This window comes from Vidua chalybeata, chromosome 5 (assembly GCF_026979565.1).
Source record: "Vidua chalybeata isolate OUT-0048 chromosome 5, bVidCha1 merged haplotype, whole genome shotgun sequence".
NCBI lineage: Eukaryota > Metazoa > Chordata > Aves > Passeriformes > Viduidae > Vidua > Vidua chalybeata.
The window spans coordinates 19,539,780-19,777,506 of record NC_071534.1 but is presented as its reverse complement, the minus strand read 5'-3'; the positions used below and the strand labels follow the sequence as shown (position 1 = coordinate 19,777,506).

General features: G+C 50.4%; 10 protein-coding genes, 2 long non-coding RNA genes and 1 other non-coding gene across 23 annotated transcripts; 5 read left to right on the top strand and 8 right to left on the bottom strand.

Moving 5' to 3' along the window:
- Positions 1 to 6,144: 6,144 nt before the first annotated feature.
- On the bottom strand, positions 6,145 to 16,905 carry NPTXR (neuronal pentraxin receptor). The gene is made up of 5 exons (XM_053942385.1): positions 16,127 to 16,905; positions 9,117 to 9,339; positions 8,726 to 8,970; positions 8,218 to 8,397; positions 6,145 to 7,842 (listed from the first exon to the last, which is right to left on the bottom strand). The coding sequence occupies exons 1-5, from the start codon at positions 16,703 to 16,705 to the stop codon at positions 7,618 to 7,620; spliced, it is 1,452 nt and encodes a 483-aa protein (XP_053798360.1). The 5' UTR covers positions 16,706 to 16,905; the 3' UTR covers positions 6,145 to 7,617.
- Positions 16,906 to 20,616: 3,711 nt separating this feature from the next.
- Positions 20,617 to 38,235, bottom strand: CBX6 (chromobox 6). Of its 2 annotated transcripts, none has more exons than XM_053942382.1 (5): positions 38,119 to 38,235; positions 37,918 to 37,961; positions 37,700 to 37,765; positions 37,432 to 37,498; positions 20,617 to 29,439 (listed from the first exon to the last, which is right to left on the bottom strand). In XM_053942382.1, the coding sequence occupies exons 1-5, from the start codon at positions 38,185 to 38,187 to the stop codon at positions 28,468 to 28,470; spliced, it is 1,218 nt and encodes a 405-aa protein (XP_053798357.1). In that variant the 5' UTR covers positions 38,188 to 38,235; the 3' UTR covers positions 20,617 to 28,467. The 2 variants fall into 2 exon arrangements, with proteins under 2 accessions (XP_053798357.1, XP_053798358.1); XM_053942383.1 differs by having other exon boundaries at positions 20,617 to 29,385.
- A 547-nt stretch (positions 38,236 to 38,782) lies between these two features.
- Positions 38,783 to 59,045, bottom strand: CBX7 (chromobox 7). Of its 5 annotated transcripts, none has more exons than XM_053943030.1 (8): positions 58,813 to 59,042; positions 57,452 to 57,495; positions 53,374 to 53,439; positions 52,770 to 52,836; positions 51,828 to 52,167; positions 49,650 to 49,784; positions 49,063 to 49,182; positions 38,783 to 38,798 (listed from the first exon to the last, which is right to left on the bottom strand). In XM_053943030.1, exons 1-7 carry the CDS (start codon positions 58,879 to 58,881, stop codon positions 49,148 to 49,150), a joined length of 756 nt encoding a protein of 251 aa, XP_053799005.1. In that variant the 5' UTR covers positions 58,882 to 59,042; the 3' UTR covers positions 38,783 to 38,798; positions 49,063 to 49,147. The 5 variants fall into 5 exon arrangements, with proteins under 5 accessions (XP_053799005.1, XP_053799006.1, XP_053799004.1 ...); XM_053943031.1 differs by lacking the exon at positions 38,783 to 38,798 and adding an exon at positions 42,892 to 44,672 and having other exon boundaries at positions 49,650 to 49,781; positions 58,813 to 59,045; XM_053943029.1 differs by lacking the exon at positions 38,783 to 38,798 and adding an exon at positions 42,892 to 44,672.
- A 22,100-nt stretch (positions 59,046 to 81,145) lies between these two features.
- On the bottom strand, positions 81,146 to 102,470 carry PDGFB (platelet derived growth factor subunit B). Of its 2 annotated transcripts, XM_053944175.1 has the most exons (8): positions 102,430 to 102,470; positions 96,563 to 97,456; positions 89,754 to 89,850; positions 86,450 to 86,533; positions 85,781 to 85,986; positions 83,926 to 84,067; positions 83,352 to 83,521; positions 81,146 to 82,139 (listed from the first exon to the last, which is right to left on the bottom strand). In XM_053944175.1, exons 2-7 carry the CDS (start codon positions 96,716 to 96,718, stop codon positions 83,385 to 83,387), a joined length of 822 nt encoding a protein of 273 aa, XP_053800150.1. In that variant the 5' UTR covers positions 96,719 to 97,456; positions 102,430 to 102,470; the 3' UTR covers positions 81,146 to 82,139; positions 83,352 to 83,384. The 2 variants fall into 2 exon arrangements, with proteins under 2 accessions (XP_053800150.1, XP_053800149.1); XM_053944174.1 differs by lacking the exon at positions 102,430 to 102,470 and having other exon boundaries at positions 96,563 to 97,531.
- A 28,246-nt stretch (positions 102,471 to 130,716) lies between these two features.
- RPL3 (ribosomal protein L3) lies at positions 130,717 to 137,820 on the bottom strand. The gene is made up of 10 exons (XM_053943302.1): positions 137,737 to 137,820; positions 136,556 to 136,748; positions 135,896 to 136,064; positions 134,895 to 135,030; positions 133,551 to 133,737; positions 133,020 to 133,180; positions 132,632 to 132,733; positions 132,061 to 132,156; positions 131,483 to 131,602; positions 130,717 to 130,826 (listed from the first exon to the last, which is right to left on the bottom strand). The coding sequence occupies exons 1-10, from the start codon at positions 137,737 to 137,739 to the stop codon at positions 130,782 to 130,784; spliced, it is 1,212 nt and encodes a 403-aa protein (XP_053799277.1). The 5' UTR covers positions 137,740 to 137,820; the 3' UTR covers positions 130,717 to 130,781.
- LOC128788994 (small nucleolar RNA U83B) lies at positions 133,343 to 133,435 on the bottom strand. The gene has a single exon (XR_008431281.1). It is a non-coding gene; the product is annotated as a small nucleolar RNA U83B (small nucleolar RNA).
- Positions 137,821 to 140,161: 2,341 nt separating the features above from the next.
- SYNGR1 (synaptogyrin 1) lies at positions 140,162 to 158,348 on the top strand. Of its 2 annotated transcripts, none has more exons than XM_053942240.1 (4): positions 140,162 to 140,343; positions 150,946 to 151,183; positions 152,043 to 152,188; positions 154,752 to 158,348. In XM_053942240.1, exons 1-4 carry the CDS (start codon positions 140,245 to 140,247, stop codon positions 154,968 to 154,970), a joined length of 702 nt encoding a protein of 233 aa, XP_053798215.1. In that variant the 5' UTR covers positions 140,162 to 140,244; the 3' UTR covers positions 154,971 to 158,348. The 2 variants fall into 2 exon arrangements, with proteins under 2 accessions (XP_053798215.1, XP_053798216.1); XM_053942241.1 differs by having other exon boundaries at positions 153,521 to 154,843.
- Positions 158,349 to 160,462: 2,114 nt separating this feature from the next.
- Positions 160,463 to 163,517, bottom strand: LOC128787789 (uncharacterized). Of its 3 annotated transcripts, none has more exons than XR_008430848.1 (4): positions 163,062 to 163,517; positions 162,300 to 162,367; positions 161,333 to 161,417; positions 160,463 to 161,206 (listed from the first exon to the last, which is right to left on the bottom strand). It is a non-coding gene; the product is annotated as an uncharacterized LOC128787789 (long non-coding RNA). The 3 variants fall into 3 exon arrangements; XR_008430847.1 differs by having other exon boundaries at positions 160,463 to 161,417; positions 163,062 to 163,190; positions 163,278 to 163,517; XR_008430846.1 differs by having other exon boundaries at positions 160,463 to 161,417.
- An 840-nt stretch (positions 163,518 to 164,357) lies between these two features.
- On the top strand, positions 164,358 to 173,217 carry TAB1 (TGF-beta activated kinase 1 (MAP3K7) binding protein 1). Its single transcript, XM_053942239.1, has 11 exons — positions 164,358 to 164,459; positions 165,246 to 165,382; positions 165,574 to 165,727; positions 166,342 to 166,428; positions 166,980 to 167,118; positions 167,595 to 167,708; positions 170,116 to 170,227; positions 170,334 to 170,478; positions 170,860 to 171,082; positions 171,370 to 171,526; positions 172,543 to 173,217. Exons 1-11 carry the CDS (start codon positions 164,427 to 164,429, stop codon positions 172,748 to 172,750), a joined length of 1,509 nt encoding a protein of 502 aa, XP_053798214.1. The 5' UTR covers positions 164,358 to 164,426; the 3' UTR covers positions 172,751 to 173,217.
- Positions 173,218 to 183,833: 10,616 nt separating this feature from the next.
- LOC128788265 (uncharacterized) lies at positions 183,834 to 186,230 on the bottom strand. The gene is made up of 2 exons (XR_008431011.1): positions 186,089 to 186,230; positions 183,834 to 185,557 (listed from the first exon to the last, which is right to left on the bottom strand). It is a non-coding gene; the product is annotated as an uncharacterized LOC128788265 (long non-coding RNA).
- Positions 186,231 to 195,454: 9,224 nt separating this feature from the next.
- Positions 195,455 to 218,538, top strand: MGAT3 (beta-1,4-mannosyl-glycoprotein 4-beta-N-acetylglucosaminyltransferase). The gene is made up of 2 exons (XM_053943274.1): positions 195,455 to 195,533; positions 211,837 to 218,538. The coding sequence occupies exon 2, from the start codon at positions 211,838 to 211,840 to the stop codon at positions 213,344 to 213,346; it is 1,509 nt and encodes a 502-aa protein (XP_053799249.1). The 5' UTR covers positions 195,455 to 195,533; position 211,837; the 3' UTR covers positions 213,347 to 218,538.
- An 8,037-nt stretch (positions 218,539 to 226,575) lies between these two features.
- On the top strand, positions 226,576 to 227,011 carry LOC128788009 (MIEF1 upstream open reading frame protein-like). The gene has a single exon (XM_053942693.1). It carries the CDS (start codon positions 226,799 to 226,801, stop codon positions 227,009 to 227,011), a length of 213 nt encoding a protein of 70 aa, XP_053798668.1. The 5' UTR covers positions 226,576 to 226,798.
- Positions 227,012 to 227,104: 93 nt separating this feature from the next.
- Positions 227,105 to 236,563, top strand: MIEF1 (mitochondrial elongation factor 1). Of its 2 annotated transcripts, XM_053942691.1 has the most exons (6): positions 227,105 to 227,192; positions 228,525 to 228,673; positions 228,786 to 228,966; positions 230,945 to 231,207; positions 231,653 to 231,715; positions 232,306 to 236,563. In XM_053942691.1, exons 2-6 carry the CDS (start codon positions 228,530 to 228,532, stop codon positions 233,110 to 233,112), a joined length of 1,458 nt encoding a protein of 485 aa, XP_053798666.1. In that variant the 5' UTR covers positions 227,105 to 227,192; positions 228,525 to 228,529; the 3' UTR covers positions 233,113 to 236,563. The 2 variants fall into 2 exon arrangements, with proteins under 2 accessions (XP_053798666.1, XP_053798667.1); XM_053942692.1 differs by lacking the exon at positions 231,653 to 231,715.
- The last annotated feature ends 1,164 nt before the right edge of the window (positions 236,564 to 237,727 follow it).

The following is a 237,727-nucleotide window of genomic DNA, read 5'->3' as shown; positions in this document are numbered from 1 at the left end:
AAGGAGCGATTTGGGGCAATTGTGGGGTTTTTTTGTTTTTTTTTTTTTTTTTTTTAACCACAGAATCAGGTTAGGAAAGACCTCTGAGATCATGGTCCAGCCTGTGACCGAACGCCGCCATGTCAGCCAGACCACGGCACCGAGTGCCACGTCCAACCTCTCCTTAAACACCTCCAGGGACGGTGACTCCAGCACCTCCCTGGGCAGCCCATTCCCATGTCTAATCACTCTGTGAAAAAATTCCTGCTAATGTCCAGCCTGAACCTCTCTGGTGCAGCTTGTGACTATGTCCTCTTGTCCTGTCTGGTTGCCTGGGAGAAGAGGCTGACCCTCACTTGGCCACAGCCTCCTTTCAGGGAATTGGAGAGTGACCAGGTGCCTGAGCCTCCCCCTCTCCAGGCTGAACAATCCCAGCTCCTTCAGCTGCTCCTCACAGGATCTGTGCTCCAGAACCCTCACCAGCTCCGTTGCCCTTCTCTGGACATGCCCCAGCACCTCAATGTCCTTCCTGAGCTGGGGGTTCCAGAACTGGACAGTTCTCATTGTGTGGGAGAGGCAACAGTTCATTTTAGCATGTCAACAGGAGTGTAAAGAAGGAGAAAGTGATGCTGTGGGGATGAATCATGAGTTTGCAAACAGCTCGTATAGCACCAGCCTCCATCCCCATGGAGAAAATCACCTCCCTCCCACCCTCCAAAGCTTTATGCTTGTAACATCTGTTTGTTTTGAAGTTTTTCTTGGCTCTGGGCTTGCTACCAAACCTTTCTTGTCTCTGCACCCTGCTAGCCAAACATCGATTGCCTCTAAACCAGAGCTTAAATGGTTTTCAGAGAGGTCTAGGGTTGCATTCATGTGAAATTAACAAGGATGGAGAAGCAGCTAGCTCCAGGATAATACCAAGGGAAAGACTTCTCATGTGCAAAGCCCCAGCTGCTGGGTGTGATGCCTGGTTTTCCATCAGTGGCCATCCTTGTCTTGCAGAATGGCTCATGGCTCTGATTTTTCATGTGGTGCTTGTGACTGGTATGTGTTTGAAATGTTCTTGCTGCTCGCTGCCTGCTGAAAGAAGAATTTGCTTTCCAGCTGTTTGAGAAGGAAAAGAGTGGGGGAGGAACAATCTGGGCAATCTCCTGCCCCTGCCAGCTCAGGAGTCCTCTTCCCTCACTGTAGCACCAAGCTCTGCCCTGTGATCACGGGGAGAAGAACACCTTGTTAATCTCTTCCACAGGTTCAGCAGTGAATCCAACCTCCTGCCTGTCCTTTGCCTGACAGAGCAGTGCTGGGGGCAGGGAAGCTGTCTTTGGGCTTGCAAAGACAAAGCTGCAGTGATCATTCATATTTTCCTTTTCTGTCAGTGCTGGTGGTGTCAAAAATGAAGCACTGCCTCCTGTGCCACTTGTTCTCCTACCTCATTCCTGCCTTCTGGGCTAATTCCTTCTCCTTCCTCTTTTGGACCTCTTGCAACAAGGCAGGCACAGAGCTAAAATTGTCAAGAGACAGATAAAAGCTGGGAGATCATCATTTTTTTCTTTTCAGACAAGATAATTAGGAAGAGAATCTCTGCAAGGAAGAAGATCTTTCCATCATCATTACTTTATTTCCAGGCAGCTACTCTAAGCTCTCCAGGGACATGGCACTTTCAAGCACCGTATTCTTGCTGTGTTTTTTTTAATCCTTTAATCCCTGTGTACTTCACCCACTTTTACTACCAAGCAGCAAGGGAGCGTGAGCTGGTGTGTTTGTGTGCATGTGCCTCTGTGCGTGAGGCAGGGGGGAGCACGCTTATCTGTGTGATTCTGGGTTCAATTAAACATGCTTTGGTTCTGATCAGTGTGACCCCCAGGAGTGTTTTCCTCAGGGAATGTTGGGACTGCTTGTGAGGATTATTCATCAGTGGCTCCCAGGTGAGAAGCTAAAGGAAAACGGCCAAACAAAAACTTCAGCGGGCCAAAGATAAGAAAACCAATGTTTTTGTGATTGTGGTGGGTGATACAGTGGGGCTGCAAGATTGAGCTGCCTCCTGAGGAAGGAGAGCGTTCTGCTGGCCTGCTTCCATCTCCTGTGGCTTAACAAAATGTGAGCAGTTGGTTTCTGGACCCTCAAGTGCAGGGTTTCCACAGGCTGCCTCTGTACAACTCTGCAAACCTTGTTGAGCCAACAAAGGTTACGTGTACTGCTCTTTTTGCTGCTGGTTCTCATGGCACAGACAGCACATCACCTGATCTTTAGTTTCCAATACTAGTGGACTGGGTACCCTTCTGCAGGTGAAAGCAAGTGCAGAGCAAGGGTTCAATTCACCCCCGTGGGTCTGTAGGGAACTGTAATTGTTGCTTTGCTCTGGCTGGTCATGCCTTATTTGCCACTAATCAGAGGTGGAGACTCTTAGATCCCTTTGTTTTCAGCAATCACAGTGAAATGCGTTGAAACAAAGTACTATTTGCCTTCTGACATGAGGGTGTGTTGTACTCCTTAGCTGAGCACAGAAAAGTAACCATTGGCTGCAAAATATACATATATCTAGTAAATATACTGCCTCATGCTTTCTTTTAGTCATCTTCATTAACCAGACAGCAGGCTGACTCTTCATCAGGTGGAGGACATATTTTCTTTTCTTTTCTTTTCTTTCTTTTCTTTTCTTTTCTTTTCTTTTCTTTCTTTTCTTTTCTTTTTTTCTTTTCTTTTCTTTTCTTTTCTTTTCTTTTCTTTTCTTTTCTTTTCTTTTCTTTTCTTTTCTTTTTCTTTTCTTTTCTTTTCTTTTCTTTTCTTTTCTTTTCTTTTCTTTTCTTTTCTTTTCTTTTCTTTTCTTTCTTTTCTTTTCTTTTCTTTTCTTTTCTTTTCTTTTCTTACCTGCTTCTGGCCAGGTTTTGGGACTTCCCCCTTGTCCCTGTGGGCACAGGCTCTGCCGTGCCCCATCTCCTCTTTGTGGTAAAGCAGTGGGGCTGGAGCTTGCTATCCAGCCTGGCAGCCACAGCCCAGGGACTGGGCACTGCTCCACACCGCCTTGGCTAGTAACAGAGGGCCTGGGGACTTGGGTCACACTGAGGTGCGCCCTGCAACTGCCCCAGGATGGTGTGGAGGCAGCTTTCAGGAGGCTCCATGGGAATGCTGAAGCCACATTTCGCTGGGATCAAAACCCCCAGCATGTTGAGCTGAGGGAAGCCAGAGATGGGGACACTGGTGTGCAGGAATGGGTGGCAGCCAGGAGCAGTTCAGCCTCTGTGCCAGAGGACAGGGCTGCTCGCTTTGGGACAGCCTGATCCCCTGGTCTGCTGGGAAACATAGTGCCCCACGTGATCCCATAGCTACTACCTCTAGTAACGACAGCTACTGTTAGTAAGGTCTGTTGCTGCAGCACTAGCAGCCGTGCGGGGGCTGTTCCTGTGCCAGATGCTCCGGAATCGTGGTGCGTTCCCTGTGTGAGCACTGCACAAGTCTTAATGAGCCTTCCTGGCTCTGGGAGGGAGCAAGTGAGGCTCCCAGCAGGACAGGAAGGTGAAAGGAGGCAATTAGGCAGCGTCCCATTGTTAGGGCAGAGCAGTAGTGGGGACTTTGGAAGTCACCTCCTGGGGACAAGTATTGGCTGGCTTGACCTCGTTTGAGGGCACCAGGAGGCTGACACACTGCGGGGAGCCGTGACATGCAAACTCTGCTGAGGTTGCAGGTATTGGGGAGCGCAGGAGATCCCTAAAGCTCACTCTGAAGTCGGCCGTCCCAGGATTGCCCGTGTCCCTGGGAAGGCAGAGCCTGCATGGCCACTGGTGCCCTCTGGAAAGAGGGGCAGGGGCTGGAGGGGTTCATAAATGTCAGCATTTTCTTTTCAAACACAGAAGTTAATAGCCATCAGGCCTGAAGGTTTCCCATTGCCATGTTCAACTTGATCTTCTTCACTGCCAGACAAAACTCTTTGGGAGTGTGGGATGGGTGGTATTTGAGTCTGGCTAAGCCCTTGGCTAGCAGAAAGCCCTTCAGCAGAGAGTCCTGCAGATTAGGGAAGGAAATGGCAGTTCCTTTCCTCTCCTTGAAGCGTGCCTACAGCCCCTTGGCAGGGACATAGAGGACAGCACATGGGTGGCATCCATCACACCTGCCTGTCTCCCACAACGTCTCCTCTTGTGCCAGCTCCTGCTGAGCTGCCACAGCCCAGCGGTGCCCCTGCCCTGCACTGCCCAGCTCTTGGTTGCCCTCCTCCTTTTCCCCCCCGTCCTGGATATCTGGACACAACCCAGCCAACCAGCTGAAGTATCTGCCACAAGCACAAAACCTTCTCCACGCCACTGTTAAATATTTCCTTCCCCACCCTCCTCTTTCCCTCAAGGCTGGCTTTGTTGTTCCTCATCTCTTCTGTGCACAACATGTTGTTTTCCAACCAGCTGCCCTTAGAGAGACATGGGGCTTCTCCTGAGTGCTCCTGGTTAATTTAGAAGCAAGCAATATGTGTAAGTCATTGTAATTACTCCTTGCAGGCAGCAAAGCTATTGATTTGTCATCTCCTCTACCTTTTAAGCCCTGTTGCAGGTTTGCAGCTCTTGCAAGGCTTGGCTTACTGAAAAGAAATAGTCTCATCTTGCTTTCCTCCTCCTCAGACAGGTAAGAAGCAGACATTGCTTCCTGCAGAAAGCCAGGGCAGGATGGAAATCAAATATTTATTTCTGCTCTTCATTTGTGTCTCCCATCCAATTTCTAATCTCTCCATAATGCCTTTGTTTCCTGAAGAGCCTTATGTGGAAGCATTTGCTGGAAGCTTTTAAAAGGTTTGGGAAAATTCTACCAAGTTTTCCTGTGTGCCCCCAGGTCTGACTAATTGTCTGTGAGCCTCTGGGGGAGAGGAGCTCGCCCTGCAGAAGCTCTGCCACCAGGCTCCCCCCATTCTCCTGTTCCAGAAGTGACAGATCCACATCCTGGGGACATGGCTGGGATTAGGATCATGCCAGCATCATTTGGCAGAGGTGAGGAGGGCAGCACCAAAGGCCCTGATCAAGCATCTCCTGGTGTCCCCTTTGTTCCTGCTTTTCTGGAGAGGATTTACACAGAGTTTAAACATGGGCTGGGTTTCCAGGCTCCAGAGGAGATGGGTGTTTTGCCAATAGCCTACATCAGCAGCCAGGCTGTTTCCATTCTTGTTCATCCTCTCATGTTTCTCCTGCCTTGGCCAGCAGCCCCAAGAGCCCTCTCACAGTGCTTCTGCAGTTTTGATAGGAGGGTCTTCTGGACCAGTTTCCTTCCCCATTTAACCTCTTTCTGAGTTTATGATTCCATCAGTGTTTTTTGACATTTCCTCCTCTAGAAAATGTTGCGCTTCTTAATTATGCTGCTGTTATTTGGGCACACGAGCAAAGGGCACTTGTTGAACCCTCTCCTCTTAGTGATGGGGGTGTGAGCCTCCAGCTCGGCAAGGCCCTTGAACCAATGTTCCAGCTGAAGTACATACTTCTTCTTCAAAACCAGCCCTCAACTTTGTGAAGATGTGCTGAAGGTGAGAGTGCCAGCCTTTCTTTTATGGCATTAAATACCCTCCAGAAGGAGAACTGGTGGGGGACAGCTCTGACTCAGAGAGGAGATCCCATCAGCATGCCAACAATGGGGAAACTCAGTACTTGGGCTTTTTGCTGTTTCCCCCAAATATTGGGGAACCTGTGCCTCTCATAGCAGGAGCAGGACCCACTGAGAGGCAAAAGCACCATGCAGACCTGGTCATGAACTGTTCTACAATAGGAGCTCCAAGAGCCATACCTGAACCATCTTGTGCCTAGCTAGGTCAGAAACTCATTACTAGTACTTAATTAGATTTATGTTCAATGTGACTTCCTTGCTATCGTGCTCTGACCTAGAGGGCAGGATTTCTCACTTGTTTCTGCTTCCCTCCATGGAGAGGTGTTTCCCCCAGCCCTCATGCCCCACCTGCAGCAGCCTGTACCCCATACTGCTCTACAGTGGGGTAGATCAAAGGTGGCCGGACCGTGACACCATCCCCTACCCCTCTGGGGCAACAATACCAAACCCCTGTGATGATATTCCTGTAATGCCACCGGTGGGCCTGGCCAACTCCCTTCGGTGATGCAACCCTCAGCACCCTGGGGAAGGTCACCTCATCTCAGGCTGACCAGTCCTGTCCATCCCCCAGCAACCTCGCACTCGGCAGCAGGCTTGAACAGAAAACATCACGTTTATTGTTCACGATCAGCTTTACAAAAGAAATGTCCCAACACGGGCACGCGTCGGGGGCCCTTTTCACAAACGTGCATTAGAGAAAGCGCGCGAGCGAGCGAGGGAGAGGGGGCAGCTCCTCAGGGTGCACGAAGGTCACAGTGTTCCCACTTAGCAGAGGGGCTGCTCCCCATCCCCACCGTGTCATCCCCCATGGGCTGAGCCACCCCAGCACTGGCAGAGACCCTGGGCGGGGGGATGGGGGGTGGCAGGGCTATCCCTTCTGCCAGCTTTGCCTCCCCCAGGGGAGGGGGCAGCTGTCACCCAAAGTGGGACTTGGGGTAGGGGGAACACTGGAAGCTGAACACTGCATTGAGCAACCATGAGAGCCCCGAAATAACCCTCCCACCCCACCCTCAGACACACACACACGTGCACATACACACACTCACATATCGAGATGTTGGTGACCACGCAATGTGGAAACAGTGTATTCTCAGGCACTCCACAGGGAAAACACCAGCCTGCTCTTTCACCCTCCCAGTTTCAAGGCCAGTGGCAGCCCTGTCCCTGGCAAGGAGCAGCTAAAGAAGGGTACCTGGGTGGAACAAAGGGCAGTAGCCTAATCCAGTACCAAAAGATTGGAGGATGGATGGCAGGGTTCCTCTGACCGCCACCATCCTCCATCTCTTTTTTGCTTGCTTTTGCTCCCTTCGATGGCAGTGCTGCACTCTTTCCCCCTCGGCCAGCGCTGGGGGAGATGCTTTGCCCCTTTCCCCCCATTCCCTGGTGGCTCACCCATCCCCCCAGCTTGGAGGCGATGGGAAGTGCTCTCTTCCCTGTGCCCCAAAACCCCGGCTTGCTTTGGGCAGCCCTGCCCAAACAGGCAGCAGAGGCAGGGAAAGGGGTGCAGGGGGGTAAGTGCTGTGCTACTGAATCTCTCCATTCTCCCTCAGCTTCCCTGGGGCCACATTTGGAAAACCAGGGCAGCAGGAGAAGGATGGGGCTGGAGGTGAGATCCTGGAATGCAGGCTCATAAAACTGGACAGTGAGGTTGCTAGAAATAAATAAGGGAAGGGGATGTGTTCAGGTGATGCCTGCACCCTGGCATCCCACTGAGGCTGGACTGCACTCAAAGTAGATGGAGTTCTTCTTCCCACTCCCTGTTAGGTCTGACAAGGTGAGGACCCTCACCGTACCAAGGACACCTGCAGGTACAGCGAGTTCCACCCAAAACAGAAGTGGGGCAAGATGAGACTCAGGAGCCAGCCTGCCAGGAATGAGGACAAGCCACAGCACCAGCACAGGGACAACATGGAGGCTTCCAGGGGCCCCTCTCCCTCCTGGGACACCAGCACAGGGGGCTCAAGCATTGCCCCGGCAAGGCTTACTGGTCTGGGAGGGGAGAAAGGGGCTCCCTGTTTCAGGGCTGCCACCGGGCTCCTTGGCGCTGGGGAGAGGGCTAGGGGCCACTCATGCCTTCCTCCCTTCCTCACAGGCGGCAAAGCCTGCCTTGCTGGCACCTCCAAAGACCTCCACCGCCTGGTCATCCCACTGGATCACATTCCCTTGGAGGTGGGAGGTGCAGTTAGCCAAGCCCAGGATCTCTGCTGGCGCCAGCATGTGGTCCCACACGCCAAACTGCGCCAGCTCTCCCACGAAGGCCTGTGTGGCATCAAAGCGGCCCCCCAGGGTGTCCTGGGAAAGAGCAGGAGAGGTGATTGGAAAGGGATGAAGAGAAAACGAGGAACATGCATCCAGTGGGAAATGGCAAGGGGGAGAGGGAGAGGTTTGGGGAGAAGCAGAGCAAGGTGCTTGATGGCAAGGAGGGGAGGGGATGAATGCATGGAAGAGATTCAAGAAGACAAGGCAGGGAGGTCAAAGAGATAGGGAGAGGGAGGAGAAGACAATGAGGGCACATGGCCAGCCTGGAAGCTGGATGAACAGGCAGGAGAGCCAACTGCCCTACCCACGCTGTCCCCTCCCCTCACCCCATTTGGGGGCTTTTCCCCCCAGCCAATTCCCACTAGAGAGATGCTAACTGGCAGCTCTCGGTGTCAAACTGGTACCTACCTGCTCCTGACCCAGGATGATGACGCCCTGGGGCCTGATGGAATGCCAGGAAGCCAGGTTCTCACCGGCACCCCGCTGTTCACCATCCTGGTACGCTGACCACTTGCCGTCCCGGGTGGTCCATGCCACGCAGACGTGGTGCCAGGCCTTGTCCTTCAGACTCAGTGGCAGCTGGGCAACCTTTGAGAGAACCGCGAGATCCCGGTGCTTGGTAGGACTGCTGGGGGACCCCAGGATCTCCCCAGCCCCTTGCAGAGCAAGCAGTGCACCACCATGGTGGTGGTGGCATCCCAAAATCTACAGACATTCATATGTCCTGCTTCTCCCTCTCAGAACTCACCCCAATGAGCCATCCTCCTAATCCTCCTGCCTCCCACCATCAACCTAGGGCCCCTTCCTCCCAGCTCCCCCACACCAGTGTCCCCAGGAATGTAATTTCCTAGGGGGATTGAAGCAGGGAAAATGTGGGCAGGGTTTCCTCTCCTGCCCCTCCTGCAACTGTGCTGACCTTGTCATTGATGAGCAGCTCCAGGGGGTTAGAGCCCCACTCCAACAGCACAATCTCATTGGCTTGGCTCGGGACAGAGTAGGAGAATGGGGTGCCAATGCCTGCCAGGGCCTTGGACTTCAGCCACATGCAGATAGTGAAGGCGTACAGCTCCGGCAGACTCTTCTTCATGCGGGCATACATGTAATTGTTCTGCACTGGGATGGTCACCTTGAAGGCATCAGGAGGGCTGTAGCCCAGTGGTCCTACATATGAAAGATGGGGAGGAGAGAGGAAGGTGAGCACCTGTAATTGGGATGAGGGTGACCCATCCTGGGGCTCTCCTGGCGATGTACCTCAGGGTAGGAACTCTCCTTCCCACCTCCATCGCCACTGGGCAGGACTCACTCACCGTGCTCCAGCTCTGTCACCCGGTTCTGGAGGGAGTTCAGCTCCTTCTCGATGTTGTGCTGCTGCTGGCTGCGGTCAGTGCTGGCAGCCTGGCGCTCCTTCTGCAGGGTCAGGATCTTGGAAAGGAGCTGCTCCTCCAACTGCTCCATCTTGGTGTGGAGGGCATCACGGGCAAGTGCCGGGGCAGTGGGTGCTGAGCCATTGGTGCGGGCTGGCAGCTCCTGCTGCATTTGGCGGCAGCCACAATGGCGGGAATAGGAGGGACAAAAGAGAAAATTCAGCACGGGGTCACTTTAAGAGTTAAAATAAGGACGTGCCCAGCCTGCAGCACTACAGGTAGTGCTGGGATGACAGCCCCATATCCGCACTGGGGTCTTCTCCAAGAGCCTCCAGCTGACTTTGTACCTCTCCTCTCAGAGCCCCCACTGAGCTCATTACTGCAAAACGAAGCTTGGCTGCTGTTATGACTTTCTGCTGCTTCAGAGACAGAGCAAGGATGGGGTGTTTGGGTCATCCCTTGGCTCTGCTCCTGCAGGCAGCCTCCCACAATGAGGAAATGATGCAGGCAGGACCTTGGAGCTCCCCGCCACTCCTGCTGCTCGTGAGGCTGCTTACCTATAGCTAGCACGTTAACATTAACATCACTTAATGGGGCTGTAATCCTCTTAGCTGTGCTCAGCTGGTGTGCGGGGGTGTGTGCACGTGTGCCAGGTAGCTCTCCATAAGCCAGCCTCTCCCGGTCCACCAGGATGGCAGGGACAAGTGGGACTGGTGCCAGGCTGTCCTGTCTCTGGCCCTCAAGGCATGCGACATCACCTGGGGACATTGAGCCTGTCTTGTCCCATCAGGGTTAACACACAGACCAAAACTCTTCCCATGGCAAATACAACATGGCAGCTGGTGAAGATACTCCCAGCTGCTACTGCACTCTGCAAAGACCCCAGATCCCACCTGACTGGGAAACCCCATCCCAGCTGGAAGAAAACCAGTCTGGAGGGGAGAAAGTGACCCTCTGCCATGCTCCCGGAGTTTCTCTGTAAATAGGAGCCCTCTTCCTTCCCTATGTGCTTAGTGCATTAGTGTCTCTGCCATGGGCTCTGAAAGATGACAACCACCTTCTCTGTGTTGCCAGACCTTCCCAGAGGTGCTGGAGCAGCCATGGAGACCCTTGCCTTGGCTCCTCCGGCACCAAGGGATCTGCATGCCTGCTTCAGCCCTGGACATTCACATGGCTTGTGCTAGCAGCACATGGGGGACACCATCCCTGTCGATCTGAACAGCCTCCCTCCTACCTCTGAGCTGGCCTGGGGGAGGTCAGCACATTCACCTGTGGCTGTGGTTCCCTGTTTTTTCTTCTTTCTTATATACAGTTTCTCCAGGCTGGACAAGACCTGATAATCACGCACACAAAGCTGAAGGGGAGGGATGCCTGCCCACATCACCCCTAATCTTCACTATCCATCATGAACAACAGAGGGGAGGGGAAGGCTGGAAAAAAGTCAGGTTTGGCTGGGCAGGATGCAGCCTTGGCGGATTGGAACAGCAGGGAGAGGAAAAGTGAGAAGATGATATTGGTGTGAGCACAAATGTACCCACTCTGGGCAACAACATGCTCAGGCTACAAATAAAATGGAAGTTATGATGTTCCAAGGTTGGCAAGAGCTGCCAGCAGGGTCTGCCAGGGCAAACCCACAAGTTCTGTGAGGAAAACCAACCTGGAAAAGCAAAACCCAGCAAGAAAAGAGAGGTTGTGCAGGGGACATCTGCCAGCCGTGACCAAATGCCAGTTCTCACTGCCAGCTTGCTCTGGGCAGCACTAAGGATGCACAGTGAGAGCAAAACCTCTCTGGTAAGGGAAAAGTGCCCAGCAAAGAGCATCCTATCTTTGGTCATTGCAAAATTGATAGATGAGCTGATAGGAAAGGGGCTTTAACTATTTTGCTGGGGTTTGGTGGTTTTTTTTTGGGGGGGGGGGTGGTTTGGGGGTTTTTTTGGGGTTGTTTTTTTTTTTAAGTGGGCTTGGGCACTGCATGAAAGGCAGGGTAGAGATGGCAGGAGGGAAGGGAAGTGCAAAGTTTAATTCTCATCCTCCTGGCAGGGATAATTCCCACCTGGGGCTGTCTGCATTTGTACCCAAGCTGATCTGGCTGCACTGGCAGGAGCCTGCACAGGTGGGATGGGGTTGCCTTTGCCTCTATGGCCACATCCCGTGGGCTTCAAGAGCTTTTCTCGTCCTTTCAGGCTGCCTGGCTACAGCGGAGGCTGGCACGCTCCTGTCTGCCGCACGCTTTGATTGCTCGAGCTGCGGGTTTGGAGCCTACGTCCCTGCTTTCATGCATGGCTCCATCTGTTAATGATGAAAAAAGAAAAAGCTGGGAGATTTTGTCACTCGCACTAGCCCCCAATAGCCTGCCCTACATTATTCAGTAGTGACTGAGTACTTTTTTTTTTTACTTCCCTCTTCCTCCTGCTTTTCTCTCTGCTGCTATTTTCTTCCCTCTGTAACTTTTCTCCCTATGGCTTTTTCATTTCCCTGACTTTGAGCCATCTCCTCCTGATGCTTCTCTCTGTGCTCACACACTGTGTCTTTCCCCATTCACTTACTTCCCCCCTCCCAAGATTTCTCCCATCCAGCCCTCTCTCCAGCTCTTGCTGATCCTTCCAAGTTGGCAGCCAGGGTACCGACAGCTGGAGCCACGTGGCCGACTGAACCATTGCTGCCCCCATGTTCCTTCTGGAAAGGGATTACAGTCAGTACCCTCATCTGGCAGTGTTTCAGGGCCATCCCGGCAAACACCATCCATATCCCTGCAGCCAGACTGGACAGGAGACCGGACTTCCCATTCTACCCCGTGCCCCATCATCAGGGGATGATCCCCCTGATGCCAGGCTGGGCTGCATCCCTGAGCCATGATCCTCATCTCCGAGCTGCCGCTCAAGCATCTTTCTCACCAGGCAAATTATTTGCAGAATTATTAATGGTTGGTGTGCAGCTGTTATTTACTGGTGACCTTTGGGGAGGGGAAGGGGGGGAAGCGCTTTCTCTCTGGCTGTTCGGCAGGCACCCGGCTTCCCATCTGCCACCTCACAGCAGCAGGGGAGTGGGCAGTGGGTGTGGGGGAGGCTCGTTCCATGCTTTTTGGCCACCAGAACGGGCAAAAAAGACTGAAAGATGCCAGGTAATATTAATCACATTAAATGTCAGCGGCTGGCAGGGGGTGGGGAGGGGGAGGTGGGGGCAGGGGGCTGCAGCAGCCACACCAGCGTGTGCTCTCTGGGGGCTGCAGCCCTCAGTCAGCAAATGCACTTTGATTTACGTAAGGAGATCAGAGCCTCATTTACTAATGCACGGGCAAATCTGGGCGCCGCTGCTCCCTCTGAGCCCCCAGCACACCAGCGCCCACCTTGGCTGCTGGGACAGGGCAGGCAGGAGCACAGGACAATGCCTGCGGGATCAGGATGCTCGGCTGCGTGCGTGCACACAGCAGACCCATTCCACTCTTTGGACCCATGAATCCTTACAGCCTGCACAAAACTCCTCTGTGGATGCTACCCTGGCATACTCACTGCTGCAGGACAGCACACCTGCTGCACCAGAGTTTTTTGGACACAGCACCAGAGTTTTTTGGACACTGCCACCTCTGTGGACCCAGGCAGGACCTTGGGGATCATTAAACTCCAAAAGGGACTGCATGGAGTAGAAGAAAAATAGGGATGCATCAGCTTTTCCCTCTTCCTCACAGGAGAAGGGCTCACCGTTGATCATGTCCCCCTAAAATCTCGCTCGGAGGAGGGGGGCTGGGACTGTCACAATTTGGGTGTTTACATCCCCTCACTGCTGGAGATTAAGATGAGGGAAGCAGCTAGGTCACCACCATTCCCATTCCCTTACCCGAGGGTTTCCTGCCAACAGCCAGGTCACCAGCCGCAATGGCACAGCCACGAACCAGCTGAGGAGCAAACAGGCTGTTGCATTTCCACCAGGTCCCCCACGGAGCCCATCAGGCTGTCCCCTCTCCCACTCCGCTCTCCTGCAAGGGATGATGGGGAGAAGGGGGGCATCTGCATCTCCGCACAGCCCAGGCAGCCAAGGTGATTCTCTCCCCAATCCCTTTCCATTTGCAGCAATCAGTAAAAGCATGGAAAAGGAGCACCTGGGTCCCTCAGCTCTGTGTTCAAAGATGCACCAGAGTGTACAGACATGAGCACATGCTGAGAGAAAGGGGGGGGGACCCTTGAAACCAGGATGAAAAAGCCTAACTAGGCTGCTATGCATGAGGAAAGGACTATCAGTCCCGGGGTAGCGTTAGGAAGAGGTGAGGGAAGATGTGTGAATGCTGTGCTGATGCTAGCCCAGCCCCACAGAAATGGCAGGGGACAAAGAGAGAGACCATGAGGGCCCTCCCTGCATCCTCTCCTGGGAAATCCTTCTGCCATACCAACAAAATTAAGAAACAAATGCCTTAATAGGTTTTTCAGTGCATGAATAAATCTTGTTATGCCTTACAGACAGGGCTGAGAGTGCCCAGATTAGATCAGCAATCTTCCACCAGCCCCCTCCCTGTAGTCCCAGCTCTGAAGCATCCAGCAGTAATCCCTGCTGGCAAACCTGACTGGAGACTCCCTGGGATGCAGCCTTCCCAGAGCAGCTCATGGCATTTTGTGTCATCTCTCTTCTGAGACTAAGCCACCACAGACTTGGCAGCATTTCCTCTCCTTCCCAATGGATTTTGCAGTCTTCAGCACATGGGGGCCACCCCGGGACTGTCCCCATCCAGGTAGTCTTTTGGGATGATCATTGCCAACATCCAGGATAGCTGTGGAGGCTGAGAGTGCCTCCCATGTCATGGGGTACCCCAGGAAGGCTCCCAGGGCTGACAGCCAAAGCCATGCGGGACAGAAGAGTGCAGATACCCCACCATGAAGTTTAGGTGTGTGCTCCTGGGGTGGGGTGGGAGGCAATTTGGAGAGGGAGGACACAGGCAACTGTCCCTGGATGGCTGAGGTGTGACCATGAGTCTCAGCTGGCTGGGCTGCAGCCATCACAGGGGTGTGGTGCACACCAGTGACACTTTTTATCAGGCAGGAGCCAGGACAAAGACCAGCCTACCTGTAACACACGGCCCTATTTCCTCACCTGGCAGGGCTCACTGAGCCTCAGGGTGCTGTGTCCGCCCTGCAGAATATACTTGGGACCCTCAGGCCCCTGGCAACACAAAACCAAACAGTTTTGGTCATGTGCCACTTGGCTCCCTCATCAGTGTGTGCATAAGCCTCGTCCCAGCACCGCTTTAGGCTCCCTAGGTGCATGTGACAGCCCGTTCCAACCCTTGTGAGCTTCCCCCTCCTCCACCCCAAACCTCCCACCACCACCAGAAACCCCAGGAGAGGGGCCAGGGCAGCTCATGGGTGATGCTGCCCCACAGAGAAGAGGGAAAACATGGCTCTATGGCCTGGTGCTCCCCAAGATCCAAACTGATATGCTGGGCACCATCCCACCATGCATCCTCTGGGATATGTGTGCAGAGACCTATTTCCCCACTTTATTTTTGGGTGAGCATACTGCTGTGTTATTCCACTGATAGAAAATAATTTGTTTAGGGTTGCAGAGTTTGGTTTTTTTTTGTTTTGTTTTTTTTTTTTTTTTTTTTTTTTTGGGGGGGGGTCTGTCCTTCCCTTTGGCTGCATTTGGCTCTGGGCAATGTGTCAGACAGGCTGCACATCCCACTCTCCCTGCATGTGCCTGGCATGCTTCTGTGTTTCTTCTTGTGCCTGTGTGTGCATTACCCTGGCAGCTCACAGGTGCTCCCTCTCTGGTCTTCCAGCTCTTTTCCTTCTTGTGTTCATGCGTTTATTTGCCTTTCTCTGTCTTTTTATTCCTGTTCATAACTCCATCGCTTACAATAACCCTCTCTCCCAGTCTCATTTCTCAGCCTGTGACCTTAGTGGCTCTGAATTTCCCATTCCCATTTCCATTGCCTGCTGCTGCACCCACATGTCTGTAGTGAGGGGGACAGAGGGGCAAAGTTGAGGAGAGGGACCCCATAGGGTGCTGCATTACCCCCCCTCCTCGCCCCACACTCCAGGAAAGAGTGGAGAGGGCAACAGGAAACTGAGCAGGAAGATGAGAAGGTTGAGAACTCACAGGAGGCTCCTTGCAGGTGGCTCTGACGCCAGACAGACCTCAGGGAATAACTCCTACCTGGAGCAATTCCCACAGGGAAAACAGACAACTCTCCTCTTGCAGCTCTCACGTGCCACAGCCATATCCTGCAAAGTCTGCCAAGTTCCACGGGACTGCTGAGTCCAAATCAGCCCAAATAAATCACACTCACATGCACTCCATGATGTGCCCCATGACAGGCATCATGGTAGAGCTTTTGGTGCCACTGGATTGTGGCTGGGCCAAGGCTGAGCCTGCCAGGCACACACTGCACAACTGCTACAGAATGGGGAGCAGGGGTCTGCATCCCAAGTGCCAACAGCCCAGTGCCACAGGAATGGGCACAGTGAATGACTCCAGCTGTGCCCTTCTCTCTCCAGCTCCTAAGGACCATGTGGGAAAAGGGTGACAAGCTCCCGGTGGGTGGCAGTGCACTTTACTTTGTGAGAGGTCCCATTCATAACCATAATGGCATCAGATGGGATTTACCTTTTTGCTAAAGGACAGCTCTGGCTGCCAGAGCTGCCAACCTGCTCTGGAGGAGTCCTTAGAGGGTGCTATGGGGCAAGCAAGGGATCCTACCTGAGTGCAGACTCTGGGGAAATTGAGGCAGCCCTGGTGCTTTGGGACTACTCTGCAGGCAAAGGGGAGAGGAGGGCTCAAGGTGAGTCCCTTGTTCCTGGGCAGAGATCTCAAGAAATGGGAAGGCAAGGACAACCTTCCTGAAGTCTGATGAGGGGGACGAGCTAGTTCGGGGTGCATGTAGCTGCAGGCCTGGGCAACAGCACGTGTAGGAACATCCTTCCCTGGGAGCATCCCGCCCAGACCCCCAGGAGCATCCCTCGTACCTCTATCCGGTCGATTCGGTCCTGGAGGGTGCGGACAGCCTCTTCCAGCTCCCGCACGGCGGGCGGCTCGTCGGGAGGGTGGCCCATGGTGCCGGGGCGCGGAGCGGCGCGGAGCCCGGCGGCGGCGGGGGGCGCAGCGGCGGGGGGGCTCCGCAGGCCGCCCTCGCAGCGGCTGAGCTTGCCGGTGAGCTCCCGGATGGTCTCCTGGTCCATGCGGATCCGCTCCTTCTGCTCCAGCGCCGTGCGGCGCAGCTGGGCCGCCGCGCTCCGCAGCGCCAGCAGCTCCTCGGGGCCGGCGGCGCTGCCGGCGGCGCTGCCGGTGCCGGTGGCCGGGCACTCGGTGCTCAGCGGGGTGCAGACGAAGCGGCTGAAGAGCGGCGGCCCCCCCGACAGGCGCGGCCCGGCGCTGGCCAGAGCCTCGGCGGGGCCGTGCAGCGCTCCCAGCCCCTTGTCGGCAGCGGGCAGGAGAGCGGCGGCGGCCGAGTCATTGTCAGCGGCAGCGGCGGCGGCGGGCGCGGCGGTGCCGGCCGGGTGGACGCTGGCGATGATGCAGATGATGGCCCCAAGGAAAGCCAGCATGCCCGCCGCCAGCAGCACCGCCAGAAACTTCAGGGTGGCAGCGGCGTGGGGGGCCCGAGCCCGCGGACGGCGAGAAAACAAAGCGGGCGGGGATGGAGAGGGGGACGGACGGTCGGAGGGATGGACGGGCAGCCCGGAGGGAGCTGGCGGGAAAGGACGGTACCGGCAGCAGCACCGGCGCCGGGGCCCCACCGCGCCGCGCCGTGCTTATATGTGCCGGGCGGCGCCGTCCGCACCGCACCGCACCGCCCCCGCCGCCGCCCCCGCCCCAGCCCCGGCCGTGCCCCTCTTAGTGACCCCCCCTTCCCGCTGAGCACCTTCCCCGGGCTGCAAGGGCGACGGTCCGAGCGGTGGGATGCGAGCGGGTAAGGGAATGGGAAGGGCAGGGAGGGCGCCACAGGGGCACCCGGGGACGGGGCCAGCCCTACCTCGGGCTCGCTGAAGTCAGCCCGGCGGGAGCCTCTGGCGAGAGGGTGCTGCTCCGGCACAGCCCAAGGGATGATTTTTGCCCCGCGAGATGCCTAGGCTGGAAGTAAAGGGCCGCTTGATACCCCGAGGGAGAGAGCCCGTTCATCAGTCTTTCCCTGTGATGGTCTTTCGGGCCTTTTCCTCCTTGCCTTTCTCCTAAAAATTAAACTAGCAAACTTCCTAGCTGTCTTGTTCTCCCACCTCAGACAGGACTCTTGCAGAGAGCTGCCATGGGATGCTTCACCCTCTGCCCCACACACACACGTTATCCATTTGGGAAATAAAGACACACGTTTAATCTTCCCCCACCATCAGTCTAGTCTGAACTGCTCATAAACGAGCTGCTTCAGACAACCACTTTCTCCTTGCTCCAACAGAAGCTGTGCCGTGCCCTCTCCTGTTCCCCAGGCACACTGGGGCCTTGGCGACGCAGCCCTGCGAGAAAAGAGGAGCAGAAGAGGGAAAACAAACAAAATCAATTTCAAGGTCTACTCAGTAATGGCAGGAAATCCTTCCTTGCAGGCAGGGAAGCAGGAGCATGTGTGTTTAAAACAGCTCCAGAGCTGGGTATGAAACAATGGTGAAGATTACCTCTTCTTTCTCCCAGGTATATTTGAGTGGATAGCAAGGGAGCCAGAGCAACAAAAGACTCCTCAAATTTGGCTGTTGACAGCTACAGTCACCCTTTCTCCCCACAGAGTGCATTGTACCCCAGCCCCTCAAAACCATCACCCCGGAGCCAACAAGACACCTGCCTGACTCGTGGTGGTGTAAGGCTGTGGGGGGGAGGAGAGGAAGACAGATGGGGTGGTTCAAGGAAGAGGTAGAGGTGAAGGAATACCGAGGAGGAAAAGTGGAGCTGGACATGGAGTAGTCTGGACAGGTGGATGTGAAGAAAGCCCAAGCAACAGGCGTCTGGCCCTGGTGGCGAGGCCAGTGAGTGCTGTGGGAGGGCGAGTGCTCGGTGTGATGGAACAAGTGGGCACTGGTGCAGGATGCAAAGGAAACAGAAGCCTGCACCCCATGACATGAGGGGTGGCCCCCTGCCTCCAACGTGTCCCTTGCTAACAGTGGGACCCGCTGTGTCACCCCCTGCCTGCTGCATGCCCACCCTGGCAGTGGCCAGGTGGGAGTGGAATTGAAAGGAGCCCATGTGAGAGCTGTACCTGGCCACCCTACCCCACAGTGTGCAGATCAGGGTGCGAGGGGTATCCTTTTTCTGCTACCCTGCAGGAAAAAGTGCCGTATGCTTCTACAAAGCTTCTTGCCAGGAGAAGTGATGCTTTGCACTGTCCAGATTTTATTACCAAGGCTTGTAGGATGGTGGTGGCAAGGGTTATACCTCTGGCTGGTGCTGCTCTGGCAGTGAGGGGAAGGCTGAGCCCCTCCGCACCAGCCTGGCCCCATTCACCCATGCTGGGATGGGAAAGAGTCGGGTATTGCAGCAGGGCAGGGCTCATCTCTCCCACGGTCCCAACCTGTTCCTCAGCAGGGACCACAACTTCTTCCCGGAGATAAAGAGGTGACAAAAATAGATTTTCATAGGGAGTGATGACTCAGACTGGTGAGTGGCCAGAGCAGCCTCCCTGTCCCACGAATAACAATTCAGAGATGCTCGGTGGGCAGCTGGCCCTTGCAAGGATGCAACGCATGAGAGGGTGGGGGAAAGCAATGTGGGGCTTTTTAAATTCCTGTTTTGATTGAGCAGAATTGGTGACAGAAGCTGGATTTAACAAGAGCTCATGGATTCAGCCCAGAGGTACTGGGAGCAAGCAATTAAGGGATTTTCTTCCATTTAATTAACACCCAAACGGTGTCTGGGACCAGCAGCTGTCCCCAAGACAGGGTAAGGCAGGACAAGGGGTCACCCCACTGTGCCCCCTGGGTGAGAGGGACATTTGGGATGGACTGCTGGCTTGAGGGGAAGGACACCTGCTGCTCCAAGGCTGCCCTGCATCCAACCCTCCCCAGAGGAACCAGGCAGCTCCATCCTGGCCCATTCATGATGCTGAGGCCAGCAGGGTGGTGGGGTGAGGGAAGAGGAGAAACCTTTTCTCAGGGGAGTGTAACCTGATGCCTCTGAGGTGGGTGATTCCCTCCTCCCAGGTTATCACCCAGCTCAGGAACATCCCCAGGGCCACCCTAAGGAGATGAAAGGGCTCCTCTGCCACTCCAAGGACTCAGCTCCACGGTCTCCTTAGACCAGGAGCCTTCCGATCCTGGGGATCTGCAGGTTCTACTTAGCATGGAAATCCTGGCTTCTTTCATTTCCAGGTTTCTCAGCCCTGCAGATGTGACTTGCATCACCTTGCCCTGGTTACTGGATCTGCCTGCACCAGGTGCTGGTGCAGGACCTCACTGGATTTGTTCAGTCAGGCTGAGGTCCTCTCTCCAGCCTTCCTCCTGCCCCAGAAAGCATTGGGTGAGAGTTGGCTTCATTTGATGTTCTCAAATCCAGCCAAAAGCCCACTGGCTTCTGAGCTAAACAAGGGTGCAAGGGCAAGGGAGGAGGGAGTGCCGGCTTTGCGAGTGTTTTATGCAGAAGAGGCAAGGTGAGCCTGATGGCACACGAATGACACCTGGACTGTGCTTGGCTTTGGTGGGCAGCATTCCTTGGTGCCTGCCATGCCACCACTGGAGCAGGCCCTGCTGTGGCTTTCTACAACTCAGACGCTGCAGAAGTACCTCAAGGCAGCAACTCTCCAAGGAACGCCCAGCCCAGGTGAGACCTCATCACACCCTCCTGAAGGGCAGCCCTGAGGGTGTTTTGTTTGGAGCTGTGCCCAGACACTGCCCTTTCCCAGTACCCAGAAGTGTTGCCTTTCTGCTCTTCTCTCCTGCCTGCCCAAAGGGAATCTCTGTCCAAAACCAACTCACTTGCCCCACCACATCTCCCACCATCAGCACCTCCCACCTAAAAGTTTAGCTGAGCCTTTTTATGCAGCTGCTACAGGCTGGAGAGGGATGCAGTGAATCTGGGGCTTCAAGTACACACAGGGAGATTTTTTCACCGTACTTCTTAGATCAGCTTGTCAGAAAGTACACTTAAGCACGTGTTCTGGAGTTGGGAAAAGCCTAAAGCATTTTTCAGCCACCAAGTGCTAGGTTGTACCCTGATCTAATTTCATTATTAAAAGAAAAGCATGTGGGAGATTCTCCAAAGCACTTGGGAAGAGGGTGTTCAGGTTCCACTTGCTACATCTTGGCCTTCCCAAATGCTCCCTCTTCCCTTAAAATTCCAGAATACTCCTTTGTCTTTTTTCAGAGCTTCTCTGTGTCCAAAAAGGTCCAAAGACCAAACCAGGGTTGATCCATGGTGCCCAAGAAGGGTGCAGGTGCTTGTGTTTGACTGCAGAGATGATCTGTGCTGGCTCAGGGCAGGCATTTCCATAGCCCTCCTCCCAAGCTCCACAAGTCACAGCCCGCCCAAGGAAAACAAGAGGTTTTGGAATGTAACAATTTATTTGGGTTAATTTTTTGTTTTAATTTTTAACTCCCCATTTCTGGCATCGATACAATATTCAAGAGCAGCAGAAAGAACAAAATGTACAAGAATACAAGAGTAATTAGCACAACCCCCACCCCCAAACCTGGAGCAAACCAGTTTCTTGTAGGAAGCACCAAGGGAAGGAGTGATTCAATCACCCTTCCAGTGGCTCTTCTCCTACCCATCCACTCTAGACAGAGTTTAGCCAGCTGGGAACTGGATTAAAAAAAACAAAACAAAACTGAACAAACACTATATTTAAAATGAAAATTGCAAGACAAAAAAATAATATATAGATATACAATTCATCCGTGCACAATCCTTAAATGCATTTTTTTTCAAAATAAAAAAATTACAAGATACATATTTAGGTTTATTTTAAATAAAAAAAAAATTACCACCTTCACTCTGTATGCCAAGTGAGGGGAAATGAAGAGACAGATGGGTTGCACCAGAACTATCAGCTCTTGGAGTTAGGGGTGACCTTCTCCAAGAGGAAGGAAGGGCTCTGATGCTGCCAAAGCTCAAGCACAGGCAGAATCTGAAGCACCCAAGTACCACAGAACGCAGTGGAGTCACTCGCCTGCTCCAAGTTCAGTGTATGCAGGAATCTGCAGCATTTGAGCCTAAGCTTGGCACAGGGGAAGGTGAAAGGAAGGAACAGATGAAGCAGGCCCCTGTCCTCCACCACCAGCAGACAACTTTCTATGCAAAAAGAAAACAAACGGGGGGAAAAAAAAAATCCCAAAGCAGAGAGTCTCCTCTATTCTTAGGGAGTGTACAAGGCTTAATGGCACAGGGGAGAAGAGGAAGGAGGACAGCACACTGAGTTGATTTGCTTGGGGGAGGTGCAGGCATGACAACTCTTTTCTAAAAAAAGTCATCACAACGATTAATTTTTTTGTTCCGTTTGAGAACTTGACCTAAGATTCTGCCCCTGCTTTGCAGCTGGAGGCTGGAAGCAGCAGGCTCCCTCCAGGGCAGCTGAAGAGCAACCTATCTGTGCAAGAGCACCTACCTGCTGCTCTGCCCAGAGGAAAACCCTCATATCCCTAGAGAGCAGGGACCAGCTGGGGGGCTGTTTGGGTGCATGGGAAAGCCCCATTAGTCCTACGAGGCCCTGAAGCCCCACGAAGTGCTTTGACCCACCCAGCTGTGTTCCAGAGGTTTAATGTGAGCTCCAAGTGCTCAGCTGAACAAGGAATGAAGTAAAGAACGAGGGCCTTGCAATGGGAATTAACACTTTGCCTGCATGCCCCACCATGCCCCTTTCCTCCCAGCAGACACATTTTCTGAACCATTGCAGAAGCTGGCACCACTCTGATTGCATCTTGCTGCAGTTCTGTCACCTTACTTCTTCCCTGTGCCACGCACGCTGCTTGCTGCCCACCCAGCCCAGGGGCACAGAGGGCATCCCGCTCCTCCATCCCAGTGCCATCTGCCAGTGCCTGGAGGGTGTGGGCTCAAAGCACAGAGCTCAGCTGGGCTGGAACGACCCTCACCCCCAAGGACTGTGCCTGTGGATGGCCCTAGAGTCATTGTTTCCTACCACAGAGAAGCTGGAATGGACAGAAGAGCTGCCAGAGGCAGCCAACCACCACAGGACTCTATCTCCCTTCACTCCTGGAAGGAGAAATTTACAGAAGGGAATAAAGAAGAACTCAGGGCCCTGCTGCATGCTTACACATGAGGCAGGTGGGACACAGGGCACCTCAGAATCACCACACAGAACACAGGAGAAGCTCCTGGTGCCAAGACTGACCCTGCACAGAAAAGGGTGCAAATACCTCCGACCACATCAGTCTGACACGGGGCAATGGCAAAATGTGAGAGGAGCAGAGGACAGGAAGGCAAAGGTGAGGATGGAGACAGACTCCAACATCTCCTGCCATCTATACCCCCAAAAAGAAACCACACAGATTGCACTCTGGGGAAGGATCTCAAAAATAGAAGTTAAAAGAAAATAAAGACACTTATTTTCTCAACCTCAGAGCATTGGTGAAATGAAGATACTTCCTGGAATTGCCTGGGGAAGGAAGCACAGACAGGGAGCAGGGGATTTCTGAAGCAACACTGAGCACTCCATCTCTGTGCAAACGCCTCGAGAGTTGGGCTGCCAGCACCCTCAGCAGGATGGTCTCCTCCACCCCCATCCCCCTTGCATGAGGGAGACAGAGGCACAGGGCAGTGACACAGCTGGCAGAAAAACCATGGCAAGCCAAGAAGGAACAGAACTTAGGAGGCACCAAATCCCCGACCCCAAATTAACCCTCTACAGCAGACCGCCTTCAGAGCAGAGATCAGGGAGGCTGCGCATGGGGTGGTGGGTGAGATGGGGAGAAAGGGGGAGAAGGAGGCTTTTTATAGTCATATATTTATATATAAGAAGTAAATAAGATCCCAGCTCCTGCGTGATTATTGGGCAATCGAAAAATGCAGCAAAAGCAAGTGACATTGGAGTAAAAGGATGTGCCAGGCAAGGAGGAAAAAGTCTTGTCAGAAGGTGGGGAAGGAAGCAAAAGGGAAAATAAGCACTTAGCCAAACACGCACTCCAGGTTTGTTACACCTCCCTGGGAAGAAGGACCTGCTCCTGAGCAGCCCCACTAATGCCATGCTCTGGCGTGGGCAGAAGTACAGAGAACTTGGGACACCATCTTTCAAGCATGGCAACCTCTTTCTGCCAGGAAGTCCCCAGGAAGGTGATACTCTCCAAACACTGGGAGCTGCTGAAGCCTCCTCTACACAGAGGGGCTGGAGAAGGGAGTGATATCCCTAGGAAGACTCAGCTCAGAGACAGCTCCTACCTGGTAAAAAGCATGATTGTGGTTGCTATTTTTTTCTTTTTTTTTTTTTTTTTTTCCCCTTTTTTTAAAATTTGTTTATTTCACAAAATCTCCCTGGGAACTTCAGTAAGGGGAGACAGAGAGAAATGCTCCCATTCTCTTTTGAAAACAGAATTTAAGCAGTGGCTCACCACAGCTGGGCCTGCTCACCACACTATTTCTGTTTTTCATCCCCAAAGGAGCTTGTATCTCATTAGCTTCATGCTCCTCCTGTCCCATGCTGCTCATTGAGAAGAGAGCCTGAGAGAGGAGGTTTTTGTTCCAAGTTGAAAGCCATGGGAAGCACTGACAGTTTGATAGGCGGAGAGAGAAGTTCCCAAGTGCAGCCCAGGCTATGGGAAGCATCAAGACATCAGTCATCTGCCACTACAAAGCCACTGCAAAGGGCACCAGAGAAGTCCAGACAAGAAAAGCTGTTCAAGCGTCTCTGCCTACCATCTTCTGTTCAGATACCAACATCTGGTGGTTTCCCTCTTCCCTGCAGTCACTCCCACACACCAGAAGAACACCAGAGACATCGTGGACAGGGAAGCCAGCACACAAGAGCTGCTTCCTCGCTCTGAAGGAACATTCAGGCAACTCTTCCCCACCACCCCAAAGGAAACTGGAGAAGAAGGCTGCCTTACTTGAGCACAGTCCTGTCAGAGTGTTCCTCTCCCCTCTCCACCCTAAAAACTTCCAGCATTTGCTGGCCTCGAGAAGAGGGTCCATGTCCCTCAGCAACACAATCAGAGCACACAAGGCAGCGCTCTCATCTGCCTCTAAAGATCTGGCCACTGTTGGAGAAGAGGTGCTGGAATACACACCAATGGGATTCAGTTTTCTGTCCTGATGTGGTGAATTCCATACAGAAAAATGTCACCCCCCACTTGGTGTTGGAAGAAGTTTAAGACACCTTACAGAGGAGAGGCATATCTGCTTCCCAGGAAATAAGCTCACCATGATTAATTCTGCTTGGATATAGGGGATGGAAAAGAGACAGCAACTTGGCAGGAAAGGTACATGCCAACCCCAAACATTAGCAGCTTGCTGTGCATGCAAAGTAAGTCAACTGTTTCCACGTTGATGGCCTGATCCACATTCTGTCAGAACACGGCCGGCCATCTCTGAGGGCTGCTCAGCCAGAAAACCACTTGGAGACTCCATCTTAAGCTCACAGGAGAGGTATGGGAGGGAAGGGAACTCACTCCAACACTTGGGAGGCAAGGATGGGAAAGTTTCGTAGACAGGGTTCCTCCAACATGCAACTTGCCTTTTCAGCTCAGAAATCGCTGCTTAGTCCTAGAATGCCTTTCCCTCCAGTTCAAGCAAGCCAAACACCATCCCAGACACACATGCTTCGATACTACAAAATACTCTTTTCTCTAAGGACCATCTAATACCACTACAGTTTGTGCAATCACTGCATTTATTATTCATTTTTAAACTCTCTCTCGCTCTCTCCCTGTAGAAATTTTTTTTTAAACTTTTCTTTTTTTTATGCAAAACTAATCATTTCACTTTTTCCACTCCATCATAAAATCTCCTCTAAAAACATGACAACGAGAACAAACATGGCACAGACACAGAGAATATTTCCCTGTTTTTGTTGAATTTTTTTTTCTAAGGGTTATGGGGAAAGGAAAGGGATACTTTCAAATAAACTCCTCCCTCAATTCCATGCCCATTCTAAAAGGCATGGATGAATCTTCTTTCCTATCTCCATTAAGGAGCAAGGGCAAAAATTCAGAAGGAGGAGCACAGCCAACGTGAATACGAAGGCAGGTTAGTCAGCCTCAAGTGTCTTGTCCACCTGAGGGAACTTGAGGTGACTGCTGCATTCAAGTTAGCAAACCTCTAACTCAAACCAGCATGGGATCCTCATTTCGGATCCAGAGGTTCAGGGTTTGGTTCCCACCTGGTGACCCACCCAGGGAGGGATTTGTCACACAAGCAGGTGAGCTGTGTCTGCAAGCCGGATCATACTCCTTTCTTCCTCCACAAAGAGGATCTACCACACGAGTTTCTCTGCTGCAACAAGTCCCCTCATCTTCTCACCGCAGGAAGGAGGTCCTTGCGGAGCATCCCTACAATGACCCACTGTTTTTCTCTTCACAGACAGTTCCCTTGCTTGCCACTCTGGAGAAAGGCAAAACCCCTTCAATTAAACAATTCCTGCCCCTTGCCCCCAAAGAACACCATACAAGAGACACTGGGGAAAAGAATTCTGCCAAGCAAAACATCTTGGCCAAAACACATCAAGAATTTCCTATTAAAGTTCCCTTTTATCTCCCACTTAAACGCTTCAACACTTTTTTCAGAACCTTGATACCACAAAACAAAACACATCACCACATACACACCAAACAGTAACTTAACAACCTAAAGTGACTGGCCGGTTTGCATTCACCCCATAAAGCAGCTCTTCTTATCTCACAGCCACAGATTAGTTCTTATTCAGAAGGGGGAGGAAAAAAAGAAGACTCTCCTTGCTATTTTCCTAAGAAAGAGCTTTTCCCTATGCCTACAAACTGCTCATCTTTGAAGCTGCAGTCAAATGGATAGGCTATGCTAACATAAGGGATCCCTGGGTGTGCCAGGCACAGGAAAGATGCGCAAAAGAAAACCCAAATTAAAAAAAAAAAAAAAAAAACAACACCCATAAAAAGTACAAGCAGGTATTAACACAGACACGCACACAAGTCCAACAAGTTATAGAAAGCCTTAGCTTGGTGAATGGATCAGGGAAGTCTCTTTCTCCCTGCCCCTAGCTTCAGCTGTGAATGAAAGCACGTCCAGTAAGCTCTTTAACCAAGGAAAGAAAAAGAAAGAGGTGTATGAAGGGTGATGCTAACAGCACCTGTAATCCCCCTCAGACTGTCTGCACAGACACCTAACCACAACTGGTGTGAATTCACCGTTTCCCACAGCTTGGAATGCCACCCACTGCCAAGGCAAGGTTTGTGGGGAGGGCAGCAAAGATTTTATTACACCAACCCAGGCGCTGGAGGCAGGGAACAGACACACTCTGGGCACAAAAGCCCTAATTAAGGTCAGAAGCTGGTCTATCCCTCTACCACCCTGACAATGTTCCTTGGGCAGACAAATATTACTTCCCTCCCACAAATTGCCTTCCTTCTATGCTCAGATCACTACAACCACAAAATCAGTACTGCAGGAGAGCACTCCTCAGAGCCAGCAGCTCCTGAACATCCTTGTGTGAAAGCACCAGAGGGGCCAATTCCACTTGTGTTCACCTGCCCAGGGCAGGCTTATAAGTAAATGAGCCCTGGCATGAGGAATTTTTTCCACCCTTTTCACCTCTGCAGCATGTAATGTAGAAGTGACATCCCTCTGCCCCATCCAGGGACAGGACTGTGAGGGTGAGGCTCTCCCACCGGTTCATCAGCACCTCTTTTCCTTGCCTCTACAGGCTCAGTCCTGTGCAAGTAGAGGAAGAAAGGAGAGCAAAGGAACGGCTTTTCACCCTGAAGCTTAGCACCCACACAGAAACAGAGCAAGCCAGAAATGGCAGGCAAAAAATAGAGCTTATTTTGGATGTGAACAAAGCTGGTCAGGGAAAGAGGGAGCTGTGGAATAAACAGCAAGCTGTGGTCTTCCTCCCTCCTACTTGCTAGGGGTGAAGAGAAGGAATTTCTAGATCAGCTCACAGGAGCTTTAGGGGACGAGATCCAGCGCACATGCACACGATGTGAGAGAGACAGGTATTTCTTATGAGCACCTTTGGTTGACAGTTGTAAGAGCTGTTTCAGATGCTAAAAAGACAGAGGGGAAACCTCTTCCAGGCCACCCACCAGAAGGAGGGGAGAGCAGGAGGGGCAAAAGCGAGCAGGAAGAACAAACAACCTGCCTTAGCATCCACCCCTCCTTCCTTTGGAAGGAGAAAGAGGAAGCAAAGAGGGCCGGGGGAAGCTTACGCACAAGGTGGGAGAGCAGCCTCACGCGGCTGGGGCAGCGTCACGCTGTTGGCATTATCTTCCCACAGACTGAAAGATCTCCCACTCCTGCTTCTGCCACGGAAAGACCAGAGAAAGGCATTTCATGTCCCTCTCTCCCAAACAAGTGCAAGTGATGAACATCAGGAGGAAGATATGGGCTGGAAGCAGACTCCTCTTTTCTTCCCTTTCTCCTGAGGAGCTGAACAGGTCGGAAGATGCAGAATAGGAGGGATCAGGGCACCTGAAAGCACCCATACAACTGCCAAGGTAGCACCAATAGTCAAAGGAAAGGGGAAGCCAATATGAGGCATAGGCTGCATGGGGCACCCCCCACCACCCCAGCTTTGTCTCAAGCACCTTCCAGGCATGACATTTCACCTGTCCTTCTCCCCCTCACTCTGAGGGCATCTGGATCAGCAACTGCCACAAGGACAGTAGAGGAGAGGGCAGATCCAGGCCTCAGGCCAAGAGGGGAAGGATGGCAGGATGGTAGTCATGGCAAGGGGGAAACAAGAATGGAAGAGTCTGCATGCACATTGTGGGAGAAGGTCTGGAGGACCATGGGCAAGGGCTCCAACCCTCTTACATCCTCTCCTCACGGGTTTGGAGCTCCTCTTCAGTTTTTGTCAAAGATAGAAGGGAATGAGGAAGAGCAGCACCTTCCTCACCACCTGCACAGGCACACAGACACATGCTCACTCATCCCTCAGCCCCAAAGGCTCCACCGCCCGTTGGACAACACCACATTCAAGGACAAACAACCACTCCCCAGCCCCACCACAACCCTCCCTGCCTCCTCCTGGCAGTACGAACACCTAAGAACAGTGGGTGGTCCCACACTCCCACTGACACACTCCAGCCTCCAGGCAAGAGGAATTGGGCAGGAGGAAAGGAGGAGGAAGGGTGGCAGTGAGGGTAGAGGGACAGCCAAGGGGAGAAGGAGAGAACTAAGGACAGCCATTCGCACCACGACTTCTCTCAGGTAGCGCTCCCCCCACACCACTGGAGTGAGGGGACCTGGTTGCTCACTTGCTGGCTCCTCCACCACTGCCAGCCGCCACCTTCTCAAAATCCTCTGCATTGCAGAACTCCTTGATGGTTACAGTGAGGAGGTTGCTGGTGACATCTGTGACCACCACATTAGAGCAAGGGGACATCTCAGGACGCCAGTCGCCAGCCTCCTGCTCCGGGTCAGAAGAGGAGAGGGACAAGGAGGGTGTCTGCCCGCCACTGCACCCTCCCGAGGGAGAACGCTTACTGGTGGCAGCCGACTCAGGTGGGATTGAGAGGTCGAGGACCTCTGACTCACGCCAGTCGGGGATGGCTGGGCTGAGGGTCTCAGGGAGCAGCTTTGGAGGGGAATCATCTGGGTCGGAGGAGGAGTGGGGAGCAGGTGATGGACAGCCAGAAGAGCTGGAGCTGGGGGCATCATAGGGGGTGGAGCCCATAATGAGCCCACAGGAGGCTGCCTGGGAGCCTTCAGCCTCCCCCTTGCCCTCTGGAGAGGGGGTAGGTGCAGCAGACGGCTTATTGTAGAGCGAAAAGGTGCCAAACTTCATGTGGCGGATCTGAGTGCGGAGGACGCTCTCGCTGAACTTTTTGCTCTTGCCAATGACACGGTTTCGGGACGGGATCTTAGGCCGAGCCAGGCCCCCGGCCCCATTGGCTGGCTTCCCACCTTTGTCAATGACTTTGAGGTTGAGGATGATGCGGCTGCGTTTGGGCTCACGGGGTTTCACCTTACGGTTGATGATACGGACGGTCTCCGAGAAGGGTGAGACAGGAGGACGAATGCCAGCCCCGCCACCCACGCTCCCGCCATTCTGGGGATCTGGACGGGGCAGGGGGCGCCGGGACATACGGTGGCATCGCCGGATGTCTTTCTTGAGCCGGTGCACCGCAGCGCTAGAGTGGAGTTTGGGAGAGGAGGTACTGGAACCAGGCTTGACAGAAAAGTGTACATCCCCAATGTGGAGGGCCTCCGCTTGGGCCCGAGCCTGCGGTGGTGGGGAGAAAGAAAACAAACAGGGTCAGAGAGGCAGCCTAGGTGCAGCCAGATCTCAAATCGGGCACTGCTCACTTCAGGCCAAGCACTCACCAGCAGCACCATGACACATTTATACCCAACATCAATGACAAGCACAGGTACACACCTACGAACGATTGATAGCTCCAGCACAACCCCCAGACAGGCATAGGACACTGTCTATATAATTTTTGGGCAGCTAATGTCTCCCTAGGCTGTACCTCTGTTGACACATGCTTTCCCCAGGGACAAACTGTGACTTCCCAGGCATGTTTCAGGGTTAGAGTTAATGGTCTCCAAAGCCCCCCTTGGTCGTCACCAGTCAAAGTGCACAACCCTCCACTGTCAGCCAAAGAAGCCAGCATCATCCTAGGCACTTGGGGCTGTCAGTGCTGAGGCAGCACCAAACTTACAAAGGGATTGTACCAGGTTCTCTACAAATGGAACACAAGTTAAGAGGGAAGAGGCAGGGTAATGCGTCTGAAAAGCGTGGTAGAAGGGGGTCTTGAGGAACACAGATGGAAGCTGGTGAGAATGGTCTGATGGAGCTGTCTTCGTTAACACAAGAAATTTAGAGATCTGATTTTTTAATAGGGTCACATGCAAGTCATTCATTCTTACTCTGCTGTGGGAGCAAGTTCCAGTGTTTAAAGCCAGAGTTGAGGCCAGCTGGAATTCAAGTAAAATTTAACTGCACCTTCAAAGAAGAGATTGACCTGTCCTTTTTAGCACCACACTTGTTTGAAACGTAGCACTGGACCAGAGCAGGAATAGCACCTGTTCAACTGCTCTGTGCCAGCCCTCCTCAAGAGCCAGGCCAGGGGAACAATATTTTTAAGCTCTTTTGGTGCCAAAAACTGCCCTGGTTCATGCACCAGGGACAGGAACATTTTCTGTCAGCAGGAATAACAGTTTCATTGGTAAGCTGGTGCTGTATGACCTGTGGGCATGGAAACCCAGAGTCTATTCTTAAATCACATCTCATCAGAGCACTGTTGCTTGTATAGCTCATCCTTCCACCTGCACCCCAGTACTCGCCCAAGCCAACCCCCTTCCATATTCGCTCTGAGCAGTGGTGACAGGTAGAAGTCATGCAGGCCTGGAGGGGACAGGTGAGCCCCCACCCTGTGACTGCCCATCCCGCGAGCAGCTTCCCCCACCTCGTGGGCACAGAAAGAACTGCAGCGCTAGAAGACAACAGCTGCTTTTCCTCCCCAACTTTTCCATCCCGTTGCCCCTTGCACACGCCAAGATCAGGATGGCTTCTTGCCAGCTAAGAGCTTAGCACTCAACTCCATCTCCTTTGTCACCCTGCAGGCTGTGCCTCCTACCAGAGAAATGCCTGGGGAAAAAAAAGTGCCTGTAAAGGCAGGGATCTAACAGATCTAAGCGAGGGGCCCAGCCAGGCCCTGCACAAAAAGCTCAAAGTCCTAGCCCTACAGCTCCAGAGCTTTGCTGTTAGCCAGAGCCCTTCTTCTCCCACAGAGATACCCATGGGAACCACAGAAGATCCTGAATGAGCAGACAACGGAGACGTGAAGACATTTTGTTCCTCTCTTGACTAACACTGGATGATCACAGCTTTCTGTACTACTTGTATTTTGGCTGTAAAAGGACTGCAAAAATGAGGCCTCCTTCTCTGACTGTACAAGAAAACACAAACTGAAGGCTCATCCTGACTAGGGATCTAGACTCTGTGTTAGCCAACTGACAAAGAAACAGACATAAGTTAGCACAACCCTGAGGCAGGCACAAACACTCTGCACATTAACAAACAGGGCTGTTTCCACCTAGCTAAAGGGAAGTGTTCCCAGGACACACAAACCCCAACACTTTTTCTGCTGTAGCAGAAAGCAGCCCAATGTCCGTCTAGTTTCTCTTTGCTCAGCCTCATGCGTTACTCCATGCCCCAAACTGTTGAGAAAATAAGACACAGTTCCTGTCACACGCATAGTACAGGCCTGAGCACAGCACCAGCACCAGATAAACTTCCTGCAGCACACATCAACTCTCCCTCTCCCATCTCATCAATATACAACTTGGGGACACTGCAGACCTGGTCAGGAGGTGACAGGCAAATGCACATTTGTGCTGTGCTTACTCCATCTCTTCACAGGTCCCTTTGAAGCAGATGGCAGACACAAGGACAAGCTAAAGTTTGCTGACATACCAGCACAGCCTGAATTAACAATTTCGTTCCCTTTCATCCTGCTCCACATCACAACCAGCCCTTCCAGCATTGCTGCTCTTGTGCTTTGGGTTTCTTACCAATTTACCACTGGTGAGCCAAGAGCAAAATTCAACACAACATCCCATTCCAAAATACAGGACAGGGAAGGCAGGCAAAGGTTACAGACAGATGCATCACTGAAAATCCTTCTACAGCTTCAGTGGATGGACACAGGTATCCTTCAGGGCCTCTCCCGTTGCCAGCACTGCACATCTTTCAAATTAATTGCTTATCCTGTAATCGTGCCTTTGAGTGAGGAGTTCTGCCCCCTCTGTGCCACTCTGCTCCAAGTCAAATCTAATTGCCACCTTCCACCAGCACTGCCTCCACCACCCAGCAGCAGAAGACAAAGAAGGCAGCTTCCCAGAAGTGTGGGGGAAGCAGTCACAAACACCCTCAGTTTCCTTATACACCCCAAAAATTCCTGAGCAAAGCTTCCCATCAGCCGCATTAAACAAAGTGATAATGTTGGGATGGTTACTACCTGGCCACTTCCACAGCCCCGTTGCTTTTACTTTCTCTTCCTGTACACATTAATCAGCTCCTGTCCTGCTTTCACAGAGAGACCTGTCTTGGTTTTGAGCTTGCCCAGCAGCTACTGCAGAGCCCTGGTACATGGCCTGGACTTTTCCAGTGTGCCAGAACCAGTAGGTCTCATTTACGTGCCATGAGTCTGCGTTTCCAGTTACTTCTGGGGCACTTTCTCCAAGGCTGAAGCTGTCTCTAACTCATGTTTCAGCTATCTGCCTTTATCAAATTCCAGCTTCAGTAGTGTCTAGGTAGTCTACACACAGCATTGATACTTCAGTCAGATTATTAAGAGAGAGGGTAATTTATGGCCCAACAGTCCTCCCCTGCTGCTACACTGCTATCCCCAATGACTAGCTTCAATGCAAGTTCCAAAGACCATTATGCAAATATTCAGCTTACCTTGAGATTGTTTTTCCAGGTAAGGTTTCAAGAAAAATCGTATCAGATGCTTTATCTAAGACCAGCCCCCAGAGCTTTCTCACTTGGGAAGCTCAGTATTCCTACCACAGGATCAGGTTTATTCAGGCATCACCTACATGAACTCATCCCTTCACTGCAGAGGACAGCACAGAGGCACTCCTTCCCCTGTTTCCAACTTTAGATTAAGTAACTGGCTACCTTTGGTTTGGAGAAGACTCAACATTCAGTTTCATCTGTTGGAAATGCACTTCTTCCTGCTCTGGATCCATTCCTCGATCACATTCACAAGCCATATGAGGATAAGGTCTTTGAAAAACAAACCCACTGTATCCTCTCAACTGTGTCACCACAGTTTGCTCCTTGGCTCACAAGCGTTCCACATGGAAACTACCTCTCTAGGTTTTGCTGCTTTCACCAGCAGGATGTGCTCACTGCTGAAGAGGTACTCAACATGTATATGAAGTAATTCACTCTCTGCTTACAGCTCAGCCTACATCAGGATGCAGTTTCTGGAAGCTTGCTGCAGTGCTCTGTCATGAGAGCAAGCCAATTGCTGGGATTGCTTCCCTTCCCCCTCTTCCCGTCTGGGATATGTATCACCTTTATTTATCTTGTACAGCTTTCCCTCACTGCCCCTGGGAACTAGTGTATCTCCCCCATTCCCTACTATTTCTGAATAAGTGTCCCTCGAGGCCCAGCAAGCATATTTGTTCATTCATTCCCTTAACGCACTGAGGCACACAAGCACGTACACAGACACATGCTTAGAAAGGCCTCTCTTACCTGATTTGTATCAAAATCTCTATGATTTGGAAGAAAAAACCAAACCAAAGACCTTGTAAAGCAATGGATTTCTAGTGAATTATTTCAAAATCTCACCAATTCCAGTAGTATTGCTGCACCATAGTAGCGCTACTCTCTCATAAATTACTGGCTCTGCTTTGTCTTTTATTCTCCACCTGCATTCCCACAGTCTTTGCTCCCAACAGCATTTGCAAGAGCTCTTCTTTCCCCTTTTTGGCTGCCATTCTGCCTTTTTATCACCCTCTTTCTTCTGCAGTCTTCCAAGTGACAAGGCAAAAACAAGCCAGTTCATAGCACAGTTCTCCCAAGCAACACTGCTATAAACTAAAGTTTCCCTCTGGATTGGGAACAAAATGCTACAAAAGGGGAACAGTCTGTTTTCAAATTACTCAGGATAATTTACGAACAGGGAGGAGATCAAAAGAAACCCAATTCCAGCTTTGGAGTTCAAGAGAGGGCAAAAGGACAGAGCACCATGCTGCTCAGCCCCTTCTTCCCCCACTCCCCTACTAAGAATCCCTTTACCCTTGTTCTCCCTTACTTCTTCCTTCCCATTAACCTTCTTCACTCCTGTCACCTTAGTATTTATGGCCATCCCAACTAGGGGGCTTTGCCAGCCACCCACTGAGCTTGCAGACTGGGCTCTGTCTCTGAATAGCACTTGCTAGACTTTATTAGATGAGGTGGTGAGGTTTGCATTCCACACAGAGGAGTGCCTAGAGAAAAAAGTGAAATAAAAAGAGCAAATCAAGCAGGAGAAAAAGAGGAAGATCACTACAGCATGTGCTACATCTCTTTCTAACCTCACACCAGCATCCATGCTGAAGGGCCTGTCCTCAAGGATGACTTCTGCCAGACACCTGAAGAGCCTTATATACAGTGCTGCCCATTTCAAACTAAGAACTTTGTTTCCCATCCGCTCAGCAGAGGACTGCAGCACACCAGCAGCCTCCTACCAAGCCTGAGCCCAGCTGTGGGAAAGTTTGCCCTGGGCACGCAAAGGATAAAGACCCATTTCCTGCCCAAAACTTTGCAGTTGAAGTTTGCAGGGGTTGCTTTCAACACCGGCCATCTTGATAGTGACATTACAAAGCCTGGACTGTGATGTGCCTCTGCAGTCTGATCGAAAGGGCAAGTGTTAGACAGCTCTCAGAAACAGGAGCCTGGCTTACAAAGGCAGCAGGTGGTCAAAGATGCAACTTTTCAAAGCTTTTCCAAAGGCGTGGGCCACTAACCTGCTGGAATGCTTTCTGCAAATCCCCCTGGATGCCTACCTGCAACTTTTGAGAACTAATCCCAGGATAAACCTAGTCTCAACTGCAAGCTAAAACACCCACACAAGCCAAAGGACTGAGTGGCATATCAGGGCACTTATTTTGATGCCATTCTAGAGACTCAGAAGCCTAGGTTTAAGCACTGATACACATGAAAAATCCTAGCAAGCCACCAAGTCAAGGGCAGACTACTCTATCAAAGCAGTCCTAGGCCAGATTTCTGCTTAAACATCATTGCATGCAGGCCTAATCTGTTCAGTTAACAGATCAAAAAGAATATTGTTCTAACTGCCAACTCCATATACTCCCTCTGGGATACAAGAATCAGATTTCTTCCCCTGCTTCCGAAATTCTCACTGGCAAGAGATTCTGCAGCTGAAAGAACTGAAACTGTTAGTAATGCAGGAGGCAGAACCCAATCCCACTCCTCTCACAGCAGAACCGGTGCTGTGGGGCTGGAGAGGTCAAATGTGCATCTTCAGGGGGTCAGAAAAACTGAGTTCCAAACCATCTCGCTGTCTCTGCTGTAACTCTAGGGGCAGTTGGGTCGATTGTGGTTTGCCTGAACAGAGCTCAAACAAGTTCAGATGGGGCTGGCTCAGAGTGAGTTACTTCTTGCTGCCTGGTCTGGGGTGTTATTTTTAGGGTAGGATCCGAAGTCACAGAGGAACAGCAAGTCAGAGCACTAACAGTTCCACCAGCTGTTTCCCAGAGGTGGAAACCAAGCAGCAGTGGTAGCGCTCTGCCCTGCCAGCCTCTCCCACAATGTGGCACCAGCCTTCAGGAGGGCTGATCTTGCTCCCTATCACAAGTCATCTTCTACAAAGTACCAAGCCAGCTCTGCAAACCTACAGGTTTCCATTACCATTTGAGAAGCAGGCAGAAAGACGTGCCACAGAAACGTGTCACGGATGTGATTCAAAGGATGCTGCTGAATAATTCACGTTAAGTTTAGGGGAGTTTTAAAGGGTAAGGGGAAAAGAGAAGCAATGAGTGGGTTTTGAGTTCGGGGGTTGGTTTTGGTTTTTTAAATGAGTGAGAATGAGTAATTTTTTTTTTTTTTTAAGATATGGCAATAGATATGGCCATATCACATTCAGAAACAAAAATAAAATAATCTGATTACACATAGCATAGTCACCTCTCTACAGCTCTGAACAGTGTCAGGTGTTACAAATACCAGTATTTTTTAATGCAGGCAGAAGACTATTTCAAACTGGTGATTTTCCCTTCAAGTGTTCCTTTGAATTATTGGAAATTTAAAGACAAGAGTTACATTTAGTGCATGAGTGCCAGAAAGAGGAAAGCCAACTAGGCTATGTTCCCTGAATACAGCATAAGAGGTAGCACGTATCAGATATGTTTGTAATTCTCAGGCTACAGATACAGAACACTGTTAGCAGAAAAACAGGCGACCGGGGAGGACAGTTCCATCAGCAAGACTTCCCAAGGATTACCATGGTCCCCTGGGTTTCACGCAGAGCATCAGAATACGCCTGTTCCTGCATTTCTTCTGTGTGCTTCATTATGCCCTCTCAAAGCAGAGAAGAGGTGACACCCTACCCCTCACTGTACTTTCCGGTGCTCATGCAGTTAAAAGTGCTGTGCTGACTTGAGTAAAGCTCCTACTGCTGCCAGGCAAAGGGAAGCATTAACCTGTTTCACAGATGGGGAAACATGCACAAAGCCTAAGTGACTTGCCCAAAGCCACAGGATGACTTGATGATAGTGATGCCTTACTACAGGGTCCACACTGGCTGTTCCAGGGCTTCTTATCAGAATAAAACCAGGGGAACTCCAGACTTGCTCATCTCTCTAAACTGTACAAAGGTGTGTTCTTTCTATGCTCATTTGAAGCCTGAGATTTTGACAGTTGGAGAGGAAGGGGAGGGAAGAGGGGAGTAGAGCACGGCATTTCTTCTGTAAACTAACAAATTCCAGAATTCACATAACAGTCATGCAGCTACCGGAGTTCTTAATTAAAAAAAAAAAAGGCAAAAATACAGAGCAAGTAGGCCTGCACTAGGGACTACCTTCCTTGCTCTTCTCTGCAAGCAAACAGAGATGCTACGACATCTTGCAGAGATGCTGAGTTTATCAGAAAGCAACTGGAAACTTCAGCTGCCATCCTATGCAGAGGTGAAACACTCCTCCTCCTCCCAGCCACCCCCCACCCTCTGCAAAAGCAAAACAAGCCTGCAGCTTACAGATCAAAGCATGAACCCTTCATGGAACTCCCATGGAGCACCTACATCCTTAAATGCAATCAGAGGAGCACAAGTGGCAGTGGGATTCCCACCTCTGCTGCCTGACCGCTCAGCATGCTGCTAAGTTGCAGGGCACGGGTCGGATGGAACAGCCTGCTGAAGGAAGAGGGAATAAGACTGGCTAGCTCTCCACTGCGGCAACAGAAGGCCACAAGAAGGAGAGGATATTGGAAAAAGAGACTGCAGGCTCACCATGCACATCTGCGTGTGCTGACCGTCCTACTGAGGCACCCGTCGCACGCACACGCGCTCTCCCCTCACACGCTTCTGTGCCTCTGCCCACCCCCCCCTTTCCTGTCGGGTTTTCCCCGCGCTCCCAGAGCCAGGCATCAGGCACAAGTCACTTGAAAGTCCAGTCCTTCCAAGGGCACACGCCAGCAAGGTTTGAGAGATTTTTTTTTTTTTTGCTAGGCCTAAGTTATTTAAATAAGAGTTACCTTCAGCAGAAAAGTTTTAGGTTTAGGTCCTCTCTTCTTGGGCCCATACAGCTCACGTTCTCGTTCCCTTTAGGGAATCAAATTTTTCAAGAAGTTAAAACTTTTCCCAAAGGGAAAAACAGAAGCATACAAGTTAAAGGCAAAAAAGGAAAAAAAAAAAAAAGTGGAAAAAGAAAAGGAACGTCTGGACGCTGTTTCCCGCTCGCCCACCCAAAGTCAAACCTGCTGCTGCAGTCCCCCCAGCCCAGGGTGGGGGATGAACACTCACTTCTGCTCGAAGGCGGCGATGAGGCGGGAGTCCAGGATGTTCTCCTCGGGTTCCCAGGTGCTGTACCTGCCGGGGCGAGAGCAGCGGAGGGGACAAGCGAAGCGAAGCGGTTAGCGCCCGAATCCCCCCGCAGCCGCACACACAGATACCTCCCCCTCCATCCCACTCCGCCCGATCCCATGCCCCCCATCCCCGCAGCCCAGGCGGGATACACTCACTTGATGGCCCAGCCTTTCCATTTCACCAGGTACTCGATGCGCCCCTGCAACACACGGGGGAGAAGGCAAGAGGGGGGGGGGGTGTGTGTGAGGCGGGGGCCCGGCGGGCGGGCCAGCGGCGCGGCCGGGGCCCGGCAGCGAGGACCGAGGTAGGGGGGGCGGGGGGGGGGTTCCGCAGCCCCAGTAGGGGCGGCCCCTCACCTTTCGGATGCGGCGCTTGATGATGGACTCGGCGGCGAAGACGCGCTCCCCCACTGCAGACAGCTCCATCTTGCTGCTCCCCCTCGGCGGCGGCGGCGGCGCCCACAGCCCATAATAATCCCGCCCGCCCGCGCGCGCCGCCCCGCCCCCTGCCCGCGGCCCCGCCCTCCTCGTGCCGCCGCCGGCTCGCGCACGCCCGCGCGCCCCCTCCCGCCGCGGCCGCGCGTGACCCGCCCCCCCGGTGGTTAAAGGCCCTTAAAGGGGCCGCGCCGCGGGCGGGGCGGGGGCGTTCGGAGCCCCGGGCCCGCGGGACGGCCGCGCAGCGGGGAGAGGAGCGAAGCGAAGGGAAGCGAATCCCGCCCGGGCAGATCCCCGCCATGGCGGCGGTATTGCCCCTTCCCGCCCGAACGGGGCCTTTTTTTTTTTTAGTTAAAACAATGGCGGCAGCCTCTTCTTCTCCCGCTGCAGATGCACCGTCACCCTCTCTCGCCAGCGGGGAAGCAGGCAGCCTCGAAGCACGTACCAAGGCAAAAACTAGCAATAGAGGCGCTTAAATGTTTTGTTTCCTTTTTCTGTGTTTTATTCCGTTTAGCTGGTGTGAGTTTGTGCCAGTATAAGGTACAATTTTTGAGCCAGTGTAAGGTACTGCGAGGTAAATGGGCCAACCACGCTACATAAACCTGTAAGGAAACCATAAAAATGTTAAGTCACTTAGAGGAATTCCCTGCCCTGACTATTACTGCAAACCCAGAATTAATTTGCAGCATACTTTACACTCTCTTGCAGGTGCTAAAATGACAAAAATCTCAGTCAAAAATCGTTCTCTGTGATCCAAAGTGGAAGCTCACAACCCTGCAGCTGTTTTTGTGTGAAACGCAGCGTCCACCCTCACCTGGAGGACCTTATCTGGCCCGTTCTGCTTTCTCACCTGGTTTTTGGGTGAGGAGACTGTGCACTTCAGGTACCCCCTGGAAAAAGTGGGAGCTGTGATGAGGGCTATAGGGAATGGCTGTCCTGCATTTGCTGCTCTTTCTAAACCCACTGTGACTGGCAAGGTACCTGCAGAGCACTGTAATCCCTCTGCTACCCTCAGCTGGGATGGCAGGGACCCCTCACAGCCCCTGTGGCTCTCACTAACCATTTCTACATTTGCATTCACATTCCCTTTCCACATCTTGCTCAGGGGTTTCACCCAGAGCGAGGAAATTCTGGAAACACCTATATTATGGCTATAATATCAGTTCTAGTAGGGATGGATTTCCCAAAGTCAAGGCAGGCAGGTAACATTCAATAGTGAATGTTTTCTTCACTGCCTGTGATTATTCAGGCAAGATCTGTGAGAGTGTTTTTTTCTTTTTCACCTTAGCACTTGAAATATTGCAGCCAACACAAGCTCTCTGCCTAGAGGAAAAGTGACTCAGGAGAGGATGTGCTCCCACTGCCATGTCCCCATTTGAAGTGGGGTTAGTGGAGAGCTCGTTGCTGAATGCTGATGGAGACAATTGCACAGATCCTGGTTCAGGACATGTGAACAATTTGGACATGTTTCTGCAGTCAGGGACTGAAACACAGCATGCTTCATAATTCTGCATTTAGGTCATACCCCTCACTTCGAGCATAGGCTCTAAGAGGTCCTTTCTCAGGTGTTTGGCATCACAGGCCAGGCAAGAACAAAAGTCCAAGACTCTCACCTAGAGTGGGTCATGTCCTTCTGGACTGCCCCTTTTCTCTAGACACCCCCTTTTTTTAATCTCAGTTCTTCATATGCTTAAAGGTGACTCCAAAAGAATAAGTCCATCACATCCACTGCATTTTGCTTTTCACTTTTTTAACTTTGCACATTAAGTGTTCATTTACACCATCCACATTTAAATTAGCATTTGTTACCGTTCATTTTGTTTAGACAACTGCTTTTACATTTGTAGCTGTGTGTCAAGCAACTGAGCTTTCAACCAGCAACATCATCCACCCCCAAAAAGCAGACACCCTTAAATCAAAAGGGGGAAAAGTCTTTACATAGCTACAAAAACACATGTGCAGCAACCAAGACTGGTCGCCTTGTCCCAAAACAGATGTGTGGGTCACGAATAATACAGCCTGCCTCAGGACAGGAGCAAAAGGCGCCATGATCAATGGACCAGAAGGGGCAGCAGCTTTTCAGAGAGCTCTGTGTGCTCTGTCTAGTTATTTTCTCCTTCCACCTGTCAGCAGAACCTTCTTTCCAGCCACAACCACTGCTCAAATCACTGCAAGCTGCCATAGCACAGGTATGGCCTAACACTTTCATCTACCTTGTATTCTCACAAAGCAAAATAGTAGCAGAATATCCAGCTGTTCAGGGCATTGTTGGGCATTTCCTTTGTTTCATTCACATTTCTAGTAAAACACTTAAAAAAAACCCAACCCACCTGGGAAGACAGCCCTCCTTGAGCAGCTATTGTTCACTACAGACACTGAAATAAAACATTTTTCTTGCAACTCGCTGCCTGCAATACCCTGGTGCCATAGGATACACTGTAGCACTTCTTACTAGCACCAGGAAGTCAATGCCTGGAAGCAATGAGCTTTGGGAGAGCAACAAGATCTTTCACATCAAAACCCCATGTCAGCGGTGCAGGGGCACGAGGGACAGCAGCAGGTGTGAAAGAATTTTCATGTGTTTTTGAAATGACACTTAATCATAGGAAACCCACCTGCTCAAAGTCAGTAGCTGCCTCCAAGCTCATTTTTTGTGGACCTGGCAGGAGTAGCAGCACTTATGTCCAGGAGATAAGCTCCAAGGGTTCATCAACTGACTCTGCTGCTCTTCACTCCAGTGAGGTCACTGTTAGGAGCAGCAGATTTTGGAAAGCAAATGGTCAGTCCCTCACCTATACTAGGAACAGCTGCACAGAGCCCAGCCCCTCAAGCCAACGCTGTGTACATTTCCAAGCAAACCCTTGGCACTATGGGCATCCAGGTGAATGTGTGCTGGGATTTCCCTGCTGCAGCTCTGAAACACACACAAGCAAAGACAGGTCCCTTGGAGCTGACCCTGCACACCAGGTATGGGTGGCTCAGCATGGCCCAAGCAGTGGCCAGAACAACCAGCCCTCCAGCCCAGTAACTTTTTGATGCAGCAGAGAGAGAAGGCCCGTGGAGTTTGTGCTGTGCCTATACCGGTGGGATGCTATGACATCCCTGGGGCCTGCCTAGGAGTTCCCAAAGCAGGCCCAGCTGCCCAGGCTGCCGCTGGCTCAGGATGATTATACAAATCCCCCAGATTTCTTCATTCTTGTTTCAAAAGCAGTCGCTCAGCAAGCAAAATGCTGTGAAGAGCGGGGAAGCTGTGTAGCACTGAACAGACAGGAAGTGACTGCCATCACAGGGGTCACACAGGCTGCATTTCACTTTATGCTTCTCAGAGAATATTGAACTGCTCAACCCTTGTTGTTTCCCCTTTTGCCAAGTGCCCTTGATCTCAGGCATCCAATGGGGAGAGCTGCGCAAGGCAAGTCGGCTGCACTGCACAGAGCAGAGGGGCGGCATAGCAACAGATTATTAAAAAAAGGACTGCCCAGATTAACCTTTAATCCAGCCAACACATGCATGCAAAAGGACAAGCTGTTTCTAGTACCAGCCAGCCTCTGCAGCTTTGGCAGAGGTAGGTAGACACAATCTCCAGAGCAGGCTTTCCCGTAACTCTGCACTGCAGTTTCTTACAGCTTCACCTGACCCACTAGCTGCTGCCAGAAAGTAAGTGGCTGGCTGGAGTCCTGCTCTGATGCCATCACTCAACTCCAGCTTCCCTGGCTCAAGGCAAGTATGCTGATGGCACTTTGGTAACACAGGTAAGACCTAACCATACTGCCTTGAGCCGTGACTGACTCAGGAAACGCACCCCATCCCCCTCTGCTTTTGCTTCACATGCTTTTGTGATTGATGCCATAGCTTCATTCAGGTGCAGGGCTCACCCCCACATTACATCTACTAGAGGTATCTCAGACAGCTCCATTCTCTTGGCCAGATACCTTGATAAACACCTGGCCTCCCTCTCCACTGGGGATGGAGTGGGACATACCTTGAAGGAGCAAGCCAAGTGAACTAAATGACATTTGGGATTTCCTCCATGGAGTATCAGCAGTTCAAGGACTCAAGCTCCTTGGCTAAGTCCTAGGGTGAACCAGGGACCAAACTGTACCCATGAGCAGCTGTGCTCCTGAAGAGGTCCCTGGAAGCCTTGCTGGCCAAACCATTGGAGGCTTTGGCTTGGAGGAGAAGTGCTGTCCTGCTAGCAAGCACAGCAGAGCATGCCTAGCAGCCCAGGCCTCACCTCAGACTTTACCCGTTCCAGGATACAGGGCACACCAGCACTCTCCAGGTGCTGGCAGAGCTGTCCTGGCATTTCAGCCTCATGCAAGGATGTAGAGAATTCCTTAAACCCAGAGCAACAGCCACCCTGCCATCAGCATTCTCCTCTTCAAATTATAATCCATAAAAGACCAATCATCCCGGGTCACCCTGGACAGCTCTAACTTACCCAGTGGGTTAAAAATTAATAAAAACTTGACCTCCTCCAATCAAAGTAACGAGTAATGTCAGAAGTAGCCTTTTGCAGGCTCCATTCTTCATCAATCCTTCTTTACTGATCTTCATCATGCACACATGCATGTTCTCCATTCTTTTTCCAGCTGCACTGCATGTTTATACACCAATAGATGTGGCTGTTGGAAAATAATTCAGCTGTAGAATTAAAGCAAGGGGGGTAAATGACCACACAAACATACCATGAGGTAAATGTCAGTTCTCATATTTAATATTTTAATAATTTTGTTTGCAACATTTACCACATAAATCATCTAAATAAATAGATGCTGTACAGTCTCTTATCCATATCAGTACAAAAATAAAACCACACTTTGTGTCAAATTATACTTGAGCCTGCCCTCTCTTTGCTATTACAATCTCCTTTTACAGCACATACTCGCTCAGAAAAGGCATTATACTCTGATTGGTTTGTTTGGAATTGGTTTACTCCCTATTTCCCCCCATCCCCAAATACATTCAATTAGTCTGTACAAAAGCTAGAAGCTCATTCTGTGCAAAAGGAAGCTTTCTGTGTGCAAAGACTCCAATACTCTAGCGTGCTGACGGGAACAACAGCAACAACAGAAGGGACAGGAAAAAAAATAATCAGGGACCCTCCCCTCTAACTGACCCCACTGTTCCCCATCTTCCCCCTGCAACAGAAAGGAAGCACACCATATTAGGTGAATCAGTGTGCAAAAGCATTCTAGATGTGCGTACGCTGAGGGAAAAGGTTGCTGCTGAAAACTCAGCAAGAGAACTGGGGTGTTGACCCCCACACTGTAGAGCTGACTAGGTGAGGGAAAAGGATTCTCTGCCATTAGCCTGCTCAAAAGGTTCTTGAGATACACAGAACAAAAGCTTCATCTAAATTATTTTAGTTCTTTTGTTGCTGTTCTGTTGGAGATGAGGTGAGGAAACTACGACCTCTGGAAAAATCCAGCAGCTACTGAAGACAGCTCCCGGTTCACCCTCCCTTCCTCTTCCTCTCTCCCTGCAGAAGGGCAGACATCTCCTCATTCCTCAATTAAGCTAATAAGGTGCAATTTTTCAGACAGGAAACTCTATAAAGATGTCTCCAGAGCTGGAAGAAACAGTCATAGTTCCAGACTAGGACCACTCAAACTGAAACTCAACTTCATTTTTCCCTTTCCTCAATCAAAGGAGGTGGGGAGAGAGGAAGCCAACCTGTACCCCAAAGGCAAGCAGGTCTCCTCTTCTCCCTTAGGGAACCTCTGCTCCTGGCATGGTGGAGTACACTCTCCCCCATGGGAGGGAGGCAAAGGGCTGGGTGGCAGCTCTGGAAAAATGAGAAGGAGCAGCCAGCAGCCTGAAACAGATACATCTTTTGCTTTTCAAATGCCACTTTTAGACAGACGATAAGGAGTACTTAGCACTCCTAGTGCTTTGCATTTCCAAAGTGCTTCAAAACATACTTCAGATTTAAAAGCAAAAAAAAAAAGCTACTTAACATTTTGACAGATTTGCAAAAAGCTTCTTTGTGCTGACACCACATTTTCTGGTTAAAAACCAACAATAATAATAAAAAAAGGTTTTCCACCTCCTCCTCCTCCAAAATTCCCCTCCCAGCCAAAACTTTGATACCCCAGTAATGAGATAAGCTGTGATGGAGGTTCCAGTTCTTAGGAATTCTACCCCATCCCAGCTTTGTAGCAATCCACAGCAGCCCCAAATGCTCCCATGGAGCCCTACACCTCAACGATTCCCGGTTAATTAGGGATCATCTCCTGCATGCTCTCTGCACTTCAAGAAGTTAAGGGGGAAAGAGAAAGAGGTGGAAGAGATAAAGGGGTCATCTCTACAGCAAATGCTAGTTACAGGAAAGGATTTGAAGGGTCTGAATTCCATTTTAAAGTGATTGCTTCTCTCTCCTTCCAATTGTCTTGGGCTGTTTTATAAGCCTTCCTATCTTGACCACCTTTGTGTGTAGAATCCAGTGGTTTGACACCCAGAAGCTCACACTTTCTCTGTGAAGACAGTAAGTTCAGACATAGGACATTGTGGCCTGTTAATCATAAGTTATTATCCCAAAACAAGTTTATCATGCCCTTGGGGAAAACATTTACAACAGGCGTGGCAAGAGCAATGTGTTCCAATGCTATACATTTTTATGTAGAAATTACCCTATGCAAGTTGTCAACACACACATCTCCTTTGCATTCCCAAATGGCAGAAGACAGATACATAAATGCAGCACTCACCTCTCTGCAGGCCCATTCAGAACTCCACTCACAGATGCAAGGGATCAGTTTCACTACAAGTTCTTGCTTATAACACACCTTCTCTCTCAACTGCCAGCTGACCCAAAGGCCACTCCTCAACCACCTAGTGAGAGCAGTTCGGAGGCAGCTCTGTCCCTCCCTTCTCTGACCAGCATTTGTCCCTATTATTTTCCCAGAAAGGCCCACCGCCCTCTTCTTTCTAGGCCACAGGTAAGCCAGGGAGGAACAAGATGGGTAGATACCAATTCATTTAAGAAAAGGAGGTTTTTGTACTTTCCCTACTTCTAAAAACAAAAGCTCAAAGCTTGAGAGGAGAGGAAGAGGTGGAAAGGTGGTGGTAGACTTTGCTTTGCCTAATACATAGATGTGGCTGGCAGCCCACACTGTCTTCTGCACCCCAGCCTCTGTTGCGGCTACCACAGAGGGACTTGCCTGAGCTCCCCCTGCCTATTTTTTGACCTGTGTGAGGCCTCCCTTCTCTATTCCAGTGAAACCATCAAGCAGCACTAGCTGGCGTACAGCATGAAACAGTACTGGGACCGAGGGCCCCCTGTGAGGTGAACAAACAATTTTATACATCCAGTCACAAAACACCAGAGGAACAATTCTGGACAGTTTCACAACACTAATAACAAAAAAAGCCATTCATTTCTCAATAAGCTTCTCTATGTCTGAACTCCGACATAAACAAGAGTCAATTCACTAACAAATTTGGGCTTATTTTGGCAAATGGAACTGCTTTTGAGTGTTCTCACAATAATATCCTGGTCTTGCTTGAAAAAAAAATAAGATAAAGAGAAAAAAAAAAAATCACCTTAGTCTGACTTCACAAGCAGAAGGGCCCCCAAGCAAACGCAAGACAATAAGGAGCATGCAGGAGGCTACTTAATGCCACTATTTATGTGTTAAAACTTGCTGTTCCAAGGCATCACTTGTATATCAGAGCAATAACATCTAGTTTATAACCATCCAGGAACAGAGGCAGTCCTTTCCATATAGTTTTTTTTTTTTTTTTTTTTTTTTTTTAACACAGTGTTAACAAAAAAAGCTTTCCAGTCTCATGAAGTCCCTCAGGTCTATCACATATACAGTGAGTTCACTGCAAGACCTATAAAATAAACACTTCTGTCCCCCAACACTGCTGGTAAGTTTTCATATGGAAACAGTTCTAAGAATGACTATTAGAGCAGTTCTCGGAGAAAGTTGTTTCTTGTGTACAGTTCAGTAATTTCCACTGGCTGAAGTTTATTTTTCTTGTTTACAGCCATGGAGCCAAACAAGGTATGGGAGAGTTAGCCCACTTCTATTCTCGGCTTGTGCTTCAAATAGAATTATTAAACTCAGCTTCAGCTGGATGCTATTCTGGCTCTTCTAATCAAATGGAATGCTTAGCAAAGATCCAAACACAGCATCTGATTTTCATGATATGTTAGCACAGGAGGTCCCAATTCAACTGCCAGATTTTGGGTTGAACTGGCAGATGGACAGTACTGGGGAGAAGAGATAAACCCAGACAACCTATCTTTCTAGTAAAACTCTCTCTATACCTGCAGAGGTGGAATAAAGCTAATTTTAAAGTCCCTGAAGACCAGCTCTACCAAGGAAGTTTACAGTGATATGTCAGCAGACAATGTGGAACAGAGCCACATTTTAAAAAGATCAGGAGAAAAATCTTCTTGAAAAGTTCTTTGAGATAAACAAAAATTCATGAATGTCAAAAAAAAATTCCACACCAACGAAGTAACTGCTTAGTTTCCTACCACAAACTCCTCTTCACACCCTCCCCTCCAAACCCACGCACATGCAACTTGTTGTGTCTTAACCCCATTATGGTTAGCTCCTCATCGACACAAAGCAGCATGGCAGCCAGGTACTTTGTTCCATACTTTGTGTAGCAAGATGATTAGTCACCAGCAGAACACTAGATAGCCTGATCCAAAAAAATGATTAAGATATGAAGCTGTGGGTGGATTCTCTTTGAAAGACCACCATAGGTCTTTGAAAACTCCACTGCAAGAGAAAGAAAATACATTTAAAGAAAATACATTTAAAGAAAAATGCCAAAAGAAAGTGTTGAGAAGTGTCAGGTGGAGAGTGGAGAAAAAAGCAGAGGATGGAAATCTAGTTTATTAGGACAAGCTCTTTCCTGCTGCAGGATTGATATTGCTTCTAATGTCAGCCAAAGCCAGGAACTTAGCAAGCTTTTTTTGGTGCATTTGTACACCAAGATGAAGACATGACAAAGGTGTCAGTTGCTGCATTAGAATAAAGGAAACAAATCCTATAAATGCCATGAAGATTTAGCAGGATGAGCTGCAGTTCGAGACTTTTTTAAAAATAAGCTAAAACACTATGCTTCTGCAACCATCACTACCTGACCTGCTCCAACTCACTCAAGAGTGGACTGGGCCATGCGGTGTGTCCACTGGTCACAACAGAAGAGAGATGCAGGTATTCAGCATATTTGGCAGGTGTCAGGAAGAGGGGGTGTGTGGGTGATGGTAACAACACTGTCTGACCCCACATCCTGCAAAAAAGGGTGCAACTCCAGACACAGAAGCTTCGCTCTGGACACCCACGTTCAACAAACATCCTGAGCCTGCATGCTTACCTCATCAGCTTGCCCTTGCTAGCTATTGCAAGCTTCTTTCCCACTCACTCTTCCTCCCACCACATAATTCCCCCCCAGCTTCCACTTCTCACCCTCTCAGATTTCTCCATAATAAAACTCCCATCTTACTTCTTTGACAGATGAAAGGTCAGTCCAGAAATTCAAGATCTTCCCAGTGATCCTGAAACTGCTCTGATAGCATGAAAGACAGACCTGCTCCAACAGCTCTGAGATGGAAGGGGAAATCCTAAATCTACACTGAGCTGCCATATCCTAAATGAGGTAAAAATTGCTTCTAGTAAAAACCCACAGTGGCAGTCCAAGCATGTTATAATAAGCAGATGTTTGGAGGACCAGAAACCCTAGAGCTCCCAAATTCTGCAGGCCAGGAGCCAAGCCCCTCAAACAAACACATTGAGGATTTCCACAGGTGTCTTTATCTCAGAGCTAAGAAGGCTCATGGCTTCATTTTGAATAAATACAGCAGATAAGAGATGCTTCAGGTGGGGTGGAGTAAGGAAACATATTATTTGAGGACAGTGATCATGACAGTAGCCAATGTTACCCTGCAGCACTCTGACCTGCAGTTGCCAATTTAGACTACCTTACTTTTCTTGCTTTCTGTTGGAAAAGGTCTATATTTTTAAAAATCAAGTTATTTAAATAAAATTTGATTTTTAAAATGGAAGAGAACATGCATGTGCAAGAACAGATGCTATGCTAAACTATCAACTCATAATACAGCAATTCTTCAAAAACCTCGAAGTGTCACAGGCAGTCCAGGACAAGGCATTTTTAAGTGCAAGATCAGGCGGGTCTATTGAAATGCAGACCACTTTCCTTGGCAAAGATTTTTAAGCCTTCCAAGGGGAAGTTCCTATCAGTAAAGTAGTACAGGATCACAGATACTGTGAGGATACTGGAGTCATGGAAGAGTATCACTCAGGCAGCACAATCCAAGAATTCTCATTGCTAAGAATTAGGAATTTTTCCCCTCCTCAGATCTAATACATGCCTTCCCCACATGTTGTTTATTTTGGATCTCTCTATGGGATCCAAGAACAGAACTTGCTGCTAATCAAGGTCCATTTCTAGCTCAGTTCTGTCCAAGTCCTGTGTCCTGGGCCTGTGCCAGTATCTTGGGTATCTCTGCAGTGCCAGGCAATGCTTCAGTTGTCCTGTTAGTCCCTCCTCCCAGTGGAGAGGAGTCAGTTTTCAATGAACTTATTACCACAGATTCAGGGCAGGATTTGTTATTAATACTGAATTTGGCAAAGGGTAAGAAGACCCCACTTTCCATAATGCATTCCTCATGCAGCAGAGCCAAGCCTGCAAATCCTGTTTAGCATATAGAGAATGGTATGTCTCAACTATGCTGGCTTTCTGAGCTTTTAATGAGGGCAAATTGAATTTATGTTGCCAGTTTGGATTTCAGAGATGCATTTCAGTCTTTCCGCATGATCAACAATCAAAGGGAGAAAGCTCTGTTGTCTATATGGACCCATGCTGCAAAGACTGACTTACCACAGACAGGCAAATACTCTTCTGAAGTCCTGACAGCAGGCCACAGGGAAAACAGCACTGCAGAGAAAGTCTTAACAGGCTGGAGTTATCTACACAGGTAGGATCCATCGCCTCTCACTGCTGCAGGAAGAGAGGGAGGAGGAAGGTGGGAAGAGCAATGTACAGAGATGTATCTTTATCTAAGGGATATCAATTGCAGAACAAGGCAGCAGGCTAGAGATCCAGCTCTCTTTCCACCTCCACATGCCCTCTCCCCACAAATGCAGCTGCCGCCACTTAGCAGGATAAAAGGCGAATTGTTCAGCTTGCTGCTGTCACATCAAGGAGGGGAGTCTTTGCCAGGGAAAGGGCTGTCAGTTTTTCAGCTGGACAAAGCAATGACAAATACACACCCCCTACACTGCCTTTTTTTTGCGTATCTGAAAGGGGAAAAAGTAGGGGGAAAAAAAAGGGTCTCTGTAAACATTTTAAGAGGAGATATTTTGAATTTTTTTTTTCTCATAAGGGATAATGTAAGCCTTCCCTAGCCCCACCCTAAAAGCACTGGTTTTGGGGAGCACTGCAAACAGAGATTCAGAACTGCGCACTCCGGTCTCGAAAGAAGCCCTCAGCCACTTGTGCTTCTCTGAAAGTGACGGTGATGGAGTTTGCCGTGATGTCTGTCACTGTCACTTCACTGGGGGGCACAGTGGGGATCCAAGGGAGACTGGCATCCACATCTGCTGCAGGAAGAAAGGCACATAAGAGCATGTTAGTGAAACAGAGAAGGTGAGGGAGAAGAAAGGAGGAAGGGGGGAGGGAAAGGAAGGATGGAAAAAGGGTCTCCTTTCTGACAAACCATAGGTGAAATCAGCCTGTACTGAATCTGCATGTACAGAGCAAGAAAGAACATGTGCAAGCCCTACCCTCAGAGGCTAAGCGAAAATGGAGCATTAGGAGTCCAGATACATAGTAGTATCAGAGCAGCCTATGCAGAGGTCAAAAGACTCTGTAAAACCACCGAGTTCATTTAACCATCCACAATTCCCCCATATCCCTCATCCCATCTCAGCCCCTAATTTGGTTTTGTGTCAGCAAAGCACACTCACCCTGTTTTGAGCTCACTGTCTTCTAAACACCCTACCCGGCTGAAAAGGCAAAAATGAAAATCTCTTACACACACTCTTCAGATACTCCTAAGGGAGTCAAAGGGAGACAAAATGGAGTACAAATGCCTTGTACTGCACCTGCAACACAGCCTGGGTGTGATGCTCTCAAAAATCCCTCAGTAGTGGTCCATGGAGAAGCTGCTCTTCCTTTTTCATATGCCTCCTTTGCTGCCAGACAGCTCCATACAAGAAACCTAAGCACCCCTGAACTTTCTCACTGTAGGAATAATTATCAGCCCCTCTGCCACCCAAAGGCTCACTTAGCCACAGCCCCCAGAGACTGCCACATAAAGAGAGAGGAAGGAAAACACACCCTCTCCCTGTCCACTATGTACCTTGTTGTCCCAACCTAAGCAAAGAACGAGACACCCTTTAGAGTGTATTTCCTGGCTTCTGTCTCAAACACCAGTGGTATCTACTTTCCCCCCAGAAAGAGTCCAATTCCCCCAAACAGTAACTGGGATTCCACACAGACCATGTGTCAAGGGGAGAACAACAACAGTTTTACAATTCTGTAGTGCACTCTTCTGTAGAAGAGTGAAGATCACTCTTCTGATCCCCAAGTGCTGTAGTGCCACACACTTCTGGGGAGAACAGCCCCACACATTTCCTCACTGCCAGGATGTAACACTGGGTTCCTCTGTGCTACTCCCATTGCTGCCTCCCTGGATTCTGAGCACCATTCCAGTCTCTCTCAGAAAGGAGGGAATAACGCTGATTCCCAGAACACAGCCCTCTCCCTAAGATCCTGCCTAATCCAGCCTGGCTAACAGCTACTCCTAGCAAGGAGTAACAGGATTCCCTTAGCTACTACAAGCAGCACAAGCCCCAGTTTTCCACTCCTCAGGAAAGCTACGCCTTCAGAAGCTCTAATAATGCAGGGATAGTTTCCCTGGTAACTGAGAGCAACACACACATCCCACAACCCTCCTGCACAAGATACTGGTATCCTTCCCCAAAATGCCAAATGTGCTTGGACATCTCCCATGCCTACACTCATGCTGCCTACTCAGTGGGATCAGGCAGGAGTTATCATCCTCACTTCATCTCTCTCTCCCTTTCTCACATAGCTCTATAGCAAGAGGCTTTAGAGGGGTGTGGAGAAGAAAAGGAAGGAGGAGGCAGTGAGGATATTGTGAGTTCCTAGCAGCTTCTTAAAGCAGCACTCTGAGAGGAGTGCCACTGTCCAAGCTTGTCCACCGCCATCCAAAGTCCTTTGAGCCAAGCAGCAGACTGAGCATATGAGCATATGTGGATAATGTGGACAGAGGCAGAGTTCATCTGTCACACTTGTGTGTCACCTCTGCTGGGAGGAAATTTTAAGAGGAGGAAAACTTGCAGTATCTTCTGCACGTTTTCTAACATTGGGAGGGGTATCAGGGATATCAGGGATGTAAGACTACATAGTACCAACAGGACCAAAAAAAAAAAAAAAATTAATCTGTGCTCTTCAAACAAGAAAGAAACCTGCAAACAAGAGGGACATAATATGGACCAGCAAGGGCTGCTCTGAATACCTAACCTAAACCATAATCCCAGGAGGATGTAACCAAGGTGGAAGGATGCAGAACATCCTTCACATTCCCCAGAACTTCACCAATGGGTGACTAGCCTTACCTTCTTTGCTGGTGTGCTGCATGGCCTCCCAGTCCTCGGGGCTCTGCCTGGCCTCTAGGCCCACTGCATCATTCAGGAAGAACTCACGCCTGCAGTTTCGGTTCTCCAGACTCGCCATGCGCGGGAACTTCTTCCTTGACAGTCGTAGGTACTTCTGGTTTTTGCGTTGCTTCCGGAGAGAGAATGGCAGGACTGCACCCCCAGTCTTCTCGGGGAACTCTGTCTGCCCTGTCTTGGCCCCTGGCAGGCTACTGTCTCCTCCTCCAAACCTCCGTGCAAGAGAGAAGCAGAGCTTCTCCTTTCCCTTGTGAGCACTCCTCAAGTCCATGCCATACAGCCGCTGCCAAGACACCAACGCAGCAAGGGTCAGAGCAGACATCTGATCATGCAGTGAGGGCTCCCCACTGAGAACCAGGAAAATATTCTTTGTTCAGTCTCTGAACCTCTAGATGAGCTAGGATAAGGTGTGCTGCTTCTACAAGACCATTTCTCTCCCCTCTCCAACTGCCTTCTAAGCTCTTCCTAATATATCTGTTTCCTAGGATGGGCTGCTTTGCTTGGCAACAGTAAAAGCATGCTGAAACTCCGCTTCCAACTATGGGCTACCTTTGACTTGATGGAAAATCCAAGCTCAACATGAAATTAAATGATTACACAAACCCGGTGACCTGCAGCTATCCAGGCCGACACTTTATAAAGTCCTAGTTCAGACAGAAAGAGCAGTTGTTTTATTTTGTTTTGCTTTTTTAAAGACAAATTAGCTAGCTCTTCAGCTAACAGGTTAAAACCATCTGCCTAAACATTGATTTCATGTTATTATGTTAACTTTTTACCTCCAATTTTGTCCATGCAATAGCAAACAGACAGTTTCCACCTCACTGAGAGCAGGGGAGCAGCACAGCAGCTAAGGAGTTAGAAATACACAGAAGAGCAAGAGTCTACCTGCAGTAGGAGGCGCTTTGGTTTGGGGCCTCTTTTCCTGTACCCTGATGCACGGTCTCTTTCTTCCCTGTGAAAGAGGAATACAAATCAAACTGAGCACTAAATACCACAGCATAAAACCTAGTTGGGACTTCAATCTTTTGCAGTGTAGCTCCCTCAATTTCCTTCAATAAAACCCAGTGGTGACCAGTGTGAGCTTGGAAAACATCCCAGAATTGCTTCCTGTAGGAGTGAAAACCTTGCAATAGGGGAATTTCTCTGACACAGCTAATCAAGGATGGGTTAGAGAAACTTCCCACCTCACGTCACTCCAGTCCAGCTCTGGACCCGATTAAAACCTGAATCTGATTGTTCTTTGGCTCAGTGCTGCCTGTTCTTGGCCTTATTTCCTGAACAGTGCCAATCAAAGCTGCTTTAACCCTGTCTTCTCCATCTCAATCTCAAACCAGGGTACAAAAATCAAGCAGGATCCATTGCTATACATCTCATCTTTGACTGGAGTAGGGACACTTCATGCATGAACAGGGGCACTTTATGCATACAATGAAATAAAGACTCTATTTCTTTTCCTGTGTCCAGGGAGAGAAAGAACATGTGTCCTTACTTTTCTTCATAAGCCACTACCAGGCGAGGATCCAAGATATGATCCTCTGGCTCCCATGTGCTGTATCTGAAGAAAAACATAAGGAATAAAAGTAAACAATATTTTAATGAAACATTCTCTCTGCAGGCCCACTACCAGGGTGCTGCGGTCCTGGATACTGTCTTCACAAGGGTCGGTGGGGCCTGCCACAACATTGCGAGAGCTCTGAGGAATCCCAGCCATTCCCTCCCCAGCTTCCCACAGACACCACCTCCCCTTCCCAAAACAGGCAGGGCCAAGCATCAAGCGGCTCTTTGTACAAAAACGGGGAAGACTTTCCTCCCCAGGGCCCCTTCCACACTGTGTGCAAAGCCTGTGCAGACACTCACAAACTGTTTTTAAGTCCATGCCTAAACAGGTCTCATCTGCAGCACTCCCTCAAATCCCATAAACCCCATGGAAAAATGAAGCGCAGTCTGATACATCTTTCTGAAAAATAGGTCTCTCTTAATTTAGAGTGCTCAAAGAGTAAGTACGCTTTCTCACCTGCATTATTAATTACTTCTAATCACTGAAGCTGAAAGGATTAATTTAAGAATTTAATTCTTTCCACTGATGCCGTTCAACCAAACATGTTAGGAGCTGGGCCCTGGGGCAAGCTGATGGCCACTTGCCAACGCTTCCTCCTCCTGCTCGGCTCCCCCTGCAGGTTGTTCCTATGGAGCGGAACTCATCGATACAAAGTACCCCAACTGTACTGCGGACAGGGCCACCAACACTGCTGTGAACAGGCTTCATGCTCCCAAAGTAGCTTGGGAACAGCGTCACTCACTGCCCCAGCTCCCTCCTCGACAGCCGGACAGCTGCGACAGGAATCAGATGCTCAGGAAAGGACTGAACCCACCCAGCAGGCAACTCCAAAACTGGTTCCCAACGAGCACAGATGCACTTAACGCTAGGGAGAAGCAGCCAAAATGCTCCCACTGTGGAAGCTGAAAGAATCATAAAGGGGTCTTTGGGGCATGTTTACTTCTTTGGGGTCACGCTTGCCCAGAAAAGGTGGGTGTTGTGTCTCTACCATACAAACTCTAAGGCAAGAAAGCAAACATGAATCTTCAAACACTTCAGAGCCCCAGCTTTCCTGAAATGTGAGATCCAGGCCTGGAGGCAGAGCTTGTCCCAGACCCTGGGGAGGAGGACCAGAGAGGAGTCACGTGCAAGTGCATAAGGGTGCATTTGTATCAGTGCCTTTAAACAGCAAGAAAGCATTTTAGGATGTTTACATTTCTGATGAAGCACGGACTGCATGTGAGGACACAGGATACACGGGGTACACAGGAGAGGTGGTTTGGGAATGCTTTTCCCTTTTATCTCTCCATTAGAGATAAGAAAGGTACTGTAATACAGGAACAATACTGGAGGATGGGTCTAGAAATGAAAATATAATTATTTTACTAAAGGGAGAAACAGAAACAAGACATTCAGATATCTCCAGGTGCACTGTACATCAGAGAGTTAAGAACAGACATGTCTTCATAATGAGCAGATCCCTCCCTCTCTCCCTCCCTCCTTTGCTCATGCCTCCTGCAGCAACCTGACTGTGAGCTGTCAAAGCAAAGATACTGTTTGAAAAGAGGAAGGTTTCCTCCCAGCTGCAGGAATTCTGGCACTCATCCTACAAATTTAAGAAATATAACACCACAAGGGAAAAAAAAAAAAGTCATTGGATTGCTTTTCATGGGCAGGAGAAGAAAAGGGATTTGCTTAAAAAAAAACACCCTGGTGGGTGTTGCCTTCTTCTCTGCAGCTCAGATTCTGGCTTCGCTGCAGTGGCAAAACACTGCATATAAAAAAACATGGTTGAGTTTGCCACGCGCGCGCGCACACGGAGCTTTATATATGGGTACACACAGCCCGGGCTGCAGCAAACTGCAGAGAGCAGGCACTCTGGAAAACACAGATCATATGATCTTCCTTCCCCCTCCTTCTACTCCTCCTCTTCCCCCTCCTTTTAACTCCAACACAAGTTGTAAACAAGCTTGTAGCTAGAATCAGATTGTCACTCCTCCATTCCCTGACTCCAGCAGTGCAATCTATAAATCTGAGGTGTAGGGCATGAATAAGAATTTTTTATTAAGAAGAGGGGGAAAAAAAGTGAAATGTGAATTGCATGTGAAAGCAGTAAACTACTGACCTATCCTTATTCTCTTCCATGATACTTCCAATGGGAATGATAGTATAATAGGTACAGAGACTACAAAAAGCAATGCAACAAGGTTGGTAGTTAAGGAAGGGAAGGATGAGGAATGAGGAAACAGACACAAAGATACAAACAGCTTGTGGTGCTGCATGCCATCACGGGCATATATATGTTTAGAAACAAGAAACAGAGACTGCTAGTGGGATGAAAGCGACTCCAATGCTCTAAGCATCTTGAGTTTAAGTAATTCAAACTACTGAGACAATAGTTAAAGTGGAGGCAGGCAGGAGGAAGGAAAAAAATAATCAACAATCTTCAGATTTGGAGTTTGGGGGAAGAGGGAAAATGCTTAGACACGCCATACATCAAAATAAGAGAGCCCTGACATCACCTTGCACCCAGGGGAACTGTGCTATAAATTCCCCAAACTGTTTCTGTCTCCCCCAGTGTTCCAAGGTGCAGGACAAGGAAAGGCAGCAGTTAAGAATAAGGCCTGCTCTGTCCAAGAAACATTACAACATGCCTCAGCCCACCCTCTTGGCAAGGGGCTTTACAAGAGAAGGACTTCAATGTGTTTGTTGAAAGGAGAATGGGATAAACATCAGTATTCTGGCCAAGAGGGCATGGGGACTTACAGGCTCCAAATACATTTCCCACCCTCTATTAGTGATTAAGTAAGACTTTGCTATTTGAGGCTGAAGCAGTCCAACCCATGCGACATGGCAGCTGGTGCTCAACAAGTGCACAAGGTCACACCGTGACAGCAGAACTCTCAAGAATAAAGTCACCCTCTCCCTCCACCACCAGAGAAGGGAAGCTGTTTATCTTCACATGTGGCCTATAATCACAAGGATTAGGTATGACAACTAGGCACCCAAGAACACATTTCAGCTTCTTGGACACTAGGTACAGCCTGACAGAACCATCCTGGCGGGCCCCACTTTGCAGCTGCGAGGATGAACCCATACCAAGCAGCTCCCTTTGCTTAGCAACACGCAGAGCAATTGCGTGTGTAACACTGCTGTACCCACGCACATGGTGTATGTACACACAGAGGCACAAACAGGAAAGCAAAGACAGGGCCCCATATGGATTGGCCACGAGGCTGTTCTACTAGACTGCTAGCTGACATAGTAATATTCTCCAATTGCCTAATCCTTTTAATCTCAAAGCATTTCACAGACTGCTTAAGCACAGAGAAATCGCTCTTCTTCAGGAGCAGCTGCATTTTAATGAGAGAAGTGTCTGTAAACAGTGTGCAGAAATGATGAAAAAAACCCAAACTTTTCTTCCTTTTTGCAATGGAGCAACCAAAGCAAAAGCAGAAAAGGCACTTAAAGTAACAGGAGGTTTCAGACAAGGAAATGAAGGCATGGCGGTAATTTTCAAGGGACAAAGATCACCTGCATTTGGCTACAATCAATAAATCTGAAACATTGCCCCTTTCCGTTGGTGAATTGCAGAGGGGAAGCAGTAGGAGAGGAAGACAAGACCATCAACATGTTTTCTATTTTAAAAGACTGCAGACAGCTCTAAAAATAAAGTGGGGTCCTCTTGGTGCTGACTCAGAAAAGCAGGAGCTATTCCAAGTTCAGAAGAATCTGGGTTCTTTGTTGAACTCATAAGGAATTTAAAAACATTTGTATCTAGAAAGTATCTCAATGAAATATTTCAGTGGTGGCAAAACCCAGTCAGAATAGACTGGCATGCAGTTTGTATTCCTTAGCTGCCAATTCACAAACAGATTTGGGTTTGGTTTGTGGCTCTTTGTTTTTGTTTATTGTTGTTGAAATGAGGGACAAGCCATTACCCATTATGAATTAAATGCTAAATTGCAGAGACACAGTGCAAGCTATTACAGAATATTAAAGGAAAAACAGACAAGTAAACACAACTTACTTTGGGGGCCATCCTTTCCACTTCACCAAGTATTCTACTTTACCCTGAGGGTGGAAAAAGGGAGAAGAAAATAGGTGAACTATGGAACTAAATATGGGCTACAGTACAAGATGCAACCAATCAACAGATTGAACTCTGCAACCAAAAAGCTTGTGTCCCATCACTTTATTTTCAAAACATAGCCACTTCCCCATTCAACTACACTTGTTATACATTTTTCTCCAAAAATTGGGCACACAGGGGTGTTTAAGCATGCTTGTACTGCCATCAGCTTGGAACATAGCTTTGCAGAAGGCTTGCAGGCAGAACGCTAAAAGCCAACCAGAGAGCACGATCAAATAATTCACACGTTCACAGGCAAACCTATAAGAAGTCAGCACACATAAATGCAGGAAGGAGATGTATGCCAGAAGCAAATGTCAGATGAAATTTTTTTTAAGCAGAGAGAAGAAACAGTATATCAGAACCTATGAAGCGTCTCTGGCATGTTCTTTTCCATTTGCTACACGTTCTACTCAAACACTCTTCCATCCATCACAGGCACTCATCCTTTCGACCCAAGCAATCAGCAGCCCACAGCTGAAGTTCAGAGCTATCCTTTTTTTTTTTTTTTTCACTCTAAGTACAAGTTTAAAAAAAAAAAAATGTAGTGATTGGAAACTGCATTCAAGGGCTCTGCAAGCAATGTGAACAACTATCAAAATATTTAATGTTATACTAAGGGGTTTGTTAAGCACTTCCCAAAGCATGGCAAAGGCCTTTGTGCATGCAGGACGACCACTCTCCAAGAGCCGCTGCTGCAGCCACAGACACCTTTACAGGAGAGCAGAGTAAAGAAAGCACTCGGGTACTTGAGGCAGAGAACCAGTTTCATTTTCCTCTTGGGGGGCTCATCAGCTTCCCAAGGTTGGAAAACACTGCCCTATAAGGAACTTTCCACCAGAGGATCTCTACACACTGCATGCTTACAGGTTAATCCTTGCAACACTCTGCGGGGACGGGAGCGCTTCCACGGCTGGAGAAACTGAGTCACGGGACCTTTCCCAAACCCTCTCCGGTTCGGGCTCTCCCGTTTGGTGTCACCAGCACTCATCCTGCAGCGAGGCTGAACCCCAGCAGCGACAGCCCCCCCTCCGCCCCGCACCACCTCACGGGTAACACGTGTGTCCCCCGCCCGCCAGCCTCGGGCAGGTGCCGGTGCCTCCCCGCGGGTGTGAGGGGACGGGGACCGGGGGACAGCGACGGGGACCGGGCGGCCGCGCGCGCACCCACCACGCCTCCCCGCTCCCGGTGCGCAGCGGGAGGGGCCGGGGGTGTCCCGGTGCGCTCCCCCCGCCCCGCCCCGCTCCGCTGCTGCCCACCTTCCGCACGCGCTTCTTGCGGATGCTTTCCACGGCGAACACCTGCTCACCGATGGCCGACAGCTCCATGCGGCGGGCGGGCGGGCGGGCCGGCGGCGGCGGGCCGAGGCTGTGCCGGTGGCGGCCGTTCCCCGCCGCTCCCCCTCACACGCCCCCTCGCGCGCGGCCGCGCCCCCGCCGCCGCTTTAGAACCTGCGCAACGTTTTCCCGGGCGCGCGCGCGAGGGGGCGGGAGCGGGGGGTGAGGAGGGGAGGGAGGGAGGGAGCGAAGGAGGCGGGAGCGGCGCCTCAGGCGGTTCCCGCCCCGGCCGCGCCGCCTCCGTCCCGCCTCCCGCCGGGGGTAGCGCCGTGAGGGAGCGCTGCCCGCCGCCGCCGAGCCGTGGCATTTACGGGCGTTTTCCGCAGGAACGCGGCCCCGGGCGGTCGCGTGCCGGCGGCTGGGAAAGCGGCGAGCGGCAGGGCGGGGAGGAGGGAGCAGCGCTGCGGCAGGAAGCCGGCGCGCCCCCCCTGCCCGGGCAGCCGCCGCAGGTGCCTCAGCGCCAGGTGCCTGCCACGGCCCACCTTTAAGGGGAAGGAAGCAGCCGGGATTCGTCAGTGCTCGCGGTGGAAAGCGGCGATGAAAGTCTGAGGGCCCGCAAACGATCGGAAAGTTTTACTAGTAAATTACATAATTGGAGTGGTAATTGGTATGTTAGTCCCTGACGTACTGTATAAGCACACGACAGTGGGTTTTGGAAAAAGGGGTAAGATGAGAAGGAAGAGAGAAAAGATGTATTGAGGGGCGTGAGAGGATGCAGGGCAGGGGAGAGAGAAAGAAAGAGAGAACTATAAAAACAGGAGAAAAGAGAGAAAAAGGGATCACCGGTCCTGGTTCCAGTGTCAATCCAGCTGATGCAATGTCAGTCCTGGTTTCAGCGTTGATCCAGCTGCATCCACCTGGCCGATGAGATGTCCTGGGGGTGCCTCTGAGCCTCTACCAGAGCACAGGGGCTCTGTGAACACAGCATACGTGTAGCTATCAGTCATCGTGGAACAAGCAGGACCTCAGGTCACCTCTTCCAGGCAACTAAGGCTTTCTTGAGTGAGGCATGAGAAAACAGGGACATCATGAGCAGGCATTCAGGTATCCAGGCTCCCTCGCACAACCAGTCTGCAGAAATGTGCTTTTGCTTCCCAACCACTGCTTCAAACAAGAGACTGAGGGTTTTTTGCTCTGAAGTCTCCTAGGAAACTTTTTACATCAGAACAGGGACTTATTTCTACATATGCAACTACCTACTCTCCCACAAGTGTGCTCAGTTGCTCCTCTGCTGTGACTGAATGTCACTGGGTGCTGTTTGCATGCCAAGTCTGAAACAGGACAAACCTTACTGTAGAAATGGCAAACACACAGTGTGAATGTGTTGATCTCAGTCATTTAGTCTGTCGGTGTTCATTTGCACACTACATACTGTGTCCACAGGTATGGATTGGGTAACTGGCAGGGTGCTTACCCTTGCTGAAGCCATCTAAGAACTCAAAGTCCACTGTCAGGGAATGGTGACCCTTTGGATTATTATTAGGCAGAACTAGCAGATTGTAACAGGGTTTGGTATTTAATAGCATAGCTGTTGCATATTCAAGACGTTTATATTATATTACAAAATAATGGTGAATAATAACATTTAAACCTTTGATCTTCTTTTTAATTCTTCATTTATTCTGTGTCTATGTTTTAGATGGAATAGGGAAAATATTTAAGGTAAAATTTTATTTGTTTCTCAAAATTAAGACCTTCAGAAAAAGTAGACACAAAAGAACAGAACATTTCTCTGAATTGCAAGGATGTGCTTGTATTCCTTTCCCTCACATTTGAATCCACTTGCTGAGGTGTCAGACTGGAAAAAGGAAGAAAACATGCTCCAATGACCACGTTAGGATAAAATAAAAGAAAGAAGCCCCCTAGTCACAACAAACTTTCAGTTATTATTATTTCAATTATTGATAAACTTCTGTACTTCTTAGTCCAGGATGTTCAGAGCTCTTTATTTAATATATGTCTCCTTAAGGCAAATAATACATACAGATATATTAACTTTGCTAATAGATACCAAAGGGATTCTCAAAAACAAATTGACCTGCATTTTGATCACAAGCTCTAATAGTCTTATAAACAAGGACAGATAATAAGAACCCAGATGCTTGGTATTAACCGTGTAATTTCCATGTGATTATCCCCTTCTTTCTTTCTGCTTTTCTCACACCAGCAACTGACCCAAGTGAAGTTTAAGCAATATTTGCACCAGTTATGTCACAGCTTTCAGAAAAGCGCTCCTTTGCCCGAAAGTACTTGTCGCAAAATGCTAGAGTGCTTCATTGCAGTCTGGTCAGGGAGTTGCGTTTGCTCGGGCTTCATTTTGCAACATTTTGGACAAAACGTTACCTTTAAAAGCTGTTCCACCACAGTTACTTTACATTCTACTAATGGTTATAATGTAATTTCAGTCGTTTTTTTTTTTAATTCTTTTCTTTGCGTTGGCAACCAAAACCCGAGAGCTGAAGGCAGAGAAAAGGGACATTTCCCATCCTCCCACCCCATCCAAGTTCTGAATTACCGTTAAGTGAATTTTGCTAAGCCATTCGTTGGGGCTAGAAATAATTAAGACAAACAATTTAATCAATCAAGGTTTTCAGATCTTACAGCCTGTTTTAGCAGTACTTTAAAAACCATTCTGTGATAAAAAGACCTTTTCTGAAGTATATCAAGAACTAGATTACAGAAATCTTTATTGGAGTTGTTCTTGTTACCACTAATTGTACAGTCACGCTAATATATAGCAGTGAACTCCATGTGCAGAAAACCAAAGCAAATATTGAACCTTCCTTAGTACAAATTCTGAGACCCAGATCCAGGAGGCTTTAATCAAAATTCCAATTAACTTCAAAGAGTTTTACTTGAGTAAAAATTGCAAGCAGAATCTAGTACAGAAAAAAAATTACCATTTTAATTGCTGCTAGCCTGATTAAGTGATTCAGCTTTCAGTTGATACAAGCACTTACATTAACACTAAAAATTTATTAATGGTCATTTATATTCTACAAAGCCTAATCCTGCCAAAGTTTTTTTTTTTTTTTTCCCCCAGAAGACTGCAGCAAAGATCAGCATAGTTTCAAAACCACCCAGCACATCCCGAAGAACGCTGCTTGGTGAAGCTTCAAGAAACGACCTTGCAGCAGAAGCCAGCCCTGGCAGCCTCCGTAATGTCCCGGAGCTGGCAGCCCTGAGGAGCCGGACTGTCGGTGCCGGGTGCAAGGTATCGCTGAGCCGGGGGTGAACCGGCCTCTCGCACTGCGGTGCTGCGTGTCTCATTAGCAGCAGATGGCTCTCACCCTGCTGCCCTGCAAGTACAGGTCCGGTTCATTTGCACACTGCCGTTTCGGCAGGCAGCCTCCGAGCACATCTCAGGAGTAAAGAGCAGTAAACCGGCACAGTCGGTGTTGCCTGGCCCCGGGGAGCAGCCCTGTCTGCCCCATGGAAGTCGCACGCAGGATGCACTGGGTATCAGTGCAATCAAGCTCAAGGGCACCAGAAAAACTACCCTGTCGGTATGCTCACATCAATTAGTGTTTTTAATGTTAGATTCTTAAAACGCGTGGAAGGAATGCAGCCGCCCCCTACTGCCAGTTGGCAGCTCCTCGTCTTACCCGGAGCCCTTAGCACCAGCAGCCAGCAAACAGTGTGTTTAAACCTGTGCTGCTGTGTGTTCCTCACCTGGCTCTGATCTGCTCCCAGCACAAGGACTTCCCCCGGCTGGATGGCCAGTGATCCCCAGCCCAAAGCACTTCTCTGCCTCCGGGTGTGACACAACAGACACAAGGAAAACAAATGTAGAAGTGCCCCAGCCTTGCCAAAGGAGATGGTCCTAGAGGGTAGAGGAAAGATCATCTGGCCCAAGCAGAGGACTCCTTGAGAGCTCTGGCTGAGATCTGTCATGGTTTCCGTGTCATTTTTTTTCCATTCATAACCCCTTTTTGCCCAGCATGAGGTCTTTCTCCTCACACAGTGTACAGCACAGCTGTTGACTGCAGCCTTCCATCCTCTTTAGATGTGAGCACCCAGCACTCCTCTTGAAATGTGGCCATGCCTTGGATGCACATCTAAGGCCCTTAGAGGACCATTTTAGTGGGTTGGTAAGCCAGAATCCCAGACTGTGCTCCTCTCAATCCAACACAGCTGGCGCTTGTCCTTTAGTATTAGATCAGCCTGGTGGGCAGCTGTTTTCCTCTGCACCTTGTCTCACAGCCAGGTGTGGCTGGGAACCACAAGGTAGGTGTTTCTTCCCAGACTTCCTTGGAGAGCTCAGCTACTTCCCAGAGCAGGATCAGTGAAAAAAATAGCAGCCAGTATATTTGCAAATGCCACTGGAAGAGGGTTTGTTGTTTTCCTACCTTTTAAATGATAGCTCAGCAATTATTGCACAAACCCAGTAGTGTTGGTGATCGAGGTCCTGTCTCTTCTCTGTCTTCAGAGCCATAAAATCCCACCTTCTGGTAGACTACCCCCAAACACCAGATTATTCTCTTTTTCAAGAGCAAGGGCAATACATATTCACCACTGAATCACTTGCTCAGTGCAAGACAAACTCAGAGTTCACTGGACCATGGAGCAGCTGTGGCATGGTGCTGTTCCTGGACAAGATGAGATTTGTGTTCTGACCACAACTCCTGGCTGTGTGTACATGTCATTCAGTGCCTGACTCATGCAAAATTCCTAAACATGTCCTAGGGAAGGTGCTGAAACACTGATTTGTCCTTTCCAAGATAAACACTTAGCTAGAGATCAGTCTTCCTTCTTTCTGGGCCACTTTGACTGTCACAGCAAGAGTGAACCTTGCTGGTTTGGTACACAAAACACACACTTCAGATAAATTCCTCTAAAGGAAGCTGTAGTAGGATTTTCATTGCTCTGAAGCCTAGACTAGAAGTGTGGGTGGGCAAGAGAAAATAAGTGCTTTTGTGGTTTGTTTTCTTTAAAAATATTTTTGTGGTTTCAGTGAAATTGAGTTTTGTTGTTTCAATTAATTTGAGTTTTGTTTTAGTGAAAGCCTGCCCATCTGTGGACATATGATATGTCTTTGAAAAGCCTTGGCTCCCACATGCTCTGTGGAAACTTCTTCAGCTGTTCATTGCTTAAAACTTCCAAAGACTCCCACTCTCACGTATGATCTTCTCCTGGCACCGCCTGTTTGTAGAGCATCCAGCCCTAAAAATGTTTATTTTCACGGAGGACTATTTGCATGTGAGACAGTGTATGTCCCCTGTTCATTCCTTTGTGAAGGGCCAGAGTGGCAGTTCTCACTTCCTTCACCCCTGAAGCACTCTGAAAAATTTGAAAGAGTTCAAAACCAGCTATGGGGCTAGAGCCTGTTTCACGCTTAGCTGAGTGTTCAGCATCTGTGCAGTCATGACATGATTTGCCTTTGTGGCCAGATCTGCTGCTTTGGTGCCAGAATCAGGCTCCCAGCCTTCACACCAAGACGTGTCTGGGTTATACCCTTGGGATGCTGAACCTGGGAGGTGCTTTCCACCCACAGACCTACCAGATTAAACCATACCCTGCCATGCCATGCTATGTGGGGTAGAGCAGACTGGGCTGCTGGAGAGAGTGTGTTACAATCCCTGAAGGCTGAGGAGAATGCTCAGCTCAGACCCTCCATTTCTGGGGAAGGGGTCTGACCACATGGCTGCCATTCACACACATGCTGCACTCTGTGACAGCAACTTTACAGAGGCCTCTGCTCTGGTGGGTGCCTGACCTGAGATCATGACAGAAAAGGTAAAGGGAGAAGGAAGAATGCAGAGCCCTAACTCCGAAGCTCCAGGGGGAGACTGAACTCCCCACACTGTCTGCCTGCTGCCTAAAGGCAGCTCCCTGCCCTGGGTGATGGTTTGTCCCCTGGGATGCCTCCTTGTATCAGCAGAAGCCAGAAAAGAGAATGTAGTCCTGGGGGGTGCCTCAGTGTCTTGCTCTCTGGATCTGAGAAGGCAGATGCTGTGACCAGCATGAAGCTTACACTTTGTGTGGAATATTTGTTCTCCTTGACAATGTCCTCTGTAAAAGCCAACCACCAGCTGTTTTCTTCCTGAGAGAATGTCCTTTAGTATCTTGACAGCCATTCCTGATCCTCATGCCTGACCACTGTCCTCACAAACCAAACAGAACCAAGCTTCTGCCTCCCGAAAGATGGGAGTTCATGGCTCATCACCCAGGTGGGTCCTGTTGGTACACTACGAACAAGCCAGTGAGTCCCAGGAGAAGAATGCAAATTGCAACAATGCACCATGTCACTGCTTTGCCCTGTCCCTTGGAAGCACTATTTCCAAAAGTGACATGGAACAAGGAGTTAACTCTCATTTGTTACTCAGCTACTTTTGGCTTGTTTTGTGTATTTGTGCTCCGCAAAAAGCTGTTCCTCAACTTGTTCACAGAACAGGGTAACTATTATCTGCTGCCTGACAGCAGGGTTGCGAGGATCAAATAAGTCGTTTTTGAAGCAATGGGAGAGGGATGAAAGGCATTTCAGAGTAATGAAGTGCTCTACCAAGTGCCTTTGCCTGGTTTCCCTGCACACAGGAGCATCCATGTGGGCTCTGAGCTGCGCCTGTTCATTAGGTGGCACTACAGGCCCAAGATTCCACGTGTGGGAGCGGTCTCCAGAGGGCTCTGCTGGGTCTGGACAGGGGTTTGTAGGCTCGGACACTTCACTACTCTATTGGCATATATGCTTTCCTGGGGAAACATGCTATCCTGACAAACAGTGGAAGAACACAGGCTTGGTATTGCAAGTACAAAGCAGCAGCAATTGAGACGTCTGATACAGATGTCTGGGATTGAAGTCTCCAAGAACTGCAGGGGGAGCCTGTAATTGCTTGGGGTAAATCCCATACCAGGGACCTGCAGCCCACCCTGCTCACCCTGGTTGCACCAAGGTAGTGCAAAGGGGCTGCTGCTTTCCTCTGAACTGGGAGACAGCACAATCAGTCTTCTCAAAGACCTCATCCATTCTCCACTGGCCTGTGGAGAGGCCTCAAAGATGATCCAGAGACACATGATCTTCAAGGAGAGGGCACCATGCCACTGTACCTGCTCCTTTTGCCTCTGCTGCATGGCTGGCAGTGGTGCCCAGCACCTGCCCCAGGGCCTGGAGCCTCCAGTGATTTTGAGTAAAAGATACACAACACATTTCAGGTTGTGCCTTTTCCACTGAAACATCCTGAGCTGAACTCAAACTGGGAAACTGCCTGTGTCCTCTTACAACCCTTCCAGCCACCTTCTTCCTCACCTTGATTTCCTTGGCATTTCCCTGGTTAAATGTTTACACAAGTTTTCAAAGCCAGGGAGTGTGTGGGCAAGATCTGGGAGTGCTTCCCTTGAACAATTTGGTTTGAGGTGTTTTAACTCCCTCCTGCCATGTTGCCAGTTTTTCCTGGCCTGGCACACTCCTGGCTCTGTAAGGGCACACCTGGCTTGGCTGACAACTGACACAGCTGTTCCCATCCCAGTGCTCCACTAGAGCTGAACCTGGGCTCCTCCATTCCAGCTGGCAGCTTAGTCATTCTCTAGCCCTGGGTCAGTAACCTGCAGTCTACTCAGTGCCCCTCTGTCTGAAGCTGAAAGATAAATGCCCTTGAAATCTGAAGTAACCACGATAATTTTATTTTGAACAGGAAAATGGACTGTTTTTTCCCCTTATCTAATTGATTAGGAATGTCAAATATTCTTTTCTGTGCACTATGCATGCCTCTTACTTATGTAGGAAGCAGCTGGTCTAGGGAAGGAGCCAAATGCTTTTTTTAACTAGAAAAAATTGAGCTTTCTTTTGGGACTTGGGGGGCTGTCACTGTATTTCATCGTGAGTTGACAGATAGAATCCATCTCTCTGCTTTTCCTTCTGCGTCCTGACATGTCTCTGGGAAATGCCTGCCATGTTCCTGCTTCAAAGAAAACTGCAGGTGTCTGGGAGAATGGAGGCGAGGAGGGGTTGCTGGGGCAGTCAGGCCAACGGGATGCTCACAGCTCTGGAGCCACATCTGGGCACCTGATTGACATTAGAAAAAAATCTGGGCTTTTGTCTGGATGGATTTCTGTCTACTTCTATTTTTGCACATTGCTGAGCAGCACTAGATGCAGCAGTTACTATCTAGAGGATGATATTAGCTTTGCATCCGCGTGACTTTCTAATTCTTTCTGTAATGGGCTTAAAATGGAGTGTATGTTCCCGTTTCTCTCAGTAGGCAGTTATGCTTCCCATCTGAAATTATTCAGCCTTACACTGCACTTCAGAAAAACCTTTCTTAGGAAGAGCCTGAAACTTCAGCGTAGGTAGATTTGTTTCTGAGGAAAACTGTTGCTTCAGCAAGATTGACAGGTACAGTACAGACTACTTGCAAAACCCAATAGAAGGATGGTTCTTGGTACTGTTTGGCCAAATGGGTGATTGAACCCCCTTAAAAGATGTACGACTCTGTAGGATCACTAGACATCGTAACCCCTGGAAATTCAGGTCGAGAAAGTCACCAATGAATAGAATTATTTTGTAGGCTAACTTGTAAAAAGTAAAGAAAAAGTAGACAGTCAGTGTTACAGATGTCACTGTAAAGCTGTCACAATGCACGTGCCTCATCCCAAAGCAGACTGCCCGTGGTTTTCATAGAAACCTAGAATAGTTTGGGTTGGAAGGGACCTTTAAAGATCATCTAGTCCAACCCCCTTGCAATGAGCAGGGACATCTTCAACTAAATGAACCTGGTCAGGCACTTTTCCAAGCTAATTATGAATGTTTCCAAGGATATGTCATGTACCACCTTGCTAGACAACCTTTGCCAGTGTTTCACCACCTCACAAAGCCTTTTATCTAATCTGACTAGATCCTCTTTTAGTGTTGGGAGTTGGTAGTTTGTTATGAGGGGATGCACAAAAGACATAATAATGAAAACATTAAGAAGTAATTTTATCTCCAGTAACATCTCTGTTCACCAAAGGAGAGAGGAGCAAGGGGTCATACTCTGGTGGATCATTGAGCTACTGGGCTTGGCATCAGCTGCAGGAGGTTTGTACCTGAGTGAAGAGAGCAGGGAGATACCAAACAGATGGGGTAGTGTCCTACATCTCCTTTTATAAATGTTCACGTGAATTCTCAGCACTCAGCCATGGCTGATGTCACTACCATTGCTTCCCAGTTTCTGTGATACAGATGAACTTGGCATCCAGATGAGCATCACACATCCCAGATGTGTACCTGGTGCACGTGGGGGACAAAATAGAGCTAGGGATGGACTTTCCCAGTCAAAATAGCACATATTCCACGTGACAGGTTGCTATGGGAAGTGATCATTCTGATAGTCACCTTGAAAATACCTCAGTTTGGTGAGCTGGCATGGCACTGACACAGCCCTGAACAGGATCACACGTGAGTTGACCAGCAAAACCCACCACTTATCTACACAGGCCTCCAAGGCTGAGTCCTGAGGAACATTAAAAATGGTTTAAAGAGCACATACATAGCCTGATCTGAATATACTCCTTTTGTATTCTAGTGGTCTGGTGCTTCCAAGTGCCATTTGAAATGTGGATGCATGGTTGTTATCAGGGCTATGGCCAGAATGACACTCTTAAAGCTGAATGATCAGCAGTAACTGAGCTGCTGAATGCTGCTTGATGATCTTTTAAGGATCAGGGAGCTGAAAACCTTGATTTCACCTGGTCTGGCAGAAAACACTGGGATTTATTTAATCAGCTAGCCAAACAACTTTCAGCATCTGCTCCCTTAATAGATGAGGCCAAGCAACAAACATTTGCTGCATAAAAGTTTCCACCAAGGTCTCAGGTGGCAGGAGAGAGATCTGCCAGCAGTGCTGCTCTTTGTCACTGAGACCTTGTGTCCAGCGGCTACCCTGGACATAGGGGCAAAAATAGTTGTTCCCACCAGGCATGAGGACCCCTGTATGCACACAGTAATTTGACCTAAGTGTTTGGATTTGTCTTTTCCAGGTTTTTACATGTGTTATCAGGAGCTGGTGAATTGCCAAAGGTTTGGCAGCTGATAAAAACAAGTGCCATGACAGATCCAGGGTAAACTCCCTCTCAGATGTGAGTTGCTAGCCCCAGCAACTCTTTCCTGTGTTTTGAGGTCCCTGAGGGACATATTCTTTGACAGCACTGTTGAAGGACAAGGCATACTCTGCATGTTGAGCAAGATGGATTTTGCTGAGACAGTGGTTCCCATGATCAAGTTTAAGCAATAACTGTAGCTGTTAAATAAATCACAAGAGGAGCTGTGCTCCTGGACTTGCTGCTGCTTGTCATACACTGGTACATTGTACTCCTGAGGTGGGATTCACTGTTCTTGGCATTTGCCAACTAAAATTTAAGCACCTTAAATTGAATTGAGTGAAAATGAAGCAGTCAAACACTAACAGCCTTTGTCTCCTTCTCTAGACAAAAGAGAGCATTGAGCACTGCCACAGCATGATTCATCCCAAACTTTAAAAGTTTAAGCCAGGGCATCAAGTTCTTTTTCTGGACATGCCCACCTCACTCTGTAGATTATTGAGGGAGATGAGACAGCTGACTGAGACTTCAGAGCCAGTGGTTAGACATCTATTGTAAGGTGAATCCCACTGATATCCACCACATAGATCTGGGAATGCACAGAGGGCACAGCAAACACAGGGGCAGTACAAACACTCAGACTTCTGCAGGGCTGCATGCTATGTTCTAGCTCTGCCCCAATTTCCTTCCTAATTCCCACTAATCCGTTTCCAGCACCTCTTTGACACAGTTAACTTTGTTCAGAAACCATCTTTCACTGATCAACCTCTTGCTGATGTGACTGACTACATACACTCTTGTAGCAGGGGACAGGCTCATCTGATGGGAGAAGAACAGACCAAAACAGTGCCAAGATGATCTCACCTTCACAAAGCATTTGTTTTTGCCCAGAACACAAATCCTTACTCAGAGGCAGGAACTGACATTTGAGCCCTGACAATGCAGGTAGGTGGGACCTTGGATCTGGCTCTTCTGGGTTGCCTCAGGAACCTCAATGCGCAAAGTCAATCCTTGAAACAAATGAGCTTGCTCAACTTCAAGTGTCAGTGGGCAAGTACACCACATACCTACTGGACCTGCCACCTGCTGCTCCGCTGCTGCATCTGTCCCTCTTGCCTTGAGCCACGACAAGGCTGGCCAGTTGAGCGAGCTGTTGGCTGAGTGTTGAGGCACCAGGTTCGTTTTGCCCAGCAGCCTGTGACCTCAGTAAGAAAGTAGAAATCTGAGGAGATGCATATACAGCTGATGTCATTTTGTGTACAAAGGCCTCAGTTTGGTCTAAAGAAGAACAACTCCTTTCTTTCTTGCACCTGTTATTTAATCAGCAATCCCAACAATCTTCAAACAAAAGAGATATGGATCTGATCATCCTTTTGGAGACTGTTGATTGACACTTCCAACAAATGAGAGGTGTGGTATCTCAGACGTTAAATTTTTCAGGGAAAAAAGTTAGAATAAACAAACCCAGTTGTACTTGGATTCTTCCACAACACAGACATTTAAATACAGCCAGTTGGGTGCCAGTGACACTGTCATTGGGAAGAGAAATCCCGAAGAAAGGAAAACTGACCACAAGCCAAACAGGAACTGAAGAGCCAAGGTGCAAGTAACAGGGAGTCCCCTTATCCCAGTCTGGAAGCCTGAAATGTCATGAAGCTGTTCATCCTCCATGTAATGTACATTGTTTTCTTACTCTGTTACATTTAATCTGGCAATAAATCAGCATGTGTGAAATGGCCGCTGTGATTAGTTGGTATGGATGCCTGCGCAGCCTGAGAATGGTTACACGGCAGTGGTTTGGGATGGCTACCTAGCTTACCTGGGGGAGATGTTATCCTGCAAAGCAGTGGGAGAGGTCAGGAGAAGTGCTCAAGGGCCTGCTGCTCACACCAGAAAGCTGAGGGGGAGGTGAGCAGCCCAACCCCAGGGCAATCACTCCTCTGCAGTGCTGGGAATGGGCAATCCATGGCAGTGGGGATGAGCAGCAGCCCCCCAGTGCTGATGCTCTCCGGAGCCATTTGTGCTGACCCACCCCCACACAGCAGGGGAGAAAAACAAAAACCGGCCCAGGAGGGCCTTGTTGTGAGAAGGAAGTATTATTTAACGTGCATTGTGTTGGGAAAGGAAAACAAGGGTCCTGGCACTGAGCCAGGTCCATTGGCCTCTTTTTTTTTTTCTCTTTTCTATTCTTCTGGGCAATTGTTCTAGTGAGGACATTTTTTTATGGTTGTTTTTTTGCTTTGTTTTGTTTTCTTTGGTGTTTTTGGAGTTGACAATGCACGGGGTAATTTCTTGGTGCTTTTCCTGTGTTTTGGCACAGGGACTGCCTGAACACTTGGCCGTGTTTCCTGTGGCAGGGACACCACTGCCACGTCCACTGGCACCAGCACCAGCACCAGTCCATGGGTTGCATCATCAGTTAAACAGGGGCTTCTCGACCACCCCAGAGCTGAGGGGCAGGAGGGAAAGGCAGAACTGTGGGCAGAGAGGTGAGTCAGTGTGGAAAGGCAGCACACATTTCTGCAGGGTGACTCACCAGCCCTTAGGAAGAAAAAAAATAATAAAAAAAAATTCCAGCCAAATTCTTTCAGGGAGGTAAACAAGGTCACACAGCGCAGCGAGATCCTGTTTACCTGAGACAGGACGTCTTTGCAGAGCCTGTGCTGGAAGCAGGGACATGTTGACATGACTGAGGGTGGCCAACACAGGGAAATGGGGCTGGGGGCAGCTCTCAGCCTGAGGACCCCAACTTCATCACAGCAAGGAGGAGGTGAAACCTTGCACTGGGGTGGATGCTCTGCTCTGTACAGGCTCTCCCTGCCACCCTGTGGCCCTGCCAGGAGGGAGAGCAGGAGGAAAGGGACCACTGGGAGTGATGGCAGGGCTGTGCTGGCACTCGGTGCTCACCTCCAGCCTTTGCCATGCTGGTGGCCTTGGAAGATCTGACCCACTGCTGCCCACTTGGCCGTATCCCATTGGTGGCCTTGGAAGATCTGACCCACTGCTGCCCACTTGGCCGTATCCCATCATGAGCGAGTGCTTTCCCCACGGTCCCACAGGGAAGTGCCGGTGGCCACACAGTTAATGAGAGCCCATTCCAGACGCTGACTGAGTGTTTTTTCCTGATAACAAGACGTGTGTGAGTGTATGTCGCTCGTCGCTCGGGTGAATATCCTGTTCTTGCGACGGGCCAGGGAAGCGGGGGGCAGCCGGGGGGGACAGACGGGACGGGACACAGGGCAATGTGCCGGGATTTCGCATTCCTGGCATTCCTATCTTGGCCTGCAGCTGCAAAACAGCCCAGTGGGAAGAACAGGGCACCCACTGGATAAGAAAGCCCAGCTCTCTTTCCCAATGGAGTGTGTGCATAGGGAGGACAGGAGCAGAAGTTCCCCTGGTGTGAGCACTTGAATTCAGCTCGCAATGATCATATTTCTGTTGCTCCTTCCTCTTCTACAACCTGCAACTCATCAGCCAGACTGCACTTCTCACTATAGCCAGACAAGTGGAGGATGCTTGGCATTTCCCCTACTCCCAAGTGGCTGTTGGGAGCCATCATGATGATGGAGGACGCCACTCTCTTTCTCGCAGCATTGCTTCAGCTCTTGAGGGTGCAGGAAAGCCCCCACAGCCCTGCTTCACTCCCAAAGAAAGCTCAGAGCCCAAGAGTGCCCCTTCGTTGGCTGCCTCAACCTGCTCCCAGCTACTCCACCCTTGCAGAGGTGAGCCAGGATCAGCAATTCAGGTATTCCTAGACCTCTTTTTTTTTTTTTTTTTTTTTCCTTTTTCCCTTTTTTTTTCACTGACACACCAAACCAAACAAGGCCAGTGCTGACCTTTGGCCAAAGCTATGTCATGATGGTTTTGTCCCACAGTTAAATCACAATCCTCAGGTCTTGCACAACCAGGTACTTGGAAAAAAGAAAGAGTTCTTTCTTCTTTTAAAGCACACCCCTATTCCACCTACTCCAGCTTCCCACTTTCCCCTTTCACATCCTTCTGTGGTTTGGTACCTTTCTCAATGAAACAGGCACATGTCATAGCCCCACTGGCTGCTGAAAAAGAAGGAAAAGGAGACTCCCCGGCTCCCACCACCAGCTGCACACATGTGTTATTGGAAGGGGAAGGGACCCCAGGGAGGACAGAGGACAGTGCCTTTGGTCACATGCAGAACATTGTTTTTGAGGAATTGAAAGCATGTTATGTCTGCAAGATTGCAAAAGAAACCCCAAGGATGCTTCTACATTTTAGGAAGTGGCCAGCACAGCTATTCCTAGGCTTGGACAGGCTTTTGGGAAGCTCTCAAGGGAGTCTTGGTGACAGACCTCCCTGCAGCCATTGGGAGGAAAACCTGCCAGGTGCAGTTTCCATACCTATGGCTGGGCATGCAGCAGGGGTCTCAGCCTCACCCCAGGGCCTGGTGCCTCTGCCCTGGCACTGGTGGGGTGAGAAGCTGGTGAGGTTTGGGCTTTGCTTGTTGCTTGGTTGGGGGGTGGACACTTGCCACAAGCACTGTGATTTTGGTAGGTCTGTGTGTTTCTTTGCTGCATTGCTGGCAGGGGGAATCCCTGCAATACCAGGTCAGCGTGTCTGTGGGGACTGCAGTCAGCACCAGCTAAAATGCCTTTGCTCAGCAGGGAGGCAGATCCTTGCTGTGTCAGGGCCTCTTTCTGTAGGGAAAAGCTGCTGTGCATCAATCCCAGTTTCTTCCCAGCATGGAAGGCCTTTTTACCCCTCCCTGGGAGGGGACTAAGCCATGCTGCAGAGCAGCCCTGAGCACAGGACAAGGCAAAGGGGTCTTCTGCACTTAGAACTCAGCCTCCAGTGCTGCACAAAGCCTCCCTCCAGAGTTGTTTATTCCTAAATTCATTACATTCAACTTCTTGGGAAATGCCTTTCGCACCTGAAGCTGAGGAGAGCCCTGTTATTGGGGAAAGGCAGGAAGATTTTGGACACCATGTTGACAAGTGCCTTAAAAACATATTTGGGTCTGTAGGAGAAACGATGTCAAGGTCTGACACTTGCTGGCAAAGTCAGTCCCATCCTGAGATTGCTTGGGAAGGGGCGTGCACGTGTCCTGTACTGCCCAGAGGAAAGGTCCAAAGATCAGGAGCTTAATCAGAGGCACAAAAGCTCCAGTCACTCAAGGACTTCAGCCCAGCCCAGAGCTCCCAAGCAAGCCAGCTCCTTGGGAATGGGAAAACCCCAGCAGGGATTTGCTGGACTCTCAGAGGATTACAGTGTGAATGACTAAACCTGTTAGGTCACTCCAATGATCTGATTCCTTTTATGGTCAAAATCAAGTGTCAGAAACACAGATTTCCTCTTTCCTTAGAACTGGGTTTTCTCAGTACCACAAATCAGAGGATGCAATGCTAAAATTAAGTGTCTGAAAGCACATGCATAGTGTTGCAATCGTGCTGCCTTGCCCACTGGTCTGTGTAATGCATGAGTTGGGTAACAAACAATAGAGGTTGGAAATAGCCAGGACGGAGATTTCCTCTTTCAGCTGGAGAATTGTTTCCTTGACTGGTGCGTGCATAAGCCAGGTGGCAAAATGCTTGCCCCGACCAAGTTTCTTGGCAAGCAGGAGGGGTCTTTGGGTGAGGGGTGGAAAGGAGTGAAAGAAAAAGTTCCCAAAAAGCAAATCCTTCCTTTGGGCTTTGCCTTCATGCTCCCCCTCCTTTACAAGTTCACTGGGTCTCTCCATAACTGGTTCTGGCAGCTCCACACAAACTTCTCAGGTCCTTTCTAAACCTGTGGATGGGAACTCTGGACATCCCATACCAGCCATGGAGAGCTGAGATGCAGATGCCTATATCCAAGGACCTCTGCTAGCTGCCAAAACCTGGCACTGTGACCTCTCCCATGCAGTGACACGTACCCCAGGGAGCCAGGTCCTGCCAGCACTGGGAAGCAGCAGACCTTGCTGCTCTCCCCAGTTCAAGCAGTGCAGTGCCCACCTCTCTTAGCCTGCAGAAGTGGCAGATGGAACCTGCTCTGGCTGAGCACGGACATCCAGGTCTCACGAGACCCTTGCTTCCCTCTACTCCGGCTCCATGAGGACTGATCACATCTGAAGTTCAGGACCCACCCAACTTACTCCCAGCTCACACTGGTGACACTTTGGATTTGTGGCCACAAATGTTCCAAATGCCAGGGACACTGCCAGCAGCAATGACATCCTTCCCCATCTGCACCACAGCACAGACAATGCATCACAGTGGGCACAGCAGCACCATGCCAGCTCCCAGTGTTTGCTGCCTGAGGACCTCCGTTTCCTGGATGGGTGTGCACATGCACCCAGATTCCTTAGAGGATGCTTTAATCCAAGCTCGTAAATATTCACATTTTCCAGCTAGGGAAAAAAAAAAAAAAATCCCCAGTTGCTGGCTGTCCTTCTTCAGGGGTTTGTGGTGTCTGGCACCAGGAAGTCTCCAGGCACCCAAAGGTTCTCCTACACCCTTCCACCCAACCCTGGTCTTTCCCTGGAAAGAGGAGCAGCTCCTTAACCCAAACCACTCCAATCAGCTAACCCGTTGCTTGGGAAAAAAAACCACACAGAATGAACTTGCAATGAAATATTCCACTTCCTAGTTTAGAGCAAGGAGAGAAGGGAACAGGGTTCAGTCCTGGGTTTGGGGGTTGCACCTGGCTTCTCATCTGTGTTCAAAGTGGGAAACTGGAGCAGATTTTGTGTCCCACATGGCAACAGCATCTGGCTGCTCCTTCCTGGCCATGAGCTTTGAAATCATCTACAAGACCTGAGTAAATAAATAAGTACAACAATAGGTCACAGCATACCCAGTGGGACTATCCATGGAAAAGGGAAAATACGTATCATGGGGAAAAACCTGCAGATCCTGCTCAGCTGCTCCTTTCTGTTTCATTTAACACGCTTGAAGGTGGCCATGCTGGGAAAATGCCTTATTCAATTACTGGGCTGTTCACACCTGCCTCAGTGGAGCCAGGAGAGCCTCATCCCAGCCAAACCTGAATGCAAGGAACACCCATTTCAGTCCTTTTACAGCCATCTGACTGCATCTCACTGCAGCTGGAGAGATGCTCTGATGTGTAAAGCATCCCCCATCCCTCCCAGGGGACAAGCTGCACCACTGGCTGTCACCTCGCTGCCCTTTACGGTCCTGCCCTTCACGGACCAGGAGCCTCATCTGGATTTGTGCATCCTTCTGAGAGGGAGCTGCTCCTCATCCAGCCTGGGATGCTGGAAAGCAGGATCCCCTGTGAGTGAGAGGTGTGCTCCTGCTTCTCTCCACTGGCCAGAACTGCCTCAAACTTTCCAGGGCAAGGCTGTGCTGTGATTGTGGTGTTTTGTCCATGGCTACCAGGTTTATGGGACACCAGGGAGACCCCCCTTTCCTCCCATCCCCCTCCCAGTGCAGGCATTTTGTTTTTCTTCTTAATTAGTGGAAAAAATTCCTGAACCTGTTAGAGGGAAGGAAGGTCTTTCTCTCTCTCCTCCCCCCCGCCCCCCCCCTCATCTCTCTCTCTCTGTCTCTCCTCGGTCAATTACTGAAATACAAACAATATCCATGGTCATGGTGAAACATTTTTTTTCCACCTAAATGCCACCTCTGCAGATTTTAAAGGCACAGGCCACTTTGCACAGCCCCTCAGCATGAGAGGTGCCCAGAAGGCATTGCAGGCACCCTGCAGAAATGCAGGCACTTCCCAGAACTTTTCCTCACAGACATCAAGCCATTGTGTGCAGTGTCACAGCAAACCCCCCTGCCCTCCTTTCTGGGAGAAGCTAAAACCCTAGCATGTCCAAATTTCAGCTCTCCTGAGTACCTTCCCAACCTGCTGATATCCATGAAGCCTGCTGACATCCCCACCCAAGGCCTGGGGAGTCCTGAAATCCCCTCCTGGGGAGTATGCAGGTGTGAGGAAGGGTTTCTTTCTGGAGCACACCTTGGTTCAGTCATCAGCACTTTTCCTGTGCTGACCTAATTTACTTTTGTCTCTGATGTTGCTGCTCACAGCTGAAGAGACCAACAGTAGCTGACACCATCTCCTCTGCTCTTCCCTTGGTCTGTGCCGAGATTCTTGCTGAAAAGATCATTTATTTTCATGCAGAAAACAGCCAAGCAGGGCCTGGGTTTGGGGACCAGAGCCTGCCTTCACTGACTGCATTGGTCAGCTTTGGCCAGGGCCAAAGGTTGGGACATTTGGGAACTTGGGAGTTTCCAAAGCTGCTGGGACAAGACCTATGGCCAAAGCTGCTTGCCTGGTGTTTCTGCACCATCCATTGAATTTTTGCAGCATGTGCAAAAAAAAATTCACAGCAAACATTTTGAAAAGTGCATCGACTGTCAAACCACAAACCTCCCTGTTGCCTGGGTCCCTGCCGTGTTTGGGTTGCTGCTTAATCCCTTGCAAACAGCTTTATTGAGATAGTAATAACATAGCAATAAAAAAGGGGGTTGTTTCCCTTGAGGCTGCCTTTACGCCAGACTTTGCCATGAATCCAAGGCAGTCCATCATGCCAGAGTCCTATGTGGAATCTGCCTGACTGGAGGAGGAAAAATAGTGTGTGAGTCCTGCCATAATTTTATATTTTAGTATCTTTAATCTCCTGGCTCCTCTGCCAAGAGCTTCATGAATCCACTGCTGTGCCTATTAACTCCTTGTGTTAACCCAGTGTCTGCAGTCCTTGCAGGGAGGTCACAGCATTTGGGGTTACCTCCTGTTCCTCTTAGCACTCAGTTTTTCACTCTGCCCTGTGACAAAATCCACAAACAGCTGAGGCTGCCTGGCTTCCTTGCAGCGTCTTTTAAGATGGGAAATTCCCAAGCCTGCAACAAGTTCACTTGGTCACGGGCAGATCAGGGAGGGGCAGCACCCTTTGGTCACGGGCTGGCTGAAGGCGAGTGAGGAACAGCTGCATGCTCAGGCAACGAGTTTTTGTTGTGGGTTTTTTTTCCGAAATAGCTTTCAATTCTTCATATTTTCCTCCTCCTTTGTACCCTGCTTTTCCCTTGGCACAGCTGGCTTCTCCATCCCTGGGGCCCAACAGATATTGGTGTGTGGACAATGAGATGGGGCCACACTCCAACGCATCCCTATCCCACCCTGGGATAAAGAGGGAAAGCACTGGTCTCCACTGAGCTGTCTCCAGCCAGGTCTGGATCCTGGGCAGGTGAGGCAGGAGCTGAGCACAGGGAGAACGCCTGCATGGGCTTTGTGCCACATGGCTGGGCTGGAGAAGGCTCTTCCTTCAAGCCACAGCCAGGTGTGGGGAGAGTTTAAGCTCTTTGTATTCCTGAGTACCAATAAAATAATCAGTCAAGGGTTTTCCTGGGCCTGTTCTTGCAAACTGATTTTTCACTTCATTTACCCATGAGACAGATTGAGTGTTGCAAACTGCCAATGCTAAAAACCAGGAAGTCTGGCTCTAGACGACAGGGGTGTGCTCCTTGTGCCTGAATAGCCCCCAGCCTTGTTCTCCCATCTGTGTGCTGCTTTCAGGAGCCATGCTATCACAAGGGGATCCACTGCTGCAGCCTCTCTCGCTGCCTGGAAGGCTGGATGCATTTCCTCCACCAAAAGATGAACCTCCTGTTGAATGACATATCCCAAGACTGGGCCTTTAGATAAAGTAGCAGTTGAGCAATTAAGCCAGAGAAAGTTGCCAAAACTGCCCGGCACATCTGAGATCACCTGTAGCAGTGGGTTCACCAAGCTGCAGGAGACAGTTTCCAGCAGCATGCTGCCAGGATTTCTTTCCTGAGCTTGGCTTTGCAGGGTGGGTGTAAACTACCTGCTGCAGCCTTGAGAAGTGGCACAGGTCCCTCCTTCCTGTGCTCCATGCTGAGCTGTGCTGAATGTTGCTGTGGCGAGCAAGCAGCACCTCAGCAAGTCCCTGCACAAGCCCCTGGACAAGCCCCTGGACAAGTGGCTGCTGCACGGGGGTGCCAGGCACTGGCCAGGGGATGGCTCCAGGTGCCAGGGCTTGCAGCCTTTCAGCACTAGTTCATTCCTAGCTGTTAAAAGCACAGGCTGCACTTGCAAATGGGGCTGCCTGGGGACCTCCATGGACAGGCAGTGTACTGGACCCTGGGACACTGAGTCCTTCCTCCCACTCCCCAGTCCAGGATGATGCTCCCATGTTTCCTTTGCCTTGTACCCCTCTTTGCACCCTTTTTTCCTCAAAGTCCCTGCTGACAGGCCTTCAAGCCCAAAGCAGTCTTGTGCCAAAAATCTTTCTTTTCCCTGAATTATCCCCTGAAAATCAAAGTGGGGATTGTGATTTTGCCTGTGTTACATTCTTTGGGGCAGATAGAGCTCACTGTTACTCCCTCCCTTTGGAGGATCTGAGAAAACAGGTCATCACCCCAAAACGAACCATGTCCAGCAAGGTGCACACCTGTGAGCATCAAGCTTGTCATTTAAGGACATCCTGGATTACTCCTACACACTGATGTCCTCAGGTTCATCACTGCAGCACAAGTCTCCACTTGGGTCTGTGCTCCCCACAGCTGAGCCATGGACTGAGGGTGCTGTGCATGTGCTCGGGGGATGCCAAAATTGAGGCACAGGGCAGCACCTGCCTTTGCTCTCCACAGCATGGCACCCAGATCCAGATGTGTGACACCTCCCTTGCTGGGAGGAAAGGGAAATGCAGCGGCCTTCCTGACCAAGGGAAGGACTGCTGTTGTCTAGACGATGTGACTAAGGAGGAAAGGGGCCAACTGTTTGTACAGCTTTGGGAAGCGTAAACAGCACCGACTGTCCCAAGCCCTTCAAAGCAGAGGAATCTGGAGATGGGATGAAAGCACAGGGAAATTCTGGCCGGGTGTCCTAGCTGAGCAGCTAAGGAGAAGGAGACCTCTTCAAGAGAAAAATCCCAGCACCTGAGTCATTTCAAACCAGCCCAAGTGAGGACGGAGGAGCACAGCATGGCTGGCCTTGGGCAGGGCTGTGCATGGGCTCTCAGGACTTTCCCAGCTTTGGTTGCTTCTCTCCGCAATCTCAGAACAAGTGTCCTGAAAAGGAAACTGGAGGCCCTGAAAATCCTGCTGTGCCCTGCAGTGAGCTAGTTTGACCTCTGCTTTTCATTCAGCTCACAAAAGAAAGAGAAAATGCTGTTCAAGAGGTGATTCCTTTTTTTTTTTTTTACAACTTTAAATACAGTACTGAGTATAAATTAATCTTACATTTTAAAAAAAGCAAAAAAATTAAAATAAAACAAAACCTCACCATATTTACAAACCAAAAGAAACAGATTTTGGAACAGGGTAAGAAAGTGTCTTAAGACTTGAGGGCTTGGGGCTGGAGGGAGGGAGCAACGTGCTGCCTTGGCAGTGGTATGAGAAGTGCTCTGGGCTTGCAGGAGGTGAGGCCTGGCTCCCTCCACAACTTGTAACAGCTCCCAGGCTGTGGCTTTGGCTACTTTCCCCATCTCCCTAGAGAGCTTTACCCCAGAACAGGGGTGTGCGTACGAGGGGAGAAGCGCCATGTGATTGCTCTGGGCAGGCATTTTCTTCATGTATGCAGCACCCAGAACAGCACAATCCAAGACCCTGACTCCAAGGTGATGCTGGGAATTCCCATCATGTGTAACAGTTCTGCTAATGGTTACTGACTATTACCTGTGCAAAACCAGCCCTTGCCCACACAGTCCTCCTCCCTCCTCGAAGACGGCAGTGGCCCAGGAGGGACTCTGCAACTGACCCTCCAGTTGTTCTCTGAGTCCTCCTCACTTAGAAGAGCTCATTTTTGTCTCAGACAGCTGCTGCCAACTGTGAAGACCACCCTCATTTCTTTCTCTATACCTACACAGAGCTATCCACATAGTGGATCAACTTTCAAACTAAGTGGGTTAGGAACATTGGCAGGGAAAGATTAGTGGAGGCATAGTATGCAGGACATCCAGGAAGGGGTTAAAAACCTCATGGGAATGACATGATTCTGCTTTCAAGACCACAGAGCAGGCAAGGACAGCTCACTGAGATTAAGTCATGCTTCTAAGTTTGGCTGTCCTTGGTCTTGTTGTGGTGCCACTTCACCTCCTGCAAGGAAGTTGTGCTGAGGGGGGGGGGTTGGTATAGAGTGAGAGAAAAGGGCAACAAGAAAGAGAGAGATCAGATGATGCCTCTGCCTGCCCCGTCCCCGGCCTCGCAGGCACATTGCAGTATCAGTGTGCTTTTCTGCCAGCCCAGCGAAGCCGATGCATGCACGTGCCTCTGAGCTTCCTGCCACTGGGGAATGAAATCCATTTAAGAACATATATATATATTTTTTTATATATGTATGTATAAATACACATACACACGCACACACATGCACACGTATATATATATATATATATACACACACACACATATACACACGCACACATCCCGAGTGAATTTAAAAAATAATTTGAGTCCGAGCCTGGAAAGTTGAATTCTCCACCAGCATGTGCAAAGATGGCTCTCCTTGGCAGGGGCCGGGGGCGTGGAGACGATTCTGCCACCTTGTGCTCCTTCCCCACGATCCAAACACCTTCCAGTCAGCACCAGGAGCAGGGGAAAGAGGGAGTGGGGGAATGCATTTGGCTTCTTTGTTTTGTTTCTTTGCTTCTTTGTTCTGTTCCCCGAGATGTTGTATACCTTAGTGGTTTTGGTTTTTCTTTTTAAAAATAACATATACACACGCACATTAAAAATATATATCTGTCCAGGTAGGGCGGTAAAAGTCCTTAGTGCATTTTCCATCATTGGTCTCCGCTCGCAATCTGAGATTTGCCTGTTGCCAAAAGGTAGGTCCAATGCAAGAGCAGATCTCAGCTGGGCCCTTCCAGCCTTACCAGAAGCATGAGAGAAAGGGAGAATATTCCCCTTCTGGCCTCTGTCCATCTGTTTTTCTCCTTCTCTCAGAAGAAATTGGACCCGCTTTCCTTTTCACATTTTCCATCCTGTCCTTCGTAGCAGGGAAGGAATTGTCCTGTTCTCATTGCAAGTTGTGGCTGTTGGCATTCACGGTTTTATTTGTACTTTGTTCTTTTCTCATATATTATATATATGTAGGTCATCCTTGTCCTTTTTTGTGTGTGTGTGTAAAACTTCAAAATTATACTAATAAATGAAAGGGAGGCTTTGGTGGGAGAAGGTCCACTGATGGAAAGGGAAGCACCAATTGCCGTCTGAATCAGACGTCGAGGCAGATGGACAGAGAGGAAAAGTTATCATTCCAAGGACCCCATGGGGGCTATACAGCAAATATATTAAATAAACCTGGAAGTGAAACAAAATCAGACACAGCATTAGAACACGTAACCTTTTTCCCCCTGCAACTCCCCTCCTATCCCCTTTTTTCCTCTTGTGCCAAAGAGCCAGATTAGAAGCCTGGGAGAACTTTTGACCTCCTCAATTTTTTTTTTTTTTCCCCTGAACAGCTTGAGCCAGAGCTGAGATTTGCATGGGTTTGCATAATTTCTACCCTGGGAACTTTAGGCTGGCCAGGAGAATCCTGGGATAATCAGAGCCCTTGTAGTGCTAAGCGTGGGAATCCCAGTCTCAAGACACTGCTCAGTGCCCCTTGTCCCCAGCTCCTGAAATGCCACACATGGAAGCCTGCTGTCCCCTCTCCTGGGGTGAGGGGAAGTGAATGTGAAGTGGTGGCCTGGTCTTATTCAAGTGGCTGTAGCAGAGCTGGAACTGCTGAGCTGTGGGCCAGGGCTCTCCCTGTTAAGCAGTGTCACAATTCAGCTCCCACCAATCTGCACCCTGACACTCTTTCTCTCTTTTCTGCACTTCTTCTTCTCATGGGGAACCAAGGCTTAGCCTCCTTTAGCTTGTACCAGTGAAATTCTTCTGATGATGAGGGAATTACTCCTGTTTACACAAGTCATGGAGAGAAGAATCAGAGCCTGGCCTGACAAAGTCCAGATCTCTTGCCAGAGATTCCAGTTCTCCTTTCCCCTAGTATGACCTTTCTCATGCACATAGGTTTCCCTATAGGAGAGTGATGAACCAGAAGTGTTGCTGCTTTTCAGTCTTTCTGCCAACTCAAGTAAAGAAATAAAATGAAAAGGGATCCCTAGAGCAACATTAATTCTCTGTTTTCAATGGAGAACCAATAGAGAAACTAGAACAGTAGTTGCTCCACAGAAGAGATGAATTATCTGGACCCCGAGGGGATTTAGGTGTAGTGAGAAGTCAGGCTTGTTCTCTGCCTGAAAGGGAGGCAGAGAAAGGAGGGGGCAGGGCCTGAGAGCAAGGATGGCTGCAGCATGATCATTCCAACTTTGCGAAGTTGCAAAGAGCCTTAATTCCATAAATAGAATGCACATGCTGGCACCCAACCTAGTTCTTCCTCCTCCTTCAACCCAGGTTTTATCTTGCAGCAGCCTCACACTGAACGAGTGGCCAGTGGTGTGGGAAGGGGCCCAGATGCCATGTCCCAGGAGGACATCTCTCCCAAATGGAAAAGCAGCTCACTGTTACCTGCCTTGTGCTCTCTCTCCCCTGCCAGCACTTCTATGCTATGAGGATTTCTTTCAGCACTTTCTTATCGTTGACATGCTTGTACTTCTTATGTTTCCTCTTCTGTGTCGGCGGCCGGCGTACTCGCCGCCTCTGTGAGACAGCGGCTGTGGTGAATGCCGGGGACAAGCCTGCCAAAACAGAGGGGAGAGTGTCTGTACAGCCAGGGCCAGACGGCTCCTGTTGAAATATCCTTCTCCACACACTGTCAACAAAGAGCTCTGCAACAGCAGGGCCACAAGGCCTCTTTCTATTCTTCTGTTCCTTGTCCTCTGTTCTCCACAATTTCTGCCTTCTCCCTTTTCCCACCATGCCCTTCCCCTCACCTCTCACCTTCCCCTCCTTCTTTTCTCTCAGTTTCAGCACCTTCCTGGCAGGAATACATCCTGGGAAAGGTCCCTAAGCTGCTATAAACCAGCGAAGGCCCTTGGGATTGACTGGAGCTAAGCAGATTGAAACCATGGGAGGTCTCTTTTCTCTCTCCCCAGCCCTCTTTTCACACCTCCCTTCATTCTACTAATGCCAAGATCCTTACGCCTCTGTTCACGTGGCCCTGGACGGATGTTCCTGGGGGGTGGTCGGAACACGGCTTCACACCGACACTGCACATGGTCCTCCAAAGGCACAACGACTTTTGTGAATTTTGGCTTCCTCTGGACAAATTCAATCTTGTTCACCTATTTGCAAGAGGAAGGCAAGAAAAAGATTAGTACAGCCATGGCTCCCACTCTGTAAAATTAGTCAGTGTCAGTGTACTTTAACCTGCCTTTTTTCCTAAAGGCTCAGAAGGCAGCTTACAGAGCTTACAGAGCCAAGCTCAGACTCAGGGGTGGTGTGTATGGGAGACAATTCTGAACATGGGAGATAATTCTGAACAAAGCAGCAGAGCAGACCCAGACCAGGCAAGTTTCATGTCTCTGGTTGGTTCACCCGATCCTAACTATTGCCAGAGCTTAAGCAGTATGACTGGTTGATCAGAGACAGAAACATGGAACATGCAGGACATGCCAGCCTGTTTCTAACAGATGCTATGGCAGAGACCTGGGGCAACCAGGATAATTCCCACAGGAACCTACAGGAAGGGCAACAGGAGAAGAACTCAGGTCTGAAGCAAGCTATCGCAGCCTCACCAACTCTGCTGAGGCCTGTCTGAATTTGTCTCAAGCTCTTTAATAACTCATAGGGCTGAAGACCTTGGCTCTTCATAGGAAAGGCGGCACTCTGGAAATTCCCCCGGACTCTCCACCAGTGCTGACTCAGAGGGAAGACTCATTGCTCCACATCCCACTACAGGGCATAAGATTTCTAGGGGGTCCTCCCACTCCATCAGCAGCCAGGCCTGACCCCACTCAGCTTATCTAACAACTCTGTGGTCCCTGAAGTGCTCCACAAGCTATAAATACTCACTCTGCTGTGCTGGGATGGAATTCCTCTAAACCCACTGCCCCCAGCAGCATCCCTCACCCAGCGCCAAAGCAGCCAGGCTGTTTATCTTTCCTTGAAAGCCCACTCCACACGCTTCAGACCACACGCTGCCTGCTAGACAAACACTTCCAGCCAAACAATAGAGAGACCTCTGTCCTCAAAGAAACCATTTCCAGGTCACTTTTTCAGGCTGGCTTTTGACCTCTCACTTGTTTTTTTCCAGAAAAACAACTCCTGCTCCCCGCCATTTTTTCCTCATTCAGCCTGGCTTTTCTGAGAAAGGAATTTCCTGATGAAAAGGGCTGTGTGTGAATACAATCTCTCCCAGCCAACCTCTGCTGCCTGCCTGGGGGAGTCTCTTATGGCTCAGGCAGAGGATTAGTACGGGATGAATATTATTTTTAAACAAGCTGTCTAGGAGGAAGCTGTGAGGAGATCACTGGTAGCTGTGAGGGGAGGATCAGAGCAAGAGGTTAGCTGTCAGGTGTCTGCTGGCTGATGGAGCAGGTCAGAAGGTAACTGTGGGCTGAGAAAGAGAAGCTGTTCCAGAGCACATCTTGGAAAGAAGCTGCAGCAGCAGTGGGGGGATGGAGACTGACACTGCAAACCCTCCTCTTTTTGCATCAAAACCAGTTCTCGCAATGAAAGCACCTTGTTTCTTCTGCTTTAACACAGCAGACGAGGCCGTCTCGAGCCACAGGAAGGGCCATGGTGTGGAGCTGCAGATGGGGACAATGCCCTGTAGCTCTGCCTGGTGACAGTCCCCAGCTGCTGGACAGCACCAGCCCTTCCAGCAGCTGGCATGGAGGTCACCTACGCCAGCGGCTGCAGCACTGCATGGCCAGCGCAGCGGGGACAGATGGCTGCATGAGCCCAGCACCTGAGACTTGCCCGTGCTTGGCTTTGGGGCACGAGGACGGCAGTGGGCGGCAGGAGGAGGGAGCAGCGGTGGGCGCGTCCCTCACCTGGACGTGCCGGACACGGATCTGCGTGGGGCGGCACTGCACGTTGCGGTTGTTGCAACACCCGGAGCAGCGCTGTACCTCCACGCAGGGCGGCCACACCACGAAGTTGGCGTTTGTGCTGTCCACCATGTTGCGGGAGATTTCAAAGACCACTTCCCGTGTCTTGCACTCCGCCAGGACAGCTGTCTCTGCTGCTGCCAGAGCATCTACAGAGGGCCAAGAGAGAAACGGGATGAAATGGGCTTTGCAGCTGTCACCAACACGCCACAGCCACCTCTGCTGCAAGTGAAGGACCCCACAAGGCTCTCACATGCACAAGCACACACAAATATTCTTTCTCTTTCTCTCACTCCTCCGGCTCTCTCCCTATACAGAGCCATGTGGAGGAAGCCCCAGTACAGTGATGCTTCTCACTGCAGCCCAGTGAGAGGTGCAAACGAGCGCTGTTTGGCTTGTTAAGGCAGAGCAGTCCACAGAAGTCCAGACTCCCTCTCCTGCCCTCCCAGGGTGAAGCACCCAGCTCCCATTCCAGGCCCAGACCCTCGTTTTTATGCCTCCACACATTTAGGTGCACTATAACCTCTACCCCTACATCTGTATCTCAGACACATATCTGGACCACCCACAGCTGCTCCCCAACAATCACAAGGTGCAAGACCCCCAGCTCACCTAGGCTTCGTCGCTCTCGAGACAGGGCCACAAGGTTTTGATCAGGCTGAGATGCATTCAGGTTCAGGCTCGAGCTGTCCCGCTCTGCAAAGCGGAAGACATGACCTAATGACCTAATAGCACCAGGTAGAGGCAGGAGAAGACAGCAGACACTTGTGCTCAGATCACCAGGCAAAGTGCAGGGACATGGGATAAGCCACGGACCCAGGACCTCATACTAGGTGTAAATCCATAAGCAAGGTCACAGCTGTTCTGGGACACGGACACTCTTTGCTCAGACTAGGCAGCTCAGAGCAACAAGCCTATCATGAAAGAGGGGACCCAGTCAGGTCTTGGAGAGGAAAACTCCAGCTCAAGAAAGATAAGGCTCATGTCAGGTGTCAGAGAGGAGTTGTCTTTCTGGTGTCAGAGGGATTCAGATTGGCCAGCTGAGACCAGGTTAACACCAAGGAGGATCAAAGACCAGATGGAACAAGCAGAACACTTGGTATTTAACACTCAGGTGCCTTGCTGGGATGGCTTGGGACTGGGAGAGTTGGGAGGTGAGAGGGCTGGTGAAAGGGAGGATGGGTGGTAGGTAGGGTGCTTGCTTTCTCTCTCCTAGCTCACCTCAGCTGCTCTAGGTTAGAGAAGTTTTAAGACAGAAGAACAGAAAAATAAAGTTAAAATTACTTTTCCTCTAGACTGCTCCAAGGTAAGAGGCAGGATCTGGAGGTGGTTCAGTCAGCGATGGGAGAGGAAGACCGATAGCATTCAGGCCAGCCCTGAGCCGTTCCCTCCCACCCCACTGCTTTTTCCCATAGGAAGTGCTGAATAGAGAAGTGCCCATAATCCCCATGGAGCACTCGAACACGCAGCCCCTCCTGAGCTCGGGACAATGGCTGCGCTCGAAGATAGCTCCCACCCAGCCACAGCTCTTTCCTTCTCTAACCTGCTTTAGCAGCTGAAGGAAACTGAATGGACGTCAGCATCAAGGGAGCAATTTTCTTAAAGGGAATTAGGGGCCAGTGGAAGATCTCTGTTTATCAGATGTGTGGTGGAGCAGACTTCCCTTACCTATCATGTCCCATTCCTCTTCCTCAGCCCTGCCCTAGTGCATAAAGGGCCTTCTCATAAAGGGAAGCAGGGACTTTTCTCCCTGCTCAGGTCTCAAGCAGTTGCTGATGGATTTGGGGTGGGTGCACAGAGGCTGCATTCAGAAGGCAGGAATCATGTGCCTGTCAATGAGCAGTCAGCATCTACGTGTGAGGTGGACAGACAGACACCCTTTAAAGTGGCTGGAAAGGTGTGATCAATTCTAGGCACCATTTGTCTCACCCTCAGGCAAAGTCCTGAAATGAGAACTGGTGGATCACACTTTAGAAGGGCCTGTAGTTCTCTTTGGGCTAGAGAAGGTGTCTGGATGACTGGTTTACATGGGCAGCCACTGCTTTGTGGGCAACCACAGTTAAGGAGATGACTCCCACTCTACACACTTCTGTTGCTGGGTCTGCAGTAGTGCCCAAGGTCAGGAGAGGACTATCTCAGCCCATCTGCCTCCTGGAGCTGCCTCATTCTGGCTCCTTGTGCTGTCAGTGGAGGGAGTCAGCTGTGACACACACAGGGTACACAGACAGCACAGGGAATAGCTCCAGCCACTTTGGGATTATCTTGCTCACACACTAATTTGCTAATTCCTCACAGGGCAAGCGAATGCCAATGCTCCTCAGTCAGTACCTGGGAACAGATGAAAGCCACGGGGTGAAACAAAGAAACAGCTTCACAGCACCACTTTTCCCTTCCCTGACCAGCCTTCCCTATCTGGGACCTGAAGTGAAACCAGTGACCCAAAGCTCTGCAACCTTCTCTCATACCCCTGGGCTTCTGGAGCCAACCAGATAAGCCCATTTTATTTCCTAATCATGAGGTTGGTTAATAGCCACGATAAAGATGTATCTGTTCTTTAGACACTGGGCCACGACAGATTGGATGCATCTTCTCAGCTGCTCCTTGCCCACCCCTCCATCCTGTGGCATTTCATCAAATGAAGGTGGGGGCTGCCTTTGGTGCACAAGTTGAGTTGATGAGAGGAGAGAAATGGGGGCAAAAAAATACCAACAACTGTTGACTCAAAACAAATCTGTTGAGAATCATGTCCCTCCCTCCTCTATGTTGTCCTTCTACACCCTGGATCAGTACTGAAGACATCTGGGGTAGGGGGGGACCAGCCTGGGACAATCCAGCAAGGCTAATTTTGGAAGTTGCCCCATTGTGTGGCTCGTGGACAAGGAGGAGGGAACTGGTGAGGGCAGGGAGTGGCCCTGGCAGTGGTGGGGAGCCTCCTTGCCTCTTTCTAAGACAAACAATAGCTGAACGCAGCTGGTGCCCTCCCCCTCGCTTTCCCCCCCTGCCCCTCCAGGGCCGTTTTGAAAGGCAGCGGGAATGCTTTTGAGACTGCGCCAGTGGTTGGACTGGCATAGGAAACAAAAGCAGGAAATTCTGTTCCCCCGTAGATAGTGTCTCGGCAAGGATTACAAAGCTCAAAACAGACAAAACACGAGAGAGAAGTCGAGCTGGGGGGGCTGGGGGACGACGGGCGGGAGCAGGGTTAGAATAGAAAGGAATTTGCTCTGAAGAGACCGTTTATAAATAAATTCCTGGGCCAGCCCAGCCGCCGTGGCGCGTGCTCCAGTTCCCACACGTGCCGACCCCTCCACGCTTTGCCGCTCCTGCTGCTCACTGCAGCCAGCCCTGGCCAAGTGACCCCAAGGCCCTGCAGCCCCCGGAGCTCTTATCTACGGGCAGGAGGTGAAGCGACGCTACCCTGACTTAGCCCCTGCCCCGTAGCTCACCCACGGACACGTGCTCTGCTGCTCTCATCCTAAGGGCCTCTGAGAGCCCGCAGCCTTTTGTGGATGCCAAACCTGGAAACCCACACAGCCCTTTCCTCCTCTGTCACCGTATTTCCACCTCCCATTTTGCAGCCTCCTAAACTGATCTTGTCCAGTTCAAGCCCTGCTGACTGAGCATCTCCCAGGGTGAAGAATGGGGATCTCAGTTCCTTGCACTCACCTTGCCCATATCCTACCATTTTTGGAAGCCAGTGTCCAGACAGGAGATCTAAAAAAGCATCTAGCTGCCTCTAACTCCCATAAGTTTCAGGGGGACTAAGTCTGTAAACAGCCAGGTCTTGGCTCCTGAGTGGTTCCTATATTTATAATGAAGTCTGTTGATAGTGTGCCCGCTGAAGAACAGAATATCCCCTCCCAGCCCCCCCAAAGACTAAATTAAAAATAGAGGAGTGTTTGGCGGAGAGGAGATTTACCTACGGAGTCTATCCGCAGGGCACGCTGGAGGTCACTGATGGAGCGCACTGAGCTGCCACCCAAAATCTCATAAATGTCTTCGGGTATGGGGTCCCCCTGCCAGACAACAAAAAGAAAAGAAAGGGAGAAACAAGCATTAGAGAGATGATCTGCAAATACTGGCTATGTCACAGAGCAGGAGCAGGGAATCAAGCATGGGGGAGACATGACAGAACCAGCGAAACGCGAAGACGTGCATTGTCCTGTGTTGGCTTTGAAACCTTGAGGGCTTTATTCCTCATGAAGACCTGAACCTGAAACCTAAACAAAAGCAAGAGAGACCCTCTTGCAGCCTCTCACAAAGCTGTCAGGAGACTAAAAAAGCCAAAAAAATACCCAGGCTGTGCAGCAGAGCCCTGGACACTATGCAAGCAGCCAGCAAAGCTTCCTTCTCTGGTGGTGTATGACTTCTCCAGGTGGCTTCTCATTCCTGCTGCCTGCAGTAAAGGCGTTTTAACAGACTTCCCTTACACTATCAGATAAAACCTTCCTAATATTTCCCTCCGTTATGAAACTCCTTCACGGGCTTTGTCAGTTATCGTGTGTATGTGCGTGTGCGAGCGCGTGTGTTTTCAAACCACAGAGGCCCAATAATATACATCATTTGCATACTCTTTTTTAAGTAAAAAAAAAGGCGGGGGGTGGAGATGAAGATTGACCTTCACGGCTGAGGCTGCCCCAGCGTGAGCCCGTGGTGAAATGACAAAAGCTGCAGGGAGGTGATGGGCTCAGGAGCTGATTTGGAGGAAGATATATATGGGAGTTTGGATGTCATTGCACACCAGCATGAAAAAACCTTAAGTAAGAGAAGGTTTAGTAACATCAGACAATGGGCCAAATACAGAGTTTGTGCAGGCAGGTGCAGTGCCCTGAGTCTCTTGGGAATTTTACTCTGGCACTAGGCTAGAGCAGGCCCCAGTGACAGCACTTAATAAGAGTACAAAGGAGTGGTGTGGGAAAGCAAGTGCTGATTAAAACATACTTCCAAAAGGCTAGAAAAAGAGAAAGAGGAAAGTACTGGCCAAAGTGTTTGCTTAGCTCCCAGCTCTCTTCATTCAGGGCTACTCAAGCGGAAAAGCTGCTCTTTCAGCCGGGTGCTGGACGATGTCTGAGGCGCAGCCCTCCGCATGTCCCTGTAACTGAGAGGAGAGCTTGGCTTGTGTGCCTGTGAAACGCAGGGATTTTCGTGTGGGTTTTTATGGACAGTTGGTGGCATGTGTGTGGTCCTCCTACTGTACAGCTATTCCCTCCCTGCCTGCGTTCAGTGCAGAACATTTTCCTTCCATTCGCATCAGAGAAAAGCCACCAGGCAGGTGGCTAAGTGTTGGCTTTAAACCTTGAGAGCTTTGGCCCAAACCTGCAGCCACTTTTGGATGGCTGCTTGAGCCTGGCACTCTCTCACACATGCCTGTCCTTGGCCACCCACCGTTTGCTTCCATAGTAGGACAACAGGAGTGCTCCCTCCTCAGCCCTGCCAGACCACCCTCTAATACTATAACTTTAATTGGGATGCAGTGATGTGAAGGTTGTTGCAGCCCAAGGAGGCTCAGAAACCTCCTGAAGAGAGCTGCAGAGCAGACAACATCAGTGTCCTAAACCTCCACAGCCAGATCCACCAGACAGCTTCAGTCAGACCGAGCTTTCCTGCCCCGCTCCATCCCTGTCACTGCCACATCTCACCACAGATCTGACTGTCTGCCTGCAGCAAAAAGCAGATATTACATCCCCAGGCATTACTTCCTCAGTCTCTGAGGGAGGGGGAAGCAGCATCCGTGATGAATGCACAGCAAGAGAGAGACACTTGTATAATTCAGGGATCACTGAATAGCTGTGAAATGAAGATGCCTTCTGACATCTCCTGCTGTGTGAAGAAGAGAGGGACCAACAGCCCAGTGCTGGAGAGGCTCTGCAGCACTTCCCTGCCTTGTGCCATACACATTTACTGGAAGAGGGATCATTTGCAATTCCCAGTACTTGCAGTCAGAGCTCAGTGCTGGGTGGTGAAATTGCAGGCTTTCAATGTTTGCACCTGTCAGCCAAATGCGTTTGTGTATAAATGCTGCTCTGCATGGATGCCTCTGGACCTTCCTGACACTTAATACATGTAGGAAATGGAACTTTATTTTAAACTCTTGCACTTGCTGGGGGGAGAGCGTGGGCAGGTGTTACGAGCCTCAGACTCGGCGACTTTGGAAGCGAGCTGGGAGGTGTCACCTTGCTAACTGAGCAGGAGGAACAGATAGGAATCAGGGATTGAAAATGCAGGCCCTCAGGAGCTGTACTTCTGGTGACTGCCTGTAGCAATAAGCTCCACTCCCTGCTCACGGCAGCAGTTTTAGATGCCAGTTTTTTCTTGTTACAGATACTACCAGCATGGCTATGGTGTAACACCAGCCCACATGGCTCACAATCCTGTTCTCCTCCCCCATTTCTGTAAGGCAGCTCTGCCAGTGACAACTGCAAGCCTGTGAAGCTCCTTACTTTACCCTTGTAAACCAAGGCCAAGACTGACCTAAGAGCTGCAACAAACCTGAGCTGCATGCCTTGTCCTTGCTCCCTCTGGGGTCTCTCACTGGGATCAGCCATGCCTCTGGCCCCTGCCCCAGCCCTGTGCCTGGGAGGCTCTGAGATGGAGCGCTGCACACATCCAGACTCGGGGCACTTGTGGGATGAGACACAGGGAAGCAGAGGTCCATCAATCACCTCCACCTAATCCCATGAGGTCAGAAGGTAGAGGAGCATTGAGAGAGGTGGGATCCCCAAGAGACCAGCCCAAGCAGCTGGTGCTTTTCCTGCTCAGCAGCTCCTCTGGAATTATTTGTCTAACACAGGTTAACAATCTCCTTTTTTAACTGTGCGGCAGATCAAAGAAGACTTTTGTCTCAATGGACTCTTGGCTGGCTGTCAAGTGCCCCAAGGCCTGGCCTCGTATTCCTGCAAGGCCCTGAATTCTTAGAAGAAAGTTTGTTCTTCCCTCCCTCCTTCTGCTCCCCAGTTCCTGACTCTGACTCTCCCCTGAGTTGCAAGGGCACCCCCCAGTCTGCCAACTCCTTGGCAGGACATTCACTTCCCTTTCTTGTGCTGGTTGCTGGTGCTTGAAGAGCCATGGCACATCTGACAGAAAGCAGCAGAGCAGCTGCTGCCTGCACTGTGACTGTTGCACTGGAGCCTCTCAGCACATCAGCTTTGCTCCCCTCCTCCCAGATGTCCAGCAGCACTGTTTGGCCACTGTATATAAATGCAGGTGCAGCAGCTCCCCTGTTCCCACTCCCCACACATGCACTTTCCCAAAATCTGCCTCCTCCCTAGCAACACCTCCTCTTGCTCTGGAGCTTTTTCCCAACTTATGCTTTTGAGCACCAGGGATGATGAAAGGTCCCCTTGTCATCAGAAGCTGCCAAGCTGGTGCAGGGAATACAAAGTGCTGTGGTGTGCACCCTCTGGCAAGAGTTTCACAGTCTTGTCTGAAGGTGTGTCTCTTGGTAGGTACAGAGGAGGAGCAGGGAGCAAAGATTGTGCAACCAGCAGGGAAGGCAGACTCTCAGGGCTCAAAGAAATCAGACAAGGATACTCCTGAGGTGAGGACTCCTCCAGTTGCTTTTTCCAAGCCGGTGCTGCTGCACATAGAAGAACAGAATGGTGTCAGCAGCACCAGTTTGTGAAGGGCAGGGAAGCACCCACCTATTCACCCCTCTGCCCAGGAGAGGAGAACTTTCTGAGCACCTCCACACCGACCATGGCAAGGGATCTTGGCAGCAGGGTCTTGAGTGATCAGCCAGGCAAAACCCACAAACAAACAGCATTTTTTAATTCCCTCTGAAGCTGATGTGTGGACCCTGAGGGGAGACTCCACCGCATTCCCTGGCAGAGGGCAAGACCAACAGCACCTGCCACCAGCACTCCCCCGGCACAAGGCTTCCACCCTTCCAGCACCACTCCTGGCTACAGAGGGACCCTGACCAATGCCTGCCAGAGTACTATGCAGCAGGTACAACCCTCTTCACATGAACCCCTTCCACTTGGAATTATGGTTTATGTTTCCCCCTCCTTAAAATAATTAAACAATGTTTGATCTAGTCCGTGTTCCTAAAATACAGCCAGACCCACCCACCCTTTTTCCATTTCAAGGGGGACTCCACTGCTCCTCCACACTCACCCCACATCTCCCCTGCGAGGGCTGGAGGCATTTCCACCCCCGGGGCTGGTTGTGTACCAGCAGCACTGGAAACAGCACAGGAGCCCTGTCATTCCCCCCTGCTGCTGCACATCAGCTGACAGTGAGAGGGAGGCAGGGACGACTCGCCTGGCTCCTTCCACAAGCTCACCCCAGACGTGTCATCCATCCCAGCTTCCACTGCTTTGTCCTTGTCACTGCCTCGTGCTAGGAAGACTAGGGAAGAACGCTGGAGCCTTGCAGCAGGAAGATGCAGTGGGGAGCTGGATCGAGGCTATAAGCAAGCGCCCAGCCGCACCCCATTCCTTGGGAATTCCAGAAAGCGCTGCCAGTGGGGCTTCACCCCGGCACAACCACGGCTGGCTCAGCCCATCTCTGTAAATGTTGCAAGGCAACTATTACAGCCCGTGGGGCAAATGCAAATAGGTTTAGCATCCTCGCTTCCCAACTGGCAAATACCTTCCCGCTGAGGCTTGTACTCCCTCCGGCTGGAAGAGCTCCAGGGCCCTCCAGCTCCAGATGGGTGTGATCAAAGAGGGAGAGGGACTCAGGAGGCTCCATCTCTTTGCTCAGGGCCTCTGCTGATCTGGATAGCTACTGCTCCTCATGCACTTTCTCCGGCACAGCTGCGGAGGAGCTGCAAGCCCTATTCAGAGGATGACTCTGGTTCAGCAGACTGGTGGGAGCTGTGCTGTGTGTGCCTGCTGCAGAGGGTGCAACACACTGCCCTCAAAGTTACTGTGAGCACTGGCTGCAGGCTGAAGCATCTACCCAAGCAGAAACGTTCTTGGTTCTCCTGTCACACAGTGACAAATATCACAACTCCTCCCATGAAACCTCGGGCCAGAATTACCAAACTCTAACTCTACTAGGCTGTCACAGAGCTGTGCAGTATTTCAATCTGATTATGGCAACTGAGTAACAGCTCTTTGGGATCAGACACTTCCACCTTCACCCTTCCCCAGTGCCAACCCTAGCTGATGCTTCATGCTGCATGGGAGAAAGAGATCTGAGCCATCCACAAAGGAAATACCATCCTCTGACCAAAACAAGCATGACCACTGGGTAGCCCACAGCTCTAACTGCTTCCTTTTGTGGCTTGGGCAAGGGCAAATGGGCCCACAGCGAGGTGACGTGATGCTTTGCACCCAGCCTCTTCTTTGCCATCTCACAAGGGGTGCACCCACTTACCCAGCTCAAAACTGAGGAAGGAAAAGAGAAAAATTATGCAAAGAAGGGAGGGTTTTGGTGGAAGGATATTTCCTGCCCCTGACAATCAAGCTGCAGATCCAACCCACAGTTTTGCCATCTTAGGTGGAGCTGAAGTGGGAACCCAGCACTGTGTGGGAATGTCAGGGGCTTTCTGATCCCCTCAATCTGCATACAATCAGATGATGAAATGTGACAGCAGAGGTCAAAGGATTTGGGGGTTTGGGGCTCCTTTTCCTCAACCAGGGCTGGGGATGAGGCATCAATTTCCACATAGGGAAACCGAAGTGGGTTGGGGTGTTTGTTCAAATCCACCACCTGGCCCTTACCCTCTGCTCGGCTTCTTCCTGAGCAGCCCATTCAGGACTGCAGGGTACGATGCTTGCGTGACCGTGGAAGCCCAGCAGGCAGTCACCTCCTGTCTCTTCCCCCGGCTGGGCACACACTTTGCTGAATGACCACGCCACTCGGTGTCGGTGCCGTGTCTCTACTCACACGGTCCCTTTCCTCCCCCTTTCCAAAGCCCCACGCCCTTGTTCCACTGCCCCCCTGGGCAATGCCAGGGTGGATTTCACACTGTGCGTTATTCCAGAGGTGTCAAGAGTCCCGGTCCCTGCTGCACCCGCACCGCCGTGATGCCAAAATCACGGGGTGGGGTGAGAGGTTCGAAGGAGCCAGCACCCGCCCCGGGGTGACAGCCCTGGGCGAGGCAGGGCAGGAAGCTGCGGCTTCCCCGGGGCTCGCCAGCAGCATCCCTGCTCTCACATTAACCGGGGCCGCTTCAGCCTGGTCTCCCCTGGCCCTGGCAGCTGTGGGCAGAAACGGGGGTGGGTGTATTCCCAGGGGAGCCCCCCTCGGCGGGCCCGTCCCGACGGGAGCGCCCGTTCCAGAGGGGTGCCCGCTTCAGAGGGGTGTTCACTCCAGAGGGGTGCCCGCTTCAGAGGAGTGTTCACTCCAGAAGGGTGTTCACTGCAGAGGGGTGCCCGCTTCAGAGGAGTGTTCACTCCAGAAGGGTGCTCACTGCAGAGGGGTGCCCGTTCCAGAGGGGTGTTCACTCCAGAGGGGTGCCCGCTTCAGAGGGGCGTTCACTCCAGAGGGGTGCCCGTTCCAGAGGGGTGTTCACTCCAGAGGGGTGTCCGCTCCAGCGGGCGCTGCCCTCCGGGAGGGGGGCAGCTGTCGCTGCCCGCCATTAGCGCGGCCGGGCCCCGCCGCAGCTCTTCCCGCGGAGCGGGGCCGGGACCGCGCCCCCGCCGCTCCGCGCCGCTCCCCGGCCCCCCCCGGGCTGCGCCCGCCGCACCTGCGGGCCGGAGCCGCCGCCGCCGGCTCTCCCCCAGCGCGGGGCTGGCAGCTCGGCAGCACCGCCCGCTGCCCGCGGCGGAAACTCACCTCCATGCGGGCCAGGGGCAGCGAGAGGATGAACGCGAACACCACGCCGAAATTCATCCCGACTCCAGGCCCCGCCGGCTGCGGGCACATGGACGGCGAGCCCCGGGAGGGAAGCGCTTCCCGCAGACAGCCCCGCGGCCGCCCGACCTCAGGCATCGAGGGCGCTGCGCGTTCCCATGTCCCCTGCGAGCCGGGAGGAGGTGGGAGAGTCGCAGTAACCCTTGGAAGAGGACGTGGAGGTGGTGGTGGTGGTGGTGGTGGTGAGAGGAGACCGAAGTAATTCTCGGTGATTTGTCTGCCTCTGCGCTATCTCATAAGCCCGGTGGGAAAAAAATGCAGTCCCTCGGAATTATACACATCCGGAGTCCGGGTCCCCCTTGCCACAAGGGATGCTTCAGTGGTGCCTTTGGCTAGGTGGTCCACATGCTATTCTTCCTCTTGGTTTTCTTCCCTTTAAAAAAAAAAAATGTGTATCTGTAAAAGCTTTTACATGCAGGTAACAATGTCTCAATGTTCTTAGAAGAAGGTGCACAGAATAGTAACTAAAAGGAAAAAAAAAAAAAACTTTTCCAAAGTTTGGTGTGAAATCCAAATAATGAAATCTTCTTCCTTAAGTTGTCCTCTTCTTAAAATGCTCCTTTCCTTCCTTTTTGCCACTTGCTTTTTAGAGAAAAGTTGCCAGTGTACACTGAATTTTTTCCCTTTACATTAGATTCTGGCTCGGGTGCCTTCTTGTTCCAAGTGTTGGCACTTTGCTTGGACGGGAGGTTTGCTTTGGGCTTGGAGACAGGTGAGAGCAAATGTTTTTGCTCTGGGTTGTGAGTGTGTGTTTGTGTGCGTGCGCTGAGCCTTGACAAGCCTCAAAGTGGAGCCACTGATGCTGCCTCCCACAATCTGTTGCAACAAGAAAGGAAAAACAAAAAAAAATGCAGAAAAGGTAAAATTGCAGGAGAGGTGAGTGAGCTGACGGATCTTTATTTTCTGCGAGCTGTAAGAGAGACTAAGCTGGCACTCGGGGCTGCTCCTTTTATGAAGGAGAGGAGATGGGTGGAGCATAACTTGCCATCCTCCTCTTGGCTGGGTATCAAGGAACAAATCTAGTGAGGGAGTAGCAGTTCATTGCTGACAAAATAAAAAGTGTGTTAATTTAAATGATAAATTAATTAAAAATGACTAATGCTGCAGCAACCTGTATAATGTGGCTTTAATATCGCGTGAGGAATAGGGACAGAAATTCCTGCCTCCTCGGCAAGAGATAAGAAGAGAGGAGTTCCCAGCACGGTAGTTTGTTATTTTTTTTGGCCCCAGGTTCTTGCTGTTTCAGTCTGGAGCACATTTCTCTCAGATCCACTCGCTGCCTTCCCTGCCCTGCTACACCACTAGCTCCAGGGAGAGAGATGACTTTAATATCTTACATCTCTTTCTGTGCAGGGGAAAAAAAGAAGCCAGAGAAATTTACACGTTGCTATAAGACAATCTGGTGTTGCTCGTGGCACCCGGAGGTATTTTGCTGCATGATTATCTCCACAATGTAATAAACATCTGAAGGGAAATTAAGCCAGCAGATATTTGCTGTGGGGGGAGAGGGATGGGAAGGGGAAGGCTGCTAACAGGTGAGTTCAAGAGTCATATCCTATTGAAAAAACACCCTCTCACGTACATACGAGTGATCTCCCGGCGCCGACTCGCACACTCACAAAGCACACTCCAGGCACGACCAGGAGGGATCTCTGCACCATCTTTGTGCAGGCTCGTATCCACCGATACATTCCTGCACCGTCATGCACCGCAGGCGCTCGGCAGGCGTTCGCTCTGAATCCCAAGCATCTCCCCTGCTTTTCCTATGCTACGCACACGCTTCTGTTCGAGCCGCTCGCATGCACAGCTACGTGCAAATTTTGTCTCATTCACACATCCCTGGGCATCCATGTGTTCTCCTTCACTCTCCCCCTCTCTCTTCCCTTCTCACATACATACACCCACTGGCATACCAGTGGCCTCATCTCACAGCATCACACATGCTCCCTTACACTGTCTGGGTGCCTGTAAGTCTCCTGCAGCCAACCCTCTCTAGAACACATGGTCTCGCACCAGCACGCCCATTTGCACCATCCAAAGTGTCTGAGTGCAGGAGGAGCAGCCACTGGAACTGAGTGAGCAGCAGGCAGCCCCCCAAATGCTCCTCTGCAGCAAGCACCTGACAGCACATCCCAGCTTGGCTAGCTATGCCCCTGAACCTGACTTTGGTCTCATGGATGTGGGTGTTGGTCAGGAAGCACAAGGACATGAGGAATAATGGGGGTCCTCCATATAGCTAGCTTAAAATAGCCTGGGTCCTCTGGGGCAGCATGTCAAGGTGCTCTTGGGTCACAAGGGATCACCTTCATTCACCATAACCCAGAAAAAGAGTGGGCAGACTTCTCTATATTTGGGGAGCTGGTCAGAGCCATGTCAGCTCCAAAGCCCAGGCCATCAGAGGTGCATGAGTGCAGGGATAAGGAGGGTCCTGGGAGTCCCTCAAACCAAGTCTCAAGTGGCTCGGTTCCAATATTGGAGCTCAAGGGGGAGGAAGTAGAAATGCAAGGCATACCTTTGCTCATTTCTACCGCCAGAGACCTTAACAAGACTTTATCTTAGATGCTCCAGCCGTGATAGCCCTGTCCCACCCCAAATTCCTCAGGACGCTCTTAGAATTCCCCTCATTCTCCATCCTGGCCCGCCAGCAGCGTACCAGCCATTTAAAGTGATGATAATGGAGCTGCAACCCTGATGTCCACCTGGGTGCTGAAACACTTTTTGAAATCTGTAGAGGGCTTCAAAAAATGAGTTTTAAAAGGGCCTCAGTCCTTTTCACCTCTTTCCAGATGGCACCAGCCAAAGAAACGCTGTAGCCTTGGGCTCCTTAGCAGTCAGCAGGGGAAAAGGTGAGGATTTGAGAAGTCCTTCTATCTCTGTAAGAGCTCTGGGGACAGCTGGGTCCTGAATTTCCATAACTTTGTTACATATTTAAGGTTCCCAAGGGGTCGGTGGAGACCCAGGTGCCTTTTGAGGATCTCTGCCCTCAAATAAGCTGGCGTGGCTCCACCACCTTCACGCCACCTGTGTGGGGAGTCCCCCACGCTGTAGTGGCTTCCTGGTCAGGACAGAACAGCCTGCATGTGGGAGGGCTGATCAAATTCTTCAGCAGGGAGAGATAGTGCTGCCAGAGAGGAGAAGGTCTCAGCAGAAAGCTAGCAGGGACTGCTGCAAATTTCTTGCTTAGTAGCAACAAGAGCTGCTGCAGGGCCTGATTTTGGGGGGGATATGGGTGGTGTGTTTTTTTTTTTTTTTTTTTTTTAATATCCGGCTCTATTACATGCTAGATGGGATAGAAATAGAGTTATTTATTTTCATGTGGATGATGCTGGGCAGTTTTTAGAAGCTCGACATCAGAAACAAAAAGCTAATCCCTGTTGAACCTCCAGACAGCAAGGAAGAGGATGTTTGGAATTTGACTAATCATCTACCTATGACCCTGCCTGGAAATAGAGCAAAGTGATACTCAAGCTGCTCAGGCTTCAGTGGTTTTTCTGTTTTTAAGACAGGGATAGATTTTTCTCTAGTGATGTCTTTAGACTGGCTGGGTCAGTCTCACTGGCACTGAGTGTGATAGGAGTGCATGCACCTAAAACTGCTGTGCCTTGGGCCTGCTGGGGGCTCCTTTGACTCTCTTACTTCTGTGAAATTAGTTTGACATCTGTCCCACAAACCCCTAAAACTAATGGGGATAACTAGATCTCCCTCTCACCTGGCCTGTGGGGTAGGCATGCAGGTCTGCAGGGCTACTGGTGTCCCAGATGTCACAGGATAAGAGTTTGAAACCACCATGGCATATATTGGGAAGGTATTTTGAGGGAAGCATCTGGACCATAAAAATGTCCCTCCCATTAGAGCATCATGACTTGACAAGATCTGGTTGCAACTGTGCTAGCTGGCAATGGCCCCACAGAGAAACCACAACAAAACAAGATTTCCTAAGAGCTTGCACCAGGGTTTCTTATTAAAACACTTTCACCACCACTACAGTTCTCAAACCTGCAAACAGCTGAACTCATCTCCCTGGTTATTCTCTTATCACTAGGAAGGAGAGCAACACGTGTCTGAGGACAATAGGCAGTTCCTTGCTGCAAGGCTGCTGTCCCCTCATCTCGTGTTGATGGAAAAAATGATCGTACTAGCCACCATCCACAGCAGCATGAACTGAGGGGTGATCTATTTTTTTTAATTTATTGCATATTTTTTTTCAGAGGGGGTAGGTAGAGAATTATGAAACAACAGGAAGAAAAACAGGGCTTACAATGGAAAGCAAGACTCAGTCTGAACAGCTGAGGTGTCTCAGCCTCTCCATGATGAATCCTATTTTGAAAACAATCAATGGAAAGAAATTAGGAGGTGTTGACAGCCAACGTGTAGTCAGCCCGCCCACTCAAGGTATCTAACTTAGGTGCTGCTGCTGCTCCGGTCTCTAAGTTCAGGAGAAGGATGAGCAATCCCTGCGCCTACGCCGTGGGGCTGCCACAGCCGTCAATGGAGGGGAGACGCCGCGGCACCGAAACGAGGCACCTGGAGTAAGTTTTACACCTCGTTTACACCCGGAGATCCGTTCTGTGGGCGAGTTGGTTTTGCACCACAGCCCCCGATTGAATGGGGTTTATCCCGACTACCGCAGGTGATAAGGACAGGGTTACTGTGCGTAGCTCACGCTGTGTTTTACAGCATTTGCCCCAGAGGTGCTGACATGCGAGCTGCCTCGACTTCCTAAGGACTGAGTTCGGTTTAATGGAGGAAGAAGGGGGAAAGAAGAGAGACCAAAGGAAGGAGACAGAGACAGTCAAGGAGCTCGGTGTTTGTATTTGGGGCTGGAGAAAGGCAGAGCCTCAGGGTACCCAGGGCTTGCATAATTTGCCTTCCCGCCCCTGGCACTGGCAGGGAAAATGCTTTCCAAGGATGAGCAAAACCCTGACAGAGCCAGTGGCTCCAGGGGAAAGGGAAGGTGTCACCTGGGGAGCAGGCATTTGATGGGACCTGCCAGGCTTTCCCTGGGAACCACCCCCTCTGCCTATCTCTCTTCGTCAGAGGGATTCCCCCAGCCCCTCACCACCTCTTTCATCTCACCCATTCCTGGCAGGAACCTGGCAGAGAGGAGAGGATGGGGAAGGGGGACGAGCATGCAGACACATGCAGAGCCCAGCCCCTGACAACGGCAGAGAGGGAGAGGGCTCCTGTTGGCTGTGCCTTCCTGCCCCGTGCTTTGAGATGAAGGAGAAGGCAAAGGCATTTCACATCTCTGCGGATGTGCAGCTCAAGCAGGATTCAAAGAGAAAAGGCAAGGCTGGGGGGCACCGATTTCCCAGCACTTTCCCGTGTGCACACACGTTCCTGCATCAAGTGGGGAGGAGGGGATGCAGCCTTCTCTGATCATACTGCCATATATTTCTCCCCCACCCCAACCCCCAAGTTTAGGGTAGAAGGGAACAATTTCCTTACACTGGCAACCATCCATTATGTCTATGGATCTGCTCCCCACCCCATTCCCCCTCTCTTTCCTGTTTTGATGAAAGGAAAAAATGTTCTGCTTTCCTTCTTTATTTTTCCAGACTGGTGAATAGCACTCGAAAGGAATTTCTCTCCCTCCCCCCTTCCCCTCTCCCAGTATAATAAATATATATGTATGTGTGTGTGAACACACCACACATCGCAGGTCATCTGTTGTTTTTCAAAAGGCATATACTATTTTTGTTTCCAAATTGATTAGGTGGGCACGGTCCCCCTTTCCACTGACACCACCCCAAACACTGCTTCCCCTGCCCTCGCCCTCTGCCACTCACCATGTCCCCATCCTTTGCCCCCGGGTCTGCATCGAGCGGTGGTGGCGGTGGCAGCAGCGAGAAGGAAGCTTTGCTGAGCTGAAGTAAAAATAGCCCCAGCAGTTACTCAGCTCAGAACGTAACATGACTCATGTGAAACGAAGATGAGGGTCGAAAACCAAAAGCAAGCGGCTCTCCCCCCCCCGGCCCCCGCCACCTGCTGTTGCTGCTCACGTCACAGAGCAAAACCCACTCAAAGTGCTCCTCGCTGGGGGTCAGGGCATCAGCCAAGATGGAAAGCCCCGCTTGTGCTACCTGCAAGAACCGGTCCTCTTGCCTGCACCCCTCTGGTGGTACTGACACCAGCAGCAGGCGGATTTGGTGATGCTGCAGCCGACTTTCAGCTCATTTAACCTCTAAGCTGCAGGCCCTGAGCAGAACTGACATCCCACTGACACAGTGGGACCGAACACTCCGCAGCGGCACCCTTGTACCAGCAGCACAACAGCACAAATGCAGCCAGGCACCCCAGCTGGCTGTGCCTGCCGTGGCCTGAGCCTGGAGAGACCAGCAAGGTCATGTCCACCCATAGCCCACCCTGCACCCCACCCCTGTCACTGGGCAGGGTGCCCCCCATGCCGTGTGGGGGACAGCTTGTTCCCTGGGGCGGGTGGGAGAGCGGCACGCCTGACCTGGCAGGAGGCAGGCCGCTGCTATCTTCTGGCCTGTGTAATAAAGGAGGGAGTTTAAAAATAGACTTTGAGCTGCAATGCCGGAAAGGCAGTGAGACGTATAGAGCGGGTGTGTGTTTATCCTACACGCCCTGTGCCTGACGCCCTGCTGCCACGGGGACCTGCCCCAAAGCAGAGCCACAGCTCAGCGCTCACGGCTGCCCGCCTGGCCTGTGAGTGCGGGGCTGAGGGGAGCCCTGAGCTCTGCCTCACAGGTGCCAGAACTGCTCAGAGGTGCGCACCCACCACCCCATCCCAAAGCCATTTGGAACTGTGGGACACGCACCTCTCCCCCATGCCAGACCCACATGATGTGTGGCTCCTCCACCCCTATATATCCAGACAAAGTGGCATCTCTCAGGACAAAGCCTTTCAATAGATCCCCTGCCCTCTGCCCTCTCCTGAACAATGAGAAATCAAGGAATATTGTCCGAACTGAATAAAAAGATCTAAATTTAGAGTGTCTGATGTGTTCTTGGTTTCCTGCCATAACTCCCCTCCTCCCCGTCCTCCCTCTTCATTGCTTGCTTAGCCTTATGCACAGAAAGGTTTCTGATGGGGTGAGATCACCACCAAGACCCTGTCTCCCCAGTGATGAGACAGAGGGGAATTCCAAGTTTGACTCTAGTCTCTGTTTTTGTAAGACAGGGAGGAGGGGAGCACACTCGTTTTTTCCTCACCACCTTAGATGTGCAGAAAAGGGAGGGAAACCTAAGATCAGGAGAGAGGAATCTCTCTCCCACTTCAGCCTCTTCATGTTATGGCCCTGACCTGCCCCAAGCACTGTCCATATGTTTCCATCTGCTTATGGCATCCTCTCCTACTGCTCTGCTCATGGTAAGTCCTCAGAGCAGCGCTGCCCCTGTGCTGTTCCAGCCTAGAAGCTCAAGCCTGTAGGACCCCCACTGCCCTCCCATTTTCTCCAAGAGGGCCTGGCTAGAAGCAAGAAGCTCAGAAAGAACAAATAAAAGCATAAAAAAGCCTGACACAAGCCCCAAAAATGCCCAGAGGGGAGGGAGAGGAGGGGTGTTATCCAGCAATGTGCTCCTGATGTTTAAACAAGGGACTCCCTTGGGCTCCTGCCTGATAAGTCTGGGTGTCAGGGGAATCTATTCATTTGTTTCCTTTTTTAAACAAAAAGGCCTTCCCACAACCACAGTGAGGAGGGAGCCAACACCTCTTGACAAACAGTCATGTCTTAAGTGCACACATGGGAATCCTTTCAGCCTTGCTCCTGGAGAGGAAAAAAGCCTAGACTGCATACTGACCACATTGCTCAGTGTCAGTGGAAATGGAACCATGGGCCAGCAGCATTTTCTGCACGAAGATGGACACCAGCAGCTAACTCAAGCTTGCCAGCATGTCTGTGGGGTGTCTGGAGGTGCAGAGATCTTTTCCAATAGTGGAATCTAGGCAGGTGGGCTGGGAGACTGACTCAAAAGCAAGGAAAACTTTTCTCACCCTCCTTTGGCTTCAAACAGCATCTCCCAAGAGCTTCCTCTGACCCTCCCCAGCTTGGTCACTGAGTTGACAAGCAGGTGGAACGGGACTTTGAGGCCAGCCAGGCCCTCCTTGCTTTGCTCTCTTTCCCTGGCTGCATAATGTGTCTGGGAGGATTATGAGTCTTTTTTATTACTATTATTGCTAATTTCCCTTTTGCCAAGCATTCAGGGACAGGGTCTTCAGAATGACAGCACACCAAGTGTGCCAGAGCCATTGCTGGGACAGGAGAGGGGAAGGAGCAGCAGTAGGTGCTCACAGGGAAGGGGAGAGCAGCCACAGCCCAGCCAACATAGTGTGAGCCTGCAGAGAAGCCAAGCAGGGCTGGACCCACTGGGGCAGAGAGAAATGCTCCCCTTCCTTCCCTCTCAGAAAGAGTGAACAGCACAGGGGGCTCAGGAAGTGAGAGGGAGAGCCGGGACCCCTATGCTGCTGGAGACTGAGTTTAGTGCCCATTCCGAGCTCGGATTGGCAGCGCTGGAGGCTGGAGAATGGAAAAGTTCAGGTCTCCAGTTCCATGTGCAGCTGCTGCCAGAAAGCATCAGACTAATGGATGCAGCAGGGTGGGAAGGGAAAAACCAGCACCAAGGCCCATGGAGAGGAGGCTCCATGGTCTGGCTTGTCACTGTCAAGAAGAGGGTTGTTCCACAAGAGGGGACACTCCAGGTGTGACTCCAGCCCAGGTGTGACTCCCCTGTTCCAGGTACAGCTCCTTGGTACCTAAGCAGAGACAGAGATGAGGCTGGAGATGAAGTGACCCACAAAGCAGGTGTCAAGTCTGTCTAGGAAAACTGGTCAGGAAGCCAGGACAGCCAGGGACAGGAACAGGCATGGATGTGCCTCCAGCACAGCTGGGCTAAATGGAGCGTAACATCAAGGTGTGTTCTCACACTTCGTGGAGGTCTGGGCTCCTTGTGAAATGCTGGATAACACACAGCAAGGCCATGGAACTGGGCGAGGATGGTGGCACAGGACCAGTTTAAGGTCACAGTGCAGGGACAGGGAACTTGGAGCCAGGTTGGGATCATAACTTGGAAAAAGTGCAGGCACATGAATATGCTTCAGAGACACAGAGATGAAAAAAGGCTCCCAGAGGCAGGCAGACATGGGGAGGGGTGCCAAAGCCCCACTGTGGAAAGCCAGGGAGTGGGAGGGGACATGGGAAAGCCAGTGTTGAGAAGCCATAGGGACAGAAAAAGGGGTGCAGTAGTACCGTAAGGTCACACGAAGCATTGGGGTGCAAGGTCCATGGCCTTCCCCCCAAGAAGGAGGTGTGGGTCCAGGTCACACACAGCTCAGGAGCAGGATCCAGCACAGTTTGGGATGAGGAGAGCTCAGCTCAGGCCAAGCACACCCCCAACCTGGTCCCACAGGTGACAACAGGGACAAATTCCGGTCCCAGTCTTAGACAAGTGAAGATACTGTCAGGAGCAGCAGGAGACAGGGCTGCAGACAAGGCTGCAGCACAGGCCCAAGGTGCATCCTGGACAACAAGCTACCACCAGCTAAAGACTGGAGTCCACTTGGAACAACCAGTCAGGAAACCAGGACAGCTGAGGACAAGGCTGGGCACAGAGACACCTACAACAGAGCTCAGGCCAGGAGAGGGTACCTGGACCTGAGCCTAAATGGAGTTTATATGGGGTGAGGGTCCCAGGGGACACTCATGAGCCTGTGCTCATGGCACTGCCAAGCATTAGCCATCCCCAAGGCAGGATATTTTCAGCCTCTTTAGGGTGTGGGACCTGTAAATCTGTCCCTGGTGAGGCTCACCATCTGGGCAGGATGTTGATTACCTAAACCAGCCAGAGGGAAGAGGCTCAAAAGCCAAGACACACCTGAGCAACACGTAGTCATGCTGAACTATCCTTGCCTGGCCTAATCCTTCTTTCCCTCACTCTCTCTTACTCTCTGGAATGACAACGCAAGATACTGCCTCCATCTCTGAAACCTATGCCAAGAAACTTTTATTTTTAAATTCACAAACAATGACCTAGCAGCTGGTCCAAGGCTTTTTTTCCCCTTGCTAACGGAGTGGAAATTATATATATATTTAATTAGCTCATCGGAGCTAAATTTCCCTTCCCACCATTCTTCATTAAAGGCAGATGTAAAATGACCCCCGACTCCAACCTCTATTGAAGGGGGTGTGACCCCTCGCCATCTAACAGAAGTTTCCAGAAAGCCAGTTTCTCCCATCCTGCCTCTTTGCTTTGTCCAATTGTTGGTAGAGGGAGCCAAGAGTTTAAAATGCCATTTTGGCTGCCTCTCCATTATCTTGGGCAGACGGAGGGTTGAGATACCTCAGAGAATGGAAAAATCCTGATAAAGGGCTGTGGTACAGATATACCCTCACGTCTCACCAGCCCTTGGACCCAGCTGGGATCCAAAGATGCTTTCTTGCTGTTAAAAAAAAAAAAAAAAACAAACCCAAAACTATTTTTTTTTAAATACCACCCATGTCAAGTTCTGGATGGACTTGAAGTAAAGCCCAGCCTACAGGTCTTTAGCTTCTGCTCTCAAATATTAGCCCTTCCCTATGCACTGGCCATGTGCCATTCCAAGGCAACTCTCCTGACCTGACCTCAGGAGAGGGAGCTGCCTGCCACCTTCATGCACACCACACTGCCACCAGTGCCACCAGTGCCAGCAGAGGACCATGGTCACTGCATGAGGACTGTCTAACACAGGTGCATGCATTCAACCACCTGAGGCACAGCAAGGGGATTCAGTATTCTCTTCACACCTCTGAAAATTGTGTTGAAACCTGTAAAACCCTGTGTTTTCTTCATGTTCCCCCTGAAGATATTCCCTGAAGGCATTGCTTTTCTTCTCCTGGCCCCTTTTTTAGTTAAGGTACTGGGCTGACTGCCCTGTCCCCTAAAGTCCCGAAGTGGCGAAAAGAGCACACATCCCCTTTTTTCTGCCCTTTCCAGCCTGTCCAGATATTTGTGTGAGCAGCAGGAGACAGAATTCATGGCACAGGCATCCTGTACAACCACTGCTCCTCACCTTGAGAAGGGCCTTGTGCTCCAGGATTCAACAAGGCCTCCTCCTTTCTGCTGAAGTGACCAACCAGAGATACCTGAAACATGGATTCTGGTACCTTTGTTATACTTCAGTCTTTCTGCCATCCTTCTTCTCATTCCCTCCCCTCTCCCCACAATTATTTACGACCTGGATCTGGACCTGTCTTAACTAAGCAGAAAATAATAGCATGATGGATGCTTCTGGTATGTTTGGCTGCCACAGTGTCCTGGACTTGACTCTGAGCCATTGGTGGTGGTTGCCTCTTGCTTGGAGAGCATCCTCCAGGACTTTGAGATGAACAGTCCCTAGATGCATATGTTGTGAGTTAGACGCCCCCAGATGCCCCAGACTCCCCAGTCAATCTGCTTGGCATAGGTCTGGGACAGGACATTCCAGATGGGCTGTTTTGGACCTGGCAGCAAGTCTGGGCTTCTCTGCATCACTGTGGACCCATACTGGGAATGCCTCAAAGTTTGGGAATTGTTTGATCACTGCCTTAATCTCCTTCAATGTTTGAGCCACAATAGAAGGTCAAGACAGACGTAAAGGCCGGCTCCTGCTGCTGCTCTGGAGTGACTGTGAATAGGTCAGACTTATCTCAAGAAAACACAGCTCTAGGAATGGCACAGACCCTCTTGTCCACCTGTCTGGCCTCTCCTTCTCCTTCTCCTTCTCCTTCTCCTTCTCCTTCTCCTTCTCCTTCTCCTTCTCCTTCTCCTTCTCCTTCTCCTTCTCCTTCTCCTTCTCCTTCTTCCTCACTCCCTGCAGGACTCTCTGCAGGGCCGCAGGAATCTCAGCAATGCTGGTCACACAAAGCCCTCTCCAGTGACAATAGCTCCTTCCTTCCTTCCTTCCCCCATTCTTCCTTCCTTACCCCATTCCTTCTTGCACCTCTGCAGCTCTCACACATTCCCAAAGTTGCTCCCAGGGGTTTCCAGAAACTCCTGAGCAAAATCCCGTTCCTGGCCTCCTCCCCCAGCATGGCAGGCCACAGCCATGCAGGGCAGCCAAAGGGGTGCTTTTGGGGAGGAGGGGTGTCCCCACGATGCAGCTCTGCTTGGGAACAGACATATTTACATCTCTGTCTGTGACCGAGGGTGCGGTTTCAAAAACTGGCACGAGTCACTTGGAAAAAAGCTTCTGGAGAAAGCAGCTCTCCTGCCTTCTCCCCTCTCCTTCCAGCTGTGCATTCGCTCTTTTTTTTTTTTTTTCCTTAATTTTTTCCCCCTGGTTCATCCATTTTGCAGGGATTGTTTTCAGCCTGGTCAGCTCCAACTTGCCACCCTGCCACCTGCTCTCTCACGCTGACGTAGGAAGCTGGAGAGGGCATGGCTAGGCTGGAGGAACCAGCCCCTTTGCTGCGAGCAGAAGCCAAGACCAGCAGAAACCAATCCTAAAACCACTCACTCCCAATCCCTCTGTCTTCATACTGGGCAGTATCCCCACAGTTTTGTGGGATATATGTACCTGTGGCTGTGCCTCTGAGCAAAAGATGTTCCACACATCTCCAGAAGGCCACGTAATTGTGTGCAGGGAGATTTTTGCTGCATAATTTCTTACATGGGAATGGATGCCATGCAAGTGGCCTCTCTATGGCCTCACATGTGTCCCTGTATGGGACACAAGGCCAGTGGGATTATCTGTGTTTCTTGTGTGAGGCAGCCATACACAACTTTGCCTTTTCCTTACCCCAATAGAGTCTGGTGAGCCTGGAGCTGGGAATGAAACCCACACAAGCTGCTTTGTTCTTCTGGGACTCGGCTGAGGGAAGCGAGTCTGGAAGAAGCAGCAGGGTTGCTATAACCCACTCTCTTCTCCTCCTCCTCCTCAGCCTGTATAGGAGGCTGACACAGTTCCTATATAGGACAAGTTGCTGTTGCAATCAACTCTTAGGTTAATGAAACCCTGAATTAACCCCCATTTTCTCCCACCTCTTCGGGGAAACCGCCCAGCAGGCAAAACAAATCCTGGGTATCTGTTCCCTGCTCTGAGGGAGGTACATTCCCAAGGACACGTGTGGGAACTCAGGCTGGAGTGGCCTGAAGGTCAAGGACCAGTTGATAAGGACCTTTAAACCTTTAAACCCCACTGTGAGCACGTAAGAGCACCGGGACATTTACCACTCTCATGGAGGATGGTAGGAAGAGAGGGAGGGAAAGGCAGGCTTGTGTTTTTGGGATTCCTTCATCCAACAGACAGGGCAGCAGCAGATTAAGGGCAGTGAGATCTTTCAGCCATTGTCAGTGAGGTGTTTGCTGGCCTGGACACGCTGGTTCACTGGTGGTCTGAAGGGCAACCTGACTGACTGGTTTGGAATAAAACACTGGATTTGGAGAGAGGATAGTACCTTCCTTCTTGAGCTTTTATATCAGGTGCAGGAGGACTCCAGCTGCTGGCTTAGCCAGGGGTGGTGAGCACATTTAAAACCTGTCTATGCTGGACTGATCAGACCATTTTTCCAATATGGCATCTTTCCTCTTTTAAAGTTTGCACTGAGGTTCCTGCCTGACTCTACATGTTTCCAGAGCTATTTTTTTACCTTTAGCACTGATGGAAATCATCAATCTCGATATTTCAGTACATTAATACAATGTATGTGTTTTCCTGCCTCTTCTTCTGGATTGAGAGGTTGCAGTTTAGATTGTGGTGGGGCTAGCAAAGTGCCTCTACCTGTGATGTTCATGCTAGGACACTGAGGGAGCAGGCCTCCCTCTCATTTGCACCTTTACTGCATCCTAGATCTGGAGTGATGCCTGACCTCCTTCTCCTGAGGGACTGAGCATGTCAGGAGCAAGGTGTTCCCTGGTCCTGTTTCAGTTCCAGGCAGGGATATAGCAATGGGTTCTGAATCATAAAGACCTGTGATTTTTGCCGAGAGGTGGTGCTAGGTAGAAATGTCAAACTTGGACTGATGTTTCTGAAAAAATGCAGGGAAGCTGGAAGGGGCCTGGGGGAGGGACCATGAGTTATACAGAACAGATCCTTTGGTCCTGCCTGGCGTTAGCAGATTTAGCAACAATGGTAATATTCATCATCATCACAGCATTCAGATAGCAATTTCCATCTTGCAACTGCTGTGTGTGCCCTGACTCATTTATTTTCCCTGGTGAGACAGGGAGGAATTGTTAGTCCATGGCTAAGATGTGGGGAAACAGACATCCCAAGCCCTGCAGAGAGGGTCAGTTGTGGGGTTTAGTTGATAAAATGGTCCCTGCCTTCTAGCTCCACACCCAAAAGACTGTAAGAAAAATGCCCACTAAAACACAGCTACACTGTCACAGTACCCCAGCCACAAAGGATTTGATGATTCAAAGTGTGCATCTCTCCCAGACTATGTGAGATTTTTTTTTTCCTAGCAAAGCTGTTTTGGTGCGTGGGCACATGGGAAGGATTTTACCACTACTGTAAGTTCCTAAAGTCCTGTTGTGGGTTTTAATTTCTAGTGCTGAGGCTCTGGCACCTTGCAGTGGGACTAAAGGGGCTAAGAAGCGTATCTAAGCACGGAGCCACCCGTGTGACGCACAGGCCACCGAGCACCATGAAAGGCAGGCTCGTGGCTGAAGCCTTTTTCCCAGGCCAGCCTCCCCCGCTCCCAGCTGTGCCGGGCCGGACCCTCTTTGCCGCGATGGGACCGCACGTCTGTGGCTCTGTGTCATCGCTGGCCATGCCTGCACCGAGTCAATAGCAGCCATTGTCCCGGGAAAGGTCACCCGAGCCAGGCACGCAGACTGCAGCGAGCGTGGAGGCTGCTGCTGGAGCAACTGAGCATGGGGAAGGGAAGCGGGGGCAGAGGGCAGAGGGGGATGAGGGGATAGAAGGAGCAAGGACGTCGGAGAAGGTCTGGGGTGCCTCCTGCTTGGGGGAGGTTTTGTGTCTGTACGCAGCGAGAAACTGGCCGATTTCCACAGGGTTAAACTTGCATTTGTGTGGGCAGCACCTGGACCCTTGTTGGGAAATACCTAACGCCATGAAGCTCAAGGCTTTCCTTGGCAATCTGCTTTTCCCATAGCTGGCTGTGCTTTTCTCTTCTTCCCATCCTGAACGCAGTGCTTGCAGGGCTTTAATGGCTTTAGCACCGCACCTACAGCCGACATCACCTAATCTCCTCTTACACGTCTCAGTCCCCAGACAAGTGCTGTGATTTACTCTGTCTGACCTCCTGCTGTGCCACACAGTGAAGGAATGTCCTCTGCACAGGATCCCATCACCTTTATCACCTTTATCATCCCAATGAAGTGCTATGTTCATAGTGCCAAGGATTTTTATGCCTGTTGAGCAAGACCTTCCGCTCCCTGGCCTGTTAGCATTGGGTCATTTGTGCTTTTTTCTGAAGTTTCACAAAGAAAGTGGAGCTGGAGCCATTCTGGCAGTCATTTCCTTTCCCCTCATCCCAGCTCTCTGGAAAACACACTGGAATTTCAGTAACAAATATTCCTCCCATTTCACGTTCAGATGTCTGGGTCGTAAGTCCCACCCTGGTTTCTGAAACACAGGCTCCACTAGTCCAGAATGGGTGTCTGCCTCACCAATTCCTGCGAGGATATCCATGAAACCACTCACAAAGTCAAAGCAATTGCCAGCATTTTTTCCTAATCTATTCATAGTTCTGTAGGGTTTTAGTCAATGCTCTGGAAGCATATGCCATTGGGTGATCATCTTGCATTTGAACAGCTGCTAATCTCTGCAAATTTGCATTCACCGGGTTTTTTTAGCCTCCTCGTTAATCTCAAGGCATTTGGTTTTGGGGTTTCTGTAACAAGTATTTTTTAATTTTCGAGAGCAGTTCTCATTATCAGAGGGATCACCCTGGGACAACCATTCTCCAGGGAGAATAGAATGGAGATAAATTAGACATGTGTTTAATTTTAATTCATTTAACATGCCCAGGATGAGCTGGAGGGTGGGCAGGGCAGCAGGCAGAGAGAAAGAAGAGTGAGAGCAGTTTGCCCCTGGGTACCTCTTGAGAAAGCCTGGCTCATTACGTTATAAGACATCCTCATTTAGGAAAGATCACAGTCCTGGGTTTTGCCTCAGACCCTGTGGAACTGCACTGTTCCCCTGGATATGCCTGCAAATCTCCACAAGGCTTTGGGATCCTTCTTCACAAACTATAGCCTCCCAACACTCTCCATACCCTTCTTCTGCAAGCCAGGGGAACAAAGAATAAGCGGGGCAGCAGAGCTGCTCTTCCAAAGTCAGCCTGCAGAAGGAGGTCCACCAGAGCGTGCTGCCAGCAGGAGACCCCGGGAGTGCAGAGCTCTCTGCTTGCATGGAGCTGGTAAAGCCTCCAGAGCCCGACTGCCCCTGGCTGAATCTGCTTGAACCTGCCCCTGTGCTCTGCCAGGCTTCTCTACATTGGCACCGTCTCCTGCTCAACGAAAAAAGAAGGGGACTTTCCCAGGCATTCTCCTGCAATGGTACCAAAATGAGGCAGCTCTGAGAGCAGACTGTTCTCAAAATTTCTCTCTGCCTTCCCCAGGCCTGACTCTGCAAGGAGCCCTGATGGCCGCAGTTACCAGGGTCAGAGTCACTCTCTTTGGCTGATATCTTCTTCAGGCTCCAGTTATGATTTCTGATCAATTTGATTCCAAATCAGTGTATCAACCACGGTCATTCCTCAACTCTCAAGTCCTTCAGACACATGTTTCTTTGAGACACCTCAGTTACCAAGAAAAGGGTCAATTGCAACATCCAACATGTGAAAATGAGTGGAAATATTTGCACTTTCTTTGACTTTGGCTCTACAAAGATTTTCTCCCCCAACTCTGTGCTGAACAGACCCTTTCATTTTGGTTGATTTATGACTATTTCATTGGAGGTTTGCCTACCTAAAATCCCAAAGGCGCTGCCAGAAAAGGGCAAAAATTATGCAAAATTAAATATTTTCTTCAGTGTATTCATAATCCTGGGATCTTGTTGCCAAAATGAAGTGGTTCAGAGTCATATGAGATGTCTTAGGGTATCTGAGACACATGAATGGGGCTGGCAGATCTGCCATGGAAGTTACTGGAGCCTAAGACCGTCTGGAGTAGCAGCTGGAGGCCAGGCAGGATACACTACTGCATCTAAAATGAAACTGGAAACCAATATTTGGGCAACTGCATCAAATCCCAGCTGAGTGAGTTGTGAGTGTATCCCCAACTCGAGAGAAACAACCTCAGGATGAAGACAAATCTGAGAACTGAATAAATGTGCACTACCAAGCCTTGCAAGCACCCTGTCTTCTCTGCCAAATCAAATCCGGTTCTTGCACTAACACTGAATTGAGCTGCTTGTCAGATCTGCTACAAAATAATTTCATCCCCACTCAGGCTGGCCATCTGTTCACTCTTCGGATTCACATGATTTTATGCCACCACTCTGTAACCTGATGATCAATAGCTTCACCATTTCTGGCAGCTGGCGTGCTGCGTAAAATCTTTCCCAAGCACTCTTCTTACAGGGATGGGTGGAAGGGGCCTTGAGATTTCATTATGATGTTGACCAGCATTTTTTCCTGCCTCTGCTAGAACGGAGCATGGGTCTTTTTCATGTCTGCCTCTCCCTCATGTGGTGTCAGGGACTATTTCAGCTCTTCTGCCTGCCCTGAGGACCTCAGTGCTACAGGGGCATCCAACCACCTGCTGCTGCCTCCTCTCGCCCTCAGCCAGGGAGCCTGAGCCACTCTGCTTCTGTCGAGGGTTAATTGCTTTAGGCCACTGTGTAAACACCCTGTGACTTGCTGCAGGGCTGATAAGAGCCTGAGCTTTATTCCTCGGCCTCAGTTACCTGTTGCTGATCAATGCTGCCCTGAGCGGTGTCACTGTCGTGTGGCTGGGGCCAGCAGGCATTGTCTGTTCTGCCACCTGAGTGTGTGCTGGGAGCAGCATGAAACCACGGTATTCCCAAGATAAAGCAAAAGGCTCTCCGTTTCCTGCGGGGTCGTTGGTGTGTTGGATGAGGGCTGCAAAGCCCAGAGGTGCTGTGGTGGACACTTGGTAAGCGCAGAGGTTCAGCTATGGCAGGGAATGTGTCCCTAAGGGTGTCTGGAGAGCTGCGGGGCCGGGAGCCCCCATCACATCCTCACACTGATGGGAGTAGGGAAGGAGAGGCCCCCTGAGGAACAACGGAGCATTGAGCTGCTGCCCTATCTCTCCAGGGGGAGGGAAGCGGAAAGGTGATAAGAGCTCTCTCAGATGAGGAATTCCTTCTCACTTTCCCCTTTTTGTTTGCCTTTCATCAGAGATAATGTGCGTCTTGGGCAGCTTACCTGGATGCTGAGCTGCAGCAGAAGAGGCAGCCAGAGCCAACCTGTCCCCCTGGGTACCCCTAGACCCATGGCTGCCACTGTCTCTGGTGGGTTCCCACAGCATCAGTCCAGCCATGGCCCCTCTCCTTCCCCACCAGCTGACCTGTGTCCTCGAGTCTGCTTGCATGACATCCCATTGATTTACATCAGTAGCTGTAACCTGAGGAGCAATTCGGAAAAGGGGAGCAAGATAATGGGCAGTAAAGCCGAGGCTGATAAAGGTGGCAGAATATTTGGGTAGCATTTCACAGCACAGGCACTAGCTTCCTGAGAGGGAGCAGGAAGCACCAGAATGCCTGCCCATGCCATCCCCAGCCTGGGCTGTGCAGGCTTTGCGTGGCCAGGCCATGACCTTAATTCCCAGAGGCCCTGAGTCTGTCTCCTGTCCCCGCAGATGGGATGGGTTTGAACTGAGCAGAGCTCTGGGAAGAGAGGCACAGAGAAGCAGCACTACCAGACTCTAAGTCCCTTCTGCGACTGTGTGAACAATCTCCAGAAGGAGAGGCTGATTTCCAGCTGCCTTTTCTAAACCAAACCACTCTGATTGCTTAATCCAATCCCCTTGTCCTTTGCAGGACACGGACCAGGAAATCTTGCTTGCCAAGCCTTTTCCCCAGCCCATGTTTTTGTGGCTGTGGTGCCTCCAGTGACCAATCCTTGCAATGTGGCACAGTGAGGCACAAGCATGTTACAGGATCCCTGGGAAGTGGGAAGAAGATGGGAGACTTGCAAGCAGTCAGAGCCAGTGTCTTTTTTTCTGCAGAGAGGCTCAGCTGCACAGTGCTTGGGAACCCCAGAGCAAGGCTGGACTTGCCTCCTCAGCAGATGTGACTGACAAAGTTTGTCTGGAGATTTGGGCTGTGGTGGTGCCCCAGCTCCACACCTCCCTGCCTGCACCCCCTTGACAAGAGCTGGGATGTCAGTCATTGAGTCTGGCAGCTTGAGAGGGATACCCTGTCAACTTGAGGTGGGCACAGACATCCAGGCCAGGGTCTACCCATTGGTGTGAAGAAGAAAATGAGAGGGAAAAAAAACAAAGAGAAAAGTCTGGGTAATGGAGAAAGACCAAAGCATGAAGCTGGTGTTTTATCCTTGGCCTGGGCTCAAACCTTTGGAGCAGGAGAGGGATCCTTACTCTGTCCAGAGAAAGCTCTGGGAATGTCTCTTTGGTGCTGGAAAAGATCACAATTTGAATTCAGGCCTTTTAGGAAGGGACTTCTTCAGCACATCTTCCAGTGAGATGGCTTGGAGATTTCTCTGTCCCCTGGGATCACCAGTCCTTGTCACTCAGTGATGGGCAATGCCCAGTCCCCTGTGGTGCTGTAGCTGGGACACATATGCTGGGATGCCCAGGGGTGGCCTTCTGGTCCCTCAGCTACTCTGGCCTCTGATTCATTCCTGCTGTTTGTTGCCAGTCCTTGCCAAAGGGAAGGCTGAGGAGAACATGGGAAGAGAGGGTGACTCATCCTTAAAGCCCAGGTGGCTGTCCTAGCTGAGGGACACCTGAAGGCTTCTGGCACCACAGGAAAGTGGTAGGAAGGGCAAACATTCCCAGAGAAGCCATGCAAAATAACGGTGGGAGAACAGGGTTTCCCTGCTGTATTGTGTGCCTGTGCATCTGGGAATCTCATCAAGCCCACGCGGCAGAATGAACTCATAGCCAGGGTGGGAAGGCAAACCCAGAGCCTTTGTCTGCCCTCAGGTCCCATCCAGCCACTGCTCTGGCTCCCTGTTGTGCTGCCAGTACTGGTAACCACTCAGTGGCATCCCCGACCCACTCGTGGTGGGATGGGAGGTAGGATGGTTCCCAGTTAGTACGTTCCGGAAGTTGCAGGCATTCCTTCACCAGGATCTGTCACCTCCCTGCCACAGCCACCCCTGTGCCAGCACCTCCAGAGACCAAATGCTCAGGGGAAGAGGGGAGGATACATGATTTGGGAGAACAGAAAAAAGTGAGAAGGAACAAGAAGGTATAGATGAGGGCAGTGGAGATGGTGGGGCAGTTGAGGGAAGCTGGAGCCAGACAGGGATAGCTTGGGGCTGGGTTATGGAGAAGTAGATGGGATGGAGGTGGAACCGCTGCTAATGAATACTGTACTCGACCTGGCAATTGAGATAGATTGTACACAAGATTAGAGGTCATGGAAAGTGTATTACAAGCTCTGCATTGCTTTTATTCACTGGAGACTTTTGGAAAAACAAGCAGGAAGGCAGCACAATGGGTCCCCCAGCTACGGACATCTCAGCACACATTTGAAAGACAATGGAGAAAACTATTAACTCCAAGAGTCCTCTATCCTGTCTCCAGTAAGATGCATTCCTTGTTTGGCCTGGATAGGAACTAGGTATCAAACAGACAAAGCCAATTAAAAAAAATCTCATAGGAATTTCTTCAGGGGAAAAAGGGGGTTGGGTAGAGGGGAAGAATGACGCAGCTGCCAGGATTAAGCACAGCCTGAGTAAGGGCCTTCAGCAGATGTTGACTGGCAAAGGAAGGCAGGTTTTCACATAGCCTGGTGCTTTGGGATCTCTCTATCCTAGATATGGAATGCTTTGTTTTGGTCTGGCTACTGGTCCCCAGCATCCCCAGCCAGGCCTGCGGAGTGATCCCATCCAGCCCCAGAGCTGTTCAGGACAGCTGTTCAGGGCAGGGAGCAGCAAGGAGAGTCCTGGGGACCCTCAGCTTCTCTTCTTGCTCTGGCACTTGGCCTTGACTGGAAGGACAAGGTCAGAAGCTTCCTTGCTTAAGGTCTCCACAAACATCTCTCCAGAAGGGAAATCTGCATCCTGTCACCTGTCTTAATTAGAGAGATTATCTAATGAAATTGCTCTTCCATCAGTATTCCTCTTTCTGATAACAGATGGTGGCTTCCTTTCCCAGGAACCAGGAAAGCTGTGCGTCTCTCAAGTTCTACCATGTTCTTGCTCATGACCACAGCCCCCTCTCTTTGGATAACCACCAGCATTTCACAGGGCTCTACTGCAGATTTTAAAGTTCAAACAGTCCCATTTGTTCACTGGGTGACTGAAGGGACCCTAAGGGGCTGCACCACCTTCCCTGCCAGAGGTAACATGAGGCCTTCAGCCGTAACTTTTCTGCTAGACAGAGGCAGGTCAAAAAGCATGGGCACAGACCCTCAGGACTTCTGATCCTTGTGGTGGCAAGGCTTCCCCCCACCTCCCTGGGAAATTCCTGCTGGGGTTCACTTGAGCAATTGCAAACTCTTGCACAGATGGGCAGCGGAATTGGACAGGCTATCGTGCTTGAAGGGTTCAGCATGATGTTCAGGCTGGCTCCTGCTTCCTCTGCTGCTGCAGCACAAGCCTATTTACTCTTCCAAATCCCTAAAACCCATCACATTGTCTCTTTGACTTCTTGGAGATCTGCAATCTCACGATCCTGCCATTACACCACCCCCTGCTCAGTCTTGACCCATGTTTATCCTGTTTGTTTGGGCTTAGAAGCTTTCATTTGATGCTTCTCATGTTGAAAAAAAAAAAAAAAAAAAAAAGGGCAGGGGGAAACCAGTGCTGTAGTCAGAGGGAGACCAGGAAAAGTGATGGAGCTGGGGAGAGGTTTGGGGCAACCTCTCCTGCTGCAAGCGACCCTCTCACCTCTGCTCCCCATGGGGCCCTGGGGAGGTACTGTCACATCTTGGCTCTGGAGGAGAGGGGATATCCTTAACATAATTTCTTAAGGTATTTTGGCCAAGCATCCTGTCCCCTCTTCCTCTCCCTGAGTTCCTGTCATCTGCAATGGCCAGTGACCTCAGCTTGCACAACAGGTTGTTGAATTCAGAGGTATGAGACCATGAAACCTCCCCATGGTTCCTTCGGGGCCTGTGGGCTACTTGGTTAATTTCCTAAGTCTAGAAATAACCTGTTATTTCAAAAGATCAATCCCAACCTTGAAATTAGCCTCCTCAAGAGTGCTGTTTTTGTTGTTTTGACTCACATCCCCCCTTCCTGCCCCAGCCTGGAAGGTCTCAGACCCTAATTTAACCATGGGTTGGTGGGATGCTGTGAGGTTGCAAAGCACTGGAGAGTCTCTTGTTGAACAGATCCTCCCTGGAGAAAAACAAAGGTTTTGCCATTCTCTACCTTCCAGCTTTCCCTCACATACCTCAGCAGTCCATTTCCATTGCCCTCTATCCCTCAAGCTTGCTTTTGGGGGTACCTCTGAGGTCCCAGGAGGTACTCTGAGCACCTACTCAATTCCCAGCATGGTCACTGGAAGAGAAGTCTTCCCTGGCCCAAAAAGACCCCTGCTCTAACCTCCATTCCACACATGCCATTGCTGATCTCCCCTTCCTCTGCACACCCTTCCATGTGTCCTTTCCCAGCCCTGCTCCTGGACACACATGACAGTCCCAGGTTTGTTATGCAGTAAAATATGCCTCCATCCCTGCTCTCCAAAACACCCCAGCCCCTGACTACATCCTACTCCCTGGGAGCACCTTATCTTCATGATTCCCAGCCCTCCTGAGCTCGGCAGCCTGACCCCTCCTCCACCACTTGCCCCAGGAAAAACTGTTCAATATGAAGAGCAGCAGTGCTGGATCCTGCTTCCAGATTAGCATTTATCTCATGCTGGGCTCCATCCCTCAGAATCCAACACACATCCTTAAACCTTTTGTATTCTGCATAAACATTTTGCCCAGATCTTCTAAAGGGCCAGGCAAGAGAGGAAGCAATGGTCTCCAAAGAGCGTGAAACCTTTGCGTCATGGTCGTATCCCCTCATCCTTCACGGATGCTGAAAAGTCCGGCTGTGCAACACTGCATGAGGCTGCACAGGGAGCAGCATGAGGTATATAGGGTGGGAATGTGTGTGAAAGGCCAAGATGTGCCAGTGATAAATGCAGAGCATCGATTTCCTACATCCTGAGCCCCCAGTTTCCCACCTGGGTCCCACAGAGCATCCCACAGGACACCCCACACCTGCGGCATCCTCCCTGTAACTGGAAGCTCAGGAACCACCCACTCACCATGGCTTTCCCTGCCTTCCCAGGTGGCCAAGCCCTGCCTGCCTGGCAGAGCTGGGCTTCTGGATTCACATATGCAGAGTGAATGTGGCCCATCCAGGAGGAAGAGCAGGTGTGGATAAATTTGGAGCATAAGGAGGCGGAAGAGTCCTTGCAGCCTGGAGGAAACCAGCTGCCAGTGCTGGGGTAGCTCAGGGGAGGCAGCAGCAGCAGAGCACAGGGCAAGATTGCAGGAGCTGGGGGAGGCTCAAATGAGGAAGTTAGTGAAAAGCATCTGGAGATTTGAGGTCAGGTAATTCCTCATATAGCAGTTCCTGCACCGCTCTGGGAACGGACAAACAAGGCCTTCCTTCCTCCCAGCTTCTTCCTCCTCAGCAGCTCTCCTTTTCAGGAGAGGCAGCCAGCCAGCCCTCTCCTCCCACATCGCTGGCTGCATCCCTTGGGGTGACTCACCTGGCCCTTGGTGTGATCCAGGGCTGTGCACACCTCCCTGCCTGCCGTGGGATGTGTGAACAGTGTGGGCACAGGGACATGCCTGGGGCCACACAGCAAACGGTGGTGTCCCGTGGCAGCACAGGGTGGCCAGGCAGCAGCTGGCACTGCTTTGGGCAAAAGCTGGAAAGCACCTGCCAGCCTCCCAGTGCAGTGAGGTGTGGCTGCTATTTTAGGCTGGGAAAGCACAGGAGAATGGATCTGAACTCTCCCTGCAAAGCTGCGGTGGGCACTCAACCAGGTGTCAGCTCCAGCATTGGTGAGCCCAAGTGATGGTGCTATTTTAGGAATGTATTCTTTTCCCCTGCTAGGCTATTTTTGGAGGCTGAGTAGGTACCAAAGGGACCCAGATATGTTGCAGATAAGGGACTGATGACATTTTGACGCTTATGTTCCAGCCACAAACACTGCTCACAAAGGCAGACCCTGGGGATTGGAGGCACTCCTGGCAGCAGCAGCAGCAGCATCCTGGCTGTGCTGCCCTTTCTGCAGGCAGCAGGGTAGGGGTGCTGTAAGTTTCCCCTCAGCAGTGTTGCCCCAAATGGTTCCGTGGTCCCCAGTGTCCCACAGCATCACTCAGCTTCATGACATCACTGGCGGGGGAAATCTTCCTCCTTGGCTCCGGAGCAGCAGTGCACGTGCCATGGGGATGGGGCTCTACATCTGATGGAGCTGGAATGGGCTCTCACTCCTGAACCACAGAAAGATCTGAGATGCCAAACCTGGCCCTTGTAACAGAAAATGTGTCTTCATTGCTTACAGCTTTGGTACACATCCTCTTCTTGGAATTAGGGATATGGGAGTTGGATGGGGCGAATTACCTTGGCACAAGTGTGTTGAGGAGAGGGCTGTGTCCACTGTCATCACACTCCACTGCCACATGAAGGCCGGGACTTAGAGAGCGCCCCAGCCCAGCCTAGCTGAGGCTCTTGCACCCCATAGGGCCAGCAGCTAGGAGACCCAAGGGCTTTGCTCTGTTCTGGGAGAGTGGATTTCCTGCCCCAGAACCACATGAAAGATCCCTTGGCACTCAGGATGCAGCACTCCTGACCTGCACCTCCAAGAGAGGAAGCACATGGGGGCTTCCTAAGGACCTGGAAGGTGCCATGGATGGGGATGAGGACAGGGACAGCTTGTGACCCTGCTAAGCAGGGGTTTGCATGCTCCTCCTGGCCCTGGGTGAGATTGATGCCAGGCCCTCTGACCTTTTTACTCAGAGTTTCCTTTTGTGCCTGTGGGACAGAGGGCCTGTTGTGTGTGCAAGGCACGGGGACAACCCCCTGGCATTCGGGAGTGCTGGAGGGGACAGCTTTGAGGCAGCGGTGAGGCTGGCGCCCACGCTGCCACCAAGTGTTGTGCTGTTCCCATGGCCACCCTCGCTCCACCATGTCAGCCAAAGCTTTTGCAGCAGCTGGGGATAGAGTAGAGGACATGCCCCCAGGTCACCCTCTCCAGGGCTTCTCCATGGCAAGAACATCAGGCAGTGTTAGTTCACAGCTGCCTCCTCTCCTCACCTGGGGACCCCTCAAGGTCTCTTTGCACCCCAGAACTCAGTGCAGGAGGTTGGGCTGGGAGGTGCAGTGTGCTGGAGGAATGTGAGGTGTGCCGTAAGCTGGGACTGAGACTACTTGTCTGGGCTGTCTCCAGCACAAATTCATGTCTAACTCCTTCTGAATGTCTTTGTTCCCCTCAGTGGCGTCAGCAGCTCTTCGCTCTCTCCAGGAGATGATTCTGCTTCCGTCGCTAGCGTTTCCTGTGTTTCTCCCCCCTCACTCCTGTAGAGCCAGGCAACACCAGCACAAAAACAGGATTCGAGTGGCTGGAGAATTATCCTGATAACAATGACCAAGGAGACAGTGCTCTGGATGGGACCCTCCCTAGAGTCAGCCCTCCAAACAGCTCACACTAACCTTTGGCACCCCCTTCTTCCCTGCCCCCATGGCTACTTGTGCACAGGGGGGATTTCAAGCAGGGGAGTGAGCAGCCAGAAAGGGGAACTGCTCCATGCTGGCAGGTCCTTCCATCCCCACACCTTGGCCATGGTGGCCAGGCAAAGCAGCTCTGACGCTGTCCCCAGCTGCTGTCCCCATCACGAGTCAGCAGAGCAGCAAGGTGCTGTCCCGTGCCCTCCCTTGCCATCCCAGCTCCATTTCCTAGGGGATAGAGCATTTCTGGGAAGCAGGCAAGGGTAATTGCAATCTGTCTTCATCCATGAACAAAGCTGAAGGCAGCTCAGGCTTACAGACAGGGCCAAGGGAGCTAATGCCTGCAGATGTGCCCCCATGCAGCAGGAGTCCTGGACCTGTATGTCCACCTCTCCACCCCAAGCACGCCCAAAGGAGAGCTGGGATTGCTTAGCATCCCACATGCAGATCTGAAATTTAGGGAACCCTCACTAATGGCCCAAAACGTTTGCCTGGATTTCCTGAAGAAGGTCCCATCCCCAGCTCTTGGCCACCACTTCCTGAGGAGGAGCTGCCACCCTCCCAGCGCGCTGCCGGCACAGCTGGGGCAGGAGAAGAAGGAGCCCGAGCGAGCCTGGCTGATGGTGCCTGGAGCGAGCGAAGGAGCACATGCACAGACTGATCTGCTGGCAGGTCTGGAGGCAGCAACAAACACTGGGAAGGAGCTGCAGAGCCGTGGTGCAGCTGGAGCCTGAAGAAGGTGCATCTGCAGCCACGCTCCAGCTTGTTGAACAAGCTGGGTCTGTGTCTGCGCCACCCTCCCCCTCCCAGGTGCTGGGCTGGTCCTTGACCGAGTGCTCCCTTTGCTTCGCACGGCAGGGACCTGTAGAGTGGGGGACAGCAAAAACTGACTCTGTGTGCACCTGAGTGGCACCCCCCTGGCTTTATGGCCTGGAAACTTTTCCAGTGTGCTCCTCTCTAACACGGCATCTGCTTCCCGCTGGGGATCCGGGTAGCTTGGAGGTGGTACAACCTGAGAGAAATTGAGGAAGTTCTGCCTGCTGCAACATCCAGTGAACACCAGACTTGCAGAGCTGATAGAGGTAGAAAGATAGTACCTCCAGCCTTACTGATTCCTCCAGCCTTACTGGACCTTCCAGCCTCAGCCCTGGCCTTGCTGTTCCTCCACTGCCCTACCCTGTAGATGCCCAGTAGATGTGCTGGGCCTTGGAGCAACTGGTGGGACTGAGGCCAAGTGTAGACAAGAGTTTGTGCTGTCAGAGCCAGGGGTTTGTGATTCCCTTGTTACCATCAGTACTGCTGATCCATAAATTCCTGGCAAGGGAGGAAATCTGATTTTTGGCCAACACAGGAGGTCTCTGACCAACAGAGGCAGGAAATAGCTACAGTGAGCGAATAAATAAATGCTGCAACTGTAGCTCTGCCTTACATGGTCTTCATGGGGAGTTTTCCTTTGTTTTTCAGGATGGCTATTTATACCATGGAGTGTGAAAATGATGTCAGCAAAGCCTCTGCTACTCGCCACAAAGAAAACCAGACTTGAGAATTTCTGTAGTGCTGAGAGACCTCCTTGAGCAGAAAGGTTCAGAGGCTGTTCACAAGGCTGGTGGACCTGGCAGGAAACCCCAGCTGCTGTGCAATTCCTGAGGAGTCCCTTCTATTTCCACACATCCAGCTCAGGGGGACAGAGGTCCCAAACCCATCTAGAATATGGCTCTGCCCTGTAAAAGTCCATCTTGCCTAAAATGTACTCACAATCCCTTCTCAGAACATCTCTAACCCCTTCACAGCCTCCCTTTTATCACTGTCTTTCTCTTTTGCTCCCTTTATTTTCTATCCCATTCTCCATTGCAACCTTTAAGGGTTTTGGCACCTGCCTGCTCATTCTGGCAGTGTGGATCCAAGTCTACCCTCGAGGACAGGAGAAGAAGAAATGCTTTCCTTGTGGGACTTTGTTGCTCCCCTGGGAAATCCCAGGAGATATTTCAGAGAGCCAAACCCCAAGATGGGTCATCCCCATGCTCACAGGAGGTAGGATAGAACAAACTCAGCCCAGAAGACCCCCAAGATCAAGCTGAGCTTGTTCAGCTGTGGATGGTGGGCAGCAATGGCCATGCTTTGGGAAAGGAAAAGAGGAATAAAACTTTCCTTCCCACCGTGTCTGACCCCTGCAATTAGGAGTGGCTACAACAAGCCCACACGAGTCGGAGCGCTTGGTTGCCAGCAAAGCCTCGGTGGTGCCCATGGGCAGGGGCGGCCGGCGGGGTGGGAAGGGAAAAGCCAACATGAGTTCAAGGATTGCCGGTGTACTTGAGACAAGAAAAACTCTTTCTGGTGACACATGCATCAGGTGTTTCCAGACGATAACAAAACCTGCCTGAGGTCATCGATATTTAATTAGCAATGAGCTCGGTTAAACATTATCCCGGGGGCAGGAGGGAGGGAAAAGGTGCTGAATTGGAGAGAGGTTTAACTCTTTGCAGAGAAAGAGAAGGAAGAGGAAAGGTTGCCTGCAAGGAGAAAGGGTCTCCGTGGTTGGACCCCATCAGATTCGAACACTAGGCTGGACCCAGAGGTGGAAAATCTTTGGGGTACATGTGTCTCTTGGGTCTCCAGGGGAAAGAGGTGCTTTTTCCCATGGAAATGAAAAGCACTAAATTTGAAAGCTCAGTGCTCCTGCACTCCAGCAGCCCCAGGGCAGCCAGGCACGGCCGCTGGAGCAAAAGGCTGGTGAGCAGTGAGGCCAGTGGCGTGTCTGGTTTCCCCGCCAGAGCCCTCCCGGCCTCAGCCGTGCCAACAGCTGGGGAACCGCGGCGCTTTCTCTCGGATGGCTGAGTCACAGCCCTGCTACCTGTGTGGGTTCACACCTGGGTCCCTGCCCTGCCGCCGTCTCCACTGCTTCCTCTGGCGCACATCCCATGCTCCGCACTGCAGAGACCCAGCTCAGCACCCTGGGGGCAAGGAGGAGGAGCAGCAAGGCATGGGGGGACAGTACTGAGGGTTGCCTTTTGGATGAAGGCTTGGGTTGAAGAAGAAGGGATGCCAAAGGCTCAAAGTAGGGGTGACATGCATTTTGGGCCTCCAAGCTCAGCCTGAAACCCCAGCATGTTCCAGGAGGAGATGCTGCAAAGGTACCAAATATCCAGCTATGGACCACCCTGCTCTGTCCTTCCCCAGCCACTCACACGTGCTGCTCCCTGCTACCTCCCCCCTCCAAAATCCCCTCTTGGCTGCCCCAAACCTGACACACATAATTTACCCCTAGATCACAGGGATCTGCTGAAAGATTGAGCATGAGCTGTGCTATGAGAGGGGACATGAAAAGCAGCTGTGTTTCCTGCCCACAGCCAGGCTCCACTGCCACGCCAGCAGCCCCTCAGTACCGGGGACACCTGGGAAGGCTCCTGCTTGGAGAAGGGAATGGAAACTTGCTTGGGAGATGGACAGGACAGCACAGCATGGCTTGGGGTATGGTCAGCCACAGTTTCCATCAGCTGGCTGGAATCCCTGGGGCCTGCTCCTGCCTGGCAGGAAAACCCCTCTTGGAGAGGAGGCAGGTGAATCTGGGCTGGTATTTGCCAGCGGCTGCGTGCCAGGGGATGATTCCACTCCACCTCAAGCAGAGCCTGGGGGACAGTCAGCCTTTGTCAGTGTTCAGTGCCACCTCCCTTGGGATGCTGCATGCTGTCTCTCCTGCATCTCTGGCTGCAGTGGTGGTGGTGGGGGTCTCCCATTGCTGAGCCCCTCGGAGGGATCCCTAGAACAAAATGGCCTTTGGTAGAAGGGTCGGATGAGATCTCCAACACAGACATGGTGAAGGCCTTGGGCTGGAATGAGGCCAGCAGCAAGAGGTTCCAGTAGCAAGGATGTACATCCTGCCTCCACATCGTCTGTGATGCAGACAACCTTCCCAGCACAGGTGTATTGCCTTCCTAGAACCTCATCCTCTCCTTATCCCTGCTTGTCACCAGGGACAGGCACCAAAGAAGAGGATGGATGTGTGGGACAGATACAAACTCCTGCCAGGCACTTTGCTCTTGGGTAAGGTGCCAACTCCTGCTTTCCTGCTCCAGTTGCTGTGACATCCATGGGCAAAGTCCACATGTGACACATCAAACACAGCTGAGGTCCTTCAGAAGTGGGAGAGGGAACGAAGATGAGGTGGGGAAGGTGCCACAGTCCAAGTCCTCTACTGCTCACCCATAAGCTCTGAAAATGGTGGGGTATAAGGTGGGAAAAATTAGCAAATCGCTAGTTTAGGGGCAGAATAAACAACGGCAGCAACCCTCCAGGTCTCTGAGCGAAGGAAGAGGCTGCAGCCCCAGGCAGGGCGGAGCAGGTCGGCAGATGCAAGAATTTCATCTGCAAGGAGCAAGGAAATGTCCCAGAGCTGTTTGATCTTATTGTATGAAGGGAAGCGGGAGTGGGCGTCCAGCCTTGCTGGAACCAAACAAAGATTATAAATACCTCTGCCATCAACAGCTCCTCGCCGACCTGGCCTGCCAGAGCCCAGGCTGCTGGCTGATTCCCAAGGGGAATAATGAGCTTTGGTTTCCATCTACCCCTTGAACACAGTGGCAGAGAGGAGCAGAGTACACAGCAGACAGCTCCAGCCACAAAGGTGAGGGGGAATTATCCTGTGGAATGATACATGTGGGGGTAGCTTCTCTCACTGAGTGCCTGCACGGCTGTGCCCAGCAGCAACGGCCCCTGTTGGATTAATTCAGTCTCTACGGCCACTGGTGTCAATAAAGAAGTTAAGAAATACATGTTTTAAAAGCCCTGTGATGTGGCATTTGGGTGTGAAGTGATGCCTGAGCCCAGTGGACAGTCTCAGAGAGGTATCCCTTAGATGTCCAAGCCAGATCTAGGTATATGTCTTTCCCTGATTAAGTCCTTGGGTTTGAATTTGATGCCACACATGCTACCAAGAATGCTGCCTGACATCGGAGTGCTTTGGGGCTTGTAGGGAGCTGGGTGGCACCTAGGCATCCAGGGGACCCTGGCACAGGAGCTGTCCCTGCCAGGGAGGGAGGACAGCCCCACACAGTTTTGGGGAAGTTGGGAGCCTGTGGAAGATAAATTTAGTCTTCCTCCATGTGCCCATTGGTTGCCACAGAAGCATGTGATTCCTCAGCACCGTGCTGAGGGAAGGAATGAAAAGACTTCCCAAAACTCACGTGGGCTCCTGTAAGTCCCGTGCCCAGCCAGGGAGCAGTGCTGCACCAGGACTACTGACATCTCCATGGCAAGAAGGCCCTGGTGGCCATGGGAATGGGCAAACTTCAGCTTTGGCTTTGCTTTTTGGCACAGGGAGCTGCAGTCATGGAGCAGGGCTGCCTGCCACCCCCTGGGCCCGCGCTGGGAGTGCCTCTGTGGGGAACCACTCCCCACCACATCCATGCCCCCAGGTCCCACAGGCACTTCTAAGGGTTGGTGAGAAGCCAGCAAGTTGTCAGGTACAAAAGGAGTCCTCAGGCCGGGGGGGCTGCAAATCAAACGCACGCTGCCCTCGGGACAGCGCAGCGGAGCTGCTCTGGCAGAAAAGCTGCTGCGGTGCATGAACCCGGCTGTGGCTCCCCCGGGGCACCTTCATCAACCCTTCTCCCCCATCGAGCATACTTGAAGCTCCCTGCTTGTCACTGGGATCAAAGGCAGGGGCCGGGGTGGGAAGACAGGGTGTCAGCTGGGCCACTTGTGAAGCTGACTGCAGGAGCCAAGACCTCCAACTTGAACCCAATTTTTTTCCCCCCCCCAGGCATCCTTACAAACTTCTAAGGACTCTGCTCCGGCATCACAGCTGCATCTCGTTTCATCTTCGGCGAGGAAAAGAGGCAGCAACGCTGGCTGGGGCCAGATGCCGCTGGAAAAGCGGCCCCCCAGCCGGGAGCGCCGGGTCCCAGCCCTGCACCGCTGGCAGCTGGGGAGCGCCGGGTGCTGGGGGTGAAACCCAGTCCCGCTTCCCAGCCACAGCCCTCCCACCACCAGCTGGGGCAGGGCACGTTCCCACGGCTTTTGCTGTTATTTCAGCAGGGCCAGGGCTGTCCCTGTCCTCCTGTGGCTCTTGGGTTGGTCTGAGCATCACCAGGGTGTGGGATCTTTTCTGACTGGACTGGGATGTGGTTAGACATTTTGGAGCAGGGAAGATACAGTCAAGCAGCACCACCACAGCATTCATGGAGCTGTGGGATATGAGATGACAGTGCCAAAAAGAAAAACTCAAAGTACTTAAAAATAAATTTAAGTCACCCTAAAAATGTTGGGACTCAGGAGCTACTGGACCAATGTATGATCTGCAGCCTGTTGCACTGGGGACTGTCCCCAAAATAGAGTATGCCTGCTTTGCAGGAGCAGGAAGGCTGGGAGATGAGAGTTGCAGGGTGGACTCAGGTTTTAGGAGTGGGAGGCTTTGCCAAAGCCAGCTTGGCATCCCATGGCTTCACTCCCCAGGCACATGGCTTGGCAGGGACCTCCCAGAGCAGGTTCCCAGGAGCTGCCCAGCAAGGGAGCCGGGTATTATCGTGGGGCTCCAGGGAGCCCTAAGCGGGGCTGAGAGGACTCGCACAGCCCGGGTGCCCCAGCTAAGCAGGGTTTTTCTCCAGGCCAGTCCCACCAGCAAGCCCTAGGCGACAAGTGTCTACAGAGGAAGGAGCGCCACCTCCTGACGCTGGATGTCCCTAGGATTTCAGGAAACCGCTTTTGTGGGTTTTTTTTTCCCCCTCACCATCCGCTGTTTTATCAGTCAGCAACAATCGCTTCAAAAATAAACAAACCCAAGTCTGGCACTGGGTTCCAAGACAAACTAACTCCTCCTGCCAGACACACGCCGAGCATCTTCAACAATGACATTCCTCCAGGACTGCTTCCACCTACTTAGGTGCCAGTATGACTAAAAATTCCCTCTGCTATCATTGCCACTTAGAATCAGCAACATCCCAGAGCTCCCACCACAAGGCATGGTAAAATTATGTGCTTTTAGAGATTTTCATCAAGGTAGTCCACAGTTTGTCATGGATGCTCACCCCCAGCACAGCCATTTATCCTCATAATCCCAATTCCCTTGGATGCATCTGACTGGTGAGACAGAAGGCAGGGTTGGCTCAGAGCCATGCCCTCCCATGTCAGCTAGTACATACCAGCTTTAAAAAGTGAAAATCCCACCTAAGGCTAACACGTGGAGGGAAAAAAGCCTCACTCTAGAGCTGCCCATAAAACTGCAGGCTCAGGCTGGACAGAGGTTGGGAATTCCACTTTTCTGCATCAGAGGAATACTAATTTAAGGATCTTCTCCACTTACCTGCCAATTTGAGACAAGGGAAAAAAATGATTTCTTATTATTTCTCTCTTATTTCACTTGGCAGAAATCAGCGAGCAGGTTCATGTGTTAAATGAAGCTGACAGCAAGCCAGGCAGCTCTTTCAGTCACCCAGTCTGGTTTCTAGGGAAACAAGGTAAATGTTTTTCCTCCTTCTTGCCACCTTTTAACTCTTAGAAGGCTCTCATTCACCACCACATGAAAAAAATCTCTACATCCCACCTGTCTCCACTCTAGATAAGAGCAAATAGGGCCAACCCAAGTCTGTTTCAGGGCAGTGCTACACTTCGGTGTGAAGGTCTGCAGTTATTGCTTCAATTGCTGCCACGTCTCCACTTATGGTCAGTGAAGGACACAGCAAACCATCTCCCCGGGAGCCAGCAGGGTATTTTAGGCCAGGCAGTAACACAATACCAGCAGCACTCACAGCCCTCCCACCTCCTCAGAGTGGGATGCAGATCATCCCCCTCCCCACGCAGGCAGGCCTGCTTCCTGTCACCTTTCAGCAGGGAAACTACATGCAATTCAGAAAAATCCAGCTGCTGTAAGGCTGTATTTTTCAGGATACCTGCTGCCTTCTGCTGCTCTCAGGGATAGCAACAAACTGCATTTGCAAAGTGTGCAGGCTACAGCCCCTGCCATACAGACACTGGAAGGTTTCCATGACAACAACCAGCACTCGCCAGCTACCTAAAATTTAGTGGTTTGAACGTCTGGTTTATCTCAAAACCCATTTTACTCAAAGCTCTCTGTCCACCCAGCTCGGGCTTGACAGGTGGACTAATACCTCAGCAATTGCAAACACATTTAGGGCCCCTGCTGCTTCACTATTTCACACCACCAGAGACATCCTGCTCTAATCCACAATCTTTGCTCTGCAAAAACAGCAATAGCAGCTTCATTTTTTATTAGAGCAACCCTGCTGCTATAAGGCAGATGCTCATGAGCTAAAACTTTACATGGTTCTTTGGTTTGATCCACATGTAGAATCTGTAGTCAGAGTACCAGGCTTGACACAGTGATGTATATACCAAGAGGCAAAATTAATTTCTTTAAAATATTTATTTTTTGGTCTGAGAGCACACAGGCCATAGGACCATTCCACCCATTAGGCTGCCTCCTCTTTTGCAATGCGATCCTTCTTGAGTGGTCCCTGAAAAAAACACACAAAAAACAAGCTATGTAAACAGCAGTCTGCACAAAAGACAAAACATCCCAACCACAAAAGCTGTAAAGAAACAAAGGCAAAAAAAGCCCTCCATGTTACAACCCACTGGAAACCCTTTGTCCCACGGCCACAGCCAGAGGTTTTGGGGAAAGCTGAACCTGGCACAGCCGCACTGGGCTGGCCGCGTGACTCCGGATGTGCCTGAGCAGCAACGCTGGTGCCACCTGGTGGGGAAGCTCCTGCTCGGCCCCAAGCACAGCACTGCTCTGACCCTGTCGGGACCTTCACAGAATTCCCTCTGCCTTCTCCAGCAAAGTGACAAACTGGGAATGCCACCACTGTGAGCACCCTCCTCCCGAGCTGCTCTTAGAGGAAATGGAGCAGTGCTTGTTCTGTGCTTCAACACTTAATAACCTGTGCCCTAACATGGCATCACCCCGCAGAGACAGAGAGCTGTCACTGGGGAAGTGAGACCCCAGGCCCCCTGCAGTTATAACCAAGTTGGCAGGAGGCCTCTCAAGTGAAGTTTGTGTTTCACAGGAACTCTGGCCACACGACAGCCCAAAGGCCAAGCTATCAGCTGCCATGAGCTCAAAGACAATACAGTGGTACACAATAAATGTGCCAGGAAGAGCCCTTACCATGAAAGCCTTCTTCTCCTCAGCTGTCTGGAAGCGGCCATGACCAAATTTGGAGGTTGTGTCAATGAACTTCAAGTCAATCTTCTCCAGGGCCCGGCGCTTGGTCTGCACAAGCAGGGACTAAACAGAGAGATGCCAGGTGAGTATGCAGCAGCAGTGCCCTTTTAGCCTCCAGTACACTGGCTACTTCTTGTCCCCTCCAAGGCTAATGCCTCCTCGGTCCCTCTGACCTCAGACTTCAGATGCTACCATGTGCAAGGAACACATGACCATAAGCCATTTGCCCTCCACCTCCCAGGTGCAGGTTCAGCCTCCCCAGGCTGAGGACTGGTCAGCTCCCTGCAGCACAAGCCCCACTCTGCCAGTGTCCTTCTGATCACAAGATTTCTCAAGCCAAAACCATGTCCATTCCATCACTACACCTGCAGAAATGACCTTGTGCCACTCCCACAGCCAATACTACAAGGTGTGTTTAAGGCTTTCCTTTCTAGCACGCCTCATGATTCTCAGAACAGCACACACCACACCTGCACCAGAGGCAGCACAGCTCCCTTAAACCATTCCAGCCCACTACTCACCTTGCGCAGGGTCAGGACCCTCTTCTTGGTCCCCACAACACAGCCCTTCACCATGATGAAGTCATTGGTCACCTCACCGTAGTGGACAAAGCCTCCCTGAGCAAGGAGAGAACACTCAGTCTCTGTACCAAGCAGGACCAGTGATCACATCTGCCTACAGACCCACACCATTTCTGAGCCTTGGCCATTCCCACATCCACTGAAATCCTGTTTCCAGTATTGCCTTTCACTGGTTAAGTTTCTTGATGCAGCCATTTACTTGTTGCTGTAAGGCTTTTTATTAAGAACAGCAGAAGAGGCTGACAAAAAAGCAAAAGCTCATCTTGCTAAGTTATTCCTTGTACAAGTACCATTCAAGGTTTGCAACATCTGTCCTACTGCCACATAACAAATTCAATTTCCATGTCACACAAGACAATACTTCGGCTGACTAAACACCACCATCTCCAACAGCAGCTGACTTATTTAAGAGCTCTTCATTTAATCATTTTGTGACTTACACCAGGGCCCATTTGCCTCTTAGGATTGCAGCTCACAAGCAGACTCTTGGCACAGAGCTACAGCAACTCACCAGAGGGTTAATGCTCTTGTCAGACAAGTCATAATCAGTTGATGCATTGTTTTTGATCAGCTTTCCATCCTTGATTTGGTAACCTTGGCCAATCTTGTAAATCTAAAAACAGAAAGCAATTCTACTTAGCAAAAGGTAGGAGAAAAAGCCTGTCATCAAATAAAATGTAAGGAATTCTACAAAGCCTCAGGAAACAGTCTGTTGCACTTGGGAAACACGTGGCCATGCCAGAATTTTAGTTAACCAACATAACTAACCATAGCCACTATCCCCAAGACAACATTCTAACACAGCAAAACACCCCAAGCAAAACTCCCCACTGTTCACTGTCACAGAGCAAGTGACATCAGGCAGCTCTCGTTCTTCCTAGCAGCCGAGAGACACCAACCTTCTTGTTGATCTCAGTGCGGTGGTGGTAGCCCTTCTGGCCCGCACGGGCCACGGAGAAGGCCACGCGGGCGGGGTGCCAGGCACCAATGCAGGCCACCTTGCGCAGGCCCCGGTGAGTCTTGCGCGGCAGCTTCTTGGTGTGCCAGCGGCTGGTGACACCTGCAAGGGACCAAAGCAGTCTGCTGTCAAACTGAGATGTCACTGAAGTCTTCAATCACAGTTTAAGCCACCTTTTCAAGCTGCAGTCCCCAGGCAACAAAAGGGAAGCACAGACCAAGCATCCCCGGAATCAGCATTTCCTGGTGAAGCTCCCTCCCTGGCTGTGTTCTCAGAAGGAAGGCAGCATGGAATGACTCCTCACGGATGTCAGGCGCTGTGCCCAGCGCTCATTCCATGGTCTCATCATTGAACTGTGACAGCAGTATGGATTTACATACCCAGCTCTTGGCACGTGCACTTGTGAAAATTCAACGCTAGGATTTCATTAAAAACTGTATCCTACCGCAGAGAAGGATTTCTGTGTGTTTACCTTTATATCCCTTGCCCTTGGTGACTCCAATGACATCTATCATCTCATCCTGGCCAAAGACCGTTGACACAGACACCTGCTGTTCAAGCTTCTCCCGGGCCCAATCCACTTTCTCAGCAACAGTGCCACCATTCACCTGGATCTCCATCAGGTGAGACTTCTTCTGTCTCAGGGGGAGCAAACGCATCTAGAACACAGAAAACATGACTTTCAGCTCCTGCTCTTCTGAAATGGACCCTGTATTAAGCCAAACATCCTTTTAGCCCTGGCATAATCTATTTCTCTAGTATTCCCTTCCAAAATATAGAACTTGACGAAGGCCCTACAACAAGGGGGAAGTTGTATAGTGGCTTGCAAGTCATTGCACCTGGAAGTTGCATGCCACCCATCAGAAAAATTCCAATGAGGAATAACAAGAAACATGGGGCAACAGTTTTAAACTGAAAAGCAGGGGATTTAAATTTGACCTAAGAAGGATTATTTTTATTATGAAGGTTGTGAGTCACTGGCATGGGTTGCTCAGAAAAGCTCTGGAATGCCCCCCCGCCCCCCCCACTACAACTGCTCAGTCAGGTTTGACAGGGGCCTGAGCAACCTGGTACAGTGGAAGGTGTCCCTGCCCATAACATGGGAGTTGGAACTGGATGATCCTTAAGGTCCCTTCCAACCCAAACTGTTTGATAAAGCCTGCCACACTTAAGGCCACTTTGGGTTGGATCACATTTGCAGCTACTTCTATTGTATTTAGTAGAGGGAACCGGTGAGAGAATCAACAGAGGTTGTAACACTACCTCTACTGTCTGCTACAGGAAATTAGAGTAAAATTAGCCATCTTACTGCACTGAGAGCCAACTCAAAAGATTTAATCCATCGCCCAAGAAATTTAGTCAGAGCACTGACAGCTGAGGAGACACCACATCACTCAGCAGAACACCTCCTCCAGCTGAGCACGAGAAGCTGCCAAAAGTCTGACTGTTCACAATCTCAACAGAATGCAGCCTGAAATGATGCTGAGCACATAAACCCCTCAGTTCAATGTTCAGTCTGGTTTTATTTGTAGCTGAAATTGAGAGAATCTAGGTCTACACAGTATAAGCAAAGGACTGAGCACAAAAAGCTCCTACTACAGCTCAGTCTCTTTTAGATACTCCTTCAAAACCAGCCAGTGGTTGCCAAGGCTCCTGAAACATTCTGTGAGCACAGCTCTGCAGAAAATGAATGTGTAATGCGTTGAATAGACAGCATCAAGCTGCAAGAGGGCAGAAATCTCCCTATAGAGATGGATCAAGTTTCAAGCCTGCTCTCTCAGCAGTTTCCAGCACACCTGAGCCCACAGGTACTTACCTGAGTGTGAGCCATGACTCTAATAACCTGGCAGTACTTCTTCATGCTATTAAAATCCTTCTCCAACTGCTTTTTGCCCTCCTCATCTTGCCACTTCTTGCAGTATTTGGTGAAGGCCTTCTTCTTGGACTTGTGCCTTCAGGAGCAGAGCAGAGACAAGGTTTGGCTAAGCCCTTCATCAATCCCCAGGGAAATGGGGTGAGCGGAAGGAGTTGCCACCTCAGTGGGCTTTGGCTCATTGCCAGCTTCTAATGACTCGTTTCCACTGGCAAGCGGAGCCGGGAGCTCATCAGACAGTGGCCAGGTTGCCAAAGCTGAGCGGAGCTGCCACGAATTCCAAAGCACATTAAATTTCACGCTACAGAAAACAAAAGACTGTAAGGAGATGTCAAACAATTAACAGGAAAAAAAACCCCAGATCTTTAAAGCAATTGTGAGATTACTGTGATCTACTTCAAAATACTCTAATTTCCCCCCCTTGTGTGCCCAACAGCAAAGCTGTTACTAAAACACCCTTGAGAACTCTATTACTCCACTCTGACATCTTTTCAGCCTGCCAAGTTCATCAACAGGCTGGAAGCTCCAGACATGCTGGAGCCACACTTGGGCAAATGCACACTTTCAATCACAACAAGAGCACCTGGAATGGCAATCACAAGTGACACTTGTCTTCCCCTTTCCTGAGAAAACAGGGCTACAGTCAGGACTCGACACTCAACAACAAGCGCCAGAGGCGATTTCCTTATGTCCGCCCGTCGAAGTATCATCACGTGTAGCCTGTTAGGGAGCTCTCGGGCAAACCCAAAGCCACCACACCCACACCAGCGCTACCTAAAGTTATGCTGCCACCCTCATGGAGCCATTCCTACAGCCTATCCCATTCTTAGGCCAGTCTGTCAAAGCTAAACACGAATGGCTCAAAAGCCATGCTAGGATCATTGCAACCCAACGGTAAAAGCACGACCCATGGCCTGAGACCAGGCAAGGCCCTGCCCTCTCACCAGTTCTTGTAGAAGCGGCGCTTGCACTCATCGCTGATGTGCTCAGCAAAGATGGTCTTGAAGCTACGGAGACCGCGAGGAGTCTGCACGTATCCCACGATGCCCACAATGACCATGGGTGGAGTCTCTATAATAGTGACTGCCTCCACCACCTCCTTCTTGTTCACCTCTGAATGGAAACAGAAATACAGCACAATTAATTCCAGCAGCAACTCTCTTAAAACCACCTGTTTTTTCTCCCTCCCAAGTCCTCTGTGTGAAAGGTGAAATGACTCAAGCTCTTTTCACAGAGACGATGCAGGGTAAAGCCACCAACTCTGAAGTCATAATTTAATGCCTTGCAAAACTTTGAGGCTGGCTCAGGAGAAAGGTCAGCCAAGCTGGATGGCAACAAGTAATACATCCAGGACTGGATAATCTCCAAATAAACACTGAAGGCAGCTGACTGATGTCCCTCCATCCAGAAGAGCCATCCCAAGGAGTCTGTTACTGTGCAGCTAAACCAAACCAGTGGTTACAGCAGAAACACACCACCTACTTCAACTCTGAACAGGGTGAAGCCAAGCTAGGACTAAAATCCAGAGCTGCTTCTGGAGGGGCCACCTGTCACCATTCCTGACCAAACCCACCTCCTGTTCCAAGAGCAGTATTAATACATACTAGAGCCAGGTCTGTCCACTTCCCGGACAATGTGGGTCATGCCAGCTTTGTAGCCCAGGAAGGCGGTGAGATGGACAGGCTTGCTGGGGTCATCTTTGGGAAAGCTCTTGACTTTGCCCCTGTGCCTGCTGCTGCGCTTGCGGGGCAGGAAGCCCAGGGAGCCGTGCCTCGGGGCCGAGAACTTGCGGTGAGACTGTGGAGAGAAAACCAACACTCAGTGCTTGCTACAGAGACTTGCTTATGCCAGGGGGCCAAGGCCAGCTCTGTCCTTGCCTGAGAACACGAGTATTACATATATCCAAGGTATTTTGCGTTCCAGAAATTCCCAGTATCACCTGCAGGGCTTCTGAATTCCATTATGTTACAGGAACGTAATCCCCATGCAATACCTATGTACTGCTCAGATTTCTTTAATGCCCCTTCCAAGTTTATTCTAAAATGCCACCAAGTCCCACTCTAGCCAGGGAACTACAGAGGGTGTAATTTGGTCACAGCGTGCCACCACAAGTTCAGTCCACCCCACAAGTCTAGAAAATGAAGCACAGGCAGCTTCACATTTTTCAATGAACCGGTAGCAAAAAAAGCATTACAGAAACAATTTCAGTTTGAAAAACTGCAACAAAGCAGCATCTCAACACCCGCCTTTGAGCCAGTCGCTCTGGGTGGAAGTGCAGTATTTTTTCCAAAGATTTTCTCCCCGAGTAGCACCCCTGCAGCCTCAGATCCAATAAAGACTGGGTTCCATCCCGAGAACTCTCAGCCCAAAGAAAGACTTACACATCCAATCTCACACGCAAATTAAAGAAAAATACCGTGCAGCTGTATACGGAACTAAAAATAAACACGGCTCTATTTAAGAAAAAAAATACTCGGCACGAGTTACCCTAAGCGAACCCCAAAAAAAGCCATAACCACACAGAAGCCGCCCCCCCCCCCTTCTAGAAAAAAGAGCCCCAAATGCCCCCACAGCTGCCCGCACCACCCAAATCCCGCGCCCCGCCCGGAACCGCACCGGCCCGCCCGGCCTCCCCGCGCATCGCCTCGCCCGCGCCTCGAGATGAGCCCCGCACGGCGTCCCGCAGGTGCCGGGGGCGGCGGGCGCGGGGCCGCGCGGCGGGCGGGGCCGGGATGGCGGCGATGCCCGCGGGATGCGCGGCAAGGCCCGAGGCCTCCGCACCCACCATCTTGTCCACGCGCCGGGCCGGAAGGGCCGCCGCTGTCGCGCGCAGCCTTTATAAGCGCCCCGGCCCTCCCTCTCGCGAGAGGGCGCGCGGCGTTACGGTCAGCGAGCGCGTCCAAAAAGGTGCGCGGGCAGCGATGCGCGGAAAACCAAGTTGGCACAAACCATCTGGCGGGGCTTGTGGGGAACGTCGGTCATAACAGATAATGTTTACTTCACTTCATTCCATTCAAGTCATTTTATTTGAAATTAATGAAATTTTGACATTTCATGTCATGAAAATTTGACACGTCATTTCGTTTCATTTCATCAAGCTTCATTTCATTGTTTCATTTTATTTCATTTAATTAAATTTTATTTCATTATGTTAACTTCATTTCAGGAAATTTCAAAATGTCACTCAGTTTCATGAAATTTTGAAATTTCATTCCATTAATTTTCATTTCATTTCCTTTTTTGAAATGGAGTTTCAAAATTTAATTTATTTTACTTTTGTGAAATTTCATCTGTCTTATTATAATGACCACGGGCCTTAATCCACCACAGCTTGTGGTGCGGAAGGGGATGCAAACCCAAGGCAATGGTATCAGTGGAACCCAGAGCTGGGTGGTTTGGAGCCTCCTGCACATGGGGCACCCAGAGTTTGCCCTCAGGATCTCCTGCACCCGACAAATAAGGATGTGTTTGAACAACACCGTGAGGAGATTCCTGCAGCCAGAATGAACTGGAGAGCTAAGGATCCAGCTGTGCTGGCACTGCAGCTCATCTTCCTAAAACAGCACAAAACATCCCTGGAAAGATCCAAAGTCAGGTTGGACAGGGCCCTGAGCAGGCTGATCTAGCTGAAGATGGCCCTGCTCATTGCAGGGAGGTTTGGACTAGATAACGTTTAAGGTCCCTTCCAGCCCAAACCATTCTAGGATTCTGTGGCTGGATGTGGTGGAGGAATGTCCATCTTCTACTACCAACCCGCCCCTCAAAAGGAGCCCCACAAAAGGTGAGGAATGGCTGCTCATTTTTTGGAACTCCCAGTGGGAGCCCATGGGCTGGCTGTAAATGTTCTTCCATCTCCCTCGTACATTCACCTTTAGCTCTTGTACATTTTTGGCTCCCACTGCTGAGCTTAGGGAGCCATGTCACAACCCAAGGGCTTGCTTTCCATTTCAGATTATCAGGGGCTCTGCAGCAGCCAGCAGACCACTGGTATGCAGCTACTCTGCCCAACAGACATGGGCCAAGGAATTGCCCCTAAGGCTGGAAGGCTTCTCCCCACACATCCCTTCCTGGCTGTGCCAGTGGCCATGGTGGTAATGTGGGCAATGGAAAAGCCCGAGTTACTCTCAAGGCTGCAGCCTCTGGAGTACCAGGTGTGTATCTTGCAGCCTTTGCCTCCTAGAGTCAGGGGGTCTCCCCAAAATCTGGACTCCCCATTCACAGAGGGCCTTTCCCACCCTCTCCCAGGACACAGTGTGGGTAGGGTGGTGGGTGTTGGAAATGAGAGCCCCAGGCTTTGGTGCAGAGTGATCCTGAGGCTCACTGAGCATCTTTGTCCAGGGCAGGCATCTGGTGAGGGATAATGAGTTGTGCCCATGGGCCCAGCCTTACCCCTCTGTGGGGCAGCATCCCAGAATGACAGAGTTGCTAGGGTTGGAAGTGACCTCTGGAGATCACCTAGTCCTTTGCCAGGGACACCTAGAGCGGGTGACATGGGAAGGCACCCAGGTGTCTCCAGAGAGGGAGGTTCCATGACCTCCCTGGGCAGCCTGTTTCAGTGCCTCTGCCACCTTGAACGTAAAGAAGTTCTTCCTACGTTGAAGTGAAATTTCTCGTGTTTTAGCTTAGTGGTGCTCTGCTGGGCACCACTGAAAAGTGTCTGGCACATCCACCCACCTTTGAGATATTTATATGCATTAATGAGATCCCTCTCAGTCTTCTGTTCTCCAGACTAAACAGGCCCAGCTCCTGCAATCTCTCCGCCTAAGAGACGCTCCAGACTCCAAATTATCTTTGTGGCCTCTGTGGGACCCTCTCCGGCGGCTCTTTGTCTCCTACTTGGGAGTCCAGGACCGGACACAGCCTCACTAGGGCCGAGCAGAGGGTGTGGGCGGGCGGGGGTCTGGCTCTGCTGGGCCCCACAGAACCCAGGAGTGGCATCGCCCCCATCCCGCCCCCGGGGGTCTGCGGTGGCCTGCCTTAGTGCCGGGAGGTGTTCCCAGCCCCGCACCCCAGGCACCCCCCGCACTCTCCAGCCCCACGGCCCCGCGTCTGTCCCCGCCGTGTGCCGCGGGCGGCGGCGGCGGCGGCGGCGGCGGCGGCGGGGCGGGGTGAAGGGGTGGCTGCGCGCTCCCGGCGCGGCGCGTCCCCGTGGGCGGGCGCGCGCGGCTCGTCGCCGCCGGGCTGCCAGGCACGGCTCGGCTCGGCGCGGCTCGGCGCAGCCCGGCTCGGCTCGGCGCAGCCCGGCACCGCCCGCCGAGCCCCCCGCCTGCCTCCCGCCCACCCCCGCGCCGCCATGGACGGGGGCGCCTTCGGAGCGGGGAAAGCCGGCGGCGCCTTCGACCCGCAGGCCTTCATTCGGCAGCCGCAGACCATCCTGCGGTTCGTCTCCTGGGTAAGGCCCCGCTGCCCCCGCGGGCAGCACCGACACCGGCACCGGCACCGGGGCGGGGGGCGGCCCGCCGGGCTGCGGGGGGCGCGGGGCTCCCTCCCGGGCGGGCGGCTGCCACCGGCCCCGACCCTGACCTTCCTGCACACCTGCGTACACACACACACACACACACTCACACTCTCACACACACACACTCACATGTAAAATCAAAACGCTGTGCGTTATATACCATTATATGTTATTATATGTTACCATCATATGCTGCTATGTATTACATATTTATTATTACCTGGTTTATATATGCATGTGTATGCGCAAGTATCCACATATATATAATATGCATGTGTCCATCAATATGTCTGCACACAGCCTGGATCTGTACACAGAGATATGTATGTATATGCTTCCATAGCATTTATGGCTATGTCTCTGTTATATATATGTTTGGATGTAGGGATCTGTCTCTGGGTTTATATATCTCTCTATGTAGAAACCTCCAGGTATATCCGTATGTATACATGCACATAGATGTACAGCTGTAAGCACATATATCTGTGTGTGAGTGCAGGCCCATGTAGGGTGAGAGCAGGCTGGCTTGGGGTTTCTTGTGTATGGAGGGAAAGGGTGAGTCAGGTTGGACCATGACCCTGTCTCTGTCTCTGGTGGTTTCCAGGGTGGGATGTCTTCTCACTCTTCCATGCCTGTGTGTTTATGGTGGATGCAGGGAGACAGCAGGATGTGGGGTGACAGGGGGAACCCGGGAGGGGGGATGCTGCAGTCCTGGAATTGCTTCCCTGGGGGTCAGAAGGTGCTGGGCTCAGGCCGTGCTGGGGTGAGTTGAAGGGGCTGTGGGGGCTGGATGTTGCTCTGCGTTTTACCCTTATCCTCTCAGCCCCCCAGCCTGCTTTCCCTGTAAGGTTTTCCTCTTAGTAATTCGGGGGGCAGGGGGAAAGAGGAGCCTAGCGGGGGTGTCATGGGAAGGTTTCTCCCTCTTCCCGTGACGCTGATCCATGGCTGCCCATGGGGCTGGCGCGTTTGTTCAAGAAGGTCATTGGGATTAAGGGAGCGAGAGCTGCAGCAGCGAGCTGGCGGGGGAGAGATTGAGGTCTGAGCCGGCAGCAGAGAAGGGAGGGCAGGGAGAGAGCGCAGGGGACGCACATGCGCATGGGAGCTGGGAGGCAAAGCGGCAGGCTGGCTTTGGGAAAATAAAATAAAAGCAATGCCAGGTGGGATCAAGGAGGAAAAGGGAAGGTGGCCTGGCTTGCTGGTGGTGGTGGAGAGGCAGCCCTTGCCTTCCCAACGGGGTGGGTGTGTGATATCCCCTCCGGGTGACTCAGAGGGTGGTTGGAAAGCCAAAGGACAGCTGAGGACTTGATTAATGCGGGCATTCTGTCTTTCTGTCCATCTGCCTGAACTTGTTTACAGTACAGCACATCATGCTGGGAGCGGGTTGGCTGTGCCGGGGCTGCTGCTGGGTCCCAGGCGAGGGAGTACGCGTGCCCCCCGCCCCTGGGAGGCTGGAGCGGAGCCAGCCTGTGTGCCCAGGGATGATGGACGTGATGTGACCTACAAAGGCTCTCCCGTTGCTAATCTCTGTGGCAGAATTTTATCTTTCTCTATCTGCCTCTCAGTCTGGTGGGTTTTTTCCCCTTCATCCAAGCACTGCAGGATTTTGGCTTCCCAGAGGCACCAGGTGAGGAAGAGAGAATAAGAAATACATTTGTTTTTTAATTAGGCACCTAATCTGCTTCAGAGTATTTCAGATACTGTTGGCTTGATTGCTGAGCTCATTTCTGTGTCCTGCAAGGTCTCCCCTGGCAAGAAGCACTTTCTACAGAGCAGCATCTCCTTGGGACCCCATGCTATTTCTCCCTGCCTGTCTGACCTTGACAGGGGACAGGATGGGATTTACCTCAGGCACTTCACTTGGCCCTGGAAATAAAAGTTCTTTTGCAGAAGCTGGAGATACTTCAGGTCAGCAGTTCAGCAAGGGAGGGTGGCATGGCCATCAAGGTGCAAGGCTATGCCTTCCTTCTCCTTCTTTTCCACTGTCTTGGTCTTGTGTGTCCTCCTGAGCATCTCTCCTTTAACAAAGCAGGGGAACCAAAAGCTCATCCCAAATACTTGTAGTTTTGGTCTTTTCTTTAAACTTGAGACCAAGAGGGGTCCCCTGTGGCAGTGAAATCCTCTCTCAAGATGTCACAAGCATCAGACCCTTTATGGCCCCTTCCATAAATTGGATGAGCTTTTCTGAAAAAAGACTAGTTTGTTGTTTTCTTCCCTTCTCACTTTCTCTGAGAGAGGGTTCCATGGGTCCAGTGGTCAGAGGCTTTCCATTGTAAATCTGTTTGGTATCCATTTACTTTTGTGATCTTTTGCCCTTCAGTTTAAATGGTGCTTTTCCGTCCCTGGTGTTTTCCCCTATGTATTTATAAACTGTGATTGCATCCATACTTAGACTTTCTCATGCCAGGCTCTATGAGCCAAATTCTTCTGGTGGCCAAAGGCTCTCCCTCCTTGTGGTCTCTCTGAGAATCCTTCCTTTCACATGCTTTTGCACATACTGAAAGTGTTTTGCCTGTCATCTTCTGAGATCTCATTTGCTTTTATCCTACTCGTGGCATGAATGGTCCATTATCTCTCCAGGGCAAGCAGGAGGCTCTTTTTGGCCTGTTTCACGTGATGAGCTTTCACTGAGCAGAAATTCTCATGATCACTTCCTTAGGCAGTGACCTTGTGCTTGGGTCATGCTGCCTGTTAGCAGACTTCATGATGGCACAGAGGTGCATATGACTTTTTACCAAGAGGCACAAAAACTGGCTCCTGCCCAGGGAGTTTGCAGCCCAATTGAGGCAGCAGCAAATCTCCAGGGAGAACTGCAGGATCAAGAACAGATGGGATGACCAAAGATTATTTATGTTGCTCTTTGCTGAAGAGGACATAGGTTAAGTTTGGCAAGGAGAATGCTAAACCGTGGAAAGAGTTTAGCAATTCTGGAACATCTGTCCACCACAACAGTGTTGTGAGGCAGCTCAAGTTTCGTGGGTGCTTTGGAGGTCAGCAGGCACAGCAGAGTGAGTGTCTCTCTACAGAAAGGTTGTCTGGTTGCCTGGTGTTGTGTGCTGGTGATCAGTGGTGGCTCTGTGGGGTTCTCATCTCAGGTTTGGATGTTTAGGTCACCCAGAAGCTGGAGCTATTGCTGCTACAGCTGGAGCAAATGTCATTGGGTGACCCACACTGAGCTAGGGCTGCATAGCTCCAGGATTGTTCTTGAAATAAAGCAGGCAAGTGTGAGCACATCCCTACATATTGCCACTGTGCCCTGACCCACAGGGCAGTGCAGCAGTGCTCTCCACAGCTGGTGCAGGGGAGCTGGGTGGCTCCTCTGCAACCCACAGGCATTGGACATAGTGCTGGCGCCATAAATAAGTAAAATGCTAATTGAAACAGGTTGTTCCAGGTGCTCCTGTCTGCTTGGAAACCTGCTTGCTGGAGAAACTGAAGTGCTGCTTGATGTAAAAGCCTAACAAGGCAAAAGTAACTCAGTTTTTGGAAGCAGGCCCAGCTTGCTTTGATGTGGGCTTGAGTAAGAGTATTTCTAACCAGAGCTGCACAGACAAAGCAGCCCGTTAAAACTTGTCACATAGGTTGAGGTGCTGAGTCCCACTCTGACACCAAGGACGCTGCCTCTCCGAAGGGAGGTTCAGTGAGGAGAGGCACTCAGTCTCCTTTTCTATCACTTGCTGCTGTTACCACCATGTCCTCTGGCTGATAGGTGCATCCAGAACATTTGAACTGGTACAGGAAGGGCTGTCCCCTAGCACATCCCAAGTGGCTCCAGCTGAGCAGACAAGGCAGGTGAAGGACAGGAACCACATTCCTGGCTTCCCCATGAGAGGCTGGCACCTGAAAGCTGGAGGATGGGAGCTAGCCACAGCATGGCAGAGAGCCCCATCTCCTGCCTTGCCAGCAGGTCCCTGGCTTGCCACACTCATGCTTGGCTTACAGCACCACTTGTCTCTTCCTAAGGACACGTAGTAGGGGCTTGCAATGGAAGTTAAACTGAGTCTTAAAGCCTGGAGGCCTTGTTAGTCTAAAACCAGCTGCAACTGTGTTCCCACCTTCTTTCTGTCCACAGTTAATTTAGCTGAGACCTTGCCCATGTTCCTGACCCATAGCTCATGCTTTCTGCCTCTGCTCCTCCACTCTATTTTTGCAGCAGCCCCCATGCTCACTGGCTGCTTGCTTGTGAGGTAAATTGGTGCAGATGAAAGGAGCATGGCAGTTCAAAGCACGGGCTCTCAGTCAAGCCCTAGGGACAGTTCTTCATGGGATGCCCTTGCCTAGGCCAGCTTCAAAAGGATTTTTGGGGTCTTGCTGTCATTAAGATTGGGTGAAAGGCTGTGTCACAAGATGAACAACAGATACGCACAGTTGCTCAGTGATTCAGGTTGGATACAGCAGGTTGTGTTGCTTCCAGCACAGCATTTCCAGGAAGGATCTTGAAGCAGAAGCAAATCTCTCATTACTGATATTTCCAGATAAAAATCTAAGTAGCAATAGGGACCAAAGTCAGAAACATGGGCAAAAAATAAGACAACCATACAACCATATGTAATCTGCTGTTTCAAAACACGAGAGGCATACAGGGGAGAAGCAGAGGAGCTGCATGGTGATGGGACATGGCTAATGCAAATATTTGTGCGAAACAAGGCAGCAGAGAAGACCTGCGTGGTTGCAAGAGGAGCAGGCACTGCAGGTGGCATGGCGTGCAGTTCTCTGCCTATGCTGGCACAGCCAAGCCAAGGAGGGAGAGATGTGTTGCTAGAAAGAAAACCGAGCTTTTTGTCTGGGAAAAAGATGCATCTTTTGGGCAGCCACTTCGCTGACCAGTGGCACAGCAATGTAGGGACCATCTAGAAAGCACAGAAGAATCTGGATACCGTCATGGACATGTGACTGTGAAGGGCTGTCACCAGCAGCTGTGGGACAGAAGATGCTTTTTAACCAGGGGAAGTGCATGAGACCTGAGCACAGGTCTGGTGGGAGGCAGAAGGGTTAATGGCCAGGCAGTCAGCTGCCAAACCACGTGTGAAAAAAAAGCCAGGAAAGTGTGTCCCAGATCCCATGGCAGGAATTAGGAATGTGGAGCCTTTCTCCCTTGAGTCACCTGCTCCGGCTGAGCCCTGGCTGGGGAGCTGGTGCCACTTGGCTGATGGCCAGGGAGGGTGAGCTGGGAGGGAAGTGCTGGCAGGGGAATGCTTTTCCCCTGCCCCATGTTCAGGGAAATGGGGTCCAGGGAGGCTGGCCTCCTCCAGCACCTGCACAAGGCTCAGACTGTCGAGACTGTGGGCAGGAGTTTGCTGCCTGCCTGGTGCTGGCTGGGGGGAATAAATAGAGGCCGCCTGTTTCCAAGCTGCCAGTCCCATGCATCTCAAAAGCTGCATGTGTTTTCTTCAAAATTAACTAAATACACGTATATTTAATGACAATAATAATAATAATTATATTCCATGTCTGTGCAGGGCACTCCAAAGCTTTCCAGAGACTCCATTTGCAAGTGGCTGAATGAAAATGAAAGCCAGATCATCTCTGCCAGTTTATCATTTGCACCATCTCCTGCTCTTGCTTTCTTTTAAACAGATTTATTCCTGGTCATTACCAGATCAAACTCAGAAGAGGTTATGGCTTCATTCTGCCAGACGGGGATTTGATTTAAAGTCCCACAAGGAATATTATGTCATCAAACTATTTCCTCTCAATAACAGAATAAAAAACAGGGTATGTGAGAGGGAGAGGCAGCACGCAGTGCGACAGAGGCTGTGACTGGAGGGCATTGCAGCAAGCCCAAGCAAGCAGCTCAGCAGAAACCCTCTTCAGCCTCATCCCCACCACAGCCATCATGGGGATCTTGGGGATGAAGTCAGGAAGGCAGCACGACAAAGTCCTGGGATGAGGTACAGGAAAATCCTAGTGCACTGCCAGAGGCTGGCTGTGCTTTGCCTCCATCACATGATGCTCAGGAGCATCTGATGCATGGCTGGGGATGGACAGCATGGTAGAAAGCACCTCACATGATGCTCAGGAGGTTTTGCCTGACTTTCTGCAGGGTTGAGCCTACAGTGGGGAAGGACTGGAGAGCCTCTCTTCTCATCTTTCACCTTTGCCTTTGGCAAAATCAGATCACCTAATTTACCAAGGGGGAAAAAAGAAAGGTGTTTTATGAGAAGATGCAGAATTTTGCCTGGTTTGCACTTTTCTGACTGTAATGAGCCTTTATGTGCTTGTAATGGCCAGCATGAGCCCCTTGAGAAATGAGGAGAGGAAAACTCTCAGCTTCTCTGTCTCCTCCCCGCAGTGCTAAGCATTAAGTTCATTTTGCTGTGTCTCTTGGCACATTGCTCTGCCTGTGTCAGCTTTGCAATGCACCGGGCTCTGGCTGCACTTGGTGTCCTCAAAACTCTTGGATGAAAACAGGAATCGAGGAAATGATTGCAACAACCTATGTGGACGTGGTGGGTAAGGAGCAGTGAAGTGGAGCAAAGCCCGGTCCCAGCAGCAAGGCTGAGTTGGTCAGATATTTTCCAAGTGATCTTTTCTGTCCCTTTTTTGAGTATAGCCAAATATATTACTGCTTATTAAGTGAGTACCTCCAGGCAGGCCGCACACCTGCCCAATTAATGTTGCTCTTGGAGGCTTAAAGAAACCCTCTCAACCTAAAAATCTAGTTAGTTAACTGACTTAAGCAGCCTTGCTGAAGAAATGAGGCAGCTTAAGTGTACAAAGCTGGGGATGGTTGGCTGGTTTTCATTACCAAGCATAAGAAAGTGGCCGGTGATCTCCCTCTGCTGAGTGGAAGGATGGGCTGCATTTGGGAGCCTTGGGAGGCCTCCTGTTAGCCTGCAGACAAGCCACTTGCCTGTATCTCACTGCTCAGTCAGAAGAAGACTTCTGCCATCTTCTCCTTGCCTTCTCTTTGCAGTTGGATGTGTATTTTGGGCCACTTTATCAGTGGCCGTAGGCAAGGCTTTGTGCAGCAAGTGCCAAATGGGGGGAGAAGACACAAGCAGCAGTAACACAGAGCAGTAAGAGGCTTGTGCCAGTGCTGGTGGTCACTGGTATTTCCTTACAAGTGCTGCAGATGTGATGGGAACAGGAACGTAAACACTTCATCCTTGAAAACTTGGTGCTTTGTTTGTTATCTAAGCAGTCATTCATTCTGCATCTGCTGCTTGGATCATCTTGCAGGGCATGGATTGTGAAATCAAGGAAATAAAATATATTTGCTCTTTCTAAGATGACTTGCCATGTCAGTGAGCTTCCACCCAGCTGCTCCCTTACCAACAAGGAATAGCTGCCATGGATGAAGTGTGCAACTGTTTCTTCTAAAGGCTGCAAGATCTAAGCTCGTAACTATGATTTTTTTGTAGAAAATTGTTTGTCACAACAGTTTCCAGGTACAGACATCATGGGAATGAAAGAGGTGATGTTGCCTGTCAGCAGCAGCAGCAGCAGCAGCAGCAGTTGGCTCTTTTGCTGTCCATCTCTGCCTGGAATCTCTGGTTTGAGCCTGCCCATTCTTGCCCAGTCAATGTAACCCGGCCCAGCTCAAGGCTTCTGTACACAGTGGATCCTCACAGTGTTTTGCTGTGCCATCAGGATGGTGACAGGCTGGCAAAGGGAGCATACCCTCTCTTTGCCCTCTCTACAATGCCAGGGGGTGGAGCATGGATCAGAGCTGATGTCAATGGTGAGGAAAACAGAGAGAAGGAGACATCTCATGAGCTTGTGTGCTTTGGTCCATAGAAAGCTTTCCTAAGGAGAAAGAGTACTTAGGGATGGCTTTTTCAGGACAGAGAAGATAAGCATCCACAGTGTCTTATTCTGCTCACAAGTGAGAATAGGCGTAGTGGAATGTCCCCAGAGAACTCCTAAGATCATCTGAAATCAAATGCTTGCCTGTAAATCATACCTTGGGCACCTCCAGGCTGTGAGACAGGTTTCTCTTCATAGGAGAGAAGTCTGGCATCTTGCCTGCAGGTGGAGAAAGGAAGTTATGAATGCCACCTCTGCTTGAAAATTAGGGAGAGGGAGATGTTCCTCTAGTCTTGTGACTCTGAGCTGTGCCTTTATGATGTGGCAGCATAAAAAGGTATGAAAGAGCAAATGCAAAAAGAAATTATTCTGTCCAGCCCAGCAGCAAACCCAAAGGTAGGAGCAGAGAGGAGATGTGTATCAGGATGTATCTCCACAGATGTGTCTCTGGGGAGAAACCATTAAAAAGTTCATTCATCCAAAATGAGTAAGCAGAGACTCACAATACAGCTCATTGTAGGGGTTTGTCTGACAGAGGGGAACAACATTTTACTACTTTTGAATCCTAAACCAAAACTGAACACCAGACTATGCTACTTTAGAGGCCGTTCCTCATCTTCCACAGAGAAGATAAGCCTTCTGTCTAATGCTGCAGAAAACAGGGCACCTGCTTTGTAAGCTCAATATATGGAGGTTGGTACTTCAGGTGTCAGCATCAGTGCTGGTCACAGCCTCACACTGGGATGTCACTTCAGGAGTCTGTCAGCTCTCCCTTGGGTCAGAGGAGCAGGATGTTATTGCCAATGACCCTAAGCAGATCTGCCAGCCCAGCCTGTTGTGAAGGTGTGTGAGACACCCCACTGAAAGAGCCTGGCTGTAATTGTCTGCAATTTAGCTGCTTTCCAAACCATTCAGGCTGAAATTTTGAGGACTAAATCTTTGCTTCTAACAGAAGAGATTCTTATTTAATTTTCACGGGCAATTTCTGCAAAATATGATCAATCTCAATTTGCAAGAAGAAGGAGGAGTAGGAGGAGGACAAATCGGTTATTCTACTTTAAACTTAAAAAGCTCTTATGATTTTCAGAGAACCCATATAGCTCCTACGCTTAGGAACACCAGCTTCCAGCTTTTTTTAGTTTGCTCTAGTGTGATACACTCAATTTCAACAACCCAAGTGTGACCCAATTATGAGACTTGAGGTGAAAAAATAATATTGGTGTCAGTGGATATTTGTTAGAGTTTGGCAGGTGAAATGTGGTTGATGTTGAGTATCAGCCCAAGGTCTGTTGGGGGCTCTGAGTAAGGCTTTTCCTCTGGATCTTGATGCCGCAGGCCAAGCAGCAGAGGTCTGTGCTTTGGATCTCAGGTATCCAACCTCACTGGTAAGAGGTGGTGTATTGGGCTGGCATTAATCAACCATTTTCCCTACATTCAACAAAGCTGCTTCTCTGCTTTCTGGGTTGTCTTCTGGTGCTTGGTTGGGTTAAGTGGAACTGGGGTCCTGATCAGGCAAACACTCAGACCTAACTCCCCTTCCTACAGGAGACTTGGCCTCCTCATCTTCTGGTGTGCTACTTCTTGGGGATGGGAGGGTGGTTTCAAAGGTGCCAAGTCTTGTTGTGCAGACATCTCCCAGGCTGGCAGAGTACCCTGGTGATGTTCTAGTGCACTTCATATGTAATTTCATCCCATGCTTGAGGTCCCATTCCCACTTCCCTGAGGCTCTTCTTGCAGGCAGCATCCAGTCAGCTGTTCCTAGTGAGGGTCTCCAGATGACCTGCAAGGAAAAATCTGTACATGCTGCCTTAAGATTCCTCTCTTTCTTCTGTAGGGAAGGGGAAGCTGTTTATTTGAGATGCAAGGTGCAGGACTGGGGCTGCTGTAAATAGCTCTCTGCTTTGGTGAACCTGCTGTGTCAAAGAGGGACAGCCTTGTGGCAGGCAGCGAAGGCTAAGCCCATGAGCAAAGATTAGACCAGCAACTGCGGATTAGAGCATTTCTACCTGGACTCATCCTTAATTCTGCCTGATTTAAAATAACATGCAATGGCAGTGGTGGTTACAGGTAGGGAGGACTCAAAATGGCCCTGACAAGTGGACCTGGAGTAGGGATGTTTGGCCCCTGAAATCTGTGGGGAAGGTTGGAGGGTGTTGGCATATGGGTGGGTGAACAGAAGGATAGGTGATGTCATGGAGTGGGCTGATGGAAAACTGGTGGAGAGAGGTATGTGGTGTGGGGAAATAGGGAGAATGGAAGCCCAGCAGAATGGAGCTGCAGAGCAAGCAGGGCTGTGGATTGTGGGAGGGTGGATGGGGAAAAGAGTGTAGTAGCTTGATAGATAAAATCAGTGAACAGATGAATGTTAAAAACAATTAATCTCTGGAAGAGAAAGGAGTGAGTGGGAGAGTAAGTGCAGACTAAGAGGATTTCCACTACTTGAAGCCATTGTATGCAGGCACCCACACCAAAACCATATCCCAGTTCACACTCTGTGTCACCTCCCTGTGTGTCTGTGGGAATCCACCCTTACTCCAGATTGCAACTGCTTTGCATCACTTTAGGTCAGATGGATAAAAAGGTTCAATCTAAAAATGTCCTATTATAAGTTAATCCTCAGAAATAAAATTAGACCATGTTCCTGTGGTTACAACCCAGGCAAGGTAGGAGCTCAGCAGAGCAGAAAGGTGCTGGTGAAGGGTGTCCGTCCCCTGCAGAGCTCTGCTCCTTTCTCCTGGTCCAGAGAGATGGGGCTTGCCCTGATGTGTCTCTGGCCTCCCTCCCCACCAGGTGTTCTCTATCGTGGTGTTCGGCTCCATTGTCAATGAAGGGTACGTGAACCGCGTGGATGAGGTAGAAGAGCACTGCATTTTCAACCGCAATCACAATGCCTGCAACTATGGCATTACCGTGGGTGTCCTCGCCTTCCTCAGCTGCCTTCTTTACCTGGCTCTGGATGCCTACTTCCCGCAGATCAGCAGCGTCAAGGACCGCAAGAAGGCAGTGCTCTCGGACATCGGCGTCTCGGGTGAGCCTCCTGCCCTTTGGCCCTACTGGCTTATTCCAGCCATTCAGGCAAACTGCTCAATGTCAGGCTCTCCCCGGAGTATGTCAAAGAGGCCAGGAATGGAGTGAGGGCAGGATCAGGTGAAGCACCTGGATTTGCTAAGGACTCTGTGCTTGCAAGTTCTTTCACAGTTAGCCCCTTGCCTAGCAATCCTATGTACAGCTGACAAGAGAAGGGGAAGGATTGTGTCCTGTTTTTCTGTTGCTTTGGAATGCCCCTTTCCCTCACTGCCAGGTGTCTGCCTGTACTTGGCAGAGGGTGGGGTGGGACTTCCTACCTTCACCCCTTTCCTGGGGGCACAGCATGTTAGTGATCTTTCAGCACCTTTCCTTGATGTGAGTCCCTGAGCTGTTCTGTCCTGAGCACAAGCTGGTCTCTGTGTAACTGCAGACCAGCTGCTTCCCACTCTTTTGCAGCTCCCGTGGAGGGGAGCTCTTTGCTTGTCCTTGCAGGACAGGATTGCGAAGCAGTGGCTGTTTCATAGAGCCCAGGTGATTGCTCTAGTACGGGAAGCCCTTCAGGCTCCCTCCCAAGGCCAAATGCAAGTCCTATGATCAATCCAAACACAAGCAAATGAACTTTCCTGAGGTGCTCTCTGCAGACACCTCTTGGTCACCTTGACAATTTGCTGTCAGGGAGCCTGCCAGCTCACTTGGGCTCAGCCTGGCTGAGCAGTCAGTTTGGCCCAGTCTGCAACACAGCGGTGGGTCTCAGAGGGTTGAAATTTCCAGAGAAATGTAATATGTATATGTTGTGCTCACACATATCTTCTTGTTGTCTTTGTCCTTCCCTTTGGCATGCCGGTGGTGGTCCATCCCAGCCTTTTGGGCATTCCTCTGGTTCGTTGGCTTCTGCTTTCTGACCAACCAGTGGCAAGCTTCGAAACCAGAGGACAACCCACTGAATGAGGGAGGGGATGCAGCCCGAGCAGCCATCACGTTCTCGTTCTTCTCCATCTTTACCTGGGTGAGTACAGTAGCCATGATGTTGGATAAAATGTCCTCTGTACTGTATTATCTTGTGGGGAATGAAAGGAGACTGAGTAAGAGTGGGGCCCCTGGGATCGCAGTTCACATGGCTTCTGAGAAGGAAAGCAGGAGAGGAGGTGGTTGGGAAGTAAACTTGGGAAACAGGGACTCAAAAACTTACATGAAAGGTTTTAGAGCACTAATAAGCATAATGGTTAAGAGAGTCCCATATCCCAGTAAGAAGTGTTCTCAACAGACCTTTAATATGACCTTGGACAAGCCAGCTCCCCAGCCATCATTGTCATAGAATCATACAATAACTTGGGTTGGAAGGGAATTTTTAAGGCCATCTAGTCCAACCTCCCTGCAAAGAGCAGGGACATGTTCAACTAGATCAGGTGGCTCAGAGCCCAGTTCAATCTGCCTTTGAATGTTTGCAGGGATGGGGCATCCACCACCTCTCTGGACAACCTGTTACTGTTTTCTCTGTGAGTCAGAGGACTTCAACAGCATTTTCACCTTACAGACACTAAACAGAGAAGGGAGCTCTGCAGGCCAGGGGTTGCACCCATCTCCCTCCCACCTTTGCTCACATCATGCAAGATGTCATCATTGTTCTTCTGGATTCTGCACCCACCACTGGAGTGCTACCTCACAGGGTCACCTTTTAGGAAGGTGATAGTGCTGTCTTAAGGCTACCCTTTCCCCAGCAGTTCTTTACTGCTAGTTTCCTGGAAAAACTGTTGAGTGAAATATAAATATCTCTGAAGACTTCCTCCTGCCTCTGAGAGCACCAAGCACGAGTGATTTTTTTCTGAAGTGACAGGATAGTGCCAAGCAGGAGAGCATTTTAACCTTGTCTCCATGCATAAGCCCTTGTGGCTTTATCTTCTCTTCTTCCTACAAGCCCTGATGTTGGGCAAGGACCAGATAGGAAAGGTGCCATAAGACCATGGAGCTGTCAAAGAGGAAGAGGGGCTGCAAAGGGTTGTGCTGTCAGCACCCTCGGCACGGCGACACTGGGCAGGATTGAGGGACAGCAGTGTGTGTTCCCTTCATGAGCCGTGTCCTGCACTTGAGTGCTGCCAAAAGCCCCTTGCAAGCTCCATCAGAAAGTGAGATAAGGAGCAGGGTTTTTGCAAGGGGTCCCTCAGGACACTTTTGGAGGTTCCATCACCTGCAATGATCCTCTCTCATGCAGAGGCTTGCAAGTGGCCAAAAAGTCATCCTCTTCCCGTGGTTCCTTGGTTTTTTTTTTTATTTCAGTCAAACATTCTGGTTTGCTCTACATTACTGATTCTTTTTCCCACAACCCTCTCTCTCCTCACAGGGCTTCCTCGCATTTCTGGCTTTCCGGAGACTCAGAGACATTAATTTTCAGGAGGAATACAATACCCTGTTCCCTAACTCCCCATCCTTGCTGCCTTAGTGCCCCTTGCTGATGGGAGAATTTGGGGGAAGGGGTGGAGGGATGCAGCTGGAGGAGGTCACTGAGCAGAGCTGGTTCCAATGCCCTGACTATGAGTGTGTGGTCACTGCAGGGCATGGGATGGGAAGACATAGCCATTGAATTGGAGTGGGGTTGTCCATTGAATGGGGGATCTCCCTCTGGAGAGTTGGAACTGGCAATTTCTTCTCCTCTTCTGCTCCCTTCTCTCCCTCACCTGTACCCTAACTAATGCTATGTAACACCACTGAGCCTTTTTTTGATGACTGCTCAGACCTAATACTTCAGAGAGGAGATGCCTTCTGCCCCCACTATTTTATCTCTTCCATTTCTTCCCAGACCTCATTCCCCAAAAACCTCTCCCCCATCACTTGCTAGACTGCTCACCTCTCTCAGGGATGCTCTGGGACAATGAGCCATGCCTGCTGAACCCTGTGCCCAGGCTCCCACAGTCCACCAAAAGGTGTCTGAGGCAGGAGACAGCAGTTTGCTTGCTAACTGTCCCTTGGTCTGGGAAGCAGCTGCCTTGCTTCCTGCAGCTCCTTCCCAAGGTCTGTGCTACACTTTGCACATGTTGGCTGGTGAAGGTGTTTCAGGGGTTGACCTCTACCTCAGTACTTGGTGTCAAATCCTGCTCTCCTTACTGGCCTTTACAAGTCAAATGGCCTCGTACACACAGCCCAGCAGCTGGGCCCTCTGGTGTTGCCGAGGCAGATTGCCTTCCCACAGCCAGGAGGGGCTGACTGGGCTAACCAGTGCCAACTGAGCCTCTGCCACCCGTAAGATGTTGGTGAAACCCCACTGGCAGACAGGAGGTGCCCTGAACATCCCAGAGAAAGCAGAGAGCCTTGGCAGGCTGCACACAGCCAGCTGGTCTTGCAGCCATCCCTGCCCAATCCTCTTCTTTCCTTGTGGGCTTGTGCTTTCTGCGGGAGAGTGTGGACTTCCATGCTCATGGGGCGTTTCACCGGCGATCTGTCAGGTGGGCCTTGCACACTAATCCATAACCACTACTAACCCCACTTTTGTTTGTTTCTCTTTTTCGGTATGTTCCTCCTCTTTTTCCTCTTCCCTCTCTGCTTCCCATCTCTTCCCTTCACCTCCTCCCTTAAAGGTGGGCCAGGCATTCCTGGCGTATCAGCGTTTCCAGCTGGGTGCCGATTCGGCCCTCTTCTCCCAGGACTACATGGACCCAAGCCAGGACTCCGGCATGCCTTATGCTCCCTACACGAACGAGGAGGATGCTACAGATGCGGTGGGGACGTACCAGCAGCCCCCTCCAGCAGATGCTTTTGACACCGAGACACAGGGGTACCAAACGCAGAACTACTGAGCCACCGATGCCCCTTTCCCTTCCCCTTTCCCTTCTGCCCCCGTTCCCACTGCCGGCAGAAAGCCGAGGCACAAACAAGACACGTGCATAGTGGTACAAGAGGTGGCTCTCAGCTATGCTCCAGCCTTCTGGGTCATCTGTTTTTATTTATTGTTTTTAAAAAAGGCAAAAAAAAAAAAAAAGGTAAAAAGGTTTCCCCATCACCTATTCCTTCTCCTCTCCCACCAAGCTACCTGCCAGAACCAAATTTTTCCAAAATCTGCATTTTGACAGGAAGGTCCCTCCTTTCCTCCTCTCCCTCTGCCTTGTTACAGAGGGCAGAGTCTGTCTTGTGGATAGGAGAGGAGCTATGGCACTGGCAGGGCAGGGAAAAGGGTGTTGTAGGCAGAACAGAAGAAATGAGAGGGACCGAGGACCTTCCTAGAAGAGATGGTATTGCTCAAGGCTGGAGTAGATGTGGGAGCATCCAAATTGGTTTGGAGTACCTGGTGGCTCAGGGAGGAGAATGATGATGGAGTCAGCATTCAAGAGTGTGCGGAGGGGCCTGGAGGACAGAAGCATACTCCATGTAAAGACAAGGGGGCTTTTCCCTGCCACATGCTAGTGAGGGAGGGGTGCTTTACTTTTAGAGGGTTTGGGAGAAGTGGTATTGGAGAGGAGGGGAGTACAAGAAGAAAAAATGGGAAGGGAAAAAGGAAGATTTGCAGGTACAATCAGAAATCACAGGCATGTCTGTAGGTTACAGCAAGAGACTGAGCAGAGCAGAGGGGTGGTGACCTGAAATTCAGTCCTTCCTCAGCCCCCTTGGATTGAGGTGGACAGTGATTCCCCTCGCCTGTACGTCCTGCTAGTCACTGCTCTTCCCAGACCAGTGTTTGATGAGGCAGGAGGGGAGCCATGCCCAGTCTCTGGGCTCAGATACAGTACCTGTGGGAGGAAGGATGGAGGAGGTGGGCTTCTAGAGAGCCCTGAGAGCCTTCAACCCCAGCTGGGCTGGTTCGAGGGGGAGAGGGGAGCTTTGTCATTTCACCCAGAGCAGGAGAAAAAGAAAGACAGTTTTGCTCCTCAGGTCCTGCTGAACCTTCCTCTGTTCCTCTGTTCCTTTACATTAGTGCAAAGCCTTTTGCTGACACCATCTTTGTAGCACACAGGAATGGAGCAGGACCCCACTTAGGAAGAAATACTGCTGCTGGGATAGCCAGCATGTGTCTGGCTCTCACACAGAGGTGCAGCCAAGCGGGAGGGGTCCTGCCCTGTACAGCTGTGCTTTGCCTCCCACTCAGATAGGGAAAAGGTCTTGGTGTGCAGAGAATTGGTTGGGGCCAGACTGAGTTGTCTGAAACCTGGTCTTTCTGTACTTGCCATAGACCATACCTTAGTGCTCTTCTGCCGCATCTCAGATCCTGAGACTTTAAAGCCTCGCCTAGGTGGCAGCAGTGACTGTTAGATAGAGCTCTTATGGGTATCATTCCACACTCCTCATAATTTTGTTCCAAGTAAAGACAGAACTGTGGAAGCCCACTCTTTGTTCCAAGTTAGAAGTTAGGTCTGTGTGTGAGGACAGATTTCCAGATTTCCCCTAAATGGAAATAATTCAGCAACAGCCACCTAGACAATTCTCCTGGGCACAGACATCTCTCAGAGCACAAGAAGCAGGTTTACCTTGCAGAAGTGAGGAGCTCCTTCCCCCACGCAGCTCCCCTGCTTGATGCAACACTGGTCCCAGTAGCAAAGATCAGGAGCAGATCCAAAATCTGTCATTGCACATCCAGCCTATTACTCATAGCCCCATTAGGAGTGGGGAGAATAGGATGCAGGTTTGGCCTGTGGTTGTGTGAACATCTTATCTGGAGGACACCAAGGTTACCAGGCCTTCCCTCCTCCCAGTGCCCCACAAAGATAAGGAAGGGGTAGAAACTGTAGCGCAGCAGGGGGAAGTGGAGCACTGTTCTCCACTGTATATTCAGGCACTGTTTCTCCCTGTTCCTACCAGCACAACTTGTGCTGCTGGTGGCTGTCCCCATGGCTTCTCCTCCCCAGGCTTGCCTTGCCTTACTGGCGGTTACCCACTGGTGAGGACAGGAGCGGGGGATCAGGTAGCCCTAAGGACACAGCAGGAATGACTGGGCACAGGCACACATCCCTTGCTCTGTGCCTATAAGTGAATGCAATACTGTAAATAAAAGGGGTGCTTTTTGGAAGGAAGCCCCTTGAGCTTCATTTTCTGTGGGTTCAGCCTAATATTTAGGCTTGGGACGGGTTTACTTTATTGAGAGAGGTTTGTTGTGACTGGATGTGGGGGGGAGCACCCTCCTGTCTGTCTCCCACCAGGGGAGAAGAATGATTGAATGATGAGGTGGAGGAGGAGAGAAGTTAGTTGTACTCACCTAGATTCATCTGTGTCATCCTTCATGCTTTCCTTTGGGGTGTGGGAAGGGAACAGAGAGGAGGTGGAGGCTGTAAGTAACTATCCCTCAGCACAAAAATATGTTGTACCTTTTGGGAGGTGCCTCCTCTGTGAGTGACTAGGCACATAAGGAGAGGTACAGGCAGTGTGGAGGGGGAATCTACCTGGGGCTCTGTTTTGGGGTGTGGTGCAGGAGCATCTTGCATGCCCCTTCTCCCATCCAATGTACGTAGGTGGCTAAACACCATTTGGGGCTGACTAATGAGCAAGCTTTTCTTTATCCTCTTGGGCTTGCTTCCCTCATGTAACAAGCTGATGGGCTCAGGTGGGCTTGAGGCAGGAATGAGCCTCCCCCTCAGAACCAGCACTTCAGTGGGACATAATCCAAGTGACTTCATCTTGGGTTACGTCCCATCTCTCTGTTGTTCTCCTTGCTTTGTGTCATAAAAAAAGCATTGATGTGACACTACAACAGAAGATACTCGGACAACTTCTTGCTTTTGCTCATGGGAGAAGACATACTCTCCTTGGGTTCATGTGCTTTCAGCCTTTGCAGTGGAGGGTTGGTGGTGACAGACCTTGGAGTGGGACTCTGCTTGTTTGCATGTAGCCCTTTAAAATGCAGAATGCAATTTTCAGTGGCACTTGGCTAGTTCTGTAGCTGATGAGACATACAGACCCACCCAAAGGGCTGGTTATCCTATCTTAGGTGCTTCTGATAAGGTGCTGCCTATTTCTGGTGATCAGAGGTGAGACCTGAGCAGCTGACTGGAACATGTCCCTTTTACATTCTAAGTGTGGGTGAGATCAGCCCCGGTCTAGAGATTAGGAGATCAGAGGGAAGGCTGTATAAGCAAAATGATAAGGCAGCTTTCTTCCCCCTCTGCCATTTGTTCTGATTACAGGGGATTACACATCCCTTGTTGGGAGCAATGGCCCCTTGAAGTCTTCTTATTTTACGAAGCCCCCAAGTAAGGGACTATTTTGTGGAAGCAGAGGCTGTGAAGGGTAAAGAGATGATGAAATGTTGCCCCAGTTCTGTCTGTGGATTCAGCCTCCTGATGTGTCCCCATCCCTGGATCACCTATATCCCCACAACCCTGTTCATCACCTCATCACACGCCCTTCCTCTGCGTTATTTCTGGCAGTTCCCCCAGGGGAGGAGGTATCTTTGTCCCTGTACCCTTGCAAGCACTTAGGAGGACCCAGGAAGGCAGCATTGCAGGGTGATTCCCACAGGAGTCTCAGCTCCCATCCCCAGAGCAGGTACAAGGTAAGGAGCCCAGTGAGGCCGCCTCATGCAGCAAGTTCAAACCATCCATCCAGACAACTCCCTGCTGCCTGTGTGGCATTTGTAACACCACCTGGGCTGCCCTGCCCCTTCCCCTGCCACATTACTGCCTGTGTATAGTATATATATTATATATATATATTTAAAAAGATGTATAATATAAAGCTATACATATATACGTATATACGATGACTCATGGATGGCCTGCCGCATACAGGATCCTCTGAGTGGTCTTGTCTAAGCCCGAGTGTCCCTTCACTCCTCCTCCCCCTCCCCTGCTCCCGTCCGTTCCGAAATTCAACTACAACAAACCCCGCCACCTCGGCACCTGTGTTTACAATGTCCTATATATTTGTGGTTAACAAAGTGAAGGTGGTAACTACTGGTGTCTCAATAAAGTTATGACGTTCAAAATAACCATACTATATGGAAAAAAAAAAATGGTCTGGATTTTCTTCTTTGGGGAGGGATGGCTTTTCTAGATTGGTTTGCTACAAAAGCATTGGCTCCTGTGCTCCTGCATGGCCAAGCTGGCAAGTTTAGTGACAATCAATGGCTTGGATGGAGGAAAGAAACCTAAAGAATTGCCCTTATTGAGATGCTGCAGTGGAAGCTAATGGTTACATGTTTTACTTGGCCTAAGTTTAAAACCAGATACACCATCAAGTGTCTCTCACCTAATCAGTAGGAAAACTTGAGGAACCTGACATGCCATGTTAGAAGTGGACTGTCACTGTGAAAAGGATGTGGCAGTAGGACGTGTGGATGGGGGACTTACAGGAGTATAGGATACAAATCCTTCTGGAAATAAACACCTGTATTTCCACGCCCAGGGAAGCAGAAGTGTTTAGTCCTTTGATGTGTCTTTATCTTTAATCATCTGTGTGTGACCATTGCTTGGGTGTCTGGTGTACTGCAGGTTTTCAAAACATAATCAAATCCTGGGAAAAGAGGTCTCAGGGCCATTGCCCACAGTGGGTGTCAGTGATTGGTAGGCCACCACTAAAAAGGATCTTGTTTCAACAGACTTTGCAATAAAAATTAAATTCAAAATCCCATCCTGTGCTGATGCTTAGGTAAAGCTTTCCTCTCATCCCCTTTTAATGAGTCTGTCACCCGAGTACCTGAGTATCACATTTCCCAACCTTTGTGGGGTTTGAGGACAGTAAACAGAGGCACATGACAGTGAATAGGCTCTAGCCAGTCCTTCAGACTGTCTCTTGGGGCCACTACTGAGCACACACTGCAGCTGCACATCAGATGATATGCAAAAGTGTTGGTGGACCAAACCATCTGTTTCATGATTAATCTTTGTTTGGACAAAGACCCTTCCTACAGTCACAGCTTTTGGGGTGGATGTTTTGTGGAGATACCAAGCCCACAGAAAGGCAAATATCTGTGTTGGCAACAGGTGGTGTTAAGAACTGGTGAGACAAGATGTTGCCAAAAGCAAACATTTTCAGATGAGTAGGACTCCAACATTACTAGTTTGTTTGTGTTTTCTAATAGTTTGAAATCTCTTTAGTTTTGCTCTCTGGTATTTCACATGCTTATGAGTCATGTTTTGAAGCTTCTCCCTGCAGCCATGACATCTAGAAACAATTCTGTTATAAAGTTGTTTTCTTTTTATTTAAAGTTCACATCATCCCCGGACTCAAGGAGATGAAACTTTGTTTAGTGTATCAAGGAGATCAATAAAATTATATGAAAGAACCCATTTCCCTCCCTCCATCTGGCCTAAAACTGTATAAACTCTGTTTTGCAGAGGTATTTGACTCTTGGGGGGATCAGCACACTCTCTTCATTGCCACTTTCTCTGGCAGTAGCTCTCCACATTGGCTCTCCAACTCTCACAGAGGGTGCTGGGGGAAGAAATCTGTTTCCAGCTTTCCTTCCTTAACACTTTTTATTGCCCCATCTTATTTCTCTGCTCTTCCAGCATGCCTGGAAACAGTGGCCTGTGAAGAAGTGAGGAGTATTAGGGCACCTGTACCTGTGGGAAACATCAAGCTGAAGTTGGTAAAGGCAGATGAGGTGACCTCGGGGTGGAGCTGTGTGAGGCCTCACAACACCACCCCCCCCACCATCCCTTTCTGTCTTCCATGGGAGCAGAGTGAGTATGGCAACCTGGCTCTGTCAGAGAGACCCTTCCTGTTTTCCATGTCACCTGCAAGCTTTGCCAAAAATTACGGCTTTCCTTTCCAGCCCCAGCCTCTGTTAGCATCAAAACAGAAAAAAAAAAACCTCCCTAAACATATCTCACACATCATCAGTAGAGGGAAACGAAATGGTGTGATGGCTTCTGCCGGCAATCTGGTAAATGCTTCCCGGTTTCTGAGCGCCTACAAGAGCACTGTGCAGGGGCTGCCCCCAGCTCCCTGCTCCCCATGGCATGTTGCTCAGTCATGCTGTTCATCGTTCATCCAGCAGCCGAGTAGTGACCATGCTTCTTTCTTTCCTGCAGAGAAAGCTTCCATAAAACCAGGAAGGCAGCAGTACAGCTTGGAACCAGGAATACTCTGTGTATTATACCTGTCACTGGGAACAGAGAAAATGGGAGAGTAATTACAAAAAGAGAGAGAGGGAGGAATGAGAAATGTGGGAATTCAACATGAGAGGGAGAGCTGTGTATCTGGTAACCACTGAATCATATAATTCATTTACTTGTGCATGGATGGTGAGGTTCAGTGACCAATATCCTGCATTCCTGAGGAGATCTTGGCTGCATGGGAATATGGCACGGCAATTTCTGAGAGGATTTGCAGAAAGTAAGAAGCATAAAGAGAGGTTAAAATAAGTTTGATCAATACAGCCAACAGAAATTCAGTGCACTATTTCATCTTCCAAGTGCTGCATAAAGCTTTCGATGAGCAGACATTAATGGAGCAGCTCACCAGCTTCTGTAGCACTTTCCTTTGGAGGACTGTGAAATGCTGGACAAACATGCATTTAATGCTGCAAATGGCCTTGCTTGCTAAATTCTACTATCCACTTTTTTTCCAGGTCAAGTAGTTTAATTGATTGACTCAAGTTTAGGGCAAAAGCTCAATGACAGACCACAGGAGTATCCAGGCAGAATCTGGCACAAGTATTTTCACCAAGAGAAAAACGCTTTGCACCAGGTCTGCATTCCAGCACAAACTGGCAGAAAAAAGGTAAACCCAAATGACAAAGATTAGTAACTACGAGCTGAAGCTAGATATTTAAATTAGGAACAGGGCACATTTTTAACTGCAAGAGGTGACAAGCCATTGTACAGACAAGGAAAGAGGCAGATTTTCTATCTTGTATCTTTAGGAAAGTTGTTTTTCTTTCTCATTGACTTCACATTCTGCCTTATCACACTCTCACACAGACTCTGCTCTTGTTAGTTTCAAAAGGATTCACTTATGGATAGAAGAGGACAGAAATTACTCCTAAATTCCCAGCCCTACAATGCAATACATGCTGACAGTGTCTAGGCACACCCAAAGCCTTGCTGATTTCAGTGTCGCTCTGAGCAAGGACAGAGTCTGACTGTGCTCATCAAGGTGCATGACTGCAACCTTCAGTGGCATTAAATAACCATAAGCTGCTGCTGCAATGCTGAAAAAGTGTCATCCTGTTTTAAAGCAAAGACACTTGCCTGTACCTTTTTAATGACACGGACAATGCTGTGCTATGCATTTTTCTGCAGGACCGGGAATTCTTCTTTTGATACTGGCAAGAAAACAAATCTTTGTCAGTACTAAATCTGTCCATCCTACTTCTAATATAGACTTCAGACCTATTCCTATAATTATTTGTACCTATTCACAGCTTTACCCACAGGAATACTCTGAATGACATAACTGAGACCAAGCTTATACAGAAGCCTAAAACTGAGGAAACTTGTTTGTAGACCCAGGTTCTAAATCTAGCATTTTCTTCTATCTTTGCATAATAGAAGCCTCTAAAAAAGTAATTCTGTCTGTGTACCTAATTCTGGTTGAATGTCTGTATATTTGTGAGCCTTGCATGAAGGGGAAGGATCCGTAATCTTTGTATATTTTGAAGAAAGAAATGTAGCAAAACAATAGAGGATTTACAGGAAAGGAAGCTGGAATCCTTTGGCAAAAAACCCTGCAGCAAAAGCCATCATTCTATAGAATGAGGTTAATTAACTGGCAATTATTTCTGAAGTGCATCTGAATTGAATATATCTGCCACAAAGATGTCATTATAAGCATATCAAGCCACTGCTGGATGTCAAGACAATTTAATACTCCCACCCTCACTACAGCTGTGCTGCTGCCCATGACTGAAACTGCACATCTCATGCTGGAGCCCCTGCAGCCACAATACACACAGGGAAACACACAGGGCTCTTCCCAAAGCCCTTGCTCCCACAGCCTGACTGCTGGCCATCACTCACACTAAGATACGCCATTCACGCTCCTGGAGGGCTCTTCTGCTGACTTATAATTTTGAGAAAGCAGTGAGATTGAATCTTGTGTCTTCCCTCCTCCTCCAGCTGAGTTGATTCTATGGAAACAGCCTATGTCTGCCAAGAAAGGATCTTAAATAAGAGCAAAATCAGCGCTCTCTGATTTTGTCTGTATTGCTCAAGCAGGCACGCAAGTGATTTTACTGTTGTGCCTGACTCCAGACTAGCAAGAACTGCTCCAAACTGTGGTGAGGATTGAGAACCACTTGTCATCTGTCCTAGACACCTTCCTACTGCTTCCCTGAGGACATGGTCCAACTACATCCTTGTTATGGCCTGCAAAAGAGAGAGGGAAAGGGCAGGACACAGAGCGCAAGCTGAGACACATGGATGCCGTGCATGTGGTGCCTATGGAACAGGGTGCAGCTGCGAGCTGGTACCTGGGCTGAGCCTTCCCTAGAGGTTGCTTGGAACATGATGCACTACTAAGAAAACTATTTCAACACCAGGCTACCTCAGGGCTCTCTGGCACTCAGGGTGACCCCATTTCACAGGATCCAGGATTCACAGTACCTCAAGGACTGTGTTCAGTTTTGGGCCCCTCACTTTAAAAAGGACATTGAGATACTGGAGCAGGTCCAGTGAAGGGCAACAAGGCTTGTTAAAGATCGAGAAAACATCCTATGTGGAACAGCTAAGGGAGCTGGGGTTTTATTAATCTAAAGAGGAGGCTAAGAAGAGACCTCATTGCTCTCTACAACACATGAAAAGAGGTTGTAGTGAGGTTGGGGCTGGTCTCCTACTGTGCCTGCAGTGAGAGAACTAGAGGAAATGGCCTAAGCTGAGGCGGGAGATGTTTTCCCCCACTGTTAGGGTGGTCAGGCACTGGAATAGGCTGCCCACGGAGGTGATGGGGGTGTTCCCATCCCTGGGGTGTTCAAGCAGCATCTAGATTTGGCGCTGGGTGATGTGGCTTAGGGCTTACAGTGGCAGTGTTGGGTGGACATTTGAACTGAACGATCTCAGACGTCTCTTCCAACTCTGATGATCCCATGATTATATGATCGTCACAACCCTGCCCCTCTTTCCTCCTCCTCCACACACACACGCTGCCAGTGGCGGCCAACAGGTGCTTCTTTCTCACACACTTGAAGGCCATAGGTAAGAAATGGAGATGCCTGCACTCCGCCTAGACCAGGAGGAAGGTGTAACGACAGGCACCCTTCCAAGCGCTCCAGCTCCGCGGCTTTCCCCCGGGCCCTGCCCGGCGCCGCCTGACGCGGGGGCGGGGCCTGAGCGGGCCCGAGCTGTGGCGGCGGAGGGCGGGCGGGAGGCGGCCGCTCCCGCTCCAAGATGGCGGCGCAGAGGAGGAGTCTGCTGCAGAGTGTGAGTGGCATCTTCCCCCCCTCCGTGCACACGCACCCCCCAGGTGGGTGCGAGGGAGTCCCCGGGCCTCCTCCTCACCCTCTCCCCGCGCTGCCGTGTGGGAAGGGGGAGGTTCCCCCGCCGTGGGGCGGTGGGTTGCTGCTCTCCTGCCCGCTGTGTCGCCTCAGGGCAGGGGGTTCCGGACTGCGGGGGTCCCTGCGTGGTCAGCGACCCGCACGCTGCGCTGACCGGCCGCTCTGCAGCGCACGGTGGGCGACAGGTGGCTGGGGAGGCCGTGCCAGTGCTGCGGGCTCCGGGGTGCCCCGCTGTGTGAGGGGGCAGCTGGCCTCTGCAGGCCTGGCTGGAGATGGCGGCCCCAGGGATGTCTCTCTAATTGCTGGCTGCAGCGTCAGACCCCGGTCCCTTGTCCTGGTTGAGTAGTCCTGGGAGAATCCAGAGCTTTCCCTGCACTCCCGTGCCAAGAGTGCGTGAGGATCTGATTCACCATAGGAGTATCTAAGGTAGTGCTGTGCTGCTCTATGGAGTGCAAAAGTTGCGTGCAAATTTCGCATCTGGTTTCTTGTTAACAAGAGCTAGAGTACAGCCAGAGCTCAGCTTCAGAGGGAAGGGATGTGGTAAGTGATGCTGTTCTGCAGCAGGGAAATGTGGAGTTATTGGCTGTGCTATTGGTTAGCAAAGGGAGAAGGGTTGAGAAGAGGGTGTGAGTAGACTGGTGACCTGTACTGGACCATGAGCTTCACTTCAGCCTGCTTGGGGTTTACATGGTCTCTTTCCTCTTCCTGCCAGGAACAGCAGCCCAGTTGGACAGATGACTTACCATCCTGCCATCTCTCTGGGGTGGGCTCAGCTCCAAACCGTTCCTACAGTGCAGATGGCAAGGGGACAGAGGGTCACCCCTTGGAAGATAACTGGTTAAAATTCAGGTAAATGGGTTGCACCTGGGACACTGACTCCTGCTGGCACAAGTGTAGGTAGAAGAGGTATTTAATTTGTCACACAGGACATGGAAGAAGAGGGTGGGGCCTGAGCATGCAAGAGGTGTCTATGGGAACTTGCTACTTGTATCTGTGTCTTACAGAGATCTGTGACCTCTTTTCTTCTGCCCTTTTGGCAGGAGTGAGAACAACTGCTACCTCTATGGTGTCTTCAATGGTTATGATGGCAACCGAGTCACCAACTTCGTGGGTCAGAGGCTCTCTGCAGAACTGCTGCTGGGCCAGCTCCATGCAGATCACAGCGATGCTGACGTGCGTCGAGTTCTGCTGCAGGTAAAGAAGCTTTGAGTGGGAGCAGCTCCTGCTTCTTGCATTACCCTCCTCCTCTTTGCCATCAGGGGAGCAGCATCTGGTTTCTGTAGGGGTTGGAAACATCTGGTGGTTGCAGTTGCACTCATCCTGAGCATCTGTAGTGCTTTGTTTCATTCCTGCCTCATCCCATCTGTCCCCTGGCTCTGTCAGCACAGTGCTGAGAGCTCTCCAGGAAGCTGCAGCCAGTCTTCCCTGGACGTGTAGGAACAAGTCAGCCTGTGGAGGAGATGACAGTGAGTGAAGGGGAGAAGTTAATGTGTGAGGAGATGGATTTGTGAGCGTGCTTTCTTGAGTGACAGGATCAACACACAAGATCAGATAGGTCTCTGACATTGCTGTGAATGTAATTTTTATGGTGTTGTCTTCTGTTTTGAGTTGTTGCAGGTTGTTTTTACAAGCTGTTAACTAGTTGTGCTGAAACAATTGTGTTTCAATGTGCTGTAGTGGTCCTTGAAAGTCTGTATGTACAGTGATCATCCACTCTTATGAGCTGGTCTTAGAGAGGTGAGAATGAGTAGCCCCAAAGTCTGTAGGCATCGGATAAGTGCTTTGTTTCTCTTTATGGCCTTTTTTAGGCTTTTGATGTGGTGGAAAGGAGTTTCCTGGAGTCCATTGATGATGCCTTAGCAGAGAAGGCCAGCCTGCAGTCTCAGCTACCAGAGGTAATGTAACCTTAAGAACAGAGCTTGCTGGAGGTCCCACCTTCCAGCTTGCTGGATGAGGTTTGGGCATATTAGTCAGTTTGATCCAAGGGAAGCTGTAAGTGAAAGTTACTTCTCTGTGGTTCTCTTCTGGAAACTTGCATGAAGTGAAGCAAGTGCCTTGGTCCATTTCCCGGAGCTCCCACTGTTTGTACTGGCACTGCTTAGACCTGACATTGGTTATCTGAGTAAGGAACTGAGTGTATCACAGAGAGGAGTTCGGCCTGTACATGTGGCTCCTCCAGGACAAAGCCATGCAGATGAGAGGAAAGGTCTCAAATTTGCATGGTGTCTGGGCAAGTATGGGCTCTGTTCTTCGAGTGTACTGGACTGTCCTCTCCAGAATTATGTCAAAGCTGTGTCATTCACTAGGACTGATCAGAAAATTTTATGTCATGACACAAGGCTAAGGCATGTCAAGATGAGTACCCTCCCTGCAGAATTTTTATTCCAGCTGTGATTTCTGTGTTGTGGACTGTGTGTTTAAGCTTCCCCCTTATTTTGGCTTCCAGGGTGTCCCCCACCACCAGCTCCCTTCTCAATACCAGAAGATTGTGGAGAGATTGAAGGTTGTAGAGCAGGAGATTTCTGGAGGAGCCATGGCTATTGTGGCTGTCGTTCTCAACAACAAACTCTACATCGCCAATGTGGGTGAGTTGTTCTTTGTCAGTGGCTCAGTCTCAGCATTCCTGAGGATGGCAGGGGTTCTAGGAAGTAAAAGACATTTGAATGTGGGGGACAGTTTCTTTGGTCTGTGGCCAAGCAGCAATATGCTTGCTGCTTACACAAGCACTTGAAATCAGCCTGGCTCTTCATCTCTGCAGATGCTGGCTGATGTGGTGTGTATGGCCAAAGAACGGAGGGAACACGGGAGGAGTAGTGGAGGTTCACTGTGAAATAGAGAACTTTCTTGGGAGGTAGCGGCTCAGGTCTGGATGGAGAGTTGCCTAGCAGGCCCGTACTATGCTGCTAGCAAGACTGCTTTTTGGAGATCATTATGAGACAGTACATGAGCCTTTCTCTTCTTTTCTGTCTCTATTCCCATCTCTGTTCCTTTTCCCTTTGGATATGTTCTCTGTGTTAATGGCAGAGCTATCTGGTGCCTCATCTCGCTGCTCCCACTGCAGGTACCAATCGGGCGCTGCTATGCAAGTCCACGGTGGATGGGCTGCAGGTGACTCAGCTCAATGTGGACCACACGACAGAGAATGAAGATGAACTTTTTCGGTTCTCTCAGCTGGGTGAGTATTTGGGTTTCATGTTCTTAGCTGAGAATATCGCATGACTGTTTATCTGGGGCACCAAGAATGACTCAAGCCACAGGAACAATAAATAACTACAGAAGAAGCTTACTATGTTTTCAGATGACAAGTTCAGTGCCTTCTTTTTGTGCCTTTCTAGCCATTCTGGGACTACAGGGTGAGTAAGCTCATCTCACTGACCCAGCAGAAAACTCCGCTTTTGTTTCAAGTTTTGAGTGTTAGTTTTGTGTCCAGCTGCCAAAGTGTCATTGATTTGCCCTCCAGCTGTTGCTGTAGTCGATAGGAAGGCAGAAGTGGAAGCACAGAGCCAGAGGCTAGAAGTGAAGCAGACAATGAATGATGACTCCTGTGGAGGCAAACCACAGTTATGCTGCTTTAAGTTCTGCATTATGCCTCATCCTCAGGATGATACATTTGAATTTGCCTTTGTACAAGCTGCTGCTGAAAAAAAGCAGCTTCACTTCAGACAGAGCCAGGCCAAGCACTGGCATTTACTTCTCTTACATCAGTAACTACAGAACTCTTAATGCTGACATTTTGCTTTAGGCAATTTCTCTTTTCCTTTAAAGTGTTTGACATGTTTGCTGTTTTGGTCTAGATCTAACCCAGACCACTTGTGTGATTGCCAGTACCAAATTCTTCTTATTGAGATACTTGGGTCCTATACTTTTTATTTAGGTAGATCTAAGGTGGCATTCTTAATTAGATTCACCTGGCAGATAGATGCTTATTGGGTGAGGCTGTTGATGTGGTAATTTCTGCTACTAGGTCTTGTTTTATTCTATTTCTCTTTCATTCCCACTTCTACTCCTGCTGTGAAACAGAACACTGAATACAAGAATCCAGGGAAAGAGACTTTTTGAGTGTTTTTACTACCAAAAATGCAGAATTTAGCTGCAGTCCATAGGAGAACAGGGATCTGTTAGATGTACCAACCTTAACTTGGCACAGCACTGGTGCTCCTGTCTACAGTCCCAGCAGAAGGAAGATCCTGTGGAACAAGACAGTGTGCACAGGCTGTTTTGGGGGCCCAAGGGAGGTTGTTATTGGGCTAGGTTGAAGCACAGTGATAAGACGTAGTGGGGATAGTATTTGTCATGATGGTGCTTGTGCCACCCCTGCCTTGGGGGAGAGGTCTTGTGATTTTGTGGTTCTTCAGCTGGCACATCCCAGCTTGTTCAGTACACTGGGAGAGTTGCTGTGGTTTAGACATGACTTCTCTTGGCATCCTGTGAGCTCCCTGTGCTTGTGTCTGTCAGTGGCATGTACCTCCCTGCCAGGAGCTGGCAAATGAGCCAGGCCATGTTGATGAGTCAGCTGTGGTCTGCACAGATGGAGGACTTATGTCCTACTGCTGGGGTAGGTGTGGAGCCATCTGTGCAGCAAGGCTTGGCTTGACTCAAAGGAAGAATTTCAGCTGGACCCCTGCCTTCACCTTGTACTGAGGACAGTCATCCCTAAATAAAATCTTAATGTTTTCCGGCTGATAGCTCTAGGTATAATGAGGAAAGGGAGGTTACCAGAACAGACCAGGTAAGTGGATCATCTGCTCCAAGTCCTGCCTCAAGCAGTAGCAGCACTCAGATGGTCCCTGTTAGAACCTTCTTCCAGATGCAATTACTTCCTAGGCCCTATTTCACCATATTTATTTAAATAAATAAATATTTGCTTGATCATTGTTCTTATTTTAGGAGTAGCCCACATCAATTTGAGCACTTGAGCAAAATCAGTGCCTCTTGTAGATAGTTCTCCTTTTCTCAGAATCACAGCATGGGTAAGGTTGGAAAGGACCACAGTGGATCATCTGGTCCAAGCTCCTGCTCAAGGAGGGTCATCCCTGAGCATATTCTACAGATTCTTGAATATTTTCAGTGAGGGAGACTCCACAGCTTCTCTCTGCAGTCTCATGTATTAGTGAAATTGCCATGTGGAGCTTAGGAGCAGGGGTCAGTTACAGGTGGAAGAAAAAGCAGAATCCTTCACATATGTTTTCCTCATTCCTGCCTTCTCCTCCCATCACGCAGTCCAGAGCTGTCAGGTGCAGATGTTCCCCTGCCTTTTTGGCAAATGCCTGTGCAACCAGGCCAGCTGCTGCTGGTGGCTTTGGACCAGGATGTGGACTTCGTCTCAGGGCCAGCTGTTGCATTCAGAATATGCCTGTTGGGTTGTGTGTGTCTCCCTCCTCTCTCCTTCCCAGCTTGGAACTAAAATGGAAAGGTGTCCCTTCAAACACAGATATTCCTTTTCTCCCTGTTTAGCTCCTGATCATTCTTCAGTGTCTTGTTTTGTCTTACAGTTCTATGTAATCGTGGATATTTCTTTTCTCAGAGGAAGTTCTGCAAGTTTCACAAAGTTAATGAAGCATTTTCGGTTTTCAATCTGACAGGCTTGGATGCAGGGAAAATAAAACAAGTGGGAACTATTCGTGGGCAGGAAAGCACTCGGCGCATTGGAGATTACAAAGTCAAGTACGGCTATACTGATATTGAACTACTCAGGTCAGAAAAACTCAACTGTGGGGTTTCAAGCCCTCCTTTTCTTCATGATCACTCCATTCTCACCTACTATGTCACCACTAAATGCTAAATTACTGTCTCTTTCCAGTGCTGCTAAATCTAAGCCCATCATAGCAGAGCCTGAAATCCACGGGGGGCACTCGCTGGATGGGGTGACAGGCTTCTTGGTGCTCATGTCCGAAGGGCTCTACAAAGCGCTGGAGGCAGCTCATGGGCCTGGGCAGGCCAACCAGGTGAGCCTGCTCACAAAGGAAACATTCCCGTGGCTATTGACTCACTCCAGCGGTGTCAGCTGCTCTCATACAGGCTGTCCTCCTCATCTGTGCTGTCACTGCTGGCCGGGCTGAATGCCTGTGCCACCTCATTCCAGTCCAATAATAAGGGAGTTGCTTTGCCAAGCCAGTTCTTCTAGGCAGCTGCCTGTCCCTTAGGAGTAGCCCATTAAAGGGAGTGAGATGACTCAAGGCACAAAGGCACGTTATCAGCAGGTAAGTATCACAGTCAGATGAGTTGCCATAAAAACTTAGATCAGATGGCAGGAAAAGGTTTCCTCCAAAATCTCCTAGAAATGTTTCCTCTGGTGATTTTTTATTTTTTTCCCCTTCTCTGCTCAGGAAATTGCAGCCATGATAGCCACAGAGTTTGCCAAGCAGACGTCACTGGATGCTGTGGCACAAGCAGTGGTGGACCGGGTTAAGCGCATTCACTGTGACACTTTTGCCAGTGGTGGGGAGCGGTCCAAGTTCTGTCCCCGTCACGAAGACATGACACTGCTTGTGAGGAATTTTGGGTACCCCCTGGGTGAGATGAGCCAGCCCACGCTGACACCAACGCAAGGTGTGTTGGGGAGAGAATGAAACAAAATGGGGTGAGGAAGATAAGATCTTTTGATTGATCCAACACTCACCTCACACTGGGAGAGGAGGTAGTTGGTGTAGAAGGAATTTTCTTATGAAACATGATTATTGGCTTTTGAGATGTGGAATGTGTGACAATTTGACAGGATACACTACAGCATCAAGGGCACTTTGATACAAATTCTTGGGGTATTTTGCTACTGTGCTGCACCCCCAGTTGCTCATGTCTGAACTGCATTTTATAACTCCTGTTTTCTCCCTTCTTAGGAGGCCGTGTCTACCCAGTCTCTGTGCCATATTCCAGCTCCCAAAGCACAAGCAAGACAAGTGTCACGCTGTCTCTTGTCATGCCTTCTCAAGGCCAGATGGTCAATGGTGCCCACAGCAGCTCAACTCTGGATGAAGCCACTCCCACCCTCACTAAGTAAAGTCCTGCTCTCTTGCTACCCAGAGTTTTCCCTGCACCTCATGCTGTATAAAGTGGTTGAAAAGCAGAGACAGCTGTCAATTACCTGTCAGTCAGTCCCTTATCTGGATTGTGCTCCCCTCCACTACAGTATTGACAGCCAGCATAATGTGTTAGCTGGAAAGTGATTGTGTGAGGAGTGGGAATGAGTGAAGCAACAGTTCTGAAGCCAGCTCTGGCAACATGCCTTGGGAGCAGCATCTGCTGCTGTTTGTGGAGGGCATTCTGGCAGTGAGCAGCCCTTCTCTTTGGACCTCGTGTGCAAAGTGTGTTGGGTGCTGTGCACAGACGAGTGTGGGTGCCCTTCATTGCAGCAAGGAAGAGGGATTATGCAGGTCACCTGTAAGGCTCTTGTAGAGGCTGCACTGCTGAAATTGATTTGCTTACAGGCACAGCCAAGGAGGAAAAAAGTGGATAAAGGTTAGAATTGGGTCCTCTTTGGATCTATTCTACAGGGTCATACTAGTTAGTGGCTGTGGTTTAGGTTGAGCACAGCCTTGGCACAGTATGGTGTGTACATGCTGCACAGTGAAGAAGCTCTGTGGGTATTGTGCTCTGTAGCTCCAGAAACAATGAGGCTGACGCACTAGAGCTGCTTTGGCTGCAGCACAGGTCATGCAAGAATAGCTTTCCTTGCTGCCAGACTCTTCCCGTAAAACTCATACTGTTCTGGGTATGGGGATACCAGCAGAGTGCATGCCTGTTTTTTTCTGCTTCCTCTCTGTTCCTCAGATGCCTGGTTGTACTTAAGGCCTTCCAGTTAATGTGAATCAGATACCTTTGGTGTCTGTCAACTCCAGTCAGTTCTCAACACTTTGAGTGCTCTCACAGAGCAAGTGACTGCAACTTGTTACCTGTCTGCTAGGACAGCTTGATCTGTGGAGAAACTGGTGCTTTTTCTGGTGCTTTTCTTGTCCAGTGCATCAGGTGGAGTAGAATAAAGATGGTTATGTTCTCTCTTTTTCCCTCCTTAGCCAAAGCCCAACTGTGACGCTGCAGTCAACCAATACTCACACACAGAGCAGCAGCTCGAGTTCAGATGGAGGTCTCTTCCGCTCCCGACCCACCCACTCGCTCCAGCCAGACGAGGATGGGCGTGTGGAGCCCTACGTGGATTTTGCAGAGTTTTACCGGCTTTGGAACATGGACCATGGCGAGCAGGGAGCACTGACTGTGTCCTAACTTGTGTCTGCCTCCTGCAGACACTTTGTGCTTGTCTGTGTGAGCAAAGACTGAGGCAAGGGTGAGAGTGTTCCACTGAGGGCTGCGTTCTGCCCAGAGCTAACTCCTATCCAGGATGTGCTGCACACTGAGCAGGGGATCTTGTGCACTACACACTTGTTGCCTGTGCCGTGCTCCCAGTCCTGCCCAGCCCTGGGAAGTCCTGTGAATAGGGGAAGGGGTCTTGAATTTAGCCCTCACTGCCGGTTTTTGCAAATAAAGGTGTGAAGAGGGCTCCTTGTGGATCCTGCAGGAGTCAGGCCTGTACGAAGGCTGCGTGTGTGCGTGTGTGTAGGTGTACACGTGTGTGCCTGCGTGTGTGTGTGCTGTCATAATGTTTCCACAACTCAATTCATAATGCTGTGATTCCAATGTTCAACTCCATAGAAGATACCTCTATTTTGCAGAATAAATAACTTATAGCTACAGTCATTGGCACCCATGTGGCTTGCTCTCTTCCTTATAATGTCTTGTGTGGGTGTGACAGCTCCTCCTGGTGAAACCTTCTGTTCCTCCTGAACAGAAGCTTGCACCTTGCAGGAGAAAAGCTGCTGAAAAAGTGGCCTGAAGCCTTGCAGGTGACTTAAAAGCATAAGCTCTTTGTTTACTTACTTGCTGAGCTTTGGCACTGAATTATGGCTTAGAGTCAAACCATAAATACAGGTTATTGTTTTTTGTAGATAAAATGCACGTTTTTTCCTTTAATGTAGGCCATCTGGAAAGGTGTAGAGGGGCAGGTGGAGTTTGTAATGAAGTTTCTCTCTACAGGCACCTGGTGGTGCACAGCTGGAAGTCACAGCTCTCGTGGTGCCTTGAAGATGCAGATGGGCACCTTCGTGTGAAGGCGGGGAGGTGTGCAGTGAGAGGAGGGGTCCTGCTGGCTGCACACCGGCGTGGGCCCAGGCCTGGACTTGCTGGCCGAGGCGTCGGGATCACCGCAATCCTCTTCAGTTCAGATTTCTGACGGCAGGCGGCAAGCGAGGCTCTTCCCTCCCGGCTCCAGCCGTCCCCTCAAGCCTCCCTCGCTCTCTGCGAGCCTTTCCCCAGCAAACACGGGAGGCCTCGGGGGTGACCCGCAGCACCTGGTGCCTCTGGGGCATTGCGATGAGGCACCAGGAAGCCAGGAGAGGGCTGGAGGGGATCAGAGGAGAAGGGGCAAGAGGCAGAACTGGCCGGGGTTCTTTCCTGCGTTTATATTTGCATCCAAGCTTGTCAAGATGGATGGATGGATGGCTTCTTTAGGAAGAAGGAGAATGAGAGGGGATTAGGATGATGCAGCACGGGGTGCTGTAATTAAGGCCCGTGTGTAGCCAAGCCCTGATATATGGTGTGCAGGTTTGAGGCACTTGTGGCATGCCAGCCTGGAAAGCAGGAGAGGAGGATTTATCCCTTTGGATAAATTAAGTAGCACTGAGTGCCCAGAGGCAAGACCTGAGTTCACTGAGAAATATGTGGGCAGGATCAGAGCGGTGAGAAATGCCGGTTTTCTCGGAAGGCACAGCAGGGATCCCTTGGGTGGGTGGGTGGGTGGGTGTGTGGCTCTCTGCCTGTGCCTCTTCCGGGTCCTGCTGGCACGGCTTTGCCCTGCAGGTTTCCGTGTGCTGCCGGACTACCTGCAGAAGCTTGCATTTCCCTGCCCCCTCGTAGTTCCCAGGAAGAATGGGTGTGCTGAACGTGCCAGCACAGGCACCTCCTATCGGGACTCTTCCAGCCCTGCCAGGGAGGTGACGTTCAGTGGCGTGGAGGCAAAGGCAGCAGAGTTGCGGGAGGTTTGGTGACTTGTCCCCAAGGCTGAACATCACAGGGGCTGGCAGTCCCTCAACCCGGTCCCCTGCTCTTGCCTCTGCCCTGCAAGGAGCAGAGAGTTCAGGTATCTGAGCCCAGCCTGGCCTTGCCGTCCAGGGCTGGTCCAAAATGTCATTTGACCTGGGGGTCATATCCTCCAGATGGTTGTGTGGCTATTTAACAGGATAGTGTGATCCTGGATTAAAATGGAGTTGAAAGGCTCTTGTCCTATTCTATGTTCCCTAACCTGGCACAGATCTCAATAGCTATATAAACAAGTTTTTCTTGCTTATTCCCCCATCCCATTATCTCTGGTATTTGTGAACTTATACCAAGAACTGTTCCAATGGGAAATATTCCAGCAAGTGGATGCTCCAGATAAAAGTTTAAGAATTGCCAACACACTTATATAAAGCAGATCACACAAAATAAACTGATCCTTAGGCATCATTACCAGTTTAGGAAGTACAAAAAAGTAAAGTGGGTAGAAGTGGATGGATCACACTAAGCTGTGCCTGTACAGCCACTGGGAAAAAGATGAGGAAGGTAGGTTTTCTGTGCATGCTCTGTAAACCATGGCCTAGGAGTCCAGGTCAAAGGAACAGACTGAACATTGTGTACATGGGCAAGAGGCTCATGAGCCAATATCAGTATTTAATATTATCCCCAGGGAGCAAGGGGAAGATGCAGGTTGTAACAACAGTGGATAAACCTCCTTTCCCCTGTCCCTTTAAAATGAAGGAGTGGCTGGAAGAGGACAGACCCAGAGCGACCTCTAGAAACAAGATCAGGGCCCTTTTTGCATTGCAGTGAAATTCAAAACCACTAGAAATGTAAAGACCTAGACAGAGAAAAACAGTGCAGCTATGCTTCACAGGACTGCTGGAGAGAAGCTAGCAAATTAAGATCTGAATAAGCAGGATAAGTTTGTCTTAAAGGCAGCTAATACTATTTTTAAAAGCTATCCTCCTGCAAGACAAGGGTCAAAATGAGAAGTTCTATCCCTAGAATGGGAGTAGCGGGAATGCTTTGCATGTCCCTGAGCTCTGGTCACTGGCTGAGGGTCATTGGAGGTGCTCAGGCCAGTGAGACAAGCCTTTGGATGCCACTAAAACTGAAGTTCTCAGCATCTCTGTGGCTAAAGGATCACCAGGGGCTTCTTTATTTTAAGGTCTCCATTAGCTGAACAGTGCACCCATTTATAACAAAATCTTTAAATAGCAGAGAATTGCTAGGAAGGGTCATGGCCAGCAGTTGCTCAGCCATGCTCAGCTCAGCTCCATTACATGGCCTGTGGGTAAATCACACAAGGCTTGGGTTTTCTTCAGCAGCCAAGGCATCAGCTGAAGCTAAGACAGGCTGGTTTTTTCCCATTCACTTTGTTGCTTTTGTCACACCTAAACTTTCCAACAGGGAAGAGGCATATGGTGAACGAGTGCCACTTGATGCCACCAATGCTCCCTGGATCACTCAAGGGTAATGCAGCATCCTCAACCAGAGTCCCTGCTCCCTCAGCCACCATGCTCAGAAGAGGAAGGAATGTGTTCCTCTCCCCTCTCCTCTTTTTTTTTTTCCCCCACCACATTAAGGCTTTTAGTGTTAGGACATCTAAGAGTTTGTGGCACCACTGAAAAAATGCCACAATTGGCCTGGTGTCTTCTCAGGGTGGAGATAGCCATAGCTGAAGGGTGAATCTGCCTAAAAGACATAAATATCATTTAATTTGATAGATAATATATAGTTGTTTATACAAAATAATCTGATTTTTCCTTCCTCAGAATGTCTGAGGAAGGGCTTTAGAGTAATCCTGTGCAGTTCATTACTGAAGTGGCTCGCCTTTCTCCAGTGAAGAGCATCACTGGCATCCTAAAATGTCCATGCCCTTAACGTGAGTTGCAAACCACCAGGGACGGGTTAGGTATTTTAAATCCTATAGCTTTTTCTGTAAGCATAGGAATGCTATTCAGAGCATTCTGGCAAAAATTCAGCATGAGCACTTATATTCTGCCAACTCCAATCCCCTCCTGGAGTTTCAAATGGATACGATATTTATCTTCACTTTCCGTCTTAACTATTGTGTATTGTCACTGTAGGTTGCTAAACAACTGCTGCCTCATCGGTGGCTGTATTTTGCTGGCGAATAAAGTGAGCCCCATGTGCGTATGAACCATAAAGCTATTTGGAGCCCTTGCATAAGAACCCCAAGATACGTGTAAGCTGTTAATATTTATTATGTGGAGCTGAGAACATCATTGAAGATGGAGGGATTACAGTAACTGAGTTCAGGCTGTTGAACAGCCAGACAGAATGAAAGAGAAAACAGATGCCCTGAAGGAATAAGAGCAAAATGCATGAGGAATTTTCTGCATGCAGGATTAGACTCCAGTGGAGCATGGAAAGAAAAAGGCTGGAAATGCTCCAGAGAGCCAGGGCAGATAGGAGAGAGGCAGCACTACAGCTTCTTGCTTGAGGTGAATTTCCCCTCTATGTTTCCCCCAAGTAGGCGTCAGTTCACCCATGGGCTCGCTGGGGTGCAAGTGGCAGGAGCCCTGTGAGAAGGGACAAGGTGTTTCCAAGGGACATGAAAGAGGATTCAGTCTTCTGGGATGTGCAATGCTTGGCCATTGGCCCTCTCACTGCTAGGTGTTTCAAGAGTCTTCTAAGCTGCTTTTTGTCTCATCTCTCAAAAACAGCATGACCTAGAAACTCTGCATTTCTTCTGCTAGTTTTGCCTGAGCTGGGCAAAGAGTTTTTCTCTTCCTTATAAAAAACAATTGATGGTGGAGAACAACACCAGGCCCTTTCTGCAGAGCAAGGTCCTCAGTGAATCAGCTGCTTTGATGTCCAAAGGATTGGAAACAAGGAAAGTCAAGACTCAGAGAGCGAGAGGTTCTGGAAGGGCAGGCAACCCTGCAGCACCCACTTCAGAATTTACAGAAATGCTTCTGCACAAACCCCTTGTGGTTACTACAGTACTAAGGTGGCCATCAGCCACCAAAATATCTTGGGAAGCCACTGTGGTTTATTTCCAGAAGCAGCCACAAGCCCAGCCATCCAAAACTGAGGCTCCTTGAGGTAGCTGGGCATTTCCAGACACACAGCTCAGAGAGTTCCCAACCAAAGTGAAAATGGGCAAAGGCGGCAGCCTCCAACCTCTGATGAGAGTTGGTTGCTTTTGGTGAGAGTTAGTTGGAAACTTCAGGACTCCTTTTAAAGTAGTGGGATCAAAACTGAGCTATTAGTGGTTTCATGCCTCACAGATTCGGAAAGTCCCTCACTCCAGTGGCTCCAGCTGGCATGGAAGCACAACAGGTAACTGCTCTTGTTCGCCTGTGCGCTCGGGGCTCCTCCTGCCCTTGTTGGTGCCGGAGCCCCTCGACGCCTGTCTTGGCTGCAAACCTGCTCAGCAAAATGGCCAAACCCCCGGTGCACCCATGACCTCTGAGGCAGCCAGGCAGGGTTGTACAGCTAGGGAGAGGCTTATCCCATGCACACGGGGAGTGTACAAGGGGAAGGGAGAGCCCCAAGGCCTTGTCTCCATCCAATCCCCAGATCTGCTGTGTGAGGGCCACTGCGCCAGGAAAGGGATACCTCTGTGCCTAGTTTTAGGCAAAGTAGAGCAAACTGGCCAGGTCACCCAGTGTAGCCTTGGCTAAAAGTGTGCTAAAGGTGTGGCATGGGTGCTGCTGCAGGGTGGGTGTGAGGGCAGAAACAGAAGCTCATCTTTGAATGGACTTGCCAGGCTCTGCTTGTTGGTTCAGCATGGAGGATGGCCCCCGTCCTGCAGACATTTCTTATGTAAGAGAGGGCTCATCCCTCTCTTTGAAGCAAGAAACATACAGAGAAGCAGCTTCAGAGCTCTTCTCTAAAACACTTACAGCTCTTAAATGCAAATGAGAGTCAGGCACTAAGGCAAAATGGGTTTTGATATGAATTCTTCATCCAGGTAGTTCAATAATTTACTGAACTCCCCACCCCTTAATCCCAATGCATTCTGAAGCCAACTCTGCTTTTTCTTATTGCTCCTGTCATTAGCTCCTCCAGGATTTCTCAGCTGCTGCATTGAGGAATAACCAAAATAGCTCCACAAGGGACTTCTTGGAGATCTAAAGACTTGAAACAACAACAGCAAAATAACAAAAAAAAAAAAAAAAAAAAGAAAAAAAAAGGAAAAAAAAGAAAAAGCTAGAAAAGGTGAGGAGACAAAACCAAAACCAACATGCAGTCAATAAAAGCTTTCAGAGAAGAGATAAGAGCAACAAAACATAGAATGGCTTACTGCTTGCTAAAGGTGTGATGGGAATATGAAAAGCGCTTTTGCAAATGTCTGGAGGGGGAAGAAATTAGAGAAGTGTAACCATTAGTAAATGAGTATGTGAGTGTATTATTCATGGCTGCAAATATCTGAACTGCAAAAGTGTGACATTTTTGTTTCTGTCTGCCTTTAGTGGCAAATTTAAGAATTTTGGATAGCAAGGATGTAATTAAGACCTAATAAAGCAGCTTGTGCCTGCTGCAGCAAGCAAGGAACGTGGCAGCCTCCCTCACAAACTCCAAAGAGCTGTTCACCTGCATGAAGTTACTCTGTGTTTGCAGAACTGCAGCTTGATTCAGCATGAAAAAAACCCAAAGAGATACCGCACTTAGGCAGAAATACGGTACAATATTCAATGATTTAGCTGAAGCACGTATTAGTTGGCGCTCTTCACCACGGGACTTCATTTGTGGTAAGTCACCAAGGTCCTGCAGCTGTTTGGCACCGAGGGGCCCTTGCTATGACCTCCTTGACCACCGGCAGTGTCTCTTGGAGGGGTGCAAGAGGACTATGCCGTGCCTGGAAGCAAGGTGGGTGGCTGAATGTGCCTGCAGTTTGGAGCTGCCATTGCCAACCCCACCACGAAGCTGCTGTTAATTGTTATGCTTGGCACCTCCAGACAGCCTGGCTACATCTGGTCGGCCGCCTGCCAAGCGCGCGAGCGTATGCGTCGTTCTGGGGAGACACGTTGTCGTGCTAATGGACTTATGTGGAGTTTTAAGTGGGCTGGGGACCTGAGGCTCTCCAAGCAGGAGAAGCATTTCACTCTTCTCTAATTAGACCAATTTCTCGAGCCGGAGCATTGGAGCAGGGCTGTGATTCCTGGAGAAATAGATGGCCCCGTGGGCTGTTTGCCAAACCGGCTGCGGACTTAGCAGGATGCTCCATGCAGGGAAGCTGGGAGTCACGCTGGTGCTCTGAGCCTTTTGCTACAGCCTCTCCCACACTTCACTACCAGATGGACGCATGCTGGTTTTGTTGTCCTCAGGGCAGTCAAACCCCATGACACAAATCAAAACATGTGGCACACGTGGCAGTGCTGGGTTGATGGTTGGACTCGATCTTGGAGGTATTTTCCAGCCTAAATGATTCTATGACTCTGTGACAAGGGAAAGGCGTGAAGTCCAAGAGTTAGTAAGGTTCGGCATCCACTGGGAAAGCCAATTTGGTGCCCAGTTGCACAGAAAGGAGGGTGGTTTCCAGAAGAAGAGCAGCCACAGCTAGTGGAGATCAAGGGATGAGAGAAGATTGTTGTGACAAACTTTGCTTGAGAGGTGGCTGGTGCTTATTGAACCACAGGTGGGTGGCAGCTTTGACAGGAAATTTCAGCAGAGGATATCAGTTCTTCTGTTTCTGAAAAAGAGAATGAAAATTGACAAGGCTATAAATACAGCTATGTGAAAGCACGCTGCCTGGAGGACCTGGGCTGCGATGATAAATGACTGCTGAGTGCTATTTAGGGCACAGAGGCCTAAGGAAGTGCCAGCAAACTAAATATCCAGTCAAGCCTTGGCATCTTCACTAATGAGTTCAAAGGAGGATGGCAAAGGGCTCCAGGCTCCCAACTTATCCGGTGCTGATGAAGTCCCTGTGGTGGAAAATAGCTCTGAGAGGCATGAACTGCAGCAGTGTCGCTGCAGAAACACTCCCAGGCAGCAGTGCTGGGGTTGTGATGGCCTCATTAGAAGGCATGTTCACCAAACCATGTTAAGCAGATCATCTGGCGTGGGCACGTGGCAGGGAGGTAGCACAAAAGGGGACTCTGGCACACAGACTCGGTGGGGACAGCCTACTGACACATTTGGAAAATATAATGGGCATCAAAACCAAAAGGGTTTGGGGCAACACACCATGTCAAACAACCTCCAGAGAGAAAGCCCTGTGGAGCTGGGATGGCCAAGCATCCTGATCTGTGATTTCTCCATGCCCACTTCAGAGCCTCCATTTATTTTTGCTAGCACGATCAAAAAAAAACAAGTCACAAGAGAGTTTTCAAATCAGAATAATTCCCTGGCTGAACACCAATAAAATTCTGACTTTTTATTCCTGCCTGGTATGTAAACACATTTCAAAGGGCTTCAGCAGCAGAGGAGAAGGAATCTCTAATCTGAGCCAGCTCCTGTGAGCTGGGAGCAGTGGCCGTGCTCCCTGCGCACTGGCTATTCTGTGGGAAGGTGTCACCCCTGATCTATGGGGAAGAAGGGAAGGAAGTGGCTCCAGAGTTTGGTGTTTGAACTTGCCTTGGACTGCTGACATTGGAGCTCTGTCACTGGTGGGCTGAACTCTGCAGTGCCCCATCCTCCAGCCTACCCCCAGGCTGCCCTTTGGCTCTTTTGGAGGAACCGGAGGAAACCAGTCGAGGAGCTCATCTGGATTAAAAAATAACCCAGGGAAAAAAGAAATTAAAAAAAATAAAAGGATTTTTTTCAGCCAGACCAGTTCCCCAGCTGGGCTTGGCGAGTGGACTCACGTGCAGCTGAGCTGCTAGCGGCACTGGGTTTTGGAGTCATTCCCACCGTGGGGGTTGTGCTGTGGATGCCAACTGCAGAAGTACACGGGGCCTGGGAAACATCAGCAAGATGCAGCAAACCCTGCTCAGCCTTGCTGAGCTGGTACCTCGCAGGGACCATGCACATGAGGGGGCAGAGAGAGATACACATTTCTGAGGACTGGGGAAACTGGAGAGGAGCCAGCACAAGTAGTGGCAGGGTGATGATGTGGGCAAAACTAGGTTTTACTACCCTGAGGGTAGGAAAGGGCTGAAGAGTGGAGGGTAGAGAGGGATAGTACTGGCACAGAAAGCTGAGGAGGGACTGAGTGACTGTGCTGTGCTGCTTGTCCTGGTCCTAGCCACTTGTAGTGTTGGCCAAGGTGCCCTGAGTTTCCTCCCATCAAACAGCTCCCAGTGCTGGCTCTTGCCAACACACAGGGAGGGCTGCAATGTGCTAACACAGACTTGGGAGGCTGAGGACTACAAAATGGATTTAGTCCCCTTGTAATGGCTGAGATCTGAGAAAAGATTTGCAAACCACCCCATCAGTGGCAGAAACCCCTGTCTCCACAGAGCTAAGGACAGGCTCCCCAGTCTTCTGAACTCAGCTCCCATGTGCTGGTGGTGTCTGTTTGCAGAGATGAACAGCAATATCTTGCTCATCCCCAGCTCCCTCGCTCTCCTCTTGAATCCCCAAATACCTCTAGTTTATCACTCCAGCAGCAGTGGCATTCCCACAGGGGAGCAGGTGTCATCATTGGCCAACCGAGGCACGTCAGAGAGACACTCCTGCTCCCCCTTGTTCCGGTTACACTGAGCACAGAGGCTGGTTGGAAATGAGAGAAACCAGGGGAGATCAGCCCCCTGAGGAGTGTATCCTCCCCACAGCTCCTAGGGAGGATCCCCAACAGGGATAGAGTCAATTCTCCATTATCTGCAGCACAGGGAAGGCAGCTGGGGCTCATGAAAAGGTGGCAGGAAGATGGAGGAGCTGAAGGGATACAGCAGAGTTTGCACTGTGTTTACTCAACGTGTCTAAAACACGAGGCCAAACCATTTCATTATGACCTGGCTGATGTGCAGCATTTTGACCTCGGTGACTGCTGCTAGAGGGAGACCAGACACCCTCAGAAAGGCACCAGGACAAACCCCCTGCAGTTCCTCCTACACCAGTGCAAAAGGCCAGACAGCTTTGCAGGAGCAGCACTGCTGCACACAAAAGTGTGGTGCAAAAGCACGAGGACGCAAGTGTCAGCAAGAGGAAACCGTGCTTGGAGCCGAGCTGCTCTCGGCTGCTTTGCAGGAGCCTGACCCTTAGTGTGTGTCCTGCCCTGAAACTCCACAGCTTGTTCCTAAATATCTGTGATGTGCCATGCCTGGCCACTGCACTGAGCAGATTACCTGAAGGCAGGAGAGGATGATCAGCCCGAGGGGGTATGTGGGTGGCATGAAGTAGTCGAAAAACACCGCCATGACCAACAACAGTAACACAGATCTTGCTAACTTAACTAAGCCCCTACATTAATTCATTGATCCATCATGCCTTGATTAGAGATTGGCTAGAAGATGTTTGTTTTAGATTATACACAGAAACTCCTGTGCTGCTGAGGAAGCTCTGCTGTGTATCATGCCCAGGTGTTCAAACACATGTATTAGATTGCTTAATATTCTTGTGTTTGGAGAAAATAATACCAGCTTCTTTCCATTTGTGCTCTGTTCTTCCAACCTCTGAGGTGCCTCAGGTAGCCTATCCAAGTGGTTCTTTGCAACCCCTAGGGCACAGAGCTCCCAGAAAAGTGAAAGGGGCTCAGCAGAGGTGATGCAGCCAACAGACATCATCTCCTCACCCTTCTCCCCACCTCATCAATTTTCCCCATCCTACTGACACTAAATGCAACTTCGCCAGGCCTGAGCTTGTTCTGTCCTCAAGGCATCTGTGGTATTTTGGACACATCCATGTTCTTCCCGCCCTCCAGCTCCCGAGACCCATCTAAAGGGCTGAGGAGGGGGCTGCAGCTGCCACCAAGCAGCAGCTCCCACAGCTGCTACTTGGCCCTGGGTGGGCAAGAGCTTCCCCTCAGCACCAACACATCTACTCAGCCTCGGCTGTGAGCAATGAGCTTCCTGTACACAGTCTGGCAGCCCTGGGGAGCTCAGACTGAAACTGAATCACAGAACATCATTCTGCATCCCCACCAGCTGCAAGGGCTGGGGAAGACCTTTTTAAATAGAGTCCGCTGATCCCTCTTCAGTCTGGAGGAAAGCTCCAGCAACATCTAAAAGCTGCCTGGTTTCACGTGCAAGGATTGTTCACTACAGGAAAAACAGGTTTAAATAAGTAAAAAGAAAAATAAAAGAGCACTTGAAAGGGAAATAGTTCTGCAAATTGAGACCCAAAGAATCCCGGAGGTATTTGATGCTTGAACAGCTGAATGAGATGCCATTCTGCAAGGTGAAGCATTCAGACTCATTTATTTATTTAAATTGGCATGGAGATGCTGCTCAAATTTGCTGCCTGCAGCCATCCATCAGCCAGGATCCAGCAGGCAGACAAAAGCACCTCAGGCACAGGGGGCTACAGAGCCCCCCTCACTGCCTTCCTCAGAAGGGATTTCTTCCATGAGATGGGCATGGCAGCGAGGGTGGGTGAAGCAGGGGGCAGCTTATCTTCCAGACCCCAGGAATGCATCACCCTCCATTCCAGCCATGGTTTCACAAGTCAGATGCAATTGCATGTGTGGTTCTTGGGAGACCCATGGGGATGGGACCATCCTTCGCTCCCCCCAGGCTGTGACACTTCTCATATCACATCAGATGTTGTAGAAACAGCCCAGCAGGAAGGAAAGCAATAATTCTCAGAGCGGTTTGGCCCTTGGCCAACAGTGTGTAAACACAGCAGGGAAACCCAGTTCTGGGGCACCTGTGAGATGGGGCAGCCTGTGGCAAGTTTCCCAAAATGAATTTGGGAGTGGGAGTTAGCAAAAGGCAGGAGCAGCCTGTCAAACCAGTCCTTAGAGGTGTTACAGTGCCGGTAACACCTGTACCTGCCCGGACAAGTCAGCAGGCTCCGGGGTGGGATGCAGGCTCCAGGGTGGGATGCAGGTTCCGGGGTGGGATGCAGGTTCCGGGGTGGGATGCAGGCTCCAGGGTGGGATGCAGGCTCCAGGGTGGGATGCAGGCTCCGGGGTGGGATGCAGGTTCCGGGGTGGGATGCAGGTTCCGGGGTGGGATGCAGGCTCCAGGGTGGGATGCAGGCTCCAGGGTGGGATGCAGGCTCCGGGGTGGGATGCAGGCTCCGGGGTGGGATGCAGACCCCATGCAGTGATCTGAAACTCAGGCTGATGGTCCAAACGCATTGCTGTCTACTTAGAGGGAGGGCCCACAACTTGTATTACTGCTTTTCCCACCCTGTCGTAAGCAGGGACAGAAAAGTTTTAGCCCTGGCATGGGAGAAGAGCCGAGGGAAGAAGTCAATAACTCTTCTGAGCGTTCTCATTGCTTGCAAGGCAGGAGGGCTCCCAACACCAACCCACAGATGGAAAAGGTGTTGGTTTTGAGGGGTGGGTCTTCCAAACACAGGACCCACTTTGGAGGTACCTTCTAGCCCCTCTCCTGCTGCATGGCCCAAACAGAACTGCTGCAGCTGGTGAGGACAAATGGCTGTCAGGGCAGGAAGCAACAGGAAATGGGAATTCATTGCATGAGGTTTGAAAAGTCGACATAGGACCACACCAGACCATTTTTGGCCACCAGCCTCTTCCTGGCTCCTCATGGCTCAGGATGTATAAAACACCCCATGGGTTACTGCACCCCATGGGTTACTGCAGGAATGACCCTCAAAAAATCAGGCAGCTGGGAAAAGGGGAATTTTGTTTCCCATTACCAGCAGGGCCTGAGATCAGCTGCAGTCAGAAAAGAGGTTTGTTGGTTGAAGCTGGAAATAAAGGTGAGCTAAACTCAATCCAGGCTTTGTTTAACTGTGTTATATTCCTCTCTTCAGGGCTCTGCTGACATTATACGTTGTTTTCCAGACTAGTGCCAGACATCTTCTGTGGGCACGTTCTGTACGGTTTTCCAGATGAAGAGTTGTGATAAAAACCTGACCTATTAAGTTGTAGGGCACTTCCTCTTCACCCTCACATGTTCCAGGAATGGGATTTATTTGTGATATTTACAGCTGTGAAGGAATGGCACCTGGGTAAACATCTCATGAATCAAAAAAGGAACCCTCCACAATTAAAATGCAGCTAAAGAAAACATGTGAAACCCAAGATATAGAACAAATCCCAGCTTGAATCATCTGGTTCCAAGACCTGCGAGGAGCCCATTGAGCTTGAGCTAATATCTATTCACAACATGCAAGAAGCAAAGACAAATAGGGGTGGCCTGGAGCTAAAGTTACACGGGCGCTGCATCCAGAGACGACACCAGCCCCCTGTTCTGCTCTGACAGCGGTCAGGGCACCGACCCTGCTTCCCCTGTGCATGCCTCTCTGGTGCTGGCACCATGCTGTCCTCACACCTCAAAGCCCTTCTCCAGGCAGGACAGGAACACCACAAATGGGAGCACACGGCCCTCTGCAAACTCAAGAGCTTTTTGGCAACAAGCCCTCGGGCTTGGAAAACGCCTTGGTGTTCTCCAGGCCCTGTGGCAGCCCGGCAGTGCCGGTGTGTGATGCACCCACAAGGCAAGAGGTTGAGTGAAGTACCTTCTGTCATCCTGACTCCCAGCTCATCCCCACCAGGAGCTGTCTGGTGACATGACAGCCCCTGGCCAGGTATTTGTCCCACAGGAACTTGTCTGAGGGGTACACGTGGCAGCCTCCTTCGCATGCCTCCCATGGAGGTGCCCCAAGCACAGCAATTGATTGTGACACCACACCCAGGAGGTGAGCTGAAGCCAGCCCTGTGTAGCACTTTGGAGCATGCAAATCTACCAAAGCCTCCTTTGCAGCCCTAACTGACCCACAGGGATCAGCTGGCAGCTGCACCCTGACATAAAGCCACTGCTTCCTCTGTCTCCCCTGGCTGGGACAGCGCTGATGCTGGCCAACCACCCCATGTGAAGCTCTGCTTGCACTGGCACAGGCAGCATGAGCTGGGCAAGCAAAGGCTGGCCGTGAAACAGTTGTGGTTAACTTGAGCCATTTTGGCAAAACAGGTCATTGGCTGACTCAGTAATTTTGAAAGTGCCCAGGAGGAAGCCAAGCCTGCTCATGAGGAGGCTGGTGGTGACAGCAAGTTGGGCTCAGTTACCTTTTAACCCTGCTCAGCTGCAGGCAACTCAGATGCAATCAGATCTTTCAGTGTCATTTCCTTTCCAGGTCTCGTTTTGCTTTCTGAATTTTGTATTTCTGGGCTGTTGGGAATCTGCCCTGACTTGGAAGATGAGCAAGTCTCCATTGAGGGCTCTGTGGGGTCACAAGCCCCCGTGCAGGCAGGGACTGTGGGTCTCTGAGAGCGTGCCAGGCCAGGCAGAGTGTGCAGCTCGCGGCAGCACAGCCACATTAGCCCTGCAATAAACCATCACCCCGAGCAGGGTTTAATGGTTCAGCCAGATTTATGAGCCTGGGAGAGCCGAGCCGGTTCACGCCTCACACGTGTGGTTCACTCAGTGCAGCCCAGGAGAACACCATGATTAAGCCAATGCAGCCAAAATTTGCCAGCTAAGAGACTGCAGGGTCAGAGTAGTCCTGCTGGCGGTGGCTCCGTTGTCTTTCCTGCCTGTGCCTGCCACCCCTCCCAAGACAGTTTAAACATTTTTCTCTGGGATGCTTTGAAGAAGCCTCTGTATCTCACAAGTAATTCAGGAAAGAGCAATAAAATGAGATGTAGTTAGGACAGGCACACAATGGGGGGAGCAAATGGCCCATGTGTTGTAGTTGCCAGTTCCAGACACAGACCACCTCCTTGGCGGTCCCCTTTGAAAGGAAAAGCAACTATTGGATTTCCAGGATGTCACTCTGCTCTGTGTCCCCATCTTCGCCAAGGGTGGATGGGCTGTGGGTCGATACGACCGAGGTGCAAGCAGGGGTGAGGCAAGCAGCCTGCCAGCACAGTGTGGGACAGGCTGAGGTCTCCCTCATGTCCTGATTGTTGCCCCCCATGGGGCTGCCCTGGCTGCTCACTACTTGCGAGGGACGTCTTACGAGCTGTAAGGGATGTCTTATGGGTGCTGTAAGCACCTTCTGGTACCTGCATCTATCTCCCCTCTACCCATGGTGAAGGAGCAATACCTTCAAGACAGTGCCACCCAACACTGATAACTTCTCTCCACAATGTTATCAAAGGCCTTATCAATGCATGCAGCTGGCACTGGTTGCAATAAAATTGGTTTCAAGTCTGTTTTCTTTACAGTTACCCATCTGGACATGCTTGAATCAGCCACAGGAGCTGGGAAAATCAATCTGGCCCCAGTCAAAACCCATTCAGCCAGCAGCAGTTTACTGGTTGCATTTGGCTGCAAGTCCCATGGTTGCCTTTGCCTGTGCTGGAGGTTGGAGGGGAGAAGGTGAGGGGAGCTGTTGTGCTCCCAGGGGAGGTTGGCTGCAATGTGAGCCAGCCTCACCTGGCATGGGGCTTATCAGAGACTGCAGGACTTCTGGCCCTACCCTCACCTCCTTCCTAAATCCACTTGCCATATCTCTGCAGGTCTGGGTGGCTTAAAGTCCAGCCTGTGACTTTTTGATAGATGTGATCACAACAAGAAAAGAAAAGATGCTGGAAAAGATGCCAAATCAAGGAAGCCTCAGAACAGCATCAAGGCCTAAGAGGGGAGGGCAAGGGAAAGCAGAAGGGATGGCTGGACTGTCGCTTCACCTGCGATCTTCAGGGCAAAGATGTGCTTTCAGGGAGGCGGTGGTAGAAACCACACCATGGGGAATGTTTCAAAGCTAGCTCCAGAAAACACTGTCCCAGGAGCAATTCTGTAAGTGTATAGGGATGGCTATGGTTTAATGTTGTTCCCCTGTCTCTGATTTATGGGAGGAAAAGTCACAGTTCAGAGGTGTTGGGGCCATCCCCAAGCAACAGGCAGCCAGAGAAAATCCACAGTTTGAGGTGAGCCTGTCTGGTCCTGGCAACTCCCATAGAAAAGGCCCAGCGAGCATCCCCTCCTGAGTGCCCCAAGATAAATCTCTCCTGCTGCTGGTGAACACTTTAGGCCCCCACAGCATGCACAGAAGAGTTAACTGCTGCTTCACCATGCCACAGGGAGCTTCCTGCGGTTTCTCTCACTGTTTTCCATCCATGTCTTCACGGCTATCTCACTCATGTGCTGCCCAAGCAGCTCTTGGCATCCCTCTGGCTGCAAGCTGAGCACAACCGCTCGCTCAGCCAGCGGCTGCGCGGCCAAACAGCTGAGCTGCAGGTACAGGTGAGAGTTCCACTGCGGCTCGGGCTTCACGTCATGGAGAGGATGTGGGCTCTGGGATGTGGCCATGCCCAGTCTGACAGAACCTTCCTCCATTTTCCCAAGTTTCCTCCTTCAGCCCCAGAAGGTACTGCCTGCATTAGTCACTGAGATCAGCACCATGCTCTGGGTCAGAGGCACATGCCACTACAGTGCTGTGTCACTGGGGCTTTTCCTCCTCTGTGGGTGCTGGATATGGGCAGCATCAGACACACTGGGGGGCACCCCACAAGCTGATGGAGATGAAAATTTGTCTGGAGTGAATGCAAACAGCAAAGTAAAACTCCTCTAGATTACAGCCACCAGATGAAAAACACCCCAGCATGCCATTTTCCTTCCTGCCCTTGCTGGTAAAGTGACACTGACACACATCTCAGTATGCCCAAGCCCATGGCTGGTGCTGCGCTGGATGGGCCTTTGAAAGAAAGCATTTCTCGACAAATCCCTGTCTTGGCTGTGGTTACTGCCTGGGACAATGCTGGAAGGGAATATGCCTAGAGATACCGTGACCGGTGAGTAACTTGACATGTAGGTGCTGGAATTCAGATCTGGAAGAGGCATTGCAGTGAAGATTAAGGACAGCAAGGCTGGAGAGAGCATGCAATGGTCTTGTCTTCCCCCTCGGCACCTCCATGGGACCAGGACTTCCTTTTCTGATGGCACAGCTCCCTTTTAGAGGATTTGGAAATTATACCCAAGTAGCAAATGAGAAAACTCCCTTTGCCTCTGCATTCCCCATGGTACTTTTTGGCTCTCCTTTGGGAGCTCCCAGCAGGCCAGAACTGCACCAAGGAGGGATAAGAAGAGCATGTGAGATGGGAAGGCAGCAGGCCCAGGGAAGCACAGAGGTGGATCTGTTTAACCTGAGCCTGGTTTAGTGGGGAGGAACACAGAGTGAGTGTCTGCAAAATCGTGAACCGGGGACTGGAGAAGGGTGACAGGTGATAGCTGTGGGTGCTGTGTGTGGAGAGAGAACTGCAGTTCACTTTTCTCCAGGTTTTTTTTTTTTTTCCCTCATGTTGTGATAATTATGTTTGTAAAAGCAAATTAACACTCACGAGTGAAGAGCAAAACTCAGCCTCGGGAAGGAGGGAAGGAGCAAACTGCCTCCCTCCAACAAGGCACCTGCCTCTCCTTGAACGCAGTGACAGCTCCCTGTATCCCCAAGGCTCCCAGCCATTCCTTTGGGGCACACATGGCTTCCAACATGTTCCCAGAATCCTTCCACACCTGTTGTTGCATCATTCACAGAGATGTGTTCCTTTTGACTTGACTTTCACCTTTGCTTCGTCCAGTTCTGCACACTGGAGAAAAAAAAAATCCTCTGGCTTATCTGGTTTTGAGAGCCAAATAGTGATCACCTGTTGGCTCATGTGTCCATCACTGGGAGAGCTGGCAGTTACTGATCCCCTGCACTCCGGAGGTGCAGGCTAACCCAAGCTCAGGCAGTGAAAAGAGCTAGAGAATTGAAGGTGGACAACATTCTCCTTTTCTGTTTGCTGTTGCTCCTGAGGGGAAGACACCAGAAAACACCCAGCCAGGCAGCATTTCTTCCACAAGAAGGGTTTGCTGTCATACTCAGAGCAGGTGATTCAGAACAGGAGCATGCAGTGACATCAGGATTCTCAGTGCTCTGAGCTGCTTATATTCGATTGCTGTTAAAAACCTCCTCTGCCTTGCTGCAGAGATGCCTCTGAAGCCACTTTCTTCTTCTGTTTTTCACGGTGAAGCTTTTTATCAAACTCACGTTGAAACATATTCAGTTGCTGCCAAACCAAATTTTTGCTTCACCTTTCCGACAAGCCACCACTGACTTGGTGTTACTTGCATTTCCGTTGTTAGAGGCAGTGGTGGAAGCTCTGCTACATCAAGCGATCTGAAACTCTACCACAAAATACAGCTCCATGCTAAGGAGTTTGCAGGCTGGAGAGGCATTAGCAGGTACATGTGGTGTGAACTGGGCCTATCAGCATGCCAGTGGCAGCAAACACTCTTTGTCTCCATGCCCACTGCCCTCCTTTGCCCTCCTAGTTGCAGAAAGACTGGATTTTTCATGCTGCCCAGAATTGTTCTGTAGTAGGAGATGAGGATGAAACACAATCTCTTTGCCTTTAAGATTGCAAACTGAAAAATAGCCCAATGCTATTTGCATTTCAGCAAATAATCCAAGGAGCAAGGCTGCCAGAAACCCCTAAATGAGAGCAAACAGTCCTTATCTGGCAAAGTTTTATGTTACTTAACAACAGTGCAAGTTTAAGGGCATTTGTTTGTTTCTGTTGCACACAAGGCATCTTTTCTGGGCGGATCCTGCTCTTAGGGTTAGTCCCTGATTATTTGTACCAGCACTTGTTCAACTTCACTCTTGCTCAACTACAGCCTGATTGCTAGAAATGGTGGTTGCCAGTGACTGTAATTTTCTTCGGATACAAGGCCTCAGAGCACTCAAGGAGGAGATAAATATCATTGTCTCAGGCCGTTTGCATTGTGACTGATAGAAATGTCACTTTGTTGTTTCCCTCCCTGCCACCAGCAGTGCAAAGTGAACAAGGGCATCGGATTTCAAGACTGGCTGGCTCAAAGGAGAACTTTGTTTGCAGAGTCTAGCTCCAAAGGGCATTAAAAGGACTCTAATTCCAAAGGGGAGGGGGGGAAAGACGTGACCTTTTGGTGATCTTCTGGAGAAAGGGTGACAGTGAAAGTCTGGCTCTGCCACCATTAACTCTGCTCTGTAACTCAGTGCGAAGGAGTTAACCAAATGTCAGTGACTTGCACACAGAGAGACCAAGAATCACTTATCAGTATTAACCACAGAGTGAAGAAAAGTTGTCTAATAGCAACTGAGCACATGTCCTTGGGTGCAAACCAGGTTTACCCAGAAATGATGGAGAAGGGCCTTTCCATCCCTTGCCTTTGGCTGGCAGGTTGGAGCTACCAGCTCCGCTGGGTTTGGAAAGCCCAGCATATGCCTGACACCCTGCCTAGAGGGTCTTGCCCACACCAGCCACTTTTGGCACTGCCCAAGAGGAAGAAAATAGGGCATCTCACAGATCATGGCCACCAAAATATAACAATGGCCACCATATAGAGCAATATTTTGCTTCAAAGCCTCGTACCTGGCAAGGCAGAAGCATGGAGTGGGGAGGCGCAAATCGTCACAGGAGTGAGAGCACCACCTTGGCTTCAGCTGCAAACACAAAAGTGTCTCAGTTAGTAAACAGGCTCAGCTGTGGCTGGCTGGTGTTTTATCTTGCTGCTTCCATCAGAATTCATTTGCATGCTGACGTTTGGATTTTTAGACCATTTAAGGTTAACTCATTGCAATATGTTAATCGGCTGCTTTCCCCGGAGGAGCAGCCGGCGGGGGTTAGGGAGCGTGGAGAGGAGAAGTTGCTCTGCCAGCGGCAGGATGATCATCTCTGCTACATTCGTGCCTGGGGTTGCTGCATGCCCAGGACATCCCTGCAGTGTGCTCAGCTGCTTCCCGGCCTTACCAGCCCCACACATCAACCTGAGCTCAATCCCTCTCTCTTGCCCCGGAGAAGGGCTGGAAGCATCACATGCCATGCCAGAAATGGTGTTTGGATGCCGTGCAGCCCACAGGCACACACGAGCATTCTCTTCCTTCCTCTCTTCCCTCCTCTCTTTTGGCTCATCATGGAGCTCATCTGAATTGTTTTGCTGTAAAATCCCTTCCTTGCTGCTGGTGCTGGGTTGGGTTGAAATTGGCCAGTGGATTCAAACCGTATCGTGGGCGGCTGATAGACAGGCAGATAGACAACATGATTGTGAGAGCTTCATTTCTCTAAGGAATCAGGATAAAAATGACTCCTTATCCCAAGGGAGCTTGTCCAGCATGTCTCAAACTGAAGTACACAAAACAGGGAGAAAATGTTCCACAGACAGCAATGGTTACAGTGCTAATTCAAGATCCACAGTCAGTTTTCTACCCTACCACAACCTCTCTGTTTGGCCTCCAGCAAATCACGTAACTTTTCTAATCCTCTGTTTCTTTCATGTAAAACAGTGCCAAAGGTTTGGGGTTTTACTTTTAGGAGAAGGGATGATGACTGAGTAAGTTAGAAATCATGAGGTGCTTGGATACTACATCTAAGACTACAGCCTCACTCTGGTGCCATCAAAGCCAATAATACCTTTAGTAAAAATATATAAAACCCCCAGCTTCTGTGTCTGGACCCGCAAACCCAGAACCACATGTTCTGGCTTTGGAAACCAGGTCCCCCTTTAGAGAAGGTACAGATGCAGTTGCACTGGTGTGGAGGAGATACCAGCATGCTGCTGCATCTGGCAGTGTAGTAGCACATACTGAAACAACAGCCTTCTGCATCATTCTGCTCTGGGGTTAGCTCAGGAAAGAAGAGCAAAATCTTGTCTTTCCTCACACAAAGATTCAGAGGCGAAGCTAAAATCCCACATTCTCCTTCACATTGTTGCATAGTGTAGCAGAGGGGCAGACACCTCAGTGAGGCTGCAGGAGCCTGTCTCCCTAGTTAGGAGTACTGAGCATGGCAAACACTGTCACAAGACCGAGGAGCTGTGGTATTGCAGGTGCCTCTCTGTGCACAGGATATTATTCTACCTCTAGGTTTGTGGTCTGATGCTCTTGAACATTTGCAATCTCTGGGTGAGCCCATAAGCCTTCAGTTTTATCACATTAACATGGAAAAGTGTTAGCTGTCTTCGCATCACCCCAGGGGTAATATTTGCAGCAAGGGGATAATGTTTTATGAGGAAAGGAGGTCTGAAATAGTGATGTTTTCTTCCCTTTAGTGCCAGCCATCCCTTCTTTGATGGGTGTTCGCTGACTGGGGGAAATGAATTGGTGATGGCTGCCCATCCCTAATAGGATTTATACTCCCAGAGCTGAAATCACCCACACATGCAAGGCTAATGCTGTCACTTGCCAGCCATCTCAAAAAAACCAAACCAAACCAAACAAACAGACAAAAAAAAAAAAGCAAAAAAAAAAAAAAAAGGCAAAAAAAAAGCAGTCATGGACTCAATGCAAGTTGAATTATGGCTGTCAAATTCTTCCTAGGGATGTAGAAGCTCAGGACTCCCTTCAAGCCCAGTTCACTGCTAAGGACCCATGACTGTCTTAAAGAACATAGTCTTGTCAGAGAGCAACTTCATCCTGGACTCACAGAGATGGAAGTGCTGTTGTCTTCCCAGTATGTTCCCACCAATATGATATTACTGTCATCGAGGTGGAGCCTTTCAGTGTTCTCAAGGACTTGTGCTGGTGCGGTGTTGTGTCTGCCACAAAATGACCTCTCTCATGTCGTGAGAACTTCCCTTACTGTATTGTTGTCTTCCTCCTATGTCCTCATTCCTTTCCCTCAATACTTCTGCAATACTCTAGAGGCACTTCTGAATCCAGCTGACCTCTGGATGTCTTTACGCATCCTTCTAGCTGAGTTTGCATCAGGGAAAATTCCCCTTCAGTTTTGCTTTCTCTTTGCCTGAGACACATTCTCTATGTTAGCCTTAAAACTCAAAACTAGGGTGACCCTTCCCCACAGAAACCCTCTCTGGTGCTGGCCAGGCAGCAGATCAGAGTGTAGGGCAGACTCTTGTGCCACAAGTGCTCAGAAGAGGCAGTGGCAATTTGACAGAGCCACTTCTCACCTTCTCCCCAGCGAGCTGCCCAGTGTGCCCATGCGATAAATGGCAAGTTGAAGAGGTGTTGGCACCGAGGCTTTGTTTGTAACGTGCTGCTTTTCCAAATTCCCATGAAATGTCGAGGAAGGGTGTTCTCTAATTCTGCTTCCTTTGACCTTTTGTTCGCTCTTGGCCGCAAGGAGTGAGGTCCCATGGTCGTGTTTCAGCATGTTTGTAGCGGTGCTGTTCAGTCAGGGGAGAGAGGGTGGTGATATTATGGTTTGGCTTGGCTTTGTTTTCCTTTCTGAAGATGGGCACAACGTGGAAGAAGGCAGGGAAAAGTTGAATTGAAGGAAGATAGCTTTTGCGGTTAGGGTGCAAGACCGGGAGTCAGCAGATGCAGGTTCTATTTCTGGCACCGCAGCAAAACTTCCTGATGTCGCTGGGCAAGGCAGCTCACGCATCCCCACCTCGCCTCCCTCCCTCCCGCCCTCGCCAAGCAGCGAGCGCTCCCGCCCTCGCTGCCCCCCCGGGCGCGGGGAGAGATGCCGAGGGGGCGGCTCTGCCGCGGGGCTGCGGGCGGCACGGCGGCTCTGCCTCGGTCCCGCGGCATCCTCGGGGGCACCGCCTGGCCCGGCACTCGCTACCGCAGCCCGCTCGAGAACCCAGCCCCGGCCCTGCGCGCCCCGCCGGCCCCGTCCGCGGGGCTCCTTTGTGCGGGGGGCGGGGGCGGCGGGGCCGTGCCCTGGGGGGCGGGCGGCCCGCGGCGGCGGCCCGGGGGGGCGGGCGGGCGCGCCGGGGGAGGAGACAGGCGGTGAGGGCGGCACAAAAGGGGCTGCTGCAGCCCTGCCCGCTGCTGCCGGCGGGGCTCGGCTCGCCGCGGCTCCGCAGCGCAGCGCATCCTTTCCCGCGGCCGGGAGGAGGTGCCGGGCCGTTCCGCGGCGGAGAAGGAGAAGGCGGAGGAAGGCGGCGGGGGGCTGCGGGCTCCGGGCTCGCCTCTCGCCTCGCCTCGCCTCGCCGCGGCCGGCGCCGAGCCATGCCGGGGGGCGGCGGGCGGGCTGGGGGCGAGCGGCAGCCTCGCCCCGCCGGGGGCCCGGCGGGCACCGACACTGCGCCGGCCGGGGGTGAGTGAGCGAGCGGGCGGCGGGGCTGGGGCGGCGGGCAGAGCACGCCCCGGGGGAGCCGCCCCGGGGCTGCAGGCAGCGGCGGCGGGACCCCCATCGGTCCGTCCCCCCCGCCGCTGTCGCCACCTGCAAGTTGTGCCTCGGCCCGGGGGTGCGGCGTCATCCCCTGCGAGCGCTGCTGGAGAGGCTTCCCCCACCTTCGCCCCCACCTTCGCGCTCCTTATTTATTTATATTAGTGCTATTTTTTATTCTCTTTCCCCCTCCCCCCCCCCTCCACCCCCCCCCTCCACCCCCCCCCCCCCGATAATCCCGGCATCCCCTGCTAGGGAGCATCGGCTGTGGGGAGGAGGGAGGTGATGCTGCCAGCCCCCTGCCCGCAGCAGGGCTCGCCGGGGATGGAGGCACCCTCCCTCCGGCCGGGGCACTGCAGCGAAGGCCCATCTGCTGCCCGGGCTCGGCTTGTTAGGAGGGCACGGGCTGGGGATGCGTGCCAAGCCTGCAGCAAGCGAGGAGTAACAGGAGTGCGTGCGTGGGAGGGAAAACATCCATACAAATAAATGTGTATCGTCAAACGTCCCCTCTGCCCTGCTCTGTGTCCATGTCGGATGGCTGCAGTTCCTCTGTTCGGGGCTGGCCGCAGTGGGACGCGGGTACCCAACTTCTCCCCGCTCGTGCGGGGCTTGGGTTGTTTGTGGGCTGGATTAGCTGTATCTCCTACCGGAGTGACACGGGCTGGTGTACCTCATTCCTTGCGAGAGTTCTGCTCCCTGGGCGAGCGTGACAAGGTTGGTGGGGAACACAGCATCTGCTGCAGCTCTAGAGTCCCTCAGGCAGCTCAGTAAGGGAGGGAGCGTGGCCCGGGATGGAGAGAGGCTTCTCTCAGTGCCTCAGCTCGTGGTTTTCCTTCGGGGATTTCCACATGCTGTGTTTCCCCGAGCCGTGCCTGGGTCGCACGGGAGCCCTGCCTATTTCCCAGAAATTATGCTGGGGTCTTGAATTTCTCCTTTGCACCCTAGGGCAGAGCTGGGGTCAGGAGCATGTCCTGGGGTCTCAGCCTGCCCTGTCTCCAGAACATCGTGTGGGTGCTGAGCACCTCTCCTCCTATAGAACAGCCCTCCAGTTAATTCCAAAATCTCTCTTCTTGAGTGGGAAGTTCAAGCCTGTGAAAACATTCGGTGGCACCCCTGCTAACAAATATGACTTGAGTCACCAGGAACCCCCAAGCCTGTGCAAACTGAATTTCAAATTCCTGCATGCTCTTGCACCTGTCACTCACCTTGGCAGGGTGTGAGTCAGCAGGAACTTTTCAAGTTCCTTCCCCAAAGGGTGTCTCTTGTGCTCTGTGGGTCCTTCCTGCAGCAGTTTAAGTCCAGCTGGCACCTGTGATTTAGGAAGCACTTGCAAGTCCCTGTTGCTGCAGCCTGGCTGCTGCCAACTTCTCAGAAGGGCAGAAATCAAGCAGGATCTACTGTTCATTGCTTGGCCCTCAGGCAATGGAGAGACATGTCTGAGGGGAGGAAGGACTATGGGTGTCCCTACACTCCAGCAAACCTCCAGTTTCTAAAGCCCCCCTAAACATAGCTGTAGCACCTGTGCTTGTTTCAGCCCCAGTGGCAGTGCTGGGATCATGTCCTCCAAGCTAGAGTGGGAAAAGAGCAGTCCTTTGAGCTATTCCTGAGGAGGGAGTCTCCAGCTTGCCTGTAGCACTATAAAACAAGCATTGAATGAAAGCCATTGCAAACTGCAGGAGAGGAGGGAAGCTGTGGCTCTTCTACTGCATGTTGTAAAAGTCCCTCAAAGATTTATAGCTCCTCTACACTCTCAGGTGATTTTGCAGTAGGGGTAAGAAATCCACTGCAAGGTATAGCATTCCTCCCTTCCAAGACTCAGTTTACCTGCATAGCTTGTTTATTAATGCCCTGGATATGGCAATTATATCCTTAGGAGAGGGAATGGATTCTGGCTAGCTGCAGGTGTGTTTTCTTGCCCATTTACTAATTTGGTGGCCCAACTGCTCCTTTTTGTCTAGTATACTTTTGGTCCTAGGTGCTGCTGTAGCTCACCTCCATTGGAGATGTCCTCCACGCTCTTGTTTCCAAAGTGGTTTTGGTGGCTGAGTTGCCTGCCTGCTTTCCTCCCTCCCTGAAAATGCTGGTAGGATTGGAAAAAAGTTGCCTGCGTGGCACGCAGGGATTGTCTTAGCAAGGAGGTCAAGAAGAGTAGGTGGAAAATAGTGTACTTGCAGGAATGCTAGCTTCAGTGGATGCTCACAACTATGAACTTACCTGGAGCACTTGTGCCCAACATGAGACAGAGATACCTGGTCTGGAGGCTTGCTGGGGCTGCATGGTGAGCACAGAGCCCATTGAACCTCGGCCAGGCACATGGCAGGCACAGACACACTCGGTGTGTTTGCCTGAGGAGCGTACCTGTGAGGTTTGTGTACTTGTGGGCTTCCTGTGTGCCTTGTGTTTACCCTTCTCCTCCTTCTCCCACGCACATCTGGCTAAGTGCAGTGTGACACTGGGCCCTGCCAGATTGGTGTAACATGCTTACTGCATGCCTTTGAGGGATGCTTGTGTGACAAATGTGGGTGGCTGTCTGCTGGGTGTGTGTAGCAATGCACACGGGTCCTGCTGGATGCACTTACCATGGAATGCAGGCACTTGTGCTGATTTTTATGGCTGCAATAAATGTAGAGCATGTAAGCAGTCATGGGTATGGCAGTTGTTCAGGGCAGTGCACATAGATGTTGTTGTGCATATTCAGTATGTGAAGGGCACCTTAGGCTAGACAAGTTTCTCTCTGTCCCTCCCTTGCTTTGACCTGTCAGCAAGCAGAGATAAACTCTGTCCCGTGCAAGGGTTTATAGCTGAGTTTTCAGTCTGCTGTGTCTGAGCCTCCTCCTCTCTTGAGAACAGCATCTTTAAGGTGCACCTGCTATCACAAATTGACACCCCTACACCCCCCAGACTCTGTGCTGGATCATAAAGGTGGAGGAAGGAAGTGTGGGAGTTTGGTGATGGATAGATGGGGCAAGCTGGGCCAGCATTCGTTCCTAATGGCTGATTAGGTTTTAGGTGGGGTTAGTTGCTTTAAAATGAGCCCTTTGTACATTGTTGGAGTCTGTGACCCAATCAGTGGGATGTAGCTGGAGGAGGTGGTGCTAACGAAGACTGGTACAGCTGTCAGTAACTCTGGCAGAGAGGAGGGCGTACTGACTGGCACAAGAGATGTCTTCATGACTTTAGGTCAGTGGAGGTGCCTCAAAGGGCTGGTTCATGTTACCAACCCTGACTACAGAAGCAGAAAAGTGTGGGTAGTTGTACGCACATGTTTTCTGCTACTGTCACCCATCAGTTCTGCACAAAAGGTCAGGCTGCACTTCACTAGCACAAAATGCCATCAGGACACTACAATGAAACATTACAGTGGTATCTGAAATTTGGGGAAGGTGGGCACATGGGGCAGTGCAATCTAGGGAGATCTGGGGAGAGTCTTAGGAGTGCCTGCTGTTCCCAATCCTGGCTGTTCTTGGAAAGGTGGTGACATATCTGCAGTGCACACATGAACCGTGCTGTCAAGTCAGTGATGCAGGCTGGCCTTGAGGAGCCATGACAGAGCTGCGTGGAGGGGCCAAGCCTGGTATTGTGGACAGTTCTGGGTCGGGTTTGGGGTGCTTTGATAGCATTAGGTGAGTGCCTTGCAAGGACTGGGCTGTGCCACAGCAGCCGTGCTGGGTGGGGTGCCAGGACCAGCTGCTTGTGCCAGGGGCCAGGGCAGAGTTGCTGTCACAGAGCTGGTGAGGTCCCCCTTCTCCAGGGGAAGGTGAAGAGAAATGCTGTGTGCTGGAGCAGTGGTGTAGGATTTACAAAAGCACTCTATGCCTGCATCCCTACGGAATAAACTCGGGCTGCATATCTGAGGAAGGCAGAAACATGATTTGTTCACCTATTTTTTTTCTGACTTCTTTGTGTTCCTTGGCATGCAGACCCTTTAGTTCCCAAAGTTGTTGCTGAAGTACAACAGGTACCTCCTACTCTTCAAACCTCTGAACACCTGCAGCAGGGTGGGTGTATTTTTATGCTTGGAAACTTGCTCAGTAGAGCTGATAGGTGAAAGGGAGTGCAGCACTGCATTTTGAGGTTTCAACAGGCAGGCTGAGGGAAGAAGTAGTATGAAGGGAGCTGGCTGCCTTACAAATGGCAAGGGTTTGTTCTAGAGTTGTGATTCTGGAAGTGATTATTACCTGTTTTAGGACAGCAAGAGTTATGTGAGCTGCTCGCTGTTGAGGCCTTGGCCTTTTGTACGGAGATAACCCCACTAGCTGAATAGGCAGCTTGATGACCTCAGCTAAGGTTCCTTGTTTCCCCACCAAGGGGAGTGCCCAGGTTTGTGTCTAAATAGGCTTTTTCCAAAACATCAGCTGTGGCTGTGGGGTATGGCTATACTGAGCGTTGCCAGAAGTCTTTTTCAGCCTGTAATGCACAAATTGCAAGAGGAGAGGTGGATGTGGCTGACCAGAAGAGAGAAAAGCAGAAGGGGCTTCTCCTCTTTCTGAGGATCATCTCTGTCTTGCATTTTGACAGAATTTCTCTCCAAGGACCTTGAAGCAACCTATTAAGCTTCTTTTAATTAGGTAAGCCCTTACCCAGAGTAGAAAAGTCTCTCACATTTCCCATGCAGCGACACTGAGGCATGGAGCAAGGCTGTGCTGTGCCCAGTGGCAAACGCAGGGGCTTGTCAGGAGACCAGCAACCAAAGTGCCAACGCTTCCTGTACTTTCTTTGCTGCTGGCTGTCTTGGAAATCCTGGAGAGCAGCTGGGAGTAGGTGCTGAGCCAGAGGTTACTGATAACTTTCTAGTCACTGCTTGGGTTCTGCAGCCCTTTTCACCATAGATATCGCCTCCTTCTATAATCCCAGCTCCCTGCTGCCTTTCCCTCGGAGAGCTGTTCTCCCCTCGGGGTGTAAATCTATACGGGTTGGGCTAGGGCTAGCGGGCAGACTCAAACTGGGGTAATTTTTATCTTGGGATATTGCTGCATGTCTCTTGCATGAGGGCAAAGCTGCGGCGGGCAGGCTTGGAGCACAGCTGAGAGACTGATGGCAGCTCGCAGCTGTGACACCTGTGAACTAAGCGCAGGTGTCCCCTGGCTTGGTGTGCAGATACGGAACTGGACAGAAAGCCAGGGAGACAGCATGGCAAAGAGTCCTGAAAGGGAGTCTCTCTCCTACATGCTGAGCCCTTTAAGAAGGGGAAGGTAGGCTAGAACCCTGAGATTTTAAGCTGGTTGTGCTGAGGCTGAAGAAAGGGCTACAGGAGTGCTTTCAGTTCTTCCTTCCTCTAACACAGACACTTCTAGCTGGGCAGTAGGGAAAAGGAGGATGGAGGCCTGTGCAGGCTGAGCACGCTGGGCACAGATCTTGGAGGCTGCAGCGGCTAGGAAAGGTAGGGTTTTGGAAGAAGGATTTGGCTATAGGGGCTGGGAGTGCATGGTGCTCACTGTGTGTGAGGAAGTTGTGTTTTTCTGGAGCTTGTGGTGTGAGGGCTGGCTCTGAGGCAGAGCAAAGGGCAGGGTAAATGAGGAGAGCAGTGCCCTGGAGTGATCAGCGTGAGCTGCACTTTGTTGCTTAATGACCCCATTTCCAAGGGAAACTTTGGAAGCCCTGATATTCAGGGAAGCAGGATCTCCCGAAGGCAGAAGACTGGGGCAGCAGAACTGACTGTATTTCTCTCTGCTTTCAGCTCAGCCTTCCTTGTATGTTATTTGTGTTAGCAAAACTCTTCTTTCTTTACCACTCCAGAGTTGGTTTTTTTTTTTTTTTTTTTTTTGTTCCCTTTTCTCCTTCCCACCTGCCCCAGCAGTTCTTTTGTCCCTGCCTCACTGTGCCAATGCTGTCCAGCTGCAGTTTTTGCCAGCTAATCCGATCCATGGAGGCAAGACCTACTGAGCAGCCTTGCTTGAAGGGGACACGATTTTCTACATTTGCTCCTGGGGCATGTGAGGTCTCTGGAGAAGAGGTGGATTAAAGGAGCTGCTGTTTCCCCATCAGCCCTGTGTCCCCAAATACCTCCTCTCGTGCCGTTGCTTGGTGCAGGCCTGGCTGTGAGCAAGTGGCCGATGTGCTCTCAGATATGTGCTATTGGCACAAAGCCTCTGTGGCCTCAGAATCCCTATCCAGCAGCAACTTCTGGAGGAAGGGTTGACCACACCTGCATTCAGCTTGGCCGGGGGTACGATGGGATTGCTTTTGCATAATTTAGCAGTCTCTTGAATTATTTATAGTGCACTTGTGCTCTGCAACAGAGTCTTCTCGCTTCCCATGAGCACTGGAGAGGGGGGGAAGGGGAGTTTGTCAGGCATCCAGAGTCTATCACTTAGTGATGAGGAAGTGCTGTGGGCTTCCTTTCTGCCTGTGTTTGTTTGCACATGGCTCTGTGCAGCTGAACTGCCCTGAAAATGCAGTTTTGGCTTCCATATCACTCAGGTGTATGATACTGCTAGGCATCTCTGTGGCTTGGGATTGTGCAAGAGGTTCCCTAGTTCAGAGCCTTGTCTTTGTAGTAAAGAGACTCTGTCAAGCTGGAGACAATGAATCCGGTGCTTGAATTTGGTCCCTCACTCAATTACAGTGCTGGAATCTTCTGGACTGTTCTCTAAAACATTTAGATCCTTGAAAGCATTTTTCTTCTTTCAAAGGCCCATCTTGTCTTGCCAAAGTGTTTTTTAGATTTGTCATGACACGGTCCATTGGACTTTGCACAAGATCATCGGGACCTGAGCACTGGGTAGACCAGGTGGTTGAGTAGCAAAGCGTGCAGCTGAAATTCCCATCACTTTTCAGTGATTATACCCTGAAGAGAAGCTGACTGGGGCAGTTTGTTGCAGTCTCTTGCAGCAGTGGAACATCATGAAGATGAGCTGGGTAGCCCAGCTATGTATGAGCTTAATGCCCTTTATCCCTCCGCCTCACTGTGGCAGGTTGCTGCACCACACAGGTGGGCTGTCCTGCTTCTGCCCTGCTTGTCCTGTTGACTTCAACATGACTATAGCTCCCCTCCTGCACTGCATGTCCTGCTTGTTCATAACCAATTTTCATAATGTGCTTACACAAAAATTCTGTCTTTCTCCTTCCTTCCTTTTTGACCTGTTTGTGGCAGCTGACTTCTCAGAAACACAGTTCAATACAAATGTTTGTGTTACTGAAGACCTGAAAGGAGAGGAAGAGGGCTGAGGGTGGAGAAAGAAAGAAAGTTGGCCTGTAATCAAGTGATTGTGGTAGTAAACTGCTTTGTCTGTTGTGCAGTTGAGCAGAAATGCTCTGCTTCCCTGTTTTTATTTGTATGATGTTCACTTGTGGCTTTTGCGTTTGGGGCAAAGTTGGACAGGTCATCACTGTATGTTCCCTGGACAAACTGTGCTGTCCTGTCTTGCCCCCAGTCTCATCAGCCTGAAAAGAACCCATTCTTTCATCAGATGGTTTTACCTCTTGTCAGGGGCATCACCATCTGGCTAAATACAAAATTCTTCCTCATCCTTCTCAAGAACTAAGGCAACCTAAAGGAAGAATGTGAAGACAAATGATCCCCAAATCTGTATGATGTCCAGGATGGCATTTGATTTTGCTGATGAGGACAAACTTTCTCCTTCTTTCCCCGTAGACCTGCTCCTAGTTCTTTCTGCTTGGATTAATCTGGAGATCAGGGTACTGCTTTGCTTAGTGAAAGGGAATGTTTGTGCAGAAGTAGTAAACATATTGTTGAGACCCAGGCCTGCTGCAATGCCTGTAAACAAGGTCCAGTTGTCTGTGGGAGGCAGAAGAGAGATTTATGTGACCCTGAGTTAAGTGCATTAGGAAGCTTTTGATTTCATTCTGGGAAACTGCCCCTTTTCGTGGTACCATATGCCAGTTATCGGCATAGAGCTGTGACTGCAGAATTGATTCGTGGGGATTTAATCCAAGGGGCTGCAGTGCTGCAGTCAGAAGGATAACATTAGCAGGAGGTTGTCTCTGCAAGCCAGAGCCCCTGAGCTCATGCCCTTTGTCCACCCCAGAGGTGGGAGTCTGGGCTGACTTATTCCTGCCTCGGGGCAAGGCACTGAAGAGCTCTCTGCCTATCAGCCCTTTCTTTCCGAAAATAATAACAAAGTGAAGTGGCAGCGGGGGATCCAGGCAGCGCTGTGTCGAGGTCTTGCCTGAGTCTTGAAAGAGGAAATTAAGAACAAAGGCAGAAGAGACAAATAAATAAGGGTCTGTTCGTGGTCCAAGAAAAATTCCCATGGGCTTGTGTAACATTCTCGGGAAGATGTGACACTCCCTGGGCTGGAGTTAGTTTTTGAGAAATGAAAGGAAAGGGGTTGGGGGGGGGGGGGGGGTGGGGAAAGGCAAGAGAGTGAGCAGCGGGGGTTGGGGAAGGGGAGGAGAGAAGGAGGGAGAGACATCCTAGAGAAACCTCTCTGCATGGAGTCGGGTTTCTCCGTTTGTTCCTGGTGAAGAGGGGTTAATGCTCTTTGCAAGGGATTGGCTGGTCACCAGACATTCAGAGTAGAGGGGGATCCGGGGGCTGCCAAGCAGGACCCCTGTGGCCTGAAAAGGAGGGGAGGAGGGGAAGGAAGAGGCTCTTCCAAACAGTAATAGATCGGCTACTGTGGGAAAGTGAGCACACTGCCAAACCCCAAGTAGTTGGTGATGGATGGGGGAAGAAAAAGGGTGGGGATGGAGGGCCAGCTCTTCTCCTGGCCACTAGGATCTTGCTGCTATTCCATGGCCTCTCTTTATTTATTGTCTTCCTGGGGTTTAATTATTCTGCTCCTTGATCCATCTTGGAGAGCCTTTATCCTGGGGATGCACAAACAACTGCCACCCGCTTCAAAAATAGCTGGAGTTAACGTGGTTTCTCCTGCCTGCGTGGATCTGTGCGCTTCACCCATCACCGTGGCATCAAGTGTTTCTTGCCTTTTTCCTCTTCTAAGTGCCTTGCTCTGGGCTCACAGGGCAGACACTTCACCTTCCTCTGGGCTCTTCAACCTGCATCTCCCTGTTGCTTGGGCTGTCACACAGTCCCTGCTTTCCTTTGCACAAGGTTTGGGTGCCTGATTTGGCGCATCTGCCACGTGCTCTTCACCCATGGACCTGCAGGTCTGAGGATAATCTGGACTCTTCATCTTGGAGCTGTTCTCAGGATTTGTGGCTTGTACTCCACTTGCTTGACCTGCATGGAGTGCTTGCCAGGATCTGCATTGAAAGCAGTTGCCTGCTGCTGCTGCTTCCACTTCATTCCCTGAGATATGCTCCTTCTCTGAAGCTGCTGGGAAGAATTAGTGAACTCATGGTGGTTGAATGGGGGCCTTGTTGGAGATTTGGTAAGGTGAACAGCACCTACAGTTCTGTAATTTTGAGAGTCTGAGGATGTATCTACATCTATGTGTTTTGATCAGAAGTGAACTGGTGAAATAATTTAGAAAGTTTCTGCTGGTCATCAGCTTGTTCCCATGCCTAGGCGTTTTCTTCAAGTTTATTTTTAACCCAGTTAGATCTGCTGCTGATATGGCTGTAAAAGCAGGCTTTCATCTGATTGACAACTTGCATTCATACAACTGAGGGATGGGTAAGCTGTGATGGTGGTGAGTGAGGGGGGAGAACCTCTGACACAACAGCCTGTGTTATCGCATGCCTCACTTGAAGTCTCCGAAAGCATTATTTGGTTTTGGCCTGTCCCTCTTTGCAAAGCACCAAAACTACCAGGGAGACCTTACATACTTGTTTGATTACCCCATGGTCTGTCTGAAGACATAAATTGCTTTTTTGCGTAGTGTTGTCCCTTTTCCCGTTCCTATTCTTCATGATGGAGTATTCCTTCCCTGTAAGACACCAGAAGACCTAACCAGCTCTGTTTTGCAGTGACTTGACTGCTGTGCAGTTGGAGCAGTGAGCAGCAGCAGCAGTCCCGTGTTTGTCTGGGAGAAGGGCCTCACATCCTGGGTGAGTGCGGTGAGCAGTGCCTCGCTCACCCTCTGATGTGTGGAGAGGCCCAGCCTTGGAGCCAAGGGTGGCGCAAGCTCCAAGGTCATCACAGCAGACTTTGTGGAACCAGATGTTTTGAGGAGGCAATAAGCAGTGTTGAGGAAGAGTCCTTCCAGGATATCAGGCAGAAGTGAGAGAAATATATGCTGCTTCTCCTATAGTGGAAAGAGCACTCAGACTAGTGACGCTAAGAAATGGAAGGTGCAGCTTCTGAGAACCTCAGAAGGATTAGAGTGTGCAGAAGCATCTCTTGAAGCAGTGGACATTCCTATGGTGAGACTGGATTTAGCTTGAGAGAGGATTAGCTACAAGGGAGCCCAGCATATTTGAAGGCTACTGAGACGAGTATTTGATTGATTGCAGTGGAGTTGGAAATTCAGCTTGGTTTCCTTTAGCATGCAGTACTGCACCCTTGTGACGTCCAAGTACTTCTTGGATAAAATTGAATTGGTGTCTTGTAGGCCATTACTGGATTTCACTAGAGTTTCCTCGTCTTTTTCTGAGGTCTTTTAAACCAGAGGTTGGAAAGTTATATAATTATGCTGCTATTAGTAATATGGTAGTAAGAACAATCTGTTTGAGTGGAGGGTTTTATAATGGACTCTGAAGGTGTTCAGATGTTGGTCTGTGATGCTAACTTCTGGAAGATCAGTCTTGAGACAAAATCCTGTCAACAAACACCACTTTATCTCCAGGTCCCATGTATGGAGGGTTAAGAGCTGCTTTGTCCCACAGTGTGTGGCTGTCTTGCTGCGATTGGAGGGGTAGCATCTGAAATAACCAAGGCTTAGTGCACCGATGAGCAGGACAAGATACTTGAGAGAACAGTTGAAACAATGAAAGTCCATGGGAAGAGTGGATTCTGAAGATACTGTGCTTACAGAGGTGAGCAGCCACGGCACTTAAAAAGCTGGAGGCTTTGTGTTGCATCCATCTTAGTTTCTGTGTGCAGCGCATAGTAGTTGCTGCTGTGGAGCACTTGGGTCTCCTAGAGGAATGCATAAAAGAGATACTTGGTTTGTTTGGTTTTTGACTGTAGATGCTGCAGGTCTGTTGAGACTTAGCAAGGTCTTGTACACAATCTGGAGGCTTGTGGTTGACATGTACATACATCATGTGCCTTTCTTCCCTGGGAAGGGGAAGGCAATGCCTTTCTTTGTGCTTTGCTGTCACCCTTCCCTAGCCAACCTCAAACCTTAGTTTTGTGTAGACTCACCTTTAGCTATCTTTTTTCCTCAGTCTGTTTTTCTTTCTGACTTGACGAGACCGATTACTGGTGCGTGGATGGCAGCTCTGGGAGGCAAATGGGAATCATGGTGGCACGCTGTCGAGTGGTTACCTTACCACTCTTCTCACCTGTCTGCAGAAATGGAGAGAAGGTGCTTAGGATAGAGCCTTGCTGTCCCTCAGCCTGACCTTGCTTGGAGAGTGACCGTGCTGGATGGCTCCATCCAGCTGTTTGGGCTGGCACCAAGTCAGTGGCACCTTGTGGTCAGTTGCCTCGAGGCTGCAAAGGAAACACAGAGTGTGAGGTATTGCTGTTTTGCATTTGTGCTGTGGGCAGCAGCTCTTGATGAAGGACACAGAAGAATGTTTTATTCTGTCCTTGGAACTTGCAGGGAAGCTGATACGGACCTGCTTACATGGAAACCACCTTGTGCTGTGACTGCCAGAGCTTCTCACTGAAGTCCTTGTAGCTTGCAGTCCCTGAAAACACTGTGGCATCCTTCATGTGAGAGATGCTGAGCCCTAGCTACCTTCTGGTACATCCTGCTACTCTCAGATTTTCCTGCAACGTAGGATAATCTCCTTTTCCTACCCTTAAGCAAAGTGCAGTCCTGCTGTCCCTAAGCTTGTTTTAGTTGTTGACAAATACTAAGTTTTATGGTTTCTCCTTCTGTGGATGTTTGCAGGACAAAAGTAACTTGAGGTTTTTAGAGTGTTTAGAGGTACTGTGGCTCTGCCTGCTTGGTTGCTGTGCTTGAGGATGGCAGGTAGACCTAGTACTCCAAAAATATGGAGCCTGTTCCATTTGTCTCTAGCTGGAACAGAGAGAGTTGGGACCTCTGTGCGGAGTGGGGGGTGGAAGTCATACTGGGTTTTTAATCTGCCATGTGAAAGTGATTCTAATTTGAATTGCTGCTTTGTGTTGAAGTGTCTGAGCGATCTGCAAATATGTTACTGCATGGGTGTTATGGGATAACTTTAGGCAGAGGAGATGAGCATTTTGGTATCAGGGGAAAACCAGAAGCTTCTGCTCTGACTTGTTCTCCACAGTTACGTTTTCCCTGTAACCATAGGAGAGGTCTAATGAGACTTGAGTCCCATGCCCTAACAAGATGGGGTAACAAGCCTGTATCCTGTTGTGTGGCCTCTTGCCAGTGTTCTCCAGAAGAGAACACTGGGGCTGGTGAACTGCCAGCTCTTATCGGTGCATATATTTCTCTCTGGATTCTTGAAAAATAAGTATATTATTTCAGGATGGTATAAATCAACTGGTCACTAAAATGGTAACAGGTGCCTGGGGATAACTCATGTCCATAACACTTCTAGCTTTTCTCCTTTTCTGAAAGCACTTCCCCTGCATGGTAGAGACAGAACTTCAAGCAAGGAAATATCAAAGGAATCCCTTATAAAAAGAAGCTTTCAGCTTGTCTCTCCAGGACTGTGTATTGCTGAAGCTGTCTGTAACTGTGCACTTCCTAAAGAGCTTTGTCTTAATGGAGCTGACTGTCCATACTACTTCAGGCTTTTTCTTCTACTTGAACATTAAAGCTTTTCTTGCTGCTGACAGCAACTTGATCACTCTCCCAGAGATCAAGTTGACTTCCCTCCCCCCCCCCCTTCCTCAGTCAAAAATTTCAGAAGGGAAATACCTCTTCTTGCTGTTTTCTGTGTTCCTGGTCACTGATGGTTGCTTTGTGTTGGAGCAACTGGGCTCTTCTGTGACAAACTGAGATGTCTCCCTGACTGGTACCTTTCTCATTTCCACCACATGTAAACATTTTGGATGGGGAGGGTGGAGAATCCTCCCTTGCTGGCCTTTATCTCCAGCTTGTCTCTCTAGCTGCCACCAGACATGTCTTTCACTGCAGGGCTGATCAGAGGATATGGGAGGGGATACATGATTGATGGTATTTAGTGTCTTGGCTCACCCAAGGGTGCATGAGTGTTCTCCACTCCCTGGTAGAAGAATCCCTGGCATGTGAAAATGAAGGTGGTTCCCAGGGAAGAGATTTTGAAAAGGACACACCTTGCTTCTTTGCTTTCCCTCTTCCAGGAGGGGTTAGGAAATGGGTTTGTGTTCCCACTCCCTAACAAAACCAACTGAGCAGTGAAAATTGCCTCCTGGGCCGTGTCAGCAGTGGAACAGCAGAGGGTACTGCAGGGCCAGCTGGCTTGGCAGAGCAGCTGGGGAGGGCTGTGCACACCAGCCTGGTGCAGGAACCGAGGCAGCGCAACCCTGCCCAGAGCTCGTCGCGCCCGTGGCTGAAGAGCTGTAGAGCCACATGCTGAGCCTGATGGATACTGATGTATGCTAATGTCAAGTGAGGAAAATATGCTTTGCTTCCTAAAACCATGCATCCTGCTATGTTGACACGGCGTCCTACATCTCAGAAAGCAGAGCAGTTTGTTGAATGTCAAGAGTTAAGGCTTTTTGTCTGGGAATTTACTGCGGCATGCAGAGCATCACAGCCGTCTGAGAAGATGCTGTGCCTTGTGTTCCTTCAGCACTTGCCTTCAGCCCTGGGCTGGCCCAGAGGAAGCTGGCTGCCCTGCATTTGTGTGTCCTGTAGGAACTGGAGCGAAACCAGCATTACCTGGCACTCATTGGGATTGCTGTATTGGAGCAGGTCAGCTGTTCATCTTGCCCTGGTTTCAATGTCTGAGAGAGCAGCCTGATGTCTGGAAGTAATGCCTCGGAGAAGTCACAGGACACCTGAATGGAGAAAGCTGTACTCAATTATCAGTGAGGGACACTTTCTACTGACCCCCAGTCACTCAGCTAATTTAGTGGGGGGTTTGGCTTCCTTGTGCTCTTCTCTTCCCTACACTTCAAGACAGACGAAAAACTGGTGATGTGCAAGGAAAAGGCACTGAATATTCCTCTGTTTTACAAGTGATCTTGCTGCTTCTGCAAGACATTAACAGAGCCTCAAGAAAAAAACCGAGCATGGATAGAAAGAGATGCTCATGGCATTTTCTGCAGCCCCTTGTTTTGCCCTTGTGAAGAAAGCTTGACAGCAAGCCCCAAGATGATCTCTTACGGCTTTTAACAGAAGAACATCCAGCCCCTTCCCTTAATGGCTGGGCCACTACAAAAGTGATGTCCAGAGCCAGCGCCCTGCCGCTGACTTGTGTTGTGGCAAAGTATATCAAAACCCCTACTAAACATTAACCAATAGAATCGAGCTCTTTCCTTTTTCCTTGTTTATTTTTCTTTCAATTTTTTTCCCCTCACATGGCCATGCTGTAACTTTTCCACCAGCTTCAGGCTTGTAGTCCTTCAGTCAGAGCTTAATCCAGGACTCCTTGCCCTGCCACCTGAGCACTGGGGGCAATGTCAGTGGATGGTGACTTCCACTAAAAATGTGACTGCCAAGTGTCCAGAAATGCTGTTGCTGAGCTGTAAGGTACAACTGTGGACAGTCCCTCTACCAAAGTCCATGCCAGAGCCATCTGTGGAAAGCCAGATACGTTTTCCTTTGGGCAGTTGCCATCTGTCTAAATGCTTTATGGCTTTTCACTTTAGTATTAAATTCTCCTCAAGTTAATCAGTAAACACACTTCGCTGTATTTTACCTAATACCCTCTGAAGTGGCGGGAGCTGGTTGGGTTCTTCTTCCACACCTGCCCACGTGTGGGGGTGGTGGTGTGGGGCAGCTTCCCCATGACCCCCAGGAGCAGGGACTGCCTCCAGTGAAGGTGTTGCTGGCACCACTGTGTGCCAGATGGAACCTTTATAAGTGATGGTGCCTCTCAGGAACTTTCGCCCTGGAAGGGAGACTGCGCCAGGGAGAGAACCACCAGAATGGAGCATGTGGAGGGGGCAAAGTGGTACGTGTCACATACCTGGGGATCTCTGCCTCTTTGTCACTGCAGGAAGGGTGTCATGCTCCAGGACAGCCTCTGCCTTGAAAACTACTTTTGGATGACCTTTCTCCCATGGCCACTTTTGCCCCAGCTTGCCTTTCCCTAAACAGCAAGTGGTGAACACCTTTTCTACTTTTCCTTGGTGAAGCACTGTGTGAGATTAGTTTTTTCTTGTATTTTTTTTTCTTTTTATTTTGGTCCTTTTTCTGAATTGTAGTCTTCAATCACTTCTCTGTCTGACAGCAGCTCTATGTTCCCTGCCTGAGCTGAAGGAGGGGAGGTGGTGGAGGGGAGGATGAAGGCAATGTTTCATGTTGTTTGGAGGGAAGGGCTCTGCACCACTGGCTTCTTCCTGGCCTGACGTGGATCCATCATGATGGCACAGTATTACCAGCAGAGACAGCTAGGCATTTATTTTTGTCACCTTGATCCAGATGCAGAAAAACCTCAGCATCTGGTACACAGAAAGTGAAAACAAATGGCAACATACGGAGATACAGTGGACTTGAGAATCACAGGTAGGAGAAGAGTAAATGTGACAGAATCTTAATTTTATTTTTGCTTTCCTGTCCTCCATGTGAACTTGGGTAGTATTTCCGAAGAACAAGGGTGGTTTTTTAGGGTGTGTGTTGTACAAACACTGTAAAGATCTGGAGAGCGTAGGCTGCCTCTGGCAGTCTGACTAATGATCTTGGTCCTTTAAAACTGCCTCTCTTGCAGTGGTCATGTTTCAACCATGCCCCACAACTCTCTCACCCTTCCTGCTCTTTTCATTTTCTCCCAACCCTCTGGTGATGCACCTCTGAGGAGGTTGACATGCATTTAATTTCCATTGGTGAATAAGGGCAAATCTGCCAAGTGCAGTGAGTTCACTAGATCATGAATTCCTGTTATTCTGGATTTCCTGTCTTTCTACCCCATTGCCAGTGCCTTTCTTGTCTTTGTGGATTTATGAGACTGATCTAGCAGAGGTTCAGCTTGATGTAACCCAGCAGAAGCAAAAGGCCCACTGAAGATGGCAGGGGGTGGGGGTGTAGTTCTTGGAGTCAAGTCTCTAAAGATGCACGATGAATTTGGACCAGCATTCCTGCCTTCCCCAACCTGTTTTTCTAACAGTGGTAAACTTTCTGCACCTCAGTAACTATTGAATGTGACTTTCCTTTTCGTGGCTCTTCCACAGGATGAAGATGAGACGCCATAAACTCTTTCTGACTCTCTGCATGGCTGGTCTCTGCCTCATCTCCTTCTTGCACTTCCTCAAGGCCCTTTCCTATGTCACCTTCCCCAGGGAGCTGGCTTCGCTTAGTCCCAACCTCGTCTCCAGCTTCTTCTGGAACAATGCCCCCGTCACGCCTCAGGTCAGCCCTGAGCCAGGGGGTGCGGAGTTCCTCCGCACACCCCTGTACTCCCACTCCCCCTTGCTCCAGCCCCTGTCTCCCAGCAGAGCCAGCGAAGAGCTGCACAAGGTTGAGTTCGTGCTGCCAGAAGACTCAACAGAATACTTTGTCCGTACCAAAGCCGGTGGCATTTGCTTTAAACCAGGCACCAAGGTGTTGGAGAAGCCACCCGTGGGAGGTCGGCAGGAGGAGCGAGCGGATGGTGCAGCCTCGGGGCGGCCAGCTCGGAAGCCGCTGAGCGCCAGCGGAACCAAGCGGCGCAAGTGGGTGGAATGCGTGTGTCTGCCGGGCTGGCACGGCCCCAGCTGTGGGGTCCCCACCGTGGTCCAGTACTCCAACCTGCCCACCAAGGACCGCCTCGTGCCGCGGGAGATCCCCCGGCGGGTGATCAATGCCATCAACGTCAACCACGAGTTTGACCTGCTGGATGTCCGCTTCCATGAGCTGGGAGACGTGGTGGATGCTTTTGTGGTGTGCGAGTCCAACTTCACAGCCTATGGAGAGCCGCGGCCACTCAAGTTCCGCGAGATGCTCCTCAACGGCTCCTTTGACTACATCCGCCACAAGGTGCTCTACGTTTTCCTGGACCACTTCCCCCCTGGTGGCCGCCAGGATGGCTGGATTGCTGACGATTACCTGCGTACCTTCCTCACCCGGGATGGCATCTCTCGCCTCCGCAACCTGCGCCCGGACGACGTCTTCATCATTGATGATGCTGATGAGATCCCGGCCCGTGATGGCGTGCTTTTCCTCAAGCTCTACGACGGCTGGACAGAGCCCTTCGCCTTTCACATGCGTAAGTCGCTCTATGGCTTCTTCTGGAAGCAACCGGGCACCTTGGAGGTGGTCTCAGGCTGCACCATGGGGATGCTCCAGGCTGTCTATGCTACTGACGGGATACGTTTGCGACGCCGTGAGTACTACACCATGCCTGGGTTTCGGCAGTATGAGAACAGCACAGGACACATCCTGGTGCAGTGGTCATTGGGCAGCCCACTCCACTTCGCTGGCTGGCACTGCTCCTGGTGTTTCACCCCAGAGGGGATCTACTTCAAACTGGTGTCAGCCCAGAATGGGGACTTTCCCCGCTGGGGTGACTACGAGGATAAACGAGACCTCAATTATATCCGGGAGCTGATCCGGACTGGGGGCTGGTTTGATGGTACTATGCAGGAGTATCCCCCTGCTGACCCCAAGGAGCAGATGTATGCTCCCAAGTACCTGCTCAAGAACTACCAGCGGTTCCGCTACTTGTTGGAGAACCCCTACCGAAAGGCGGAGGGTGCTGGGTGAGGCCACCGAGGCTCAGGCTCGGGTGGGAAATCAGAACTTCACAACAAAGGGAAAGAGTCGGGTGTTTTCATCTGTTCCTTTTCTTCTTTTGTTTCCTTTGTTTATGGGCAGGGTGTGCTGTTTTTCTGGGGCCTCTGCCCTCCCTCACTTCCTGTTCTTCTTCCCTTCATCCCAGGGTGATGCCTGGGAACCCAAATTCCTCAGTCACATGAAGGGAGGCATGGACAGGAGGAAGAGAGATGTTGAGGACCCACTCTGTAGTAGCATAAAGACTTCATGGCATCTTCTGAGCCTCTCCTGCTGGCTGGAGAGAATCTCTGCAGCCAGCTGGCAGATTTTCCTCCGGGGGAGGCTGAGAGGGTCCCATGGGGAGAGAGGGCAGCTGTTCCCATCCACCCTCATCCTTTGTGGATTGGAGCAAGCATAGATGCAAGCCTGGGCTATTCAGTGAGCATGTGAGTCAGCAGGCACAAACTCTTGTGAGTGGTTGTGTGTGCAGATGTGTGTCACTGGCATTTTTTGGATGAGTGAATGTGCAAAAGCATCTCAGTATGCTTTTTTTTTTTTTTTTTAAATACTGTATATTCAAAGGGTATTTTGGGGAAGGGAAATCCTTTGCTTCCAAGGTGTCCTTCTAAATATGCAGCCCCTTGCACAGGCTTAATGTGTTCTGTCCTGGGCTGGATCTTGCCCCAGTACCCTACCAATCCTGGAGCAGATAGGAAGCAGAGGAGAAAGCTGGGTTTAAGGGTTTTTTTCTGCTGATTTTTCCTCCTGCTCCCACAACACTGCATGGACTTGTCCTACAGAAGCCAAAGCATATTCCCTGCAGTACATGCTTCTGTTGGGGCTGGGATAAGCTGCAGGGGACTCAGTCAGATGGTGGGAGTGTATGTTTGCAAGTGCATGGTTGCCTGTGTGCATGAGTGCTCACATGCATGGGTTTGGTGTGCACTTGGGTGTTTATTACCAGTATTGAGGGGGGGAGGAGGACATAGTGTGGCTTGGCTGTGTGTGCTTGCAGAAAATGGTGGGATCCAGAAGCTCTAATCTCAGTGTTGGCATGGATGACTTCTTGGGCAATTCATAGGAGAGGACCAGGGATAGCATCGGCTGTGCATAGCAGTGCTACGCTTGCAGGACTGTTGCAAGCCTCTCTGGCTGCCTCTAGAGCCCTGCAGGCTGTGCCTGTAGCAGGGCTGCTGCTTACATGTGCTGGGTACTCCTTCTTACCATGGGGTAAATAAAAGGGAGAAGAGGAAGGGCAAAATTTTGATTGTTGTGGGCAAACAAAGCCTGTCAATGCACAGAATCCATCTATCTGACCTTAGGGTGTGAGGGGCTCTCATGAAGAAACAAGCCATGGGCAGATTCTTCCTGGGGCCAAGAGACTGTTTGGGGACCACAGTACAATCCACAGTGTGTGCAGCCTACATCTGCAGCCTGGGCCATGCAGATAAGACCATGGAGAGGAGAAGGGATTTAGGAGTCTGCTAGCTTCAGCTGGTTGGGATGGTGTCTGCTCAGGCACGGGCAGTGAGGATCTGGCCTGCTGTTGTATTGGATTGTTCAGCTCACTGAGGAGGCAGATTGTTGTCTCCACTCTTACCACCACCCTTCCTTAGCAGATGGCTTGACAGGGTGCCCAGAGCCTGGGTCGTAGTGGGCAGAGGGTGAAAATCATAATGAACTTGCTCTCTTAGCCTTGCAGTGGAAAGACTGACTCATGTTCCAAGCAGGAATCATGGAGGAGGATAAAGAGGAAGGCATTGGCACAAAGAAGTGTGGCCCTTCTGGCCAGCTGTTCTAAAGCAGGAGGGCTTTCATTGCCCTTAACTCCATCAGGGTTCCATGGTCCTGTGTTGCCCAGCACGTGCCACCCTTGTGCTTAATTCCTACCTATGCCTCTCTCTTCTCTAGAGAGGGGACTAGGAAGGAAAAAAAAAAAAGAGAAAATTGTCAACAAAAATAACTTGCTTGCCTAATAAGGCAGAGACTGCCTTAGCAGTTCACCTTAGCTGCTTCCACATGTTGTGTGCCATAATGCCTACTCAGAAAAACTGAAGGGAACCTCTTATATGTTATTATTTTTGTTTCTTTAGCATCACCATTCTCAGTTCTGTTATGTCTTCCCCACAATTAGAGAAGCCCCTTTGGGAACTGGGTGGACAGACAAACTTTGCTAGGCAGAATGCTCTTCCCCCAAAGGGAAGTTGTGGCTTTTTTAAGTCCAGACTTATTGATGTAGCAGAAGGAACTCCTGTCACAGTCATGGGCTTCTCAGTCATGGGCTGAGCTACTGTGTGGAGGTCTTAGGTGTGGAGAGATGATAGAGAAACAGGGTCCCAGCTGAGAAAGGAGGAGCCTGTATTGAGCAAGATGAAAGCTGTAGTACTGAGGATGCAGCACGGGGAGAAGATGCTTTCCCCAGGGACAGCTGGAGGAAAGCAGGTGTGTTAGCTTGTGCAATTCAGCAGCAGCACAGCATGGGAGGAAGAAGCCATTTCCCATTTTTACTCTGAGGAAGGAGCCTAAGGTCTGCTCTTGGACCTTTGGGCTTTGCTTTGTCTCAGTGATGATAACACAAGGTCAGTGCCAGGCTTTGCTGGAGGCAGAGGAGAAAGACAAGCCAGTCTTTTGCTTTGGCAGCACCAGAGCCCCAGTTCAGCAGGAGCTGAAGTTCGTGTGTGCTCGGGTTGCATCTCCTTATCTCCCACAGTGGGAGCAGCCTTTCCTCTGATATCAGCCCTTCCCATGCATGGCCATCCTTGGGGATTTTTAGTGCACAGCAGTCACGTTTTCAGTGTTGAGGTGTGGCCCTTGTCTCTTGGGAGTTTGACAGACCCACAGCTGCAGTATCTGCTTCTCCCATTCCTGAACTACAACCTGTTGCCTTCTCTCCTCCATTATTTGCTCCACCATTCTCCTCTTCTTCCTCTGATTTGTCTCTCCCTTCTGCTCCCTTGGGCTGGAGAAGAAGGTGTTGCTGGAAAAGGAATGCTGGGGCTCTTCTGCAGAACTCCTGCCCTGCCTGCCTCCTGGACTTACTCACTTCCTTATTCTTAAGAAATTAAATTGAAACCAGACTTCAGTTGTACTGGGAGGAAGGGGCTTTACAGATGAAATGCATTCTTTATTGTTTCTCTTTCTCAAGAATTGTTTAAGCGTTTTTTTGATTTAAGGCCAAACCAGTCAATGTTTGTCTAATTTGTCTGGCTACCCCTGTGTTTATTATCCTTAGGGAGCTAGAGTGCTTGTCATTAAAAATCTTCCTTCTTGTCCCTGGAGGGAACAGACACTACTAAGCTGGCTTTCACACAGTGATTTTCCAAGGTGGTGGCTTACCCTCTGCTCAGCCTTGCCTGTGCTGCCTGCTGGGACCTCTGCAGCCAGCTGCAGGTGGGACAGCCACCCCTCCAGGCAGCTGCCACAAGAGGGAAGTCAAAAGTATGTGTGTGTGTGAGGTGGTGAGAGAGGCAAAGCAGGAGGCAGGTTTGTGTCAGATCCTTGTTTCCCAGTGCTGGACTCTGAGGTGAGCACTGAGGCTCCTTCATCTTACCTGAACCAGGTTCTGAGATTTGAGAAGGGAAAGAACCTTGTCCTGGCACTGAGCTGGAACTGGGATCAGACTATCAGAGCCTGATGTCTGTGGGTTGTTGCAGCCCATGGGGGCAGTGGGCAGTGGGCAGTGAATCCTGCTGTCTCCCTTGGACCAAACTGTCCAGTGGACAGAGGGAATACATCACCAGCCTTTTCCTGCAGCCCTCCTCAGCCTTGTGCTTTTTCATTCCCAAAACCTTTTTTACCTTCAAATTGTTGAAAAGTGGGGCCAGGAAATAGGTAACGACAGTCTTGCACACACCCAAGCCTTGCACTTATTTCTGTCTGTGCTTCCCACCTAGAAAGAGATTGTGTGCCTATGCATGGCTTTGGACTGGAGAATGCCTCTTCCTCTTTTGCCCCAAGTGAAAGGAAGGACATGGGCTTTGGTGCACCTGCAGCAGGTGAGCTTGCTAAAGCAGAGGGAATAGGACAAGTTAGAAGTATTTACCCATCGGGGGCTAATGCCACAGCCAAGTGACAGAAAAGACACGGTGACTTTGTGCCTGTGGTTGGTATGGACGGTGACATGCTCAAGCCCACTCTTGCTGTTGCTTTCTCTGTTCCCTGTGTCCTGCTGAGGTGTTGTGGTTGTGCTGCCCAGGCCAACCTACTCTGTGTCTCTGTGACAGGTGAACAAGGAAACAGAGTTGGCATGGAGGGAGAGTGTCAGAGCAGAATGGGTGCTCATTCCCCTCTGGCTGCCTTGCTGTTTCCTTGTGGGATGGTGTCTCTTCCCCTCCTCAGTATCCCTGGGGCTGTGTCCCAGTGTCCCAGCTCCTGCCGGCAATCTCTGTGGCTGCTATGCCTCTGCACTGTGAAGACGTGTGTCCAGGGTCACTCCTGGTTCCATTAGTGAACACTGGTGGTGAAGAGGGAAGGGACGGCTCGTCCTGGCTTCACTGACCTCTAACCTTGGTGAGAAAGGAGGGAAGCGAGTGGGAGAATGGCTCCTGTATCCCTCCATCATTGTGTTCTCCCTACCCTCCCTAATCCCCTCCTTTCTGATTTCTGAGACATTGGACAAACTCACTCCTGTTATGGAAAGGGAAGGGGAGCTGGAGGGTAAAGGAGTGGCAGGAGGGGCTCAGATCCAGCACTGAGAAAGAACTGTTTCTAATGCAATACACGGACATTTTAAAGCTTTGGGCACTACAGGTAATGGATTAAGAAGGGATCTGAAATACTCTTAAGATTCAAACGACTGTTTTTTCCTGCCTGTGCGGGTGATGACGCAGTATCATCCTGGAGGTGGTCCAGCAGCACTTCTGAGCCTGGGGTCCACCTGGACCTACTGGTAGTGTTGCTCCTGGAGGGGCTCCAGGACACCCTGATTTGGAAAAAGAATGCGTGGACTTGCCAAAAACTAAAAAGGAGAGAAAAAAATAAGAGCATCTGCAAAGCTCCTTTCAACTCTGTAATTTATAAACAGCAAGTAATAATGAACTTTTTGTAAGGATAAATCAAATGTACATTCTGAAATCATTTTCTCTGTAAATGGTTGGATTTCATTTCACCCTTAAAGGGATGCTTAAAAGGAGGAGATAATAATAAAAAATTAAAAAAATTTACAAAGTATGAAAGGAAACCAAGATGTGTGTGACAGCTTTTATTTCTGATTGCCTGGCCAAGGGGGCTGCTGGAAAATGGAGTGAGGGAGCTTCCTATCTTGGCAGAACACTGTTCCCAAGAAGGGAGATGGAAGGGGAGCCTAGCTGGCCTGGGGACTGATTCCTGATTTTGTTGGCCCCTGTCAGACCTAATCTGCGTGTTAGGCGAGTATGAACACGTAAAGGCACATGAGTGGGGAATGATGGCTGCTACGTGCTCTCAGAAGAGCTGGTGGATGTGGGAACCAGCATCATCTCATAAAATGGTTCCTTGACACCATCTTTGCTCCTTTGGATGCATCCATTTTTCCAAGTAAAGCCCTGGAAATCAGGAGCCCTAAATTAAACCTACCCACTGCAGAAATGCCTCTCTGGTGGCTGACTTTTGGCACAGTGCATGAGAGAACATGACCTCCTTGTTTTGGTTTATTTTTAAACCTGTCTGCTGTAGTTTTGGCTGTTCCCATTACTTGGTATCAAAGCCTGGTCCTGCTCTGAATCCTCCTAAGCATCTGGCCTCTGCAGTGTTTTTGGCAAGGGCCTTTTGCAATCTCATGTGCCACCTACAGCTATTTAATGTTTTTACCTTTTAAAGTGTCTTATGCTTCAGGTTCATTCCTGATTCCATTTAGAGATACTAACTGTAAGCATCATAGGTTATTTTCCTCATAATTATTAGCTCCAGTGAATTCCCTCATCTTTCTTTCATCCATACCAGTCTAATGTTCTCAATTCTCTTTTTGTGGAAGGGTCTCATCAAACTAGAGGCTTGTGCTGTGCATTGCTTAATGCAGTTTTGCTGTTTCAGTCTCTGGAACAAAGGGCGTGAAAGAAACCTGCTACTCAAAATTAGCAATTAAAATTTTCTATTGAGAATTTTTAGCATTCTTAGTGATCACTGTATTTTTGTGCCTGAACAGGGGATAATCTAAAAATAGTTGATGACCAGCATGCTTGAAATTTCAATTTTTCAAGAGGTGAAGTATACCTCTGTAAGCACAGACCAATGGCAACTTAGTGAGACAGTTTAAGAAATGAGCGTTGACTAGGTCAAAGGTTCTCCCACGTTATTTTTCTTGCCTCTAACACAAAATCCTTACTGACATTTTTATTATTTTAAAAACTAACATGAATGGCATTTCTTTTTGTTTCTTGTAAGGTTTTAAAAGACCTTTTTCCCTGGAAAGCATGAGCTTCTGCTGCAGGAGCTTCAAGTGCCTCTGTGAGCGAGAGGCGTTGACACTTGGACAAACCAGTCTGGGATGGAGATTTTAATTTGTAGGAGCAGTGGGGAGCATGTGGCCTCACCACAAGCCCCATTTACCATGTCAGAGGGTCCCTCAACACACCAATGCAGCATGCATCCTGGGTATGGATACAGAGCCTTAAGCACTATATGGAATCAGGAGCCTGCAAGCCATCTGATGCCAAGCGATCCTGCGTGTTTTGCGGCATTTCAGTACCCCAGCAGGTGTTAGATGGGGTGATGCATCCTGGAGGAGCTCTGGCGTGACCTGCCGGGAAGTCGGTGGTTTCTCCCAAGCTCTTGCTCTTTGTCATGGATGTCTGGTGCTCATCCTGGGCACTGTGCAACACTGCTCAGTGGGGAGGCTGTGAGCAACCCTCTGGCTCACAGAGGGGCTGGCTCCAGCTGATTCCTTACTGATGCATATCAGGCTAGCTGATAAAGGGATGGATATGCTGTTTCCAAACACCAGGCTGCTTGGAAACAAAGTGACTTCATTATAAACTTAAGACACCTTTCAGAAAGCTGGAAGGGGGATACCAGACCCCATTTTGCCGGCTGTTTGTTTGTGTTGCTGGGATATGTTTGCTCCCTGTGTAAGGACATGTTTTAATGTGCTGCTTAGCAGGGACAGTTAATTTTTAAGTATTAATCCAATTTTATATTATTCTCTAAATCTTGCTGCTTTAGCGGCTCAGCTGGGGAAGCAGAGGTCTCAGCTGGCTGGCAGGCAGCCCGTGGAGCAGCCAGGGAGAGTCACCCCAGCCCCAGAAAACGTCACCAGCAAATGGCTTCATGCTCACGTGCCCACAGCTGCAGGCACTGGCTGCCCTGCTTTCCAGAGCACTGCCACGGAGAGGATTTGGCTACGGCCATGGCAGAAGGGAGGCACGTTCTGCTTCCTGGCAGTGGCGTGTGTTCCTGAGGCTCCTGGGCACACCAAAGGCAAACCTTCACCTGGGAGCGAGCTTTGTGGGGCTTTGATCTGTCACTGCAAAACTGTCCCATCTAGAGAAGGGGCTCCAGATCACTGAAGTGAGAAGCTGACATAAGGAATATAATGCATGGATGCTTGGTTGAGGAGCCTGGCTTGGGGCCAGGCTGCTGCAAGCTGTGCCTTTGAAGCCGCAGCAGGGACAGGCATATCAGCAAAAAGGTAAAGGAGTAGCCCTCTTCAGCTATTGTTTGGGACTTCAGTGTAAGCATCTCTGAGACCCCCAGACATGAAACTTTACTTGGAACTAAGGAGCATCTGGCAATCCCAACATTTTCAGCATTTCTGTGTGTGCTTATTTTTTTTAAGCAAAGTGAGAAGTGAAAATACTCCTTACTGTCTTTTAAAACATATTACAGCTATGGAAGAATACAAATCTTTCAAGGCCATATCTCTCCTCACTCTGCCAAACGAAACACAATATAAAACTCCATTGTTTTACTCTTGTGTTTCCTGTGCCTTATGGCTTGAACCACGGATCCTCTTGGCTGAAGTCCATCTCAGTAACGATTTAATTTGGGAACACACTTCACCTTTCTAAAAATAAGGAAAACTGAGAAGAAGAGCAAATAAGCTGTGCTGAATAAAGATCTAAAATGACTTCTCCAGGATCTGAAATTAAAGAAAATATGTTATCCAAGGAATGCATAAAATAAAATAACATAAGCCTGACTCTATGCAGCAAACTCTTTCCTGGCATTTTAGCCCTGTTCTACAGTCTGGACTTCTTCCAAAGAGAGAGCAACAAATCATCAGGTTTTCCCCCTCAGACACTTACTAAGAACCAGGCATACACACAAAAATAAAAGAATGTAGAAAACATCTACCCACTTCTTTATGCTTCACAGTGTTTTTAAAGCATTTGTCTCAAACTGTTACCCAGAAGTGAATGTCAGACCATGGCAAAACCAAAACTAGGTAAACGGGACAAAAATAAATCTAAGGGCCTGTGATTTAAGGGGCAAGGTGTGCAATTGGTGCCTTTGGAAAAAAGAAGTGAAGCAGCAGAATACAGCAGCCATGCCCTTCTCAGGTGGTCTATACATACATGGGACCAAGCCACACCTGATGCTGGAGTCCAGGATACCCTTACACAAACCAAAATCCCATGTTCATGCCGAGAGGGCCTCATCCCAGCACACAGCAGGCAAAGGAGCACAAGAAACCCTGAGGGCAGCATGTGCAGCTCAGCTCAGGCAGGTGGTACCACCAGCTGCAAGCCCTCTGCTCTCTGCCGACACCTCCCCTGCAGAAAACAGGGGCTGTCGTAGGGATGCAAGATTGCAAGGACAACAGCACTCACAAAAGCAGGGTCTCCGAATGGCTCTGGAAACCTGCAGCATGCAGCTGGTGCAAAGTGAAAAATGGGGTGAGGGAGGCTGGGGGATGAAATCTTACCAGTCAGGGAATAATGAGAAAAGTCTCCAACAAACCCAGCCATGGAGAAATTTGTTTGAAGAAACATGAGTCGTGCTGGGAATGAAGGTGGGCACAAACCAATTGTGAAAGTACTACAGAAGCAATTTCAATGTGTTAGGTAATAAAACTGAGCTTCCTCAGTGACTGTCAGAGCAGCCCCTCACAGGGACAGCAGCTCTGCTTCACACAGGAGACCACTCGCTGCTGACAGTGTTTGCAGCCCCCTGCACTGCAGGGATGTAAGTCCAGGGGTCTGAAAAACCCCACTTCAGCTGCAGCGAGGCTGGGACCTTTCCCTTCTTCCCCCTGTCAAAAACATTCCCTGAGCTTGGCTTCCCAGATCATATATTTACTGTCCCTACTAAAATGTGGGTCTCTGCTCTAGATCAGGAATGTTCCTTGAAAAGTGGCTGTGTACCAGTGGTCTCTCCTCCCTCACCACCTGTCTTTCCACATGCACTCAACATCAAAGCTGCTGGAGCTTCAGGTCACGAAGCCACGTGTGCCACCCTTGGGCCTCCACCCCTCCTGGTTTGTCACAGCTGGAGACCAGGATCTCAAATGCCATTAATCCTTGTGACTGCTCAAGAAAAGTAAAGAAACAGAGCTGCAATTAAAGAGAGAGCTGTTGAACAGGGCTGAGACTACCAAAAGGCCTCCTATGAGGTCCATTTACTGGAAGATACTAAAGATTTTAAGCTCAAGTTCAGATACCATTGGTGGGTCACTATCCATCTTCTCCCTCACATTTTAGAACTGCTTTCTGGCTCCACTAAGAGACCAGCCCTCTGCTTCCAAGCACAGTTTGTTTCCCATCCCTGCACAGCCCCTCCAAGATGCCACTTGCAGCTCTGAGGCTCACATTCACCTCCCTGCTGCCCAGGGAGGGTTTGCTGGCTGGTGACAGGCAGCACAGGGATGTCTCCATGGCTGGGAATGGTCCTGCCCTTGCAGAATGGGTGGTGGGAAGCCCTGGGCATGGCCCTTGGCTCCCAGGAGCAGAGGCTGCAAGCTGGGCTCAGGGGCAGCCATTTGCTGTTTTTAGCGACCATCAAAGCCCGTGCCAGCGGCTGCTTGAGCGGGAGGACTGGCTGCAAGCATGAGAAGACCAGCAGAGGAGTGGCGGCTCTGGAGACCCCTGAGAAGGCAGGGGACAGGAGGGGATGCCTTAGTCTTATTCCAGGTAACAGCACAGGTTACTGTGCCCTGTCACACATGCTGCCTTTGAAATTTCAAGCTCACTTGGTCATTTCGAGAAACAAAGGTTGTTATTGTTCTCCAGGAGCACAGCAAAGGTCTGCTCCCTCCTCTCTGCCTGCACCTGGCCCTGTCAGGGCAAGTAAATTCCCTTTCATACAGGGATACAGGCTAGAGTCACAGAGGGAACCCCATTCCCCATGGGCAACAGGGTTCTGCAGGCAACGGGGCCCTGGGGCCCTCAGGGCAGCACAAGTCTTTGGGGTGCTGGGTGGGTCCCACCAGCTGCGTGCAGCGGGTCAGCAGAGTTTGGAAAACCTGGAGACGAGGGATCACACTTCAGTGTCTCAAGGCAGAGTTCAAATGTACAACCCCCGGCATGGCACCAGAGGTGGGGCACTCGCAGGGCAGCTGGAGCGGGTCAGTCATGCGCTGCTCGGCCCTGGCACTCACCCTCCTCTTTGCAAGAGACAAGGGGCAGGTTGAGGCCCCTGCCCACACAATGCAGGCGTGGGCAGCGCTGATGGGGCAGTGGGCACAGCGAGTGACGTCCCTGCAAGGGCTGGGGCACTTGGAGACGGTGCACAGTGTGGGTGGAGGAGCGCTCAACACGCACACGCAGCTGCTGGCGAGAGGCCCGGGAGCTGGCAGCCAGCCTGGGGGGGAAAGAACAGAGAGAAACACCAAAACAGGCACAACCCAAGGGGGCCGGGCTGGGGAGGGGGCGCTTATGGAGGTGGCAGTCCTTGGCTGCCATGGCAGGAGGGCAGCAGGGAAGCCCATCACTGCTCAGCCTGACCCGGCAGATCCCATTGGCAGTGCTCCAGCGGTTTGCCACATGTGGCTGCTCAAGTTTTGGTCCAGACTTGGGAGTTTTGGGGACTGGGCTTATCAGCACACCTGCCCAGGGGTGACAGAGCCCGCTTGTGAGAAGGGAAGTATTTCTGAGGATTAACAACCCAAGGAGGAGGCAGGAAGCCGGGAGGAAGGGTCAAAGATCGATTTTCATTCTGGCAGCAGGTAAAGAGTGGGAATGCTGCCTCCGAGGTCTTGGATAGCCCAGTATAGGAACTGATGATCTGGAAACAAAGATGAGCAATATACCAAACATTTTTAAAAGCTGACTCAAAACTATTGACTCTTGAGGAGATCAAAAAGGACTGAGTAAAATGCAAATGTGGCAAATGGGGAACACCACATATTTGCCAAGGATCAACTGGGTACGTGCAAGGTCAGAAGAGGGAAAACAAATTGCACATAAGAATTACAAAGCTCCAGATGTTCTCTAGCAACCCAAGAAATAATATGGATGTCACACAAACCCTGGCTCTGAGAGTAGCTGCAAGTTTAAAAAAAAAAAAAAAAGCATACACAAAATATTAGCATGCAGAAGGAAGAAGGAGGGAATAATATGGAAAATATGATAATGCTATTATGTAAATGACTAGCACGGCCTCTCTGGGAATACTGTCTGCAGTTCAAGTAAGCCCTTCTCAGAAAGGGCTGATTAGGGGCATGGCAAATTCGCTCACAGAGAGATCAAAACGATTGAGGTTGTTTATCTCAGAAAGGAAATGAGCAAGAGGAGATTGGCACAGAGTGAGCCAGTCCAGAGCTTCTGTTTTTCTTCCTGTTCAGCTCTATCACTGTCATATCTGGTGTCACTGAGAATTGTGTGAAGTGATGTGGCTCTCCTCTGTTACACACCATTTGCTCTTTCTCTCACCCTCCCCTCCAGGGGAGGCACAGCACATTATGTTTTATATTTAGGTAGGACCTGGGGAGGAGGGGATGGCTAAGGAGCCATCCCCTTCCTTTAGATATGTCCCAGAGACACCTCATGGTACAGAATGTGAGAATGGAAAAGTGGGATTTACACCTGGACAGTGGAGCAAAAAGTTGTGGCTTTGGGAGTCTTCTTCCATCATCTCAGGCAGACCCCAGAGAGGCTGCTAGCTACTGCCCTTCTCCTAGAGCCTAGAGGCTTCCAGACCAAGCCCTGATCTCTAGGGGTTCTTTGGAGATAAAGGAGCTTGAATTTGATAAGTTAGTCGGTAAAAAGCACTGTAAGAAGTCAGAAGAACCTTGAGATGCAGCACTGATCCACTGCTCTCTTCCAGGGGAGGGTCAGGCTGGACATTAGGGGAAATTCATTTGCAGAAAGGGCTATGAGACATTAGGGATGGGCTGCCAGGGAGGTGCTGGAGTCATCGTCCCCGGAGATGTTTAAGGAAAGACTGGACATGGCACTCAGTGCCATGATGTGGTTGACAAGGTGTTATTCAGTCAGAGCCTGGACTACATGACCTCAGAGGTCTTCTCCAATTTAACGGAATCCGTGATTCCATGACCGTGGCGCACGGCAGACACGCTGCCTTTCGGGGCCGGCAGCCCAGCGCGCTGTGCCGCAGCACACGGAGCCGCACACGGAGCCCCGGGCAGCGGGAGCCCGGGCTGCCGGGGGCCCTTCCCGAACCGGAGCATCCCGGGCTGCCGGGGGCCCTTCCCGAACCGGAGCATCCCGGGCTGCCGGGGGTCCTTCCCGGCCGGGAGCATCCCGGGCTGCCGGGGGCCCTTCCCGGCCGGGAGCATCCCGGGCTGCCGGGGGCCCTTCCCGAACCGGAGCATCCCGGGCTGCCGGGGGCCCTTCCCGGCCGGGAGCATCCCGGGCTCCGGGGGCCCTTCCCGGCTGGGAGCATCCCGGGCTGCCGGGGGCCCTTCCCGGCCGGGAGCATCCCGGGCTGCCGGGGGCCCTTCCCGGCCGGGAGCATCCCGGGCTGCCGGGGGCCCTTCCCGGCCGGGAGCATCCCGGGCTGCCGGGGGCCCTTCCCGGCCGGGAGCATCCCGGGCTCCGGGGGCCCTTCCCGGCCGGGAGCATCCCGGGCTGCCGGGGGCCCTTCCCGGCCGGGAGCATCCCGGGCTGCCGGGGCGGGACGGGCGCGGGCAGCTCCCCTCCTGGCCGCCAGGGGGCGGCAGCGCCGCGCCGCCGCCGCCTCAGGCCCGCGCGGCTCGCTGCCCGCGGCGCTGGCGCTGCCATTGGCGGGCGCGGGGGCACGGCCCGGAAGCGGAAGCGCGGCGCTGCCGGGTGACCCCGGGAGCGGCCCCGGAGCGGCCCCGTGTCCAGCCCGGTGAGAGCGGGGCGGCCGCGCTCCTCCCGCGGGGCTGCAGCGGCCCCCGCGCCCCGCCCGCGCCTCGGCCCGGTCCGGCCCGGCCCGGCCCGGCCGTTACCCCGGGCCGTTGGACAGGCGGACACGGCACCGAGCGAGGCCCGCCGCGGAGCGGCAGGCGGCGGCCGGCGGGTCCCTCGGGAAGGGAGAAGCTGACCCGGATCCCGCCCTCGGTCACTCCTCTGCAGGTCGCTCGCCCGCGCCCCACACCTGTCCCCCATGGCCGCGTGGTCCCGGGAGGCGGTGCTGACTCTGTACCGCGCTCTGCTGCGCCGCGGCCGCGGCCTGCGCTACACCGACCGGGATTTCTACCTCGCCTCCGTCCGCCGTGAGTTCCGCCGGAACCAGGGGCTGCAGCGGCTGGAGGACAAGGAAAGGCAGCTGGAGAAGGGACAGGCTTTCCTGCAGAGCAAGCTCGGGGGCCTGGTTTAGCGATTCCCCGTAGCTCCCACCGGTCTCACGTACCTTCCTCTTCTTTCCAAAATCCTCTCACCAGCCTGAAGAGATGATTAACACTCACTACCCACCACTTTCTTGAAGAAGTCCTGAAGGTGCTTCCACAGGTACACCAGGAGGGCTCTCCTGTTCTCTTCACAAATGCATTAGGTCACAGGTAGGTCATTTTCAATGATAAAACTGCGTTCTTCATGCTGCTGTTAGAGTGAGCTTTGCGAGAGTGCAGGGTTTTTTCTGCTTGGGAATGACAAGTGAATGTATTCTTGGTTCATCCAGGCAGGAACATTCCCACTGGCTTGGCTTTAGAAAAAACAAATGTTAGTTTTAAACCACCCCAATCAGGCAGGCGGGCTCAGAGCCTTGGACACTGATTCAGAAAACAGACCTAAAGTCACAGTGCAGGAGTTTCTTGGTGTTTTCATACAGGTTCACTGGGGATCTCCCTATGGCTACAGTGATGGCAGTGTGTTTTTCAGGATCACAGAATCATTCAGGTTGGAAAAGCCCTCTGAGATCATTGAGTCCTATCTTTGATGACCACCTTGTAACTAGAACATGGCACTGCCTGTCACGTCCAAGTTAAACACCCCCAGGGATGGTAACTCCATCACCTCGCTGGGCAGCCATTCCAGTGTCTAATCACCCATTCTGTGAGGAAATTCCTGCTGTCCAGCCTGAGCCTTTGCTGGCACAGCTTGAGGCCATGTTGGCCTGAGAGACTCTTTAAATTTAAATTTCAAGGTCAGGTTAAGTGGAAATTTGAGGACACAAAAGTACACATGTAAGACAATATTCATGTCAGTGTTTTACATGATTTGTCTGCAAGTCAAACCCACCAGCCCCAAGGGCAGGAATAAACATCAAATGAAGGCAGGGGAGCTGTTCCTTTTATGATGTGTTGCAGTCTCTGCTGTTGATTCTTGGGTGTCTTTGAAGTATCTGGGATTGGACACTGTTCAGAAATTAATCAGTGAATGGAAGCTCTGAGACTGCCTGTCAGTTCTTGGGGAAGATTCCACTTTGTGCCAGACAGTTGACCAACCCTCTATTGCCTTGTCTGTGAGCAAAATCACACTTGTTACATTAGAAATTACAAAATAAATTGGATGTGCTTTGCTTGAGAAGCACAAATTATAAGAAAAATACCTGAATAATTAGAGGGTTTTCCTTAATATGCAGGATTTTATTGCAAAACACAGTGGAAGTAAATTCTACTTCCTTTCATTAAACCTATTCAATTATTAGAAACCTTACATCAAATTTGGATGTGTTCCCTCAGGCACTGGACGTTGCTTGGTCAGTACTGTCCTGGCACTGCTGGGAGCAAGCAGCTCTTTGAGGGAACATAATTAGGGGAGGGTGCAGGGTTGGGTGGTCCCTTCCTGTGGTAAAACCCGGGAGCAGCGGCGGGTGTGAGGTGTGGGAGAAGGGGGTGAACCGTCAGGGCCGCGCGTTTTGTCCCACTGTGTAACGCTCCTGCTGCTTGCAGGTAAGATGGCAGGCGCTGGGCAGCGCAAAGGGAAGAAGGATGACAACGGCATCGGCACCGCCATCGACTTCGTGCTGGCCAACGCGCGGCTGGTGCTGGGCGTGGGGGGCGCCGCCATGCTGGGCATCGCCACGCTGGCCGTCAAGCGGGTGAGTGAGCGCCACGGCCGGCACCGGGCACGGCTCCGGAGCGGGTGCTGGCAGTGGCCTGGGTAGAATGCAAGCGTTGGGCCCTTGGTGACTCAGACTCTTCCCGGTTTAGATGTACGACCGGGCAATCAGTGCTCCCAGCAGCCCCACTCGCTTGAGCCAGTCGGGAAAGAGAAGCTGGGAAGAGCCAAACTGGCTGGGCTCCTCCTCACGCCTGCTGACCCAGGACATGAAGACCAGCCTCAGCCGCTCCCTGCAGACCCTTCCCACTGATCCTTCATCTGCAGACACTGGTAAGAGGCATGGTCGTCCTCCTGCATCAGAGAGTCATCCAGGCCTATAAACCCTGTATTTGTTTAAAGGAATGCAGGGGAAGGAAATACCCTGTCTGGCCTGGGATTTTTATGTTTTTCTTTTAAGCAGGTCCACTGGTAACTTCAAGAATCAGAGCTGACATTGGGAACTAGTCAGTAATGGTCATCCATTTGCACTCTTCATTCCTCTCATGATTTCATGGTGTTAAGCTTTATTCTCCCTCATTTTTGCTCTTTCAATCTGAATATCTAATTTTTCCTGATAGAAAGCTATTCCATTCATTTCAAGCACTCTGCTGCCTTTCTTTGGGTCATTCCAGTTTGCTTGCATATTTTTAAGGGGGGAGTACTTGGGCTGGGAATGTAGTAGCAATTTATAACAGTATTTCCTGTATTATTCCTACCATTTTCCAAATAATTTCTGGATTGATGTTTCCCTGTTTAGTACTGCTTATCACTGTGTTTGTCTTCAATAGTCTTCAATTGTCTTCACTGTAGTTTTCTTTCTGGGTGGGATAATCAGTGATTTAGAATCCAACCTTGTTTTGTTACGTGTGGTTGGTTCTTTGTTCTCAATGGTTTTACTTTCTATCCCTGGTCACTAGGAGATTTACATTTGGAGATTTAAACTAAAAATCAGAATCAGGCTGTTAACTTGATTTCCAGATTATTTTAAAGGAAGTTATCTTTGGGATGGCAATAGGTTTTCTGCTGAGGAAACAGTAAAAATTAGACAGCTGTGTTAAATGGGGTCTAGATAATTTGATTGGTGTCCCCAAACATACGGGCTGAGTAATAAAAACAGTGATGATGGTGTCTTAAATTCTTCAATTAGAAGTAAATTAAAACTCAGTAAGAAAAAATATTTTTTTTCATAACTAGGCAATGAAATCCAGTTCCCTATGGTTTAGTGCATTATTTCCTTTACACAAAAAAAGCTTAAATGTGTCCAAAAGAACCCAGTGGGACAACAGACAGCAGCACTGAGGCTGGGATAGATGGCTTTGTGTACAGCTTGGTCATCCATTCCTCCTGTGCTGTGTGGCCAAATCATCAAATCTGCAACAGCCAATTGCTTTAATGGGGCCACTGACTTTGGGATTTCTCCTGTACCTCGTAGGTATCACAGCCCTTCCAAAGTTCTCTTGGATCTGTAATTCCCCTTTAATTCTCATTGTTAACGTCTGAAACTTCTTCCATGTTAAGAGAAATCTGAAACAGATGGGATTCATTTCTTTGGGAAACCAGTCAGGAAAAAAGGGACTCTCTGTGCAGGTCAGACATTGTTTAGTAATGTAGACAGCAGTGTAAACCTTGTGTTGTTGCATTGTGCCTCTGAGTTGGCTCTCTGGTCTTTTTCCAGTGAAGATTTCAGGGGGGTATCAGTGGAGCTATGATGGCCTGAGCTGGGATGGCCCCAGGATCTGTCAGCTCATCATCCTAATTACTGTACTGATCAGACTCCCAACAACTATTTCATTTCCAGGTGGCACAGACTTCTCTGATCTCATATGCTAGTCAAGACTGGCTTTTGCTGGTAATTTGTAATAATCTGTTTCGATGTTCAAAACTCAAGGAGATCATGGTGGTTGTTCATGTTTTATTCACTGATCTGGCATCACACGGAAAGCTTTTGAACTGGTAACAGCACTGAATTTTTGATGAAATTGAGATACTGCCCACGTAGCCATTAAAATTACATCCTTGTACACAATATTAGTCTGTCCAAATTTCAATTCTAGTAACTTGTTTTCATCTGTTTTGATGCTCTTAGTAGTACGTTTTGAAGTTCCTCAGCACGCCCCTTTGGTGTGGTAGCTGCGTAAAGCCTGTAAAATGTCTGCCAAGGGCTTTTTGAGACCTGGGAGACCGCAGTTCTGCGCTGCAGATTCTGTTCTGCGGAACGCTTCACAACGAAATCAGCTGCAACCTCAACAGTTTTCCTTCTGTCTTGCAGACTTCTTTCGACCCACAAAGCCCAAGCCATCTGCCAAGAGGAGTCAGGTGGAGTTGAAGAAGTCCTGCCTTCGCCTGTCCCTGCAGGAGAAGCTGTTCGCCTACTACCGGCGGCGGGTGGCGATCCCGGCGGACGAGCAGGCGCGGGCCAAGCAAGCGGCCGTGGATATCTGCGCGGAGCTGCGCAGCTTCCTGCGTGCCAAGCTGCCGGACATGCCCCTGAGGGACATGTACCTCAGTGGCAGCCTCTACGATGACCTGCAGGTAACTCCTGGGACGCATCACGGCTCCTTGTTCGGGAGGCTGACCACACAGGGCTGTTTCAGGCTTCCCTGATGGCACTGCTGGCTCAGCACAGCATTCCTCAGTAATAAGGCCCCTGGTGTTGCCTTTCCCACTGTGGAGCCAGGCGTTGATTCCCACAGTGCTTTTGGAACAGGCATGACCAGGCTGCTCTGTCATTGTCTGCAAAGCCTTTACTTTTTTCTGGTTAATTTCTCCAAAATATCTCAGTCCTTCTTTGTTTCCCCTCTGTCTCTTCTTTTAGTTGTGTTTTTCTTGCTGTTTCTCTGGTACACGTCTCTTTTTCTCTCCATCCCTCTGTAACCATCCGAATACATTCCCTTAGAACTCCCATGTATTCATGTAGGTCTTTCCTACCCTTTATTTTTTTTTTTTTTTTTTTTTTTTTTTTGTTAATGCATGACAGACCTGGATTGGACAGCAGTCCCTGCTGCAATATCTCCCTGATGGCAAGATGCCTATGGCTATAGTGAGTGATTCAGAGGCATACTTCTTTGTTTGAGTCAGAGCTCTGGAATGGAGCATGGAATGCCCAGTGAAACTTAGACCTGGGGTCTTAATCACATTGATGAAAAGGGATCTTTATCGACCTTTTTCCAAACAATGTGGCAGACCAGGTGAGGGCAGTGTACCTAGCTGTAGCATTGGATTATTAAACCATGGCAACGGAAGCTTGTCAAGAAAATACTCTGCCTCCTGTTTAAATTGTCATGTGGTGTTGCTGTGCCCTAGGCCAGCTGCACCTCACAACCAAGGAGCAGACTTAAAGCAACATGAGGCAGAATGATTCATCTATATGCAGTCCACGTCAGGTCTCTAAATAGTACATACCACATAAGCACTATGGCTATACCTTGGAATTATCCCACTGATGGCTGGAAATAGTCCTTCAGAATGCCTTTTAACAAAGGGAGGCTGAGAATCCCACGCAGAGAGGAGAGTGAGACAGCTGAATCCTTATTCCAGGTTCCTTTGGACAGAAGGCTACCTAAAGGTGGTGAATAAAATGAATATGGAGAGAAAAAGCTTATTCTTACTGACTTTTCTCTCTTGTGAAAGGTAGTGACAGCTGACCACATCCAGCTCATTGTACCTCTCATGCTGGAGCAGAACCTGTGGTCGTGTATCCCCGGGGAGGACACTATCATGAACATTCCTGGCTTCTACTTGGTGCGTCGAGAAAACCCAGAGTACTTTCCTCGTGGGAGCAGCTACTGGGACCGCTGTGTGGTGGGAGGTTACCTTTCCCCCAAAACTGTAGCAGACACCTTTGAAAAGGTTGTAGCTGGGTCCATCAACTGGCCAGCAATTGGGAGTCTCTTGGACTATGTGATCCGTCCTGCGGCTCCCCCAGCAGATTTGACACTGGAAGTCCAGTATGATGCAGATCGGCATCTTTTTATTGACTTTCTACCATCCCTGACACTGGGGGACATCGTCCTCGTTGCCAAACCTCACCGATTGGCCCAGAACGACAACTTGTGGCGACTGAGCCTGCGGCCAGCAGAAACAGCTCGCCTCCGCGCCCTGGACCAGGGGGATTCTGGCTGCCGCTGCTTGTGCCTCAAGATCTTCAAAGCAGTGTGCAAGTTAAACCCGGCTCTGGGACACCTCACTGCCAGCCAGCTCACCAATGTCATCCTGCACCTCTCCCAGGAGGAGTCCGACTGGTCCCAGGACATGCTGGCTGATCGCTTCTTGCAGGCACTGAAGGGGCTGATCCGCTACTTGGAGGCAGGTGTCCTCCCTAGTGCCCTGAACCCCAAGGTGAACTTGTTTTCAGAGCTCACCCCTGAAGAAGTGGATGAGTTGGGCTACACCCTCTACAGCTCTCTGTCGGAGCCAGAGGTCTTGCTGCAGACATAATGGGGCCTTACCTAGGGAAGTGTTGATAGGGTTTAGCCAATGCAGACTTCGATTACTGCGAATTATGTCTCCTCCACTTCTCCCTAGCTCTCTCTCTTTCTCTCTTCACCACTCCCCCCGTTTTGTTCATTAGTAATTCCTGCTGTGGAGTTGGTGCTCCCACTGAATTTCTTGGTGCTACTGGTCCATTTCCACCATCTCTGCCCCAACAGGTACCCATTGGCTAGGGAAGAGAGGCTAAAACTGCAACTCTGAGATCTTCACATAAATTCTGCTGAGTTTTAAGTGTCTACCAAAAAAAATAAACTAAACTATGCACTTCTTTCTTCTGTAGTACATTTACTGCAGCAAACCCTTTTTGGTCTGAAGAAGGTGGAACTGGGCTGGTAAATCCAGTGATGATTTTAGCAGACTTGCACGGAGGTGGTTTAATTTCCTCCAGCCTGACTTTGCCCTATGTTTCTTTTTCTCTGCTGTCCTACACTGTCTCACTTTCTTTTATGTCCTTTTGGCCCAGTCATGCAGGGCAGACTGAGTGAGATATTTTGGATAGGGTTCTTTTTTGTATTTCTGAGTGGATAATGATTACACTGGCAATATTTAGGACTGTAGAGCTTGAAATTGGAGAATTCCCGCAGCTCCTGCTCCCATGGAGCCTTCTCATCCTTTGCAAGCTGGGTTCAGGATTAAGGGCCAAAATTTGTCCAGTCTGCTGCAACACAATGTCCTGTACAGGCAATTCTTGTTGAAGCTATCACAGGGCAGGAAGGAACCTTTGTGGTCTGGCTGTGTGATGAGGCTGAGGGAGCAGAGCTTGCTGTTCCTGCCTAGCCAGATCTGCTGGGAATGGCCTTAGGAGTGGAGAGCAAGGCAGCTCTTCAGTTGTCTGTGGCCTAGAGGAAGAGAGGTGATTATAGGGGAAGGGTGGGAGACACACATGGGAATGCGGATTTTTTTTATCTTTCCCCCAAGAGCTTATGGCTGTTTTGGTTTAGTAGAGGTGGAAACAAGACTGCATGCCTCAAAGGGCTTTGGAATAAGCGCACACAAGCCAGATTCTCACCAGCTTTAAAGGCTGTGAAGGTGGTAGAACTGAACTGGCAAGTCATCAGCAAGGTTCTGTCCCATACACTGGTATTAGGGTACATATACAAAGCTGGCTTTTAGGGATATATTAGCTTTGCCATCTGCTCTGTGCTTTAGTCTCCTCCCCAGAACTGAGGCTGTCCATCCCCTTCCTCATTCCTACGTGTTGACTTTCCAGTGCTCCCATTTTACAAATACTCCAAGAAAGCTGGTGAGGGCACACCTTCCCATTATGTCTGTTTGGACCTGTTGGCAGTGCAGTTCTGCTCACTCCTGTCTGTGGCTGCTCTCAGGCTGTAGACTCTCTATACTCTGCATTAAGCCACATGCTGTCCTCAAAAAGTGGGAGAAAAGGTGTCCCCCCGGGTCTGGAGCTCTGTGTGTATCTCAAATATGTTTCAGAAACATATTTGCTTTTTCCCTGCTTTAGGAGCTTTTTTCACCCTTTCTGTCCAGCCTCCTCAGCCAGTGGAGAGGAGTTCTGTAGCAGCAGAGTTTGGAGGGAGCAGGAATCCTTTTTTTCTTTTCTCCTCCCTTCCTCTCAGGACTTCCCTCATCTTTGACAGAGAAGTTTCAAGGTGAATTTCAGGAGTGGAACCACAGAGGGAAGTCTTTCACCCTGGGTTTTTTTTAGAGGCAGTGCTGGTGAGGTGAGGGAGGGAGCATCTTTCTCGGACAATCCGTCCATTTTAGCCAGTGTGTCAGATAGTGTTCTGTATACAGTGATAATGCAACATTGCATTCTAAATTATTTAATCCTTAGGGTAGTGGTATTTTCTAGACTGCCAGATGTGAACTTTGGAGTCTGTGTGTGTATATAAAGTCCATAGTCTATCAAAGGTTAACAGGAATCCCATTTGTATGACTTTGTGTTTTGTAAGTTTTGCAGCAGTCAGTGTTGTTCAACTGTTGATTGCTCTTCACTCTGGTTCCCAGATTTTTTCCCCTCTTCCTTCCCTTGCCCCCCACTGCCTTTCTGATGTCAGCCTTCCTACCCTAAAAGCAGGCAGATGAGACTTGGAGCCTATAGGCTATTGGGGGGAATTCCCCTTGTTTTTAATTACTTGAAGGTCAAAATATTAAAATATCTGGGTTGTCAGGAGTTCCCCCAAAGCTCATTTCTTCAGTGTGATCTCACCTCACTTGGTGCTGACTCCATTCATGGAGTCATGTGGTCTTTGCATTTTAACAGCAGTGTGGTTGGAAATTATTAAAACTCTAGATACAAAAAAAGAAAAAAGGTGAGATATGACTTGAGAACAGTTGTCACATACATATCTGTGTATATAATTTTTACATGAATGCTTTCACTTCTTCCTGGCAACCTAATGAATTAATATTTTATGGCCATTTTTTGCTGCTATTGAGCTCAATTTGTGTATCAAATGGAGACTGAAGCTGCCTTTTTGCCTTTTTTGTAGACTCTGCTCCACTTCACTTGCATCAACCATCTCCATCATTTCTTCCCTTCAGTTTTGCCCTCCTCTATCCACGAGCCTGTTCTCAGGAGGCAAATTATCACTTCCTACAGGCAGCCACCACAGCAGGCAACGGCTGCCCTGGCAGTGGCAGTCTTGACAAAGGCCAAAGATGTGATGGGTCACAGGGACACTGCAACTAGGAATATTTTAAGAGCAGGGTCAGGTATAAGAGGCAACAGAAGCAGGGAAGAAGGTGTAGAGTAAGTATGCAGGAAACTTCCAGTAATGCTGTGCCCAGCCTGTGGGTCAAACAGAATGCTGCTGAGTCTTTCAAACTGGCACCTTTCAGTATTAAATGCAGTACACGTGTTGATGTACAGCCTGGAGGGCTGGCTTACCTACAGGTAGGCTACTTCCCAGTCAAATCTGTAGCACAGAGCAGAAGAGCCTAAAGCTGAATGTGAAAAGGGCAGCTCCTGGCCACCTTCCTGGCAGAGCAGCTCAGACAGATTGATTGTAAGAGGCCCAGGACATGCATTGGGCTGGTGGCTGCCTCAGCTCCAAGAATGTTTCTGTGTGTTCTGCTGTAGTTTAGCTCATGCAAGCTTCCCATGAGATTGTCATCTTATTCCCTGTAACCACAGGGTGAGGACCAACTTTCTGAGCTGTGGGTTTCACTGCTGCTGAGCTCCACTGCAAATCTTTCAAGTCAGATGGATTTCTTTTCCCGTGTTTAAAAGCAATTTTGGAAACAAGAGGCTGCTTTCTGCCCCCTGGCAAGCTGCCATCAGGGCCCTCATTCTTAGCATGTGGGCACGCAGTGAGGAGATGATGCCTCATCTCTCCCAGGCCTGGAGGCTGTGTATTTGCAAAGGGGAAAGTCCAAGTGCATGATCTGTGACAGAGTGTGTGGAATTCTGAAATAAAATTACTTTCCACAATAACCTGGTTGTCTCTGGCATGTTTATAAACAGAGTAACATCTCTCTATGCTTTCATCTCAGTGCATCACCTTCATGCAGATATAATTCTGCACCACACCAGTGCTTGGGGACTGACTTGCCCCTTGCTGATTCACTTGCTTTCCCTTTGCAGCTCTGGGCACTCAGCACTTTGCAGCTTGTCTCGAGGGAGCAATCAGCTCCAGCGTCCTGGCTCCTGGCAGCTTTCACACCAGTCACAAGATGATGTGTAATTGTGGCGCTGAGCCTCTCATCCTCTCTCCAACAGTCTGCGTGCCTGGACCTGCTTTTCATGTGGCTCCCCAGACTTCAGAGGCTTCCATGCCTCTGGAATATTAAATTTTCCTGTGTGGGCTCCCCCACCCTTGTTCAGTCACACCCTGGTTTTTGTGTGCCAGGCCTCTCCCCTCCCATGTACGCTCCTCTCTTATCCAGGCATCAGCCTTGAGGCAGCGAGGAAGCCGCTTTGCCAGGGGCCTGTGTCTGCTGTGGTGAAGTTCTTTACAGTAAGACCCAGTTTAATGTGCCTGCTTGGGAAGGTGGAGTGGAAATGTTGCATGTCAAATAACGTGTGAAGTCATGCTGCTTTTAATGGGTCCCAGGCTTCTTAATTCTTGGAAGACATACTACAGTGGCAACATTGTCCTGTAAGACTTGTCTTAATGAGGACTCTGTAATTAACTATTTTAGAGGGTATTTTATGATACAAAGGAAGTCTACATCTCCAACTTTTTTTTTTCTATTATCCCTTGCCTGCGTTGCTCTGGTTTTTTTTTTTTTTTTCCTTTAATCCGTTCTGTGGTAGAAACAGATCAGATGAGATCAAGCGCATTTCATACCATACAGAGTCTTACAGGAGCAGCTAAAATAAGCTGCTCTGTGAAATCTGTGACAGGTATTACCCACTCAAGTTAAAGCCCCTGGAATGCCTAGAGCCTGCAATACATGGTTAATAGGTGCAGTGGTTTGCACCTTTGCATAAAAGCTGTCCTGGCATGAATAGGGAGGAAAGATCAAAAGATAAGTGTCTGTTTAATGTAAAGAAGAAATAATTGAGGGGAGTGATGATAATTATTGCAAGTATGGAAAAAGTTGCTACAAAGAAGAAGAGCACAAGTAGTTCTCGAGGCTGCAAAGACTTAGAATC

Bases quoted from the DNA above. Each gene is read 5' to 3' on its own strand.
- MIEF1 (XM_053942691.1), top strand. From the start codon at position 228,530: ATGGCAGGCGCTGGGCAGCGCAAAGGGAAGAAGGATGACAACGGCATC. The intron at 231,208-231,652 runs GTAACTCCTGGG...AATGCATGACAG, and splicing joins GCCTCTACGATGACCTGCAG to ACCTGGATTGGACAGCAGTC. The intron at 231,716-232,305 runs GTGAGTGATTCA...CTCTTGTGAAAG, and splicing joins GCAAGATGCCTATGGCTATA to GTAGTGACAGCTGACCACAT.
- LOC128788009 (XM_053942693.1), top strand. From the start codon at position 226,799: ATGGCCGCGTGGTCCCGGGAGGCGGTGCTGACTCTGTACCGCGCTCTG.
- NPTXR (XM_053942385.1), bottom strand. From the start codon at position 16,705: ATGCTGGCTTTCCTTGGGGCCATCATCTGCATCATCGCCAGCGTCCAC. The intron at 9,340-16,126 runs GTACGAGGGATG...CGCCAAATGCAG, and splicing joins ACCGAATCGACCGGATAGAG to CAGGAGCTGCCAGCCCGCAC. The intron at 7,843-8,217 runs GTAGGTACCAGT...GCTCTTTCCCAG, and splicing joins TCATCCTGGGTCAGGAGCAG to GACACCCTGGGGGGCCGCTT.
- TAB1 (XM_053942239.1), top strand. From the start codon at position 164,427: ATGGCGGCGCAGAGGAGGAGTCTGCTGCAGAGT. The intron at 166,429-166,979 runs GTAATGTAACCT...TTTGGCTTCCAG, and splicing joins TGCAGTCTCAGCTACCAGAG to GGTGTCCCCCACCACCAGCT. The intron at 170,479-170,859 runs GTGAGCCTGCTC...TTCTCTGCTCAG, and splicing joins GGCCTGGGCAGGCCAACCAG to GAAATTGCAGCCATGATAGC.
- CBX7 (XM_053943030.1), bottom strand. From the start codon at position 58,881: ATGGAGCTGTCGGCCATCGGTGAGCAGGTGTTCGCCGTGGAAAGCATC. The intron at 52,837-53,373 runs GTAAGGACACAT...CCTCTTTCACAG, and splicing joins GTAGTGGCTTATGAAGAAAA to GGAAGAAAGAGACCGTGCAT. The intron at 52,168-52,769 runs GTAGACTCTTGC...GTGTCTTGGCAG, and splicing joins CAAAGCGCCTCCTACTGCAG to CGGCTGTATGGCATGGACTT.
- SYNGR1 (XM_053942240.1), top strand. From the start codon at position 140,245: ATGGACGGGGGCGCCTTCGGAGCGGGGAAAGCCGGCGGCGCCTTCGAC. The intron at 151,184-152,042 runs GTGAGCCTCCTG...GGTCCATCCCAG, and splicing joins CTCGGACATCGGCGTCTCGG to CCTTTTGGGCATTCCTCTGG. The intron at 152,189-154,751 runs GTGAGTACAGTA...CCTCCCTTAAAG, and splicing joins TCTTCTCCATCTTTACCTGG to GTGGGCCAGGCATTCCTGGC.
- CBX6 (XM_053942382.1), bottom strand. From the start codon at position 38,187: ATGGAGCTGTCTGCAGTGGGGGAGCGCGTCTTCGCCGCCGAGTCCATC. The intron at 37,499-37,699 runs GTGAGTGTTCAT...GATTCCCTAAAG, and splicing joins ATCGCCGCCTTCGAGCAGAA to GGAACGAGAACGTGAGCTGT. The intron at 29,440-37,431 runs GTAACTCTTATT...CCACCACCGCAG, and splicing joins CTAAAACTTTTCTGCTGAAG to GCTCGGGCCCAAGCGGAGGC.
- RPL3 (XM_053943302.1), bottom strand. The intron at 133,738-134,894 runs GTAAGTACCTGT...TCTGTGTTCTAG, and splicing joins GAGTCATGGCTCACACTCAG to ATGCGTTTGCTCCCCCTGAG. The intron at 131,603-132,060 runs GTGAGTAGTGGG...CTCTCTGTTTAG, and splicing joins GGGTCCTGACCCTGCGCAAG to TCCCTGCTTGTGCAGACCAA.
- PDGFB (XM_053944175.1), bottom strand. From the start codon at position 96,718: ATGCCTGAGGTCGGGCGGCCGCGGGGCTGTCTGCGGGAAGCGCTTCCC. The intron at 85,987-86,449 runs GTGAGCTGGGGG...GGCCCTCTGTAG, and splicing joins TCGAGAGCGACGAAGCCTAG to ATGCTCTGGCAGCAGCAGAG. The intron at 84,068-85,780 runs GTGAGGGACGCG...TCTTGCAAATAG, and splicing joins TCCGTGTCCGGCACGTCCAG to GTGAACAAGATTGAATTTGT.
- MGAT3 (XM_053943274.1), top strand. From the start codon at position 211,838: ATGAAGATGAGACGCCATAAACTCTTTCTGACTCTCTGCATGGCTGGT.